The sequence below is a fragment of the Pezoporus flaviventris genome, unplaced genomic scaffold (genome assembly GCF_033815535.1).
Source record: "Pezoporus flaviventris isolate CSIRO_AGI_PZ_B2104156 unplaced genomic scaffold, CSIRO_AGI_Pfla_v1 ptg000030l, whole genome shotgun sequence".
Taxonomy (NCBI): Eukaryota; Metazoa; Chordata; class Aves; order Psittaciformes; family Psittacidae; genus Pezoporus; species Pezoporus flaviventris.
In genome coordinates, this window is record NW_026892578.1 from 9,796,878 (window position 1) to 10,085,235 (window position 288,358).

The 288,358-nt window shown below is 38.1% G+C and overlaps 1 protein-coding gene and 1 long non-coding RNA gene across 4 annotated transcripts; one reads left to right on the forward strand and one right to left on the reverse strand.

Moving 5' to 3' along the window:
* Positions 1-51,537: 51,537 nt before the first annotated feature.
* Positions 51,538-184,369, reverse strand: ANOS1 (anosmin 1). Of its 3 annotated transcripts, XM_061459870.1 has the most exons (14): positions 184,140-184,369; positions 158,571-158,618; positions 109,733-109,795; positions 106,450-106,672; positions 101,057-101,241; positions 92,561-92,690; positions 82,596-82,798; positions 80,714-80,861; positions 77,367-77,519; positions 59,930-60,024; positions 57,416-57,587; positions 55,964-56,184; positions 53,117-53,258; positions 51,539-52,440 (listed from the first exon to the last, which is right to left on the reverse strand). In XM_061459870.1, the coding sequence occupies exons 1-14, from the start codon at positions 184,329-184,331 to the stop codon at positions 52,382-52,384; spliced, it is 2,034 nt and encodes a 677-aa protein (XP_061315854.1). In that variant the 5' UTR covers positions 184,332-184,369; the 3' UTR covers positions 51,539-52,381. The 3 variants fall into 3 exon arrangements, with proteins under 3 accessions (XP_061315857.1, XP_061315854.1, XP_061315855.1); XM_061459873.1 differs by lacking the exon at positions 55,964-56,184 and having other exon boundaries at positions 51,538-52,440; XM_061459871.1 differs by lacking the exon at positions 158,571-158,618.
* Positions 184,370-187,134: 2,765 nt separating this feature from the next.
* Positions 187,135-192,090, forward strand: LOC133272622 (uncharacterized). The gene is made up of 2 exons (XR_009744492.1): positions 187,135-187,452; positions 191,542-192,090. It is a non-coding gene; the product is annotated as an uncharacterized LOC133272622 (long non-coding RNA).
* Positions 192,091-288,358: the final 96,268 nt, after the last annotated feature.

A 288,358-nucleotide genomic window follows, 5' to 3' on the forward strand; every position in this document is an offset into this window, starting at 1 on the left:
CAGTGTTGTTTCTCTATCAAGGCTTAGGGATTGGAAGTAAGTCATAACTTCTGTGAGCAGGATGCAGTTGAAGTGAAGTGAATATTAAGTGCTCTGAAAAACATCATTCAAATTATATGATTTTTGCTCAATATTATGTTTGTTCGACAAATCTTTTGGTTTTGTGCAAGGTTTTCCAGCCTGTGACATAGGCCCTATTCATCTCCAATTGAAAATAGCTATCTCGCAACCAGTACTTAAAATAAATTTTTGGACGTGACCATGTAGGTTAACTATACATAAATAAAAAAACAAAAAAAAGAACCCCCCAAAAAAATCTGAAGATAGACAAAAATGCTACATCTCTGAAATTAGCAGGAAAATTCTTATGCGGTTAGAAGTTTAGAAATATTTCTAATTATGAAATTACATGTTCTGCATCACATTTGTGCTTTCTTAAGCCATGAAAAATATGAATGTTAGGGAACTAAATATAGCTGTTTGTGATACACACAGATTTTTCATAATTAAAAATTATATCTATTTTCCCTCCATATATATTTTATACCTTTATATTGTACATGGTTTACACAACTGTATATAGTGTGTAAGGCATATGTAATGCAACGGCATAATAAACTTCTTGTTGTATCATAACCTGTATCATTATTTCATGCAAAATTTTCATGAAGAACACTCTGAACATCACATGAACACAGGACTGAATGTTCATGTTTCCTACATGGTAGTAGAAATTAATCTATAAGAACAAGTGGTATGTAAACCTTGTCCTCAGAGATTCAAGTAAGTGATGCTATTCTGTATTTGGCCTAATTTTTTATGAACTTTCAACAACTATTACTGTTACAGCCCCAAAAGTTATTGCTAAAAGCAGTACCATGGCCACATATGTCAGTAGACATTAAGAAACACAAAGATATATCCATCCCCTTCCACAAGTATATCATTTATAACTGACTAATGTAACATGGACTGACAAAAACTTTGTATTTGCTGCAGGTTATTTCTAGCAGGTTTTTATCCTGTAAACCTATAGTGGTCTTTTCAGTGAGGAAGAGCCTCCAATAAGGGTGGTCTACTTTATATAATTTCCTGCATCTAGAAGAATTTATTTTTGCTCTTTCAATTTGGGAAGTAACAAAGCTAAAATACAGGTGGCCAGGAAAGACTGGACTAACCTTTTCCAATTATGAACTAGCTGGGTCATTGGCAATGCTTGCTGACATACATTATATTATGTGGGGCAACTGTTTGCTGGGAATACAACACTACCAAAGTCAATTTTTAAATACATATGGATTTGTACAAATCCCTGTGTATGACAAAACCATTCACATTGTACCAGAACTGTATACTATTGAATCATGAATCCTTCAGGTATCTCTGGTCTTATACTGATCATCTGGAGTCCCTGCACATTCTCAACAGGAACTAAAGAGTAGCATTTTATGTTTTTTTCAACAGCCGCCATGTGTTTTCAATAACAGCAGCAGTCTGCAGGTGCAGTTATCTTTTGCAGCACATAAATTTTAAGGAGACTGAATTCTTTTTCTCCCCTAACAAAGACCTCTGAGACTTGCCTTGCAGTTGATACCTTGCCATTGAAGTGTAACCTCTGACCTCCAGTGCAACATGCAGCAGAAGAAAGCAAACTCCCTGGTCTGTACAGAACACCTGCCTCAAACATCTGCAAACAGCAGAGTTGGCAATTTAATAAACTGGCCAGCTCACAGCCCTTTGATTACAATAGCTCTACAAAGATTCTAAAGGAGACCAGGACTAAAAGTGCTCAGGATGGTGTAATTTATAATACTAAAATACTGACCTTTTTACAGACTTAGTAAGATCAAGCCTCATACTTCAGATATGGCCTGCTAAAAACACCATCCCTCTTGCTTGTTGCATGTTAATGCTTTATGTGTTAATGGTTTTATTCTCCTTTTTTGTACTTGCATCCACTTGAAATATACAGTGGAGGGAAACCCCACTGTAAAAGCTTGTAAAGAAAACCTCTGTTTTCCTATTTCTCTATTTGTAACAGTAATACTTATATCTGCTTATACAATGATTTCAGATCCTTGAATAAAACCGTTTTTATCTTGGAGTTTGCACAATCCAGGCCACTATAAGGATGTCATATATAAGGGAGGGGGTGGCTCTTGAAAGGAAAACAGTGTCTAACTCCACCCTTTTTGGTTATTTCAGAAGCACAGTCTGAATGGGAAAGTTTTTCTGCTGTGGGAGCACACAAAGCTCCTTTGACACCCTTGTGGGTCACTTCTCCCTACCTGCCAGGGTCTCTTGGTGTGCATATAATGAAATAAATTTCACTTCTTCTCTTAGCTGTACACCACCTGGGAATGTTTTGTGACAATCTAGTCAGATATGAATCCTTCTTAATTGTATATTAAGTAAGCTTAATAAGTATGGCAATCATGCCATATTCTGAGCAGTACATCTCCTGTTGCAGTTAATAGTTGTCACTTTCTAAGGAACAGAAGTCACACTGAAATCATGGAAATATACTGGTAAGCAAAAAAGACTACCCAGGATAAGGGCCAACATGCCCTTGCTATAAACACAGCATGACTCTTCTTCCAGTGCAAAACTTGTAAGACAATTTTCTGCTGAGCCTTTGCCAAATACAAATCTTAGTTATCTAGAGCATCCTAATTGAGTCATTAGATCTTTCCACTTATCTTTGCTAAGCTTATCTTTCCTAATTGGTCACAACTTTTTCTTTGCTTCTTTCTACTGCAAAAAGTGCATAGCTTAGTCCAGCACTTTCACTGCAATAAGACTGATAAACCTCTACGGTCCCTAGATTTCTAATGAGGAGATCTCGCCCTTCGTTAATCTGGGTGTTTGGAAGTTGGGCTCCTAGGCGCATTTATGTACTGCAAATTACAACAGAGCATCAGTTGAGGGCCCAGCTTTATTTCCTCAGATAAAGTATTTTGTTAAATCTCTTAAAAACTGTGATTTATCCAATGGTTCTCTATAGCAACACCTGTAATGTTGGTACCCTGGCCATTCCAGGCAAAGAGATCTGCTGAATATACTGAAGTTCCCTCTTTCTTTAGCTCCTAAATCTCATTCTAATTAATCTAATGCACAAGGGTTGATAGCACAGGTAGGAGACTCAACATTTGAACATGTTACACAGCCATGGTGTGAGAAAAAATCACTAGGTCTAAGAACTACTTACAGGTGCTCCAGATACCCTATTCAATATAATTTGAAAGTTAGATAAGTTTGTCTCAAGAATTGAACAACTCTTTAATAACATAGAAGGAGAATAATCTGTTAAAGATAATTGTCTTTAGTTATTGAATCTTCTATGAAAGTTGCTCTCCAGCTCAGTTTTAGATGTCATTATTTTTTTCTTCCTATTGTTCTCCTGTGAGAACAAAATTCTAACCTAATTAGGAAACTAAGTAGTGCCCACTGACAGGATAAGAGCACAAAAATGAATTTGTATCTGAATATCAAGAAACACTTTTTTGCTGTGAGGGTGACTCAGCAATAGAACAGGAGTTTGTGGAGTCTCCATCCTTGGAGATATTCAAAACCTGACTGGACATTGCCCTAAACAACTGGCTGTAGTCGACCCTGCTTGAACAGGGAAGGTGGATTAGGCAATCCCAAGAGACCAGACAAGCTAACCTCATCTGTTCTGTGTAATTCTGAGTAATCCAACCTTTTTAAGTTAAAACTGGATGTCAGTTCTGGGATCCATTTTACAGGTTACATGAGAGAGATGGCCAAGATAGCTCAGTACTGAAAACATCAACTCAGCAGTATTAATAGTGTAATTTCTGTCTGTCCATCTGGCTACATGAAGCATAGCAGGTCAGATGGAGTCATCTTCTGTGACAAGTTGCCACTTTATCCACTCTGCTTCAGGGTGGACTCTGGAGAAATGGCAAAACCAGAATCTGTCCTTTAGTTATAGGACCCAGAAAAAGTTCTTAGTTCTTTAACTTAATAATTTCAAAAACTGGATAAATGTAGGCTAGCTTCTAGGACTGTAACATACGACAAGAGACATAGAACTTTCTGAGTGAACAGTGACATGATGACATAGCAAAGCTCTTCTTCCTCTCCAAGAAGTTGGGAGGCTAATTGTCTCCTTGAACATAAAACAAGGTGGAATAACTATGTTGGGTGTCCAAGATGGTTCTTGAAGTACATGTAAGTTTCATATCAGCTACTTGATCCTCAGTCATCAACAGTAACCTTTCTCTCATGACAACTGCTAGCTATTGACTTTGTAAAAAGAGAAGTTGTTTTTAAAACTTAAACATATGTTTTAATTATATTTTTTTGTCTCTTTTAGAAAATACACAGGTTAAAAGAGTCACTTTCTGGTGGAAAAAGCTATTTTTCATTAACAATTACTGGTGTGATAAAACAAAGTTAAACCCTTTCATAGACTGAATTTCATAGACTCATAGAATCATAGAATAGTTAGGGTTGGAAAGGACCTTAGGATTATGTAGTTCCAAACCCCCTGCCATGGGCAGGGACACCTCACACTAACATTGAGCCACTGACCACAGCTCTTTGCATGTGGCCATCCAGCCAGTTCTTTATCCACCGAGTGGTCCATCCATCAAATTGATGTCTCTCCAATTTAGAGACAAGGATGTCATGTGGGACAGTGTTGAACACTTTGCACAAATCCAATTAGATGACATCAACTGCTCTACCCCGTCCATCAGTTCTGTAGCCCCATCATAGAAGGCCACCAAATTGGTCAGGCAGGATTTCCCCTTAGTGAAGCCATGGTGGCTGTCACCAAGCACCTTGTTGTTTCTCATGGGCCTTAGCATGCCTTCCAGGACAAATGTCAACAATTTTACCTTTCTCAGCTTGAGTTCTTAATTTTTTTTTAAATTATAACACATAAGCAGGCATAAATAGTCATTGAAAACTAAAATGATAGGATTTTACTGTAAAAAAAAAAAAATGAAAGACCATACTGTGAAAAGTGTATGAAGTAATTAGCATGTTGAGCTGTTCTGAAAGCTGCTGGCACTGCCTAGAGATTAAGTCAGCTTTTGGCACTGCTGTTCATTATTATTCTGTGTTGTACTTTTAAACGGGAATTTTAATAAAAGGCTATTTTATTGGTAGTATGGAAAAAAAAAAAAAGGTTTACATTATGAAGCAGATTTATAATGAAAGTCCGTGTTGCTGGAAAGGGCAACAAAAGGAATATACCTCTGCTTATGCAAATTGCTAGATATGCTTTATGCTGAGCTTTTACTTGAGAGTACAACTTCGAAAAACAGCGAGTTCACCTGTGATATTGGGAAACAACTGAATCTTTCCATTTGAGAAAGAAAGAACAAACCTTAAATGGGTTTAAAATGTAGCTTTGAGAAATTTGGCTTTTTTTTTTTTTTTTTAAAGGGAGTTTCAAAAGAGTGTGTTGATTCCTGGAGTTGTGTCTCAACAGGTTTCCCAGTTTTCCCAGATTTTCTCTTTGTAGTTTGAATGAACTCTTGACTTTCTCTTCTCTTCATTGAATCCAGAATTTTTAATTTTGTTACCTGTTAGTTTATATATATATATAAAATATTTGGTAATCAGCAAGTTTCTCAAAGCATAAGGTCTGAGTTACGAGGTTTGGGTTTTATCAGAGCAATAAACATTAATTTTTATGAAAATGAGGACAATGTAAGTAAATCACACTCAAAACCAGCAACTTTTTGCTTCTGTTTTCTAGGAGGTTTTTTGGTTAACATTTTATGCAGCTGTCTAAGCACAAATAAATATTGAAAAAAAAGTAGGTATTGAAATTGAATTCAGCTTGCATAAAGCAATTTCTGAGTTTAGATGGAATACATTAATTTATGGGAGATATATTGTCGTATACTCACTTCAGATCTAGGGAATACTAGGGAATCCCTACCTTAAGGATAATAAACAATACTAGATCACAAGAAACTAGTGACTAAGCATTAGAAAAGAATGTTTATCATTTCCTCATTCCATCTGGTCAGATTGAAGCAAAAGGTTTTTGAGTATTCGTATTTTCTTCTACAGGAAGTCACACTACTACTTATAAGCACAAATGATGACACAACTTAGATTTCAAAAAATGCATTTCTATTTGGACATAGTTAAATGCTGCTCAGCTTCTGCCATGATCTTCACTGTCATTGACCTATACAGGATTTAAGCAGATCTGAACATAGTGACCTGAATGAAAATGATCTCCAGACTTCACTTGCAGAGAAGCTTGTAAGCTCAATTTAAGACAAGGTGATACTCTTATTTCAGTACCCACAAATGAAAGCATCCAAAGCCTAAGAGCCATTCAAAATATTTGCAATAACTTCTCTGCTTTTTATGCAGGACAGAATGCTTTGGAACACTTTTAGCAATACTTTCCTTTGAAAACATTTACTGCCATTTAAGTATTTTTATCAGAGGTACTACTACAAGGGAAGAGGATGAGAAGATAAGATAGTTCAACAAGGCAGAAATAAGTTTCTTCTTTCTTGAGCATTTAAAGAGATGTTAAAATCATTGAGAATTGTACTGTTTCCAGCTTTTTAGAAACTGCTCTGCTCAAATACAAAGTAAGTCATGCTGCTCTAAGAAATATTTCTTCAGTTTATCCTTCAGATTCCAGTAGAGACCATTTTAATTGTCAGAAATAATGATAGATCTCAATCTCATCAGATATTACAAAGGCAATGAAAATAGTTTCCTTTGGGACAAGAAGGTATCTTACAAAGAAATTATTTCCGGGATATGAAATGAAAGATGAAAACAAGGACTATGTTTTTTCTTAATTTGTTATGTTGCCCTAGGCAATCTTGGGAACCTTGATAATTTTGTAATATTTCTAAATTACTTAGTTCTTATTCCTTTTATAAGCTGGTGGAAAATAATTTTGAGTAATCAGTCATCTTTTATCTACTTTATACCATCAGTTCATAATTAAACCAAAAAAATTAACATTCCTTAGAGAATTTTACTTTTTACTAGGATGAAACTAAGTCTGAAATTTACTATTTTACAAAAAAATCCTGTTTTGTGTTAGAAAAACTCATGTTTTATCTGTGAACATTACATGATAGTAATTTTTAAATGCAAGTAAATGTAAAGAAACACTCCATACATATTTAAGTCATAAACAAAATTATTCTATTCATGATAGTATATTAACTTTTCATTAATACGCTAATCTCTTATTAAGTATACATGTCATACTTTGAAAAAAGTAAAGATTGAATAAAATTAAATGACTCTGTCAAAACCTCAATCTTTTATAGATATTTTCCAGGTGACTAGTATGCCTGACTCTTAAACAAAGCAGATATGGACCATTTGGAACTACTTGGAAATCCTTTCATCATTTGCTTAAAAGAAATGTGTCCCAAATAATTCAGCACATCATTCTCTGGAAACCATTTAACTAATTTATAAAAACAAGACCACTGTTGAGAGTGTGGCCTGCATCTACCAGATATAATGATGCTGCCTGTTGTTTTGTTCATTCTGGAAACAATCTGTCACACACATGCCAGGAATAGTAGTTATTACACGTTCAGAAAGTACGAAAACACCAGAGACATATGTATCTCATTGACTAAAAGTGGGAGTATAAATCTAGACCAACAAGCATAATATTCTGATATCCATAAGATATTTTATTTCAGCTGTTGACTGTTTCAGATCACTTTTATATCTAATGCATCGTAGTTCAAAAATGCCATGGAGATTGTGACTGAGAAAAAGAGAGGCCTTTGGCAACCTGGAAAGTGAAAGCTGCAGAAAAGACAACACAAAGAAGACAATGGAATAGTTTTCGGTGACAAATTTTCAAAACAGTTGTAGATATCAAGCAGACATCAGTAAAAAAATATCCCATTTCTACAAATGCATGTACATACAATGTAGTACGCAGTTATCATAAAATAAAATTCACACAGCTCAATAATATCTGTTAGAAATTAAAACCAGGATGTGTGAGAAGCACAATCTACTTTCCTGGGACTACTCATAGGATTAAATATTCTACTGTGCCAGGAAACTTAAAAGAATCAATTCTATAACAATTATTTTCATAAACAAGTATTACTGGCAGGAACTTGCTTCCCTAAAACTCCCTAAAAATAATTTCAGAAAACCAGCCACCTATTCCACATTCTTCTAAAGCTTTTCCATCCCATTTGTATACATTCCTCAATGCAAAGAAAAAAAGAATACTGTAAACTGTATTAATTGTATCTCATTAGAAAGATTTCATTAATACCTTGCAATATTTTATATGTTCCTGTGACTACAAAGTGCCTTTTGCTCTTAAATTCATTCAGCGTACGAAGAATCTCAGCCCTTGTTGAAACTGGAAGATACTTTGCCTTCATGGGTGATGGACAGCCAAAACACACTAACATTTTTGACAACAGGCTCTTCTCTCTTGTCTAGCTCAGAATGTATTTATGGGGATGTACCCTCTAGTGATGGGACTGGCAGCACAGTCTTTCCTTTATCACTTTGATGGGAGAAAGTATGTCCCTTTGGTTACATAATTTAATGTAAAATATATGTTCTGAATATGTATGTTCTGTTATATATGTATATATATTATGTTCATATATGTATATGTATGTTCATATATGTATATATATATGTTCATATATATATGTATTATGTTCATATGCAAAATGTATGTTCTGAATAACTACCTATGGGCCAGTAGGTTGAAACAGACGTAAATCAGTATGTCTGAGTCAGATTTAATAGGTAAGCTAACCAGTAAAATGTACTTTTATACCGAGGCAATAGACAGAAACCACAACTGACCTACGATGGGCAACTGACCTGAGATAGAATCATAGAATAGTTAGGGTTGGAAAGGACCTTAAGATCATCTAGTTCCAGCCCCCCACCTACAACTGTATAGAAGCCCATGGGTTGCCTTAGTATAAAATCACTGAGGGTTCAGATTTGATCTCACAGGATAAAAGGATTAGTGCATCTGAGAAATGTCAAAGAAAACAAGATTACAAAGCATGTGATGCATAAAGAACTGAGGGTTAACTATGCACAGGGTCTCTGCTGGGTCAGTTTGCTGGATCTGCTCCTTTTCTCTGAAGGCAGAGTAACTTATTAACAAATCTTCACTGAGAATGCATTATTAACTCTGCTTGCATTATGGTTCATCTTCAAAGCATTATACATTTCATACTGAGAACTGCATCTTTAAAGTGTGATTCATACAGAAATAAATGTAGGTAAGCTAATGGAGGACCTGAAAGCTGTGATAAGCAATACAGTGTCACACAACCCGGGAGTGATTGATCATTTGGGATGATCCTACCTCCTGTTTGTGGGATCGGAAGGCAACACCAGATCCCAGGTCTCCCTTCACCCTGCCCAGAGCCCAGGACCTCCTGTCAGCTCCCCAGGGTGACTGCCTCAAACCACACTGTTGAGGGACTATCATGACACTTCTCCCTGCTTCCTGCGTCATTATTACTACCATGTGGTTTTTGCACTAAACTGGAATTAAGATTGTGCTGTAGTCCTCTTGAGTGGCTTTACTGTAAAATGAAGCTGGGGAAAAAGTGACATTGCCTGAGCATCAGCTCAGGGGTACTAGGGTGATCAGGCAGGGGGACCTAAACAGTGTGGTTTAAAGACTACCCTGGTTCTATCCTTTCCATACTGCCTCTGGAGAATAGTACCAAGAGAAACTTATCCAAACTCTGGGCTTTGTCCTGGGCCTTGGTAGTTAGAGCAGTCCTATCTATCTAAAACAGGAAACAAACAACAATTAAGCAATGTGTCTGGTTAAGCATCTGGTACTGGTTCTCATGGATGCAACGTATGTGCCTTAATTATGCAAAGCAACTGAGCATATCCTGCCTGAGAATTTATGATGCTTTACCTGTCACAGCATCACAGAATGGCTGAGGTTGGAAGGGACCTCTGGAGGTCATTTGGTGCAAACTCACTTCTCAAGTGAGACCATCTAGACCTGACTGCCCAGACCATATCCAGGCAGTTTTTAAATATCTCCCAAGGATGGAGACTCTATAACCAACCTGGGCAACCTGTGCCAGTATTTAGTCAACCTAACAGTAAAAAAGTGTTTCCTGATATTCAGACGGAACTTCCTGTATTTTAGTTTGTGTTCATTACATCTGGTCCCATTACTGGGCACCACTGAAAAGAGCCTGTCTCTGCTTTCTTTATTCCCATCCTTCAGGTATTTGAATACATTTATACCTACCTATAGCTGTGGAAAGGAGAGGCAGAGGCAGTGATCTCCTCTGGGATAATTAATTAAAGACATAGTGGGGGTTCAGGACAAAAACACTGACTTCTCGTAACTCCAGGAGTGACTTAAACTCTGCTGTTTCCTGATTTTCAAGTACTCAACTTTTCATCTTAAATATCGTTTAATAAGTTTGGAGGATGTAATGGAATGCACATTTGTATAGCACAGCAAAAAGTTTAAAAAGTATCTCAGTTTCTGAACTCACCTAATTTATGTAAATCAGTCCCTAAGTCACATGTTTGACCAATTAATCATTACCATTACATTAAAGAGGACTTATTTTAATATATATTATAATTTTAAAACCTTGTGTCAGCTAATTCCTCCTTTGAAAAGCACTTGTGATAACATAAGTAACAATACCTTTGCTCTAGTCTCATCTGGAAAACCACACTTCGGTATCATGTTCAAGCTACCAACTGAAAAGTAATACAGTCTTCACTCCGAAATTTACATGGTTCCTCTTTTACTTCAAAAGAAAAACAAAATATGAAAATCAGTGGCACAAATATTTTTATTTCTATTATTTAGTTATTATTCTGCATATGTATACACACCCTTATGATATGCATGCATACACAAAGCTATATATGCAAATGTTTTTTCTAGATACAATGAGGTCTTGTTGATAAGTAAAAGTTATCAGGAAGAACCTCTGACCTGGGTCAAGCTGACGAGGCAAAACTGATAGGTCATGCAGGTCAAGACCTCTTTTAATTAACCCCACACCATGCGAATGGCATTAGGTAATTACTGTTTTAGATGTGCCAAGGAGGATTAATTGTATGTCTATTAGCACTTAGACATTGAAGTAGTATTGAGTGAAATTTACAGTATACCTCTACAGTCTATTATCTGTAAGTTGGTAAATACCGATACTTAAAAATAATTTTAAATACAAATTTCAGATTCTAAGCAATAAATTAGCATGCTGGACAATATACTATCGTTAGGCAGACAAACTTCCTTTCAGTCTTCAGAATGTGGGTTAAACATGCTACCGTTTCATTAAAGGAATAGCTATTGACTTTTATGCAAAGAGCATTGAAGTCAATGTATTACAGTAGCTGATGAGAAAGATATGGGTCATTTCAAAATCATTAACAGACAATAAACTTTTTAAAAATACATATCACTTATATATGGATTATAAATTTATTTAATCTGGTACCATAACCATCTTTTACGGATAATCTAACCTTTCACTGCTTATTGTCATCATCTTGATTTTACTTAAAAGAGTGTATGTATGTTCATAATTCCAACATTTTAAAATATTTTTGAGCAATCATACCATAAGGGAGTTTTCACTGAATTAAGGCTCGGAAGATTTGTTTTATTCCTTTCTCTACTAGTACCCATTGGTTAGGAAAAAGTCATATCTGTCCTATGTAAAAATGGGAAAACAAACAAGAGACATTAGAGCTGGAAAGGTGGGAATGTTTGGAAAGTATCCTGTGTTCAGCAGTAGCAGTCATTTTTCTCCCTCTTAGTAGCTGGTGCAGTGTTATGGGTTTGACTCTCAGCCTGGGAGCAGCGCTGATAACACCGATGTTTTTAGTTGTTGCTCAATAATGTTTACTTTGACCAAGGACTTTCTGAGTCTCATGCTGTGCCAGAAAGCAGGGGAAGCCAAGAGGAAGCAAAGACAGGACACCTGACCCAAACTAGCCAAAGAGGTATTCCATACCACAGTACATCATGCCCACGATGTAAACTGGGGCAGTTACCCGGAAGGGCTAGGTCACTGCGCAGGTTGGGCTGGGTATCAGTCGGCGGGTGGTGAGTGCTTGTATCTTTTTCCCTTGTTATTTCCCTTATCATTATTATTATTGGTGGTAGCAGCAGTGGTTTGTGTTATACCTTAGTTACTGGACTGTTCTTATTTCAACGTGTGGGAGTTACATTCTTTTGATTCTCCTCCCCATCCCTCCGGGAGCAGGGTGGGGAGGAAGAGGGGGGACAGAGAGAGCAGCTGTGTGGCTGGGCTTAAACCACGACAGAAAGATGTGCTGTTTCTCAATTATCATGCTCTACTTAGGGTGACAGTCTTAGACTGTTACATTGGCTCTTAATACGGTGAAGTATTTTCAGACATCAGGCAAAATGCAGCTGGGCAGACATAGAAGTGCAGCTGCCAAGCATTCAAGGGCACAACTTCCATTTCTGACCTAGCTTGATCAGAAAATTACACCTCTATTAGCACCTGCAATTTAGGCCACGAGGTTATTTGTGTTATCCTGGCATCAATATTAAGTTATGAAATCCCAAAGCTACATAATCACTACTACAAAACTCATTAATCTAGTTGATTAGATTAACAGATTGCTACAAGTAATTCACCTTTGTACTCTGCTTTATCACTGTGTCAAGATGTTACGATCCTTGAACAGCAGTCTCTAATCTCTACAGCTGTCCTTGCCTCTGCTCAGTATCAAGGCAATCTGGAGATCATCTTTCCCAGTGAGTGGGTTCCTGCTGTAGGACCTGGCTGCTGGAAGCAAGACCAGCTGTGATGTGAGACACCAATAACAAACATGCTTCCTTCTTTGACGAAAGAAAATCCATGAAGAGCCCTGGTTACAAGCAAAAGTACTCTACTGACGGTTGTGTGCTTCAGGAACAGTGAATAGTCTTATGGCCTAAGGCCAGGAAAATTAGAAGTGAGAAGAGAAAGTTCAGAGCAGGTAAATAGACAGTGCCTCATGTGTTCTGGTGTCTTCAACATAGAAAGGATATGGAACTGCTGGAACAAGTCCAGAGTAAGCCACAAGGATGATCAGGGGGGTGGAGCACCTCCTGTATGAAGACAGGCTGAGGAAGTTGAGGCTGTTCAGCCTGGAGAAGAGAAGGCTGTGTGAAGACTTCATAGCAGCCTTCCAGTATCTGAAGGGGCCTATGACGATGCTGGGGAGGGACTCTTCATTAGGGACTGTAGTGACAGGACAAGGGGTAACGGGTTCAAACTTAAACAGGGAAGTTTAGGTTGGATATAAGGGGGAAGTTCTTTACTGTAAGGGTGGTGAGGCACTGGAATGGGTTGCCCAAGGACATTGTGAATGCTCCATCCCTGGCAGTGTTCAAGGCCAGGTTGGATGAAGCCTTGGGTGACATGGTTTAGTGTGAGGTGTCCCTGCCCATGGCAGGGGGGTTGGAACTATATGATCTTAAGGTCCTTTCCAACCCTAACTATTCTATGATTCTATGATTCTATGATTCTATGATTTTATGATGTGCAAGAGAAGAAGAGTAGCTGTGCGGCACCTGGAAGAAATCAGAAATTGAAAGCTCTGTAAAGCTTTGGAACAGTTCTGTCCCTTTAAGTAGCATAGGGCACCAACCACACTAAAGATTTACAAGACAGAATATTGCTTCTTTGAAAAAAAGAATCTAGTTCTTTATCAGTTTAGTAAAGTGACTGATGCTACATCCATGACATTAACATTGCTTAACAGTTGTGTCCACAAGAAAGAGTATAGAGATGTTCCTAAGAGGGACAGACTATATTTCAACTGAATCAGGCTTTAGGCCTTGAATTTTTATAATACCACAAATTAGATTGATTCATTTTTTTCATAGCACAACAAAAATGTTGTGCTTGGCTTAGCTCTCATTCAGTTTCTCATCTATATGCAAACATCTAGCACACAAACAAAACTAAAGCAGAACCATGAAAATCCTGACAAACACCTCCATATCCACAGCATTCTTGATTTTCCTTTTTCTTTCTTCTGTACGTCAGCAAGCCACTCTCCATGGAAATTTAGATAATTTATTTTAACTAAAAAGGGCACATTTCCCAGCACTTCTTCACCTGAAAATACCAGTTAATCTAAACTAAATTCTTTGCATTAAAAGCTTTGAATTTTTATGTACATAGAATGAAAATGTTTCTCAAAATCAGATTACAATTGCTAGTAAGAGGAGGAGTAACACAAAGGACTGTTTCACAGAGCAGACTTGCAGGTGGGTCTCCACCATTGCAAGGAGATATTTGAACAATAAAATTTTACTCTTTATGGGCTGAATGTCTGATTTTCCATGGCCAGGTTTATTCCCATGCAGAATAAAATATGGAGGTTGTCTGAGCAATCCTTACTTTTTTTAGACAGAGGATTTGATAAAGAAAGAAACAGGCTTTATGCTCCCTGAATATCTTCAGTTTGGTCTGCACTTTACTAGCTACACTGAGGTAAAAATAATCTCCTTCCCAAAGCATCAGGAGAGAGACAAAGTGGCTTGTAGCAGTCCTTGCCAATGTTTTATTGCAAAGACTAATGCAGCAGGATTATTGACCTCTTTTGACCTTCTGACCTTGGTTAACTACATCTTTAAAATATATCGTTTGCTCCATGAATTTTTCCCCATGATGGGAGTAATTTTTTAACCTTGTGGTATTTGTTAGGCATAGTTCAGTCAGGAGTAGAGAGAAAATAAATGTTCTAAACATAGCTGGTGGCATTATGAATTCTGAGATTTATCATTATAAAAGATGTTTACGGACAGCATTTCCTTTTTTTTTTAACTTTGCTTTTTTTAACTTTTGTTTTTTTTAACTTTGCTGTTATGAAAAAAATCATGTTATTTCTCTTGAAATCTTCATGAGTTACACACAAATTGCAATGGGAAGTATCATTAAATTATGTGAAGAGCTGCCTATATATTTTTGTTAATCATTTAAAATGAAAACAGTACATATGTCATCATAGGTTGTAGATCTTTAGAAACACTATCTCTTTTTTCATTTGATGTCCCAGCTTCTTCTTTTAACTGCTGGTTTCTGTGGTGGAAATAACAAACATGATGACAGAATGAAAGGCTGAAAGCACTTAATTAATTTTCTTCTTTAAAAAGATTCATATTTCTCTTTGCACATAATGTGTGTGCTTACATTTTAATTGAGACAGAATCAGCACTTCCATGTACCTCTAAACATCAGAACTACTTTGGGAAGACATAGTAATCTCAGTTCAAAGCTTCTCCTTTTTCTGTGAGGAGAAGAAAAAGGAAAAGCTGTCACAAGGAAATATTTCTCCCTTTTCAGTTCTGTATACAAACACTGACTTTATCAGTATTCAATCATAGTTATTTTTGCCCCTTTTTTAAAGCCAGAGAAACAGTACTGTACTCCTTCAGTTGTGCTGGTCCTTAAAATATTATTTTGTATATCATCACAGTATGATATCCCATTCCTCTTGATCTTAATTTTTTTGTATGTAAATATGTTGCTTTTACAGTCTCAGAGCTAGAATTTTACAAAAGCCAGAAGTGATAGAATATGGACTGAGTTAGTAGAAACATCTCCATTCCAGTCCCATTGATTCACCAAGTCCTGACTTGGTGAATTAAAAGGGATAGTAAGTCTTCCAGCTACTAGGTTAATTGCAAAAGATATAAAGGAAATAGTCTCAAATATGTTTTGTTCTAAGAGTAGTATTGACACAAGCCTCAGTTGCAATTGTTAATTTCAAGGATGTCAGAAACCACATATTTTCTGCTTTTGTTACATTGCTGACAAGATCAGAGTTACCAGAGTCTGTGAAGTATAATATAGTTAGTAGTTAAAGCGTTCTCATCTGTAGCAAATGATGTGCATGGCACTAATGAAGCGTACTGTTTTACGAATGTGTAATAAAAATCCATCAAATATTTTAGTGTGAAATAGGCAGTCTCAGGTGTTTCTGAGATTTTATGTCAATCTACTCACTTCTGGATGAAAAGTAAATGGTAGTTACTCCCAAATGGCACTTGTGAGCTAAACATCTATTTAACTGGGGAAAAGAGGTAGAGAAAGGATAATAATGCCACCTTTTCAAGTTTTCCAGGCCAAAAAAAAAAAGAAAAAAAAAATCTCTTTCATATATAAAGTAAGATAGAAGATATTGTATGTTGTAGCACTGTAACAACTGATAGACCAAAACAGTCTTCAAATCAAATATGTATCTATCTGATAAGAAAGAGACAATTTTGGAAAAGTTCTCAGCTCTTCTTTAGACCAAGCTGTTTGTGGTATCTTGGATTAATATTAATTAAATCACTCAATATCTCTTTAATCTTGATTGCCTTTCCAAAAAAAGGAAATAAATCACTGTTTTCCATCAACTATAATGTAATATAATTTGGCTAATGTTAACGAATTGTTCTATATTATGATCGATCCATTTTCTTCCAGAAGTATTCCAAAGCAATGTATGTCCAGCCATTGGATTAGTAAATAAATATGTAGGAAAAAAGAGGTTTCAATGAAACACCAACAACCAAAGGATGCAACCTTAGCAATTACAAAGTACAATGCAGTAACTACTCTGTGCTGATTAATGCTAATATATTAGTGTGCTGCAGTTTGAATCCAGAGGTCATGACCTGCAGTGAAGTCCAGTGGATCTCTTTACTACTAATGCCTTTCTTTTGATAGAAATACATAGAAATAAAATTTACAGGATATTTTTTGAAGTTGTATTGTCACATGAACTTTGATGCTGAGTGTATCACATAGATTTCATAAAAAGATATGATCCCTTATGGGTTTATTATTATTGATTTTTTTATATTTTGGTGCACAATCCCATTGCCTTATTTTATTACTCTGAAGTTGGATACTTCCCTTTGCGACTATGAAAAACAACAGACACACTCCTCAAAATAACACTGAAGCATCAGTAATATCCTTGTTTATTTGTTTCAAAATTAAGTGATCCCGGAGTTAAAAGACCCTTGGAGCCTTTTCAAAGCTTATTATTCTATATCTGATGGAACCGTATTTAGCAATGTGGTCCTTGTAGTGCACAGGGGACTTCATGAATGCCAGAAAGGTTTAGCTTTCACTTCAGGTATGAATTCAAATCTCCATAAAAATCTTCTACTAAACCCCTCTTCTCTAAGTTGTGTCTTCATGCTATTCATATTTGGCCATCCACCTTTCATGTGATAAAAATTTTCATTGGTCTTAGTCATAAATTTAGGATGTTTTCACTAGGTATTTAAGCCAAGAAACAGGAAGAATTGAGCTAAGACTCAATCTTTAGAATAAAACAATTTATCTTATCACTTACCTTTTTATTTTTCTAAGTATGTTAACTAGTGCAGAAATACCAGCATTTTATTAGAATTTGCAAGCTCCTTCAGCACCACTCAGAGCATTAAATCCTAACCTCTGTATGGCCCTAGTTTACCACTTTGTGAATTGGAAATAGAAAACTTCATTAGTCTCTCAGCTGAAAATACAAAACCTGAGTGTCCTCAGGTGAGTAAGCCAGTCCTCCCAGGGAAAAGGACTCTTTATGAGTAACCTGGGAAATATTCAGGGAGAAAATGTGCCTTGCTCCCAAATCTTTCAAAAAAAATTTCCCTTGCATGATAAATTCCCTGGATTCCACCTCAGGCTGATGCGTTTTAGCAGCTGCTTCAAGGAATCAGGGGTGAACAATGACTGATTAGTGCTTTCTTGTTTTGTTTTCCTTTGTCCCTGACTTGGGTTATGCAAAACAAATTATAATAGAAACTGGATTAAACTATTCTGGAAATTATCCAGCTCATGAAGCATAATAGCTCTGAAGTATCATCATACTGTTAGCGCCCAGAAATAGTTACGTTACGTATTTCTTCTGACCTAGTAGTAGCAATTTTCATAAATGTTTCATTATGTGAGTGTTGTATTGATCCATTATGGAGTGAATGTCACTGTTCATCTTTAAGCATTATCCTGTAAAGAGGTTATAAAGTATAGCAGTAACATTTAGACATGCTTAATTAATTATTATATAGGAACAAACTGAAATGCTACTACACCTAATACTATGTTTGTCATTCTTGAATGATTTTTTGCTGTTACAATACTGTTTTGTGAGCAGCGGTAGTGATACCGCTCAAAGATAGCATCTGCAGTTCTGCAAACATCTGTGTGAATTTTTGCAACCATCTGAATACAATTTTTATAATAGCAAGACTGACTTCCAGCCTCCTTAGTTTGACCTAGTCAGTGAGCATTCCTTTGGCATTTAGCACACACCTTTTTCTTAGCTTTTGCTGAATGTACACTTAACAATATAATTTCAACTACAAAGGGCTGTTTCTCAGTTCTATGTTTAATTTCCCTCCTGAAGGCAAGTTTCCTATTAGTTGTGAGGAACACAGCGTTTATATTTAGTGATGTGTATTTTAAGTAAATTCAGTCATTATATAGTCCACCAAAATCATTCAGTATGCATGCTTAGAATGCTTTAAGGGGGAGTTTCATGAGCCTCAAGCTTCAGGAGTACTTCAAGGCACTTACATCAAAGCCCCATTATTTTATTTTTTTTTTTCCATTTAAGACTGCGGAGGTAAGTTTGTCAGATGCAAAGTCTTGCATTCAAAGCCAGAGGCAAATGTATGTATCTCTAGGCTTGTTCTGTTCGTGTTTTCATTAATTGCAAAGAATGTACTGCTTTAGGCTTACTTTATACTGTAGATAACAGAATCACTTCAGCAGATGGAATAACTTTTTAAATCACCCACAGAATTAGATACAAGCATTGAAGAATTGTGAATACTTCAAATTTCACTTTACCTATCTTTTACAAGAAGAGTCATGCCCTCACGAGTAGAAGAAAGTTTACTCTCATGCTTGGCAACACTAATGGTACTAATTCTCCAAATTGTTCTGAGATGGGTGAAAGAGTTATGGGAAACGGGAGGAGAATTGAGTGAGGATCAAAAAATTTATATGAATATATATATATATTTTAGCAGTTCTAAGCAATCCCAGGCACAGCTACAGGTTGGGCAGAGAAGAGATTCAGAGCAGCCCTGTGGAGAAGGACTTGGGGGTACTGGTCGATGAGAAAATGAACATGAGCCGGCTTCAGTGTGTGCTTGCAGCCCAGAAAGCCAACAGTGTCCTGGGCTGCATTAAAAGGAACCTAACCAGCAGGTCGAAGGAGGTGATCCTGCCCCTCTCCTCTGCTCTCGTGAGACCTCACCTGGAGTATTGTGTGCAGTTCTGGTGTCCTCAACATAAAAAGGACATGGAACTGTTGGAACAAGTCCACAGAAGGGCCAAGAGGATGATCAGGGGACTGGAGCACCTCCTGTATGAAGACAGGCTGAGGAAGTTGGAGCTGTTCAGCCTGGAGAAGAGAAGGCTGTGTGGAGACCTCGTAGCAGCCTTCCAGTACCTGAAGGGGGGCTATAGGGATGCTGGGGAGGGACTCTTCATTAGAGAATGTAGTGACAGGACAAGGGGTAACGGGTTAAAACTTAAACAGGGGAAGTTTAGGTTGGATGTAAGAAGGAAATTCTTTCCTGTTAGGGTGGTGAGGCACTGGAATGGGTTGCCCAGGGAGGTTGTGAATGCTCCATCCCTGGCAGTGTTCAAGGCCAGGTTGGATGAGGCCTTGGGTGATATGATTTAGTGTGAGGTGTCCCTGCTGATGGCAGGGGGGTTGGAACTAGATGATCTTAAGGTCCTTTCCAACCCTAACGATTCTGTGATTCTATGATTCTATGGCTTAAGACTACAAGTGACTTTGTCACTACAGTGACTTTGTGGTTAATTTGGTAAGAGGCTTGCCAGACTGGTCAAGGAGGCTTTAAACTAGACATGTTGGAGGAGGAGTGCATCATTCCATCCCAACACACCCAGTCAGTTGCCAGCATCTGCAGTAAATGCTCGAAGCAATGTAGAGATATTCCAGCCGCTCCAGCCAATGAGCTGGCTTCAGTTGGAGCTCGGCTCAGATGCCTCTACACAAACACCCGTAGCATGGGGAACAAACAAGAGGAATTAGAGATGTGGGCATGTCTATGGTGGTATGATATAATAGGCATCACAGAAACATGGTGGGATGGCTCCTATGACTGGAGTGTTGGAATGGAAAGTTACAGGCTCTTTAGAAAAGACAGGCCTGGCAGACAGGGAAGGGGAGCTGCCCTTTATGTTAGGGATAGGCTGGAGAGTATGGGACTTTGTCTGGGGACAGGTGAGCGGTCAACAGAGAGTTTGTGGGTCAAGGTTACAGGAAGAACAGCGATGGGAGACATTACTGTGGGGATCTGTTACAGACTGCCTGATCAAGGTGAACCTGCGGATGAAGCACTCTACAGACAGATAGGAACAGCCTCACACTCACAGGCCCTTGTCCTCATGGGGGACTTCAACCACCCTGACATCTGTTGGAGCGACGGTACGGCCTGGCACAAGCAATCCAGGAGGTTCCTCGATTGCTTGGAAGACAACTTCCTTCTGCAAGTAATAGAGGAGCCGAAAAGGAGAGGTGCCATGCTTGACCTCGTGCTCACCAACAGGGAACGGCTCGTTGGAAATGTGACACTCCAGGGCACCCTCGGTTGCAGCGATCATGAGATGCTCGAATTCGAGATCCTCAGGACAGTGAGAGGAGCATGCAGCAAGCTCACTGCCCTGGACTTCAAGAGAGCAGACTTTGGCCTCTTCAGGAACCTGCTTAGGAAGGTTCCATGGGATACAGCCCTAGAGGGCAGGGGGGCCCAAGACTGTTGGTTGATATTCAAGGATCACCTGCTACAAGCTCAGGAGTGTTGCATCCCAACTAGAAGGAAGTGCAGCAGGAGGGCCAGGAGACCTCCTTGGATAGATACAGAGCTGCTGAGGAATCTTTGAGGGGAAAAAAAGAGAGGCTTATAAAAGGTGGAAGCAAGGACAGACGGCCTGGGAAGAATACAGGGATGCTATATGGGAAGCTAGCTCTTCTCAGCCTGGAGAAGAGAAGTCTGTGTTCAGACTTCATAGCAGCCTTCCAGTTCTCTGAAGGGAGGCTATAAGGATGCTGGGGAGGGACTCTTCATTAGGGACTGTAGTGATAGGACAAGGGGTAATGGGTTAAAACTTAAACAGGGGAAGTTTAGATTGGATATAAGCAAGAAGTTCTTTACTGTAAGGGTGATGAACACTGTAATACGTTGCCCAAGGAAGTTGTGAATGCTCCATCCCTGGCAGTGTTCAAGGCCAGGTTGGACAGAGCCTTGGGTGACATGGTTTAGTATGAGGTGTCCCTGCCCATGGCAAGGGGGCTGGAACTAGATGATCTTAAGGTCCTTTCCAACCCTAACTATTCTATGATTCTATGTTTCTAATTCTAAAACTTATGTTCTTGCTCATGACATACGTGCAGTGATCCCTGTTGCCCTCATTAATAGTAGAAGACAATCAGTGTCTCTATTGGCTCCTCAGGTATGCGTGAGAAAGGACCACAGGAAGAAGGGCATTTTTGTTGATAGACTTTGTTGTCTGTAGTACTGACAAATGCAAAATAGCAGAGGAAGTAATCCAGAAAAACAATGAAAAATAAACTATATGTAAACTGGTAGTAGAACCTGCAGGGTAAAAAATAATCTTAATTCCTTTAGAAGGAAAAAGCAATGGATTTAGACAGACTTATTTTTATATGCTTCTTATACACCATTCCCTGTCACAGATAGTAAACTTCCTAAACATAGGGAACTGTGGTTCTGGTAAGGAGGTAACATTTGAAAACCAAGAGGTAAGGAATAAGGCAACACTTGTCACGGTCATCTTGAGTAAGAAGACCCTTGTGTTTGGGGTCCCAGAAGGTCTGGGGTCCAGCTATGGGGAGTCAAGTATCATGAAACCAACCTTCCAGAAGAAATTCTTTGAGAGCCCTAGGAGAGAATGGGAAGCTCCTTATCCAACATATAAGCAGAGTTTATGTGCAATATATGGGGTAGCAATCCCTCCATCTGGAATAAGATTTATATGCAGTCACCTTGACATTCCTGGAATACTAATGTGTTAATATTAATATAAATACAGATTCTACAATTTGCAATTGAAGTCTGAGGTACACTGAGTCATCTGTGTAGATCTGCAAAAAACATTTGCAGAAGTTGTGCTCACTCTGTTTTCACAGATTGGTGCCTCTGTGTCGTGGTTTAAACCCAGTCAGGTAACTCGTTCGCTCACTTCCAGTGAGTGGTGCCGAGCTGACAACAATCGAGGTCCGTGTCCGTCTCCCCCGCCCCCCCCCCCGCACCGGGGCTCTCCCCTTCCCCACTCCCGGAGGAACGGGGAGGAGGATCGAGAGAGTGCAACTCCTACGGGTTGAGACAAGAACAGTCCAGCAACAAATCACCACTGCTACTATCAGCTAAAACAATGATAAGGGAAAATAACAAGGGAAGAGAATACAATACCACTGGCCAAGAAAGCGAGTTCCACCCGGAAGCCTGTGTCCTTCCGGGTAACTCCCAGTTACCCCCCACCCCGGGCATGACGTGCTGTGGTATGGAATACCTCCCCGATTAGCCCGGGTCAGGCGCCCTGTCTCTGCTTCCTCACAGCTTCCCCTCCTCCCTGGCAGAGCATGAGCCTCACAGAGTCCTTGGTCAGGGTAAACATCACTTAGCAACAACCGAAAACATCGGCTTCACCAACGCTGTTCTCAAACTAGAAGTCAAAACACAGCACTGCACCAGTTAACACAAAGGAAAAAAACATGACTGCTACTGCTGAACCCAGGACATTATCCACCCCTTATTCCATACCATTCACGTCGTGCTCAGATCCCACATTTTCAATACACCATCGCTCTCCCACATATATACATCCATATACATACAGACCAAGAGGAAAAAATCATTTTCTTAGTGCATGGACCAATCCCTATAATGCTGCCGAGTCCATTCGGTCCATGATGTTCCAAGTTCATTCTCTGTTGGGATGATGGCTGGAGGGAAGTCAGGGCCAGTAGCTGGTGACCTGGAGACATCTAGTTGATGGGCTATAAAAGCATTACACACCAGGCAACGGCATACAATTGAGTTCACTGGCTGTTTTCCACTAAAATCAAATCCCCTTGAGGTATACATCGGACTTCCCCATCTTCCCGCATTACCCACCAAGTATATCCAGGTCCCTGAGCAAAAGCAATCCCACGAGTGGGTTTGCCTTTACCTGAAGCAGGAATAACCCAGACTGTCTTCCCCAGCAAATTCTTCATATGCACCACGGGAACTTTGTCCCCCTCTACAATATGTAAAAGTTCTGACTGGGCTGGGCCAGCCCTGTTGGCAGATCCTCTGGTGTTGACCAACCAGGTGGCCTTTGGTAAATGTGTATCCCAATGCTTGAAAGTTCCCCCACCCATCGCTCTCAGTGTAGTTTTTAACAGCCCATTGTACCGTTCGATTTTCCCAGAGGCTGGTGCATGGTAGGGGATGTGATATACCCACTCAATGCCATGCTCTTTGGCCCAAATATCTATAAGGTTATTCCGGAAATGAGTCCCATTGTCTGACTCAATTCTCTCTGGGGTGCCGTGTCGCCATAAAATCTGTTTCTCAAGGCCCAGGATGGTGTTCCGGGCAGTGGCATGGGGCACAGCGTATGTTTCCAGCCACCCGGTGGTTGCTTCCACCATGGTAAGCACATGGCGCTTGCCTTGGCGGGTTGGTGGCAGTGTGATATAGTCAATCTGCCAGGCCTCCCCATATTTATACTTCAACCATCGTCCTCCATACCAAAGAGGCTTTAACCGCTTGGCTTGTTTAATTGCAGCACGTTTCACACTCATGAATAACCTGGGCAATAGTGTCCATTGTTAAGTCCACCCCTCGGTCACGGGCCCATCTATATGTTGCATCTCTGCCCTGATGGCCTGAAGTGTCATGGGCCCACCGGGCCAAAAATAATTCACCTTTATGTTGCCAATCTAAGTCCATCTGAGCCACTTCAATCTTAGCCGCTTTATCCACTTGTTGGTTGTTCTGGTGTTCCTCAGTGGCCCGACTCTTGGGTACATGGGCATCTACATGACGTACCTTCACCACCAGGTTCTGCACCCTGGCAGCAATATCTTTCCACAGTGCAGCAGCCCAGATGGGTTTACCTCTGCGTTGCCAGTTGCTCTGCTTCCATTGCTTCAACCACCCCCACAGGGCATTTGCCACCATCCATGAGTCAGTATAGAGATAAAGTACTGGCCACTTTTCTCGTTCAGCAATGTCCAGGGCCAGCTGGATGGCTTTCACCTCGGCAAATTGACTCGATTCACCCTCTCCTTCAGCAGTTTCTGCAACTTGTCGTCCAGGACTCCATACAGCTGCCTTCCATCTCCGATGCTTTCCCACAATACGGCAAGAGCCATCAGTAAACAAGGCATACTGCTTTTCACTTTCTGACAGTTTATTATATGGTGGGGCCTCTTCAGCGCGCACCACCTCCTCCTCTGGTGACATTCCGAAATCTTTGCCCTCTGGCCAGTCCATGATGACTTCTAGAATGCTTGGACGACTGGGAATTCCTATTCGAGTTTGTTGTGTAATTAGTGCAGCCCATTTACTCCATGCAGCATCAGTTGCATGATGTGTAGAGGAGACCCTGCCTTTGAACATCCAGCCCAGCACGGGCAGCCGGGGTGCCAGGAGGAGCTGTGCTTCAGTGCCAATCACTTCTGAAGCAGCTCGAACCCCTTCATAGGCTGCCAGTATCTCTTTCTCAGTTGGGGTATAGCTGGCCTCAGATCCTTTGTATCCCCAACTCCAAAAGCCGAGGGGTCGACCTCGAGTCTCTCCTGGAGCTTTCTGCCAGAGGCTCCATGTAGGACCGTTCTCCCCAGCTGCAGTGTACAGTACATTTTTTACATCTGGTCCGGTCCGGACTGGTCCAAGGGCTACTGCATGAACTATCTCGCGTTTAATTTGCTCAAAGGCTTGTTGCTGCTCAGGGCCCCATTTAAAATCATTCTTCTTCCGGGTCACATGATAGAGAGGGCTTACAATCGAACTGTAATTTGGGATGTGCATTCTCCAGAACCCCACTGCACCCAAGAAAGCTTGCGTTTCTTTCTTATTAGTTGGTGGAGACATTGCTGTTATCTTGTTGATCACATCTGTGGGGATCTGTCTACGTCCATCTTGCCATTTTATTCCCCAAAATTGAATCTCCTGTGCAGGTCCCTTGACCTTACTCCGTTTTATGGCAAAACCGTCTTTCAGCAGGATTTGGATTATTTTCCTCCCTTTCTCAAAGACTTCTTCCGCTGTATCTCCCCACACAATAATGTCATCAATGTATTGCTGGTGTTCTGGAGCTTGCCCCTGTTCCAGTGCAGTCTGGATCAGTCCATGGCAAATGGTAGGGCTGTGTTTCCACCCCTGGGGCAGTCGGTTCCAAGTGAACTGGACACCCCTCCAAGTAAAAGCAAACTGTGGCCTGCACTCTGCTGCCAAAGGAATTGAGAAAAATGCATTGGCAATATCAATCGTGGCATACCACTTGGCTGCCTTTGACTCTAGTTCATACTGAAGTTCTAGCATGTCCGGTACGGCAGCACTCAATGGTGGTGTGACTTCATTCAGGCCACGATAGTCTACTGTTAGTCTCCATTCTCCATTAGACTTTCGCACTGGCCATATGGGGCTTTTGAAGGGTGAGCGGGTCCTGCTGATCACCCCCTGACTCTCCAGTCTATGGATCAGCTGATGGATGGGAATCAGGGAGTCTCGGTTGGTGCGATATTGCCGCCGGTGCACTGTTGTGGTCGCAATTGGCACTTGTTGTTCTTCAACTTTCAGCAACCCCACAGCAGAGGGATCTTCTGAGAGACCAGGCAAGGTGGACAGCTGCTCAATTTCCTCAGTCTCCAAAGCAGCAATACCAAAAGCCCACCGGTACCCTTTTGGGTCTTTGAAGTACCCTCTCTTGAGGTAGTCTATGCCGAGAATGCATGGAGCCTCTGGACCAGTCACAATAGGGTGCTTTTGCCACTCCCTCCCAGTCAGGCTGATTTCAGCCTCCAGCACAGTCAACTCTTGGGATCCTCCTGTTACTCCAGAAATATAGATGGGTTCCACCCCTTGACAGCTTGATGGCATCAGGGTACACTGTGCACCGGTATCTACTAGAGCCTTATACTTCTGTGGGACTGATGTGCCAGGCCATCTGATCCACACAGTCCAGTAAATCCGATTGTCCCCTACCTCCACCTGGCTGGAGGCAGGGCCCCTCTAATGGTCGTCACAACATTGGACACTTAAGTCGTGTTGAAAGGGATTATTCTTCGTTATCACAGGAGCTGGAGTAAAATCAGCTCTTCCACTCCATCTGGGAAACTGCTCACCAGAGACTGAAGCCGTAGCTCTCATGGGACAATCAGTCTTGGCCCTTGCTCCCCTCTTCAGTTCACTCACCCGTTCCTCCAAAGCTGAAGTAGGTTTTCCATCCCACTTTGTCATGTCTTCTCCGTGATCCAGCAGGTAAAACCATAGGGTAGCCCGTGGCGTATACCTTCTGTATCTCCTCTCTTCAATAGGACGCCTTTTGTTAATAGCTGAGATGTGTGTTGGTACACGTGAGGAGCTGGATAAATCAGATAGATCGTCCCTCAATTTTTCGAGGTCCTGGGACAGTTTTTTCACAGCTGAGATGATGGAAGGGGTGAGATTGTCTTCGAACTCTCGGAGTTTATGAACCATTTCATCCACTGTTAGTGGTACTATGTCATTCCAGGTCACTGTTGCCAATGAATGGGCATATGATGACGGTGCATTCCGTGTAAGTTTTCGCCACATGGGTCGTGTACATTCAACTTCATCTGGATCTATAGGTGTATCCCCGTTATTCGGCTTGATGTGATAGATCATCTCTACGATGGCCGATTCCCTCAGAGACTGGATGCCTTTGTCTATAGTAGTCCACTTGGCCGAACGACTCGTAACATCGTCCTTGTACGGAAACCTTTCTTTCACAGCTGCCAAGAGCCTCCTCCAAAGGCTGAGGGACTTTTTCTCTCTTGCAATTGCTTTGTCAATTCCCCCTTCTCTAGCAAGTGATCCCAGCTGCTTGGCTTCTGTACCTTCTAGTTCGTGACCATCGGCCCCATTGTCCCAGCATCGGAGTAACCAGGTGATGATGTGCTCCCCTGGTTGACGGGTAAAATCTTTTCGCATATTCCGCAGCTCGGTTGAGGTTCGAGGTCGAGAAGTTACCTCTTCTTCTTCTTCTTCGTCATGTGATGATGACTCCTGATCAGATTCTGGACCAGGTGGTGAATTCATTGGTTCTTCATCTCGCTTCACCCTTTTTGCCTCCTTTTTGCTTGTTCTCTTGCGTACAGGGGCAACTGATATTGGTACGAATTGGTCCTCTGGTTTGGCTGCAGTGATTATCACTGTGGTTTGAGTAGCGACTGTACTTGTTGCTGGGGGTGGTGTAGCTACCGTGCTTGGAGCTGGGGTAACCGCGCTGTCTGTTGCAGTTGAAGTTTGAGCAGCTGCTGTACTTGCCACTGGGGTAGCTGCGCAGTTCATTGCAGCCAAAGTTTGAGTAGCGACTGTCACTTTGCCCTCAAGTCCGCCGACATTCTTTTCCTTTTGAAGGTGCTGGATAGTGTTGAACAAGGCCCTGTAAGCATAGGCCAAGCCCCAGCACGTTGCCGTGATTTGTCCATCTCTGGTATGGCCAGAATGACCACACAGCTCATTTAAGTGTTTTACTAATTCTTCTGGATTTTGCAGTTGTTTGGTAGTGAAATTCCAAAATACTGGAGGGGCCCACTGACCTAGATACTTGCCCATACTATCCCACACACCCTGCCACTCATGGCTGTCCAGCCTCAGGGAAAATTTCTCGGTCCTCCTACATCGTCGTTTGACCCCAGACAAGACCCAAACCTGAATCTGCTTAACTCTTGGAATCAGTAGTGGGCAAAACACACTCTGTATGCGTGTTAGCATGGTGATTCCCATCACCATCAGCAAACAAGTCTCAACAGCATTAAAAGGCCATTCAAAAAATTCAAAACTCTCAAATGTAAATGGTCTGGGGGGACGACTAGGAGGGTAAAAGGATGTCTCCTTCACAGGTTGAGCACCTGAGAAGGAGAAAAAAGATGTGTAATTGCTAAGCACCTCCATCATATACCTCCCAAAGTATAAAGGTGGTGACCACACTGGGAACATAAGCCAGATCAGTTTCATGATCAATGATTCTATTGTATTACAAGTCATTACCATAAAGTACAATGGGATAAAAACCTTAGCCCAAGCCCCACACTTGAAAAACACTAATACAGCAAATACCGGATGGACGTAAGATATGATATACTGAAACTGTGAGATCGAGAGGAAAAACCTTGAGAGCCAATAAATCAGCATTGTGACGAGTGACTATCAATCCAGTCAGATCTGTTCTTATCTCAACCCCTCGTGCCCCACGTTGGGCGCCAAAAAGAACTGTCGTGGTTTAAACCCAGTCAGGTAACTCGTTCGCTCACTAGCATGACTGCTACTGCTGAACCCAGGACACTCTGTAACAAAACAATCAATTTAAACATCTTAATAAGTTATATCCCTGAGAAAGGTAGACACTCAGATAGATACTTTCTTTTCAACTGGAATGGAAAGATTAGAACGGAGCCAAATTATTTGGCCTTTCCATAAGCATTGAATTATCACTGGAGTTTCTGAAACTCCAAGACCCTGTTTCCCCTTACTAAAGATTGCTCTATTTCACACATAGAAGTAAAGAACTCTCAAAGGATGAAAGCTCTGCCTGTGCTTGGAGCAAAAAGAATTTTTTTTTATTTTGTGATGAGTAAAAGCTTAGGCCTGAGTTTTTAGGCACAAAGGACCAAGTTCTCAGTATCATAGTCAACCGCAGAAGGTTACAAGAGGAAAGAAGATGCAACTTGGTAGGATAATGTAAACACATGCTGGGGAAGTAAGGATTCCATTTAAGAAATCAAGGAAGTTTATGTTTTGGATTAATGATATTTTTTCTGGAAATTCTTGGGAGGTCTAACTACTCTCGGAGATCTTTCATTCCTCAGAATTGTAAAACTTCTGAATTCTGCTTCACGCACACACACACAAAAACCTGCCAGTGCTATGCACTATGTAGTTGTGCTAGGAAGTGAAGCCCTTTGTAGGAGAAGCTCACCATTTTCTCTGCATTCCAGTGAAGTCAGTGTTAGAACGCCACTGAAGTCCTGGCATCTGCTTTTCCAGTCTGTGGTTGCATAGAAAAGAAAATAAAATTTGAGAGGTTCTACCCAAAAGACAGCAGTAGAAACACAGGGATTATGACTGTCAAAATTGTTCATTTGCTTTACCCATGTGTGTGTGCATACTAACAGTTTAAATTGATTATGTTTTAAGAAGGTGTGCTCATTGCTTTTTTCGTTTAATAATCAAGGATTTGAAAGGCAGAGTTTTTGTACAGTAGGGATTAAATTATCTGCCATTATGATTGTGTTTCTTTCTGCGCTCTTCCGTCTCAATATCCTATTTACTCCATGCTCTTTGAAGCCCCCATCTCTTCAGCTCTGCTTTCGGTGCTGTTTTGTTCCCATCTTTCACCACCTTTTGTTTGTAACAAATATGGTGTGTTCATAGCTACACATCTGCTGTTCTCATTTCATGATAACATCAGAATACTCACATCCCAGCAATGTGAGACTGATGGCAGTCAGAGCTTTTTGTTGGATTTTTCTTTTTTTTTTCTTTTTGCACATCTTTTTGAATATTTGGCATTAAGTGAAAAACAGTCTTTTCCTTTCACATTACTGCTGTTTTGAACAAGCAAGGTTTCAATTTCTTTGAAGAGAACGGAAAAAAATCTATTCTTTGGACACAGCTTTGCTATTTTGCTCTATAATGACAACATTGACTCTTTTCTTCATGCTGTTAGATCATCTAACTTGAGACCAGGGCAATAAATATGCTTAATTTGTCCGTCACCTAACCTTGACTTCCATTTTAAAATTACATACATTGTGTGTTATGGGAGAAGACAGTCTCATATAGAAAGCATATGCACCATAACCATCTCCATTTCAGATTATCTAAAACAAATGGTTTTGCTCATGCTACCTATACCCTCTCTTTTCAGAAAGTTATTCCAGAGTTGCTTCCCCTAGTTAATTCCTAACCAGTAGAAGTTCAAGTTTTTGCTTTTAGTTTTGTTTGCTCAGCATTACCTTCCTTTGTGTCTTGAATACACCCCATCATCATCCCCCTCAAACTGTTTGCACTGTTAACAGTGCCAGCACTCTATTTATTGCCCTTTTGCAGCTTTTTTCCAACTGTTGCCAAGCGTTTGCTGTTGCCATCTGCTTGCCGCATATTTACATCTCACTTTAAAACCTATGTTCATGCAGGTGGCAGATGGAGAGCTCTTTTTTGGTGTGTTCATAAGTCTATTTACTATCAAAGAAAAAGGAAAAATTATGTGAAATGATTAGTTCTTCCCTTCCTTCATTTTGCAGGGTGGGCAATGTAAATTAGTTTCATGTAGAAATGTAGAATCAAGTATACTGTTGGTGTTAAACAATGTTTGCATATATATTTAGTAACTGATATGGAAATATATTTAGGAGCAATAGCTATAAGAGGTTTTCAGATTCTCTTACTTTGCTTTGAATTAGACTTTCATGTTATCAGCCGCAGTATCTGCAACAAAAAATAATGTGTTGCAGCTTTAGGGTAAATGTATAATGCTGGGATTACAGGGAATGCTATTACTATTTGCATACCCATCAAATCAATTGAATAAATGAAGCCAATAAAACTACAAGCCAATTACAGCATTATCATCACAGCAGATTTTATTTATTATTATGTACATAGAACTCTGAAATAACACCGTTTAGACTCTGATTTCATCTAATTGCCTTTGAATTTACTCAAAAACTCAAGCTGGAAATTCATTAATTCTCTTTGCAAAGAGACTTCTATAATATCTTGACAAATATGTGTGTTTATAATAATTTTATGACAGGAAATGGTTTCTACTGTGTGTTTGTAGATGCCTCAGAATATTAGCTGTCTTCAACAGCACATATTAGAATTATTAGATTATTAAATTATGTGGAGTATCCAACACTGAGAGTAATTTCTGTTATTAATCATATCTTGTAATGTTACATGTATACAACTTTAGTATGAAAAATTTGAACTCTATATGATCACACTTTCACAATATGTATGGGTCGTGGTTTATACCCTAGCCAGACAGCTTGTTCACTCACTCCCAGTGAGTGGTGCTGGGCTGAGAGCAATCGACGGTGTGTCCCCCTGGGGCTCTCTCCTTCCCCGCTCCCGGAGGAACAGGGAGGAGGATTGAAAGAGTGCAACTCCCACGGGTTGAGACAAGAACAGTCCAGCAACCAATGTACAACACAAATCACCACCGCTACCACCAACTACAACAATGATAAGGGAAAATAACAAGGGAAGAGAATACAATACCACTGGCCAAGAAACGAGTCCCACCCGGAAGCCCCTGTCCTTCCGGGTAGCTCCCAGTTACCCCCCTCCCCGGGCATGACGTGCTGTGGTATGGAATACCCCTTTGGCTAACCTGGGTCAGGTGCCCCATCTCTGCTTCCTCACAGCTGTCCCTCCTCCCTGGCAGAGCATGAGCCTCACAAAGTCCTTGGTCAGGGTAAACATCACTTAGCAACAACCGAAAACATCGGTATCACCATCAGTGTTCCCAGGCTGGAAGTCAAAACACAGCACTGCACCAGCTACCACGAAGGAGAAACATGACTGCTACTGCTGAACCCAGGACATTATCCACCCCTTATTCCATTAAATTAATATACACATTCAAGTCCAATATTGGGAGTTTTTCCTTAATTTGACCTTTCCTGAAAATTTGGTTTGGGTTTTTTTGTCCTTTTTAAGATGAAACCTCAAGTGTTACCTGTTTGAGTCCTAACCAGAGAACCCAGAGAACAATCAGGTTTTGCCAAGAATCTGTAATGTGGAAATAATTCAGACATCTGCAAAAAAAATATGTACAAAAAGTTAATTCCTCTGCACTATGTATACATTGACTAGAAGGAAAAACATTGAAATTCTGAATTATTATTTTTGTTCTAGTCATTTGTCAGCAATTTCCACTTTTTTTTTTTTCCTTTGACTTGCTATGGTGTCTGTATGCTCTAATGAAACTGATCTGCCCTGAGACACTGACAGAACTGAATTGAAAGAACATGAGGTAGTCAAAGGTTCTTGTTTAATGAACCTTTATTAACCTCCCTCACATTCCTTCTCATTATGTTGATTTCAGTATTAGAAAAGATATACAAAATATATTCAGAGAAACTGCTTTCTGTGGAAAAGATAGGTTTGTGAGGAATGTGGTGGTATGCCAGGTCCTTCAGCATGGAAAGAGTAAGAATGCTCATCAATTAAGGCAATGCAATTCAGCAAGCCAGACCCAACTGCAAAATAGCTCTGCTAAGACTGAAATGATATTACTGCAGCATAACAGTGCAATCCTAGTAAGGATTTGAAAGAATGAGCTCCTATCATACAAGCTTACAAGAAAATTAATTTGCAGCTGAAGACTTTCACCAAACAAAGTAACACCTGGAAGAAAACTGTCTCACTGTTTATGGTGTGACTAGATAGCTGTCCTGGGTTCAGCAGTAGCAGTCATTTTTCTCCTTCTTAGTAGCTGGTGCAGTGCTGTGGGTTTGACTTTCAGCCTGAGAACAGCACTGATAACACCGATGTTTTTAGTTGCTGCTCAGTAATGTTTATTCTGACCAAGGACTTTGTGAGCCTCATGCTCTGCCAGGGAGGAGGGGAAGCCGGGAGGAAGCAGAGACAGGACACCTGACCCAAACTAGCCAAAGAGGTATTCCATGCCACAGCATGTCACGCCCAGGATGTAAACTGGGGCAGTTACCCGGAAGGGCTAGATCACTGCTTGGGTTGGGCTGGGTATCGGTCGGCAGGTGGTGAGCGGTTGTATTCTTTTCCCTTGTTATTTCCCTTACCATTATTATTATTGGTGGTAGCATTAATGGTTTGTGTTATATCTTAGTTACTGGACTGCTCGTACCTCAACCCATGGGAGTTGCATTCTTTTGATTCTCCTCCTCATCCCTCTAGGGTGCATGGTACTGAATTTATGGCTGGGCTTAAACCACAACAATAGCATAGAATCATAGAATCATAGAATAGTTAGGGTTGGAAAGGACCTTAAGATCATCTAGTCATCTAGCCATGGGCAGGGACACCTCCCACCAAACCATGCCACCCAAGGCTCTCTCCAACCTGGCATAAACCAGTAGAGACTAAATAAACCATTATTAAAGTCACTATTGAGCAAGGAGAAAACAGTGTCTTGAAAAAAAAAACCACTTTAATTGGTAGTACCTGAAAGTCAAAATAGCTATGTTGAGTAGCTGAGAATTTAGCCTTTTATCTTCAAATAACTCCAATTCAAGGTGCTTTGTATCATACAGGACTGAAGTAATATTATTTCCTTCAAGACAGTTTCTCACTTGTTAATTTGCTCTTGACCTCAAGAGATAACTGTCATGAAAGACATTGTTCCCCTTAAGAAGATTAATACTTCTCTCACCTTTCTTATTTCTAACGAGAGCACAAACTCTCTCTTAACCAGGTCTTGAGAAGAAGGATGTGTCCTTTTCTACCTTTAGCAGTCAGTCTAGCTATAGTTTTATATATTTAGCCCAGGTATACTTGCATTCATCTTTGGTTGAACAGAAACAACCCAGTTTCATGCAAATCTGATATAAAATATAATTCTATTTTTCTAACATTAACATTACTGTAGATGAAAGTGAATATTGAGCATTATAAAAAGAAGGACTTAGTCTGTGAGGAGATTAATAAAATTGTCAGCATCCCAGGCTTTGGACTTGTACATGGAGCAGCAGAACAGAGTTGCAAATATCTGTGACATTATGCAAAACTTAGATGAGGTCTCAGATCAACATTTTGCATACTAGCTAAATGTCTATTAAACATCTGAATAAAATATTGCCCTCATTTTTACTTTCTTATTATGCTACATAAAAAGCTACTCAATCCACTGTCTTCAAATGTGCCGTGTTCTCTCTGTATTGATTATCTAGCTTTTACCTGTTCAGCTCTTCAGGATCTTAGAATTATACTTTCACTTCATATATTTAAAATTTTCCTACCTCTTTCTCCTCCTGAAGGTATGTAACTAGATAGGAACATCTGCAGGTGGACACCAGATGTACTGTATCCATAACAGCAGTATTGGTGAAGGGAAGTTGTAAGCAGAAGCAGCAAGGAGAAGAGAGAGAAAGGAAGACCAGAATGGAATAACCTATCTTGCTTGTCCTAGCAGAAGATGTTAATTACCTTAATCAAGTAACTAAATTTGTTGGTTTGGTTTGGTTTGTTGGTTTTTTTTAAATTTTAAATAGCCAACAAAATCAGGAATTCTAGAGTATTTTACTTTTGAAATTCCCTGTCTTTACTTATTTTCTACCAAAGAAACACCTAGAAGTTTGAAGATGTATTTATCTATGCATTATACGATGTTAGGTAAAAAATCTCTATTCAGAAGAATTTGTTACCTAAGTAGATAACCAAGAAATTGCTGTTAGCTATATTTCACTTGGGCAAAAATCAGGAAACAGCAAAATTCTGTGATTTTCCCAAGGTTACACAGCAAACTGTGATGCTTTGAATTCAGCCCAATTCTTCTTTCTACTAGTCCTGAGAAAGAGTCTGGCCTTTCCTGTTGACAGGGTGGGTGTCTGGCACATTTTCTTTTGAGACCTCTGCAATAAGATTGTATTGGACTATGTCAGGACTCAGGCTCCTTTGACTATATCCTCTTCCATCATTGTACCCTAAAAGACAACGAAACACACAGACACTTGGTCATTCGTTTTTCCACACAAAGTAAACAGCATTAAGGCAAATGTCATATGCAGAGCTGACAGAAATAAATTGCACAGAAGTGATGAAGCATGGAGAATTACTTAGTAACAGCGGAAACTTGTAGTCAATACTGACCTTTACATTCAAGTGGCAATATTTCTAGGTGACGAATAATTGCAGACATACACATAGTCATATATACTTTTCTGAATCTTTGACTTTCTATGGATTTTTTGTCTATCTAGCCAATATTTATTCTTCCTCTACTGTATTTATCTATTAAAAGATATCAAAATGAAAGCAATTTTTTTTTTCCCCAAGATTTACTTATTTTATTAGCAATTTCAAGACTTCTTTTATCTAAAGCAAATGTTAATTTATGACCTTCTGCAATGGCAGTTTTACACCCTGAGGTGACAAACAGATTTTAACATCCACCTGGTACCCTTTATCTCTCAGTCTTAAGTGTGCTTCAAAACCAGTGAGAATATACTATGACAAGCTTTGATGGCATTCCCGGAAAAGTAGGGTATAACTCAGAGTTGACTAAGGGCAGAAGCTCAGAACTGTTATTTAACCATTTTCTAATTACACAAAAGTTTATTGACAATTTTGGCCACAAGACCAAGTAAATCACATTACATGTTTGAAACAGGTGCATGTGTTTAATGCTGCGGTTTTTATCTCACAAACTAAAAATATTCCCAAAAGTACTGTTGAACTTGTGCAGAATTTTGTTGCAGTAAGATGTCTAATTGTATTAAATTAACAGAGAATGCATTGTGTTTACAATCTATGTTTTCATTTGAATTGAATATTTCCTATAGAAATAGCTAGTTATTTTTCTTGCAGTCTACAATTGAAATTAGGTAGAAAAGCAGTATTTGTTGTCTTACTCTACGAGCATAGAAGTAGGTTGTGCATGAGTAGAAAAAAGTGCTTGTGCTGAGGCTGTAGTAGGGACTACATCCTTGTTTTCTTGGTCCTGCCTTACAGAATAGAATCTAAAAACATTTTAACAGCTCCCTTCAGCTCCCCCTGCTCTGCAGGTCCAGGCTGTCTTCTGTAACCCAAGGCTGTACAAGCAGGAGGAATGATCACAGGTATTTTTAGACTCCAGCCTAAAGGAGCAGTCAAAAAAATCCATCAATTTAGACATAAACAAGATGCAATTAGTAATATGCTTGAAATAATATTAAATCAATCTATTTTGTTTCATTTTTCTTTCCCCTCCATGGTACAGATATATACCCTGAAGCAAGAAATCCTATATACCTAAATTATAAGAAAAATATATATTTTTTTTTCACTTTTGGATGACAACACATCTCTTTTCATCAAGATATAATTGGTTTAACTCCTGAAAGAGGGGCAAATTCTGCAGTTATATTGCTCCAGTTTAGAAATATATATTAGTTATATTTTTTTCCAGTGCCAGTTCCAAAGCATTTGGTATTCATCTTAAAAACGGCAATTTTGAGACATTTTCTTACACTGTGGTCCAGTTCTGCCCATGTTAAATTCACTATAAAGTTATCAGGTTATCACTGTTTTACATTACATGATTGTTATTGCACCAAATTTGACAAATTGTACATTCCATCCTGCCATTTCCCTGTAACAGGTCATTTGGGAGCCAATGAGAATAACTTCTCAGTTTCTTGAAGGAGAAGCACTGTAACATTGCAGAAAAGGTATGCAAGCATTGATAAGAACTGGGTGTTAAGCTGTGTTCACTTTCTCTTCTAGGTGAAGTAGACATGGTGATTAAAAAACGTAACTAGATAAATTTAAAAGGTTGCTACAGAAAAGTAAAAAACTCCAAAAATCTCATAAACATCTGAAAAAATTTAGAAATGTTTATTCATTTTTTTTTTTTAAGTTTTGTGCATGGTAACATTACAGGGCATTGTACATAAGATGGGAGACTGTCCACATCCCTGATCCTTGCATGAATTCTGGCATCACCACTTCAGCAACAAGGTGGGAGGAAGAGAGCTTTCTATGGAATCTTGTTCTTCTACCAGGATAACCGGTGGCAACAAGCACACTTGAGCTCAAAGTACCTTGTGGCACTGCTCAGGTATTTTCTCACTGTCCACACCACTTGTGCTGCACCTGCTCCTCAGATATCCAACTTGCCTGAACACAAGTCTTTCTTGTTCAGGATTGAAGTAAGAGCCTGGTTCTCACACATTCAAAGCTGGCTGACACCTTTAAACATCCATGTGCCTGAAAACAAAATGAACTGTGCTTAGGACAGAAGTTTGTTTCAATGGTGTTTAAGCCCTGGAAACCACATAAAATTTCTTCAGACAATGTTATCACTAATACAAAATGTTTTCCAAATATTTACATTTGAATCCATTCATCAGTCTTCATACTGATTCTCACAGCAGCACATTTCTACTTAGTTGGAAGTAAGTAACATTTCTTTGCTCTTTCTATTCTCTATGTTACCATATTCTAGAAGTCCTTTATTATTTTACCATGAACCATGTTTTCTGAAGTCTGATTATTCTCTTTGCTCTGTAATTTTTCTACAGCCTTTGTTAAAGTGAGCTGCATTCTCAGAATAATACTCCCACAGAAGCTGTAGCAATGCCAAGTAGAATGATATTTATTTTTTTTTTTAATTTCCAGTGTCACATTTCTGTTTAAATAATTCAGTATAGTTTGCCTTATTTTCTTTTGCAACAGTACAATATTGTTGGCTTATGGACAAGTTTCCTTTAACCCATGAATTCTTGTCTATAAGATGACTACTCAACTAACTGTTCCCCAACCTGCAGTGTCCAGCAGATTATTTTAGCTCCAGCAAAGTACTTTTTGCTTACCCCTATTATAGCTAGTGTTTTAAAATAGAGCATACCATGAACTTGAGGTGTCTTTAAATTCTGATCTTTCTTTGAGATGTACTTCATCAAGTCTGCAAATTTAATAAGAACTCCCTATTTCAGCCTCCAAAATATCGATGAAAACAGTACATAATCCTGGACAGAGCAAGACTTCCCATAGTAGGCATAGAATGCAGTAGACTGCATTCTTCAAAACTGACATGTGCCATTAGTAATTACTCTTTAAACATTTTTTGAAACAAAATTTGCATATACTGTAACACTTTCATCTGAATAACATTTTTCAAATTTGATCCTAAGAGTAGAACACAAAGCCAAAAGATCTGCTAAAATGAGATATGCAGAAATGCTCTTCTACCTTGGAGGCTTGTTATGTTATATGAAGAAATCTTGCTACTGATACAGTTTGATCTGTACAAATACATATTGGTGATTATTTTGTTGCCTATATATTCTTTTCAGTTTTCACAGGTTGGGCCGTGTTATTTTTTTTTTTTTGAATCCTTTGATAGGTGAACTTCCTTTATACTTCTGCTTATGTACTTTTTTCCTATTTGCATCTTTATTGAACTGCCAACAGACAGTATCCTTTCTGACATATGGCATCAATACCTTGCAAGTTAGTTAAGTCGCAAGTACAGCTTGGTATTGCTTTCCTAACAGTTTCTCTGTAACATCCAGTTTCTTTATGACATCCCTCTCTGCAGCATTTTGTCTCCTGGGTCTATTAGGTGTTAACACCACCATGTTCCAGAAACATGTTGGACTGCCTGGAAGGGATTTCTATCATCCTACTTTATGTGTCATCTGAATAGACATCCATACCTCAGGTTTTCTTTGCAAGTTCTTTTCAAAAGTATAAAATATAAAGAAGTTTTTAATGCACAGTTACTCAGATCTCAGCACCTTTTAAGTGCCAGTATTGACTAGAGAGTAACCTGCACAGATACAGATTCCCGTAGAAGATACAGGAACCAGTACAGATGCAGGGTCCACTCTCTAGAAGTCTACCCTTAGTCAGATGAGTTTCTACCTCCATGTCTTGCTGCATTCCTTCCATAGATTATGATCGAGTAGTGATCAGTGACTACCAAGTAATTTCAATATTGCTACCAAGTCTTATGCTTGAACTATTCTGATTTCCATCTTCAGTACCATCACCACGATAGTGTACACCTTTTTTCTCCTTTAATTCCAAGCAGCATGAAGAGGGCTCTGAGCGCTTGCAGGAAATGTATACTTCTCTGTAATCTGGATCTCAAAGCAGGTGAAAGCACCTTTCACATTTAAGAATATTTTCTTGCCTTCTTCATTAGTCTCCTGATTGCCTTTTCTGAACAAGCTATCTGCTTCAATATAAATCCTGTGATACATGCTGCATCAGGGGAGGTTTTATTAGGAAAAAATTCTTCATTGAAAGGGTGTTGGAACAGTTTTCCCAGGGAAGTGGTAGAATCATCTTCCCTGGAAGTGTTCAAAAAAGCATGTAGATGAGGCCCTTAGTAACATGGTTTGGTGGTGGACATGGTAGTCCTGGGATAAAGTTTGTACTAGATGATCTTGAAGGTCTTGTCCAACCTAGCTTGCTCTATGATTCTAGGATTCTATGTCATGAATCATCTGACAAGATTTTAACCAACCAAATGTCATTTACAGCAGAATGTTGGCCATGTAATAAGGCATCCAGTTCCTCCTACTTAATCACTACATTATCTAATATGTTTGGTGGACCAACTCACTATTCTTCTTTTTGTCTCTCCTCTAACCTTATGGCAAATATTTCTTTTCTTGACAATACTTAGAGTTTTGCTAAGGGCAGAATAGTTCATACTGATCTGGGGGGTTTTGTGAACCTGTCTCAATACATCAGTAAATTGGTGTGGGAGAGGTGTAGCTCTTCCTTGTGCCATAAGGTTTATGGAACACTGCTCCATGGCCAAGGCAGCTGACATTCTGCTGGCAGCACCATCTGCTCACTCACGTATTTATCTCCATGTTACATCTGTCACTAAGCTTTGACCTTTGATCAGCAGAACTGACGAAAAAGCCACCTGAGCTCCTGACCCCTTCACCTTCCCATTCCCAGAGCCTTACAGTAGCTTTTACTCTCTGTAAACTTATTCCCAGTAGTGTTAGTAACACCCATGTGGAACATAAGCATGAGGTGGTGTTCAGAGGGTTGGAAGAGCCTTACCAATGTTTCAGTAACACCAAGGATTTAGGCTCCTCAGTGGCAGCATGCCACTCTGTCAAGTCTTGTCAACAGATGGGTCCCACTGTCACTCCCATCACCACTATCATTGCCAAATCTTATAATCTTGTCAAAAAAGTGGGGTTATTTGGTTTTTCATTCAACCTAATCCTTTAAATTCTTCAGGAGAGTTTCACATCCTTCTTTTCCGATTTCTCCTCTTCCGCTATTGTTACTCTTGTAAAATTACAACTTTCCTATTTACAGAGAAAAGCTCAAAAATATAATTCCTGACTGACAAGAAAACAGAATGTAAATTAAAATAAAACCAAATCACATATTTTTTCTCTTTAGAGAAGCCTATGTTTTTTCAAGCATATATGAGTTTTGCAACTCTGGTGGTTATTTTGTCAGCCACAATTAAAAGTACAATAGAATAAAAGAATAGAAAATCATCTGTCCTTAGGGGTAAGTGGCTGAAGAGAAGATTAATGTCTTTAGTAATAAGCTCTCGCCTTAGCTAAATGTCTGATGGCATTCTTGAAATACTTCCTGAAATATACTTTTGTAAACGGTGCAAGTTTACAGTGGAATGAATTTATACTTACAGAGTGCACTGCCGTGGACAGTCATACTTCTGCAATTTTAAGGGTTACCTAATATAATATAAAATAAAAAAATTTTTAGTGACATAATTATTAGTTGTTGTGAGGATACATCCTTCCTTTTCTTCAAATTTATAACAAGGAAGGAAGCAAGGAAGGATAGGAGAATTTTAGGGAAAATCTCCGAAATGAAGCCAAAAGTATAAACATTCTATGGTGCAAATAGCACAGGGTGGGAAAAATTCTTATCATTATAAACGTTTACTTTTTTCCCCCTCATTTTAGATCCTTTGTGGTAGAAATAGACTTATTTTGAAAAAGACTAATAAGAAAGCCAAGAAGCTGCAATCTAGATTTCTAAAAGATTTTTCACTCATTGAATCACCTGAGAGGAAAGTACAAGGCACAAAATATTGGGAAAAGGAGATTTCACACAAAGCTGTAAAGCACAAGTTTCTCATAATGTATGCAATAAAAAAAGCAATAGTATTGTTAGATGACCTCTATAAAAAATAATGGTGATGATGTTCTTTAAAAAAGTAAGCACCCTAAAATGTATATTGTACTCAGACAGGCAAGCCTTTTGCCACAAAATAATGATTAGGATACGATAAAAACTTTGTGAAGTTGACATATAAGCAAGAAGTTTTGGTTTTGAAACTGAGGAATACATTACAGAGTGATTAGCAATTGGAATTTAAAATAATACCCCCCCCCCCCATTTTCCAGTTAATTGAATAATAATTGCAGTTAATAATTTCCTCTTAAATCAGTGATGGAGAAGCATCACAGTCCAACTCAGGCAAAATTCAAGATATCAAATGAAAAAGTAGGGGGCTGGTGGTCAAGAAAAAGCAAAGGCAAATTCCCTAGAGAAACAAGGAATTCCATAAAAATGCTTTTTAGAAGAGTGTATTTTCTGTGACAGCATTATGGCTGTTAGGGACAATGGAGAAGACAACAGAAAGGAGAGAGGCTCAGACAACAGAACTATATCCAAGATGTGTAAAGGAAGAGTCAGAAGGATTGTCTGCTAAAAAGAAAGACCTAGAAAAATTACCTGATGAAGCCTAAGTGCTTCATGTAATCTAGGATCTGTTTTCAAAGTCAAACATGATGAGCAGGTTAGGTTTGTTAATCTCAAATCCAGCAGTACTACTATTAAATTTGAAATGGATTTAAGGGCAGAGGTGACTGATTTGTAAATTGACTTTACAAGAGATGATCCCTGGAACCAGATGGAGCAGTTGCAGATAGTGCTCGATAGCCCTGAGGACATATAAATTGCCTTGTTTAGTGCAAAGTCTACCTTAGCAGCACAGGGAAGGCATGCACATTAGACAAATTCGGTATTAATGGGATTCCAAAAACTAAAATGCTTAATTAAATCACAGTAATTGAGAAGATTAAAAGCAATTGGAAAAAGCTTGGCCTAAATTTGGCAATAATGGCCTAAAATCAGAGTAGAGTTTACGGAAACAAAAGACCTTATTTCATGCCTTTTGTTTATGCATTTTTGCCTTCTTGTTGCTCATACAGCTAAAGAAGATGGCATAAAAACAAAGAAGCAGTCATTAATAAACTGACAGCGTGGTGTGTCCTTATAGTGCTGAATCTAGTCATTACTTAGCTAAGGCATACATAGCTTTTTCTAACATCATTAACATGTTTTAAGAGTAATATGATGTTAATAACTAAATAAAGCATTCCAAGTTGTCCAGCCTCACTGAAACGTTGCAGCTAAAGGCTTCCCAACATTGGCTTTTTTTTTATTACTATGACAGATTAGAAGCACATTACACATATTGATGCTGTAGAATTTACAGAAATGCCCTCTTCAGCAGTTTCTGATTTAGTAACGTCATTTCTTATATCGTTCTATTTCTAAGAAAAATATTTAAGAGAAAAACAAAGATTTTGAAGCATATTTATTAACATTTTTTCATTCTTCACATTAAAATTTTTTCTTCTCCTTTTTTTTTTTTTCCCTTGCCACAGTGTCTTATCAAATTATCTGTTTTTCATGTCATGGATCTTTTCATTTAAGAGAAAGCAAAGTATTTTCCTACCATGGGAAAGTTTACTAGGATAATGATAGTAGCGTGCCAGAGACCAGAAGATTTTTGAGTTGTTCTTTACAGCATGCTGGCTCCACAGCTATTGAATTTGCTGGCAGACTCACTATACCTGAAACTGCTGAGCAGCCAAGATGCACAGCAAAGAGATATTCAGGGAGATCAATACTCACATCTGGTCTCCTCTTATTTTGTCACCAAACCTCTGGGGGGCTATACTTGAGATATTTATTCTCTCCTTCACAAGTTTCTAAGAAATTCCATAAGTTTTATTTTCTTATCAGTGCCTGTGGGTTCATTTAAAGGATGACATTTTTATTGAGTCATTATGAACTATCTGAAGAGGAAGAGAAACATTTACTTCATGTATAAGTACTTATTTGATCTGTAAGTATTTCAATATTTCTACATTCAAATTTATTTTAACACATGCTTCGCAGTTCCTGGGAATGACTTTCTCCCAGTTGTAATGCAGTAAGTCATGCATTTAGACTTTTGGATATAAAGAAACCTTACTGATTTCAGAAGTCTAAGCTTCTAAATATTTCACAGTCATTGTTGCTAAAGCCAGAGCAGTACCCCTTTCTTTCATCAGAAACTAAATGGTTCAATAGGCAAAACTGGAAACTGATGATTATGCAGAAGTGCCTTGCCTGTGTCACAGTTTCTGCACAGTTAGTTAGGACAGTTCAGGAACTAGCATGTCTCTAGGTCTCTTCATTGCCTGTGTTCTCCTGAATGCAAATTGCCTCTTATTTTTAATGTCTATCACTGCTCTGTCTATTGCAGAACTTACACAAAGAGAGAAAAACTTTTGCTTGGCACCTAATACCTTGCCAGAAGGACTGAGCGTGTAAGGCTCTGGATTTCAACTATGTGATGAGCCTCCCAGTGAGCTCAAACCCTGCCTTTAGGGGTAAGTTCTTTCCTTTTGACCAACACCCAGTGTAGCTCCTTCTTTTGGCAGCTCAGGACCTCGTTACTGTAGGTGCTTTTCTGCTGAAAGTTGCTTTTTCAAGGTCACATAGTGATAGGCTGAGGGGTAATGGCTTTAAACTGAAAGAGGGGATTTAGATTAGATGTAATGAAAAAATTCTTCATTGTGAAAGTGATAAGACAGACTGCCCAGAGAAGTTGTGGCTGCCCCATCCATGGCAGTGCTCAAGGCCAGGTTGGATGGGTCTTTGAGCAACCTGGTCTAGTGGAAGATGTCCCTGGCCGTGGCAGGGGGTTTGGAACTAGGTGACCTTCAAGGTCCCTTCCAACCTAAATCATTCTATGATTTCGAGAATGATGTATAGTGAATATTATTTTTAATGGAATTTTATGAAATAAAATGATTAATTTCCTGTTATGGGTTGCATGTATTTTATAAAGTTACTTACAAAAGCTATAAATTGCCTACAAAATAAATGTGGGATCACCTTAGGGTAGTATTGAATATTATCTATTAGAGATTGGAAAAAACATACAGGTAATTTACGCTGTGTCAGTTTTGTGCTGTTTGATATTATTCAGGTACAGAAATTTATATTTTTCCTGCTACACCTCTCTACAGACTTCTGATATTCATCCATACCTTCTTTCTTGCAGATGAATTAGGATCATTTTTTTTCAGTCTAAGTAATGTATTTAAACTGAACATAATCTGTTTTAGCAGCACTTATCAAGCTGCAAATATGAGAGATATCTATCAGTTTAATAAGCTTCTGTGTACTTGCTACAATTTCCTGTGGCTAGCACAGCTGTTGTATAAAAAGACAGTAAGATTTCCTATTCTCCAAAACTATATTATATACATAATAATTTAAATCAGATACAGTTGTAGATATGCTTTCTATCTAAAACCTAATATTACTTTGTTTAAAAGAAGCTCTTTAACGAAATCACCTCTAAACATATGAATATATATATATTATATTAATGGCTTTTGTCGTGGTTTAAACTCAGTCAGGTAACTTGTTCACTCACCCCCCCCCCCTTCTTTCCCTCCCCCTACTCCTGGAGGGATGGAGAGGATAATCAAAAGAATGCAACTCCCACAGCTTGAGATAAGAACAGTTTAGTAACTAAGGTATAACACAAATCACTGCTGCTACCACCAATGGTAACAATGACAAAGGAGATAACAAGGGAAGAGAATACAACACCTCATCACCAGCCGACCAATAACTTGTCCCCCCCCAACCCAACCAAGCACCGACCCATACCTCCTCCAACCCTGCAGTCTCCCAGCCCTTCCGGGTAACTCCCAGTTACCTCCTGGGCATGATGTGCTTTGGTATGGAATACTTCTTTGGCTAGTTTGGGTCAGGTGTCCTGTCTCTGCTTCCTCCCAGCTTCCCCTCCTCCCTGGCAGAGCATGAGGCTCACGAAGTCCTTGGCCAAACCAAAACATCCTTGTTATCAGCTCTGTTCCCAAGCTGAAAGTCAAAACACTGCACTGCACCAGCTACCAAGGAGAAAAATGACTGCTACTGCTGAACCCAGGACAGCTTTATTTTTTATTAGAAAGGTATCTTAAAACTAAATCTTTGTAGTAACGACAGTGAAGAGAAACATGCTTTGAGTGTACCATGTATGACTAAGATTGACAAATGAGACAAGTTCTCACAGTGAACACACAAAAAAGCAATGAACAGCGATCCTTTATAAAACAAAAAACACTGAAGTTCAGGCAAGAAGAGGACACAAATTAATACAATCTTCAGATAAATTGAAAAGCACAGGGTTCATTCATTAATTCATCATTACAGTGTTAAGCCACTGTACATCAGCCATGATGAAGTTCCTTCGGCCAATTAAATGGGATTCTTTGTGATAAGAAGTATTTCACTCAAAGCGAGAAAACTGCATATGGATCTTCTCTCTCTTCAGCATGATTTGATAAACACCAAGCAAAAAGAACAGCTGTCCTTAAGTCCTCTGAGAATCCTATCAGCATCCACCAGCTTATTTTTTCTTGTATATTCCTTTTTATGAGTTACAGTCTAACTGATTTGGCTTGGAGGTACGTTCACTGGGTCTGACACATTTCTTTTTCAATTAAGCATTGCAGCACGTATAAGAAAATAATTCTAAAACATTATTTTGAATGTTTTCAGAGAATTCCTAATACTGGAAATTGAGTGTGTGCAAAGAAATAAATACATCATGATTAGCTTCTTTTTATACTACCTATGCTCTTCCGTCCCTAATCTGCCCCTCTATCTTTCACCTACATCAAAATGACAGTGCAGAAACTACAGCCTATCACTGTGCGTCTACCAATAATTATACAGTCTAAGCCATTTAAATCAGGCAACATTTTCTAAATAAAATTATAAAAATATGAAAAATATCTTGGCTAATCAGTACTAATCAGCAAATCCAGAGTTATTTTTAAATATTGGCAATTTTGAACCTAATGCACATACATATTACTGGGCAGCTTGCGAAAAAAAGACAAGCAAGCTCTGTTTGGTGTACAAGTATATTTGCACAAGAATATAAAGGGATATTTGTGTATAGCATATTTGCCTAGCTGAAAAATGACAACCCACTATTTCCAAAGTTGATCTTTCACTGAGAAGTAACAGATCTCTGGAATGTAGTTTGTGATTAAGTAACAAGAGTAAAACCACCACCACAGGTAAGGAACTGAGTACAGAAAGCATTCTTAATTCTTTAGTTTCTGTGCCACATGGCACTGTCAATAAATGCTTATAACAAGGCATGTATTAAATATTAATCTATGCTCCTGCCAGCACCTTCAGTAGAAGCAGGAAGGCTATTAAGCATAATCCAAATGGGACACAGGAATTTGCTTCTGCTGTAATGCATCCACTTCAAATCAGCATAAGTTTTATATATTGGGTCTATTTCAAAGACAGCATTCTCAGTGCTCTGCCTGGTGATTTCTTTATCCTCCCAGGTGCTGCATTGCCACTGACAAGCTAAGAGTCAGTGTTTTGGCCCAAGGCCTTCCTCAAGGAGGCTGGCATATATCCATACAAGGACAATGCAACACCTGTAGTAAGAAAACAGAAGTACAGAAATGGGATGTTCTTTTGCACTGTAGAAAGCTTTCATTGTATTTATTGCACTATTTTTTTTTCAGATGCAAAAAGCCAAGTTGTGTACAGAGGCATAAACCATAAAATGGAAAACCAAAATTATCAATACTGTTCAATATTTAGCAAATTTGCTTTATTTCATATAGTTCACATCATCCAGGCAACATCTCTTTTAATTCAGTGTTGAATAAAACATTTACTTGAAGTCATGGAGAAAAAGAATAATGGCTATTTTGTATTAAAGTGTATAGAACATGAACTATGTATTTATTATGACAACGTATCTGTCTACAGTGACACATTATTCTTGTCTGGGCTTACTGAATCAAAATGACAAATATAATTAAAAAGTCAAACTCTCACAGAAATTTAACTATATGGGTTTTTCTAAATATTATCCATCTACATCAAAGGAAAATCAAACCCAAATATTCAAGCAGTTATTCTAATGAGAAAGCAATATCAGGTAATTGTGAAGTTTATGTTCAAGTTAACAAAATCTAAATGATTATTAGGTACCTCAAGAGTAAGTCAAAGGTGTATCCCCGAACTAAAGATACTGCATCTGAGAATGACAGCACGTATCTGACAATTTGAAACAGTTAAATGTTTGTACTAAGACAGATATATATATTTGTTAAAAAATATACAATTTCAATCATGGGAAACTGCACTTTAAAATAGAAAATACTCCAAACTGGTGTATACATAGATTTCACCATGAGTTTCAATCACAAAAATCTTGACATTTCAGGATCAGGCCACTGACACAGACCCAACAATATCTGAATTATTTTAAGTTAGTATTACAAAGGGTGAACAAATCTTGACAGTGAACTGTTCTATTAAAACAGAGAATGGGATGGAAAGTTCTTCAGTTTGATTTTCTACTTCAAGGATTGCTTGAGGTAAAACACTCTAATGATACTAAAATTTATTTTCAGACTATTCTGATGTCTTTGTAAAGAAAACAAAATGCTGTCGTAAATGGAGAATAAAATGGTATGACTTCATAAGCAATGAAATACAGATGTAGCAAAGGTACCTGGTGTGGTGCCGATTTTCCTTAGATGATTCTATGTCTTGAACTTAAGAAAAACAAAACTATAAATTCTGTATGAAGGAGATAATGCATCAAGATTTCGATGTAGGATAGTTTATTACCTAAAGAAGTATGTACAAATTCTAAACATGAAAATAGTAAGTAAAAGAAATCAGACTCTATTTACACTTTTTTTTACAAATGTTTTTACAAATGTATTTTTTTTTCCCTAAATAACAGGACAAACACATAAGACCAATCTTTCTGTATTACATACATAAATAAATACTGATTTAAAATGAGTGCTATAGGATCATAATTTCTACAGCCAATTTGGGTAACAGAGAAGCAGTTCTGTTATCTCTAGTACAATATAATTAAGTCAGAAGGAAAAATTTTACATATAGAGCTCTGTTAATTAATTTGTAAATTGTACCTTATTAATATATTCAGTAGAGGTAATACAGTCATTACATTTCATGCCCACAACTGAACAATGAGTTTTGGCATGCAAAACCATATATAATCATCAACATCTGTAGGTATTCATTTACATTTTTTTTTAAATAAAGGGTTTTCTTAATTATTTTAAACTACATGCAACAGCTTATTAGCATCATATTCCTGGTTACAATTTACAATGCACAAGTTTGGGTAACATTATTTTTAGTAGTTGAAGTTCACAGGTGCACCTCAAAAGGGTATATGTACTTGGCACATAATATGAGAAAATGAATTAATAAATAAGTCAATATCACGACATTTACATATACACAAGACTAAAGTAAAATGTTTCATGGTGGTGTACACAGAATTTAGAACTGTCTGGGTCTCACACCTTGTTCTGTAAGGTCCTGATTTAAGACAGTATTCAAGCAAATTTTGACATTTGTGCTTTATTCAAGGCATTGCTAAAGCTCATTCTTAACTGCACAGGTTTACTTCGATCCCACTGACTTCTTTCATATATATATGAAAGTTTCCTCTTCTGCACACCTTCCTAAATCGGGGCCTGCTTATCTGAAATTCCCTGGCTCCAGTTGGGAGCATGGAGATGAAAGCACTGGGGAATAAATTGACTTAGTATTAAAGATTCTACGCAGTTCTGCTAATCTGAATGGTAAAATTCTCAGTCAGATTAGCAATGAATATTTCTTTATCTGTCTGTGTGACCATGTCAAACATTAATGTCAATGTTAGCATTGCCACATAATGTCCTCAGCTCTTTCTGAAGCCATTAAGTCGAGCATGTTCAGCATTCCAGAAGTCAGACCTCTTGTTTATTGTCTATGTGCTATATTCTTAATGAATATTCAAGATTATACATATACAAATACACACAGAACAAGCTCTGTCTTATTTGAGTTTCTCCTGCTCTATAAGCAACTCAAAACAGGTGAAAAAACAAAGAATAAACCATTCTCTTCTTAAAAAAAAATCACTGATGAACAAAAAAAAAAAAAAGTCCACTTCAAAAAGCAGGTAGCAAAAACAGCATACTCTTATAATTCTGTTTAAAGAAATAAAGATAAAATGCATCCTGAAGTCAAGAGACATATTAATCAGAATCGTACATAGCAAATAATACATCAGTGTAAAGGTGCAGAGTACCTAGAACCGTCCCAATGTCTATATTAACTCTGTATTACACAACGTCATTAGAGAAAATAAATCTTCAACTAGTGAATCAAATAGCTCTATTGCCAAATTAAATGTTTAATGACTTATGCTAGTAAATTAGGACAATACCCTGTAAAATTCAGCAAACAAGGCTTTATGAATTAGGCACTAACAACTCCAAATCTGTACTGCTAAATTCAAAGAATAATAAGGAAAACACTGACAGTTGGAAATTTAACATCCAGGCATGAGCTTTGTTGACTTCGTATTATTAATTTTTGATTTGGAGGGTGACTTAAGAGCTGAGTTTATATGCTGGTTTGCAAAAGGAAAAAAATAATTTACATCTTAGTGGACTCTACATAAATACACTGGTTCAATGCAACTCTATCAACATTTTTTTTAAATTTCCAGATTCTACTTTAAAAGGGAAAACCATACCATGCTCTTCAAAAATATATTGTTATTTTTAGAAGCTGAATGCTTCAAAGAGACTGGCATCAGCAAACAGTAACTCTTCTCATTCATTTCAGAAGCATGAGTCTTCCCCTCAGCAACCAAGACTAAGGGTATGATCACTCAGGGCTACTAACTTCCAGTTCATCTCCAAGACAGATCTGATATCATTGTAATAAAGATGGACATTTGTGTTCTACGCTTTACAATGTCACTGTAAATGAAACATAATTTCATTAACATTAATCAAGTCACTGCAGATTTGCTTCAGCATAACTAGAATAGACTGTGATTGAAAGCTTTGGATAGAATATTTCAAAGAAGCCCGAGGTAATTATTTTCCCTGATCCCAGTGACTCCTGCTCTCAGCAAACATCATGGCGATCATTTCTAGCCTTACCTATGTCTTGTGCAATTTAAATGTCAAAATCCTGCACACCAGTCACATTCAAATTGTGTTTTCTTGGTAAAAATTTATACACACAAAACATTTCCATCCTGTCAAAAAAACTCTGAGAATCTGGCTTTCTGCCAAAATTTAAAACAAACCTTTATAACAACAGGTTTTATGAGAAAGAGTTCACCCTTTTATTTCCTAATGTATTTTGGAAAAGGGGAGATGACAGAATGATAGAGGAAGGAATTATAAGTACCATAGCCTTTAACATTTTTAAAACTACTGTAAAAAGCCAAAACCATGTAGCAATAGAAAATGTCTGCAAAAGTTCTTGGTCACTGAGTGCATATCTAAAAAGACAACAACTGAAGTAGAAATAAAATGGATGGGGAAAAGAAGCCCTTTAAAATCAAAGATAGAAATGTAGGAAAACTAGAATAAGCAAAAAATTAACTCAGCTTCCTTTACCCCTGTGTTATTAACCCACAAGAAACTAAAAGCTACAAACTTTAGTATAGACAAACTGTATTTGAATATTTTGTGAACACTCTACTATGATAAACATAACTCTGATCCTCAGTTTTGGGTATGTATTTGTTTTTTTTCATATTTGCTTTCCACAAAAAACTACCAAAAGAAGGAAAGTATATTTAGCACTAAAGGCTGAGCTTCTCACACTGACTATCTCAGGCAAATATGAAGTACAGGTGAGTCTGTAGCATCTGCTGGTAGAAAAATTGGCCAGTTTGACTCCTGCGAGTTTGGAGTATTTTATCCTCATATGATGATATGGGGAACAATGGAAATGGTGTCAAAGAATGCAAGAGCATGTTGAACATCCCGAACATTAGAAGCTGATTATAAGTATCTGTATGAACATTTATTGGCAGATACTTTCCATCCTCTCGATAATAAATCTATACAGTTTCTGTTTACCGTTGAGGTATGTCTCTCTGTGTGGCAAATTATCTTAGACAGTTTATATTGCACAATAAGGCAATATGAATTCCCTTATGGTTAAAAAGGGCACCCTTCTGTCTAAATTTGAAAAATGCATTCAAATAAACTATAAACTAATGTTTTCCAGATGCCAGAATATAGTCACATAATTCTTTCTGTAAGCAGAACAGCAGAATAGATCCAATACATCCATCCTTCTGTTCAAAAGATCCATGGGGAAAAGAAATATGCGCACCAAAGTCAAAGCCAAAAAGTAGCTCTGCAGATACTTGAATAATAAATGTGCCTCAGAATTTCAGTTAATTTTAACTATTCATCTCGAAATATCATATAAAAAAATTATAAATGTGATTTCAAAAGTAGGGCCTATCAATTAATTGTATAAATCACCATTAATTTTCAACAATTCTATCAATTGCCATTTGTTTCTTTACAATGGTACATCTACCTTGTATATATTTTAGCTATTAACTATGTTAACAGAAGATCTACACATAAGAACATTACTATTTCAGAATAGATAGGTGACACAAATGTATCGTCATCCTCCTCTGTGGTGATACTGCAATTACCAAATACTGACTATTTTAGGGCTTCTGCTACTGTTATTATTTTACTTATGTCCTTATTTCAGACTTATGGAGATCTTCTTTAATAGCAAAATACACTAGGACTTAAATTTGTGACAGGCAAAGCTTTAGTAAAATAGATCATTTAAATATGCTGATGAGAACATGGCCTCCAGTGTTCAAAAGTATGTATACACCACAGGACAATCTTGCAAATGTTAATGTTGGAGTCACTAAGAGAAAAAGCTGCATATGCTGCACCATTTCAATCTACTTTAAACACAGAAATGCAAAAAAAATGTTCATTATAATGAACAAACTTCTGATTTTCTCACAGGTGTTGAGTTGTATGCAGTCTTCAGTTTGTGGAATAGTGGTGGTCATTAAATGATACTTGCTGTATGCTTTATCCTGGTCTTGGTGCAATTACAATTTTTCATGACTAAACTACAGAGAAGTAGATACAGATCATACAGGAAGGTAACTTCCACTGGAAAATCGGTTTCATTGCTTCTACAGACGTGCCTTTTCCCAGACTTCATTTGGGAGCTCAGTTTTTTTCTCTTATCCATATAACCATCTGAAACAGTCTAATATTTCTCTGGGGGTGGCTTATAGTGATGTGGATGATGTTGCTTCAGATGAGGTCCTAAAAAAAGAATAAGAAAATATTCATGTATCAAACCCTGAATATGTAATACCAACATTCAGCATTACTAAATAGGCTTTGTGAGGCCTTCAGCTGGCAATCCTTTATAAGTGAACAGCCTGTGTTGACAACTATGTGCATGTTAAGTGCAGACAACTTTAGTGAGACTGTGAAAAGACAAAAAGATTCAAGAATCTTGGACTAGTTCATTGGATTTTTTACTTTGCTTTATCACACTGGGATGTACTTTTCAGAAATACACAAAATGCTGAAAATGGCCATTAAGATGTTTGAACTGCTTTATAAATATGATCAGGCTTTAGTCATGCTGGACTGAATGCACCCAGCAGAATTTAATCTTGAAAGCTGAGGAATCCCAAGCCTAACTAGTACTTGGAGGACAGACCAGCTTTGAACCCCAAGTGCTACAGGCGTAAGCCAAAGGGCTGTGCAGGAATGAATGGCAAACATCAGACCACAGAAACTGACTGAAAGATTGCATGTGCTTCCATCATTGCTTGGTATGGTGGGGGGGAACGCCATATTATCACACATCTTCAGTTTATGGAATGCTGCTGACATCAATAAAGACTCTGAGGCTCAAGCAAAATGTTTACATGTGGACCACTGAAGTTTTGTAACATACAACCACATGTCAAAATGGTGTAGAACTTACTGTGGGGTGAAAATAGAGGAAGGTCGGGTGTTCGAAATGATTTTATTGTAGCTGGCCCTTCCCCACCAGTTGTCAGCACTTGAACTTCCAAGCGGTACAGCATTGATGGCCTCAGATTGGGCACAGTAAGTACATAATGATCCTAAAATAAATAAATTGCATTAATCCTCAAAGTATCTAAAAATACAACACGGTTGCTCTACTCACAAAAATCAGTTGTTTAAACAGGTTCTGTCACTCTCAGTACTGACAAATCATTTTCTTAGAAATACATTAAAAGAATTTAATGTATACATCACTCCATTGAGAGTGAGAGGACTTGTTCTGAATTTTTTGCCTGACATTCTCTTTGAGAAGACATTTTTTACCATAATATTATGGTTGCATGTGTATGAGGTCCAAATTGTTCCTTACTGTTCTGGAAAGTGGATGCTCATCAGAAAAAAAAAAAAAAAAAAGAAGTAACTTCCTAATCATTGCTTTTAACAAACATGTTCATTATATAAATCTGTTTTTATGTTGGATCTGCTTGGGAGTTCTACTAATTGGTAAATTAATTAATGGCAGGCCTAGGGCCCTTGCTGCAGCTAGCAAAAGTAAGTGTGATTTCAGGTTTGTCCTAATTACACCGTAAGAATTTGCCTTCAGTTCTTAATCCCATTTCTGGCATGATGGACTCACTTTTCAGTGCTCCATAACTTTCATGGTCACATTTGTGCAAAATAAGCACTTTTCAGCTGAAACAGGAAAGATTCAGATTAGATATTAGGATGAGATTCTCCACTATGAAGATGATGAGGTACTGGCGCAGGTTGCCCAGAGGAGCTGTGGCTGCCCCATCCCTGGCAGTGTTCAATATCAGGTTGGAAGGGGTTTTGAGCAACCTGGTCTAGTGGAATGTATCCCTACCCATGGCAAGGGGTTTGGAACTGGATGAGCTTGAGGGTCTCTTACAATCCAAACCATTGTATGATTTTATGAAAATAATTTCAGAGTAAATTTAAAAAAAAAACACTCCTAAATGGGAATATATCTGGCTCAAGACTAACCGGTATTAAGGAATTAAAAGTTCTGCTACATCTTATTCCAAGCTGGAAAGGCCCAGTCCCAGGAAGCAGACAACAGGGCAGTGATGCTGAACATTGTGAGCAAGGTGTGCTCCTGCAACCATCCAGGCTGGGCTGGGCAGCAAATTGAAAGGCATGTTCTTCTGGTTGGCTATGCGGGGAAATCTAAGTAAACTGTGGGAATAACTGGTAATTTGCTGTTGCTGAATGAGGGGGAAGAGAGAGAAAGAGGAGCGCAAACATCACATTCATACGCTCACTCTGCTAGTTCAGGTGCTCCTCTGGCAGTTGGGACATGCGCGTTTCAGCCCTGGTTGTGCAAATACTGAACTTTTATCAACCAGAGGCTATCAAAGAGAATGAGTGAAAGATCCTCACCACAAAATACCTATGTCCTGGTGATTTCTGAGAGGTAGGAGATACTGTTTCAACTCAAGTCAGTTTTCTGCAAGTTAACCAGTTGCCATAGACAAAGACAGATAAATAGATAGATAGATAGATAGATAGATAGATAGATAGATAGATAGATAGATAGATAGACAGATAGATAGATAATTAAATAAAATTAATCTCCAGGCTCTACAGTAGTGAAACCAGAGGACAATAAAGATAAAAAATTAAAGCAAAACACAATGCAAAGGAATGTTTTAAATAAAACATTATACGTATTTCAGACCTAACTGGACCTTAAAAGCTTAAAAAAAGGAATAGAAATGCTGAATAAAACATATGCCTGTTCCTAATAAAAAAGATGAAAACAAATGTGTAAATCAACATCTCATGGTCTTTAACTTTGCTTATTATTTTGTTAAGTGGCTGTAGTGTGCCCCATAGTTCTAAGGAATCCATGGTCAACTTTGTTGCTCTTCTGCAGAACAACAGGCTTTGAAACATGGGTACCCTATAGCCCTTGGTCAGCCTGCTAGGAATTAAGACAGAATGATGAGAACCTTGCCTTAGATTTGTGAAAAATGCATTAAATGTAATACATATCCAACAAAACATTCCGCACATTTTTTGAGGAGACAAATGTTAAAAGGTTTTCAGCAAGTTCTGCTCCAGAAACAATTGCCTTGATCCACTTTCCTAAAGTGAATGGGAAGACACCCAATGTTATTAGCAGACCTTGGATCAAGGCCAGCTGCTAAATCCTTTTGTTGACTGGTGGATCTGGTAGCAAAGTCTGAATGAAGTGCCATTCACCTGCCTCTGCCAGAGGAGGAACTGAAATAGCAAAGGCCATCTTAAAGCAAATAGGAGGAAGAATTCAAATTATTAATTCTTGCATTTCCAATGAACAGTGACATCTAGTTCTCCTTTAAATTATTTGTCCATTGGACAATGTTGCATATTGGCAGACGGCAAAGTGATTTTTATTTTTCTTAGAGCAGTGATACAAAGGAAGAGAAAATTCTTTTATATCCGTTGACTTGGACACCAAATAATTAGTAAAACCATAGTAACTGCCAAGTTGAACAGCCTGATCATCAAAAGAAAATAAAAAACATCTATTGCCACACAGATGATCTTTTCCTCCCTTCAGGCATTTCTCAGACAATTGTTGCTAATTTGACAACTGTGCACATTAAAATGTTTGATGTGTCATTAAGATGAGTAGCTCTGCTTTCTAGCTCCAGCAAGTAGGAAAAATTAAGCACTTCCTGCTCTAACTTGCCTGCAGAGCCAGAGAATGCTATGTGTGACATCTGCTTCACCACTAACATTAAAAATACACACACACTTATGAAGCCACCAGCAAAGAAAGTAATAAACAACTTACTGCTGGCAGTATCTGTGACTGTGAAATGATGCTGTTGGGTAAGCTGTTCTGCCGGCTTTCTGTGGTTACTTCTGCCCAAGTGACTTGGAACCCTGTCATGGGCTGGTGAAGGTCTGCCTTGGATATCTTCCAGGAAAAATGGCCAGTGATGTTACCTTCCTGAACAATGAAAGACGCAGATAGATTCTCGGGTTTGGCCAACACTTTGGGTAGAACTGGCACTATAAATTTGGAAAGCAAAAAAGATAAGCTCAACTTCGAGAGATAATGTTCAATAAAGTTCATTTAATTCCACAAATCAAGGACAGATAGAGCTGCCTTTCTGGTGTTACCAGGATTCTGCCAACTTTCTGGCATCAGACTGTCAGTGTTAACCAAAGTCTACCTTTGATGCAATCCATTGGCATTTTTGGGCCAAATTCAAACTTCAGATCAAATGCTTTCAGCTGCAGGTGACAGAAAGGAAAGCCTGTGGCATGTAAAGATATAAATGCCTCATTCACAGGCAGCCATCCTCCTTCTCCACTGTATTTCAGAATACCTGAGCTCAGATTTTCAGTTTTGGGACCTCAAGAAAATCCACAGGATAGCACAGAACTCCATGATGCAAGCAAAAAGTGAAAGTCATGCTCTAAAACTGAAACAGAAGCTAACAGGGGGACTCTGATTAGGGGAAACATAAGCCTTAGTTGCAGTTGCCCAGGAAGGCTGCAGTGCTGGAAACTGTCAAGAGGGGTGGTGAGGAGATGGCAGTGGTGGCCAGCAGGGCTCTGAGGTGACCCACAGAGCATGGGATACCCTTGGGGATACTAGGGACTCAAACTGCGAGTGTCACCCTCTAAATGAAGAGAGAGGTTCCCAGACTTGGCTGTGCAAAGCCATGGTTGACTTGACCAAGTGCTGGCAACAATCCTGCTTCAAGCGGGTAGCTGGATTAGCTGACTCTAGAGGTCCTTGCCAACCAGTATCTCTGTAATTCTGTGATTTCCATAACCTTCCATCTGTACCTACCATTGTGGCATCACTGTGAAAGATATGTGTCTGTATTTGTTATTTGAGAGTAGAATTAACCTAAATAAAATCAAACTGCTTTGAAAAAGCAGCTTGCATCAGTAGCAAAACATGCAAAAGATGGGTCATGCCAGTATAATTATGTTTACAGTTATTATCCATCATTACAATAAATGTTCCTCCTTACAAAAATAAAAACTGTCAAATAACAAATGTCATGTTTTTAAATAGCCCACTAAAATTATCACGTAACTGACAAGACAGTAATATACTAGCCAAAATCTATACTGCTCTGTATTTTAGTAGATTTTTCACGTAGGCACCGGTCATATTTTTATTCTGAAACTTTCATTTCCAATTTTAGAATAGCTTTAAAGGCTTTTTTTTTTATTTATTTTATGATTTGAAACTATTTGGCTAGTTCTCCAGATCATGCCTTACCTCCTTCAGCAGGACAATTAATGTGCTTGTGGGTTTTTTCTTTAAATGCAGAGCAAGATGGGGTAACAAAGAAAATACTCTCAGCCTTAAAACGACCTTTAGAAGTTGCAGGCAAAATAGTTACTTTATATTTGCATGAAAATGACAGGTCCTTCAGAATCATGTAGTTTTCCTACAACAAAAAAACAAAAAACATCACATGGTGCAAACAGACCTCTAGGAAAAACAAACAAAAAAAACAAAACAAACAAACAAAAAACAAACAAAAAATCACCAACGTTGGCAGAAGATGAAACATTTTTTCCACTAATTTCTGCTACGCTTAACACACGTCAACATGGCTTTTAGTCAGAGAACAAAGCAAACACTGCCTACATCATGATTATTTTCAGTAGTATAATATATTAGCATGGTGTTTGGATATGTCCTTCAATTCTACACAGTTCCTTTGCCATGCTGCATCAAAGCAACTGGCTTCTAACATTTAGAACAGTCTTTCTGACATGATAGAGTGGGAGTAGCAATGTGAGGATGTAAATGCTAGTTGAATTAAATAAATGTAAGAAAGCTGAGTTAAGCTGCTGTAAATGACAGGCTTCATCTACATTCAATTTTTTAAAAGTACATTCAAAGTCCAGCACGTCATTAAGGATCCATTTTTTTTTCTGCTTTACTACATTAACTACTTCTCTCTTCTTGTCAGGAAGAAAAGCTTCCCAGCTGAACTACAAAGCACATGTCTCCATTTAAAGACAATAACCAGAGAAGAAAACTTTACACAAAGCATAAGTGTCCTGCTAAATTCATCTTGCTGTCTAAAGCACTTTTGAAAATCAAAGCCTGAAAGCTTTAGGAGAAATCATATATGAGAGAAAAATGTGGGGTTTGTTTTTTTGTTTGTTTGTTTTGCTTTTTTCCTGGGAAGATGTCCAATAATACCTTACTGTCTAAGGTCAAAAGTCTTTCACTGCCTTTTACGTCTTTACTTCCCTTCAAAATCACTATTTTCCAGTGTTCTTCTACATAGACACTTTTTTCTAATGCCAAATTGGATTTGTCTAATGTTCACTTGGAAGGTCATTTTCATTGAGACATAGAGATGGGGCTAAGAATGAACTTGACTCCCCTTCCATCTGCCAGAAGAGTGCTCTAACAGGCTTGACACCTCCTTTGGACTATTTTAATTTATTGTGACAGGGTCTAAATGCTCAACACTGGATACGTAAAGCCTTTATTCACCTTGACCTATCACATCCAGTACCAAAGATTTTGTAGCATCCCCCTTCTTCTGTATGCTTGTAGCTAGATTCTCCTCCTTAAGAAATAGTTCCCCAAAGTAGATTAGACCAACTACTGTAAGATGATTGAGAGGAAACAGAATCGTGGAATCATGAAATGATTAGCGTTGGAAATGAGCTTAAGATCATCTAGTTCCAACCCCCCTGCTATGGGCAGGGATGCCTCACCATAGACCACGTTATTTTAGCCTCTGTCCAATCTGGCCTTGGACACTGCCAGGGATGGAGCATTTACCACTTCTTTGGGCAGCAATAATGAACTAATCCCATAATGCATGTCGACAAATTTACAAAGGTATTTTCTGACCTCTAGCGGAAATAAACTCCTTAAATGTCAAATTTCTCCTATCTTCAATGTGCATAACTTGAAATATTGTGACTGATCATAACATTATGTCACAATCATTTTTTTAATCCACATCTAATAATTTGCTTTGCTGACCCCATGAAGCAGTAAATCTTACAAGTTAACAGTCTCCTGCATGGGAAGTGATGTCTTTTGACTTACTGTACTTCTACATACCATTAACTCCACTGAATTGATCTCTAGTACATGTCAGGGTAAGAAGGAAAGGTGAAATGTGATTTCTGCCATTCTCCATAACCCACTAAATCAATTGTGATGCACCAACCACATTACAATGTTGTTCAAATGCTTTATAGAGACAGATGACACTAGATTGCCAACAAATTGAGTATGAAGAACTGTCACTGCAATATATATTTGGGCTGACATGTACTTACATAGAGCTTTTCTTCTTATCTGATACCTGCCTGACTTTCAGATTTAATGTCTAGTATTTTTCAGCTATGTCCCTTTTTTCTTATTCTATTACTGCCCTCAAGTTTGTGAACCCCACCTGCATGTCTAAAAGAAAACTTAGTTTATTAATTACTATTATTACTGTTCAGTATAGGCACTCTGCTGGAGCCCTACAGTACTAATTATAGATAAAGCTCCATGTTCTGTATGTTCTAGAGATGCAGATGTACTTAGAAGTTTGTTTGCCACTTTCATTTCCTAACTAACACTGACAAAAACAACAAAAAATTACCCTAGTATGGATTAAAAAAAAACCCAAACAGTCCAGATGCATTATCTTTTGTCAAAGACGAACATAAAGAAGAAACATCCTTATTTATCTGTGAAGCATGGTATAAATCATACTATTTAGAAGCTATTCAGAATCAAGCAGAAGGCTGAATGGACACTTACATAAGTCAGCTCTGTTACTTTCCCACGTCCTTTGGTGTCATTGTGCACACAGGACTCCAGTAACCAGTGGACTTGGAATTGATTCATGCTGGTATCTGAATGATATAAAAAGAGAGAAAAAAACATATAACTATGCTTTCACCATTTAAACTTTTCTGGCTTCTCTGGATAAAAATGGGAGTTTTAACTATTGCAGAGATGGTAGTTCCTCACTAGAATGGAGAAAATATTACATACTTACGTAATTTAAAGCTTATGTCAGCTAATGGAGATAAATCAAAAAACATGAATTGGCATTTTCTGATATATAAGAATATACTGCTTACATTTTTTTCTTAAATCAAGCATTTATATTGAGCATTAAAAAAAGTAACCTTAATGCTGCTACTTCTAAACATCCTGCAAATTATGGGAATGACTTTGTGTCAACTGCCTGTGACTGTTTATATTGTCAGCATCACAACACTGCTGCCTGGCATGGCTTGAGAAATCTGTGCCTGAAGATATGTGACAATGTCTGCAAATCCCTGAACTTTCTTCTTTCAGAATACATCATAATAACTATTCAGCTTCTGTCCAAATAAAATTCTAGTCTCGACTCTTAGGAATAACACCAAATGCTTGAGTTTGCTCCCATTTAAATCAATGACAAAACTTGCTGCAGTATCAATTGCATAAGCCTTCAACCAATTTCCAGCTCTTTTAGCTTCTTGTCTAATACTGATTGCATAAGGAAGCAAAACAAAGGGCAATAAAGAATTAGATGAAAGAAGAAAATCTCATCAGGTAATGCAAATACATCCTGTCATTTTTCTGGATTTAGTTCTCCTCTATCTTTATACAGGGGATACAAAATTATGTCTCTTATTATTAATTAGCTTGGTATGACACAGCCACTAATGCCAAGTCCCTAATTGTGGGTTTCAGGAAGGAAAACAAATATCTTTGATGCCTTAAGGGCTGATCTGACATTAGACTGCTATGAGTAATTTGGATGCAGAAGGGAAGGATTGTAAATGAAATAGAAAATAAGTAGTGTCTGAAACTAGCTCAAATGGCATCGTGGTAAAAAGACTGATTAGAAGCTCCTTGAAATAGATCTTTGCAGCAGCTATCATCATAACAACATATGTACTAATTGTGTAATTTCTCTGGAAACTCAATTTACTTTTTTTTTCCCAAAAAGAAATCTATAAAGAAATAACTGTCCTGTGATTGTTCCCTCCCATTTAAAAATAAAATTGATGTGCTTTCACTTGCCTCTTAGATGCTGAACTTTCCCACCTGATGTGCCTATTGGATGAAGACACAAACTCACAGAGCATTTATAAGTAGGTTTCATCTGATTTAATCTCTTTCAGTTCATTCAGTTATTGCCTGTCATCTGCTTGTGTCCCTCTCCTGGGACAAAAAAACAGAATACCTAGCTTCTTGAGACCTGAAAACTTTGTGCTGCTATATTAATCATGCTATATTAACAATGTACACTCTATGCCAGTTAAACACAGTGAATGTGTTATTGAGTGTATATTATCTGATAATCACAATTTATAACTATCTGCACGTAACGTGGGCTGCTCTCTGTAGAGCTAAAAAATGGCTATTTTCACTTGCAATCCATTAAAAAAATCACTCTTTCTTTGGTAGACATTATCCAAACAAATTAAGCCTTGCCATAATCCAGCCATTAAGAACTGGATAAGACACATATCTCAGGTAGGTCACTAAATATCTCTTGATGGGCAAACATTTTAAAATAAGTCTCAAACATCAAGAGGTTACAACAGTTCAGCATCCAGATACACTTGTGTAGAGATTTGCTAAGCCTCTGCCTAGAAATGTAATTAAATAGATTGTAACCCAAGATATTTGGTATTTCCAGCTCCTGGCACAGCAGCATTTTGTTGGATTACAATGCAGCTCCACCTCCATTGCTTCTGTGAGCTTCTGCTCTTGGTCATTCTCTTCTTTCCTACTTCTCCTCTCTTGCACTAGCAAACCCTTTGTAACCCATCCATAAATAGCTGTGGTTTCTGATACCTTCTCTCTTTGAACTAGAAAATTAGCAAGAAGTTATTGTTATTAATTTCACTTTCTATCAACTTGGACTGTAAATGTAGGATGAAGATTTCCATTTTATAAGTACGTATTTAAGCAAAGTGAACAAATATTCTTATATTTGATAGTGCTCACAACTGATAGCCTGATAACCTATTTTCAGTGTGCATGTAATTAAGTTATTTTAGAAAGGTTTTTGCATACATATATACAACCACATCAACTGCTATAAACTGTAATGCATCACGACAGCACCAGCTAAGTCTAAACAGAACTTTCCATTGGAGCAGGCTTTTTTGACTTCCATAATTTTTTTTTTTAAGACTAAAAATTCTTCAGTTCTAATCTCTGTCTTCGTGACTGCTGTTATCTGAAAGACTTGAACATAAGCATGCTAATTGCTTTTTGTTAAAAAGAAGAATGCAAAAACACTTGACAACAATACAAACAATTTTCTCCTTTTAAAAATTCTCTACTGTCAGGAATAAAGTCTGCACAATTTGGGTTGCAATACTGAAATATTATAAGGAAGTAGCTCTTAAGATAGAAACTTTAAAAAAATAGAAAAGGTGGGACATTCTAGTTAGAAGCACAAAAAGCTCAGCGTATGTGCATGCATGAAGTACGCGTATTAAGAAACAAGATTCGTTTAGAAATTATCTTTAAATTTTTTGAGAGCAAAAGGAGACAAGATGTATGGGATGATTTAAAAAGCCACATAAGAGACCTAAAAAAAAAAAAGGATGAAAATACTCATTTGTTTTAGAGTTGCTCATAAAGCTCATGGCTCTAGAGATTCACTTTTAGCAAAAGAAAAGCTTCTCCCTGCCTCCCATTCAGTAATAGACACTATCCTAGTGAAATCACTACTATAATCTTATTTAATTTTTGTTTTCAGCTGTCCATTACCAACTCAGTGGTAGGTCCTGGACCAGCTGTCCAAGCTGCAGTCTAGCTGAATGCCAGCCACTGCACCAAAGCTAATGGTTCTGAACAAAGCCCAGCTAAGTTGAATACAGTGCAGGCCACAGCCACATCTTTTTCTGAAAAGTCATTTCAGTAGTTAATATTAACAAAATATCCTGTATCTAATGGGGCTGCTTTTGGCCAATTTATTGGAAAGCATAACACTGAAAAGAAACTGCCTTCAGTTTCCTTCAGTCTGGTTCCCTGATATTCCAGCTGTCACAGTATAAAGCCTTTTTGTACATAATCAATCTCCTTAATAGTTCAGAGTTTTCTTGAATCTGTACTTCCAATTAGGAGTCTTTATAACTTCATTGTTCTCATGGCTAGAAAGTATACTGTTTGACACTAAAAAGACTGGTGCTTGCACAAAGAGCAAGCTTTCATATTTCTCAGAACTCAAAATATTTGTATAGAAACAGTAAACTTGAAGGACATACTAAGTGCTAGCACTCATTTGAGCACTTTCAAGCTTGTGAAATTAGTCAACAGAATGGTCACTTAAGTCAGAACTCTGTAAAGGACTATTATGGCAGACAACTTATTTAAACAATTAAGGAAAAAAAAAAAAAGGCAAACCAGGAAAATCACTTTAAAAATTTCTTAAAGTTACTGACAGGGAAATGATCTCCTTCTGCCCAAGCCAAAGATTTTTAGATCCTTCAGACAGGTGCACAATGCTTATCTTTTCAAATAAACTAATAGCGAATATTAATTATTTTGGCTATGATTTTTAAAGTCAATTTTCTGAAGTATCAAATGAGTTCCTAGACTTAAGAAAACATTCCTATACAAACATCACATGAACATATTCTTAAAATTCCATATATGCTTAGCTCTTTTGCTGAACAAGACTATGCAGCTAACTTTGTTGGACAGAAATATTAAATCTCTAACTAGAAATCTCTTGATTAGGGAATGCTCTAAAGCGTGTTGAAAAGATACCTGTTTTGATTTCCTCCCTCATGTTTCACCCAAACCCACCCTTAATTTCACATTAATATCTCCACAAAGCTATCACTCTATTGATTATATTTAGGAAGATGTTCTTCACCAGATATTTCTGCTTTCCCTACCCCCGTCACCTCAAAATTTTTAGTTTCATTTTAATAAAATTACATAGATATATTTAAGATTTTTCTAGGGGTGAAATGCACATTTATTCTGTAGTTTTAAGCTGTAAAAGCAGCTCAAATTCCTATTAATGACAATGACAAATACATTTTTTTACCTTTGAAAAGTTCGGGTTCATATGCACAATTTAAGCATCTTAGATTGAAAAGTTTTGCTTAAAGTACCACAACATCTCCTAAGCCAGAGCTGCATGACGATCAATAGGAATGCCACAGGCCTACATTCTACATTTGTTAAATCTCATAATCTCCCAACAGAATTGAAGCTCTGAGACCCATTCAGAAAAATCACCCAACATAATGCTAGGTAACTCTGCAGCTTTTTGTAGCTGGAACTTCTGGTTTTAGTGGTTCTACAGTTTATGGAAAATAAACTAAATAAAAAAGTGATCTTTTTCCTTATCTTTGTCACATTTCTGTTCTGAAGTACATTTCCATTACTGTCAACCATGTGAATAACCTCATCTAATGTGGTTTCTTTTTTTCTACCATGTTACTGCACACAGCTCCTTTCTTTGCCTTAAATATTATCTTTTTTTTTTAAATTTATTGGTGCAGAAAGGTGCCAATGTGACAATGCTGAGGAACTGGAGCCTCCTTTGTAACTAGAAAACTGTCATCCCATAGGCTGGAACAGAAGTGAAATTTGTTCATACAATCCAATGCCACCAATATGACAATAACCTACTGTCACTCCAGGAGACCATGTAAACAGGTTTGGGGAGGTACTCCTGTGATCCATAGCAAGAAATTGTAGCAGACTATTTGGGGAACTGGGGCTAGTTCCTGCGCTAGTTTCCTGGAAGTCTTTAGGCAAACACTTCATGGCACCTTATCTCTGTTCCAAACCTGCTGAGTGGTGATAATGACAACAGTTTCTGACGTAAAAGTATTTCAGCTCTAGATTGGCATGCTATTCTGACGATAGGTCTCTATAATTTGGCATAGAAATTGCAATTAATGCCAACTGTGACACCCTTATTATGCAGGCAACCAAATTACAAAAACTTATCAGAAGGAAAAAATAAATGGGATTTGCTAGAAAACAAGATTTCAGAGCAGACATGTTCAACAACGGCAGCTCAAATTAAGGTTTATTAGAAAAAAAAAGTCTAGCATCAATAAACACAATAGCTGATTCCTGTATTGTAACAGGATCTGAAGTAATTAACAATCAGTGTCTGACAGATTTTCCCATTAGGTTAAAATATGGTAAAAAAAAAAAAAAGATTATAAAATAAGACACACTTATATGAAAACCTTTACCTGGCAGCACAAAAATATTAATTTAATATAAATAATAAGCACATGTCAAATGAGTATTTCAGTATGAAAGGGTGTTCTATATTTTTTGTCAAGTTACTCAGCAAACAGACTCCCTCCAAAGTATATACGTATAATTAATATGCTAACTGTATGTCAAAAGGAGCTATCAAAGTTTGGAAGATAATTAGCTGTATGTAAGCCTGGTGTCTTCATTGAAACCTAACATTTCTTCAAACAGAATGCCATAAGGGGACTGAAATTTCTGTGAAGCTAGTTGGTAAGGAAATTACTGAAAGAATTTGTTCTGCATGTAGCTAAACCTTTGGATTTATTATCTATTGTTAAATCTGATATTTCATACAGCAAACTGCAATGATTATTTCTGACTGGCCACATGGTTTTTGTTTTTCTTCTTGCACTGGGGGGTTGATCTTACAAGCTCCCGAGCACTCTGGCCCTGATTCAACAAAGCACTTAAGGATATGAACAGTCATGTTGACTTCAATATTTAAGAGCAGCTAATGGATCGGGCCAGAAAGTTTAGTACCCACCACTTACATGATCAAGACACTAATGACCATAAAAACTACAGCTAAAAGACAAGCCTTGAACATGTCTTCAATTGTTTTAGACTAATAGAAAGAAGGAAATAGAGCAAAATAAAGTAATTTCCTTTCTAGATCATGTTCCTTGAAGCATTACTGCTCAAAAAATAGGCTATAACGAGGGGTAAAGATTTTATACTTAATATCACAGAACAGGGCAGAATCTGCTCAGGGCATATGAAGTGCATGTTTCAGTATCTACAAGCTTGATTAATTGTTTCTGTGGCAAAGTTAAAGCATGATTTTGTAGAACACTGTATAAATCCTGTGTCAACACACCACTCAGGACAAAAATTATTTATCTCGTATTGCATGGTGAAGCTGTTCTATAGTGAATATAAAAGTAACAATGGTAAGTGGTGAAATGTATGATATTTTTCATAAAGAAAAATATTTTATAATCTCTGAAGCATCCAAATACGTGTACAAAGGCTCCCTGAAGAAACGTTCTTGCTTTACCTTCTCCCAGTATGCAACTCCTGATACACTTTTACAAATGCGTATCTAATACAACACAGCACTGCTTCCAACTCTACCATTCTGGCTGGAGGATGAGCAGCAGCATCTGCTCTGCGGGGTAACGTGCCCGTATTTCCACACCAAGAACTATTATGTACATAGTTGAAATAGAATACAATGAAGTGTTTTTTGCTCTCAGACTTGCATTCATCTGTTTATCAGGCCACTATTCTTCCTCATATGAACAGAGCTCTACAGTGTGCAAGTTTCCATAAATGCTTTTTCTGCTAAAACTCAGATGCTGGAGAGGTCCTGAAATATATATAGGGACAGCTTAAATATAGGCAAAATCCAAGTGAATTAATGAAGCACTGTTATTTACTAATAGCTGCTTCAGTTTTGAAGACACAATTAATATGAAGCGATCCACACTGTATTTATCTGACAAGTATGATTGAAGAACAGTTAGGGAAGGAATACTCCAGCTTACTGCAGAGAAGAAAATATGATCTCAGTCAGTACTTGATCATAACATATATTGGTTCATGAGCCACTCTATGCCTCTCTGAATCATGGTGTTTCTTGCTAACATTTGCTATCTGAAGCTAATGACAGGACAAGAAATAATGATAGAATAACAACTGTTATTTTACTTATGGCAGTTTAGCAAAATGCGAAGTGAGTTATCAGTCTTAGGATATATAGGTAAACACAATTTACTTTCAAGTAATAATGAAATGGTACACTGATGTGCTAACGCATTGTGAGCTGCTCTGCACTCCTCCCTGTAAAAACTGTGTTGTTGATGTGTACTCTCTCAGGCATTTTAAGTAAAAGAAAAAAACAGCTTAGGCTTTTTAACTGCTTGTGCCTTGATTCATCCAGAAGGAAAGAAGAAAAAAAAATCCAGTGTAAAATGTTTGGTTATTAAATTCATGTTATTCGTGACACCTCTGAGAAAAAGAACTTTTTAATAATGACCTATTCAAGCAGTATGATTAAAATAAACACCAAACCCCCAGTTGACATTTAAACTCAATTCCATAAACACTTCCTAACAAGGCAAACAATACTGTTTCCTCCTCTTATGTGGAAGCAGTATTGATTAACTCATAAAGATTTTGTTTCGCACATTATGCCATTTAAAATAAACTTTCTTTCTACAGAACACATTCTTCGTATAACACAGTGTTAAGCCTTTCAAAAAATGGTAATAACAATTAGTGCGCAACTTGAAGACAGGCCTGAGCCACAATATTTGTGCCCACATCTAGACCTAGGAATCCTCAGGGTTTAAAAATGTTTATATTGAGGGATATAAATTTGGTATCATTCCTAAATGGGATTACCTTCACCCTCACTCCTTTTTCTCCACACAACATCCTGTACAAAGTGAGTTCAACAATATCTCATTCTGGTTTTCTATTACAAGGAAATTTACCTCTTGCAAACTCCAAGTCTCACAATAGCTGCTTGTAGCCTGAACAGAAGCTTCCCACATTAGTCCTTTACAGTCAGATTTTCAAAGGTAGCTAAGAATCCAGAAACTGAATTTAATGAAAAAGAAAAAATCCCAAACAAACAAGTCCAGGGGTTGCTATGGTTATACATCAGTTCAAACTGTCACTAGGTACTCTAACTATAGCCTTCTGTGTGACTTAACAAATCTGGATGCTAATTTAGGTGGGGAGGCTATATTGAGAGTAGGTAATCTGTGAGTCCTTCTGTCCTGGGTTCAGCAGTAGCAGTCATTTTTCTCCTTCTTGGTAGCTGGTGCAGTGCTGTGTTTTGACTTTCGGCCTGGGAACAGAGCTGATAACAAGGATGTTTTGGTTTGGCCAAGGACTTTGTGAGCCTCATGCTCTGCCAGGGAGGAGGGGAAGCCGGGAGGAAGCAGGGACAGGACACCTGACCCAAACTGACCAAAGAGCTATTCCATACCACAGCACGTCATGCCCAGGAGGTAACTGGGAGTTACCCGGAAGGGCTGGGGGACTGCAGGGTTGGAGGAGGTATCAGTCAGAGCTTGGTCGGGCTTGGGGGGTGAGTTATCAGTCGGCTGGCGGTGAGATGTTGTATTCTCTTCCCTTGTTATTTCCTTTATCATTGTTATTATTGGTGGTAGCAGTAGTGATTTGTGTTATACCTTAGTTACTAAACTGTTCTTATCTCAACCTGTGGGAGTTGCATTCTTTTCGATTCTCCTCTCCGTCCCTCCGGGAGTAGGGCAAGGGAAAGAAGGGGGGGGGTGAGTGAACGAGTTACCTGACTGGGTTTAAACCATGACACCTTCCCAGTTCCAAAGTCGAGATACAGACCCACATCACATTTGGCTCAGGAAATCCCATGAACTAGAACTTGTCTGAAGCTGGGACAATAATGTGCAGAACTATTATTACATGTTTCCCCTATTCTTATGCTCCTTTTGATTTGCTTTTGATCACTAACAAGAACAGAATAGCTGTTGGGACGGCTCTTTGGTCTAGACTACTATATATATTTTTCTATTCAGCTTATGGCCCCAGGAGCAAAAGCAACTGGTGTTTAAGAACTCATTAGTCACCAGCTGCATACATACATGTGACATCTTTAAATTTAGATTATAATTTCAGTGTCAGATACCCTTTTTTGGTGTCTTTCCCTCCACCTCCTGCTACTCATTCAAATAGACCAATTTCCTTCCCTGTCTGTAGTGTTCGTGGCCACCTTATAAACTAGGCTAATTAAACAATAAAGCTAAAAAGAAGCACGTGGAGGAAAACTGACCCAATTTACAAGAGGACACTCGTTAGTTTAAACCACCATCACCATGAGCATGATGACTCCCTGCTGATAGTTTAACCTCCCCTGGATCATAAGCTAACCATTTTACTTCAGAACTTAGGCAGACTAAGTAACTCATGAGCAGTTACTACCCCATACTTGATGAAAGGTATCTTCCTAAACTGCAGCACCTCAGTATGTTGTTAGTCACAGCAGGACTGGTAGGAATGTTCCAGGAACAACAGTGTAAACATACAAGACAAAACTTTTACTGAATATGACCTAGTGATACAGTCTGGGAAAAGGAGGGGATGAATTGATGATAAAAAGCTTGTCTTTCTCAGTTATTCAGACTGTTTACCAACAGACATTGCCATTGACAATCTTAGTGACTGTATATGTATGTATATATATATAAAGTTCTGTATTTTTTGTTAATTAATTTTATGGGTTGTGGTAATACTCAAGAAGTAATAAGAAATGCTGAAAATTTTGTACTGGGTAGACAGGTATTTTTGAAGGTACATAAAGATACTGGCATTGAAAACATTTTTTCCTGAAGAATTACAAATCAGGTAAGATTTTACTTATTAGTTGGACAGTTAATTTTTTTCAGTGCTTTGAAGTGAGGTAAGTCTTGATAAATGAATTTGCAATGCTATATTGAATGTGTCTCTGCAGTTGGACCACAGGTACTCATCCCACATAAGGACCGTCTATCTTTGAATTGCACTCATGGACCAAGTAATTTGCATTTACACTTCTATTTGATCTTCTAATGTAAGTTCAAAAAAAAAATGAAGCTTAAATTTGTAGTCAGTTATTAAGTTAAAAAATAAAAAGGATACTACATTTAAATGCATATATTAAGTCACATTAAATACACTTTCACAATTACAAAAGGTATTCTGGAGTATGATTCATGTCATACTGAGGGCTTGTGAACAGCACGCTCTATGTAAATTTTAAAATGAAGCAGTAAGTGGATCAACCATACAAAGTGTTAGAACCAGTCTGATGAATGTACTGGACCAAACCAGCTGAGTATAGCCACAATCTGCTTTCAGCAGACATCAGTGGGTGCCTGTTTAGCAAAATCATTCTTCTGTGCTGTCTGAGCTCTGGGATCACAGTAGGTAGTTCTGATTTGGCTTGTGATACTTGATTTCCCGGCATACTTTGAATCCGTTCCAATTACATTCCTGGGACTAATTGTTGGACAGCATTGCCCCTAAGCCTCTCATACCAAGAGCTTTAATCACCTACCCTGAAAGGTATGGAGGTTTAGAAGCAAGTGAAAGGAAGCCAGTAAGAGTTTTCTGTTGTGCCTGTGAAAGCATGAAGAAATACCGTAAACTGTGCCCTTGAAAAGACTCCCCAGTATTGTCCCATTTGCAGGGGAGATGCCACTGAGATTTTAAAACTTAATTATTTGTCCCACTAATCAACTGCATACCATTTGAGAAGTTGCATACTACCTGCTCTGCCAAACTGTATTAATTGTTGTTGATGTTTTGATGTCAGCCACCAGGAATATTTTAAGCATTGTTAGCACTTCACATTTGGACATGAAGCAAATGCAAACCAAACAGTCTGAGTCCTGTAATCAGTTTATAAAGTATAACAAATATTGCTGGAGATGGTCAGATGTTCCCCTTTCCATTTTCTCCAGGCAGGAAAAAGACAAAGACATTTTTCTTGGAACTACATTAGGCCTATCTGAGACAAAGTTAGGGAAGAATAGGTATCACACAGGGATACTTCTGACAGGATATTCTTTTAACTCTGGAATAATTTCTCATGACAGTTAAAGCTGACAGCATTACCTAACCCATGCAGGATACTGGAGAGCCCTACAGGATACAGGCATCTGAGTCAGCTGTAGCACACATGGAAAAGCAAATTATGCAATGTCTACTGGTGAACGTCTAAAAAGGTGATCTAGTCAAAGATTTCTGTGCTGGGGGCCAGCTTTACTAATTAAATCTCTAAATACTGTGCACATTATGCATACCCACACAATCAATCCCTGCTGAGCCAACATCTCTGTATTCACATGGAAGTATGAGGGCAATACATTGGTGTAGAGTTTGCTGTAATTACCAGTGAGGTCTTCTGGCTGAAAGAACCATCTGGACCAAAGTGATACCTTCAAGTACAAATATTTTCCTAGTTACATATCTACGATTAGAAAATGGCCAGCTGCTCAAACACTGAACTTCCTAGTACAACAGTTAGTATCAAACTAAGTATTACACTAGCATTAAGTAACTACTGCTGAATTCTTTACAATAACAGCTAGAAACTCCAACTGGTATTGAAGGGTTTCACTAGCTTTTATGGCTCTAATTCCATGAGAAAGAACTATTGGATAACATGGGGAAAGCTTTCAATTATTTTAAAACCTGTCATATGTAATACCTTATTGCAAACAAAGAGTCACCACAGTCACTTCATTTGTCTCCATGAACTAAGTTAATTTTGTTTTCCTAAGATCTGGTTTTAAAAGCATTCATGGCATCTTTCTGTTTGCTTTGCCTTGGCTTGCATTTTATTCTTCCCTGTAATTTAATTCATTATTCTTGTTTTGTTGATTTATCAGACAATGGAGGATTCTTTGCCTCTTCCTGCCCTAAGTATTTTTTTTTTTTTTCTGCTTTAGCATTTACCAGAAACACAAAGAAGGAAGCCTGAAGCCAACTCTTAATGCATTTTAAATATTTGTCCTTTTAAGCAAAACCAAGGGGCATATATATTGATTTTAAATATTCAGAAGTACTTTAAATGTTTAATTTAAACAGGGGGATGTAAATGCACACAGACTTCATTCAAAGAAAAGGAAACTAAAGCTTTACTTAAGCAGTAACAGGCACTAAGAAAATGGTGGTGGAGGCAGAGTAATGGGTCAGAAAATATCATTGTAACTTGTTTTGGAAAGAAATCATCACATCATATTACGTTCTATTATTTTAATATAATTATTGCAGTGAGTGATGAAAGTAGATGAAGTGAGTTCATAAAGATTTTTTTTTCTCCTTCTGTCCATGGGAAATACTTTATTTTCATACACAAATCTGCAGTAACTTGAAGGCTTTTCAGCTGAAGTCTAAAACCTCAGCTCCCTATTTGCCAAACCACTGAGGCACAAAGGAAACAGAACGATCTTTTTATTTTCACACTTTCAGTCTTGATTACTGCACAAGATACTGAGGATCTTAATTATCCTAAGTAGCTAATCTTTTTAAGCAGAGGGTTCAGAGTGCATCCATTCTTGGTAATGTATTGTACTCTCTGACTCCAGCACCAAGGAATTAAAAGTGATTTAAGCTAATTCCACTATGAGACATAAATAGCACATAATTTCTAATTTCATATGGTTGAGATGGCCAAAATATCTGGCCACGAGCAAGTTCTTCTTTTCATTTACAGAAGTGGGATTCATGCTGTTTTAAGGAATGTCCTGTGTTTCTCTAATCCCAGGCCTAAGTCAGAGGCAGCAAGTGAAAGGCATTTTCTTCTTTCAGAAAGAAGCTATTGTATTCATATAACCGTGATATGCTTTTGTAATGACTGTCTAGCAAAATTATGTGCACTTGCTAAGCACCTTGTACTGCTTGAAGTGTGGAGTTATTTTTGCAAGCATACATCCTGAAGTAAAGCTATTATTGCCATCACACCCAAGCATTCAAACTGAAACATTGTTTCAGAAAGAGATTTATTTTAATGCAAAGTCCAGATCCTACATTCCATTCTTGCTTCACGCTTACGGAAACTAATGGGACTTAAGAAAGAACACCTGAAGAACAGGCCTAGATAAGTCTTTTCCGCTACCAAACTGTGGCACATTATGATGCATACATATGGAAATAGGATCTTCCATCTACTTACTCAGACTTTAACTCAAACACTCTTTTCAGTTTCTGATTTCTAGTTAGCAATCACTTCTTTAATGTATAATAAAGCCAGTGCAGTAATAGCTTGCAACACCTCCACTGTTGCAGTTATTGCACAAAATGGAGGTCTGATGAATTCTATTCAGAGGAAAAATACAAAGACAGGAGATTCAGCTCTGATGTCATCACTGTGTTCTTTCACTGGCTTCCTAGAGGCACATTTGCAAATGACAATGAGGAACACATCTTCTCATAGTAATGGCAGAACTATCTTTGAACGTTAAGAGATACAAGTGTGCTTTCTGGAAATACTAAAGTACCTTGCAGTCTATTTAGGTGGCCTCTGCAGACTACCATTCATAAAGGACAAACTCCCTGTCATTCAGAAAACAGTAACAACATCTGTGATAGGGCCTTACAGATAGGACTGAACAACTTGATTTAACTTCAGAGTTAGCTCTACTTTGAGCAGATGGTTGGAACAGCTGACCTCCAGAAGTCCCTTCCAAACCATTTAAATTATTCTGTGATCCTGATCTATTTTGTCCTTTTTAGACTGAGTAAAATGGTTCAAATTGAATTTCTCAGCTGACAAAGGGACCAATGAAAATAAAGAAATAACCTAAAACAACCTTAGGAGCATGTTTATGGTTTTTTAAGTGGCATAAAAAATCCACACAGGTCTTTCCTTCTGTTTGTTTCTGTAATAGGTGGTGTTCTGTGATGCTACAATGTTGGGAGGCAGTACAAAAATATTCTATAAGGCCATCTTGGTTTGGGATAAAATAAATAAAACTAAACTAAACTAAACTAAACTAAAATACAAATTCTCAGGCCTTCAAAGAATGGTATGAGCACTGAATTCAGGAGTACAACAGAAATTCTGAGCAATTATTACTATAGAAAATAAATAAATCTATTCTAACTAAATGAAAGACTGCTATTTAAGTAGCTGTTAAAGTTTTCATTTCAGCGAAAGAAACTCCCTATCAACATAACATACTGGTTTAAATGTCTTCATCTTAAAAAAAAATTAAAATCTATATAACGTATTTATTTCATCACCAGTGCAACCATATCTTGTTAGGACCATGAAGTCTATCACAGAAAGTACAAAAAATCTTCAAAATCAAACCAAGCAAAGATTGCTACAACCAATTGAAATTTTGCTCAATTTACAAATATCCAACATGTTCAAGCTTGCAAATTTTATTTCTTCAATTATTTTTTTATGTTACCTCTTACCATTATCAACATACTTATTTCACATGGTTTTATGACAGTTCTCTCATCTTTATTTGTTTTAAATCACACATCCTGATTTAGGACTATAGAATATCTGTGTTCCACCACCAAACAAGTGCTGGTTTTAATGGCAAGAAAAAATAACTGGAGCAATCAACAGGGCCTCCTGGTTTCACACACCATGTAGGAGACAGAGAGGACAATTCTCTGTCAGGAAGGATGTGAACTCTGACTGCCTATCTGCAATGAAAATAGCCTAGACACCAGGCAATTGATGAAGTTAAATTTTCTCTCATTATTTTCTATTGCAGTTGCTGCACTCTTAGACTTCTTATAACTCCCTAAACATGACGAGACAGCGCAGTTCATAAAGCAGAAAGATGTGTGGGTACATCTCCCAGCACAGCTGGCTCCAGTAACTGCTGTCTTTCATAAAGACGGGACACAGCCAATATGCTTCTCCTGCTGTGTTCCTTGCACGGTGAAACAGACTTGCTCTGCAGTAAATTGTCACTAGTAAATTTACAGTCAGTATCTCATCTATGTACTGCATAACCTCCAAACTCCTGTAAGAGCTCATAGAAGCTGCTAGCTTCTCGGGAGCAGGTAACTGGCTATATTTCAGTTCCACATGAGGTAATGGTTCCTGCTGAGTTACTCAGAACATATGCTGTCACTCAGAATTCTATTTCCTTTTAAGAAAAGAAAGGAAAAAGGCCTGAGAAACTGCTATGTTCTGCCCTCTTCACATACCTTTGCCATCACTGTTCATTTTGTGAGAAAAAATGAAGGTGTCTTCTACTGTGTGTCTGGCGCATATACCTAAATACCACAGTGCATGTGACAGAGCTTGCTCACAGCACATGATGAAGATGGACCTCTGGGTGTCTCCCTTATATAGCTGGATGTATAGAGATTCACAAAAGATGAGTCAGCTGTACAGTCAGTTACTCAAGAACAAAACTAATCCATCCCTCACACAAGGTGACAGCATGTAAATCCACGTAATTTCTAACAGGTCTGTGCCGTATCTGTCTTTGAAGATCTCCAATTGTGGAGATTACACCACTTCCAAACACTTCTATTTCCAGACTATGAGCCACTATGAGAATGCTGATTACTTTATTTCTTTTTATAGGCATCTATAGTCTTTAAAACAAATATTACCTCCAGGTACGTAACACAGGGTAGTATTCAGCTCCAGATTTATATGTCAATATTTAGGTATCTACGACACAATGTCTACTTATAAGCTCAATATCTAAGTTATCATTATAATTGGTTGACAGCTAGCTCAAGGAATCTTCTTTGGAACAGGAATATTGCTGTACTGGTTGTGATTCTTTTCTCCATTAATTTTGGAAAACTATTAATATGGCACATTTCACTAGGGGTGCTGGCATTTTGGTCTTAGGACTCACAGTGTTTCTTATGCAAACAGGCTGAAAGGGAAACAGCTGCAGCTGGATCAATTGTTGTACTGGGCTGAATTTTGCTTGCAGAGCGTGAGTTGTACAAACTTATGCCAGTGGGAGTCATCACAGTCTCCTTATCTTTGAATCCTTCTCCTAATTTTTTAAGTTCAGTCTGCTGAGAATTGAACCTGAGCTCACAGAGAGATGTTAGGTTTCTCTAAGCCTTCTACAAATGAGTTGTCTAGGCTCCCTTCTGCACTCAGTAAGGAAGAGAGGCATCTCCAGGGAATGATTCTGCTGCTGAATGAGATGAATTGCCTCAGAAGTCACCTGTTTTTCTTTTCTGATATAAAAGGAGCTTGGACAATGAGTTGTATCTCACTTGCAGAAAGCTAAAGCTTAAGGTGATCAGTTCAAAGCTCAGAATACGTAAATCTCACTTTGGATAATCAAAACTGTATTTTTTAAGTAAGCTTAGCATTCATAATTAAAAATCCCTCAACTTTTATTTAAATTTTAAATTATTCCAGCTTTTCATGAAGTTAGGCAAATATGAGATATAGTGAGGAAAGCTAGAAAAAATGAAAACTAACATAGCCAAGATGGGGACAAACATTTAAAATGTGTAAGTAGTCAGGCTGAGCTGAAGCTTGCAGATTTTATGGAAGAATAAGAATTTTATGATTCTATGATTATGCATCTTATAGGCCTTTAATTCAAAGTCAAAAATTGAGTGGATTTTATACATGTGCTACTGCTGCACATGCAGATTGCTCCAAGTTAAAACATAACAGTGTCAGCACATTTTCAGATAACATGGTATGAATCCGTCGTGGCTAAGCTGGAGCAATGTGTAACAACCTATATGCTCCTAAAAGGCACGAAAGGAAAATTCCTTTTTTAATTTCTTATTCTGATTAGACACTTAAAGTTTATGGCATTTTCCTTTAGACTGGAAAATTTAAACATAAAATTGTTGTTAGATTTTCCTGAAAAACGAGAGGGTGAATGCAGCCTAGCAAAAAAACAACCTACAGATTTTTCCAGTGGTTGTGGCCAATTATTCATCCTTCTGTAATTCAAGATGACTGATAAAGTTTAGCATAAAGCCTATCATGGCCCTAATATAAGAAACTATAGCTTTAAATTTTGTGGTTTGAACTGCAGTTTAATGACTCAAGTGATACTGCAGTGTCATTAGATGAAATTTTGCCCGAGAACTGTACATGCCTGAGACCCTCCAACCACACTTTCAGGGAGACAATACTCATAGCCACAAAAGCTCCTCGGAACATTAGACCAAGTTTGGCTTCATATTTAAAATTTTACTGAAGCAATTTCTACTGAAATAAAAATTATCTCAGCTGTGGCAAGATTCAGTGTCCCAACATGACTGACTGTAATTTTAGGGTAGCTAATTCATGTAATTTCCTTCTGCGAGACATTTACACAGACAACACAAAGTGAGACCAATGTTTCATTCAAACATGAAGGTGAAAGGATGGAAGTATCGGTGTAGGATTTAACTTTGAATTATTGTATGAGGTTCATCACATTATGGCAATGTTCTACAACTCTGATGCTGTTGATGAAAGCTCCTCAGAAAAAAACAGTAAAACAAAAATTTGACAAACCTGTCTTCTTCCAGTATACTTTGACCTGAAGTTGATTGTCCTGATAGAAAGGACTTCCAATTTTAAGAAAACGAGTGGGTTTTCTTCTTTGAAAGGTTGGGTAATGATCTACCAGTCCTTTCTGGGGTTTCCCAGCAGAAGATGTTCGTTCCTCTGCAACACACAAAACAATCAGGAAATTATTTATGTGCTGTATAATGACTATGTTAACAGTGCTACAATTCAAAAATTATACTATCTTTAATCCAAATTATCTTATTTCAGTATCTTACCCAAATGAAATTAACATAAATAACAAGTTGTCCATAATGGTTGAAAAACATATTATTTGTTTGAAATTCAGTCAGAAAATATTTTAGACAGAGAGAGAAAAAGAGAAATATAATTCAGTATGAAAATGCTCTGTAAATTTTCAAAGGAATCATAAGGAAAGGGAGTGCATTTATATCCCCGAGAACTAGAAATGTTAACACACTGACTTAAAGAGTCAGGCGTAGTATCTGTATAATCATTCACGGCCTTTATATTTGTGCAATGTTTGAATATACACAAAACCAAGGACGGCATTGAGTGTAACCCACAGAGTGCCACATGTGGTTATTACATCAAAGTAAACACAGTCCTTTGGTATGCTATGTAGGAACACTGTGGTCAGATTAAAGATCTTTCTTGCCCACTTTCCTGTTTCCAACAGTGAACACTGAATGCTTAGGAAAACACTGTAAGAGCAAAATTAACTTTGAGCAATCCCCTTGGTGTTATGTATCTAGCTTCCAACAGCCAATGGTAATGGGATGTCCTTCATCAAGAATTTCATTTAGCAACAGTTTATCAACATTTAGCAGAGTTGATAATATTTATAGATCTTTCCAGCTGAAAAGGCATCAATGCTCATTCAAACTGCATTTTCATTGCACACATGTGAATACATCCATTCCAAATCAGAGAACAGTATTTGCATCAGATTTAAAAAAGCTGTATTTAATTTATTATTACACATAAATGAAAAATAAAGATTTCAATAATAAAGAAGTGGAAAATTATTAATTACATACTTGAGAGACAGTAAGATTCAAGTTTCAATAATTATCATGAGTAACATGTAAACTTGAATATTTTGCCCTATATATAGCTTCAGCTGAAACCCACTTGCTTTTTGGCCATATCTTACTTTCTTAATCCTTTTCTTAATCTGATAGAATTTTACATTTTCTTCCCTTGCTTTAAATTAAAGCAAAACTACCAAACTTAAGAAAACGATTAAATTATTTTTCAAGGTAACCATAATGTTTATACTACCTGAAAGGAAATAAAAAAAAGTGATAGAGAGAAGTAGACTTAAATTTACTTGGTATACCTCAATTGAAAGGATTTTAATTTTACTAAGTATCTGCTTTTATGTTCTCTCTCTGTTTCACTTCCAGAAAAACGAGGACACAGATTTAGAATATGTCTATATAAAGACCAAGAGAGTTAGTCTTGCTACATTTCCCAGAAGCAAAGCTTACAAATATAGTGAGGCGATGCATTTCTGAGTGTGGGGAAATGTAATGCCAGAGGGCCAGGGTCAAAGCTCACAGAGGTCTGCAGGACTAAATTACTTCAGTGGGTTACGGATTATTTTTTATTCTGACAATAGGAAAAGACACCGAAAAAAAACAGAGCTTAATTCCACAGAGAGCAGAAAACTGACAGAGGGACTTCAACAAAATTGGCATGTTGCTTCTGGAGCTACTTCCCAAAGGCCACAGAAGTCCCCATATAAAGACAGGCCTTGAATGTCATGTCCTAGATAATATTCAGGCAACATTTTCCTTTTTCTTTTTCACATTTCTCCATCTGCTTCTGAGCACTCTCAAAAGTACCTCAAGCAGAACTGGCTCTGTTCCTAACTAACTTCAGTGAGATTCAGAAGATGAATTTGCATCTCCTACAGGAGTAGGGTTTTTGTTTTTCTATGTAAGCTATAATTTAGCCATTTTAAAAAAATTGTCCAAAGAGGTCTAAATACACTTCTCAAAAGAGTGCTCTATCCACTAAAATATGTGATATTAGCGCTCAGGCACTAAGAAAATACTGCTCATTAGCTAAATGTATGTTCATAACTTGAACATTACAGTCAAATACTTTGAGTATATGAGAAAATAAAAATATTACTCTTAGTATAGTATTAGTTTGGTTTAAAAAACAATACAACAATTAATAAACCTTTTGGTCCAAGGAGGTCACCACAGCAAAACGAAATAAAGCACAAGGCATTGGAAAGTCTATAATGAAGAAATCACCAAAGGCACATATGAGGTACAGGGTAAATGAACTCAATTTGGACATTATGAGATAGCAGACTTTCACAGAAACTGCTGATGGACTGTTTTCTGAAGTAAAAAAACCAATGAGAGGGCAAATTATTCAAGCAAAATTGTGGAAGGAATTTAAATCTAGCTGTGACAATGACAGGAAATAGGTGCCGCTGGAGTAGACACAAGATGATGAAACCACCAAAGGCACGTATGACATACATGCTAAATGAACTCCATTTGGTAGGGGATACAAACTTGTGCAGAGGGAAAAGTGAAACAAAAATCTTCCTCTCCCAACACAAACCCACTGGTGATACAGACTGCGACAGACAGAACATTAGTGAGGCCATGGAGAGAGCTGATACTACCAGCAAAAGGGTTTCTCACAGTAAGTGCAGAATGGTATAGAAAAATGACACAGTCCAGTATCAGTTACCTTCAGTTTAGAGGGTTTTTGTTATATGGAAAGTCTTTATTACTGTCATGTTTAAATACTATGAAGATGAAACCTAATGTCAGGACTATCAATAAAGCCTGACAAACATCAGTTGATTAATTATCCCTGCTGCCAAGAGGGGAAAGTTTGTGAAACTATTCTCAAAGTAAAATGAGAGAGAAGAAGTTCAATAGCTTGCCCAATGTCACTTTGGCTAGGCGTGTATAATGGCACCCAGGATTTCCTCCAAGACACCAGGACACAGCCCAGCCTCAGACCCAGGTGAAATCCAGGCACCAGCCTTCTTCTGTGATTGGATGTAAACTCAACTCAGTTGCATGTTCTTTCTCAGAGCTGTGATGTGATATGATGAAATGACATTCAAGATGATTGGACTGAAAACTAAACACCCTGAAGTTTAGCACTGAGATCCAGGAACTTCACAGAAACTTCTAATCAGAAGAGAAAACAAAACACGAGAAGGAAGGATGGTAAAAAAAAAAAAAAAAAAAAGTATTTTTTTTTTTAATTTGAGAAATCATTATATAAAACATTCAAATTCCAGATACAGAGTAGCTAAAGCATTCAAGTGTTTGAATACAATTACTCACTATTATTCCTGGTGTCCTGAGTTGTACTAAAATGGAGAGAAACCTTAGCGCTTTTTAGGCGTATCTGGCCCCAGCGTGTTACTGCTTGCAGCTCTACATTGTAGTTGCTGTTGGGTTGAAGTCCTTCCAGGACCACATAATTTTGGGCCTATAACAGAATAAAAATACAAAGCAGTTATAGTATTACTGAAACAGGCAGTTAATAAAAGCAGGCCTGTTATGTTAGGCACACTACTTTTTTGAAATTAGAAAATAAACTCAAGTATGTGTTTCAACAGAGCAAAATTTCCTTGCTTTAAAATGTATTTTATTAGGCTCTGATTTTCTGCATAATTTTTAAAATACTACCCTTCCTGATGTTTACATAATTTTGGTAATTCCTTGGCAAATACAGACGCCTATTGTATAGGAAAAAAATAAAGGGTGTTTTTCTACATAACATTTTCTTCTGCTAAAACTATTTTAGCCAAAGAACTTTACATTGTTTATTTCCCAGTTTCTGTTTTAGCAAACAAATTGGAAATTTTTTCTAGACAGCCAGTTTGCAGACAGCTAAAATCCAACATTCACTACATTTTTCAACATATTCTATTTATTGCAACCATTCAACTTCATGCTCCAGAAAAACAATTACAGTGAGACAGGAGTAATACGAAATATATTCTAAGAGCCTACCTTTTCTCTATAATATGTCCTGGATCTTCTACATTTCCCTATAGTCAAGGTCAGAACTTGGTTCCAATTACTGTAATGTTGTGTATTGGATCTATTGTAACATATTTATAGGTAGGATGTACCCTATGCAAAATGCCAACACAAAATTAAGGACCCAGCTCAATCTTAAAATTCTTTGGGTTTTGTTGTTTAAGGACCAGCTTGTGGAGAAAAAGCTCCCCTGTACCTTTAGGCCGTAGCCTCTGTCATGAAGATCTCCAGCCAATCTCAGCTTTTCAGAGAAACACAAACTTTTCTACATAGCACAGGCCAAACCTACTCCTGTCTTGCCAAAGAGTACAACAAAGAACTAACTTTCTGTTCTGTATTTACTTGCACAAGTTCAGCACACAGCCTTCATTACCTTCATTTCTCTGAGGGTTTGGTGACTGAGGGACAGAGGGAACTACAACTTTTCAGCTGTCATTCATCACATTGAAGGTGGACAGCCATAGCCGAAACACGGATCTAACATAGACCTGGGACCCATAATACACTTATTAAAAACATTGAGAATTAAGTTTAGGCCTGTAATCTGTAAATTATTTCTATTTCTATTAATTACTTTAAAACAATATGCAATATGCTTAGGGATATCGCAACAAATAATTTTCCAGTAAAGCAGTATTTTATACATCATTCAAAAAACTCATAGGAGCTGGCTGCTAAGGAAATATGTCAGATCTGTGGTACAGAGGCTTATTTGAAGAGTTTTCAGTTGTTGGTTTTTTTTTTTTCCTTGGACCTATACTGACTATTTAATGGTTACTCTGTATCACAGTGTCACAAGTTTTGCATGCATAGTGAAAAGACAATGTGACAGACAATGTTAGCTTTTCAAATAAAACAAAGCACTGTATCTTTAAGAAACACTAAAAAATAAGCCTGAATTTAGAGGACAAATAGCATTTGGCTTTCTATTCTTTCCTGCAAAATCTGATAGCAGTTACCTGCATTTTAAGGCGGAAGTCTACTTCTCTCCCCGAGTTCAGCGAAAGATAGGGCCTGGGAGATCAAAACTGTGTATGGGGTTGGTGATATTAAAATTAAGACCACTAGTTTACCAGTTGCTGAAATCATTGCAATTTCTCACATATTTTATACTTACACTCTATTTTGTGACAGAAAAAAGCCATACTTCTGTCTCATTTACTATTTTCTTTCTTACCCCATCAGTAATCTTCCTTCTCTTTTTTTTGGCTGGGATTACATATTTGCTGTATGTCCAGCTCCAGAAGACTTTGTAGTGGTGCACTGGGATATCAGGCTCTTCTGGAAGAACCCAAGTAATCATTACATTTACACTCCCATCATTGTTTGCACTGATATTGGCAATTCTGATATTAGATGGAGCTGGTGGAGCAGAGGGATCTAGAATTTAAAGCAAACAAAAATATTCTAAAGTAAAGATCATCTTCAGTAAGGTAAAGATCGTCTTCATTTTACGCATTTACCAGGCATACATGAGCTGAATTAAACATTCTCAATACACTGAAGAAAGCTGAAGCAAAAATTTCCAATAAGTGATATGGCTTCTTATAAATTCTAGAAATTCAAACTTTACTGAAATAAAAATTATGGGTTAGCATCTGGTTTTGTCATTAGTCTGTATAGTTGGTAGTTCACAAACATTATAAAGCTTTACCAAAATGTACTAACTAGGCTATCAGTTTTACTTCAGTGATACACTACTTTAAATACATAGTGAGTGTTAAACACTCCTCTCCTGAAAGTGGCTTTGTACAGTTATCACAGAATTGCGTGGTGGAAACACTGAATATTTTTTGGTGTTGCCTGACAATTCTAAGATGAAAAAAATAAATTTCTACTTGTTGAGCCTTTCTTCAAAATTCTAGTATTGATATCTGTGGGACATAAACACTTTCTTAGAATAAATATTAATTAAGATGTAATAATATATTATGCTTTCATACAAGTCAAACATTGGTGACAAAATATAACCCAACTGCCAAAACAAAATTAATAAAAAAAAAAAAAAAAAGGACAGTCATAATAATTAAGCTGTGTTATGAAGCTGTAGCCAAGAAAAAAAAAATATGATCAAAAAAAAACCCGTTTTCATATAACTTTTTAGCAAAATGAGCCACCACTTATTTGCCAGAAATAAAACTGGAGATCTGCAGAGGGGACACCAGGCATTAATTTACTTCATGGTTCACCTGCACCTTTTTATAATGGTAAAGGCGCTGCTAAATACACTTTCCAGGCATACTATATTCATCAGATAATCCCTGTCACAAACTGCCTCACTGAAAAATTCCACCATTTAGTTCATGCAAACAGACACATTCAGAATTAATAAAGACAGCATTTCCCTTTTAAAGACCAGCAAATGTGAAATAATTGCAAATTCCTGTTATTTAACAAGACACTTGGTTAAATAACAATGGATGCTATGCTCCTGTTTCCTCACAGATGCCATTTTAGTTAAACAGTAATGGATGCCGCTGTTTCCTCACATATATAATGCAACCTAACTTTCGGCCATAGAAGTCACAAAGCATATTCGAGTTCAAAAATTCTGGAAATTTAAATTAATTTTCAAAATAATGAGAATTGTGTTTTTTTGGGGGGTTGTTTTTTTTTTTCTTTTATAGCAGCTTGCAAGCCAGATCCCTTTATGGGAGCCTTTTCTATAAGTATAAAAGCTATTTATATTGGAAGGGGTAAATTTAAGAATTAGTTTGGTTAAATGGTTTATACTGTTCTCTAACACAATTTTCATTTACTTCTACTGGTTGATAAGTAGATATAAAATGAAATTTAGGTATAATAAATATGAGCAAAATAATGATTCACAAATCCAAAACATTTATAAGTATTCATCTTCATTAATTTAAAATGATAGGTGTTTTTTATGTTATATGACAATGTATTACAGCAATAAAAGATTTATAACCTGGAGTACAACATGATCATATTACTGTAGGTGAATTATTCAGGTTATGTCCCAGAAGTACTATGCATCATGTATTATTTATAGATAACATATGGGATAGAATTAAAGTGTTTCAGAGAATATGTCTTCACAAATGGTCAGATGTAAGAAAAAAATATTTAAACATAAAATATATTTGTCTTCATTCTGTATCTATGAAAGACTGTGAGTCATTAAAAAAAAAACATAAATCTCAAAGTTGAATGAAATAGCTCTTCCGGACAAAATTATTTAAAATATTATGAAAATCTATTCACCTGTTTTTCATAGGTCTGGCAGCAAATGACAAAATTAATGTTCTGCCTTTTCAAATGTTTCTGTCCCCTTAAGAAAACAAGACAGTGTGTAAATTTTCCTTGTAAAAAGTTAACAATTGACCAGAACGGAGCTTTTATGTGTCTCAGAATCACAGGAATTTGTTTGTTTGTTTGTTTCTTTCTTTTAAGGTAACTTCAAACACCCCTGTTTCTCCCAGTGACATAAGAAGAAAGAGAAATCTGTAAGGAAGAACTACATGCATAAAGAAACCAATAGATCATTCCTTCTGCCTTCTAGAGCACAAGAATTTCACCCTGTACTCTTTATAATTGCTCAGTTTATAGCAAACATTTCTTTATCAATAGCACTTCACCTGTGTTTGCTAGAAACAGTCCAGTCAGCAGACAAAGCACTGATCCATGTTTAAAAGAAAACACAGTAGTGTTCCTCCTTTGCTAAAGGAGAATGCAAACGTTGTATTAAAAATGCATCGGGTAATTGCAGTTAAAAAAAGAAAGAACACCTTTTTAAAAGGAATATAGGTGTGAAATAAAACAGCAATAGCAGAAACATTTTCCTAAATGCCCTCTTTCTTCAAAGTCTCTCTTTTGCAAGCCTCACAAATGTTATCCTCAAAAATGACTTTGAACAGGAGGAAAAATGGTGGTGCTAGGAGTAGAAGACAGAAAGGAAGGAGATCTGCAGCTGACAGAAATGAAAACGTGAGACATTTGAAAGTGCCACATTTTCTAAAAGAGCTTTTTTAAAGCTAGTAGACTAATCTGGAGAAAAAAATTATCTAGAAATAAGTAAGATGTCAAAGATGAACAAAACTTAATTTATTACAGTTTTGCATGTAATCATCTGAAAGACACCACAACCAAACTGTAGAGACACAACACTTAACTATTTCTTGGATTTGGAGTGTATTATCTGAAATACAAAGCCACTTAGTGAGCATTTTATTCAGCTAAGGATCCATTCCTTAGCTGTAATTTCAATACCACTTGTCGTGGTTTAAACCCAGTCAGGTAACTCGTTCACTCACTCCCCCCCTTCTTTCCCTCCCCCTGCTCCTGGAGGGACAGAGAGAAGAATCAAAAAGAATGCAACTCCCACGGGTTGAGATAAGAACAATTTAGTAACTAAGGTATAACACAAATCACTACTGCTACCACCAATAATAACAATGATAAAGGAAATAACAAGGGAAGAGAATACAACATCTCACCGCCAGCCGACTGATAACTCGCCCCCTCAACCCAACCAAGCACCGACCAATGCCTCCTCCAACCCTGCAGATTCCCAGCCCTTCCGGGGCACTCCCAGTTACATCCTGGGCATGACGTGCTGTGGTATGGAATACCTCTTTGGTCAGTTTGGGTCAGGTGTCTTGTCTCTGCTTCCTCCCAGCTTCCCCTCCTCCCTGGCAGAGCATGAGGCTCACAAAGTCCTTGGCCAAACCAAAACATCGCTATCAGCTCTGTTCCCAAGTTGAAAGTCAAAACACTGCACTGCACCAGCTACCAAGAAGGAAAAAAATGACTGCTACTGCTGAACCCAGGACACCACTATATAATTTATTCACCTATTTGTATATATTTCTGTGACCCTCATCACTATTACAACTGACAGAACTATCAATTTTTTTGAGCCAAACCCCCAGGAATATTAATCTTTAATTTGAAATGAACTGAGTTTCACCAGCAAAACAGGTAAGAAGGAATAACAACAAGACAAAATATTGTGATCTCTGTTATTAACAGGAGAAAAACCCAAATGACCTAGACCCCATCCTCAAAAAAAAAACAAAAAACCCAACAAAACAAAACCCCCAAAAAACACCACCACAAAAGACCACATACAAAAAAAAACCCACGCCCCCCCCCAAAAACAAACCCAGACCTTTACAAAGCCCCCCTCAAAAAACACCCCTCCCTAAAAATCCAAGTCCAAAAAAACTGCTAAGTATAAAAGCATGCTTCTCCACAATGTATGCTTGCCATTTACCAGGTAACAGATTTGTTGTTTTCTTCTCCATTACTGAATGGAAAAGTCATGCTTCTACAAGATGCTGTGCTACGCTTATGTCTATGCAGCCTAAAAGCAGTACACAACTCATGCTGAAATACTTCAAGGTCTAGTAACTGGTACTGGATGATAAAGCTTATACACATATGGTGTTTTTTAACCTGACTATGAAGCTGAACTGGCATTCTGCTAACTATAAAGCTAACAGCCATCCTACTGTTAGTCTTCATATATCTGTGATCCCTTTGACTGACTGCTCACATGTATAATTCAGATACATAAACATTAAATTACTGGAACGGAAACTACTGCCAGTTTTTCAAACATGAAGTTCTGAAATTTTATATAAACAAATTTATCTGAGTGTTAAATTAAATTCTTTGGTTTGCAGAAATAGTGCTGCTAGTTGCAGCTTTTCCTTTGCAGTTTATACTACAACTCAAATAAAATAAGTCATTTTATGTATACCAGAATTTGGCACAGACAGCTGTCCCTAAATATGAAAAAAAAAAATCAATCTGGTCTCAGCAGCCTGACAAGTAAATCACTTCTCACTGCTAGAAATGATAGCTTCATTAGGTCAAGGCTGAAGCTGCTGTTCCAGCACATGGAGTAAGTACTGCATTTGTCTGGATTGTATCTGGCTTGAGTATACCCAAAGGGCTAAAATTCTTGTCTTGCTGGCTACTCAGCCATCACAAGCAAAATTCTGTCTCCAGTCCTCAAAAGGGAGAATTCCTTGCTGTAAATAAAAGAAAAAAAAGAAAAAGCTCACATCATCACAATTTCAAAATGCACATCTTCCCACACTTGTATTTGTAAATACAGTGATAGACAATTTATATTTTACATATTTTTTTTCAATCAGTAGGATCTGGAAGAAATTTTACAAACTTAACAAAACAGTATAGAGGCAAGCTGTGTACAAGAATCACATCACTGTACACCACTGCAATGCATCCACTTTGGCTTTAAATGTGGCACCTGGGGTGAAAACAGCACATGATTTGGAATATTTTCAGAGAAGGAAAGAATGACATTGGAACCAGAATTCTCATTCTGAGCTGTAAAAATGATAGCAAGTTTGACTCTGAGTTAAAGCCTTTTTTAAAGAACTTTTTTCCTGACTTAAAATGGATTTAACATTGCTATCTTTTAAACATTAGACCTTCCAACTCTAAAAATCTGCTGAAGCTGCTCTACAGACAGTAATGGTTTCCAACCATTAAACAGTTACAAGACATAAGCAGGAAGACTGGCTTTGCCCAATGGAAATGGCACACATAAACCAGCTGTGCAACAGCATAAAAAAATCATGGGTCCCAAAGGAGCGACAGAAAGAATTTTACTGCCGGGAGTGGGTGTCTGTTCTAGTTTTTCTAACACTCAGTAATGTATGCATGAAATCACATTCAACATGGTACTTATGTGCTGTGAAAACAATGTTGTCTGCTTCCTTTTGCTTGACAATTTATCCTGTGTATGCTAGCAACTGCCTTCACGTTGAAGATAAAAACCTTTAGGAGACTTAGAAGGATCAGATGGTTGGGGCTCACTGTGTTGATCTTACAGCCTCATTCTGTCTCGGGAAATGTACCATACCTAACTACAGACCAGCAAGATAATATGGAAATGCCTAACACTTATCACTTTAGGTAACTGCAGTCTCTAAGAGTTCATTCTTATCATAAATCATAAGAAGCTAGAAAAAAGTAGCCTAAAAATTCCTGCAACAAATTAAAATTTGTATTACTAGTGCTGAGCAGATTCTCAGCAGTTTAGTTAGTCTATCCAGTACCTGCTTAATGGGAGAAAAGCAGAGGTAGCTTTTCATCCAAGGGGACAATGTGGATTGTAGGGACAGTTCTCTTCTGCTTCAGAGAAAATGAAACAGTTGCACAGTGCCAGACAAAATGTTAAAAGAAATATATGTGTAACTTCAGGAACCAAAAAAGTTCTCCCAGGCATTCCATTATCTTTATTTATTGCTGTTATTGCAAAGTATTGCCATTCAGTTGAAGATGAAAAAGAAAGCACACACCATTTAAAAACCTTTACAATAGAACTCCAAACCACTATCAAAATAGCTGAAAGTTTTGATCAATTTTAGCTGACAGTATCAATCTGAAAATCTACGTGCAGAGTCCTGCTTCTAGGAAAGAATCCACTCTCCTAGATGCAGTATTCACTGCATCTTCTAGCAGCTCTGGTCCACAGATAGGCCTAGTCTAACGCGCGTTTCTTGCAATTTTGAAATTGCATTTTGGCAAAATGAAGCATCACTTCATTCCTGTGAAGGTCATGCCGGACAAGGACATACAAATCCTTCATTTCCTTTACTAAAAAGAAATAAACAACATTAAAAAAAAACTCTGCTTAAGCTCTACTTCATTAATTATCTCAGATATGTCACTTATCGTTTACAGATTAATGCCACGAACACGAGGCAGTGCAGAACAGTTCATAAACCTTCACCTCCAAAGTTTATAGTATAAAAGCATCAAAAGTTGCAATAGATAAAACCTCAAAACACAACTAGATGCAGAATTCTAAGCTGAAATGCTTGATGAAATACTCTTGCTTTTCTGGTTTTACCTATTTCATGACTGGGAAATTAAATGAATTTGGTTAATAAGAAGCTTTATTTAGTGATAGAAAAGTTAATGGAAATTACATACCTCAGTAGATTTCATATTAATTTGAATATACCAAAACCTTTCTTTGCTGAGTCTACTCAGGAATTGTATTTTGTGCATTTGAAAAAAAAAAAACTAAAACCTATAAAACAGTATAAACCAGTTTTGTGTAACCAGACAAAAAGTCTCTCTCCAAGTAATTACAGGACCAGTGGTTTTGAATATTCCTTTTAACTGCTTAAAATATTTAGGGACAGAGACATTGTGGTGCCATACTCCTCCCTAGATTCAGATTATATATCATGTTTGTCCTACTTTGAAGAAAAAAATAAACCCAGATAATTTGCTATTCATTATAACTTATGAGCAACTGGTAAAAGTTCAGCATCTTGAATGAGAAACCTTCTTAGGAAATGCTGTCATGTTTCCTGATCAAAGGATTTCTTTTTAAAGAAAACTTCTGTTAAGTCTGACACAGATAATAATCTTCTCTTGGTCTTGGCACAACAGGGTGAAGTGAAACAGTACAAGAACTGATGTGAATTTCTGTCCACACTTCATACAAATGTAGCGCAGTCAGCAACCTTCCAAAGGTAACCTGCCAAAGTCCACTTTCCCTTTCCAAACTGGAGGTTAAGTGTGCCTGTAGGAGGTCAGCAGGGGCCTGTAGAGGCTGGCATTCAAAAAAACTAGGCACATCTAAGCAGCAGTTTCTTGCCTCTCTGCCAGGTGGGGGCTGCCACTTCCCACTGAGCTCCAAAGTAGTAATTAAATGTCTATTTGACACTATAGCTGTTATAACTATGAGCACCTGCTTCAGGACACGAAGGCTAAGAAATACCAATTGAAGCATCAAAGTATTATTCCCAACAGTCACCACCTAGCAGCATTTTCATGTGAGTCACCTAGCACATCTACACATTTATCTGGTGAACATATTATCTTTATAATAAGTACTGACAATACCAAAGACTCTAAAACAGTCAAATGAGCTGCGACAGTAGGATGATTTTGGCTGCAAAGTTGACAGCTAGCTGAACTCCTTGCTGTTTTTCTGGCAATTCACAATTCCCTGCCAAGAGCTGGAGTTTAGATTTGAAAATTGTTATTTTGAGTTTCGGAAGCCTTTTGAACAACGCTGGCTACGCACTCTCTGCAATTATCAAGATCACATTATTTTGGTTTATCAGGTAAAGAGCATGCAGAGGTAGGAGTGGCTCTTACTGTCCTTTGCATGAATGCCCAGAAGTGCTCTCCACAAGAAAGCTATGAGCAGTACTCAAAAAAAGCAAGTGGTTCAGGGGTAGCTTCAGAGCCCACAGTAAAAGAGGACTCTGGTATCTAACACACGGTCATTTCAAAGCCACAAGCTCCTGAAACACAAATCACTGCCAGCTGGGAGACTATTCTGAAGACATATCCCTATGTGCTTATCCTGCTCTTACAACTGCTCTCCAGAAACCTACTTTTGGCTGGGGTCAGATATTGAGCTAAAGAGAGTTTTCCTATGACTTACTATGGACATTCATTACCAGTGTAGGTATTTTGAACAATATACTCCTGCGGCAAGCACAATCAGTAGGGGATGAATTTTTGGGGAAGTAATACAAATCCTGCCTGAAAATGTCATGCTCAAGCCAAAACCTCAGAGTTATCATGATATATACCTTTATGCAATTGCAATTATAGTGGTTCCAAGCAGAGTATCTGGAAAATCTTTACAAACTCAATAAAACAACTCACAATTATCTCAGTCTAAAAGAAAGTTGATGCTAGATTCAGTAACAAAGTGCTGTATCTGCTGAAGTGCTGCTTATGAAGAAAAGCACAAATAAAAGCTGCTGCTTGCAATAAGATCAACACAGCTTGAAGGAGTTCTATTTTTTATTTGACCGAAATGGTATGCTACTTAAGTATAATAAATTCATAAAATAATACTTCTGTTATACTTCAAAAGCAGTCATGGTCAAAGCAGCAATGGGATGTCTATGCCAGCCAAACTTCCTACTACAAATGTGATTATAGCACCAAAAAAAATCATTAAGTCTAATGTATAATTATTCCATAAGTAATTAAACAATCCATACCAGCAAAAGCATTTGCATGCCTCTATAACTGCATCTACAGTCAGATTTTTTCCTAGGACTATGTCCTAACAGCAAACGAAAAGCTAGCATGGGAACCCATAGATGACCACTGCCTGTATTGCAAGATAATCCTGTCTGCAGAACAAGGAGGAAATGCATTCCTCAAAGTATGTGTTATACAAGTATAAAGATTCTGTCACTACTAAAACAAAGACAAGTCTTTCCATTAGAAACTTCTATGAGTTGAGTAAAGAATGCTAAATCTCATTCTTCGGCACTGAAGTCAACTAGCATGGTCTGGCAATGCCCACATTATTAACTGCCTTTAAGAGAGGGTGACCACATCCATACCATCTGTTCCCTGGGAAAAGTTTCTGGCCTCTGCTAACTCCAATACTAAGCCTGAGAGTCATCCAGGAAAATGTTGGTTTCTGCAGGTCACAGGCACACAAGGAATAAAGCTAGCAGCTTAACATAATGAGAGATCTGTTTCTATCTTCCCCATCCCTCAATTACCATTTACTGGTACACAAATAATTTTCAAAGTTATCTTATTACCCAAACCTTTGCAAAACCAGAAATGGCAACAAAAAATCCTATAATACTTTGTGGATTGTCCAGCATGCCTTTCTAATGAACAGAAACATGCTACTTAGCATTTATACTCTTTATTCTTAAGCCCTTACAGTTAGCGCTAGCAAGGAGAATGTTATATTAAGAGAGCCCACAGTTCCATCAAAACAACGCTGCTACAATTATTTAGATAAAGGCAACAAAAAATTTCAGTACTCTGTTAAACATATGGCAGCAACATATTTCTCATAAGTAAAAGGAAAAATAAGAGAAACCTCTCAGAATAACACACTGAAACCCCAGTTCCTTCATGTTTCATGGTCAGGGCCACGTTTTTTGAGACCAACCATGCAGAAAATGTTTAAAAGAAAGTTTATTCATTGAGACCCCTTACTGACGAAAGAATAATGACACCTTTAAGCTTTAATTCCTTTGCTGACTTCAGAAAAATCTCAAACCATTTCTAAAGCTGGTGGCAAAACTACCTGAAAACCCACCTGTTAAAACCTCTGCCACAAAAGTAGGCAGATCAGGTTGCACTCCACGTGAATGAGCAGAAGGCAAGCACCAGACAGAGGACAAAACTAACCTTTTGAGGATCGGAAGTGCTTGCTGGGTGCCGTGAAGCCTCTCGTCCCATGCACATTCACAGCTGCCACGCGAAACTGGTACCACCTGCTCGCTCGGGTGTCCGGCAGCCGAATGCGCTCGTCTGTAGTCTGGTGGGGAAAATCAAGCTTACATCATTGTTCTAACATGGCTAGTTGTGCTGTCCTCTCCCATGAAATACCTTAGTCAGACTGAAGATGCACCGGCGTCAGCAGGCTATATGCAACCACCTCACCTGACTCCAAGCATCATTCTGCACTACAAAGCATTTACAGCAGTGGAAAAAATCATATAACCACCCCATTTTACAGTGCATTGGAGGTCTCTTCTGGAAAAAAGTAACCTTTAGAAAACTGGTGAAGCGTTAAATTCACAAAATTGGTTTTCCAGTTATCACAACCTTCACCAGTGTATAGGGCCTAGCTCTTCAGGTGTTGACATTTCATGGAACTCTTGCTCCAGGTCACAGAACTGATTTCTCCAATTCTCAAAGAACTGGGGGTCCAAAACAGTATCGTGAAATCCATGAGTAGCCACCTTTTCTGGTTCATAGGAAACACAAAACCCTCAGGTAATGAATGGAAGCCTTCTTCAGATCTTTGGCACTTATTTCAAAAAGACACTCACAGACTTAACTCTTCCCTGCAGACTTTTCTCAGGTCATAGGAGATGACCTTTTTCTCCAATAGCACCCACTGAGACTGCTAGTGTCATGAGTTCAATTTCCAGCTTCTGTGGAGAGTGCCTTAACTGCTGAAATATGGCATAAGCACAGATGCGTTCAGAACCCTTTCAGCAGGAGGTGCTTTATGTGCCCTTTTTCTGAGCCCTGCTTTCCTCTATCTTTTTTTTTCCTTTTCAACTTTTAAAAAGCTGTCTTCTGCACCGTTTCTTATTTATCCAAAAGTACAACACCAGAACTGAATACAGCCTCCTGGTAACCACTGAATTACTGCCAAGTGCAGAAGACATAGCATTCCTGTAGAACTCATCCACTTGTTGTGGATTTTACTTTTGCAATTACCTCTCTGTCTAGTGCTCAATTTACTTTAGGATGTCATGTTTACCGCATTTTAATTTAATTCCTTAATCAAAATAACACATGAACCTGAACCAAATGTCCTGTACATGTCTAAATATACTATACAATGGTTCCTGGTGATCATTACTGACCAAATATGTGACCTCATTAAAAATGAAGTGACACCAATTTATTTTTACAAGCCCTGTTGTCTATAACTTCAAAATCCCACCTTCTCCATATAGGATTTAATGTTACTTGCAATGATGCCAAGTAGCTCCCAGAAAAGGCATGGCATGATTTCTTCTTTTTGCTCCCTTTCCAATCTGTATAAGAAAGTAGCAGCTGCTCACCTAACTCAGATAGCCAGAAATTGAGGAAGTTGCTTCAGCTCTCCAGTAATGGTATTTTTAGAGACCTAAAAAATTAAAATTTGTAGGTGTGATCCTACGCTTAGTTTCTTCATTTGGTGACAATCAAAATTTAGGGAAACAGATAGCTCATTTGCATGGGCATGTAAAGGAAAGAGAGCCTTTCTAAACTGCACTATTAATTGCTCTCAGACTGGTAAGTGCGGCAGACTTTGAACCTCTTACGTACTGCTGCTACTCAGAGTCCTCCTCCATTCAGACTGCTGAATTTGTCTTTTTAGTGCCAGCATGGGTAACAGTCCAGACGTTTTCATCCTCTGCCTCTTTTTTTCTTTTTTTTCAGCTTTTATGTTACCTGTAGAGTGAATTATCTCCTCCAGTCAAGGGGTTCCCCTAGGGAAGGAAAAGCCTACCTGAACCAACTTTTTCTACTATTTTCATTTTATGGAGCACTCAAATGTGCTAGGTTTTTTCCAGCATACTGAGGCACACATTTTCAAAAATTTATAGATAAGACACAACAGTGAACTAGAGTAATATGAACTATCACTATATCAACAGAAAAAAATCAGGGATATATTCAGACTATTGCAATTGAAATCAGTATCAGGACCAGTACCTAATTCTAATTAACTAGCTGGGTTTTTAAATACATATTTGCTAAATTTAGTTACAAGGCAAGTATAATCTGAATAGACTTGACCCCAAATTCCTCAGCTAAGGAATCTTGTTTGTCATTTGCATCAGTTCAGCTATTCTGCTAGAACTAATTAAAAGAAAGGATTTCAGTTGTGTCAGTTTTCCATGGCAACCATGAAATACTGTAAAATCAAATAATCTGTCAATACGTATAACCAAAATTATTTTAATTTATGAACATGCCTTGGGGCTATTACTTTCATCATTCATTTTGTTGGCAAAGCTCCTGTTAAACTCAATGGCATGCAAGAGGTGTATTTGTAATTCCTGCATTATACACTACTTTGGCACCTCTAAGCAACTTTTACATAGATCTGATAAATTTCAAGATAGAGCTAAATACTACTGAGATAGCTTATATTACCTTAATTGTAAATTGAACTTTTTAGTTTAATTGCTTTAGATTAGTTCTCACTATTTAAGCATGTTTTGAGCTGAGATCATAATATTCACAGTCCTTTCATTATTTGTCTCATATAAATGTAAGGCCATACTAAATGGTTCGTGAAGTGGTGTTAAACAAATAATGTTTGAATTTCACCACACACCTAAAATTCTGCCTAAACATGAGAGAAATAATTTTACTGATTTCTTAGACTGCTAGTATATATATATATATATTTTTAAGAATAACAAATAAACCCCAAAATTATCATTACGGGATCATAATTAGTATTTATTTTGGCTATGCATTACCTATTTAATTAGAAAAGGAATGCTTTGAATCTAAGCTACAATCTTAATAGGTGTTTCATTTGGAATAAAATAACAAATGAGTCCTCAGATAAAAATCACTGGCCAACATGTCCACCTTTAGCACCATCCAAACTTCAATGAAGACAAGGGAAAGTTCCCATTAATTACATCAGGATGCAATTATATACATGCTCTTACGTATATAATTACAGCAGCATGCAATTATACATGCTGCTCTTATATAAGAGCAGCATGTAATTGCAATGACATAACCTGGAGAATACGGGGAACAGCTTCACTCTTCTTCCCAGGAGTGCATTTTAGATCCAAGGACAACAGGCCACCTCCAGTGACCAGAAGGAAGAAAGTGGTTGTGCTTTCCAGTGAGAATTTGGCTAATATTTGCCCAGAGCTGCCCCATTTTGGAAGCACTGACAATTCTACCCATCTTCAACGGCAGCCCCTACCTGCTCAAGCCTGAGGTCCTCTGTAAGTAGAACCCTCACTCAGTCTTTCAAAAGGGGATTATCTGCTACTCTCTTCAAAATGCCTACAAAAATCTCCACCTGCTGCTCATACAACTGAATAATTAATGTGCTCACCCAGAATGTGGATAACCTATGTTCAATCCCTCCCTTTGTCTGAAAGGATGGGAGAAAATATTCTGTAGCATGTTGCATGCTTTTTTGAATTAGACCATGTTCTACATTCATGGGCAAAACTGTTCCTCAGAGGAAGGAAGGCTGAAAGTTAAAATTTCTCCTCAGGAAAAGGGATGGGGTAGAAGAAGAAAGAGAATATACTATCCAGCATATGATCCAGCAGCATAGGAGTTAGGCCAGACAGATGGGAATCTTGTGTCACCAATCCAAGGATTTTTTTTTCTGTCATTCATATATATATATATATATATATATATATACGTAAAATTTGGTGCAAGGTCTCTGTAGCAAAGAGTGGTGCAGAGAACTCTCCCCTATCCAAGGATTACAGTATTAAATGGACTTTTTCACTGTGTTCATTCCCTTACCTTCACACTGATAATCCTGACTCCTTTCTGAAATACAGTTTCATGAAAATAGGAGAGGACAGCCTTAGCCTGCTAAGTTACTAGCTCTACACTTGCATTTGAAACAACACACAGCGACAAAAGAATTTGAAGCTCAGAGATCAAAGGGGTACCATCCAGGGTACCAGAACAGCTGAGTTTGTTTCCTCTGATACAGAAGAAAACTGACAGTGCTGCATCTACTACTCTACCAAAGGACAGCAGACCTCCCATCTCATGTGAGTGCAATCCCACACAAGGTGGGCATGCTCTAAGAAGGCTTACCAAAGCAAGCCCTTCCTGGAAGATGGAGAAAGAAACCTTTAGTGTACAGGACTGGTGGTTAACTCCAGCAGGGATTTCTCACTGCCGAGGACTGAGAAACTTTTTGTGATGCTCAGAACCAGAATTTTAGGTGTCTCAGAAACTTTAAGTTTTTTTAAAAAAATTAGTTATCCACAAAGCTTAGACAATTCCAAAGAGAAGCATTAAAGTCTGTCACAATCAAGCTAGCAGTAAATACAGGCATTGTTTTGTTTTGTTTCTTTATTTTTTAATAAAGGAATAAATTAATGGGTAAAACTCATTATTGTCTGCCCCTATGTATACATACATATATATGCACACACATTCTTGACATCCATTCACACAACACACATATTCTGTCTGAAAATAACTGACCTGGCATATTTGAATTAACTTCATTAATTAACTTAATACAATTATATATCTACATTTCAAATGTAAACAGCAATACTATTATTTTAGGAAAGCATTAGCACCAAACAGAACTGTAAGTTTGTTAATAAGATATACAGTAGAATTACAGAATCAGCTAGGTAGGAAAAGACCTTTAAGACCATGAAGTCCAACCATTACCCCAGGACTGCCAAGACCACCATTAAACCAGGTCACTAAGGGCCTCATCTACACTGTTTCTTAATACTACCAGGGATAGTGACTCCACCACTTTCCTGGGCAGGCTGTTCCAATGCCTGACCACCCTTCCAGTGAAGAAATTTTTCCTAATATCCAATCTAAACCTCCTTTCGTGCAGATTGAGGCCATTTTGTCTTGTCCTATTGCTTGTTACTTGGGAGAAGAGACTGAACTCCACTTCACTACAACCTCCCTTCAGGTAGTTGTAGAGAGTGAAAAGGTCCTCCCTGAGCCTCCTCAGCTCCAGACTAAACACCCTCAGTTTCCTCAGCCCTTCCTCACAAGACTTACCCTCCAGACCCTTCACCAGCTTCATTGCCCTCACTACAAGAGAGTCCTCAATGTCTCTCTTGTAGTGAGGAGCCCAGAACTGAACACAGTATTTAAGATGCATCCTAACCAGAGCCGAGTACAGGGGATGATCACTGTCCTGACCCTGCTGGCCACATTACTGCTGATACAGCCCGGGACGCTGTTGGTCTTTTTGGCCACCTGGGCAGAAGCTGACTCATGTTCAGGCTGCCAGCAATCAGCACCCCCAGGTCCTTTTCCAATAAACACCTTTCCAGCCACTCTTCCCCAAGACCATAGCTTTGCATGGGAGCAATTGCCAAGCAGATATGTTGCCATTTACCACCACTCTTTGGGCTCTGCCATCCAGCCAGTTTCCAGCCCAGTGAAGAACACACCTATCCAGGCCATGAGCAGTCAATTTCTCCAAGAGAATGCTGCGGGAGACAGTGTCAAATGCTTTACTAAAGTCCAAACCGACAATGTCTACAGCCTTTCCCTCATCAACCAGGTGGGACACCTTATCACAGAAGCTGCTTTATGAGCAGCACGTGCAGCACTTAGGATCAACTGCTCCATGACCTTCCCTGGCACTGAGGTCAGGCTAACAGGCCTGTAGTTTCCAGGTTCTTCCTGCTTGCCCTTTTTATAGAGAGGCATCACACTGGGCAACCTTCAGTGCTTGGGTACCTGCCCACTAGACCAGGACTGCTGATAAATAATGCAAATAAATAAATAAATAAAAGCAAACTCTTCTGCCAGCTCCTTCAGCAGATATTCTCATGGGACACAGCAGTAGATCCTACTCAGACGGTTAAACCTTGAAAAACAGCAGTGTAGGAAGCTTGCATAACCAATTAGGACACTATACATCACAGCTAAGTAGTGTCTTAATTTCCACAGTTTTTATGCTAACCAACGGAAATTAGTCAAATAATTAATTATGTCAAGTTTTCCCAAAAATGTGTAGTAAAAAATCTAAAATCCCTTCTTCCTGAAGGGAAAAATAACTGAAATTGTTTTGAATGTGTTTGGTTGCTGTATAGATTTGGAGACTTAAATAATGTATTAATAGATTGAGCCTTCCTCTTTACAATCTGATGATATTATAAAATACAAAGGAAAAAAACTTGTTCAAAATTATTTTTTCAATACCAAATGGCTGAGCTCTTCACAGCCTTTGCCTATAATTAAGGTCTCACACCCCAATGTTTAGGAATCATACAAGGAAAAATTCTCTCTGGACAAGAAAAGCCCAGAGGCTGTGCACACAGTCAAATCAGTCAAATTGGATATCCATCTTTCTTGCTTGATATTGCAAAATAAATTCTGTTGCATTCTTTGCACACGAATGTGACTGCCTGGTGGGATGTCTAAAACTACAAACACCATGGGGGTACATTACTCTAAAGAGACAGAAATTCTGATTACTAGCACGCCTCAAGGGTGCCCAGCCCCAAGGTGTACAAAGTTTGCAAAGCCAGTCAGGCATCCTGAAGACTTGCTCTGAACTGACATCCCCACTGGGGTCCATCACACAATCAAAACCTCATCTCTTGTGATGCAGAAGGGACAGCAAAGTTGCCAGAAAGATGTCAGCTAGAGGAAGCTTCTCCTGCCAGAGTGATTAAGTCAGCCACTTCTGCCACCACACAACAGACCTGCAGCAAAGGCAGCTGCCAGGGTTACTGTCACTCTTACACAGGAAAATGTTTCTGAAACATTCTCTTCTGTACATCCAATGCAAGGCAGAGGTCTGTACTGGAGCAGTGGAGCACATATAGTGCACGCTTCCAGAAATGTACATGAGGCCTGTTTTACAGCAGTGCTCTTCCTCCAGACCTTTGCAGTCTGGATCCAACAGCCAAAAGAGTTGGGCTTCAACAGTCTAGCACATACACATGGCATGATAAGAGTGAAGATTAATTCAGATCTGGCTCATTTTTGCTACATGGTATTTTCCTGATAGCAAAGACAGGAGGTTATTTGCTGAGTACGGACAACGCAGATTTGAGACCTGCACCTCAGCTGAGAGATAATAAATAAGTTGGGAGACTTTATCAGGTTTGGAGATGTGCACATTCCCTTAGGCTTGCACAAGCAGGGTTTCATAACAGGCTCTGCTGCAGGTGACTTTTTCTAAGCAAGATGCTACAGACCCTTGTAGCACCACACTTAAGCTAAGAACTTCACTTCTGAGTGCTCAGTTTTGCAAGTTTGACATTATTTTATGATAGCTTTTTCCTACACAGTCTGAACTGGGAATGAACACAGATTGTCAGAGAATTTAAACTCTGTTTTGTAGGTAGATCCATTTATTGTTTCTTTCCCTTTTTTTCCCAGCTATAAGGGTGTTTTCCAGGTCTTTTCAAAACCAGCATTTTACTTTTCTTGTCAGCAGGAATGAGGGTGAAGCAGTTAATATAAATGATTGGAAGCCTGCCATCCAGGTGGACTGTCAGCATGTTAAATAACAGATTGAAAATGGGGAGGAACTAAGTGAAAATTTATGCTCTGTTGGCTGCTTCTCATCAAGAAACATTTGCTCATGAATCTTATATTTTCAGACTGGATTGCACTGAGTGATAAGACCATGACATCATAGGCTTTTCCAAACTTGGAGGGTCACATCTGAAAAAAAAAACAACTTTACAGAGAATAAAGATTTTATTATTGTTTTCTGGTTGATTTTTTAAAAAATAGTCTTTTCACCAATTATATTTCTTATATTTTTTATAAGACACAAGCCATGCTTTCAACACTATGTACCGAGTCACGAACCTCAGAAGGACTATTTCTCTTATATGCTTCCTTCAACAGATTTTGGTATTGAATTCTACATTTTTCAAGAGATTAATGACTTTCAGAGACTTTGGAATTCTCATCTGAATAGATCATAAGGACGTGATTACAAGAAAGTGTTACTCACTGGCATTATGCAAATCAAGCCTCCAGACAGTTCTATACATTTTTATCTATAGTGAGCAAACCTACAAAATAAACTAATTTTGAAAACCTAAACCTCTGAACATTTTTTTTTCTTTTGGGGACAAGGAAACCATTAATTATTTCTCTACCGATATATTCACATATTTTTTATAAAGTCATTTTTAATACCAAAAGCATTTGAGGTTTCTATAACTGAAAAACTGGAAGTGAAAAAACAGAAGTATTGAGTCAGTCTAGAAACAAATGAACCAGTCCAGTCTGGTTCATTCAGCAGTTTAGTAAGACCCTGGAGGTCTAGATTATGTGTGCAGCACTGTTGTGACCTGAAGAGAGACTCTATAAAGGGATCCTTCTGCATAAGCCGTCCTACCTGTAAGTAATCTAACTCTTCTCTAATCTGAAGAAGACCTTTAGATCATGATCTGGAAGATAGCGACCCACACCACTTTATAAACAACTGACCTGTGCCACAGTTTGCCAGTTGGTAGCATCATCCTCACTTGGATGGATTCCTTGATTCCACCTCCTCTGCACAACATAGATCACAGGCTCAATGGAAATATTGAATTTTGAAGACCACTTCACCTCTAGGTCTCCAGACTGAAGTTCTATGAATTTTAATTCTTTCCGAGGTTTCAGTGGAACACCTGTAATAGGAACATGCAGACAAAAATATGTGAACAATTTAAAGATGTGATTAAACCAGATATAGATTAAGCCGTACAAAAAATAACTAAGGAAAAAAGAAGACTGTTGGTTAGACAGAAGGAAAAAAGGGAGGAAGGCAGCATGGGAGTTTCAGAAGGGCTCCCAGCTGACCAATCTCTGCTAACAGTAAGACTTATTTTTACAGAGGTCTTCAAAATTATTTATTTCATTTAAAAACTAAAGGATCTGAAAGTCATAAGCTAAAATTGATCTCACAGAAAATACTTTCCAAATATGCTTTGGTAATCTGGAGAATGATCTCATTGTTATCAAGCAGAATCAGCTATTCCTTTTGTTCAGTTTTTAACCTAATTTGTCCTTAAACACATTTAATGACAGAATTTTCACAGCATGACATAGTAATCTATTCCACTACTTCTATCCTTACCATTAAAAACCTTTCACACTACCATGTTTAGTTTCCTGCACTTAAACTTGATAGTTGTCCATGATGTTCATGGATTGTAGAGAACATGTTCTTTCTTTCATCTATGGAGGAGCCTTTTATGTACCCACAAGACTTATCATGCCCCTAAAAGTTTTCTTTTTCAGTCTACTAACCTCAGTGCACTCCATTTTCTTTTAAATCAGTGTTTCTAGACCTCTGATCATTCTTGCAGCTCTCTTTGGAATCTCTCCCATTGGCACACAGCCCTTCAGAGTCAGGCCTAAAACTGGACACAGGCTGCGCCCAAACTCTTACCGTTTCACACATCTTATGATATACTTAAGAAAGCTGTTTGCCTTCTTCATGGTAGCAAGATCTTACTGACTCATATACAGCTGTATTGTATGATGTGTCACTGTCCACTCTTCCCTAAATATACAGGAAAGGTAATTCCAAGGCATCTTGGAATAAACAGCTCTTATGCATGATGTCCAATTATTACCTTTTGAAGACAAAGGTGTGTTTCTAAAATTTTACAGTAAGTTCTCCTTACACAGGGACACTGAAGGATGGTTCCATTGCTTATAATGCCGGTAACATCATCTTTTTAAAAACATCCGCAGTAGCTTGAAGGAAAAAAACTCTTCAAATTTGGCATCTTTTGATTAAATCAACAAAATCAAGTGTTGGATACTTTTCTCTAGAAAGAATTTAGGAACTCATATATTTCACTGCACAGCATTTTGTCACTTCAGAATATGTCACAAATAAGATTTCTATGCTGACATACAAACCTTCTTAGCAAGTTATCAGACCCACTTCAGTTATTTTGTCATTTCACTGGGTGTCCACAGAAGTACAGCTATATGTGTTGGTTTGATAAACTGTTTCCCACTCAGTCTGCCACAGATGACTGAGTACCAAAATTTCCTTAGGTGAACAAATCACTTTTGTATTTTAAGAGGTGTTCTCCTAAATCTGATTATACAATTAGCTACAAGTAAATAAAAATTGATCCTGTCGCCCTTGAACAAACTTAAAATCAACCTGAGTACTCAAATCCAGTTATCACAGCAGTTTAAAGCCTGGATATTCTCCAACAGCCTGCAGTCTTAGTCTAATATAATGAAAATCATACAACATGTCAGCTCAGATTTCCACATTTGAAAATCCTTCTTTAATTGTGATGTACAATAATCCTACAATTTGCATGTAAAGAAAACTTCCATCTGCTTTGCATTAGAGGCAGTTGGATTCACTTGATTGCAAGTATATCAGCCTCTCTGGTGCTACGTAATTGCGCGCAGATGGGGCGCAGCAGCACAAACAACGAGAGCACTGCACAAGTGCATTTTAAAATACTTTTGTATAGCCAGCACCATCAATATACTATCCAGATGTGTAGACCAAATTACTCTTCAATGTGCTTTTTATTATGTAAATGGTCTGCCCTTTCATCATGCTGGAACAAATTAGTCCTCTGAAGTCCACAGCTCTTAACTGAAGAATTCAAATCTCATTGCTGTACGTGTGCAATACCAGAACCTAAGAAAAATGTTTCTAAAGGTGTCTTTCAAACAGCACGTGCATTGCTACGCCATGAAAACATAAATGCACATTGGCCCATCATAAGAATCTGTATCTTTAATGTAATCTACAGGAATGCATGTTTCCATGGAAGGGGTTTGGACTGTAAAGGGTTTATTCCTGGCATCTGTACCATTGTAACACAGTCATTCAAAGACTCAGAGATGTGCACTTTTAAAACTGTACACTATTTTTTAATACAAAACTATTTTTCTTTAAGCATGAATAGAGCCTTTAAACTATGGGTGACCATCTGGCTCTAGCTGCCCTATTGTGATGTGTTCGTAATGTCACAACCTTTAAATGGCGTATCTTCTCATCACAATTTACCTTGCCCAGAACTGCAGTTCAGTCTGCTATATGGATTGTTCCCTTACACATCTCATACAAAACTAGTTAGCCTGCTTTAGACAGCATAAACCCTAAATCTCTGTTAAAAAGAGGTCCTGAAAAGTTCACACAAGTAGGTGTATCATCACATCTGAGACCACTAACTTCTGAAAAGAAAAAAGATGATGGGTAATGTTTTCACCTGTCACCAGCTGTGTGCAGAAGAATATAAATGTCCTTGTCCCCTTACTTGGGGAATGCATATGTGCACATTAGACAAAGTGAATGCAATCACACATTTTCCATCCTTTTCTCTTCATTCCCTTTTTTTTTCCTACATTTTTTAACTATTATATTTCTGATCACAGATATTGCTCCCATTTCTATTTCTAAAGTACCAAATCTTCTTCAGGCACTCGTTGTTTATAACATCATTATGTCCATATAGAAAACAAAAACCTGATAGGCCATGGAGAAGGGACACTTTCTAAAGTCCTTCACTAGTTGAAGTGATATAAAGAAGGAAGATGAGGAAAAGTAGGACAGAATATTTGATATCTCCAGTAAAGGGAAATAAAAATGTGAAAACTATGTAACTGATTATGAATACTCCCAACAAAGATGAAAAAATACAATGACAATGGACAGTTTAAAAATTATAGTGAATGAAAGCCAATAAACAATTAAGGTAACAAGTAACCAAACTTGTTATGTTAACCTAACCACATTTGCAATATATGACTTTGGTGGCAGTGTACTTACATTAATATTCTTTCAGAATTGGAATTTACCACTCAGCACTAGAGGGCAAATCCAGCTTGTAAATCCAGATGTGTATTTCAAATCTGCTGCTGTTACTACTATGAGCTTGATCAACAGTAAAACTATAGGGACTCCTGTAGACTCTTAGATTCAATCTGTATTCATTTTCCAGCTGTGAGTGTTGTCAAAATTATAAGAGTAAATACTAAACCTATTCATTAGACCTTAGACATGCTTTCCAAGTTTGCTCTTCCTCAGTGACACGAAGGTCATTTACCCCTGGAAAAATGAATAGCAAGCCTGCTCTGCTTCTATTTGTCCTGTGTTGCAGAAAGACAGGTTGAAGAGCTGAGAAGGCAGCAAGGTATTGGGCTTGCCCTTCCTTTGCAAGACATATATGTATGCTCTTACAAGCAAGCACCTCCTGCAGACAGGTGATGTTAGAGATTAGTTCTGTTCCTATATAATCAGGCTGAACAGTAGTAGACTTTCCAGTGTGCAGTTACACAACATATCATACGCTGTCATACCCTATGTCCTCTGCAAAAGCATGCAGTCTCATTTCATTTGGTTGGTTGGTTGTTTTTACCTTTTTTCAGTTATTACATTTACCACAATGCTTTGCAGTTTTGGTATGAAGCCTGATCATGTAAATCATTACATGTACAATACAAATGCCAGTTTATCACTCTGATCATTTGTCTCAAGAAGATGAAAGAAATAACTAAGTAATCAATTTTAATAATTTTCATTTTGAAAGGTGCTGTGTACAAGAGTGTTAATTCCTTACAGTTGTAAAGGGGCTGCTCTGAAGTATCTTAGAAGCAAGAGAATTTCCCTTCTGCACTGGAAATCTAGATCACAGTACTGACTGCTGTTCAAAATACCCTGAGTACTATCTTCATCAAACTTATGCTTACTCAACCTCTATGACTTCTAGATAAAACTTTCTCTATTCATGTAAGTAAATAAGATAGTGTTTCATGACAGCCCATTCTGTACACACAATGAAGGGATTCAAAAAATCAAAGCACATTTCTGACATACATTCTCATCCCTAGGAACATTCAAAAACATGCATCACCACTTCAATTAAAATAATGAACTTAAAATCACCATCTCCTTCACATATTTCACTATTTTTCCATCCATAGAAATAAATCCTGGAGCCTGGAGCTTAGTTCAGAGTTCCGCTGATTAGGCTCTCCACAGAGAGCCCATACTATCTGAAGAATAACTGATTAATATCCAGTTTTGGTGTTTTTTTTTTTTCTAACAAAATATTCCAACTCTGCAGAACAAGAAAATGCCTTTCATAAATGTTAATTGTTCTGCATTAGAAGCACATTTTCAGAATATCTCCATGTATAAAGCTTTTTATAATTACAAGAAATTAAAATTTGGAGTTTATCTAAGCAAACAATTTCTTCATATAAAAGTTCTTGCCCATGGATGTCAAGGAAAACTTTTTTTTACAGAATCTCAGGACTCAGATTAAATTTTTTTTAATAATACTGCCTTAGATTTAAATAATAAATCTATATACATATGGGGATATTATAATCTTTCACTTTTTTTTTTTTAAGTCATTAATAACACCAATGCCAAATATACCACATTAATTTGTTCTTTTACTAGCTCATCTCACATATCCTATTTGGTAGTCCTACCTGCTTGGCTTATAAAAAAAAATATTGTTTGATTAATAGGACTTGGACGATTTATTGGTAAATATTTTCCTGCTGCATTCTCTCTCATCTCCATCAAATTAAGTGAGACTTCACCTAAACTGGCAAGTTTGTTCTGCTTAAGATGATTCATAATAGCCACATGTTTACATTCCACAGATTTCCAGACATGGGCTTCACAAGGGAAAAAAAAAAAAAAATAAATCAGAAAGCTGAGCAACATTTTTCTCTGGCTTTCAACTCTTTCAGTGTCCCACCACATCTCTACAGGCACCTCTCCTTTTTTTCCCAACCGTACAAACTCATCTGAAATGAAAGACCTGGTTTCTGAGGAGACTTTATTATGGAATGAAGTTATTAGTCCAATATGAACACATATTAATAATCTCTACCTTTGTACAGATTTTTTGGAACTTGGCACGTATGCCCACATCCATTGGAACAGCATTTCTTCACTCCCGAACATTCACTGTCAGCTTCACAACTTTCAACACAGGCAGCTGCAAAACCACTGGCCTTCTCAGGTGCTGGGCAGTCCCCTTGCTTTACAGACAGGATGTACTTAAGGAATTCACAGCTAGTTAGGCATTCATAATTCTTCTTGGGGAAAAGAGGCTAAAGGGAAAACAAAAGAACACATAAAGTTTTCAACCGGTCAAACCCAAATAATTAATTAAAAAAGTGGTACTTTTTCCAAGACCTCCTAAAGAAAAATTCAGATTCTCAGCTTTTGCAAGACTATCCCTGAAGATTTACATATCCAAGCCACTTCTAAAAAATCATTCCAAGTACAGAATGATGAATTCCCTCAAGTAAGACCACCATCTTTAATGGAATAAAGTTGGTTTTGTCTGCCAACTTTCCCTTGTTTTGCTCACACTGGCTGGCTACAAAGTTGCTCAATGCCAGATCAAAAACATGTCCAAAACAAAAGGGAAGCAATGGTCAGATGGTCTTCTTTTTTTTTTTTTTCAGACTACCCACATTCCTCCATTTGTACTTCATAACACTTTACCCACAGTATCTGATGCAATACCACTCTAGATAAATAAGTGTAATCTTGTTTCATTATACTGTTTGAACTGAGTTGGCTATGAGAAGATTTTGCAGCATCTTTATGTCCTTGCCAGCATATTAGTAATTGTGTAATTCTTCATGGAACTGGAACTACATTTCTGATAAAAATATTAACAGAAAATACAGATTAAAATAAGCATTAAATATATTGATTAAGGATCAAAGCAAATGCTACTTTTCAAAGAAATCAAGTCCTAGATATATGAGCAGTTGCTTCAGTGCATAGACATTTTATAGCATGTGTATTACTCAGTGATTTGCAAGGTTCACTTAAAACTGTATTGAGAAAGGATATATCACCCTGGTGAGAACATTGTGTACTACATGGGGATTTCATATCCTCTTTTATCTGGTGATTTAATTAGTTTGGTGCAAAGCCAGCTAAAATGATTCCCTCAAAGTGATTCATGCAACTGTAGATGGGCAACCCATGCAACTGGGGTTATCTACAGCCTGCCTTTCTATCTCAGAGTAAACAAAAACCTTCCACTCTGACAGATCTGATTTACAGATTCCTAAACCTACACAGAAATTATAACCCAGTCCTCATCCAACTATTCATATAACTTCTGCAACTTCCTTCCATCTTCAAGTGTGTTACTTTCTTATTTTTATTGTTCTCATATTTCTGGCAAAATGAGAAAGACTTCAGTATTATGGAGGCCCAGGTGTTTCACAGATTGTGTGTCAGTTTATGCTCAAAAGTGACTGTTTGGTCCAAGAACAATGCCACTACATTACCTCTCCCATCTTGTCCTACAGAGCAGTCCAGAATTTTTGAATCAGGCTTTTAAAGATGCATTTGGGTGTTATGGCTTAACCATATGGATACCAAAATGAGAAGTCCTTATATCTCCTACTGACCCTGTGATCTCTGCACATGGGCTCACGCTGTTCCTGCCATTGGGATGCGCCTGACCCCATGGTTGGCCAGTTAAGAAGCTACCAGCAGGAAAGTGAATTTATAGGGAGAAAAAAAGGAATTAAGTAAACTGTCTTTCTTCCTCACACATAAGGTTGCTTTAATATTAGTGCACTCATTCAGTAGATAAGAAGTAACATATCAAGCATGGACCTTGAGAAACAAATGCTAAATTGCTGCTTCCAGATTTTTTGCAAAATACAAAATGATTGAAAACACTCTCAAAGGAAAACAGCCTTGTTTAATTCAATCAAACAATGTCTATGGATCATAGATGAGTCTGAGAGAAATGAAAGGGGCCCTGTGCTTTGGTGTGTGTGAAAGCAATTTCAAATCCTAAAACGTCACAAATTTGCAGCTACTTAATTAAAATCTTTATAGCTCCCTGAGGCATAATACGTCCTCAAGGCTTCTCCTCCTCACCCTATTTCACAGCTCATTTTTCAGTTAGCTGCTAAATGTGCTGCTCTTCATTAAGGGCCTCTGAAGTTCTAAATTTAGCTTCAACCACAAAACACTAATCAAGGAGGGATGGTCACTGTTTTTAACTACTGTAGAACAGTGTTCTACAAATGTTTTCCTTTTAAACCAATTTTATACATATTTTCACCCAAATCTGGAAACATACAGCCTGAGAAGTGATGCATGAGATCGACATAAATTACATCCACTAAAAATGCTTTATTACACTACCCTAGAGTTTTGTGTATGAGGAAGCAGCAATTAATTTGTGCTAAAAAGTTCATACAAGGATTGGTTTTCATGAAAAAAATTTACTTTGTCTTGTAAATACATAGATCAGTAATCCCTATTTACACATAAATTGGTGGGTTTTTTTAGTTGAAATTACAGCTTTTTCCCAAACATCTTCATGATACTTAAAGTCATTTAGACATAAAATATGCTCTTGTACTGGAAAAATAGTGCTGAGAGTGGTGAGGGAGGAGTTACATCAGTATTAGCAGCTAGATCATTATTCGATTAAGGTCCCTTCTACTTTTTTATAGAATAAGCTTCGTAAACATACACTTTCATAGACTTGATTAAAGTTGTATCTTTATATTGATTTAGTCATAATAAAGCAAAATTCTACTGAGATTGTATTTCCATTTTGTACCTAAAACCACCCCAGAAATGTAACTTTTGAGTGTGGACTTTCACCAATTCAGCAGAGCCATGTTTCAAATCCAGTAAAACCATTTATTTTTTCTTTTCTAGAAATCAGATTGACTTTCACATACAGGAAAGCATCTGTTCTAGCTACCTTGCACTAGGATTTTCACACAATGACATTTTATCTTTTAAACAAAGATGCTCTTTCTTACTCTTTCTTTCTATGGCCAGAAAAGATAGAACAGCATGTGGTAGAAATAGCATTTACTGGAAGTATTTAACAGCACCTTCTGAGAGAAGCTATGTAAGTGTGGTTGGATCAAGTCTTAAAACTTTAAGCTGAGATAAATCATTTGTTCAGAAAAAAAAAAAGGCAAAAAAAAAGAAAAAATCCTTTTTTTTTTTTTTAACCTCAATATAGCTAAATTGTTATATGTGTACCTATTCAAATGTAGGCAAATGCTGTGAAAATCACGTTTGTTAGTTGTCTCCTTGAAAGTAATAATTTAAATGAAAGAGACAGCTAGAGCAAAGTGAGAAAGAGTGCCCTTGGGCTGACTTACATCACAGAAGCTTTGGCAATGGTTTTTCTTTAGGTCCCAGGACTCTTTGCAGGGCTCCAGGCACTAGGAAAAATCAGGAGGAAGAGGAGTGTCAGAAAGAGAAAGAAATAAACAACCACAAATGACCCCATTTCTTCTCCAGTTTTTTGTTTGGCCCATAGGAAGTTAATAATAGGCTTTAAAACTCTACTTCTCCTGAGGATAAGACTGTCATTGAGTCATGGTGTCAGAGCAAGGTCATGCCAAGCCATGGTTAGATTACAAGAAATATTTCCAGTTTTCGTTACTGTACAAAGCAATTGCCTCGCTTGATTATATGCCATCCTATTTTCCACATTATTGAATTTAGGTCCTAATACCATTTAACACTGTGTCACTAGATCACAGAGACAATGTCAAAAGCACTACTCTCAACTACAGAAAGTTAAATCTTCCCTTCACTGACCAGTCTAAAGATTTGATGGGCGTATTGCCTTCCCAAGCGAGAAACTATTTCATCAATCTATGGAGTAAACTTCATAGCAGAGGTTTAACCACTATTCCTGCATAAATAGACAACGTTCACTGGTCTGTTAGCAAACCACTTTATTTCAAGTACCACATTATCATTTCTTCACCTGCAACCTCTACTGCAATGTTTACACAGAGAGTTAAGATTCAAACTCTGCAAACCAAAGTCAAGCTTCACAGTTTAGAAAAATCAAACTATTAACATTTTCTGCAGCTGAAACATAAATTCAGACTCGCATCCAGAAACATTTTCTCTTCCTTTGTTAAGACATACAATCTTGGAAAATTATGTAATTGTTAGGAATTAATATCACCTACTCCTTCTGGTAATAGTGCATTCTATTGCACCAAAAGAAACTTACTGCACCAAAAAGAAAGGCTTTTGACATGCAATTCAGAATTTATATAATTTGTTTCTTTTATACATAGTATTAGATTGGATCTATATGCATTTACGCTACTCAAAACCAAGCATAAATACACATAGGTTACCACCTATATCATACATATACTAAAAAAGTTAGTTTTTTAAAAGTTCAGCATTTCTCTTATTAGTGATAAAGCCTGAAAATATAATAAAACCATTAGTCACAGAGATACGTATTTCAGCAATGACAAATACCACTTAAACATTTCATATATATATATATATATATATATATATAGGTATTTTATAGAATCATAGAATAGTTAGGGTTGGAAAGGACCTTAAGATCATCATGTTCCAACCCCCCTGCCATGGGCAGGGACACCTCACACTAAACCATATCACCCAAGGCCTCATCCAACCATCCAACCCAACACTGCCAGGGATGGAGCATTCACAGCCTCCCTGGGCAACCTATTCCAGTGCCTCACCACCCTAACAGGAAAGAATTTCCTCCTTATGTCCAACCTAAACTTCCCCTGTTTAAGTTTTAACCCATTACCCCTTGTCCTATCACTACAGTGAGACTCAACTCTCTAGCTTTTCAAATTTCACAATATGTATGCTTTATACAAAGTAATTGGAAGGATACATCATAAAATGTCACTGAAATCTGTAAGTTTATTTAATTCCAGAGTGTTGGTTCCTCCTATGGCATAGTTACTGTACGTTTAAGCTCAATAACATTGGCATGCCAATTTTGCAGTTCTCCTGTCTGATGTACAAATTACAGAGGTATAAAATACTGTAAAGTCAAAATGGGCAACATTTAGACTTTGTCAATGATCCCCAAGGCTCTCAGGATTTTCATATCCTTGCTTCACTGCTGCATAGCACAGAGAGCTTATTTATACCAACATATCAATACTGAGATGACAACTAGGACCAAGTTTACGCTGACCAGACCACCTTACTTGCAGGCTCTAGAGCAATACAGTTCATATTTCTGGAAGTAAAGACCAAGATGCTGTATGCTTCACAGGGTTTGTTCAAGGCATTTTTACCAAGGTATCTCTACCTGCTATATAAGTAACCTCTGACACTTGATGCCTTGTCTGGCTGCAGCTCTGTCACAATAATCACTCAGGACAGCCCAGACTACTTTCAGCATCCCCTGCCATCAGGGCAGGCAGAGATGATGGGCATCTCAACTCAGACACTTCAAAGGACAGATGGACAAAGTGAACCAGGGCTGAGCAGTAGCCTGCAGTACAATTGCTCTCAGAATACTCCAAGAAAAACAGATGATGTAGCAAGCCGTAAGTCCTCCATCATAAGCTTTATAGGCTCCGATTAGAGTGCATGCTCTTACCTATATATGAACAAAAAAAATTTTTTACATGAAGAGTTAAATGTGTTCCAGATCCAATGTCCTATATACATGTTAGTTCTGAAGAAGAGCTATTGTGTAAATAGATTTGCCATTTTCCAGACAACTCAGCTTTCCAGCAGACTCGCTGTCCTCATAAACTTTAGCCTGCCTGGTTCTGTTAAACTTTTTCACCCCATTTACATTTGTAACTCTGATTTTTATCTTTTCTCTGCAAAAGACTGTGGGTTTTTCTCATCTTTGGCATGCTCTGCTATGAACATGCATCAAGATTAGTCTATTGAAGAATATTTTCCAATGTTTTCACAATAAAAGTAAAGCATTTCTCCTTCCATTGTGGATCTCTCCCATTATATCAACAACAAGTGAAGATTTTCTGACAGGTATCACTCCATGCATAATAAAAATTATAGTCAAGAAAATGTGAGTCAGACCCAGTTGGCAATAACACCTGTTTTCTTAAATCCAAGTCTTCAGAGAATACAAAAAAAAAAAAAAAAAAGCATACAACTTAACATTTAAAATTTTAGTAATACATTTCTAACAATTTCAAAGCAAATCAGCAGAGGCCTGACTCAAAGTTTCTCCATACCAACAGGAGTTATTTGACTGCTCTTTAGCTTAGCCTTGACATCTGAAAGGAAAGCACACAGCATTTCTCACCAATTAGAAGAGTGTCAAGGAAATACCTAAATCACCCATGATAAAACTATTTTCACCCAACAGGTAAACACATCCAGGTTTTCTGGATTAGTGCAAACGTGTGTGCCCGTTAAAAGGATATTGAAATTCTCTATCCAGGATGAGAAATCTAGGCCAAGCAGCAGCTGGCAGCTGGTTCTGGCTCTACTTTGTGTAATAAAATATACCTTGCAGACATTACCACCTGCCCTCAGAAGCTAAACTTATATGTTGATGTATGCCATGTACGTGGCAGACCATCAGCAGGCAGAAGGACAGTAGCATGGGAAGCAGTCCAGCAGTTCTTTCAGCAGATGCCACTGCTCCCTTGGAGCTACTGCTGACTAATGCCCTGGCACCACCATGAAGGCTGCTCTGCTGCTGAGGTGGGAAGAGAGATGAATCACAGTGTTGAACCCATCATTAGTGGCCAATGTCATTCTTCAGATGATGAGTGTTAATCACACTGGCCTTGCTAAACTGAATCCTCCTAAAGGACCTGTTTTATCATCTGCTGTGGTAAAACCTGGAAGCTGTAGGCTTGCTTTCTCAGTACTTTTCTCAGTACTAAGCAATTGCATCAAAAGCCAAAAGGAGTGCTAATAGAAAGTACCACAGCATTTGTCACCCTTGAGTGGGGGGGTGGGGAGAGTTTTCATACACACAGAAGTATAAAAGTATATATCAGATAGTACTATAGATCTGTTATTAGACCGTATAAAATTAGGAACAATAGCAAAGTACTGCTTCATTCAGGGAAGAAGTTGTTTTAAAATATTTTATTTTATATTTAATTAACAAAAATATGCAGCTAAGGGCTCTGTTAGAGAAGTGGGCTTTGCTCTAATTTTTAAATTCTAAATAAAGCAACTATGAGATTATTACATGATGGATGCCATTTACATTCGTTAATAAAGGGATTTTCAAAATAGTCTACCAAAACTTGTGCTTAGGGTATGTTGCCTTTGACATGAAAGGGAGAGAGTTGCACCAACACAGCAATTCTGAAAGTCTAAAGAACTGTAAAACACCATTTAAGTAATGAAATATTTATTCAAATACTGAATATTTATTTAAATATTATGTTAAAGTTAAATAGTTGAATGTTATAACTATTTAAACAGCAATATTTTTGTCTGGTAAGGCTTCTTCCTTCACCAAAGTGGAAATAAGTCACACGCAAACTCCTGCCAAAAGAACAGACACTGTTACAGCTGGAATATAATTATCCTTTTCATTATCATTCAACATTCCAGTTGTCCATAACAGCAAGGTCAGAAATTAAAACTGATGTTTGCAACATACATTTAAGTGTTGTGATCTCCTAAGGTGTTTAGTTAAATGGAACTTAGATGCTTAAAATAGCCACATTTCAGGGTACAGTCTCCTAAGAACCTGCCACCTCCTGAAGATATGGTACCTGAAAAATGCAGATACTCACTGTCAGGTACTGAGCAGAGAAAATTGTTGGGGTCAGGAATTTAACCAAAGGAAAACATAGTGTTCATTACTCTTAGAATACATTTGTGATAGCTACACTTAAATATATGGCTACGCCAAAAGGAATTGTGAGAAAAGCAATTTTCAATCTTCAAATCTCAGCACAGTGGCAGCAAACACAATGAAAAATACAAACAGACCGCAAGACAGAAATAAGTGATTTTGAGACTTTTTTTTTTTCTAATCTACTTCTGCTATCAGTAGGAATAGGAATTGTTACCTTATGGGTTTCTCAGTGGACTGTGAGTTGTCTGAAGAACACAATTTTTTGCTTTCAGAACAGTAAATGCACAGCTGAGTATCTACCCAGTCTAAATTACTTAACAGCTTGGTAGAACAATATCAGATATTAGCAATATCACATCATACAAAATCTTCTGAACAGTCTGAACAACTACTTTTCTGCAGGATGCATTTACTTAAACTATTTTTCATTATAAAACTGAGGCAACTCATCAGGAAGATTAATAATTTAAAAATGTTGCCACATCAATTAAAAAAATAAATTTCCTATTAGTTCTGGATTATACTTTCCCAAAAGGTCCTTACATGCACAAAACAAGCCTCAAACATTCTCTCTCTAGAAGAAACAACTCATTTATTAATGCCCAAGAGAAATATCACTATTTATTTTACTGTTTGAATCAAAGACCAAATTAGATTCTCCAACTTGACACCAGTCTGATATGGTACTTCTGCACTCAGGAGGACACAGTGTAATTCTACAAGCTATACTTATAAGTAAATAATTTAGCAGAATAGAATAATATTAATTACACATAAAAGTAGTTAAGAATCACCACTGGAGCACCAGTCATCAACTTTCTAGAAACTCAGTGTGACAGTTTAGCTCCCAAAATTCAGTTACATTTGATGTAGACTGGGAGAGGTTTAAATACCTTCAAAGCTTTGAAAGTCTAATAGGAACAACCAATTGTGAAATGTATTCTTTTATGTAAAATAGCAGCTTCATGTGGCTACCTGGAGTTACTCCTCTGTTCATGTTAAATAGATTCTCATGAGAATTATACTAGTAATATATTTCCCTTGTAAATGAATAAACAAATAGGTTAAATGACAGAGAAAGGTTTCCTGTCTGTGTTGCCTGTTTTTTCTCCTGTAGGTCAGTGAGCATCATGATTTGGTGAAAAGGAATGATTTTGTATTCGAGGATCAAGTCTTAATTAAATCAGTTACAGCTGGGGTTATTCTGTGACATTATCATGTACACTGGGAACTCGGCTGATACTATCCGGAAGTATTGCTAATTGTAGAGCTGGTTTTGAATGAAAGCCAGGTCTTAGATTTTAAATTGTCAATAAAGAATGTGCTACTTGGTTAGAGTGATCTGGGTCTTTAAAATCCTTTTAGGGAGCACTTCTTGGTTTTCCTTGAAATATATTTTTTATTCTTCTATACTGATGACACCCTGACATATATTTTTATTCTTCTATACTGATGACATATATGCATCTATGCATATTGCATAGATGACGCGGAACAGGTTGCTAATGTGGAATTTGTTATCATCTGCAAGTACTAATTTATTCTTATGAATAAATATATATATACATGAAGAAAAATAAAAATTCTTCATTTGTAAATCATCATTGAGATGGTGTACCCTTAAGTTTTAAGACAGACAACAGCCTTGTATTTTTCAGAAGTTAACTGCTCAGAAAAGAGTGACAACAAAATACCTGGGGCTGGCACTGAAACAAAGGAAATGGTGTCTCTTTCAGAGATGTACTTACAGCCACCTTATGTATTCTGAGTCCTCTTCAGCTGTAAGGTAAACCAGTACAGCCCAAACCTCCAGGGTCCCAAAGCACCAAGCAGCAACAGACAGGAACAAAGAACAGCAACCACATGGCCAGCATCACGTTACATTATATCCCATCACATATGGGTATACCTGCAGTGACTGGAATTAATCTTGAGGCTAACACCCTAGCAGACTTCTCTGGTTAATACACATCACCTCATCCAGAACAATTTAGCATTAAAGTACTACGGGTCAAAGTTATGAGAATACAGCATTTTATGTTGAGTTCTAACATCAGTAAGTAAGAGAGAATATAAGACATCTAGCAGTGGTCTTATTTCCTGGAAGCATTTGGTATATCTCTTATGAAAAGACTAACAAAAGCTGTATACAGAGATCCAAAACATATCATTACATATACAACTGTGATTTATTTTTAATATTTCTTATCTAAGTAACACGATGGTATTTCAACCTGCAGGTGAAATATGGAACTTGGGACACATCACTTGCTTTAGATAGTTTTCCACAAATTGGATTCTATTTTTCTCACAATTTTTATATTTTAAGAAAAAGATGGTAAATTACATCTTCCAGATGTATGCTAAATATCAACCTACAAAGTGAGACCTTCCCTATTTGGCACCTTGAACTGAAGCCTTGAAAGATATGAACAATCCTTATTCACCTCAAAATGGTGTTAAAACTAATATACTTTTTAAAATTACATTTGAAAACCATCAGTAAAGGATTTTACTTCTGGTTTCACATCCAGTCAGTGTACTCTCACTAAATGTAAACTGTTTCTGCAGATGGGACTGTCAGTGTCTCATAACAGACCACTAGAACCTTTACTTCACCAAACCCTGTAGAACACAGCTACAATATCTTAAAATTACAAATTCTGAAGGACATAGGAAAAAGTAAAAAATTACTATTCAAAATAATATCCAGATAAGTAAGAGAAGGACATGGTGACCTGTACCTTTGAAGTTATGTTTCACTACTTGGGGAGAGAGGTGGACAAACCCTTGATTTCAGCTCTGTTTACTCAGCCTCTTACTAGGCTTAGGCATACAGCACCTGAAGCAAAATATAGACATTTCAGGTGCAGTGGACTTCTATCTGTTACCAGCTATTTGGAGAGTGCTTTAGTCATTTAAATGGTTATTTCAGAGCAGAATGGCACATTTCTGAGAAACTTTACTGGCTGCAAAATCACACAGTCATAGTTTAAACTGATATAACAAATAGCTGCATTCGATATGTATTATTTACTTGGGCGTGGAGGGACTAAAAGCACAGAGGCACAGGTATTACTGCTCTTCACAGTTATTCAAACTCACTGATATCTTAGGACTTATGGTAAAGAAAATTTTCAGAAGTGCAATTGTTGGATGTCTAACAAAAATATGAGCTTGAAAAAGTCATTTCCTTTTCTTGTCTGGTTTGTTTCAGCAGACAACATCAGGGGTGCTAATACAACTGAAGGTGTTAGCAATTTGAGTTACAGAATGCCTTCAATACCTGAAGCAAACAAAGGAAGCCTTATGACTTAGGTTCAGTATCAGTATTTCCTGGAACAGAGACAGGTAAAGGGCACGCCACAGTGTAGCAGCTAAGTCTGTCCTGGCCTTTGTATATAGAGTAGCATTACAAGCTTTGTTCCCAAAATGGAGGTTCTATTTCAAAAATTTGGATTAAAAAAAAAAGGCTGCTCTGACTGCATTGATCTCTGAAAATCCACCATTTCAAATCCCCGTATGCTCCAACACCCTGCACTAGAACACCAGAAAGATCAAAACTCTTGCCAAGAGCTTCAGGTCAAATTTTCTGAAAGTCTATGTAGCCTTTGCTCTAAATTCCCAGAATTAAACACAAAGCAAAAGCTACCAGAACAGTTGGAGATGTACTGAAGGTGAGAATCACTGAAGGTGCTGAAAATGAACTGTTTTGGCATAAAATATTTGGAAAGTAAATTACTATTAAAAAAAAAAGAGGAGAAATCATATCATCACACTGTAGCATAACTGCAGTAGTTTCAACTTTAATACTTTTAGAGTGAAAATAACCTTCAATGCTGAAAGCTTGATAACTATCTGTATGGCTTAGTTGTCTGGCATGTCAAACTTTGCCAGCAGAGCTCTTTGTCTGAAAGGACAGAACAATTCTAGGAAACTTTTCATGTTACCGTTCTTAGTTACCAAATCAAGATCACGGCCATCGATGTCAACAGAAAAATGGCTCTCAAACATTAAATTCACTCCTGACCAGTTCTTTTCAAAGTTTGTTTACAGGGGTTTGTACCAGCACAGGCAACTGGGATACGTACCTTCTTCCTGCCTCACACCCTAAAGCTTAACGCAGTCAGCAAAAACTTTGCAGTTCTTGTTTTCTCCTGATTTTGAAACACAGAATTGAACTTAAACCTCCTACATTTAAGATGAATCCCCTAAACAAACTATTTGATGGAACTTTCGTGATGAATCTGTTTCATCTTGTATAAGCAATGAGTTCTTTAGAGGAGAGCCTTAAATGTGAACCTCTCACCTTGCAGGGGCATGCCCTAGCAGTACTTTTTGATCCTCCTGAAGTTTTTTTGAAAGGTTTACAAAAGGTACAAATATTTCGGTTATGTCTCAGCACAGTAGCTATTCCACCACCACTTCTTTGCTACAGAGATAATATTCTATTTCACGGTCTCCTTTTTTCACATCTTTGTTTCCTCTACTAACCTACTCTGGCCTTAAAACTGTTGTTCCAAGTATCCTTATTCAAACTGTTTCTCAAAGATCATTTTCCTGTTCTTCTATTGACTGTCCTTTATGTGCTGCATCAAGTGGCAATTAGTTCTCTTTTTTCAAAACTCTTCCTGAGCCTTATTCTAAATCTCCACATTCTGAAGTTTCACCTGCCAAGATTTAAGGCGTAGCATTGACAAAACGCTATGAAGCAGCAAGTCAAGGCTGGAGCACTAGTGTGCACACAAGATATATACTGTGTCAAAATGCATAAATTATTCTAAATCAAATGAAGAGTGATACAGTCTAAAAAGGTTAAAAAGCCCTTCTGTAACAGATTTCTTTCTGATAGTGTTAATAGTTTTAACTGCTTAGCGCCCTCCTGCTTCTATCTATGCTATTGCTTACATATGGAATTCTTCCATAGTGTAGCTACCATATTGATTCATAATGACATGAACTACCTGAATTAAAAAAACAGTAACAGTTTTGCTTCTCTACCTGAACCTTCTTCCTCCAGGCTGCAGTCCTGCAGTGCAGTTTATCATTCAACCGATTTGTCATGCTTGCATCTGTTCCATCAGTCTATCATGGATCAGTCATGCCAAATCCTTCTTTCTGCTATTAAAGCTTCTCCAAGATTGCATCTATAACCTAAAGAGTAAGCAACATGGCAGAAACTTTCTACTTTTCTACTTGTATGTGCCTACTGTTTATAGATGACTGTTCCCTGCCACCCTTTCCCTGTGGATAGGGTCCAAAGAAGGTAATGTAGTAAAAATAACAGTAATATTTGCTGTTGACAACATGGGTCTGAAACACCTACCAGCTTTTCCCTTTCAGACATTAGAGTTGTAGGTGAGCTTTCACAATTTGTTTCCAGCAGTAGAGATAGTGATCAACTGATGAATAACTTTATGGCTGGACTCAAAGGTCTTTTCCAACCTATCAGATTATAGGAATCTATGAAAAGAAGCACATCTCATGTTCTAAAATATCTCCCAAATTGTCTTTTAATTTCCTAATAGTTGACTGTTTGCTTTAGTAATTACATAAAACTTTTAAACTAAAAGCGAGCATAAATATTTTGACATTTTATATATGAGCAGAATAGTCATTGAGAAAACATGATTCTTTTAATCTCAAACAGACAAGGGAAAGCTTCTTCAAGCTGGCACTTTCCCCTTCCAATCTGTTACAAAGCAGATTCAGATAACCACACAGTCTTGTTATAAACACCATCTTGCTATGCAGCTTTGTCTGTCAGAGGAGGGCTGCTCTCTCCAAGCAAAGTCAAGCTTTTTGTTGCTGTTTACAAGTGAGTTAAACTGGTGAGCTCTTCTGATAACAGATGATTCTCCTTATACATCACCCTGCAAATTCACACATACATTTCTGACTGAGCTGCAACTAAATACACTTTTTGCTTGTATCCACCACAGTACTATGATTTTACAGACCACCTAACAATCAGAGACGATATAAAATAGGGGGGCCCTCTTTGTCTAAATCGTTATTTTGTTCTCTTCCTTGGCTTTCTATTTCCCTCCCAGAACTACCACCACCATCAGAAACGACATATTCCGCATTACTAAACAGCAAGAGCCATAGGGCTTTTCACTTCTAATTTCACGCCGTAATAAAATGCAGTGGTTGTTTCACTGGGGGACCTGAAAAGCCTTCCTTTGTGAGGCTTGTTTGATGGTCAGGTTAAGTATCACACTGTGGCAGTAGGCATCTGTGCATGTCTCTTCATGCAGTTACGGCAAAAGGGGAGGAAAAAGAACAGAAAAATGAAAAGGAGGTTGTCTTGGAAAAAATATCCTCTGCTCTGAAGCAAGCAATTCACATTTTATTGTTTGACCTAAGTATTTTCAAATATATCTGTGGTCTAGCTCATTGATAGACCAATCAATCTAATAATAGCACGTCTAGAAATTCACTGTATTCAGAGATATACTTGTTGCTTTACTCAAGAATCTACTGACTTAGTAGACTGATGATACAAATCTGTGCAGGGACAACAATAACAACAACAACAACAAAACCAACAGATCTAATGCAAATAAATTTTCATGTTAACTAATTTCAGACTAAACAAATCCACAAAAAAAAAAAAAACAACAAAAAAACAGTGACGATGATTGGCAATAACAAACAAGAAATATGGTGTTCCTAAGAAGTATCAGGCTCATATGTAATAGAATTATTTCTTCATTCTATAGAAACAGAAATGAAAATTTCATTAATCCCAAGTACAAGAACCAAAAGCCAACATGTAGCAGGAAACTCTGAAGTGTTCTACACTTACCGTAGCTTTTTCCAAATATATTCCCATTACACAAAGAATGTTTTTCTGTCCCATGTTTAGAAACCCTATTGTATCCATTGAATCTTTTGAAAAAGAAATAATGTGATTCCTTTTTATGGTAATCTCTTCACGTATCTTAATGTAGTCTGCTGAAACACCAAAATGAGTAAAATTCTATCAGTTTACATGATAATTCATAGAATAAACACTCCTGAGTAATGTTTTTAACAGGTTAGACAGTTTTACATATTAATGTGGAAAAAAAAATAAATTTTGATTTAAATAATTAAGTGCCTGGATACCTTAGAAAATCCAAATAAAGTAACTTAATAAAGCTATCTTGGTTTTTTTAAAGGTTATTAAATAAACACTCTCCCTCCTATTATTTTTCAATGCATGCTACATATGAGCAAGAAAGACCACACTTAGATGCTAAATTTCCCAAAAAGTATCTGGATTTGTTACAGTTTTTAGATTACAGTTACATAAGGTGTATAAACGAATCCAAATCCATAATGCCACCAAAAAGAGGGGCAATCCTGAACTGGGACTAGCACTCCTTTGGATGTAAATGTGCTGAAACAGGCATGCTTGAAAAATTGACCAGTTTTTAGCCAACTTCCCCATTCAGCTCGCTCAGCAGCCTCATAAAAACTAGGTATCTGGGTCAGGGACATACACAAAAATGGAAGGAGAGAGGAATCTGTAAACACCTCTTTAACTGAGAGCCTCCATTTACAATAGCTTAAGGCAACCACAGAACCACAGTCTAAAAAACAGCTAATTTCCTATTTTCCCTCCAAGGCTGGGCAATAAAGGTTAACATTATGGCACAGAGAAGTAAGTTGGACAAACTGGTAGCTGAGTTAACAAATAAACAGTTCTGATTAAACTATCATAGAATATAATAAACTGTTAAATCAAACCTCAGCCTTATGTTGGATACATTTTCCCTGGTAGTAGTCTGGGCCACTTCTGCTTCCAGAACAGCAGAGAAGGCAACTGGACCGTCCAGACTGTACCCCAGGAACACATCCTGCTTTCAGCATTCATGAATGTGGTAGTTCAGCTCTGCACCTCAGACAGGCATCACTGCATTACTTCACTATATAAACCTAGATTGTTAATTGGGAAAGCAAAATTCTTCTTAAATACGAAATTTAGTGGGCAGATACAATTCTTAAAAGAACTCTAGGATTGTGGCTGAGTATGTTGCTGCTGGTTTGTTTGGGTTTGTTGTTTTGTGGGTTTTTTTTTTTGAAAGCTGAGTATTTCAATTTAATTATCCACTGATTTATAACATTATTAAAACATACTGATCCTTCCAGTCACAAACTACAATACATAAAGGGAAAGAGTGACAGTAATATACTAAAGCGACCTATCAGAGTGTGCAGATGTTAAGATGATAAAATGATCTTTTAACAGTTGGACTCAATGATCTTAAGGGTCATTTCCAACCTAAATGATTCTATGAGTCTATGAAATGGAATATAATTGTGATAAGGTGATGCTGTAGCACAGCAAAAAAATGTAAAGTGGAAATCTGGGATATGTAATGCTTCACCTAGTTTTCTGACATTCATCTTAATGGGACTCTTGAGCAAGCTCTCAGAGGAATCAGAGTAAGACTATGGCAGCATGTTGGCACTAAACCCCCAGAGAACAACTGTTTGAAAGGCAACTCTTTGCATAGCACTCTGTACGCTGACAGATGAAATGGATAGCTTGCCTTTTTATGCAAATGCATGCAAGGAAATGCACACTAGTTAATGAAGTATAGCCAAAGGGTCACAACCAGAAGTCATAATTCTAGATTAAATCAGCACAGATTGCAGATCCCACCAACCTCAGGAACTGACTTCCTATGATTGCATCCTAATTCTCATGGTAATGCATGTCTGGGTAACAGTATCAGAATGCTCGATTCTGTATGGACAGAATGTACCTGTGAGCTGCTCTGTAGATATCATTATTGTTAACTGCAAAACTTGACAATCCTGAAAAATCTTCACTGAGGGCTCTGGAGTTGCAGCAGCTCTAACTGGATGCCATTTTTTTTACCACTCATCTCAACAAACAGGGTTAAATTGGGTAATAGTGGTAAAACGGCACTTTGGATGACTCTGTGCCAAAAGAAGGAGGAAAACAATGGCACTGGATGAGGGAAATAGAAAATGGGGCTATGGGGAAAAACTAGTCCTGCTACTGTGAAGTCATCTGTAAGGACATCCTTGAGAGTATATTAATGTGTAATCAAATACTGCAGCTTTTCATTCAGTCAGGATATTTCCAAGTTTTCTGTTTTCTATATAGCTACTACTTTCGATTAAATGTTTTAGGGATTTCTTTTAAGAGTTTGTCCTGGGTTCAGCAGTAGCAGTCATTTTTCTCCTCCTTGGTAGCTGGTGCAGTGCAGTGTTTTGTCTTTCGGCTCGGGAACAGAGCTGATAGAGATGTTTTGGTTCGGCCAAGGACTTTGTGAGCCTCATGCTCTGCCAGGGAGGAGGGGAAGCTGGGAGGAAGCAGAGACAGGACACCTGACCCAAACTGACCAAAGAGGTATTCCATACCACAGCACGTCATGCCCAGGATGTAACTGGGAGTTAGCCGGAAGGGCTGGGAGACGGCAGGGTTGGAGGAGGTATCGGTCGGAGCTTGGTCGGGCTTGGGGGCCGAGTTATCGGTCAGCTGGTGCTGAGGTGTTGTATTCTCTTCCCTTGTTATTTCCTTTATCATCATTATCATTGGTGGTAGCAGTAGTGATCTGTGTTATACCTTAGTTACTAAACTGTTCTTATCTCAACCCGTGGGAGTTGCATTCTTTTCGATTCTCCTCTCCGTCCCTCCGAGAGCAGGGGGAGGGCAAGAAAGGGGGGGGGAAGTGAGCGAACGAATTACCTGACTGGGTTTAAACCACGACAGTTCTTTTTGGCGCCCAACGTGGGGCACGAGGGGTTGAGATAAGAACAGATTTGACTGGATTAATAGTCATTCGTCACAATGCTGATTTATTGGCTCTCAGAGTTGTTTCTCTTGATCTCACAGCTTCAGAATGTTGTAACTTACGTAGAGCCGGTATTTGCTGTGTTAGTGTTTATCAAGTGTGGGGCTTGGGCTAAGGTTCTTGTCTCACTGCGCTTTATGGCAATGGCTTGTAATACGGGCGGGCTCCAGCAGCAGGGTGGGACGGACGTGGCCGTGGACTTGTACCTGGCCGTCCGGCTGCTCTTCACCGTCCTGGCCCTCGCCCTACTCTCCATCTTCGTGAGGCTGCGGGGAGCCGAGGGGGAGCGGCCCCGGGAGCCGGCGGCTGCCGAAGCGGCCCGGGAGAGCGGCCCCGGGGGCCAAGCGGCGGCGGGAGCGGGGCCGGAGGCCGTGCGGGGACGGCTGCCGGTGGAGGAGGTCGGGGAGGTCGAGGAGCAGAAGGAAGCGGCTGCCGAGCAGCGGGAGAAGGCGGCGGAGGAGCCGAGCCCCGCGGAGGAGCCGAGCCCCGCGGAAGAGCCCAGCCCCGCGACGGCCGAGAGCATTTCCCGGCAGCCGCCCGCCGAGCCCCAGGAGGATGCAGGAGACCACGCAGCATTTCCCAGCAAGGCAGAGGAGGAAGAGCTGGACTCAGGAAAAGAGAAGCTGGCGGTGGGAGAGCCGGCAAGCACAGCAGCTACACCAGCCCCAGTGACAAGCACAGCAGCATCGTTTGAGAGTTCTGAAGGTTTTGAGTGGCCTTTGGGTATCCTTGGGACCTGCCTGCTGATTGTGATGGGGATCAGCATGTTGGCACACACACAGGCTGTGTTCTACCCACAACCATTTTGTCTGATCTCAAAAGTTAAGCAGAGTCAGGTTTGGGTCTTGTCTGGGGTTAGACAACAATATAGGGGGACCAAGAGGTTTTCCCCAAGGCTGGAGAGTCATGAGTGGCAGGGTGTGTGGGACAGTATGGGCAAGTATCTAGTCCACTGGGCCCCTCCAGTGCTTTGGAAGCATCGGAGATGGAAGGCAGCTGTATGGAGTCCCCAGCAACAGGCTGCAGAAACTGCTTAAGGGGACAGTGAATTATTTTAAGCCTGGTGGGCCCATGGCACTTCAGGCCATCAGAGCAGAGATGCAACACAGAGATGGACTCATGATCGAGGGGTGGACTTAACAATGGACACTATTGCCCAGGTTATTCACGAGTGTGAACACTGCACACAGTCTCTCCTGCTCTGGAAGACTGTTACAAGAGATGGAGCCTGACATGGACCAGATGGACGCAGCAGCTTTATAGGGACTGGTCCATGCACTAAGATAAGAGTGCACCGAGATAAGAGTGATGGTATATTGAAAATGTGGGATCTGAGCATGACGTGAATGGTATGGAATAAGGGGTGGATAATGTCCTGGGTTCAGCAGTAGCAGTCATGTTTCTCCTCCTTGGTAGCTGGTGCAGTGCAGTGTTTTGACTTTCGGCTCGGGAACAGAGCTGATAGAGATGTTTTGGTTTGGCCAAGGACTTTGTGAGCCTCATGCTCTGCCAGGGAGGAGGGGAAGCTGGGAGGAAGCAGAGACAGGACACCTGACCCAAACTGACCAAAGAGCTATTCCATACCACAGCACGTCATGCCCAGGATGTAACTGGGAGTTAGCCGGAAGGGCTGGGAGACGGCAGGGTTGGAGGAGGTATCGGTCGGAGCTTGGTCGGGCTTGGGGGCCGAGTTATCGGTCAGCTGGTGCTGAGGTGTTGTATTCTCTTCCCTTGTTATTTCCTTTATCATTATTATCATTGGTGGTAGCAGTAGTGATTTGTGTTATACCTTAGTTACTAAACTGTTCTTATCTCAACCCGTGGGAGTTGCATTCTTTTCGATTCTCCTCTTCATCCCTCCGAGAGCAGGGGGAGGGCAAGAAAGGGGGGGGAAGTGAGCGAACGAATTACATGACTGGGTTTAAACCACGACAGAGTTACACTATCTTTTTGAAACTAAATGTCAGGAAAGACAGTACATAAGACAGCTGCCCATTCACAGCTACCTGTATCCAATAAAATGCCCAATATAGCAACTAGCATCCAGCTGCCTCTCCTGAAAGGCAAGTACCTTTTTCTTAGACATGAGAGCCCCACATGGAAGCATTTGGGACTCTACAGAAGCTCAAATGGAACTAGGTGCTCATGAGTAAATGAATAATACAGCCTTTCTGGGGGATTCAGCCTCAGTCATCTAAGCTGCATGTCTACATGTGAGACAGGGACTCAACTTCCCATTAGCTGATAGTGATCTAGTCAATACAATCAATAGCATACGGAGAACCACTCAGTTAACCAAATACAGATGTCTCCTAAAGGGTAAGATAAAGTAGCACTCTGAAGGTTACTACTGACTGGACTAACTTGATTCCTATTAACAATAGAGGGAGCCTGGATACCTCCATCACATAAATTGCATAGAATCCAAAATTCAGGTGTTGGAATCTCAAGTTAAGTCCACCACTGGTCTAAGTATTGTTAATTTGATTAGCATGGAGGGACTACCATATTGAGTAACCATTTTCTAGTCAACACCTGGAATATTCCTGGAAATAGAATAATTCTGCAACAAGTATTTCAAGCCAACATCTATAATCTTGTGGCTATATTCTGTTTTTTAAATGCAAGAATTGTACTCAGTCATAAAAGTAGATAGAAGAGTACTCCAGTAGAGAATTCTGAACAAAACATAAGATATGACTTGGTTTGTTTCACTGCCAGTCACATTTTTTACATGATTTTATTCATCTTTATTCCTTTAATCCAATATAGATATTTTCAATTTAGATAGTTTCAATTGCTGTAACATTTCAAATATGTTTAGGTCTATGTATGAAACCACCAAGGCACTGGTTTTTTTTGCTTATTCAAACAAACTTAGTCATTTTATCCTTTCCATTGTATTTCTTTGGTCAAGTGGCTAGAGATTAATAAATAAGCACCTCAGGGTAACTGTCCTATATTTGTCTGAACATGAAGTAACATAAACCAGACATACAGTCTTAATTGTAAATGACAATTGTTACAAATCAAATCACAACTACACTTTTTGAGGGAAGAGCGCAAAATTTTTCAATAGTGTTTTTGATACACAACAGAATGAAGAATATTTCAGGTTTTCATTATTATAGATATCTTAGTAATGTCTGACTGCGAAGAAACATAATACCTCCTGCATTTTACAATTGCTTAATGGAAAGGCTGTAAAAGCCTGCATGCATCTCTTCTATTATCCTAAAATTTGCTTATGCATTCATACAGAAATGACCTGTTTTATGGTTTAAACTCAGTGAATCAGTATCACAGGGCCTATTTTGCGCTTGAATTAACATATGCAATGTTCATTAAAATCAATAGGAGCCACCCAGACAACCAATGAGACAGAGTTTGGCCCAAAGTATCTTAAGAATAATTTCTGTATTTGGCACAAATTCTGGAAGAACATTTAGGCCAAGCCACTTATATAAATAATCTTTTATATTCTTAAAAAAGGCAACAGCATCACCAGCTGTCACAGCTCATTGCCCAAATACATGTTTCTCTTTCTAATTTTAATCTTAGTCTAATGTCTACCTGTATTCTTAAGAAATTAATTTCAATTCATGTCTTTTTTTAGTTCTTCTGTGAATACAATTTTCCCTCAGACATTAAAAAGTAGCTTAAAATTGATATTCTTATTAACTGTGGCCATTGCGGCTGATTTACCTACTTCTTCCTCAGACCTTTCATGTGTTCTTTTCTTGTTCAGTAACAACTGAAATACTTTCCAGGCCTGAAGATGACCAAGAGAGATGATTATATCAAAATATTTTAGATATCGGAGCCTTTCCAGAAAGGGGCCATCACTGTAAGCAAAGATGGATGTTCATCCATGTTAGAAAATCTACACTTCTTGAGTGTATCTCAGGCTTTACTTTGGTTACTAAGACTCATCATATGTACAAAAAACATTCTAATTTAGGTGAAGTTTACAGCACCGTATTAATGTGCTCTTAAAGACTCAGCATACCACTGTTAAGTTGAAATATTCTCAGCCTGTAAAAGCCCTTTTATGACTTATAACTGCATCCCTATAAGTATTTTGATTGAGGAAGGACTATCAAAAAGTTCTACTTCTCAAATCTATCCTGCCAAATTTGCTGCAGGGTGTTTTTTGCTTCATTCCATCACCCTTACCCCTCTGAGTTATGCCAGTGCCTTACAAAAGCTTTGTTCAACTTTATGAAGATTTTACACAATGAAAGACCTGTAGTGGGCTTTATAGAATCATAGAATAGTTAGGGTTGGAAAGGACCTTAAGATCATATAGTTCCAACCCCCCCCTGCCACGGCCAGGGACACCTTACACTAAATCATATCACCCAAGGCCTCGTCCAACCTGGTCTTGAACACTGCCAGGGATGGAGCATTCACAACCTCCCTGGGCAACCCATTCCAGTGCCTCACCACCCTAACAGGAAAGAATTTCCTTCTTATATCCAATCTAAACTTCCCCTGTTTAAGTTTTAACCCATTACCCCTTGTCCTATCACTACAGTCCCTAATGAAGAGTCCCTCTCCAGCATCCCTATAGGCCCCCTTCAGGTACTGGAAGGCTGCTATGAGGTCTCCATGCAGCCTTCTCTTCTCCAGGCTGAACAGCCCCAACTTCCTCAGCCTGCCTTCATACAGGAGGTGCTCCATTCCCCTGATCAGCCTCATGGCCCTCCTCTCGACTTGTTCCAACAGTTCCATGTCCTTTTTATGTTGAGGACACCAGAACTGCACACAATACTCCAAGTGAGGTCTCATGAGAGCAGAGTAGAGGGGCAGGATCACCTCCTTTGACCTGCTGGTCACACTCCTTTTGATACAGGCCAGGATGCGGTTGGCTTTCTGGGCTGCTAGCGCACACTGAAGCTGGCTCATGTTCATTTTCTCATCAACCAACACCCCCAAGCCCTTCTCCTCAGGGCTGCTCTGAATCTCTTCTCTGCCTAACCTGTAGCTGGGCCTGGGATTGCTCCGACCCAGCTGTAGGACCTTGCACTTGGCATGGTTAAACTGTGTCATGGTTAAACATGGTTATCTTCCAGTGCACTGCTTCTTGTAGAGCCATTCAAATCAAGCAACATGAAAATAGAACAATACTGTTTTCCAACTCATTGGATCCAGTTTGGATATTAGAGATGGTGTCTTTACAAAGCTATCAGTGAAGGTTAAGTGAGAGCCACACATAAAAGTATTAGTCAAGATGTAGTGAAGAAATGGCATCTTCCCTCACAGCTATTCAAGTTCAGGAATACAAGTGAGAGGATACTCAAGTCCCACTGCTCTTTATGAGAATGAGCAAGCACTCTGCAGAGATGAGCAGAGGTGAGGATTCATGAGCAGCATAAGCCAAATCAACTATGGGCAGATGTCCTGGCTCTGCCCTCCTACTCTGTCTGGGCTGCCCATTGTATCTGCTCTTCTGCACTTAAACTGAAAAAGTGAACACACTTTCAGGTGGGCAATGCTGAAAACTCTCCCTTTGCTCATCTCCTCCACCCCAAGAAGTTTTCAGCCAGACATGTGAGCTGACTGATGTTTGTCACTGGAAAGTCAACATAAGGTACTGGGGTAGAACGAGTAGCTGGGGAAAAGGAAGACTGCTCCTTTGCACGTCAACCAAATGTAAAACAGCCTTATGAAAAACGTACTTTGTTTTGAAAATTTCCTTTTTTCTCATCCTTTTACTAAACTGAAGAATCTTTGGAATTTTAAAGCAACCACACACACACACAAAAAAAAAAAAACAACAAAAAACCACCAAAAAAAAAAGAACCTCCACAAAAACTACAAAAAACTAACAACAAAAAACAGGGGAAAAAAAAGGAAAAAAGAAGAAGTTTTAATGTTTTTTTCTTCTACTTCGGTATTTAGATGCAAACTGTTGCCATGATCCTCAAAGAAAGGAGTAGTGCATTCTACAATAATAACGCTTTATTTGCCCTATTTCTGTTCAAGGTCTCATACACAGAGATACAGATTTGAGCAATCTGAGCATTAGAAAATATACTCCCAAAAAAGACAGTTATGTTAGCATACAGGTCCATGACTGGTTCAGTGACCAAACTCTTACACTAAAGTTTAAACTTGGTCATTAAGTCATCTTTGATAATTTGCTACTAATTCAGGCAAAAAACTTATTTGCAATCTCATATTCTGATCTTCTTTCTTCATTGTCAGACTGGCATAGCTGCTAAGGAGCAGAGTAAAGACAGTAAAGCTTTTTGTGCTTCCCTCCCTCCCTTATCTCGCATGTGCCCCCTGAAAGCAACAGAATATGGGAGCTGAAGAATCTACCAGGTTTCAATTCTGGGCTACCTACTGCCTGCCACAAGTATTCCCAGATATTAACAGAGTTTTGAACTGCCCTTGTGCTTTCCCACTCTAGAATGCCTCAGCTTCTACACCAACTACACATTTTTTGCTCTGGATCTTCACAAGAGTCTTGGGTGCATGCAACTTATTACAGTGCCTATTCTGAAGAAATTATCCTTAAAAAAAGCTCAGGGGCTTCTCAAGCACTTCTCAGCAACATGAAGAATCCAGGCTGGAGAGACAGAGAAATATTTCTTACCTTTCCTGAAACTGATACTGTGATAGATAGTAAAAATATAAATGAACAGACCTTTATTAAACCCTGAGAACCTTAAAATGGAAGAAATGAAGATGCGATACTGGCCAAGTAAATAATAATGAAAAATAACTACAGGAAGGGCAAGGAATTGCATTCTGAAAAGTCTATCATTATAAATAAGATTTTTTAAACTGAAAATAATAATCACAAGTAGCCAGTAAGGCTTCAAATCAAAGCCAACTCAAATCAATGACAACTTTGCATTTCCTTCAGTGGGTTTCCAATAGGAATTTGAATTCCTATTGCTTTTCAATTCAATTGCTTTACTTGAGTCTTGAAAAGTAACCCATGATCATATCATGTACATTACAGTAATAGTTGAAACCTGAGAATGTTAATCACAAAAGGCCTTTTTTCCACCACTTGTGTACCATCTCTGTAGTTTGAATGAGCACACTGTTTTGCAAATATTCAAGGTTGCATTTTTTTCACCATTAACTTCCAAACTAAAAGTTTCAGTGTTCAAACATCTTTATGTGTTCTGTTTATTCAAGGTGTGAAACACCTTACATTTAGAAGAAAAGTTGCAATTTCATCCTAGAATTTCCTTCCAGATGAACTAATTCTTAATTTTATCAATGAAAAATTAGCAGACTGTTGTTCCCACAGTTGAGCACATTTTGAATACAATATCAAAACATGAAACATTTAAACCTTTGTTTACTGAACTTCAGCAATTTTTTAGATATAAACATCACATGCAAATGTGTGCATTGTATTTAGAAGTGTCTTATAAAGTGGTGACTTTATTAACCTGTCCTAATAGTTCTCATCTATCGCTTTGAAAAACAGCCAAATTATTGCACCAGACTTTCCAGCAAAACTTGTATCTTGAAGCTCTTCGACAAAACAGAAGACATTAACTTCTAGTCAATCTTGCAACTGTACCAGTTTGAGAACTGTTTAGCTGTTTCAAAAATATCGTCTAATTACTAACCTTGGCTATTAAACTTGATAGTAACCTTCATTAGCATAGCACATAGGTGTTGCATTCACTCATTTATAATAAAGAATTGTTCAAAGAATATGTGTCCAGCTCAAGCTACAGTTCTTAATTGTTAAAGCAGATCCAAATTAGCATTCACAGCCTTGCATTTCCCTAACAACAGCCTTTCAAACTAAAAATAATTTGTAATTCAAAAAGGATTTTAGTCAATAGCTTCTGCGCATGCAAAACATGTTTGGCACTTAAAAATTCCAAGACATGTTGAAAACTTAACTTATGAGCTTTTATTTTCTTGTTTCCTCTTATTTTTCAGTGAAAAATTATAGAATGGGTGTATGATTTGATAAAAACTGGAATTATTCCCAGACATTCAATTTTGACTAAGTCTATTGCTAATATCTGATGAAATCTTAACCTATATTTACAACAGTTCATTACTGACTCCAAATGATGTAACATCCTTATGGTTTAATAAACAGGAAAACATGTTGAGAAAAACAATCTCTTTTGTAAATTTGAAACACACCAGCCTACTCTTCCAAATGTTTGTCTGACATATGTATGGATTATAAGTATAGCTGCTTCAGTGTGTTTACTCCAATAACAGATGCAGAAAAAAAATCAAGCTGATTCACTGATTAATTATGTAGTTAAACTGTGTGCAACATCTAATACTCGATGTGCATAAATTACATGCACTTACATTTTTATGAAGATTTATGGTACATAACAAGTCATGAGATTTAAAAAACTGAGCAATACTTTCCTATTACAAAAACAGAAAAGCATACAACAGTTTATAATATTTTCCCAAATATGGTTGTCTTTGGAAGTCTGAAATATGTAGACATGATATGAGGGAAGTAATATTAATATTTCTGCACTGCTCAGCACTCTTATAAGACTGCTGAAGAAACTTCTGAAACGGTTCTCAAAGGATTTAAAATGTGATTTCCCCTGTGAGGTCTGTTCATGATTCGGGCAATACAGGTCTTCCCTCTATTTCACTGAAGAGGAGGAACAAAGAACAAAAGAAAAGACCTGTCAAGTCTACTGTGACATAGGAGATGCTCACTATTTTGGCCTTCACCTTAAGTCCCCTCTCTCACACTTTTCCCTCAAGCTTACCCCTCTAGCTTGATGCCCTCACCTGACACACCTGCATACCTATCCCCTTCTGCAACTGTATATGGCCAGTTGGAAGAGCTTGCTAATGAGATTCATGGGGTGCATGGAATTTTACATTTTAAAGCAACAGATCCATGCTGCAACAAGGAAAATGCATGCCTAGTTACAGACACGTTTATGTGTGCCTACCAGGAGACTATATTGTTAGAGAAGAACACCAATTCCACATTCCAAACAGGAGACGCCAGAAGACTTGAAGAAGATTGCCTTTTGTACAGTTCACAGCTAAAGTATTTTGCCCTGAAGAGTAGAAGTGTTCCAAATAAGTTCCTGATCATGTTGAAACATATTCAAGTACTATCTCAGCCATGAGAACAAATTAATGTAACATCTTAGTCTCCCAGGGATTTAGAGCACAGCAAGAACTTCTCCCTTGAACCTTAAAGCTATAACTAGACTTCATCCCAGCTATAACGTTTTTGTGCATCAGGGGGCACACAGGATTCATCTATATTTTTTATTTCATGTTTGTCATCTTGCATATCGGTGTTAGGTAGGCCATTGATGTTGATATAATTCAGCTGTTGACTGAAAAACCATGGGAAATAATATAAAGGAATTTTTAAGTCAATTTTGCAAAAATTCTCTGAGATTGAAAAATAATATTTATACCAAATTCATCTTGTCCGAGCCATACAATACGTTTTGCATATTTTGTCATTATTTCAGGAGACAAGCCACTGAGGAAAAAGCAAGATCCACAGATCAAAGACTTGGCAGACAACTTTGTAGATTATTTCATTATGTAAACAGCCTTCTACACTAACCCCTAAAATGAAATTCTGACTACAGATGGCTTCTGATATCAGTTCTTTCCTCACTGCAATTGTAAAACAGATTAGAATGATTGACAGCTTAAAGAATGTCCAGCCAGACCTGTATGCCTTTCAAATAAAATTAAAAGTATGATCATTATGGGTTTATCCAAATGCTTCCTCCAACCTCACATATACAAAAAAGTTAGCTGTGATTGTTTCCCACACTCAACTGACATGCTAGATGCTTCTGATTGAAATTATTCAATCAGAACACAAAATTAAATTTGTTTCAGACTCACACTGTCACTCTTTTGTCTCTTATTTAAATAAGAAAATGAAAGCCAGGTTTTTGCTTAAGTTGAAAAAAAAGAATACAGAATAGCAAAATAAAACAGTGTAAGCTTTAGTTTCACAGAATAAGAGAAGGTAAAGCATGTGATTTCTTATAACCTAGATTATTATCTTTTATCTTCTGTGTCACAATATAGAAACAAATATTACACTTTCATCACATTTCACATTGCTGCCATCAAACTTCAAACACCATCACTAAAAAGACTCAGATGATTTACACAGCAGCATGCGACAGCTTTAGCCAAAGAAGGGGAGAGAGATTAAGGGGGTAGAGGAGGGGATAAGACATGACTTTTTAGTTTCTATTCTACATATAAACATGAAGAAACACTGGCATGATGGATAAACACATAAGCTTGTTTGTTTGCTTCTGAAGCTTTTTAAAAGGTTCTTTTTGTGGCTATGCTGCTTTGACAGTCATATCATGACTGGTGTTGGTTTTGTAGTAGCAAACTGAGAGCTGGTAAGGGATTTGGTTACTCTACCTCCCTCATCCTAGTTATCTGCTCCTCAGAAAACACTCCAGAAAAGGACACATGTTAAATCCTCATCTTTTTTACTTGAAAATCCCCCACCTTAGTATTTACCAGCATTAAAGTTTATGAATTCCATCGATTCAGATAGGAAATCAGAATTAATCTCTCCTTTCTTCCTGTCTTTGGGACAAATGTTGAGATGCTGCACTCTAACCCACCTGGACTATGCTAACACTAGCTCTGAAAGCTCATCAGCATGAAACTGATTATATTAAATTACTAAAGTATAATGGTTACATGCAAATTTAATTTACAAATGTATATAACAAGAAATATATATAAAAATAAAAGTGCATAACAAAATAAGGATTTTCTGAGAGAAAATAAGGATTTCTGAGAGTAGATTTAACTTCAGTTTTGAAATCCTTCTTAGCCTTGCAAATACCTTTTATTACATTTTATAATAGCTCTCCATACAAGAAGTAGGGCCACCTATTTACTCATCATTTTTCTGGTCCATCAGGCTAGCTGTTACCACAAGATATTACAACAGTACAATTACTTCTAAGAGCTTACTCTCTTTTGCTAGCCACTTCGGAGTTTACCCCAGTCAACACAGTAAATATTCATGTCAGACCAGTATATATTAAGAAAGTTAAAATATTCTATCAACTATTATTGTCTTTAAAGGACATGAATTTAAAATCACCTATTACAGAAGTTTCTGATGTATAAGAAGAATCACACTTTTTATCTATTTATCTATGGAAACAGAGAGCCAAAATATGGCAGAATTATTTCACATCTATCAGTTCATCATGGTGTCAGTTATCATCCAAAAGAAATGAAGATCAGAACTAATACAGAATGTAAGTCTAGCCAAAGGGAACATATATTACACTATGACACATTAATTATTCCATAAATATCCCAGTAAAGCTTCCACTTTGGAAAGCAATTTATACTAATACAGTATAATCCTTTTCCTACTTAGCATAAAGAAGTGCAATCAGCACATAGTTACAAGTACAAGAATCCGTGAAAAGGGTTTGTGATTTCCCAAGTAGAAAATATAGAGTATTTGAGTTATTCACTACTCTGTTGTACTAAGATCAGATGTCATGAAAAATTATTACAGAATTCAGTGTTATTCAGGCAGACACTAGTGACCAGGCACCCTACACACTTGCACGTGTATCCTAAAAATAACTTGCCTATCTTGTTCTTAGTTGAAAAGAACAAAAAAGCAGTATAAAAATAAGACTAACATTTCACAAGAAAGCAATCCTCCCCTCCACCAGAGTTGCCCCTGGTTGCTATTATGTTAATATGTCATGTACTCATATTTCTTTCTTCCCCACCTCTCATTGGTTTACATGAAATCATAACAGATTTGAGTTGGTGCAGACTCTCAGCAAAGACATGGGACAGCAAATGTTTCCTATATTCACTAAAATACTTCATTCTACAAAGACAGCTGTGAGAGACAAGGAGTATTTTAATTTCAAACACTATTATAGTTTTCTTCTCAAGAAAAATTTCAGTTCTTAGATAAAGCCATGTATGTAATGCCAAATTTATGGAACAGAATTAGTTTTCAGTTCAACAGCAGACTTGTTCAGCAGTGACACCTATGTACTTTATTGACCATGAAAAAAACTATTTCCAATAAAGTTGCTGAGAGGTAAATACAATCTTATTTTACAGATGGGGAAGTTAGAGAAGAGAGAGGGCACAGACTTTCCCACATATACTTAAAGCATGTCAGCAATAAGAACATATGTGTCTCGATTCCAGCTAAATCAAAAGAATCTTTCTCCTACCTCAGTTACAGTCACTTAAAGGCAATTCACCATTTCAAATAATTTTCTATCCCTTGATGACAGCATAGATATCACGAAGACTTAACTACTCTGGCTCAGATTTTTCTGTGACTATCCCCATATCCCACATCTGCCTTCTGTTGCGCTCCGTTTGCAGCAGGAAATACTGCACCCTAAGATTTCCTCAGGCAGGTGGATCTTTTGACTTTTTCCAGTCAAAATGAGGCTGCTAAGAAAAAAACTGCAACTTTGTTCAGTTTAACTTGCTTTGGCTGAAACAGGTTAGGATGTGCTCACTGGATAGAGTGGAGAATCAGCAATCACAGGGGACACCATGGAGAGGGAAAAAGCGTTAAACAGCTGGGGACAATAAGCTCTTCAGTGGTTACTATAAAAATGAAAAAAAGTGTAGCACACAAACCATAATCTGCAGCCCAGCCTGAAGGAAAGGTATGTATTATGCTAGGCAGAGAATCTACCTAGTTAGAACCACACTAACCTGAACTATGAATGAACATTACATGAATGTTCACAGTGAGAAAGCCCAACCAACTGAACTTGAGGAACGGTAAGAACCTCAACAGAGGTTGAAGGTAAATCACAAGGCTCCAAAGGGGAGGAGAAAAAGGGGCTGATTTAATTCTCATCCACTGACTTACAGGAGTCCGATTTCCTCCTCTCACCAGCAATAAAACTGAATGTAAATTAAAAAACAAACAAAAAAACACAAAAAAACCCCACACAAACTAAGAAGCTATTTAGCCAGTTAGCTAGTGTTCCAAATTAAACACTAGCATATTTAACTATTATCAGAAAGCAGAGTAATTTTTTTCTGTATTCTTCTTATAATTGTGAATTATACAAGTACAAGCAGCATCCATCCCCCTTGTGAATAGTCTCTGCAATTATAAAGTGACCAAGTAACCATCAGTCCTAGCTGCAATACTCAGTGATAAAGGCTGCTAAAAATTAGCAGCTTTCTTGTAGCTCAAAAGACAGCCTATACAAACCTAAAATTGACACATACCCCTCCTCCAAGTTATTTTATCTGTTCCTTTAAAAAAATTAACGTCAACCTGAATATGACTTAAATGCTGCTTCTCTTCTTTTTCCTCTTTTGAGCAAAATCTGCATTTCAAAGGAAATAGACAATTTTATGTTGGATAATGAAGATAATGAAGAAAATAAGTATCTGCCAATTCTTCCTTTTGTGTTTCATACCTCCCCTTTTCAGTTTTGTATCTTACAACACCTGGTTTGGCTGGTAAGGAATGCACTGTGAAAAGAAGCATGTATTACAAACAATCAGAGGGTCTAATTTTTTCCTGGTATATTACTTCATGGTGATACCTATTACTATATCACAGAATAGTTGAAGTTGGAAATGACCTCTGGAGATTATCTAGTCCAACTCCCTCTGCTCAAAGCAGAGCCCACAGAAGCAGGTTGCTCAACATCTATACAGAAAGAACAGCATGCTTTTATTACAGATTCTTTTATACTTCAGCAGCAGGCCCATGCTCTGATTACATTAGGATCCTATATAACTATTTGCACAAAAGCTCTGTAAAAAAATGTTTTGTGGCCTGACAAGTTTCCTATACAAACAAAAAATTATTCAACAAACAACTACACCACAACGTAAAGAATAAAAGTAACTGCAATTACCTATATGCTCAGCCTCCACAGAATACCAATTTCACCATAACCTTCTGAACAGAAGCAACACTAGAGATAAACTGGATTATAATGCCATAACAAGCTACATAATGGCTGCATTTAAGGGCTGGCAAAGCACCTATGATTTACCGTGAATATGCTTGAGCACAGAACCTACCTGAGGATGCACTTTCAGACATGAACTAGCTATGGGACAGAGATAACTAAAGAAATAGTAGGGGGTTAGTAATTTTTTCTTGTAATTTCAGCACAACTAGATTTATCAGTCACTAACAGACAATCTATTTTATAAAGTGACATGAATTTCAGTATCAGCCCAGCATTTTAGGCAGACATTATCCTTCAGTAAGAAACAGCTTACAGTAGATGCATAGACATTTTATCTGGACATTCTTGTAAAAAGCACTCTGGGGGTTCTAGAAGCCCAGGTTCTAATCCTCTGTAAAGGTTTCTGCACCACCAAGGACAAGCAAATCCTGAAGTCGTATGAACTGCGGTATGTAGAGCACCACTGTTTCGTTACAGAATTACACTATCTGCAACGATGTTACTCCAAGTTCAATGAACTCCAGTGCGGTTCCTTACCACAATGACACTTTCAGAGAAAATTATACTGACTTCCTTGGGAACTGGATTTTACCTGAAAAATGTAACAGGGACAGCAGGTACAAGTGTCTATAAATAGGGACCAAAGTGGAGAACTTCATGATGGACAATCACAAATCTCCTTTACCAATTTCTAGCTTTCCACTGAAACATCTCACTGCACACTTTTTTTTTTTAAAAAAAAAAAAAAGAAAAAAAATGTCTCTCAAAGCATCCTCATTGTCATTATTCTGGAAGCCTGGTTACGTTCAACAGCATATATGGCTATTTCAAACATAAGCTTGACTCACCATACTTTATAAAAATATATGCTCTAAATCAAAAATGAAAACCAGGATGGTGCTCTCAAACTGGATTTCAAGCACAAAATAAGAGCTTTAAAATATTTTATAATATTAAAGAAACAGCAAACAGTAAGCTCACAGGAACTGAAGTATTCACCAAGATGAATTACTTCATCTGATGATCTTCACCATTTCAGTTCCGCAAAGAGAGGCAGCAGTTCCAAACACATTTCAGCATCTGTGTCAAGCCAGCTTGCTGTGCAGCACAGCCTATGTTCTCTGATGCTGCAAAAGTAACACCTTGTGGAGCAGCAAAACCAAAGCCAGATGAAGTTAAAATTTTAAATCTGCACTTAGATCCAGCTAAAACTTAGAGTTTTCAAATGAAAATTCTTTCCCAGTTCTTCCTTACAGAGGGAAGGATGCATCCATTTAACTGAATGGACTACTGGACCCAAGGAAAGGCACGTTTTTCCAGGGAAATGATGTTTCAGGATGGAAGCTGAAAGGTAAGGTGAGATGATGTATAGGACATCTGGAAGCAGAAGATGCCAAATATTTGTTTTTCTTTTCTGCCTTTTCATGGCAACTCTCTAAAAATCAAAGGCACATCTTTCTAAATGCTAGCAAAAGTCACAACAAATGTTAATCTTAATCCGACATATCTGAAGAATCAATAGGCTCTCCAAACCTGTAGCACTTTAAAAAAAAAGAAAGCTTAAGCAAGTGGAATTTAAAAACCAAGAGAAATAAGCATATTTGAGAATTGTGAATTTCTGCATAGGTAGATGCTACTTCATATAGATAATGCAGCAGAAATAACAACTAAAAATGTTATATCTCTCCCAGGCACCAGTTTCTACTTTATCTTGGTTTTTTTAAAAGCCCAGATATGTGAAAAGGCAACTAGACTTGAAATGTGAATTCTACATAAAAACTGACATTTCTTCACCCAAGGTGCTTGAGTAAAAACCTCCATCATTAACCAGTCACAAAGAATGAATGTGTGCTTTCACAGCTGTCTCCTGCAACTTCCAAATACAAAAATAACTGCAAGTTTTGAGCGCAGTTGTAAAATCTTCAACCTGAAGGGAGTTATTGCTGGGAAAAGAAGACTTTGTATCACTGTAGTGTCTTGATTTGCACTGAAATTTTCTGTAGGTATAAAGTAAGGGAAGACTATGCTGTATTTTTCCTGTGGGAGGTATGATCAAGTAAAGGTCTCTGGATTCAGGTCTCAAAAAAAGCCTCCAGTGACAGGTAATTGAATGTCATTGCTAACATCATTTCATCTGCATCAGAAAGAATAAAAGATATTTATTTTCAAATATATATATATATATATACACACTGTATTACCAATCAACAAGAATTATTTTCTCAGAGGTTAAATGATCGGGTTCAGAGCATAGAAATAGTTTAAAACCAAGGAATAGTTTCAGTGCTTTCAGTAAAACTTGAAAATTATAGTATCAAAACAGGTTCAGATAATTAATATCTTGAAAATATATCACAGTAGCTTATAATATCAAGTTGAAAATTCTTATATCCCAAACAAAGGCTGACTAAGGGGGTCAGGTTGGACTGAATCTCCCATGAAGTTTTACGATTCTTTCATAAATATACAATATATTTTTTTTTTTTTTTCTCTATATAAATCAAGTATTACTGACACACTTGCCATATATTCTGTAGGTAGAATACAGCAGGTAGAATGTAACTGCAATAATCATGTTTAAAAACAATCTTTTTTCAGAGATCCAACTGCATGTCAGTGTTTTGGGGCCCAGAAAAAAAGGAAAAAAAACTGTTAAGTTTCTCATGCCTTAAAAGAAATTAAAAGAACAGCAAAAGAAAAAAACACAATGTTGGCTCTTTGTGTGTTTTTCCTTAAATTAGTGTTAGGGAATGTTGGGGAGTTGGGGGGTGTTCTCTCCCCCCCACACCCTTTGGTTTTTTTTCCCCTGTGGAAGAATGTTATTGTCCAATCAAAATGTCTTTTCAGTAATTTGTCATCTGCGTTGAAATATAACCTTTCAATATAACCTTTTTGTTAAAATCAGGCAGAAGAACAGATCTCTTTCTGCAGAAAGGTGCAAATTAAATTTCTTTCTTGTACACACTGGGGGGATGAGTTCTACTGACAAACTGCATTATATAAGCATTAATACGTATAAATGGAATATGAAGATATTTGACAAACTTAGATTATACCTTGTATTGTAAAACTTTGAAGTAGTGCACATTTTCACTTTCATATTCTAAAGCTTAAACTTAGTATCTAAAAATTCTCCTTAAATTTAGTACCTCAAGATTCTCTAAAAAAAGATTCTCCAATCTTGAAAAATGTTAAGCTTCATAGTTTAACAGAATTATTATTTTGTATAGCTATATAAACTAAAGGGGAGAAAGCAAAACATGAGTTTTTATATGCATATGTTAACATGGAACCTAAGATCTTCTTGTCTTTTCACCCATCCCAATGTCAACTGTAAAGTGGCAGTACTACCATAACCCTTATTTCTGAACAATTTCATATTATTGCAAGTCCTGCATAAATACAGACTGCAAGGTTGGACTTCTATGACTGCCCTACATATTTCAGTAGGTTTGAAGGAAGTTTACAGACCTACTTCTTTACAGAAAAATGTCGCTTTGCTTTCAGTGGTCAGATATTTAAACTACTTCTTGTGTCCTGAAGTTCAGGGACCATGCTGCTAATGCCTACATTTGTGCACATAAATCTCTAATCTGTCAATCCAGTTCCCTATGAATAGTCTATTTAGGTTGGGTTTAAAGCAGTGGGAAGTCGACCTACACGAGAGAGTTCTCTTGTAAAATGAGCGGAGGTCAGTGTTATTATCTCTGTAGGCTACCAGTGGTGCATTTGTTCCACCCTATGTATGAGTCATTCATTTATAATAAGCTCCACTGCACTTTGAAAGCACTGGGAGGGATGGGTACAGAAGCTTATCTTCTGTCAATGGGCTGAAGAATAAGACAACTCAAAAAAGAGATGTCCTCAGTACTTAACTGTTCAACTAGAAGATTATTAACTTTGTTATAAATGAGAGACCTTATACCCAAATTCCAGTAAAAGTATGCTACAATCACACTTTCTATTCAGACTGCCATTTTGTTATATACTTCCTTCACTTCTGAAGTTCTCAGTTGTTTATAAATACCTACTGAAGATGTGTAGTGTTGATAGTAACTTCCCATTAAAAGCAAAAGTACTTACAAAAGCCAGTTTAAGCAATTCAATTGAAGTACAACCACATTATCAAGATGTGTTTTTATACCCCAGTGTTTCTCTTTCACACATAAAATTTAAATAGTCCAAATAAAACAAACTCAATATTCAACTGAAAGTAAGTTATGTACAGATTTAGGTTCAGATTTCCTCAAGAGCCTACAGAAGTTAGATGCAAAGCCCCCATATGATTTGAGCAGAGTGGAACATTTCTCTTTTACAGGTTTCTTGAGGGAGTGCAAGAGGAAGATGAAAGGAAAACATATTAAAAGAAGATGATTTAAAAAAAAAATCCTACAATCACTAACATTTGTAAAGGGCTATGGAATTCATGCAAAAGCAGTACTGTCCTACTCAACACATCTGTACAATGTATTTACACACTAACCTAATTCATAATTATTCATAAATCATAATACAGAAGCAATATTTAAATGCTTCATACACTCTTTCATGATGCACTTTTGTCGATCTTGGAATCCCTTAGACAATTTAGCTGCTGTTATTTTAACATTCCATCTCCCTGAAGCCTCCTCTTAAAAGCCTTTCCACCTGTTCTCTTTATAAAATGTGGCATTTTTAGAGGGTAGACCACAGAACTAAAGAGAAGTTAGCTAAGGCTTTCTTAATACAAGAAGCAAAGGTGTCACGACAGATAAAGTTCTGTGGCTTTGTCTTGAAAAGGTACAGAGCAATACGACTTGTCAGCTTGACAATTCTTCCAAGCTTTGTTTACCATTATTGCAACATTCACAGTAAATGAGATAACCAATCAGACAAGGTCAGAATATCATGCTATCCAAACAGTGGATAAAATATAGCACAGAGCATGCAAAGTAAATGCCGTACATCATTACAGAGGAACTCAAAGATTACTGCAGACATCAGTAGTACTTGAAGTTGATGCAACATTCACTATTTTGACAGACACCCCCCCCCAAAAAAAAAAAAAAAGAATAAAAAACCCCCATGTGTAATTTATTTAAACAAGAAAATAACCTTACTTCCTTTAAAAATATTCTGGAGCCATGAACAGAAAGTGCAATCATATTTTTGAGTGCAATTGTAGCCATTACAAAAACTGTTTTTTTTTTCCACTGCACAGTAAAATATTTCTGAAACCTATTCATATCCTTTCCAGGTTATATGATGTCTGCTTTCAATTCAAGTACCAAATGTGGAGTCATTTGCAAAGCTGAAACAGAAGAATACAAACAAGGGGTAAAAAGGTCAAAATAGGCCTGACATTTTCACAGGCCTGCCTTCTCACTGACAGATTTCCAAAACACACTGTGCTTCTTGTTAAGCAAGTGTCACAAGTTTCTTTATTGTCTTCTTCCAAGGTGTTAAACAGCTCCATACTGTTTGATAACCTGTCATCACCTAACAAATGTTAGTAATAATGAAAAAACACACTAGCTTTCCCTGACACCACTATCAAACATACTCAAGAGCTTTTCCCCAAATTCACTATTTGATAAAACTACAATAAAAAGTACAACTGTATTGAGGTATCTCAGCCTTTCCCCAGAAAAACAAGCAAAACCCAAACTGCAATGCACTTAAAATATTACTCTGAACTAACAGAGCAATAAAGTGAGTTTCTAAGCAAACACATAACACACTTGCCACCCATGCATGCATCTGTTTGAATTGTACTGATCTACACAGAAAAATGTGACAACTCGCGGGGAGTGGGGAGAGGGAACCGGGAACCCTTCAAATTATTATGATAAAAGGTCTTCTTTCTCTTTTTAATTCCATGGTGAACAATTTATTTATTTATTTATTTATTTATTTTTTATAAAAGGTAAGGTAAAGAAGTAAAACCACAGCTCATTTTTAGCAAAGGGACAATTTTGTAGGCAGATAGCAGAGGTGCGATAAGCCTACACTAGAAGGATCCTGCTGGCAGCGCAGGAATAATCCCTGTCATTTACTGGCAAAGATACTGGTATGAGGTCTGCCCACACTACTACACTACAGTGAACTGCCTGGTTACTGCCCCTTCACAACCACAGGTTCCTCTCACTATTTCTTTTACAGAATACCATCAATGCCTCTAACGTTTTTAAATGACCTGCTAAAAGTATAAGTTTAAACAGCCATTAAGTGTATCATACACTTCACAAACACTTTTAAATCAGTATTACATCTGACAGTTTTCCTACCACTGAACCAGTAAAACCAGGGAAGAAGATCTGAATTTCTAAGCCAATCTTCCTGTATTAGTGATAAAAACATTCATGTATATTAATAGCTTTTGCAAATCTATTTTGCTGATGTTGTTTGTATTAAAAAGAAAGTAAAAGGACGTCTTTAAAAAACTGCCTACAGATACATCCACTTCCTTACAAAAACTACTTTCAAGTATATTATAAAACGAATTTGCGTAATGTTGGACCCAGGAATAATGAGGACAAGTAAGCCTTTCCCTGAAGATGATCATGACCTACTTATTTGCCATTTAAGGAATTAAATTCTTATTTCTGCAATACTTTCAAACCCTTTCTAAGCTTAGAAAACATGAAAATCACATGATTTCCTTTACAGCCAGATATTACTTTGAACGTAGTATACATTGTGATTTTATGCATAGCTATTATCCTTTAATAAAAACATGTATTTCCACACAATAAAGCTACATTATTTTAGTTCTCCTGGGTTCAGTTTATCTAATGGTAGGTGTAGAAATTAAAAGGAAAAAACAAGGCAACAAAGCTACCAACCAAATAGGCTGGGTTTTTTAAACACTAATTTGTTATTCAAATGCATTACGTAACTATAGATTAATTTTAAAATATTCAGCTATGAAACCAAAAGATTTAATTCATCTTCTGAAGAAAACAAGCAATTAAGAGGTGATTAGTTTCTGTATCATGACCCTGCCAGAAGATGAAGGTTACAATTATCATAGGAGTTGTGCCTGATGATGCAAAGTGAAAGATTACTTTGGATGAGGAAATTGTACAGCAGGAGCAGCTGAGCTCTAACAAAACACAATACTTCCATCATAGTGATATGTTCAGTCATAAGGAATGGTAGGAAAATAGAATCCTAAATAATATATGGGTAGATCTCCAGTAGAAAGTTGTTAGAGGTTTTTTTCTGAGACAGCAGCAGTTCTTTAAAAGAAATATTTGCTGAGTTGATGATCTTCCAAGGTATCAAAGACAGCTTTGGTAATGTTTTCATTGATTTAAACTTATCAGCTCTCCATGCTTCTTTAGAGTTACAATTCCCAGCCTCCCAAAAATCTCATCCAGAAACTCCAACTTCTTCCCTTGCTCATAGCTCTTTAGGAGCTTTATACCTGCCACCCAGTGAGTGAATTACGATACCCTCAGATATCACTCAACAATATGGTCCAGATCCAAACAAAAGTTAACTGCAGCCAGACTGATCTCTGCCTGCTGGGTCTGACCATGCCTCCCATGAGCACCCCTGCCACACAAAATCAAGCACAGTTAGCTCTCCTCCTAACAGCTGCACAGACCAGGCTGTATCACATTCTCAGGCCAAACTGTAAGAATTCCAGACATTAAGAGCAGCAACACATCAGAATCTACATGACGCTAAAGCCTGATTCAGGTGAATGTAAATTGAATAAAATGATAAAGCAGCAACTACTATTTAACCAATATAATCATTATTTACCATGGCTAATGGAGCTCATACATGCATAAAAGAAAAATAAGACTGTTTTCCTCCTGAAGGAGTTCAAAATCCACTTTTTTTTCCCCAGTTATTTTACATAACCATAAAACTGGAGATGATTCATTCCTAATATGAAACTGCTTTAAAGACCGATTCTGCATTTCTAATTTTGGAAATTTCAACTATCTTCAGAGGATGAAGTTCAAATCCCAAGTGCTGTAACTCAATTTTCTTTCTCTTCTCATGTCCTGATTTATTGTGGTATTGAAATTTAATATATTTTTGGATATAACAATATCAACTCTGTAAGAAAAAAACATAGGCACCTGTTTTCTTTATCTAAAGTCTGAAAAATCTGACAGTTGTTGGAGTCCGCAGGTTTTACCTCTTGAACAAAGCACAACATTAGATATTCTGGGATGAAGATCCTTGTTCCTAACTCAGTCTCCTGGTTCACATTCCAAAAGAAAAATTCCTTTCCAGAATTAATTATGGCAATCCTCTAATTCCTAAATGCCTACGCTGAAAACACCTTCCTGATAAAGGAAATCCCTTTTATGCATACATACACCAGCATCAAAATGCTGAATAGTTATCCTTTGTCTTCTTTCATTTCAATGTAGTGGATCCTGCTGGTATTCCTGCATGGGGAACTCCTTAGGTTGAACATCAACCCAAACTGCCTCTTCATGTTTCTCATTGACATTAAATTTGTATGTCAACGTTCAAGAAATACGGCCATGGTTTTCCCCTTCACTTTACACCCTAAGTAACTGTTCACTTATATAAAGTGAGGATGAAAATGAGTTTTAAATTAGTGTGCAGGAAGTAGCCAGCCCTGAGTATTTTCCTGTGACTACGCCAGTTTGGGGAATTGTATCTATATTGTTCTATGCTGTCCCTATGCATTAAAACTCTTTAGGCCATTGGAAAAAAAAAAACAAACAAAAAAAAATTCAATTTAACTAAAATCTTAATGCATGTTTGTAATCCCTGTGGTAGGTGTGATTATTATGCAAGAACTGTCAAAAGCAGTTACTTTTTTGACCTGTTAACCTGAGACTATACCCCAAATTGACTTTAAGCAGAACTTTCTGGGGAAACTCGATGAGGAGATCTGCTTAAAATCCATGGCACAAAACCAGTTTTTTAATACTGTGTTCCCTTAGAAATATTTTTTCATCTGTTATGCCTATTCCAGTATGCAGACAGTGCTAAAAGGCAATTAATTCTTTAATACCCAATTAAATACCACACCTAGTGTTACAGAACAAAACCTGTGATTTCTGTTTAAGGACAGACCATGCTTCTGTGTTCAGACAGCTTCCCAGTTCTTTGCAGACACTTGGAGAAAAGAGCCATAGCTTCAACTTCCAGCTCAATGCTTTCCTTACAGCTCAATGAATGTGTGGAGAAAAGGGTGCTTACGCCCTTATCCCTGTGTCTCAAAGGCAGTTGCCTTCCTCTCAGCACGGTAACCTCATCTACCTAAGCACATTTTTATATCTCCTTCAATATTATGGTAATGCAGAAACTCCAAGGTGGGTCACTTGAAAAAGCACAATCTTGCCTTATGGCTAGATATAAAGCTTGTTTAAAGTCAGTATTCCTTACTTCAGTGGGTTTTGAATAATGCCCTGGGTTTAGTCAAGCAAAACTCCTTTTAAAGTCAAGGCTAAGATACAGGCACACATGGTTTTCAGGCTGTCCCTTTACAGGGGCTTGAATATATTTCATTACTACATTAAAGGTCAATGCAAGTACATTTGTCTTCATCACTTAACTAGAGCTATATTTGATCTAACTCTGAAGTTGTCTCCCACAAGAGAAAAGGGCCATACATTTAAACAGACCATCACAGCCTGGTTTGCAAGAATAATTAATTAGGTTAATGAAATGTAATTTCATAAGATAAAATTAAGATTCTGATCTCAACTGCAATTATAAATGTTGTACAGATTCTCTGATTTATGTGAGCTATTAAAATTTCTGAACAGTAATTCATGCAGCTTAGGGAACTAAGATTGTATTTGTGAAATCAAAATCTCAAATACACTTCCATGTTACATATTTCCCTCTGCATATAGTGCAAAGTTATTGAAAAATGAGAAAATAATTATGTACAAGGTTTGAGCAAACTGAGTGGTGAGAGACCTGGGAAAACTCTAAATTTAGGAGGATAAATCTGTTGCTTGTTTTCAAGCAGATTTACTGCTAATTTTCATTAGTCTTAGTAGCATTGTGTGTCTTTAGTGTCTGACCAGTATTGCTCCAGTAATGATTTTCCTTCTGCTAGATGTTACTTAATCAACTGCTTTCTAGATGACAAAAATTTACAGTTGATTAGGCTGCATAGCCCCGTTGCTATTTCAAAAGTTTCTAGGAAGGGATTATTTTTGTGCTCAAATACCTCTAAATAAAGGATTCTGCAGTCTGAATATCCCTGGATTCTGAACAGTGTTCACTGAAGCAGATAAAGCTAGTCCTTCTAAGTGCTTCAGCGTGCCAGCTCCAATAAATATCTGTTGGGTATGTATATGTGTGTGTGCGCCCATGCACACATTTCTCCCTTTAGCTCTGGTGTATGTCTGTATATAGTGTAGAGTATGCAGACTTTAGGTCTAAAGCCAGCATTTGCATTTCTGAGACTGGAGTTGAGGCTGCTATGCTATTATCCTCAAAGCCACTGTTGGCACAATTCAGTCATTAATGATGAATTTGTGTCCTTTCTCTGTGAAAGAGAGCTACTTAATCTTTGGCTGGTTATGCTCAGCATTGGCTCAGTTTGCTCAGTATTCAGGTTTCAAACAGCACAGTGATCAGACTTGCTTACCTCAATTAACAAGTGGACTAGATAAAACTGGCCAGAAAAGCTCCAAAAGAGGCAACCTTCTCTATAAACCCACAATGAAGAACAATTAAAAACTCAGCAGAATTCTGTATCAACAAGAACATGGTGTACAGGGACAGGCAACCAAATCATCTTTTCCTCCTTACCCATCGTAAGGGCTCGAGAAGTGGTGATAATCTTTTACCAGAAGAAAAATGAAAGTAACTTCATTTTAACCATTCACCCTAGAGATAGAAAGTTATCAGCAGAACCATTCAGAGTGAAGTCCAAGCAAAACACCTTCCATCAATCCCCGAGGTCTGCTCTTCATTCAAAAACATTTAAATTGAACAAAACAATAAACAGTAAGGGCTGAGAAACCAAAACTGGTGCCATGAAAAGGACATACCCTTTATGTTTCACAATACCACACAAAAATAAGTAATAGGGCTTAAGTAAGTTTCTTCTAGCAGCAGGTTATTCCAGACCTGCAGGTTTACTTAGTGATGGATAATCTAGCTGGTAACAAAGTATTAGACAGGATGACTGACATGATTCAACATGGCAACTGTGAAGAATATGAACTTTGTTTCCACTTATTACAGTGTCCCATGTTCTAATACAACTGGGGGGGGGGGGGGGGGGGGGGTGTGTGTGTGTGATACCTTAAAGATAAAACTTGGTATTTTCAAAGATAGAGCAATACATCAGAGAATTACAAAGTACTGTAAATATTGTTTGGATTTCAACTCTATTTAGTTGTCAGTTCTCAAGGCCCTGAAAGAATAAGGGGATTCCTGTCATCACAGCACATTTATAAACTAATGCTTTTGTATATATGTAAACACTGAATCACAAAGCTCTTTCTTCTATTTCCCCAAACACAAATATCCAGAATCCACAGTCAATCTATTTCTTAACTAGTTCAGTTCTAGTCATCTAACCACTATGGTTCTCTCAGCCCCTTCTTCCTCCTTACAGGTGAATATTTAAAAAAAAAGAAAAAAAAAATTAACCATAAGAATACAAGCAATCAGTATTACATCTGCTTTCTTATTTCTTATATGCCCAGGATTATTTTATCTATTTAGCATACCCATAATCTGACCAACCTGAGAATTCTGATTCTACTAAATAGCTTTACCTCATCTTTTATTAGATGAAAGAAAAACACTCTGCCTAGCAGATCAAGAAATAAATTTATATTCATTCTAAAATCAAACTAAAAAACAAACCATCCATTATCTCACACTCTTACGGGTGGTACTTAAATCACGATAAATTGACAATACCAAGAACCACTACTTCTCTTAAATTTTACAAAGCTACCCCTATCCTGCTGTAGCTTTCTTGTGTAAATAACAGTGGCTCAACACACTTTCCAGCAGAGATGAGAGTTTCCAGTCTAAGAAACCTGGAATGTTCCAGCTATTTCAGGCTAATGATCTTTCAAATGCACACTAATATGTTTGATAAAAGTCTCCCAGCATGTGTGCACAGAACGCTTACCATAAGAATGACAGTACTGTGGGCAGGGCAAATCGCTGACACCATTTCAGACTGAGTTAGATGCTGGAGGCACAAATTAAAACTGTGAGCTTTCATTTCAGTGGGCTTTGACAGATGGAAGAGTGCATCAAATCTCTAATTGTTTAAACCATTAACTCATCTTTCCACCTGCATTATCTTTGGGAAGAGCTCAGCTGGAAGCCTGAAACAATTGTTCACAGACAATTCAGGAGTGTGTATTACTCTACAAAGAAATTAGAGGCGTCTTTTTTAAATGGTTTATTTGGCTGCAGCATTTGTAAAGTTATTTATCTTTATTTTCACATTTTCTTCTCAGTTTTGAAAACTCAAAAAAAGCCTTTCAGCCTTCCTGAGAATCAATCAATCAATCAGGGACCACTGCCTTAGCTGCTGCGAACAAGAAAGTTGTATTGCAATTCATCACAGTGCATTATGCATCACAGTGCACTATGATGATCCCCATTTATCTCCAGTCCTTGTAAATGCCACTGCACATGCAGCTCTAAATTATGCCGGCTGGTGTACTGACTTTCAGTTGCTTACAAAAAGAAGAACTTGTGTAAGAAGATGTAAAAAAAAAATAATAAAAAAAAATATACCTCTACTTCACAAACTCTCTTGAAATGTCTTCCTTAAGTAATTTTGCCCCCTCTTCCCCTTAGGGTTAAAATACTTTTTTCACTAAACCAGCATGAATGTAAGGCACTTTGTCATTTCATGCTACTCTCACTAGCATTCGACTCTTACTGTTGTTTTTATAGGAAACCACCTGTTATGTGCTCAGTACTTCCAAGTACTTGAGAAGAATGGTCTCAGTACTACTGAGCTCACAACATAAAAGCAAACTGGCAAAATGAAGCAGGAACAGCAAATGCTATGCATTTACTTAAGGTTGAGCAAGACTTACTGTTAATATGATGACAGAAGGCAGTGGGATTGCAAGGGCAGGACACGAGTTTTGTGAATGATAGTAGGCAGGACTCACATGGGGCTTAGAAAGCATAAGTAGAAAACAAGAAAACATAGGGCCATGGATACTGTTAAGGGACCTGGAGCACTTGCTATATATGGAGAAGCTCACAGAGGTGAGACTGTTCAGCCTCGAGAGAAGGAAGCTCAGGGGGATCTTACCCGCGTTTATAAAAGACTGATGGTAAGGTATGCAAAGACTAGTAAGAAGGGTTTCTATAGCTATGTCAGCCAGAAAAGGAAAGTCAAAGAAAGCATATCTCCCCAGTGAACAGGACTGGAAAACTAGTAACAATGGATGAGGAGAACATTGAGGTACTCAACAACTTATTTTACCTCAGTCTTCACTAGCAGTCTCTCTTCCTGCACCTCTTGAATGGATGGACAGCAAGGCAGGGACTGGAAGAACAAAGTCCTTCCCATTGTAAGAGAGTATCAGGTTCATGACCATGTGGGGAACCTGAACATACATAAACCTGTAAGACCTGACAAGATGCATTCCAGAGTCCTAAAGGAACTGGCTGATGTAGTTGACAATTTCAGAAGTCATGGCAGTCCGGTGAAGTCCCTCCTCATCAGAAAAAGGGAAAAGAAAGGAGGATCCTGGCAATTACTGACTTGTCAGCCTCACATCTGTGCCTTGGAAGAACCTGGAACAGCTCCTCCTAAGACACATGGATGACAGGGAGGTGATTCAAGACAGTCAGCACAACTTCCCCAAAGGCAAGTCCTGCCTGACCAACCCAGCTGCCTTTTATGATGGAGTTACCACATCAGTGAATGTGGTAAGAGCTACGGATGTCATCTATCTGGACTTCTGTGAGACTTTTGACAGTCTCCTACAACATCCTGGAAAAGTACAGTTTTGACAGGTGGACCATTCAGTTGATGAGGAATTGGCTAGGTATTCAAATCCAGAGGGTAGTGGTCAATGGCTCAATATCCAGATGGAAATCAGTGACAAGTGGTGTCCCTCAGGGTCTGTACTGGGACCAGTACTGTTTAATACCTTCATCAATGACATTGACAGTGGGATCAAGTGCAACCCTGAGGAAGACACTCTGCAGATGATACCAAGCCGAGTGGCACAGCTCACATGGCTGAGGGATGGGACGCTATCCTGAGGGACCTGGAAGTGAGCCCACGTGAATTTCACAAGGTTCAACAAGGCCAAGTGCAAGGTCCTGCACCTGGGACAGGACAACCCCCAGTATCAGTACAGGCTGGGGGATGAAGGGATTGAGAGCAACCCTGCAGAAGAGGACTTGGGGATACTGGCAGATGAAAAGCTGGACACGAGCAGTCAGTGGGCACACTCACATCCCAGAAAGCCAAATCGTTCTTTTGGGCTGCATCAAAAGAAGTGATGCCAACAGGTTGAGGGAGGGGATTCTGCCCCTTTTCTCCGCTCTTGTGAGACCCCACATGCAATACTGCATTCAGCTCTGGAGTCCTCAGTACAGGAAAGGTATGGACCTGCTAAAGTGGATCCAGAGGAAGGCCATCAAAAAGACCAGAGGGATGGAACACCTCTTCTCTGAAGAAACGATGAGAGAGTTGGGGTTGTTCATCCTGCAGAAGAGAAGACACCAGGAAAGCCTCACTGAAGCCTTCCAAAACCTGAAGGGGAGAGTGGGGTTACAAGAAAAATAAGGACACATTTTAGAAGGGCCAGTTGTGACAGGACATGGGGTAATGTTTTTAAACTAAAAGAAGGCAGATTTAGACTAGATACAAGGAAGAAATTTTCTACAATAAGTATGGTGTCTGATCCCTGGAAACTTACAACGTCATGTTGGACAGGGCTCTGAGCAACCTCATCTAGTTGAAGATGTCCCTCCTCATAGGGATAGGGGGGTTGAACTGGATGACCTTTAAGCATCACTTTCAATCCAAACTATTCTACAATTCTATATTGATTGCATAAAGGAGAAGTTACTGGTCAGTGTAAACAACAGGCATTTGAAACATACCCTCCATGTGCAGTCAGTCTATGTATATAGTTAGTAAGTTAACATGCATTAGGAAAAATAAACAGTTATAAAAATGTGTGGATGTTTTCTATTTTTCTCCTGAACCTAAGTAAATTGTATTTCATTTTAAGAAGCAATATAATGAAACTGCCAGATAACAATATCTGTACATAGGATAAAACCAAGAATACTATTTTATACCCTTGTGAACATTGGGATTTGCTAGTAAAGATGTGTAAGATCAGTTCTGGAAAACACAAATCTGATAACAACCCTATGTGGGCAAAATTCTTCTCTCAACACTGAACACACACTTCTCTACTCAGAATTTCTCATTAATGTCAATGAGAATCACACTTGCAGAAAGAACCAAAATCCCTACAGATTTCATTATCTAACTTTTATTTCTAAAAGCTCTCTTAGAAAAAGGAAAAAATGCTCTGAGACCTATCGCTTTAACAAATTATAAACAATTCTCTAAAAAAAAGGAGCATTATTATTACTCAATAGCAGCATTAGCCATTCTGGTTTAGACACTATAAATTTCAACCAGTGGTATTTTAAATAGTGATCTAGCCTACTCTTCCCTCCCTGGCAGCTGCCACTACATCAAAAACTAAAAGTTTTTTTTCTGCATGTTTCAATTTAGAGGCAATTTAACCATTACTACAAACAAAATGTGCTGAGTTACAAACATGTATCAAAACTGACTGACTACCTGTACTGGAAACAAGTTGAATTCTTTAAACTAACAGGTTATTATATGTTAGATGAGACTAATATATTACAGACACTACTTCATCATGTATATAATAGCACTTTAAAATAATTACTTCAGTAACTCAGAGTATGAGATATCATAGAAAATATGATGAATCAGAGAGAAAAGGAAGAATAAGGTGTTTTCATTTGCATATCTACACATGTAACCCATGTCAAAATATTATTCATCTTCTGTTTTTAAAGACAGACTACAGAGGATAGGCATGAAAATATTTTTAACTGCAACACGAAAGCCAAGCATTGTGCTATGCTGCAAGACTTAAGTCCAACTTGCATAAATATACTGGCTCTTCCCCCAGCCAGACAATACAATCTGCAGAGCTTCTAGTCTGAAGGAGTCCAGCTGTTGGCAACAGGAGCTGGGGTTTTATGTAGTCACGTATGTGGAAGAAGAGAAGCAAGTGTCTACTTGTCTGGTTTTCTCCACAAACAAGCTTTTGACCCATGTGATGTTCAGGAATGAGTAGAGATTACTGAGACAAAGATACTGGTCCAATGAATGTGTGTCAAGAAATACTGAGCCTAACCCAGCCCAGTGCAGTCTGTTTTTTCACCAGTCTCTCTACTTTCTCATGATGTGGTGTAAAAGCCCACGTTTGCCTTACTCAGCAAGTCTGACAGACTGCCAGTAATCTACTGGTAAAGAAAAGATAAATTCTAACTTTCATTGTCTAGACCAAGTTTAAATGGGAACTTGAGAGATACAGCAAGTTCTATACCATGTAGTATCAATCTGAATGAGGGTGGCAATGCTAGAGGGAACATTTTTGCTGCTCCTGGGAACACGGAGAAAGAGAATATCTGAAATGCCTGTACACGAATGCATACAGTATCAGAAACAAACAGGATGAACTGAAAGAGTTGGTTAGTTCCTGAAACTATAATACAATTGGTATTAGTGAGACTTGGTGGAATGATTAACAAGGACTGTAGTACTGGGGTGGAGAACAATAGTTCAGAAGAGATAGGCAGGAAAGGTTTGACTGTACAGCCCTTAGTGACAACGTGGTTGAGAGCCTCAGTGTGAAGATTAGGGAGATGTAAAACAAAGGAGATGGTGTAATGGGTGTCTGCTACCAACTAGCCAGAATGTTAGCACTGGTGAGTTACTCTATAGGCAATTAGGAGGAATTTCTGCACCAGCAGCCCTTGTACTTATGGAAGATTTCAACTTCCCATACAACAACTGTGTACTCCTCATACTCCTGTGTACTCATCATACTCCTGTGATGAGCAGGTATTGGGAATTCTTGAAGTTTGTAGGAGATAACTTCTTGTCATAAGTACTCAGGGAGTCCAACTAGGAAAGATTTCCTCCTAGGCTTGCTGCTTATGAATAAAGAAGGACTCATGGAAGATGTGATGGTACGTGGCTGTCTTGGCTACAGTGGTATGAAATGGTCCAGTTTAAAATTTTCAGTGTATTAGAATAAAAGGACAGCAGGGTTGCTGTTCTGGGCTTCAGGAGAGCAAACTTCAAGCTATTCAGGGTGTTACATAGCAAAGGACCCTGGGAATCTAGATTTGAGGCCTTAGAAGTCCGTGAGTGTTGGTCACTTTTTAGGAATATCCTTTAGAAGCACAGGACCAGGTAACTCCACTGTCTTGTAAATCAAACAAGTGGGGCACAAGACCAACTTGGCTGAACAGGAAACTACTTGTGGAGCTCAAGCAGAAAAAGAAATTGTATGGATCTCTGGGTGCAAGGTCAGGCTTCACAGTGAGATTACAGAGCTGTGGTTTGCAGATGCAGGGAGAGGATACGAAAGGCCAAGCTCAGAGTTGAAACTGGCCAGTGCTGTGCAGAATAACAAGAAGGACTCCTTAAAGCACATTAATAAGCAAGAGAAGGTCTAAAGTAAACATTGAACCAATACTTGTTGAAGATGGTCATCTCACTAATAGCAATGAAGAAAAAGCAGAGGCATTCAACACAGGTTTTGCTTTAGTCTTTAATAGTACTGATAGACCTTGGGCTGCCTGGTCTCCTGAGTTGGAGGACCCATAACTGTGGGAACAATTTCCATTTGTGGACACTGGAATTGTAAGGGACCAGCTGTACCAGCTGAATGTTTACAAATCCATGGGGCCTAATGGGATTCATCCCAGAGTACTGAAGAAGCTAGTGGATGCTGCTGCAAGACCCCTCTCGACTACCTACCAAAGGTCTTGGGAGCCTGGGGAGGTCCCCAGTGACTGGAAGCTAACCAGTGTTATTCCAGTTTACAAAAAGGATGTGAGGGAAGACCAAGGGAATTACAGACCTGTCAGTCTAACCTCTGTTCTTGGTAAAATCATGGAGAAGATTTTATCGGGTACTATCAAAAGGCATTTAAAGAACAATGCAAGCATCACTGCACAGTCAACATTGGTTCACAAAGGGAAAGTCATGTTTAATTTATTTGATATCCTTCTGTGGTAAGGTCACCCACCCAGTGAATGAAGGGAAGGTGGTGGATGTAGTTTTCCAGATTTTTGTAAGGCTTTTGATACCGTCCCTCACAGTTTCCTTCTGGACAAGCTGTACAACTGCGGGATGAGTGGGTTCATGGTGCACTTGGTGAAGAACTGGCTGAAGGACAGAGCTCAGAGGGTTGTAGTGAACGGGGCCAGTAACCAGTAGTGTTCCTCAGGACTCAATTCTAGGGCCAGTTCTGTTCAATCATTTGAATGCAGGAGTTGAATGCACCATTAGCAAGTTTATGATGATACCAAGATGGAACGTGCTTCTGATTCTCTTGAGGGACAAGAGGCCTTGCAGAGGGGTCTGGATAGATTAGAGCGTTGGGCTATGATTAACGGGATAAAATTTAACAAATTAACATACTAAATTCTGCGTCTGGGACAAAGTAATGCTGGATACAAGTGTAAACTGGGAGAGGAGTGGCTGAAACACCACAATCACAAAAGCAGATTCTGAGAGAACCCTTTAGTAAAATGTTATCAGAAATATTTAGCAGAATCATACATATATAAACTTCCTCCACTGAGGTCCTGAGAAGCAGTGAAAGGATTTGCAATTTTAAAAAGGTTAATTCAAATCTCCTACATTGCTTTGAAAACTTCAGTTAGGCAAGGCAATCGTTTGACTTCGCATTGAAAATACAGAAAAACAAAGCTTGCCTGAAACAAGAACACTGTCTAATGTTCAGCTCTGCTAACAATTTGACCAAGCTTATTTTTCTTTCTTTTTCTAAATATGACAAAGCTGCTTTTTTTAAAGAAAATGTATTACCTTCCTAAGAAGGAATGAAAACATAAGGTAACAACTGTAAAGTACATGTCAAGTAATTTAAAATTTAAACTGTTGTTGCATTTTGTATTATCATATTATTTTATAGAATCTTACATGGATTTTAAGAAATTAATAGAAGCCTAAGGTAAGCCTTAAATTCACAACACCTTATATGTGGATTCTATGAACTTGGAAGTGACTTGGAGAGACAATCCTATAACTTCTGCCCTGATTTAAAAGCTGGACAACTTGTCTTGTATGATACCTTCTTTGTTGAGCAGACACAAAGCACTGGAAAACCTTCAGATTCAGACATACCATGGTAGTCTCCATAACCAAGTAAAAAAGAAAATTACATCAGGATCACTGTGGCAGAAGAACCCCATGCTTTCCTTAAAAGTCAGTTCAGTTGTGACAAAACACATTCTTTGCACCTCTGTTTGTTTGGGTGCTTTTAGGAATAATAAGATTCCGTTGCAACCCTCAGCAGCATGGTACAGCTAATAGAAAATGTTCCATTCTCTTCTTATACTGACCTTGTTATACCCTGGTTTTAATACTGACAAAAGCAATCAAATGACATTTATTTTCCTGAGATAACAGTCAATACCAAATTGGTCCATTTCTAATCCCATTTATTTCAATAGAAACTAGATTAGTGAAACAGTAATTTCACTCTTTAAATGTAGAGAATAAATTGTTATGTGTTAAAATCAAGGATTAGCATTTTTATAGATTACATTATTGAAACAATACAGAACAATGCTACTTGGATTTAATCCCATTTGCAATAAAACCTTCATAGAATAAGGAATAATTATTGAAGTTAAAAAGCCTAAATTATTGTAAAAACACATTTTCAGGGAGATTAGACAAAAATACTACCTTCAGCATTTTCATGTAAATTTTCAATGGATGCATCTTCCATGACATTTATGAACAGCCAGCACCAGTGTGTCATTCAACTTTGATCTACCAAGGTTCCCTTGTTGTTTCTATTCAGGCATCATAAAAAGACTCTTGCACAACAGAATCAGCTGACAGCTCACCTACCCTCTAGGCCTCCAGGCTTAAAGTGCTAAGACAGCGCAGGGCACCAGTAGTGCCACTAGGATTTGTATCAAGAATATTTTCAAAGAAAATCTGTCAGGTTAAAAAAACAAATACCAAAACAAAATGTTAGAAGTTGATACACCTCTGCACTGCTGAAGGAAGATTTTTAAGTGATTGACAGTTTCACTGTCTTAGGACCAAAAATACTCAAAGAATATAAATGATACACCATATTTTAGCCAGGATAAAGTCTGCTGATAACGACAGAATTATGTTGGTTTAACTATGCTTCATACATATCCTCAAACATGACTCCTCTGTCCTGAAAGAGTAAATCATTTGGTTTTAATTTGGGATACTTTATTATAGGTTGAGGTTTCCAAATAAAAATATAAACAAGTGCTTCTGAGAACAGGTTAAGATGAAAAGCGCTTAATTTATGGACAAGAGATTGAAAGCAGCTAGATAACTTAAATGAGAGGGGGACAGGGGAAAAGGACGTACCTTTGAACACTGTTTATGATTCTGGCACCAAGCAAGTGACCCATTGTTCTGAAAGACAAAGAAGATTATATTAATATTAATGTTTTTGAAGATTTCTACACATGATCACACTAACAGGATTAAACAGGATATACCATCCAGTTTTGCTTTGAGAATGATGTCACAACACTGGTACCAATCATCCCTCCCTTATGTTAAGGGTAGTGTAAGGTGACCAGATAATTTAGGAAAGCATGTCATCAGGCAAGGATGGTGGCAAACTGACTGAAGTCACCTTTTACTCCATGTTTGTAAACACTCACTATCTAGAATTGTTAGGAAGCAAACAAAAGGTAACACTTGTATTTAAGAAACTGATATGGATTGGTAGCAATTCCTGAATGGAAAGCCCATTAGTCACATTTCAATATTGCACAATACTTAAATTATAAAGATAAAAAACAGCATTGACGTAAATGGGAAATTTAATTAAATGCAGTATGAGCTTACCAAAAGTCAACTGTGCCAGTTTTATTTTACATTTTTGATAACAAAATTAATTTCCCAGATGGGTACATTACAGCTTTCATTTATCTTGACTGCAGTAAAACAACCACTACAGTATCACATACAAAATAATAATTTAAGCTAAAGGAAAAGAGAACATGATGAGAAAAGAATGATAAATACGAAACTGGCACAGGGACAAACAGCAACCTGCTATTCTACTAGAGGATCTTCTGAAGGGTATATTTTGGAAACAACGTTTCCTGGTGAAAAAAAAAAAACACAACAAAAACAAAAACACAGCTCTGGAAAAAGAAACATGTTTCTGGGGTTAAGAGATGAGACAAAAATATAGATTCACTTTCCGTATAGTGGAAGATCAAAACAACATCAGGAAGACTTGAGTGACTCTGTGGTCTGAATATGGCAAATGGGGTACAAACTCTGCAATACAGAGTGCATGTTCATGTACTTAGGAAATATGTACGTATTTCTTCCACAATTTATAAGCTCATACTCTGGAAACAGAACAGATGAAAACTCTGCTAAATTTGTTGTTTAAAATTTGACTACAATGATGACTCTATATAGGAGTAATAGGACATCTTTTCATATGAATTACTGAAGGTATTTCCACAGGGATGAATTAATGTGATTGCACTACACCTTCTCCTTTGACATTGACTATAGATTTGGAAATCAATCTCCAAAGAAGAATTGAGGTATGCCAAATTTGAAGGACTAGTAGGACTACACTTTTTCTTGTTTACTTTCTTGTTTACTTGTTTTGTTTTAATAAGGGGAGATGTATCGATTATTCCATTATTTACACATGCTGGTTTTGACTGGGATAGGGTTCATTTTTTTTCATAGTAGTTAGTATGGGACTATGTTTTGGATTTGTGCTGTAAACAGTGTTGATAACACCGGGATGTTTTAATTTTCACTAAGCAGTGCTTACTCAAGAGTAAAGGCCTTTTCTGCTCCTCACACCATTCCTGGAGATGGCTGAACGCCTGCCAGTCGATGGGAAGCAGTGAAAACTTTCTCTGTTTTGCTTTGGTTATGTGCACGGTTTTGCTTTACCTATTAAACTGTTTATCTCAACTCACAAGTTTTCTCACTTTTACTCTTTTGATTCTCTCCCCCATCCCACCAGCTGGGGCTTAGTCACAAGCTGGGGTTAAAGCACAACAACCCTTAACTTTTATGTATAAAAATCAACAGATAATGCAAAAATATTCTCTGGAGGTGCAACTACTGCAAGTCAGAAGCAGAAATAGATCCATTAGCATGCACTGTAACCAAGCCAACTAGATCAGTTTTGAGAAACATCAGTACTATGTTCTGATCTTAACAAAGCTCATAAGTTTTAATACAGTGACTTCCTACCACAATTGTGAAATCTATCCTTTGAAGCTGGATCTCTCTTAGCAAACATTTGAAGAGATCATGTTTGTGCATGTCTTCATATGAGTGTGTAGTTACACCTTCACAAAAGCTCCCAAGATGCAGCTAGCAGGTCAAAGGAAGTGATCGGCCCCTTCTACTCTGTTCTCAGGTTTCCTACATGCAGCTCTGGGGTACCCAGTACAAAAAAAAAAATCATGGACCTGTTGGAATGGGTCCAGAGTGAGGCCACAAAAACTGTTAAGAGAGCTAGAGAACCTCTCCTCTGAAGAAAGGCTGAGAGTTGGGTTTTTTCAGCCTGCATAAGAAACGGCTCCTGGGAGACCTTACTGTAACCTTTCAGTATATAAAGGGGGCTTATAAGACAGATAGGGAGAGACATTTTTCCAAGGCCCATAGCGACAGAACAAGCAGCAATAATTTTCAGCTTAAAGAGGGTAGATACAGATTGAACATAAGGAAGAAACTGCTTATAGTAAGGGTAGCGAGAGACACTGGAACAGGTTGCCCAGAGAAGTGGTAGATGCCCCACTGCTGAAGTGTTGAAAGTCCGGTTGCACAAGGACTTTAAGCAACATGATCTCATGAAAGAAGTCCCTTCCCAGGGAATTGGCAGAGCAGGGAGCAGAACGATTCTGTGATTCTATGACAATTAAGATTTTTCAAGTCATCCACTCACAGAACATTGAGGTTAGAAGGGATCTCTGGAAGCCATCTGGTTAAACCCCCCGCCTCAAGCAGGGTCACCTAGAACCAGTTGCCCAGAACCATGTCCAGAAAGCTTTTGAATATCTTCAAGGATGGAAATTCTACAATGTCTCAGGGAAAACTGTATCAGTGCTCAGTCACCCTCACAGTTAAAAAAAGCGTTATTTCATGTTCAGAGATAACCTCCCAAGTTTCAGTTTCGTAAACTGAATTATTTTTAAAGTAATTGGTCTACAAACTTGTGTGTTTCAGCAACACAAGATACGTCACTACCTTCTTCATTCTGAGCATTACACATCTTCTGAATCTGATACAATGCAAAGAGAAGTCAGTAACACAAATTTGGATCAGACACTCAAGGAAACTCAAGAACTCAAACAAAAGCACTGAACTTGAATGCTACTCTTGTACCTTAAGTCCAAAACTGATGCAAATAATACTTAGGCTTTCACCTAAACTTTCAATCTGAACTTCAGAAACTTTTATACATGCCATTTTTTTCACATGAGCTTTAACGCTAAACATTTCTATTACTGTATTACCTAAGGAGCTCTGGGGATGATAAATGTAAAGACACATCAACTCCCTTCCACTTATAAGCATATCTAGAAGCAATTAAAAAAAAAATAGTTCATACAATTTAATTTCAATATTTTATGGAAATTTATTTTGTCTTACCCTCCCAGCAGATTACAATGTAATCATTATTTGATTTTTATAAAACCATTATATCCACTGTGACTGTAGAATCTAGCCAAAACTGATTTGCTAACACAAAAAGAGCTAACCATGAGCACCATGTCAGGTCCAACCTCTTCAAAAAGAGAGATATATAAATAGAAGAAATAAAAGTTTAGAACAGCTGGAAATAACATATGCTAGTGGGAATACTTTAGTATTACACTCAATGCTGTATAAGGATTTATTATTTCCATTTACAGATCTAGTCAGCAGTAACGTTAAAACAATATTTTATGTGCTACTTTCAATTTATCCCCCCTTTCTTCTTCATATAAAATGTGACAGAGGTAGCTAATTGCAATAACAGATTAGTAGCAGCTCAACACTTTCAGTTATGCCCCTGCTTTCCACTGAAATAGAAAAAGCACTCCTGCTTTTGCATTACATGTGTTACTTGGGACAATAACGCCATAAATATGCGCATGTGTGGCTCCCCTACCTCATAATTTCAGTGTCTACAACTGCTTTCATTTTTCTACTGAAAACTACAGCCACTTGAAATTAAGTTTAAAAAAAACATTTAAAAGTATTGTTTAGGAACTAACTTTATACAAACTAATGATGTAAGTGATCCTTCACTGTACAAGGTGAAAGAGCAAATTCTACAGGCTTCCTTTGAACAACAAAGCAGGAACACTAAATGAATGCTCTCCTCCATTCTGCATTTTAGGAAATGGTTAATTTAAATTACAAAAGTGTTCAGCTATGGGGTTTTTTTTTGCTTTTAATCTAGTTTACCTGGCTGAAACTCTAATTTCAGATTATCAGAAATTTGTATTTTATTTGCTCTCCTATAACATCCTCAGTTCCCTCATATCTGTTTTTCTTCAAATCCAGTCCTGACCTGACTTATACCAATTAGAGTTTTGACATGGTCTTCAGTGATACCTTGACTCTGCCGAGTGGAAATGGCCACAACAAAGAGTTACATGCCCCTGTTTCTGCCCATTTGTAAACCTTTTACCAGGACAACCTCAAAGTATCTTAATCTGTATACTGAAGAGGAGAAGAGACTGTGCTCAACTCCAAATATTGTACCTTACCTGCACTGACATGTCACATGAAAGATGTCAGGCAGGTGACACTGAAAGATTCTCCAACATCACATAGTAGATGAAGACAACAGGAACTCAGGCCACCACCTGAGCCCCAGATAATTTCAGCCTGCCAGAAAGCAAACCGCAGATAAACAGAATGAGACCTTCAAAAACCAGGACTGTTTGGTATGTATAAGGCAAGAGTTCAGAAAAGCCTAGTCTTACTAGGCTTCATTTCAGCAAGTGTTATGTACACACTTGCTTTCCTCTGGTAAACCACAAATATCCTTGGGCCTAAACAATTAAGACAGAAACATCTGTGCTCTGCGCCCTCTTATGCCTTAAAGAAAAGTTTGCAGCATCTCTTGTAGGAAAAAATGCATACAGAGAGGCAATGAAGAATCAGTCTTCATCTATCTACAGTGTGCCCTAGGGAGTGGGAAAAAAAAAACCAAACAAAAAAAAAACAGAAAACAAAAACAAAAACAAAAAACCAACCCTTTCACAAGCAAGTAAATTGTCATAGAAGTTTTTCTCCCCTTCCCAATCTTCAATTCACATTTGAGTGAATCTGCTATCTCTCAGAACTGGCCTCTCCCAACGACTTCACTGATTCTTTAAAAATGACAAAAAAAAGACTAGAAATAAGCCCCTCAAACAACAGTGCCCATAAACATGAAACAGATCATTGGAGTAGACAAATCAATAGCTGCTGCAATGATGAATTTAAAGAGATAGGTTCCTAACGCTTTCCTTAACCTTTCAAAAATCTCAACAGCCTGAAATTATACATAATAGCAAAATGCAATTTATACTGTGCCTGACATACATTTCCTGACTGCATGCTCACTAAGACACAGACTGATATAGGGACTTATCTATGGCAGTAATGTAAGGTACATGAAGTTATAGACTGTGAACAAGCAAGGTCTTAAAGCCCAATGATGAGGCCCACCTCTGGGAACAAGACTGCTCCTTCAAGGACAATTTATACAAACCTATTTTTAGCATCTTCACATCTATGTGCTTGTGCAATGTACAGGAAGTTTGAAGACCATCCAATGGAGAAGCCACAGATAGAAGAGGATCAGTATGACATTAAACTACCCATAAAATACAACACTACCCCAGAAATATTCTGGTTCCTTGGCTTCCATTCAGGAAAGACAGGAAGGATATAGAAAACAGCTTAAATGTGTACATTTTGTTCCTTATATAAAGTTTTTTATTTCATTGTAGATTATGTCTTAAGGAAATAATTAATTCCTTGCTGAGGGATTTCTGTTGCCTTGTAATGGGTCTAAGAAGGAGTGAAATTGAATAAAGCAAGCAGCAACAATTCATAAATCGAGTGTTATTGAGCAAGACCATTTCTGATACTTCGCAAAACATGTATAGCAGCAGTTTCTATTGTAAACATTTGATTGGGATATTTCACAATAGAAAATGATCAAACCTTGGTTACCTACACTTTCACCACCTCTAAGGAATGTTAAACCATATGACAACCCTAATTACTACTAGGAAGTAGACAACCTACTGTCCTCTCACCCCTGGGGGCACACGCTCTTACCCAGCTCCCAGACCACCTCATCTACCCATGAGCTGGCCTCGCTGACTCTTCACTAGTGCGCACACACTCACCCACACTCAGCCCAGCCACTGCCACCACAGATGCACACACCTCTGTGACCCACAGTCCCATGCCAGGGGTTGGCACTTGCTTTCATTCATGCCAGTCCTTCTGGCCACAGAACACAGGCCCGCCGGCACCCAGACATTTACTCACTCCAGCCACTGGCGTGGACACAGGGGCCTCTGCTCCAGAGTCTGCCCTTCTGTCACTGACTGACGGCACTCAAGCCAAGGGTGTGATCTGAGTTGAGGCCACACCTGCAGCCCTGTCTCCTTTTGAAGTAGGACAGAACAGAGTAGACTAGACTATTTAGTGGGAAAGGACCTACAATGAAATCTAGTCCAACAGCCTGACCAATTCAGGCCAAAAGTCAAAGCATGTTATTAAGGGCATTGTCCAAATACCTCTTAAAACACTGACAGGCTTGAGGCATTGTTTACCTCTCTAGGAAGCTTGTTCCACCTTTCCTGTACCACCATCTTGGTAAAGAAATGCTTCCTCATGTCCAGGATAAACTTGCCCTGAAGCAGCTTTGAATCATTCCTGCCATGTCCTATCACTGGACCCCAGGGAGAAGAGTTCAGCACCTCCCTCTCTACTTCTCCTCCTCAGGAGCTGTAGGGAGCAATGAGGTCACCCCTCAAGCCATCTCTCTTCTCCAGCCAAGTCCTCAGCCCAAAGGACAAGCCCAAAGCCCTCAACCACCCCTCACAGGACATTCCTTCCAACCTTTACAGCAACTTTGTTTCCCTTCTGTGGATGCATTCAAGGACCTTCACAATCTTCTTAAACAGTGGGGCCCAGAACTGCATACAGTATCCAAGACCACACCAATGCAGAGCACAGGGGGATGATCACTTCTTTTGAGCAGCTGGCTATGCCATGTTTAATACACCCCAGGGCACAATTTTCTGTCTTGGCTTCCAGGACACACACTCCTGACTGCTATTGAACCTGCCGCCTACCAGCACCTCCAGATCTATTTCTGCAGGGCTGCTCTTCAGCCACTCATCTCCCAGTTCATATCTGTGCCCATCTTTATACCATCCCGGACGCAGAATCCAGCATGTCAACTTGTTAAATTTTAACCCATTAATCATAGCCCACTGCTCCAGTCTATCCAGGCCCCTCTGCAAGGCCTCCTGCCCCTCAAGAGAATCAACAGCACATCCCAGCTTGGTACCATCTTCAAACTTGCTAATGGCGCATTCAATTCCTGCATCCAGATAATTCATAAATATATTGAACAGAACTGGCTCTAGAATTGAGTCCTGAGGAACATCATTGTTAACCAGGGACCAGCCAGATGCAGCCCTTCAGCCAGTTCTTCAATCAGTTCACCATGAACCCACTCATCCCACAGTTGCTCCTGGCTGACCATGACTCATCACTTGCCAAGCCTGGGGCTGGTGTTGACCCTGTTACCAGTGCCCAGTTCTGACCATCCTGCACAGGCCCTTTGGGGCTGCTCCCCCTGCAGACACCACAGCCTGCGATGGGGTAACCCTCAGTCCCCAGCTCCCCATCCCTTGGGAGCAGCCAGCCCTCGCTGAGCCTGAAGGTAGTAGACTGTGCTTTGGGGTCTATAACAACATATTCATTTATTTATGATTTATAAGAAATATCCTTAGGCTTTGCTCTAGTTAACAAAAGCACAGAGGGAAATTTCAACAACAAAACCAAACAAAGATTACCCAAGCCAGACAAAACAACACAACATATAAAACCTACCAAAAGGGGAAAAAAATAAAAGCACTGCATAGGATTCTAACATGACAAAAAAAAAAACAAAAAAAACAGTACTTAGTGGGTATTAGTCATGTTACTTAAATGTATTACCATCAGACACTTCAATAACTTTATGATGAGTGGGTTTTATAAAAGCTTGTGTAGAAATACAGCATTAAGCTTAATGTACATTCTGAACAGGAAGCCAAAAGCAAGAATACATTTGGAACATACACATGAAGTTGTTCTGTTACTGCAATTAGCCACAGCGGAAGCCATTTCTATACCACAGATGTTTAAACTATAGAAAAGTAAATGTTGGTTACTGGTTAATCCACACAGATTAAGTTAAAGAGGTGACTGAATGTAGGAAGCAGTTATAAAACCGATCAGCCTGATAATTCATTCTGGTGACATAAATGCAGCTTGTAGATATAAACCAAAATTAAATTATCATGGGTACCAACTTGACTGATACTGCAGTCTAATTTTAAACATCCAGATTTAACACCAGAAAATATAGATATCATAAATAATTTCTAAAAGTCTTAGTCAGGTTTTCTTTTGTATTTACACTAACGCTGCCATCACCTGTAATGCGCTACTCCTATCACAATGATGATGGCTCCTCCTGTAAACAAATGGATACAAGTAGAAGTCTACTGACCTAAATCTTTAATTGATATTTCCTAAACAATTCATGTAACAGCATCTTCAACCTTCATTTCTATACAGAATTCTTCATTATAGTTTACACTGAAATATGTAAATCGACAACTTTACATGCACCAAACAGAAAAAATGTCAGATCAGAATAACTACAAAAGGTATTAAGTAAAATCAGCAACCATTACTTAAACCATGAGACATAACAGTATTCATTCTCTAGTTGTCATCAAAAGTCATTACCAATGAAAAAGCAAGAGGTCAGTAGTTTTGAAGATACAGACTACGCATTGCTTGGATTAAATTTCTATCTCAAGTATGGAACACTTTTTTGTTTATAGCAGTGTCTTAAATGCACAGAAAAACTAGTAGATAAACACAAGCTGTAAAAACAGATGAGCCACAGGAATCCTTTTGTCTCCACTACACTTGTGAGTTATGACTGCCTTCTTGTGGTTTCACATACTTCACTCTTACCACTTCTAAGATTGATCTCACAGGAGGTCTTATTCTAACTAGCGGATGTTTATATTAATCTGTAAAAGAATCCAGATGAAATAAACTCCACTTCACTAAGCAGCAGAAGAAATTAAATACACTGACACTAACTTGAAGATGTTAAATATGGAATCTCAACACTAAGGCATATACTTTGGGCCAAATTCTGCACACATTTATAGAGGTTAAACAATCCAGTTGAAGTGAACAGAAACTAATCTAACAGCATTAATGTGGGAAGCAAAAGATAGCTTGTCAACTATTTGTTTGTAGGCTCTATTTCAAAGCCCCCACCCTTCAAAAATGCTAACGTGCCTTTTTTGTCAAGTCATAAAGGAGATTTGCTATATGAAAGAATGAGACAATAAAAGTATTTGCTGGCTCAAAGATGTGACATAAATGTAGCCCACTGGGAAATTAACACCAAAAAGAACACTCCCTATTCTAAAAACGTGATGTTTACTTATCCAAAATATAATATAAATGTAGATGTACATGACCTACTTTAACATATTTGAAAAAAGACAATTATAATCCAAGTTTCAGAAACACATGCATGCTGCTTTTAATGCTGACTTGACTTTCTAACTGAAAATTACAGTCCATATTATTATTCTGTATAATTATAAGATTATCGGTTAGCTGGGTGACTTCCAACTTACCACAGGCTGTGCTCATCTACACTGCCTAACAGCTGATCATTCCAGAATCAACTACAAACACTCCACAACTTCCAGACTAGGAAGTTGTGTGCATCACAGGAATACATCTGTTGACTAAAACAACTGGTGTTGATGGATTTGATGTCTGCACTGCACATATGCCAACTTCACCTTTACCATCAACTAGTTCTAACGTGGTCACTAATGGATGTTAGGTCCACCAGGATCATCGCTTCCAGTTACATTCACTCAGAAGAAATTCGATGCATGAACTCTCGGAATGGTCCATGATGTGGAACAAAAGATGATCATGATGGTCAGAAGAATCACTCCAAAAACAAACTCTGATCCACATTAAAACACTAATGTGTAGATGCACCTACAACACTTCTAATCTCCGACTAACATGTAAGAAAAGTATTTCAGTGCTTCGTACTAGACAAGATTTCCCTCAGAATCCACACTGTTTCAGGGCCATCCAGAACATCATTCCCTTCCAGACTTGCAAAATGCTTAGGGTTCCAGTGTCTCTTGTCCTTAAAAAACTAATCACCATATGTTTTCAGATCACTTAAAGTTCCCATTACAAATAGTCTAAATATAAACTGTATGAACACAGGCAACTCCATGCAGGTGGAATTGTCATGGAGTAATTTCTGATTATAAAACTTCTGAATGCATTGTACTACATACGGGCCATGTGATGCTTTCCTGTGCTTTCTCCTACTCTGTTCCAGTATGTATGGGAGGGACATCATTATATACTACACCATTATCTTTGGCAAGAGTACATTTACATACCTGCCCTTAAAACTTAACAGCTCTTCAGTATCCATGTTATTATGACTCAGGCACCACCCAATTTTATGCTCACACTTTTGTACTCAACATACTAATCACTTCTAATATAATTGCATGAAATTCACATGATAAATTTCAGGAATGTTTTTCCTTTCTCCTTGGCACGTGTTACTAGTTTACAAGATACTAACTATTTCAAGCAGTAGAAGCAGCCATATCCACCACAAGCTGATAGTTACATATATTTTCATTTCCCTTTAAAATAAAAACAAATAAATTAATATGCAGCAGTTTTCTCAACAGAAAATACTTGTGACAAATATCCCCTATCTTATTCCAATTGTCCTGACATAGTACCATAAAATTTCTCTCTCCTCTTTAATCTCTTGAAAGGCAACAAGCTCAATAATCACCATTGCCAATATAAATACTTTACTTTAGTATCACAAGTTTTTTTCGTATTATAAAAACATGTAGAAAACTGTCATCTCAACAGTAAAAAACAGCACAAATACAATCCTACAGATGAAATATGCAGTCTAAAATTTGACTATAATTATACATTTATACAGTTATACATTTACTGTTAGGGTGGTGAGGCACTGGAATGGGTTGCCCAAGGAGGCTGTGAATGCTCCATTCCTGGCAGTGTTCAAGGCCAGGTTGGACGAAGCCTTGAGTGGCATGGTTTAGTGTGAGGTGTCCCTGCCCATGGCAGGGGGGCTGGAGCTAGATGGTCTTAAGGTGCTTTCCAACCCTAACTGTTCTATGATTCTATGATTTATAGTTCCACAAACCCATTCATATTTAAAGACTTCTATATGAAAAATCTATTTTAGAAGAATTATTGAAGTGCATAGCAAAGCTCTCAAAAGTAACAAGTGTCAAAATTAGCACAGTCCTTGGAGCTTTGACAGTTGCTTAGAACAGTCTTTGGGGATTATTTTTTTTCTTTTTCCATAGAAGACCTAGCTCACCAAGCGAAACGCACCTCACTAGACCTGGTATTTCCTAGAAAATTTTTGCAAAAAGGTTCTGTGGTCATTCAGGAATTGAAGAACTGTCCAAATTCAAATGACCCTTGGGCTCATAAACAGAACAGCCTGTCTTCAATCTGAACAAAGCACTAACACAATATTGTCAAGCACTAGCACATAAACCCAGTAACCATTAATTCAAAAAAAAAAAAAACAAAAAACACATCAGCCACATGAAAAAGGTTTCCACCACAACAGTTAAAGCAGCATTTCAAGAAGTCTTATTTCCCAGACTTATTTTAATTGCTAGTCTTTCCATACATCTGCTTTCATTATAGACACTACAGATAAGATGTAATAGATACAGTTTAATTAGCCCACAACATCATTGTCTCATCTCTAAAGCACAACCCAACAACAAATCACACCATGCAAGTTAACACTTTTCTCCTCCACTGGTCCTATGGGTTTGGCCCTTGGCCTGTCCCTTCCTAACCCAGTTCTCACTTCTACAGAAGGCAAATAGGACTGCCACACTGAGCCAATAGTAAAGACTAATGGATGCCAGTTCCATACTGGTCAGATATCGCACATTATGCACCTAATTAGTGTCCTCCTCCTATTTGTATCATGTAACGAAGAGGAAGTCATGATCCACTTCTGACCAGATCAGTGTTGCTCTCTTTCCCCAGCTCCCAGACCTGTAAATCCTGCAGACCACATTTTTATTCCTATACTATTTTAAGGATCAGCAACAGCTCCCAAAGCTCCAAAACAAAGCTTGTAATGACATTGTGTTGACAGTGGATGAAAAACAGGCATCAAGTGAAGGAGCAACACAGAAAGGTGGGCGAGTTTTTCCCTTTCCACTTGAAATTTACCATGCCTGCTAACCCAATCCTAGCTGGGACCCTTTGGGCCTGCAACACCAACAGTATATTCCCGAAAGGAAGACACATCCTTTTAATACAGGTTACAATAGATACAATCAATTTCTTCTAGTTTTCTTAGGATCTTTTCCCAGTTTGTTAACTGTATGCCACAAGAAAGATATATTGCACAGGACAATTGCTACAGTCCAGTCTTCTAGACCATCCTGCATCCTAAGACTGTGAAAGGACAGATAGGAGGAAGAAGAAATCAGCATGAAATCCTATTATTTGAGAAAGATAGAAAATATCTATCTTTCTCAACTATTATAAAGTTTGAGCTACAGTGATATTAACTGCATCTTTCTATAGTAACAATCTTCAGTGGAAGATTTATGTTACCTCATCATATTGTCATAAAACTGTCCATAAGCATAAAAGCTTTTCATGTGCTGGCTTTCTAGAATACAGTCTGATAACTAGCTAATGAAGACATAAAAAGAAAATAAATCTCTCCACAAGGCAGAACTAAAGTATTTGTCATTTACACCTTTGGTTACCAAAGATATAGCTGTTATGCAGAGCAATCATTTCCTGACAGATCCATCACGTTTCAGACCTTTCTGTCATTAGGTGAAGGAGTCAAACATTAAGACAGGTTAATTTGCATTGAAGTTATTAAAAGGCTTGTAACATGAAAAATGTCAAAGATCAGTCTAAGCCCCTATACAAACCACAGTATTTTAAAGCCTCCAGTTAATGTAAACAATTGGATATGGAATTTTTCATAGAATCATAGGATTCCACTGCAAGGATCACACTGACTCAAGCCTAGCATTTTCTTTTATACATTTGATCTATATTAACACCTACAAAAGAAAAATATTTCAATATATATCCTTAAGCTCATAAAATGTGGACAAATGAGGTTAATAGCAGTTGTAAACATCTTGTATTATTAGTAGGCTTTTATTACCATTTTGTTTCTCTTTTTTAAATCATCTAATTTGCAGAACTGACAGTATTTTAAGTTGTTTTATCTTTGGAAAGTCTCAGATACTGGTGGCATGCGCCAGGAATTCTATCCCAATTATAATGATTCCTTCCATTTTACCAGCCTCATCACCTGTGTAAAGCAATTAAGAAAGGCAGTGAAGTGGTTTGTGGTACTACAAATATGTTGATAATATTCAAGTTTCTTTTTTATTGGACTGAGGAGCTATGCTTGATTTGGTTTCTCAGTGGGAAGCTCATGGATGAGAACAACTTGACTGAGGCTCAATCTATACCAGATGGATCTACTAGGTATGACTAAGCATCTCAGGGGCATGAAAAATTGACATCTGCTCCTATTATTAAAAGGATAATCCATGCCTATTGAGGAAACTTCGAGGGATGCATTGGAACACCTAAGGGCGCCTGGACACATACATTAACAATTAGTAACTGGACAATACCTAATCTTTTTACACAATTATTTATTCATTGTCTTTAGTGGTATTCAACTCTGGTTACATAAAAGTTGCTTCTACCTTCCCTTACCATCAGCAAGAACTTCCTCTAAACCTTAACTTGAAGTCAAGGTGCTTTATATCTGACAAATTACTCACAATTCAGTTTTACTTTGTCCTAATGGCATAGTATCATTTACTACCACTTTGATTTGTAAATGACGATGTAAAGACGCAGGAAGACAGTATTTAACAAGCTCAAGTTAATTTTCTTTAAACAGCATACTCAGAATTTTCTTGGGTTTATCTACAAATTCTGAACAGACATTTCTAGTACATTTGCACTGGCCTAAGCTTATTTCCATTAAAACTACTGGATACATTATGATCAACTGCAGAGATAAGAAGCAGGCCAGCAATGAAAGCTCCAGAAAACTCCTGCATTAAACTATTAATCATATAAATGGAAGAATTGATAAGTATCAGTCAGAAGTCTGAAAGATCTACAGCTAAAGAACAGAAGATTATACTACATTAATGTGTAAAGCTTTTTAGTCTTTAAAACTACCTGTCAGTCATGCTTTCTATCCCAAAAAAACAAGGACAGTTAGTTTATTCTTTAGCAAACCTTCATTCCTTTCTACAATTTGGAAAATGGCTGAGGTTACATTTAACTTTCAAGGTTAGTCCACATTGCCGCTCTTTTTTCCTACTTAAGAAAAGGAAGGTTTTGGACACAGGAAGGAGGCTTGAAATAATTATTATTTGCTGTTGCACATTTATTGAAACCGTAACTACAGCTTTGGTGCTGTCCAGTGCTCAAATGTGTATGTATGCAGTTCTACAATTAAAGTAAATCTTTTATAAGATGAGCTAATGTGCTGCATGTTCAGTGTCAAATTTCCTACACTGCCCGGCCAATAAAGAGCCATTGAACAGAAAATGCATGAAATTTGCCAAAAGACTACCTTCTTTCACACTATTTATTCAATTCTTAAAGAACAAAAAACAACCATAAATTGCTAGCTGCAAAAATCTACATCATCTTTCCTTACTTATTCTGACAAGCATGTACCATAGCTGCTACTAAGTACTATATGAAGAGTGGCATTTACCTCATTAATGGAATTCTTTTTACCTCTTTTTGTCAGTTTGTCTAACCCCACATACTCCTTCTACCTACTGCAGATCCAGACTTACCAATGCTTGGCTAATTCATGATCTCTCCAGTCACAGTTGCATGGAAAGAAATCTCAAAACAGAAGAAAACCTCAAGCTCTCCTAGTTCCAGTGCCCTTCCCAGAATTGCTAGATGCGAATCAAACATTATACGCTCTTTGTGAGTAGGAAAAAAGGTGGTATGTAATAATGCAATTCATTATTGTGTAGCTGTAGTTACACAGTAATGTGATATCATTGCTTTCAAAGAAAGCATCCTGAATTACTTTTTATATAGAAACACAAATTCTGAAAGAAAAAAAAAAACAAAACAGAACAAAAAATAAAACAGGCAGTCACTGTATTAGGATACATTATTATTTACCAATACTATTATCAGTATTCAATTCCTCAGCATTCAGCTATTTGCTGCCTTATGTACCTGCTCACACATGTACTAAACTCCAACGAAATCCAAAGTCTTCCACCAACTGAGGTTAAGAAATTAATTTATATTGTCTAGGTCCAGAAATGCCCTGAGGCCTGACTGGAATGCTCCAGTAGTATAAAGAAATCATTAACAGTTAAAAGGCATTATCAATTAACTACAAATGATGTATAGTCCTAGATCTGCAGCCTAAATCAGGGGATGAGAAACCATGACCAGGTATGCAAACTTCAATTACTTGTGATCTTTTTCTTTCTTCTTTTTAAATTTAGTGCAGAGACAACTCCCCTAAAAAGTAATCCATAAAAAAGAAAAACAGAATGTCATGGTTTAAGCCCAGCCAGCAACCCAGAACCATGCAGCCACTCGCTCACTCCCTGCCCCTTCCCCTGCTCCCAGAGGGATGGGGAGGACAATGGAAAGAATGTAACTCCCACGGGTTGAGATAAGAACAGTCCAGTAACTAAGGTATAACACAAACCACTACTGCTACCACCAATAACAATAACGTTAAGAGAAGTAACAAGGGAAGAGAATACAACCACTCACCACCCACCGACCGATTTCCAGCCTGACCCGAGCAGTGATTTAGCCCTTCCAGGTAACTGCCCCAGTTCACATCCTGGGCATGACATGCTGTGGTATGGAATACCTCTTTGGTTAGTTTGGGTCAGGTGTCCTGTCCCTGCTTCCTCACGGCTTCCCCTTCTCCGTGGCAGGGCATGAGACACAGGAAGTCCTTAGTCAGACTAAAGGTCACTGAGCAGCAACTAAAAACATCGGTGTTATCAGCACTGTTCCCAGGCTGAAAGGCAAAAACCCAGCACTGCACCAGCTACTAAGGAGAAAAATGACTGCTACTGCTGAACCCAGGACAAATATCTATGGCAGCTGGACTGCAGCCCACACAGGCAATAAAAACCAAAGTCTTCACTGCCTTACCTAGGTTTGCAGTTTGAGTTGTGACCATTTAAGAAATTGTATTGGCAGCAGTTAATCAAACTTCTGATTTGAAAGACAACATCCTAGACAAGTGCCCAACATACTGCCAGGAGAAGCCACTTCACTTTTTCTACTGTATGGGAATAAAACATGTGCAGTTCTTCTCTCATCACATGACCAAACTTTACTATATATGTGCAATACAGTAAATGCAGCACTTCTGAAAATGCAAAGAATACATGCATAAGATTCAAAGCTTTTCCTGAAGAACTGGGATTACTATTTAGTTCAGAATACATGTAAGTAAATCACAGTATTGACTCAAAGGAGCAGGCTGCCATCATTAGAACATATTTCTTTTCGAAAACTCCCCAGAAAGTAAATTTGTAATGTTTGGAGAGCAGGAATTGTTCAGAAATCCAAAGTAGCCCATTCCTTTGCCCCTCTTTTCTCACAATCCATTGGTGTAGTTAAAGTCTTCCGGAAAGACAGAAATAAGAAGCAAGTTGACACCACTAGGACACATTCAGCCCATAAATTGCCTTCAGACTCCCAAGTTACTTTTAATAAAGAAATGAATGAAAACAAGCTGAGAAGAAAGCAGCCATAGATCACCAGCATTACCTGGACAGGCTGCATACTTGAGCACCCCTGGTCTAGAACAAATTAATGTTTATTTGCTTGCCTTGGCATACATGAACCACAAATTACCTAGAACTTTGTGGTGAATCTCCTTGGAGGTTTTACCTGTAACTGGACTTCCCAATGAAGACAAAAGGATTTTCAAACCACATTTTTACTAGCCTACAAAAAAGAAAAATTAACCTTTTTAAATCAAGTAAAACTGAGTAAAAATATTTACAAACAACATTTCCTATACCTGTTTTGTCTATTCTCTCTTTACAGCCTTAGTTTCAATTTATTGTGTGACAGTAAAATCTACAGTCCCCTCTATTCCTAGACAATTTCTCTTCCCAATATTGTGTGCCTGCTGGAGGACCCCTAGCTCAAGGTTTCTCCCTTCTGAGACTCTGTCTGTTCTTTTGACTCTCCTGCAAGTTCTGAAGCCATGCCTTTCTCAGGAATCTCAGTGGCTTACCAGGAGAGTCACGCCCTTTGCAAGCTTGACTTCTAAATCACTTCTGTTTTAAAGGAACATAATGTAACACACAGACTGAGGGGAGAAGAACATGCAGCGCCCGTAAAGGTATAATAAGCCTTGTGAAAGATGCATGTATTTTCCTGTATTGCATTTTTATGTAACTTTGATGTCATACCTTTTTGAAAGTCTACAGACACTTTGTTGAAAACATGGTTCACAAAAGTCAATGGAAATTTGGTTAGAACTTTGGGCTGGAATTATTCCCCAAATATCAAAATATCTGATACTCTCTTCACAGGATGGATATGATAGTGTGATTCTTTATAATCAGAGATGAAAGGAACAGTACTCTACATTCCAGTTTAAAGTGTCCATTTACTCTTCAACACCTCCAGCTCTGCAGTTTTGTGTCCTGTGATCTCTCAGACATTAAAAGACTCAAAAAGGGATACAACTAGAGTTGGAATACCAAGTTCACAGCACTCTTTGTTGACAAAGGCTGCATGGACCTAGTGTTAATACATGGACCTGATCCAGCTGAAATCAACAGAAGGCTTTTCATGGACTTCAAAGGTTTTTGAAATGTAAGGCCTTATAAGGCTCAGCTGTGGGAAAGGTCAAAAAATTAAGAACCTTGGTGTAAACTCCTAGGCAAGTACCTTTTTGGTGCAACACGTTTGCTAGGTGCTGACTACTAAATATTAATATGAATGTGTCTTTCTTCTGTATCATAATCCTGATATTCAGTCATTAATCATCTTTTCAATCTTAGAAAACATGGATGCCAAATAACAGCACTTCCTTTTTTGGTTTACAAAATTTGGATACATACTCAAAAGCAGAGAAAGCAAACATTCACACAGAATAGCCAATGGAGATGCAGACCAGCTTATGAATAATAATCCCCATTTGTAGACACACACAAATTCAGCACTCAGTCTCAAGAAGCTTTGCCTTTCCAAAATGATAAATGTTCAGCATGTAGTTCAGTCTGGTTTTCAAGCTGTCTCAGACATGTACTAAGGTGTGGGTTTTTTTATAGGACAATTACTAAACCAAACATTTAAATTCAGTTCAGAGGACTAGTTAATCACAGAGACAACCCATATACAGACAATGAATAATACTGTAATAAAAATTTTAATATGAACACTACCTAGTATATAACCTTTCGCTCTGTAGTAAGAGGATATATATGTTCGAATGAAAAAAAGGATTTACATTTTAGAACTCCCAGGGTTTTTCTTTCAGAAGTTTTCTACGTTCTTCAAAAGCAACATCTCCTTCCGTCCCTGACACACACCTGTGACAGTAAAACTATGCTTTGCCAATATTTTCTATACGTAAATATCTTCCTCCAAATGTATTAGTAACATTCTCATTGGGTTTACTGTATCTGTTAGCAGGCACATTTCCCAACTTCACAGCTATTTTATTAACAAGACAGCATGAGGAATTTTCTAATTTGTAAGCATCCACAAGTAAAACACAAGAAAAGTATCTGGACAACTCTTACTGTTCAACACGATTGTTCACCATTCGCTTAGATTTTCATACACTACATTTGATTTGTTTTTAAAACTTATAGCTGTGGCTCAGCCAACATGCTAATTTGGGAAAGCAATGATCAAGGTTAAGTTCCCAAATTTGAGTAATTGAAACTGCTAGAAAACAAAGACCATGCTCTGTAACCCCTTCACTCATATTAACTGTGCAAGCCTTCATTTGTGCACAATAGATCCGAGTTTGGTTATAAGAAAGCAAATGTAACTCCCACTGAAATCAGGGAGGTTCATACCATACCAGAATACATCTGCAAAGACGGTGGCTCAATTCCACTATATGGTGAATAATGCAAGTGTTTTCACTAGACGCAACTATCATCATTCAAAGCAAACCTTTTATCTTCAAAGTTTTTACATACCAGGTCTTTGCACCTCTTGTTCACGACAGCAGATCTCAACAATAAGAGCGTGCCAAATGCCAGAACAATTCAGATCATACACCATATGAACAACAAAGACAGAAGAATGACTGGGAATTTTAACAAGTTTTTAGAAAATCAAAGTAATGACAAATGTTTAAATTTGTCTGTGGAAAGAAATTAACAGCAGTGTGATTTTCAAGACATATGAAAGCCAGAATTATTTAACACAAAGACTATGTTTGGAAAGGAGACAAGCACTGAAATGGCAACACAAGCAGATGGTACACGCTTCCTAAGTAGTAACATGTAGAAAAGTGAACATGTCCCAAAAGATCTAAGCAAACTCAGTTCCTGGGCAGCTTATCCATTGGAACTGAAACATTCTGGGAATAGCACACCACATATCTACTACATCTCGCTACAGAAGTGTTACATACCTTTCCCAAAGATTTCATGAAAGGTAATTTACTGTTTCAGAATTATTCAAGACAGTTACAATAAATAGTTTCTTCATAATCTCCACCTCCTCTAATGCAGAGCACAGACAGGCACATGCACCCTAGGCTTACAGCCTGGCCTACAACTTTCACCAGCTGGAATCAATTGCAGATTTTTGCAGGTGCAGTCACTTTGGAGTTACAAGCAATTTGAAGGCAGATGTGCTGGCATTCAGACAACTAGCTGCCTGACTTCTAAGTAAAGTCTGCTGGTATCGTGTATCTAGATGTAACCACTTGAACATGATTTACTTGCAGACCTAAAATCTGAGAATGTTTTATTATTTATTTAAAAGCACTGCCTGTTTTTCCTCAAAAACTTCAGCTGCCCTGACAGGCAACAGTCCACCTAAAAGAGTGAAAGCAATCACCTACCACCATGAAGTTATCAATCATCTGATAAAACAAGCTTTTGAAGACTCATTGTTCCCTCTTACAGCTACTAAACATGCAACATATAGATCTATTAGCTGAAAACAGTATTTTCACTTCTTTAAAAAATGAGTTAGCCTTACTTCATCTAGCTGAGTACTAATTCCCAAGTATTAATTTTTACTACATTACAGTGAGATTTATACTAAACCACACTTACAAGGGGAAATCTCTCCGTAATTTCGCTTCAAATAACATGAAACTGGCTTACACCTTGAGCTATGTCTACAATGTATCAAAAGTTTTGACTGTAACTCATGCAGCTATTGAAATAAGTTAGCTTAGGTATGAAAGTACAGACCAAGGTGACCAAGGTCACACACACAATTGCTGGCACATTTTTAAACAGTACACATCTTAACGAGTTTAAACAATCCCTCACGAGCTTACTCAAGCATGAACCCCAGCTCTGGATCGCACTGTATGTCACAATGCACCTGGACTTCCCTCTTAAGAATAAAGAGACAGATTTGCTAAAATTCAATTTACTACTGAAACAAAACAAACAAACAAAAAAAAGTTAAAACTACAGTGAGATGTACCAACACCTAAAAATGTGGAAAAAAAAAAAATCTGAGTTAGTTTAGCATTAGCATTTTGGTTTTAAGGCACTTACAATCATAAATGGTCATGCATAAAGTAATGTAAAAAAAAACATAAATAATGAGAATTAATTTAGAAAGACGTGCCAATATTTAGCAGGCATTATATATTTAACTACTCCTATTCTCTGTTCTAGTCACTCCTCAACGTCTGGAGCACGTGGTCCAGTGCTAGGCTCCCCATTACACAGAGAGAAATGGACTTAGTGGAGCATGCCCCCAAAGGGCATCTCTCACATGAGAACAGGCTGAGAAAACTGGGATTGTTTAGCATGGAATAGAAAAGGCTCAAGTAGTTCTCATTAATGTTTGCAAATACTTGGTTGGAGGGAGTAAATAAGATGGAGCCAGACTCTTCTCAGTGGTGGCCAGAAACAGGAGAAGAGGCAATGGGCAATAACTAAAACACAGGAAATTCCATCGGGAAATAAGGAAACACTTTTTTATTTTCTTCACTGTGAGGGTGGTCTAACAGTGGAACAGGTTGCCAAGAGGTGCTGTCCAGCCTCAACTACTCTGGCACTCTGTGAGCATGTGGCTGTGGCCTCTCTCTGTTCCTGTGACTTCATACCACAAAGTGCAGCCTGTCAATTTGGATGGCAACCACCCCCAAATTCTTTCTGCACCATTTTTTCATGCATTCTTCATTCCTGCAGTATGCTCCACCACCCTCTCAGTTTTTGACCCAGTAAACAAGATTGACATCTCCTTTACTGTAGTCGAGTTTCACATACTAAGCAGGAAGACACTTGAGAGGTTCCTATTTCTATCCATACTATTTTCAGCAATAAAAAAAAATTGTGCGGTAACTGTGACATCATCATGAGAGTTTTTCATAGGTTACTATAAAACTAGATTCACAAATAATCGTTGGATACATCAGATTAGAACTCCTTTCTCCTGTAAATCAGATAGATCACTGAGAACTGCCTTAGTAGGAAAGTGTTGAGGGGAAGAATGTATTCAATTACATCACTCTTCTTTACAATCTCAGTCCCTAAAACAGCATGCCTTTTTCCACACAGGATTCAGAGTCTTGATGTTTCTTGAGCCAGTCACCTTAGCCCTTCCTTTCATTCCAAACTAGAGGAGTAATCCCCTTCCCATCTTATAAGGGCGCCTTATTAACACACAGTCATGCTCTGTTAGACAACAGCCAAATGAATACAACACCAACTGTGATACAGGACTGCCAGGTCCAAATCTACATCTTCTCCACTGTAGGCAGGCTACTTGGCTTGGCTTTTGGTTGCTGGAAGAACACTCTCACCACCATCATCTGTTTCGGTGATTTACAAAGAATTTTGCCAAAAACAAAGTACAGCAGGAGGAATTCTGCTCGTCAATGCAGTCACCAAGGAGCATGGACAGGTTCCAGAGAGCGCTCAGATTACTCACTTATGCATGTTACGCAACAGTCTTAACAGTCTCAACACCCAAAACAGCTAAAAGTGAGTACCCTAAACATTAGGCCAGATTTCATGTTCTCTTTACCTTACTCTTCCAGGTCACAGCCCTATAAACACTTCATTCAGTGCTGTCCAGTAGCACTGCACAAATTGCACGTTAGGATAAAAATGCTTCCTCTCACTGGCCAAAGTCCAAAGCAACATAAAGCGCAATGCCGCTATTCCAGGAAGACAGAAGAGATATGTAGGAGTCCTTTCACTCATAGATTAAACATCATTCTCTCCTGTGAATTAGTGTAATTAATATGTTGTTATATAAAAAAAGAAAACATTATGACCCATTCCTTATGTTTTTTGTTTTTTTCATGAAAGAATTTTGTGCCAGCATGTTCTGTATGAAACTTCCCAGCCTGTAGATAGCTCACAGAGAGAAATAAACCGTATCTATTTCATCAGGCTATAAGACCTATGTGGTACAATAACTCTCATATTGATCCCAAATGTTGTTTGGTGTAACCACTACCTAGATTCTTCAACAATCCCAAAACTGGAAAACTTCCTTGGTCATGGAAATTTCATAGAAAAAGGAAGCCTCTTCAACAGGCATTCTGAAGATCACAGACTTTAGATTCAGATAATTAATTCTCACCCACACCAATAGCCTACATAGGAAGGTAGGGGAAAGTGACCTATGCATTGGTTAGAACAATTTCCTACAGAGAATGCACCTTTAAAACAGGCTTCAAATTGCAACCCAAATGCAAGTGAGTTTTTGGGGGGATTTTCTGTTGTTGTTGTTGTTTGTTGTTTTTTTTTAATAAACACTTCTTTTGTCCCTCTTACAGATAAGGATGTTAAAGAAAAAAATGCATGAAAACTCTCTGAGGGGGAAAAGAAATGAAAATATCTTGTCAGCATTTTGCAAATTTGAAAAATATCAATTAGCTTTCAAACAACGGAGCCAGCAGGCACAGAATTAATCCTGATTTCCTGTTCATACTACCTCATGCCCTCTAAAAGGTTACTAGTGGTGCAGTTTTAGTACCATCAACTAAATGAAATGAGGTCTCTCTGAAGGGTAAGGAAGGCCACCTCCCATGAAGCCCCCAGCTGCTGTCTCCATGACCCCCACCACTGAGGCTGTATCTCAAGCAGGCCTGGGAAATGATTGGGTCAGTCTTCTTTCAATTCTTGTCCTAACCGGGAGACACTGGAGTTCCTTGGTGCTCTAGTTGGGATGAACTAGTGTTTAGTTTGCTTCAAAGGCTGAATCAGATTACAAGATAAGTGGGCATCTCTGAAATGAAAAGAGCTAAAGAAACTGCTACCAGTTGAAATGAAAATGGGGAGGGGAAAGGGGGAAGTTTAGAAACAGGGAGAAGAGAGGGTGGATGAAAGGAACATCGTATCCTTTAGCCCTCATGGGATAACACAGCCCAGACAAACATGTCCGACAGTCTACTGTGTATTATGAGTCTCTGGTGAGAACACGGTACTCTGAAACTCTCCTCCTCTCCCTCATTAAAAAGACAATGGGAAGCTTAACTTTTATAAAGGAGAACACTTTATCTTCCAAACATTACAGTCTTTCCATGTCTAGCAGGAGCTTAATCCCTGGTAGTTTAGATAAATTACCGTGTGCTTCAGCAGGTTGAGGTTAAAACTGAGATTTTCAACTGATTACTAGAAAACAGCCCGTTATCAAGTCCTTACTGAGTAATTTGCAGCTTATTTCACCCTGGCTAATTAAAATGTAATCACTATTGTTTGGCAATGTGCATTCTGTCAGCAGTTTTACGTCGGAAAAGAAATCTTGCCAAGAAAACACAAAAAGCGCTTTTCACCAGGAATTGGCTTGATCTAAACTGCCACTTTAGCCACTGAAACTGTAAAACAAGTAAGTTACAACCGCTTGACAACGCAATAAAACATACTAATCCATTTCCAAGATAATGAACTATTTTAATGGGTACCCTCCTTCAAGGCATCCAGTGAAGAGGAGGCCACCTTGACAGCGAAAACTCCGCAACTCCCGCCCCCAGCGGGCAGAGCAGCCCCTTCCCCACCCGCCTCAGGGTGCACCCCGAGTCTTTTTAGCCCAAACCCGATTAGAGGCACAGGACCCCTCCTACTGCCGTTGAAACAAACGTGCTAAAATTTCCTTTCACACCGACTTCTCGTTTTTAAACCGGGTTATCCGTAAGTATCTCTAGAAGCTGCCCTTCTTGCCAACACCCCTGCCCTGAACACTGCTTTATCCGAAACGTTTGCCCGAGCGGTTCCCGTTTCCAGCCGGCAGGAAAGCACAGGCAGCGCGTTCTCCACTTGGTCCCCTACACGCTGCCGAAAGGTGGGGTCATCCCCTTCCCACCGGGCTGGCCAGCCCTTCCTAAAGGGATTTAGTGCGGAGGGAGGGAGAAGGATGACTGTATAGGAGAGGTTACACGGTTTGGATGGAGTCTGCTGCGTTTAATACTTGCACAGTGTAGAACAGGTGGGGAAGGGAGACGGGAAAGGTGAGTGTAGAACTGGAAGTCGGGAAAGGATAGCCAGATATCCGCTGCTGTTACACCGCCTCCTCCACCGCTTCCAGCGCGGTCGATTTAGGGCCTCGGTCCCCCTAACTTCTTTTTACACACGGCAGGTCTCCCGCCACTTCATTCCCATTTCCCCACTCCCGATAGCCAGAGGTGCGTTCCTCTGATTCAGAAAATAGTTATTCCCACCCTCACCTCCCAGGAAGTCGGAACCAAGTATTACCCTTTCCCTATCACCGTTCTTGACAAATAAGGTCAAACTTCTCCACCAGGCTGGTGAAACGAGTCGCCCACAGGCGCCTGAGTACGACGACCTGCCCGGCCCGTCGGCAGGCGGAGCCCCGCGGGATCGCTCAGCACCACCCGGGAACAAACCGCACCCACGGCCCGGGAGCCCCGCTCTGCGGCCGCCCAGCTCCAGGCATCCCCGGAGGCAGCGGCCAGGGCCCGTCCCGCCGTGCCAGAAGCAGCGGCCGGGAGGGCCAAGCACCTGTAAGGAGCCGGGGCTCAGCAATGCCCAGGACTCAGCCCACCCGCCTGGCGGGCAACTGACAGGCGCGTGGCGGGGTACGGCGTGCCGGGAACCCCTCGATCTTCCGCCCAGCCATGCACAGAGCCCGCCCGGCACCCGCATGCACCGGCGGGTCCTGGAGCTGCCGCAGGGCCGTACCCACCTGCCCGCCGCCGCCTCCGGCTGCCGGCCCCAAGTTAGCCAAGCAGCACCCTGGTCCCCACCGTCCTTTCCGTACTGACCCTGCGCCGGTGCCGACACCAGGGCACCCTCAGCCACCCGCCGGGCGGTCCGGGCGACGGCGATGCGCCCCAGCGTGGCGCCATGCCCCTACCTGGAAATGCTTGAAGAAGGCGGAGATGCGGGTAATTTGGAGGCTCAGGCACCTGGAGGTGCATCTGGCGGTGGAGAAAGCTTCGTCCTGACTGCGGCCGGCAGCGCCGGCCCCCGGCCCGTCGGGGCGGCCGTAGGCGGCCGTTACCCAGAGGAGCAGGGCGAGGGTCGTGCAGGGCGCCCTCCGTACCATCGCTACGCGGAAAAGGAGGGCAGCGGGGCGGCCGGGCGCGGCAGTTACCGGGGTAAGCTCCCTCTCGGCGGGCTGGTGCCGGGCTGTGCTGGGGCCAGACAGCTCCGTGCCGCAGAAACTACACAAGAAAGTTCAATCATTCAACTCTCCTCACCCCCGCCCGTCCCGGCCCACAGCCCTCCCCCGCCCGGCGGCAGGCGGGCCGAGGCTGACAGCGCCCGCGCCATTGGCTGCGCCTAGCGCCAGTGCCGGGGCGGGCGGGACCTGTGGCCTCGGGCAGGTCGGCCCGGCGGGGTCGCCCCTGGCACACGGGGTCCTATGCTCCGCCACCACCTGTGGGGCGCCGGGGCGGGCAGCGGCCAGGGAAGCCGTTTCGCCTGTCCTCACACACACGCGGGTGCGGCGGGGGGGCTCCGTAGCGCCGGACCGGCACCGCGGTGTGACGGGGTTAAGCCGGGTGCTGGCCCCTGCAGTGCCGGAGTGGAGCTTTTCGGCCCAACCCGGCCGTGGCTTTGCGTATCGCCCGGCGGGAGAAGGGGCCGGCCCTTGAAGCTTTGTCTGCGGTAGTCACTTTTATTTCTCTTAAGAAAAAGGACAGGAAGGCACGAACGTACGAAAATTACTTTTTTAAACTCGGTGTTTCCTGCAGAGGAACACCGCGGTGAGCATTTGTCCCAAGGTGAAGCCCATAAAGGCTTCTCCGAAGAGTTATTTAAAAATTCAAATCTACAAGTCATTAGTCCAAATACCTCTGGGTAATAGCTACAAAATTAAATCAGAGCCTTGAGCTTTAAAATGGCTCCCATGCGGTGTACATCTTCAGCTCAAGTCTTTTCAGTCAGTTGCAGGGCCGGGAGCGCACACTGCAGTGTGTACCACAGAGGTTATGTACCACATTCCTCTCTCTGTGTACGTTCTATGGAATCCTCCCGTTGCAAGTATGTGTGCTACCAGAAAGAGCAAGTGGATCTTTTCTTACTGGAGTGTGTGGATTGAGCCTCCCAAATTTAAAAATCCCAAGGTCATATGAATTGAAATAAATTGTCTTCAGATCGTTTGAGGAGTTAATGCTAGATTAGTTAATTACTATAAGTAGTTGTTTAATGTGGTTATCAAACCCTATATTAAACGGTCTGCAGGAGCCTCCTTTACTGGGACAAATTTTAGGATAAATTAAGCACTCATTAGGAAAGTGACTTAAAATCTCGTCAAAGGCCTTCAACTGCTCTGGCTTGTACTAATTTTACATGAATATAATGGGTCTCTCTTTATAGATATCCTTATGTACACAAATCTGAAATAAAGCATATTCCCCAATGTAATTAGTCTATATTCATGCACCTTCAAGACACCAATATATATAAGAAAATCAAAATATGAAAAGGTTTGCTACATCCAAACTACTGAAACAGTAATTAAATTCTAGCTTTAGATTCTAGCTATAATTTTACTATCTTACCACAAAAGGCACAGATTTAAGGGAAGCAGCATTGGTAATGTATAAATATAATAGAAAGCGAGACAATTTATAGTTTAGATATTCCTCTGAAGCTTACAGTGTTTCTTCAGCTGTCCAGAAATCTTCATTTGAAAGGAGCCAATAGGCTAGAATCCCTCCTACAAGTGTGAACAAATTGAGATGACAGTTTGCCCCTTGGATGCTTGAGGGAGCACAGTTGCTAGAAGACGAGATCACCTGCCATGTCCTGGCACACAAGTTCCCTGCTGCTTGCACTGTGTAACCATGTTCTTCCAGCTGTTTTGAAAGTGCCCAGGCTAGGCAAGGAAGACTGTCTCAGCTATGCCTCCAGAAGTCTTCCTCATCTTTTGAGCTGGAGTGACTACCTGCTTCTTGCAGTGAGCATAGGGCATAAGTGGCTTAGAAATGCTGTTTCCAATTCTCACTGATTTCTTACTGCTAGAGAACCAGTTGCTTCACCTAATCCAGCATCCCTATATTTAAAAAAAAAAAAAAAAATGAAAAAAAGAAACCATAATATAGAGCAACACAGAAATAAATGCATAGTCCTAGCAATATTGTGACAAATAATGATGAGCCCATTCAGTCCTCAATATTAAGTTCAGGGATTTCCAGTTTCTAGCTGACTAGCTTTCAAATAGGTTTTCTTAAGCCTTGACTAAAAATTTCACGACTTCTGCCCTGAGTCTGGAAAATTGCTTTACTGATTCATAGTGTTTACAGGTGCACCAAATGCTTTCAACTTTTGCCATATTTTAGCAGATAGTAAGAACTGCTTGAAAAAATGTGTAGCTATCTGTAAATCAGATTCAAATCTAGAGAGGGCAGGTGGTTCTGTGGATACATCCCCTCCGTGTTAGTACTAATGCAATTTATGTTGTCTATTATAAACCCCAGCTGTAAGTAAAAGGTTACAAATCATGTTTCTTTTGTTTTATAAAGTCTGGTAGCAAAGGGCACAGAGCCCTTAATAATTAAAATGTTTCTGAATACACAGTTTACTCAGTTTGCTTTTGTTTGAAATGTAGTGGTTACAGAGACCATCAGCACAGCCTGTGAATTCCTTTTTAGTGAGAACTGACTTGGTTTGCACACAAAAGACTGCCTGTTCAGTTCCAGTAAAACTGTATTCACACAGATCCTGTTCCCTTACATGGAGATTAAGAAACAGGGTCAGTAGCGCAAGAATTTAGTAGGTGATTAAAATTCACTGTGGTCTTAATCCGATAGACAAGATACACAAGTTTGTAAATATCCCTATTTTAAAGAGGTTAATAAATGAGTTGTAGGATATAGAATTTTGGAAATAAATAATATGTATCATCCAGTGAATTTTAAAGGTAATTCTGTTCCATAGCCACATAAATAGACATATAGATGCATTCGTATATTTTGCTCACCAACTCTTTTTTTTGTCTTCAGTAAATGACATTAAATAATCTTTTAGCATTAGAAGCAGTAGAATTAGTACCAACAGATTCCTGCAAGTTCAGAGTGTTGGTCTTATGATAAAAATACAGTGATTATTTTCCTGCCTGTGCTTCAGAACAACCTGATAATGTAAAAAACGAGCTTTTCTGAAGCCAAGCTTTGCGGAGCTCCGGGCTGTTTTTACAGGAGACAGCGCCACATGCTGGTTTTGTGAGGTGAGAGCTTCTGGGCTCTGTACTGATTTAGTTCTGTTTAATTACTTTGGTTTAATCGATTTTAAATTAAGATGACTGCATCTTAAGCAATCACTTATTATTCTAAAGGGAACTCCCAATATTAGGTTCTAATTTCAGATAAACAAATAACGTCTATATTTTTAATGTTAAAAGTATTTATTGTTTTCATCTAAACCACTGTATTCTAGCTCACTGATTTAGTTTATTATATTAAATCATCCTAATGTGACATTCTTTACTTAGTTCTCTTCAGCTTTAATTATTTTATGTCAAAAATGATTATAACTCTGGGCACAACATAATCCCCCAAACCCTTTCCAGCAACTCAACATGCTGGAGTGCCTGCATACTAATGGGGAGTAGACATGATAAATCAGAGATCTGTGTGCAACTGCAGGGCTACAATCTTGTCAGGATCACAGAGACATGGTGGGATGGCTCCCATGACTGGAGTGCTGCAGTAGAAAAATATAGGCCCTATAAGAAGGTCAAGAAAACAAGGAGGGGGAGTTGCCGTTATGTAAGAAAGCAGCTGGAGCGTATGAAACTATTCCTGAGGATGGGTGAGGAGCCAGATTAGCACCTAAGAGTAGCAATAAAAATTGGACAGATAAAGGTGACATTATAATGGGTGTCTGCTATAGGCCACCTGACCAGAAAGAACAATGGATAAGTGGGTGAGGCTCTCTACAGACAGGTGGGAGCAGCCTCATATTCATAGGGCCTCATGTTTATGAGAGACTTCAACCACCCCAATATAGATAGAGGGACAACACAGCAGGGCATAAGCAATCTAGGAGTTTCCTGGAGTGCATTGTTGATAACTTCCTCCTCTGAGTGATAGAGGAGCCAGCAAGGAGAGGTAATCTGCTGGACTTCATACCAATATGCAGGGCTGTTTGGGATATGAAAGTCAAAGGCACCGTTGGAAGCAGGGAGCATAAGATGGTGGAGTTCAGAATCTTGAGGGCAGGAAGCAGGTAGAACCCAGAATTTCAGGAGAACAGACTTTGCCCTCTTCAAAGATCTGTGTGGAAGTCTTGGAGGGAGGAAAAGAAATCTGGTTAATATTCAAAGGTCACTTCCTTCAAGCTCAATAGCAGTCCATCCCAATGAATAGGAAGTCACGCAAAAACACCAGAAGGCCTGCATGGATGAACAAGGACTCCTAGCAAACACAGAAATAAACCATACAGAGTGTGGAAGCAGGGACTGCTAAACTGGGAGGAACACAGAAGCATTGAGCATCCAGGGATGAAGCTAGAAAAAGCTAAAGCTCAAATGCAGTTTAATTTTCCCAGTGACATCAAGGACAACAAGAAGGGCTTCTGTAAGTACATGGGAGACAAAAAGAATACTAGGGAAAATATGGACCCATTGCTCAACAAGAAAAGGGACTTTGTTAAACAGGAAATGGAAAAGGCTGAGGTACTGAATGCCTTCTTTACCTCAGTCTTTATTAGCATGACCAGCCTTCAGGAATGCCAGGTCCCAGAGACCAGAGGGAAGGGTTGGACAAGGGAAGATGTACCCTTGATGGAAGATCATCAGGTCAGGGAGTACTTAAACTGAACATGAATAAATCCATGGGCCCTGATGGGATGCACCCATGAATGCTGAGTGAGCTGGTAGATGTCATTGTGAGACTGCTTTTTAAACTTTGATCAGTGATAGCCATTAGGGGAAGTGTCCAAAGACTGGAGGAAAGCAAATGTGATCCCTATTTTCAGGAAGGGAAAGAAAGAGGACCCAAAGAACGATGGGCCAGTCAGCCTCACCTTCATCCCTGGGAAGGTGATGGAGCAGCTAATCTAGAAATACATTTCTGGGCACATTGAGGACAAACAAGTCATCAGGAGTAGTCATCATGGCTGTGCCAAGGGGAAGCCTGGTTTGACCAGCTTGATAAACTTCACTGATGAAGTAACTGACCTGACTGATGAGGGGAGAACAGTGGATGTTGTCTCTCTGGACTACAGTAAGGCCTTTGACACTATCTCCTATAAGATCCTTACAGACAAGGTTTTGGTGTATGGGCTGCATGGGGAGATAGTGAGGTGGGTTGAAAACGGGCTGAATGGCTAGGCCAAGAGAGTGGTGACCAGTGGCACAAAGTCTAGTTGGACAGCAGTGACAAGGGATGTATCCCAGAGGTCAGAATTGAGTCCAGCCCTGTTTAACATCTTCATTACTGACCTAGGTGATGAGACGGAGTGTATCCTTACAAAGTTTGCTGATGACACTAAACAGGGAGGAGTGGCTGACATGCCAGTGGATCACGCTCCCATCCAGAAGGACCTCAACAGGCTGGAGAAAGGGGTTGACAGGATCCTTATGCAGTTCAACAAGGGGCGTTCTGCACCGGGGGAGGAACAAACCCATGAATTAATATGTATGTTCAGGACCACCTATCTGGAAAACATCTTGGCAGAAAAGGTCATGGGGGGCCCTGGTGGACACCAAGCTGAACATGAGCCAGTAGTGTTCCCCTGCAGAAAAGAATGCTAATGTTATCCTGGTCTGCATTAGGCAAAGTATTGCAAACAGAACAAGGGAGGTCATCTTTCCCTTCTCGTTAGCAATGAGGCCACAGCTGGAGTCCTGTGTCCAGTACAAGACAAGGACATGCTAGAGAGACCCCAGTAAAGGGTCATGAAGATGGCAAAAGGACTGGAAACTTACTTTCTCTGAGGAGAAGCTGAGAGAGCTGGCAACATTTAGCCTACAGAAGAGAAGACTGAGATCTAACCTTATATATAAAAACCTGAAGGGAGGGTACAAAGAAGATGGAGCCAGGCTCTTTTCTGTGGTGCCCAGTGACAGAACCAAAGGCAGTGGTCACAAACTGAAGCTCAGGAGGTTCCCTATATATGAGCTATACAATAATGTAGAAATAATATTAGATATGTTTTAATCTATTTTAGCTGTATGTATAGACTTAATAAAGGTTTGGGAGATGGCTGGCTTACCTGTGATTTTTTGATTGTGATTTCTTGCTAGAAGCAGTTCACCCAAGAAACTGCAGTAACTAGAACTCTGCTAGATACTGGTCTTCTTTAATTTTCTGTCTGAGTTTTGAATCCAGCCTATGTCTGCTGTGGTTTGCTGCTGCTCAAGGCAAGCTGAAAGCATTTACCATGGCAAATGAAGTGATTTTGAAAGATACTTCCACAAAATCATTTCCTTCTGAAAGTAAAACAATGGAAGCCAGAACTGACATGGAAAGAAGAATGAACTTGTGCCAGAAATTATGCAGTTTGTGGACAAACCTTATGACTGTGAACAGGATGACGAAATAGACTTTCTTATGGCTTTGAATGTTTTTTCGAGGACCAAGCACAACTCTGTTCCTGTGGTAAAGGCCCCATAGTACATTTTTTTTCTCCTGGGCTCTTATAGGCTCTTACAGCATTCTTTCCACCACCATGAAGTTAATGAACTTCTCAAACTTCTTTTCAGAAATAGGACTTTGCATAGTCCTAACTCAAGCTTGTGAATAAAATCCAGAAATCTGTCTCTGTGTCTCACATAGCCGATATTATTAATTTTAAGATGTAGAATTGCAGTCCCTATATATATACTTTTTCCCAGGAGCAAATCGATAGGAATCTTCTGAGTCACTCTTTTTAGTACTAGTAGTACAGTACTAGTAGGAGTACTAGTAGTACAGTTAACAGTTATAGTAGAAGGCAGTATGAAATAAGAGTTCAAAAATCTCATCATCTGTATATAAACCAAGAGACAACAGATGCCTCTTCCAAATCCAAAGATTGCTGGGGAAGCGCAGGAAACCAATTAGGTCATTTTGAAACACATGGTAGGCCTCATTGCATGTGTAAGGAACACAAGAACAGTGAGGTCTGAGGAGGGGTTTGAAGCAAAATGATGGGATGGCTTTAGAGATGTTCACTGAGCACTTTTCCCAAGAAGAAACATAACAGAAAGCACAAGGTGCTTATTTTGAAATGTAAGAAATGAAAAATAAATACTGACATCATTGGTTTACTATAAGAAGGAATGGAATTTTCACTATTGAACTCATACTTAGTGCTCTGTGTCTTAGTACAATGTGGAAGAGAAACAGATTCAGAAATACAAAGAGAAAAGAGATGACTAAACCAGAAGGCTTGGAGAGCACCTTTTGCTCTGTTGACAAATAAAAATTTGCTATTATATCAAGAGCATAGAAGTCACGGTGTTTAAGTTGGAAAACAATAAGAGTTTAGCTACATGAATGAATAGAAAGGATTGAATATTAGAGACATTATGCCAAAGAATACAGATTTAAACAAACTTTGATTTTCAAGATGTGGAGATCAACGTCCGAGAATCAAAGATGGTGCCCAAAAATTCTCCACAAGGTGGTTTCGTCTACAATGCCAAAGAAAGGAGACAAAACACGACAAATTAGGAACATAAAGAAAGAGACACCCATAAAGAAAGGTCAGAGGCAAAAATGCTGTTAGCTGAATTAATCTATTTATTTCCTCCCAAGGGCTCTCATCTTCTTCAAGGTCACACAGAATAGGACAAAGCCAAGGCCTCAATTGCCCCAAATCTGTGTCTTCAGCTAGTTTGCAAAAATAAGTTTTCCAATAAAAATATATCTTACTGGCATGTTCACAGCTGTCTCGTGTAATTCCAGTCATTTGGTCTGATTTCTTGTTTCAAACAGACCATAATTCTGTCTTGTGTTTTGTATATCCCATACTTAGGATTGAAATGAAGCATGTTTTTAAACAGGCACCCACTTGTTAAATTAGAAGAGAAAACAATCTAGAAATCAACACAGCTTTGGAGAAGTTTGGGTTTTTTTGTGGTTGTTTTACTCTATAAATGTGTACCTCAATTCTAACCAACTGCAGTGTTTCTTAATGTTTAGACATTGATCTTTTTCCACCATTTCCATAGATGAAGACTGTCTTTCATGTTGAAATCCACCTGAAGATAGAGACAGAATCATAGAATCATAGAATAGATAGGGTTGAAAAGGACCTTAAAATCATGTAGTTCCAACCGCCTGCCATGGACAGGGACATCTCACACTAAACCATGTCACCCAAGGCCTTGTCCAACCTGGCCTTCCACAGCGCCAGGGATGGAGCATTCACAGCCTCCCTGGGCCACCCATTCCAGTGCCTCACCACCCTAACAGGAAAGAATTTCCTCCTTATATCCAATCTAAACTTCCCCTGTTTAAGTTTTAACCTGTTACCCCTTGTCCCATTGCTACTGTCCCTAATGAAGAGTCCCTCCCCAGCATCCCTATAGGCCCCCTTCAGATACTGGAAGGCTGCTATGAGGTCTCCATGCAGCCTTCTCTTCTCCAGGCTGAACAGCCCCAACTTTCTCAGCCTATCTTCATATGGGAGGTGCTCCAGTCCCCTGATCATCCTCATGGCCCTTCTGTGGACTTCTTCCAACAAATCCATGTCCTTTTTATGTTGAAGACACCAGAACTGCACACAGTACTCCAAGTGAGGTCTCACGAGAGCAGAGTAGAAGGGTAGGATCACCTCCTTTGACCTGCTGGTCACGCTCCTTTTGATGCAGCCCAGGATGAGAGTTGTTTTTGCCTAATCAGAACTTTGAGTTTACCTATAAACACAGTGCTGTCCTTAATACTTCTCCATATATAGAATAAAGACCTGGTTTACATCTTGTTACAGATGTGCAACTTTCCAGTGTATCTGTATCTCTTAATATGAATTCCAAGATTTTATTTGAGATTTTGCCTTATCTTACAGTGAAAGCTTTGAAACCCTTTCATCAGATACCTTTCTACAAAAAGCTGCTCATTTTTTACTGTCAGACTCAGCATTCTTGTCTGGAGAACTTACCTGACCATGAATCACACTATAAAAGCTGATTTCACTACCATCTTGCTCATTTGTTGCTATAATGGGAAGCACCTATGGAAAATAGTGAAGGAAGTTACATGTCCACTGTGAAACAAGAACCTTAGCTGAGGCTGCCCAGCTCGTAAACACTCAACCAGCAAATACCGGCTGTAAGTAAGGTATGACATGCTGAAACTCCGAGATCAAGAGCAACAACTCTGAGAGCCAATAAATCAGCATTGTGATGAATGACTCTTCATCCAAAACAATAAATGCTTATCACAAATACGATTAAACACACTGGTCAGATCTGTCGTTATCTCAACCCTTCGTGCCACACATTGGGTGCCAAAAAGGAACTGTCCTGGTTTAAGCCCAGCTGGTAACCCAGGACCACGCAGCCACGTGCTTCCTCCCCACCCTTCCTCCCCCTCGCTCCTGGAGGGATGGGGAGGAGAATCGAAAGAATGTAACTCCCACGGGTTGAGATAAACTACAGTTTAGTAACTACGGTATAACACAAACCACTGCTGCTACCACCAATAATAATGATGATAAGGGAAATAACAAGGGAAGAGAATACAACTGCTCACCACCAACCGAACAATACCGAGCCTGACCCATGCAGTGATCTAGCCCTTCCAGGTAACTGCCTCCAGTTTACATCCTGGGCATGATGTACTGTGGTATGGAATACCTCTTTGGCTAGTTTGGGTCAGGTGTCCTGTCTCTGCTTCCTCCCGGCTTCCCCTCCTCCGTGGCAGAACATGAGACTCAGAAAGTCCTTAGTCAGACTAAACATCACTGAGCAGCAACTAAAAACATCGGTGTTATCAGTACTGTTCCCAGGCTGGAAGGCAAAACCCCAGCACTGCACCAGCTACTAAGGAGAAGAATGACTGCTGCTGCTGAACCCAGGACAGTCCCTTTCAACCCAAACCAGTCTATGAAGATAAATATGGGCTATAAGGGGCAGTTACTTGCAGAACACCATTAAGTCCTTTTATATATAAACCAGACTCAGGTTTCTTTGTGAAGTTTTGCTGTATTGCAGATATTTTAAACCTGTTCTTTTTTTTTTACAGAAAATTTTCAGCCTTGAGGTGTATACCTTAGGATTGGACATGGTATTCTAGTAATTGTGTCAATAATACCATACAGATGTAATATGATACCTGCAGTCTGCCTTATTGGTCCTAACCTTATATAGTTAGTCATTCTATTACACTGGAAGCTCATGTTCAGTTGATTACTTTCATAGGCTTTCATAGATACAGGCTTTCCAAGAAACTTTTTTGTGTCCTGTGTGTGTGACATACTTTCTGTGTTCCTACGTGTACAGTCTTAAATTCATTAAAATGCATGACATTTAAACATGAATTCAGATTACTGAGTGATTGAGAATTCTCTATATATTATTTATCACTTAAGTCAATAATCATGCCATATGGAAACTTCTTAAGAAGTGATTTTATTATGTGCTTCTAGATTACCTATACATGAACTAAATAACACTGAGTCAAGAACAGACATTACCGAACTCACAAATTTCCGTTATGATTTCCCATTTACAATTAGTTTTGGAGATGGTATAGTTATCACAGGTTTGGTTTTTTTTTTTCCAATCTGGATAACACAAATGTTTTACATTGATTATTGCTGAAAGACAAATTTTAGTTGGAAAGTCACATTGTAATAAGCCAAATTATATGGGTTTGACATAGTCTTTGACAGTCAGATTTGTAATTGGCTCAAAAGACAATGTCAGATTTGCTTTGTGTATGTGTATGAAAAGTATTTTCATGCATTTATTAGTTTATTTTGAAGCCATACTTGCTATTGCTGCTTTTGCCAAGGAGAAGCAGACCTGTCAAGGTGAAGGCCCTCTTGGGCTAGGCTGTACAAAGAGTCAAACAATACATGTGGAGTCTGAATGGAATATGTGACACAGTTTAATTTCTTTCTTTTTTAATTAGCCTCAATCTTAAGCAACTACCCAGGCTGTTACACAACATAGATCAATTCTTCTCAATTTACATCACTGCATAATTTTAATATCATATATCCTTCAAGATTCATTTGTTTATTTGCAAAATATTTAAGAAAACAGTGTTCAGGGTGACAGAACTGCAATGTAATTAATTGATCCTTTATGAACAAATGACTATGAAGTCTTAATATTCCTGTTTGATGTCTACAATAACAACTTTGGTACAGAAAATAGATAAGGGTAAGGCATGGTGTATAAAAATATTCTGTGTACCCTTGAATTAAGCTGAAACCTGTTGATGTGCTTGAGAGGTTGTTGTTTGTGCACTGTGTCCTTCAACCTAAAATAATACCGAGAGTGATAGAATGAAAAATGACTACAATTAAGAAGAAGCTGAACCTGCAAATTTGCTTTCATAGATTTTCCTGCTCTGTGTTGCAAATGTTAAGATTTAAAATATAGAATAATTCAGACTTCTGTTGTTTGCAGTTCTCTCTTCAAGGTTAATTAACTTTTGAACTAATAGAATGAAAATCCATAATAACATGTTTGCTTTTATCCCCAATCTTTTATTAATTGTACTAAAAATTATTATATGTACCTGTGGTTTTGCATGTGCAGATAGACACATATGTGATGTCAGTACTAATACCCTCTTTCCCATGTCTGTGCCAGTCCATGAGTCCTCAGCACGCATTGGTACCTGTGAGTCTTCCTTTTCAGTTGCAGTTCTCTATTTCATGAGGTACCTGTTGGCCCCTTCCTCCAGCCTGCCTGGGTCCCTTTGGATGGCAGCCTGATCTCCAGCATGTTTACTCTTCTCCCCAGTTTGAAGTCATCTGCAGACTTGATGAGACTGCACTCCATTACCACCTCCAGATCACTGATAAAGATGTTGAATTCTAATTAAAATTCTCTCAGGTAAAGAATGCTTTGAAAAGAAAAAGTGGAGCAGTTTGATACTTTCACTAAAGCATCTCCTGTCTGTGTTTGTAGCAACGCCTTTTGATAAAGGAAAAATAAAAATAAAAATAAAAATGAGCAGTGTTCCAAATACACCAAAATCAGTTCTTGGTATTGATTTTAAGAATAATGAAATATTTCAGGTTTGTTGTTTTTTTTTACTGTCACAAGACAGGGGTAGTGCTATAGGTGAATATGCTTATGATGATATGCCATGAACTGATAACTATAAAAATAAAACAGTATCAATTATGCAAATCTACCAAATTAACAACAACAACAAGAAATTCTTACAGTTTGGGTTGGGGAGTATTTTATTTTAGTTAAGCAAAAATTGCCCCAAGTGATATGTTTTCAACATTTTTTTTAGGAGACATTTTGAAGTTTAGTTCCAAATCAGAATCAAACCCTTTTTTGAAGTACTACATTTTCAATTTAAATTAGAACACCAAGAATTTAAAAGGTGTTTCCTCAGTCTTTTCAAAAGCTGTTAAATAGTTTTAATGTCTAGAAAAAGAGGTGCATATCTTGTATCTTGGTGATCTGGAGCGAGATGAATCCTCTGAGAATGTTTGCTTTTTCTACTACTTTTTAAACTTCTCTAATTTAATTGTGAGGTTGGACTGATGTTAAACTGATCTTGATGTTGAACTGTTTTTTTATACCTTTTCCCACTTGTATCAGGTCGATTTCTAGAATCATAGAATGGTTAGGGTTGGAAGTGACCTTAAAGTTCATCTAGTTCCAAACCCCCTGCTATGGGCACCAACACCTCCCACTAGATCAGGTTGCTCAAAGCTGCATCCAACCTGGTCTTGAACTTCCAGGGATGGGCCAAAATATCTTCCCACCCCTGCAAAAAAAACAAAACAAATCACAGTTTTAATGTTTGTCACTGCAATGACAAATTCCTGTGTTGTTTTCTATCATCATCTTGACAAGAAATACCATTTCTCTTGACCTCCTCAAGTCCTTGTATAGTGCTTATCCTTGTTTAATAATGCCTGTCTGATATTCTCTGTTGCCGTGAAGACTTTAAAAGAAGAAAGATAACATGCTTGTCAAATATTTTACCCTACTAAAATTCTATGGTTGTCATGGTAACTGGGAAAAAAGAATTATAAAAGGAAGAAGAGAAAACAGACTGTGATTTTCTTAAAAGATAGTATTCCATGGCTATTAGAAATAAGATAATGAGAAAATACTTTAGTTTCTCTGTTGCTCTGTAAGGCAGGATACAAAAAATGGTACTTAATTTTTACAAAGAAAAAAATTAAGGTCTTCTGTTTATTAGAAATGAGATCAAGTCTTGTTTCTCACTTCAGTCCTCCTAGCTTGGGGCATTTCTGAGAAAATAACAAAACTGAATTTAACCTGTGTGTTTTAATAGCAGTAAATCCCTTCCTGAACATTCCAGTTTTTGAGAGCTGTTTAATTATGGAGTTTTCCAACCTTCTGTTTTGCCTCATCATCATAAGGGTGAGATTGTTCACCCTCCTAAGATAAAATTCAATGACTTTGAGGAAGCAAAGTCATTTCATAGTGACGAATGACATTGTGTTGAAGTTCTGCATAATGGTTTAGAACACTTTAACCATTGTAAAAAAGTCCATCAATTTTACTAAAGATTCTTTTCTCAGAACTGAGCAAATTACCCCAGATAACCTAATTCACCTAGTTTTTAGAAATAAACCAAGTCAATGTGAAAGTGAGTGGCAGGATCAGACTATAAAATGAAAGGGTTGCTTCTTTTCTTCAATCTGAGGAAAGATTCTTCTTTTAAAGTAATCGAATTAGAGCCATATAGAATAATGCTATATTATTCTATATTGCCCAAGTCTTCCTGTCTTAAAAAATATTGGAAATGGACAGATGGAAAATCTATGCTAAACTGCTAAATAATGACACTTGTTTGTCACCATTGAACAAAGTCTTCAAGAGTCACATTCAAAGTATTTGGAATATGCTTTCAATTTCTGATAGAAACTGTAGGGAGACTGTCCTAAATACATGGAAACTTGGGCTGTAATTGTCTATATGGCCTTCAGTTGCTATAAGAAGCGTCTACCAGTGTAGCCCAAAGTTGTGTGTAAGGCTAGAATTTTGAATGAGAAACGTCTACTTTGCTAAATATTGGAATTATGTTTTCATGCTAATTTTGCTCCACCAAACTGTAGGTATTTAATTTGTTATAGTTTGAATGTTGCTTCCTGTTGAACCCACGAGGATTCAGTACTGATGTGACAAAGGTATATGCTTCTATGACTAAGCCTGGGAAGTGAACCAGTCTCTTGTAAAACTGTTTCTGCCATTCTGGTCATACATTTGTGTAAAACTTGGGTGAAGAATTCATCTCTTCCAAAACTGGGTTATATATATATTTCCAATAGAAGACATCTTTATCTTCGTGCTCTTTTTTTTTTTTTTCTTTTCACCTGAGGGAGGAATACTGTGGAAAATATAAGTGAGATTTGATCCCATAACTAAATACCTTTAACATGATACACATGTGAAATGGGCATAATTAACTGTTAGGGTAATTTAGATTTTGCATTGTAATTCCTGTTTTGGAATGGAACTTGTGATTTTAGTACCATTGGTTTTAGATGCATCTTTGTGGCATAGAGTGTATTAATATCTAACATAACTTTGCTCAGTAATTGTCCAATATCCTCAATAACCGTTTAATAGAAATTATAAGACATGGATGTAATATGAAATATGTGGCAACATGAGAGTCTCATTATAAAAAAACCTTCTGCAGAACACTTTAAATCTAATGATCCCTAACTGATCCATTTTAAATGAAATAGTAGGATAAACAAAAGTATGTCTGTAAGTAAGGATTTTGAAAGGGCAAACTTTGAGAAATTATGAGAACCAATTAGAGACAATGACTGGATTGAGAATTTAAAGACTAATATAGAAAAGCCATGCACAGTAATTCAAAAAAAGCAAACTCTATCTGGAATTTGCAGGCTAAGCAAAGAAGAAAATGTTGCAAACAACATTCCAGGACTCAAGAGTAAAGATACCTTCAAAACTGCAGTGGATATAAAAGAAGAAATTCGTAAAAAGAAAGATTTATTTCATCTGGGGTTACAAAGAGGGAAAGAACAATAACGTAAAATCTTGCAAAAGATACTAAAATATATTAAGCAATATATTTAAACAAAATTATGGAAAGAAAAGACAAATCTCATGATAGAAAGGTGGAGGTAGTAATGAAATGCAAGATTTTGTTAGTGTAGCTCTGCAAAAACATGCATATTGTGCTTCAATTTTCATACAGCTGATGACTCAGAACACCAACCCACAGATCAGCCATGTGGCCTCTGCACAGTTACATGCTTCAGGGCCTTCTCTTGCCACATAGTCTGACATGTATAAAACATAATAGAGCAAAGAATTCCTGTGCAGAAAACTTACATTGAAAACTAAAATAATGCTATTATCTTCTGTCGTGGTTTAAACCCAGTCAGGTAACTTGTTCACTCACTCCCAGTGAGTGGTGCCGAGCTGACAACAATCAAGGTCCGTGTTCGTCTCCCCCCCCCATCCCTGCACCGGGGCTCTCCCCTTCCCCGCTCCCGGAGGAACGGGGAGGAGGATCGAGAGAGTGCAACTCCTACGGGTTGAGACAAGAACAGTCCAGCAACAAATCACCACCGCTACTATCAGCTAAAACAATGATAAGGGAAAATAACAAGGGAAGAGAATACGATACCACCGGCCAAGAAAATGAGTTCCACCCGGAAGCTCCTATCCTTCCGGGTAACTCCCAGTTACCCCCCACCCCGGGCATGATGTGCTGTGGTATGGAATACCTCCCCGGCTAGCCCGGGTCAGGCGCCCCGCCTCTGCTTCCTCACAGCCTCCCCTCTTCCCTGGCAGAGCATGAGCCTCACAGAGTCCTTGGTCAGGGTAAACATCACTTAGCAACAACCGACAACATCGGCTTCACCAACGCTGTTCTCAAAACTAGAAGTCAAAACACAGCACTGCACCAGTTAACACAAAGGAAAAAACATGACTGCTACTGCTGAACCCAGGACATCTTCAAATCTTTTTAAAATTTCTGTGTCATAGGAAAAATCCGCAGAAATGAAACAAAAATGTGAATTTAATCTGCTTTATTTGCTGCTATCCTCAAATTTATTGATATATTTCTTTGAGCCCATACTGATTTTACCATTTTACATTTACTGTAGTATTCATCAACCAGAAGTGGATTTAAGTATAGATATTTCGGAAATCCATCCTATCTCACTTCAGAAAAAAGCTTACAAATTAAATTGGTTGGACTTTAGCCTAGATAACTGAAAATGGGTCAGCTCAAGAAAGACCACTGTTCTATACATTTATTCTTAAATTATCACTTTGGTGGAGAATAATATTCTGCTGTAAATTTGTTCTGCCATACAGAAGACAGCAAGTTTCCTCATCCATGAAGGACTTCTGCGTGATGTTTACCAAAAGTATGCAGTTTTGCTTAGCCCACTGAGAATACATAAAAGATTCACATATCTTGTATTAGTAGAACTAGGAGATGTAATCATTATGCAATGCATTTAAAGACCACATCAGAGGTGCCATCTCCACTTCACTAAGGGCTTGTACCAGAATGTGCTAGAGTCCAGGTTTGTCCCCAGAACTACTAACATGATGAAGCTTAATTCAATTTTTCTTGGTCCTCTGTCTTTAGTTTTGTTGAAAAGATTAATTAGTGTTTGCATAGAGCTCCTTTTCTCACTAATGTTATTGGTTAAGATTTTGTAATATGAACAAAATATTGCTGGTAATGGATGTGTTGTTTCAACATATATCAATAAGAAAAAGTACCCTGTGCACTGTAACCACTTCTTGTCACTGCCAGCATTATCCCTGATCTGGAGTTTCCTGTGCTGGATAGTTTAAAAAAGGCTATGCCAATTAGAATCATAGAATAGTTAGGGTTGGAAAGGACCTTAAGATCATCAAGTTCCAACCTCCGTGCCATGGGAAGGGACACCTCACACTAAACCATATCACCCAAGGCCTCGTCCAACCTGGCCCTGAACACTGCCAGGGATGGAGCATTCACAACCTCCCTGGGCAACCTATTCCAGTGCCTCACCACCCTAACAGGAAAGAATTTCCTCCTTATATCCAATCTAAACTTCCCCTGTTTAAGTTTTAACTCATTACCCCTTGTCCTATCACTACAGTCTCTAATGAAGAGTCCCTCTCCAGCAACCTCACAGGCCCCCTTCAGATACTGGAAGGCTGCTATGAGGTCTCCACGCAGCCTTCTCTTCTCCAGGCTGAACAGCCCCAACTTTCTCAGCCTATCTTCATATGGGAGGTACTGGGAGGTACTGGGAGGTACTCCAGTCCCCGATCATCCTCGTGGCCCTTCTCTGGACTTGTTCCAACAGTTCCATGTCCTTTTTATGTTGAGGACACCAGAACTGCACACAATACTCCAGGTGAGGTCTCACAAGAGCAGAGGAGACGGGCAGGATCACCTCCTTTGACCTGCTGGTCACGCTCCTCTTGATGCAGCCCAGGATACTGTTGGCTTTCTGGGCTGCAAGCGCACACTGCTCGATCATGTTCATTTTCTCCCCAAGTCCTTCTCCGCAGTGCTGCTCTGAATCTCTTCTTTGCCCTACCTGTAGCTATGCCTGGGATTGCTCCGACCCAGCTGTAGGACCTTGCTCTTGTCATGGTTAAACTTCATGAGGCTGGCATCAGCCCACCTCACAAGTGTGTCAAGGTCCCTCTGGATGGCATTCCTAAATAGAATTTCTAAGAACCTTACAAGTAACATTTTCTAAGTTATTCAGGAGCATTCAATAATCTTTCTAATTTGTACTCCTTCATATCTTACAAGATCTTTTCACCTTGCTCGTAGTACATAATAAACATTAGACCATCAAAATTAACAGGGGATTTACACTTGATGCTCTTTAAAGTCTCTGTATATTGAGAAGTAAGGTATATTAGCCCATGTTAGATTTATTCCCAATATAAGAATAATGACAGCTGGCTGTATACAGACATGCTTTTGGAGATAATATCATGGGAACTAGAGAAGCTAGGGCTTTACTGTATTTCACAAAGTACTTCTGTGTGTCATAGAGATTCTTCATTGCATGTTTTTTCTACACTGTGGATAAGTTATTTTCTCTACTCTTTTATTTCTTTCCTCCATTCTCTTCCCAGCTCTTTATTCCAAGCACTAAATATACATTTCAGACATTAGATTTTAAAGCTCCAATCCCCATATGAACCAAGAAGGAAATGTTTCTCTCATTCATACACTAAGGGGCTGTTATTCAGCTCAAATGAGACCAGGATTTTATCTGAAATATTTATGGCAAAACTGAAGACATCAAGGCCTATTGAATTTAGTGAAAACTTACAGTCTAAAATACTTTCTTACGGCTTGTTCTTCTTGGTACCTTCTCTGGTAGGAGTGATACCGCTTGCCACAAAGCTGAAGAAAAACTTCATTTTCCTTGTACAAATTTGCTTGGCAATACTTTTTGAAAAAAATATTTAAAGCACTAGGCGTTTATCAGTTATAGTATTCCATACTTCTGTTTCCCTTTTGCTAGGCATTCTGAAGAAAACAGTTTGATCCATCCTTGGATTGAACTAATGAAAATTCAGATACGTATATATATATATCATGTAAATATGAATACATACATAGTACTTGAATACAAGTGTGTGTATATATGCATTTTAGCTCTGGAGAATAATTTATGCATTTTCAAATAAGAAAAAAAAGGTATGTTTTTACCATATGGATGCTTGCAAGATCATGCTCATTCTGAAGATTAGTATTTTTGCAGATTTGCCATCCTTGTACTATTTTCTATTATGTAATTCTTAAATGCTTTGAGGCATCCTAATTAAAAGAGCAAAGCAACTGCACACAGGGCAGGGTTTTTTTTAAATTTTGTGTGTTTGTTTGTTTGTTTGTTTTATTTAACAGTCTAGCTAAGGGAATTAATATTTATCTGGCGAGATAAAGTCAAGAGTCACAAGAATGGCTGGCTTGTGACAATGACTGTCTTAGGAGCACTGCTTTGTTAAAAAAAAATAAGTTCTTGCTACTTAAACAAAAAAAAAAAAAAACCAAACAAACAAAAAAAGAAAAATAAAATCCACTGGAACAGTCAGAGACATCACAAACTTAGGTTCAGGCATCTCTTGTGTTGAATTTTCTGCTGTAGCCTTGGCAAGTCTCAAAACTGTCCTGTGCTTCATTTCCACATCTTCAAAAAGAAGCCAACAGCTCTTCCTATTCCACAGAATCTGTGTGGGGAAAAGTATGCGAAAGACTAGGAAATGATAATATAGTATATCTACGATATACTATATATATGATATATAATATGCTGCATATATATAATATAATGATAATGTGAAAATCTATCCAAGGAAGTGTGATATTCATTTACTTATCTGTTTAGTACAGATGTCCAAATTTCAACTGCTCACTTTTTGTTTTCTTCATAGTCACTGGAAATAAATAAGTACTTCCAGTGCACAAATTATCTCATCCAAAAGGAGACAATGAAAATAAGTCAGATGAACCTTGTGCTGAACGCCTGTGCCTCTCCACTGACTCCAAAGGAAGTCTCACATGTAGATGTGCAAATGCCTATAACTGCAGATATTTGTTCAGATTACTCAAAGAATGCTGAGTTCTTTATAGCAACCGTACAGATGAAGTGTGTGGGGCAGATAGTCAGACAAAGGTATACCATCTCCTCGGTGACAGTTAAGTGCTCAGTGCTAAAGAAGTAAGCTCTACAAAATTCTTATCCTGTAGAGCATATAGAGGGCAGGCATTATAATGCTGTGGGAAGCAGTGTTGTTTTCCATGCACAGATTCTTCAAAATTCAAATATTATCTGTAGTCTTGAGAAAATCTAATATCTAAAATATAATATGTGGTTTTTTTGATCAGAAAAAAAGGTTGTGGATGACATTTTCAGCCAGAAGCTCTATCTTTTTATTCATGCCTATTTACATTCAGAAAAACATTGACATCTCTGCAAATGTCTTTTTGAGGAGTACTTTCTTCCTTAAATACCCTTATTAAGTATGAGGGTACTTGTAGTCGAAACCACTGCCTACCACAGAATCCGAGACAAAGAGGCTGAAAGATACCTCAGGAGGTCATCTACTGTATGTTTTTGCCTGCAGGCAAAATCAACTGTACCTGTCACTTCAGATAGATGTTTACCTAACCTGTCCTTAGAGATTTCAATGACTGAAACTCCGAAAGCTCTTCAGGCAATCCATTCTAGTGTGTCATGATCCATGTCATTAGAAAATTTTACTTAATTTCTATCTTAAATCTTCCTGTCTGTAATTCAAGCCCATTAATTCCTTTTTCATCTTCTCTAGGCACAGAGAACTGATTATGTCTTTCTTCATTATAGAAGCATTTTACATACTTGCAGATTATAATAATGTCATCCTCTTTTTATTATTTTTCCCAAAGCATTCCTTCCTAGTAATACACCTTTTCAGTCCCTCCTTCCTGAGGTCTTTTTTTTCCTTTTTTCCTTTTTTTTTTTTTTTTTTGAGGTCCAATTATTCTCACTGTTCTTTGCTGTTACAGCAAATGATAATTCTACCTGGGAAAAAAAAAACAGGTATTTTCCAATTTCCTGGAGTTTTGAAGATGGCTTTGGTAAGGCCAAGATAAACTAGATTTATGTAAGGCATAAAATGAGAAAATAAAAATTTTTGACAAGCATTAAAGAGGAAGGAGTGCATGGTCACAGTGTTACAAGTGATGTCCGTTACCTGGCATGCAGACTAGATGACAAACATGGAAGTCTGATAATTCCAGTTTGTCAAGGTCTATCTGGATGGCATCCTTTCCGTCAAGCACATCAACTGCACCACTCAGCTCGGTGTCATTCACCACTTGATGAAAACAGATTTGCTATAGACTTGACTGAACCTGCTATAGCCTGGGTTTTGTTTCCGTTAGACTTCAGGTGCAGTCTGAGAGGTTCTGCATACTGAAGTGGAAGTTTAGGCTTGAAATGAGTGCATATAAGGATTTGGTGTTAGTTTCAAGGCCTTTTTTTCATTTGCTGTGATATTGTGTAACTTTTTCCTGACTATCACAGGAGAAGAGCATCAAAGAGCATGATATTAAGGTGTGCCAAAGGTTAAATTACATAACAAATAATAGTGAAATTCTTAATGAAAGTTTTATGGTAGGACTGTTGTTTTTACCACAGATGAAAAAGCTCTGCTTCTTTGGAATCATTCCAAGCAATCAGAATGTTATCTTGGGGAATTCACTCTGCAACAAATTATGCCTTCATCCTATACTACTTCAGAGAGCTGTTGTGCTTTCACAGTCTCCACTGGGACTCCACTAACTTCACTCTGTTTCAAGTCCATAAAGAAATTTAGACCAGATCCTATAAATTCAAGTGTTGTACAGATATAATGGCTGTCCAATGGCTACTATGCCAATGCTCTCAGTACAGTATAACTTAGGAATATGATTTCAGCCAATAGTTATGTTTTTATGCATTTAGAGTCCCAGGCTGGGAGTTAGTAACCTTGTGCGCTGCTCCCAGCTATGCTTCAGATTTACTGTGCATCCATAATCAGATCTGATGTTCTCTCTGTGCCTTGGATTGCTGTTTGCACAAGGACAATAATATTTCTTTATCCAGGAAAGTCCTTCTGAGAAATATATGAAGAAACTATTAATCTGTTGGTTACTTACCTTATTTATTACCTGGAGCATCAAAGATAGCATTGCTAATGCAGCCATTGATTATATTAAGACTCCATGACTCTGAAATGGGCTTCTGCAGTGTTTAGGATTGCCCATGGATTTTGCTTTCAGAAGGACTCGTTACCTTTTGATGGAAGCAATATTATATGCTATAGCTATCGTAGCCACATCATGAGATTCAAACCAATGTAAAAAGCATTGGAATTAAAGTCTTGCTTTTTGTACTCCAGGTTTTCTGGTCTAATTATTCATACCCATCAGTGTTTTCTGCATGTCAAGTGAAATTTCCTGTCAAATAGAAAAAAAAGATTTTGATGTGGCATGGTCCTTTATTCTTTTATTGTAGCCAACATCTAGCTTTCTAGCTTTTTATACTTCAACATAAAATAATGACATAAGAATTGCCTAACATAGTTATGCTCTTGTTCTGTAAATCTTGTTGCAGAACAATGATAATTGATTTCTTCATGTTTCTTTCAGAGGACTCCACCACATCCTATTTCCTTCTATTTTGTGCCATATTTTATACTCCTTTCCAGCCAGATTAATAGATCTGCTCATAATAATCTTCTAAACCTACACATTGTGCCTATATTCAGAACTTATATTTTTCCTTTCCTCAAACATACATTTTGTAAGGAAGCTGCATACCATCGTTAAATTCTCAAGCACTCTTTTGACTCTGCCTTTTGAATAAAATTATAATGTTTTTCACTTCCTTCCTCTAGTGTTATTTTCTCTTCTGCTTTTCCTGTTGTATATATGATTTCCCATTGTTATTGAAATACCCATTAAAAGTCAGAATTTGCAATGGCTTTTAAGATTCTGAAAAGTTTCCATATGCTGCAAATATACAGTGATAATTTTGCTTCTGCCTCAATGCTCTGGAGTAAAGCCAAACTTTTGAATGGTGATCACTGGCATTTTATTTTACAGTTCAGACAACTGCATTTCCTATGGTAGCACACTGGAGCCCAAAATTAACTAGCAAATATGCATTGATGCTACCCACTATGTTTTTTTCTTCATTACTTTTGATATTTAAGAGCTATGATGTGCACTCAATAGTTTCATGAAATGAGATGGTGTGCTTTGCTGGGCGCCTTTCGTCTTTTGTTCTAATAAGAAAGTATATTCATATTCTCTAAGTTACTAAATCAAATTCATCCTCAGTGTACAGAGAAGGAGGATTTCTAATGCATGTGCTGTGCAACAAATCCTGCCTCTCTCGCAGTTAGTGAGCTTCAGGAAGATGCTAGAACAGGAACCTGAGTGCCCAGAGGCAGACTTTCACACACTCTGTACATACAACATGTGCAACTACAACACTCAGTGTCTCCTTCTGAAGTCATGGATGTGTCTGGCCTTGGATGCTCATGGACCCTGCAGGGAGGCTTGGAAAGTATCTTATATGGTAAATCTACCCGAACATTTGGGACTGCTGTTGCTGGCACAGTGTTCTCTGGTAAGGCAGAAAAGATATATGAAAGATTACTGAGGTAATATCCCCTGAAAATATTGTTTTCATTTTGACAGCCTGATACTTAAATACTTCCAGCTATGACATTTGATCTTCAACTTGAAATTCAGGCAGAGACGGAAGACCACAAGAAACAGAGGATAAGAGATGCCTTTTTTTAAAGATTTTCTTAATAGTTAAGAAGTTAGATAAAGCATGATTGTCATGCCTTTCATAGGATAAATGGAGCAAATTCTACAATGCCACAGGCAGTGCAGACTATCAGAAATGAAATGCCATTCCTACATAGCTGCAGACAATTTTTTATGGTTCAAGCGAAGGCAGAAGGGATACAGTAAGAGATGGAAGTCTTGCATTTACTGGATAAAAGAGATTCTAGGCTAGGAAACTAGATTCCTAATAATGGAGTGAACCATGGTATTTGAGGAAAAGTTGTGTCATTCTACTCCAGTTAGTTGTTCTGAGTAATGAAAATATAATGTACTTCTAAGTGCTGATCAAGTATTATCCAAAGGTCAGGATAAATAATGAAAATAAAATGCTGAATCTATCTGGTATCAGATCATTTGTACAAAGGGTCTGTGACTGTATCTCATACAGTTACTATTAAAATGTGGCCACAAAACTAAATGCAGTAATGTTCAAAGTTAAGTCTGTAACTATAAAAAAAATGTCCTGGAAGGGGAATGAGAAGTGGGGCAAACCCTCTTTTCTCTTCTCTTCTCTCACTGTCACTGATAACATCTATCCTGTGTTTTAGGTCTTCTCATGTAGTGAAAGTAAATGTAAACTTTTCTCCAATACTTATTTCTAAATTACACCTTATCTCTTTATCTACTGCTGATCCACTTCTCCAAACTAAACTACGTTATGAATTTGTATGTAAATACTTTAACATAAGAACCTTGAAAAGTGGCATGGTGTTGAAGTGCTTGACATTCAGTGCTTTGTTCTGTATTCCTGTTTATCTGTTTTTGTTTTCCATAACAAACACTCGCTTTTCACTTCAAATGTCATTTTGCCAAACATCTTAAGGTATGACCTTTATGAGTTAAACTGAGTAACCAGGAATACATACCCCATAACAGCAACATTCAGATGTACATACTTACAAAGCATGACACAGCTGTTGGCCACTTAGAATGAAGTTTGTTTATGACTTCTATATATTAACATAGTTCATATCGGATCATATTTGGCCTGTGTTAAAATAGCAGTTTTCAATGCTATGATATCCACTGCTTAGAGAACTACACTCTTAGAAGTAATTGCTAATAAGGTGACCCTTTTCTGATCTTTTCCGGAAGTTTCATTCTGCAAATGCAACTCATACCTGTTTAGGGATTTGCATTACCTTTAGGTAATAAAGAAGCAGGCATTTCTAAGACAACCATCTATCTAAGGGGATATGAATATTAAAATACATTTTGCTGTATCTCGTAGGTTTTCAGAATAAATAAGTTCTTCAGTATAGGTTCTTCAAAAAGATCTCAACTGAAGAATTAATTTTCTTTCATAGGTTTCTAATTTGTAAAACACTGAAGGCTCAGCAAAATTATACTGTTTGCAGCTCATACATGCAGCTGCTGCATTACTCGTAAGTAAGGATGATATAAAATTCTGGACAGTTTTGCATAAATAGCTTAAAGTAGTAATGCATAGACTAAAGTTTATCATCATAAATATATTGGAAAAGAGTAAATTACATTTGGTGGCATATAATCCAAGAGCAAACAAATTGTATTAAATATTATAAAAGCTTGTCTTGCTAATATGTCGAATAGAACAGATTGTGTAAAAAATAAGCAGTAAGAAGAAATTGCTAAGTAATTTAGTGTGTAAAGAGTCTCTAATAACTCATTCTTTAGATGTGTGCTAAAATGGGTAGCTTAAGTTTAAGATTTTAAGTTTGTGAAGTCATAAATTTCTGTCACTACTAAAGTTAAGTGACCTAGCAGTTAGCAGGTTGAGACCCATAAAGTATAAAAATATCATTTCAGGGAAACAAATTGGTTTCCTATTGTTTGCTTTTCCAAACTCTAAGTTTTACACAGTGATAAATTTTCCCTCTCTCTTGTATGAAAGGCTGCCATCAGCCTACTTCCACTGAAACTAAATCAGGTTAATTCATATTTTTTCTCTGATTTGAGTAATTCCATAGACCCAAGCTAATTCCAGGATAATAGTGACAACAGCTTTCAGCTGAACCTATAACCTAGAAAGTTTTGCATAGAGCTTTTTGGAAGAAAAAAAATGAAACTAGTTAATAGGAAAATTAATTGATAAAAGTGTTTAAATTCTCTTCAGTAGTTTCCCTCAAAGTTTTAAAATAGAACAGTTCCTTATCTTTTTTTTAATCACTAAAGAATATTTTTGACCTGTATTCATTTTTTAATTTGTTGCCACTGGATTGAATAAAATAAAAAAAAAATAATCTCTGGGATTAGATATTTTTCTTGTTGAAAAAAGGATGAGGGTAACTTTGCTTTTTATAAAAGAATATTGAGGATACTTTGCAATATTATGAAGCAGGAAAAAGGAACAAAAACATGAAGATAAAAGAGCTGAGTAAAGTAACAAATATCAATGAATTTACAGTAATAAAAAGGAAGAAGGATTGCATAAATGCTGCAAGTTTAGATTATTTTTTGTCATGAAGAAATAAACCAATTTCTAGCTAAGAGCAAACAAAGATTAAGATATGTTTAAAATATTAAAATGACAAATAAAATACAAAAAAATCTGAATAAAGGTTTCCATGTGTAAATAATTTTCTTTCTTTCTGTTTTGTGGGTTTTTTTTCTAGCTATATCACAGGTATAATAAAAACTGTTTCCCTCTGTACAAATTTTGAGTCCAGCGAGATTAATTTTACCTTTCTGTGAGAAAAAACGAAACCAACATTTTTTCAGGGAAAACATATTTTCATTAAAAAAATAAAAAGCTATTCTTCATCAAAGTTATGAAAGAAAATAATATCTTTCACTAAAATATAAAATCAATTCATAAATAGTTACAATTAAGAATTTAAAAATAATGGTAATAGGATTATTTCACAACATGGCAAACAAGTTACATGTAAGTGCCTAGTACCCATAGAACTGCTTATGTATGGAGTTCATGAAGTTTATGAGGTCTGTTCTTAGCAGTCAGTTTGTCAGATTTTCTTCTAAGATACTGCTTTTGGAAAGCAAGGATTCAGCTTTCACAATATTTTCTGCTCATCAACAACTTCAGCTTTCATCTTCTTGTATACTGCTGGGAATATATCAGGCTTTTAACAGTACTCTAAACAGGATTCTTATGGTTTAATGTATACTTCAGGCCTTTGTGCTCAAGAAGGGTAAATCCCATCTGATCATCATCACATCACAGTTAAGGTCTGACTGATGTCCCAATATGTAATTTAATCCATATGTACAGAGTAGCCGGGCCTGCGGTACGTAACTGATAGATAGGACTTAGAAAGCTAGAATCACGTATGCTTGAAATAAATGTCAGAAAAGAGAAAAAGTGCAATTTTATATTTTAATGGCAGCACACAAAGCCTTAAGAAGCATTTAGCAGTCTATCAGTAATGCAACCAATCACCCCAGACCTGGTTAGTCTAAAAGGTCATGACCATTCTTTCATTGATTCATACTTATATGCCAGTCCCTCCTAATGTCTCATCAGAACATGGTGTTTTTAACATCATTGCCAATTTTACAACAAGAGTGGATTTTAAAAACTTGTATGTAAACTGTTACATTCTCTGCTTTTAGAAATGCTTTTTAGGTTATCACATGTGTCACATCTGATTACATATAGGATATTCCTGCAGTAATATATAGGTAGATAAATATGTCTATTATAGGGTATACCATATATACAAGATATCATATATGCCATAGCAGAGGCTATTATCATGGACATTGTTCAAACTTGAATACCCTTTCTATCTTTAGCTATATGTACGACCTAAACGAATCTCAGGATAGATTCAGTTGTGCAGCAGCCACATTCCTCTCCCCAACATCAGATCCTAAAGACTTCCTGCCAGCTTAATTTGGAAAAATTTATGAAGACATATAACTTTTTGAGAAGGTTCTGTCTTCTATAAAAACTAGATTAGAAACACCTGAGAATGAAGCACAAATGATAACACAAAATTGTGAGACACTGAATCTGCTTAAATGAGAAATATTAATAACCAAGCTGGCTGGCTGTGAAAAAATAGACTTTCCAGGTAATTGCAGAATGAAGTAATCCACACCCTTCGTTCATAAAAGTCTATGAGGAAAAATTTATTCCAAAGTGAGCTTGAACTCAAGCATAGATATTATACATTGACCAGATCCTGCCACATGAATTTCAACACTGAGGAATTCACTTATTATCAGAGGTTTTAGATGTACAGACATATTGAAAATAACGAGTGATGTCAGCTTGTTGATAAACATAAACATTCCAAGGGTCTTTGGATTTCAAGATGCTGAACAAAATCTCTCGTTGACATTTGTGGAAAAAGTTTGGCTTGTGTGACGGTATTTTCAGAGAATTTTAGTCTTTCTTAAACTTCCAGAAATCAAGAAGCCTTCTGTGGAATCAAAAAGCCATGGAAACTGAAAAAAAAAATATGTTCCCTTACTCCTTTATGTAACACCTTCCAAGTGTTCCTGAGTTTAGAAGCAGTTATTGCCAAGAATAATAGGGAGATATGAACTGAGTGTTGATATTTCGTCATACCTATTATCTCCTTCCCTAATTTAACTGTTTTGTGAAAAGAAAAAAATCTCCTCAGCCAGAGGAAAAATGGAATTTACTAATACATAAGTTTTAATGACATTCTCAGCACCATTTCTTCTCACACAAGAGAAAAGTCTTGCATTAATTCCCATGCACTCTAGATCCATTTTTTAAGTTATTTTATACTTCAATTATTTCTACAGTCCCAAAATGCCTAACGATATTAAATCAGTTTTTGCCTTGAACTGCAGTAATATTCTGTAGTGAAAATGAAGAACTAGTGTTATCTACATGAACAGCATATAAACACCTCAGCAAAGGTAACAGGAGTTAAAGCACTGGTTACAAGTGAAAAGGTTGCACTGTGTGAAATAAACTGTCAGGGCAAAATCTTGATAGCAGATAAGAAAGATGAGACTATTCAATCTGGAGAAGGGAAGGCTGAATGGAGACCTCACAGCAGCCTTATCTGAAGGGGGCTTACAGGGATGCTGGAGAGGGACTCTTCATCAGGAGCTGTAGAGACAGGACAATGGGTAATGGGTTCAAACTTAGACAGCGGGAGTTCAGGTTGTATATAAAGAAGTTCTTTACTGTGAGGGTGGTGAGGCACTGGAAAAGGTTTGCCCAAAGAAGTGGTAAATGCTCCACATCTGGCAGTGTTCAAGACCATGCTGGACAGAGTGTTGAGTGACATGGTTTAGTGTGAGGTGTCCCTACCCATGGCAGGGGTGTTGAAACTAGATGATTTTAAGGTCTTCTCCAACCCAAACCATTCCATGATTCTATGAATAATGTACAAAAGTGTTAAACCCTAGCTTACTATTACTAATAGGAAAGGAAAAGCAAAATCAAAGTTCTGTAGATATTAATGGCAATAGGAAATGTATCTCAGTCTCTGTGAAGATTGTGGGCTTGCAGCAAGGTCTGCCTCAGAGCCTGTTGTAAGCAATGGTACCTAATCTATACAGTCTTTGAGTTACTCAAACCAGTGATGCAAATTTACCAATTCCATTGTTAACTGCCTACTACATGCAGAATTTAAGCACTTAATTCAGAAGAGTCCATTTTCAATCCCTATGTAGTATTTGCCGTATCCAAGCACATATTTTGTGGGTTTGTGATCTTCGATGTAAGAACAAAAAAAAAAAAAATTAAACAAAGCAGTTAAAATATCTGCAGGATGTAGACATTAAAATCTAGTTGGTGTTTTCTCTGCATCATTTTATAGTAGGGCAGGCATGTTCTAAAGCTGATGATCACACTCAAGTTGATGGGGCATATTTGAATTTGAATTGAAGTGGGAACAGCTCCATGTTGTGCAAAGCTTTTATATGCCTTAATGAATTTTTAGCAGATCTTTTCTGTAGCTGATTGGAGAGCAATAATACTCAATGACTAATAACAACTGACATCTACTAACTACATAATCTATGGCCTTAGCCCCACTCATTGCTGTTTTTTTTTCTGTTTTCTGTTTTCTTGGGTTTCCACTTCAGTGTCCTTTGGCTCTGAACTGTTGGTTCTGATATCCCAGAGAAGCTGCAGGATAGGAATTAATTCAGTATATCCTCTACTGTCACACTGGAGTTTCTCAGCTTGATCTGTTTTAAGAAACTATACTTAGTCCCCATTGTCTATTCCATCTTTTGCTTATTGTAGATACTACCTACAAAAAGACAAAAGAACTTCAGAGTCATTCATTGTGTACCCTAAAGTTAATGTAAAACTAAACAGTTTGCAGTTTTCCACCAATCTGAAACTTCTAGGACATCAAGACTATGGGAAGGCAGCTGTTGTGTTTCTTTTCTCTTATGAAATTCCAATAAGATGGGAGAACAATGGTAGCAGGAGAAAATACTGAAAGTGGATTGCATTATATAGAGTTATTTTTCCTTCTGTTTTTTCTATCACAGGGCAGATTAAGAGACATTCATATTATCCCTCAGAAGTAACTCATTATAGCATGATGAATGAAAGAGTGAATAAGAAAAAGCAACCTTAATGGAAGCATAATCCCAAAGGATATATGAAGTTTTATGAATTTTATGTTTCTGCAGCTTTTCTGACTGAACATTTAAAATTCAAGACATCTTGTCTTTAAATTCCTCTATTTTCAATTCGTATACCCCTTTAGTTCTTAAAACTGCACCATGAGGAAAGTACCTGACTTGCATCTTCCCTGTAGACAAATATGGTATGTAGCTGCATAGCAAAACCGTACGGAGACTGAGGTGTTAAGAGTTGTTGTTTTCCTGGCTGCATAATTCACACACACTCTCTGGCATCTTCATGAATATGTGCAGACAAACAGATGAAACCAATACTACTTTGCATATTTATCAAATACCATTACCATTAAAGCATGAACAATGTTGTTTACCTGGGCATCTCAGAGCTTCACTGTATGAGCTGAGCATGAACTATTTTTGTAACAAGGGAGTGAAGTATAGAGTCTTAAGGGCTTATCCTCCCTACTTTCTAAGGGTCTCCAGATGAAAACCTTGTATGATAGGATATGTGCATTTCTGTGTGATACCCCTAGTCAAGTAGATTTTAAATGTCATAAATGATGAACTTTGTGGCTCTGATAGAACTGATGGACTGTAGGTTCAGCATGATACTGTCAGTTACTCTCTTTCAGGAGTTAAAGGAAAACTGATCATGTTTAACTCAGCTTTATAGCACAATTATGTTGGATTATACCTTAACTGTGGAAGCTAAAAGTGCCTCCACATTTTGGTTTTCACAGGAAAAACTGTAAATATGGAATGATATGGAGCGCTTCTAATCATATCCTTAATCTACATAACCAGAGGCAGAGATCATAGCACAAACAATGGCAAACACCTTGTATGATATGGATTTGCATCTCTGCTAATACAGTATTAGGGATTTAAAAGTACTGAGAGTTGAAGGATCACCTAGAAAACACAATCAGCTGAGCAGAATGGGATTAAAAAGTAAAGCAAGGGCATAGTTGAAAACAGGGAAGGTAAGGTGGTCCTGATGGAGCGTCAGTACGAATGTTTGCTCACCTAATCATACATGTTTATAGGCAGATTCAATTTATAAGAGTTTCATGACACTTTCTCCTGTTTAATAGTAACTGAAGTTTATAGATTTTCTTCCAACATAGTTGACTCTATGATTCTGTGTGTAAGTTAGGGAATCATCATTCTGAGAACAAGATAAAATGCAGGTAAAACACAGTCTATCTCCATACCTACTGGGCTTTTGCCATATGCAAATCTGGTGGGGATTTTTGGTGATGGTCGTGGAGTTCTTTGGTTTTAGTGGAAGGAAAGACAGCTTGTAAATAAGATTATAGGAGAGAACAGAGCAGTATTTTATGTGATTCTGCTTTAGGAAACAGCAATAGTCAAGAGAAATAGATCAGGAGGAACTGGGAGCTGCAAGTAATGATCACGTACAAGTCAAGATTTCCTACACCATAAGGAACTACACTGTCTTATGTACTCTAAAACTGAAAAGCTACCATGTTGTTGTACCAAGTAAAACAAAACAAAAAAATACCCTAGACTTTTGCAATTAAGAAGAGGAAAGTGACATTTTCTTGTAAAAGTTCTTTGGCTGTGTCTGGGTTTTTTAACTTAACTCAGAAAGAGGAAGGTGTTCCTGACAGCACAGATCCAACTGAAAGAAACAACAGGTATTCAGGGTAGGGGGGTTGTTTGTATTTTTTTACATAAAGATGAATTGCATTTTCACACTTAAAAATTCAATCTAACTGTAGTGGAAAATTTCAAATACTGTATACTGCTACTAAGTGGGCGAGGGTGATGTTGTACTGTAAAAACAAATGCCAGAGAAAATTAGTCTCTGCAGCTGTTAGCAGAATGAGAATGTAGTTTCATCAGAACTTCATACAGTCCCTTGTGGGTAATGAATAGCAGATCCCAGAAATGGGGAGAGTACCTTTCTTTTCTGGGCACACAGCACTGTCCTTTATCAACATACACTTGATTGCTGTCACTACAGTGGACTTAATTGTGACCTTGGGTCCCTTAGCGCATGTATGGGCTTTTTCCACTGACTTCAGCATTAGCTCAGTCCTTTGACCAGTCTACATTTTCTAAAAACACTGATACGCATCATCATTCTCAACAGGCAACATAATTTAAAAATTTCAAATTCCTGGATAAATGCAAGGTATTTTTAAATCTCATCTTCTCTTTGCTCTCTCTCGGGCTTTTATAAATAATTTGCAAGCAATTGGATCCTGTAGTCACTTACCCTTTTGGGAGCTGGCTTTGTTAAGCAGGAAAAGTGACATTGCTGCAATCTTTAGCCTGTGGAAAAAGATGACCTTACATAAACTTATAAATGTGAAATTCTGGAAAGAATAGAGACAGCCCTGTGGGATAGTTTGAGTCAACTATATATGCCATTTTAAAGATTCAGACTAAAGCTGCCATCAAAAAAAGTACAGTCAAAAAGACAGGGTTTGTCTATTAATCATATTACTGGGTAAAGATAACACGGTGCTGTGTTTCAATGTTAGTTGGACATATTAGATCCAGGCTTTCACTTACTGAAAAGGACAAAGGCCTTCTTACTTCCTGGGTTCAAGCACCAGATCTGAAGAGAATTTGTAGATGTCTACTTAATAAAGATGCAAGATAAAAGATAGCTATTGTGGTGAAACAGAAGTTGAATGTCTTCCTTTATTTCTCCTGTTTTCTTTTGATGATCGGCGTTTGCCTCAATTGTGATGACATGCTTTTCAAGTGAGTAGGGGTAGAGCAGAGCAAAGAGGAAAGTTTATTCTGTCTGGATATTCAAAGGAAAGGTGAAAAAGTATATGAAAAATTAGCACATTTCCATGGATGTTCTTACGGCAGACTATTCAGTGCTTTTCTATAAAGCTTCTGAAATATTTCTGTTTGTAACAAAAGTTATATTTAAGGTATTTAATGTAATTAACATAATCTATGACTTGTTTTAATTCATGTTAGGCAGACCAAGCTACAATAATTACTGATTTTAAATGTATTTAATGAATTTTAATTTTTACAATGAAGGACATGAGATATTAACTTGACATTTTTGGATCTCATAACGTAATACAACTTTGAAGCCCATTTTAAAATACTTTTTATAGTGATATTTTAAAGTTAATTCTAACATTGCTAAGAATACAACCTATCACTGCAGATTACTACTAATAAAATGTTTCAGCATGTTTTATGTCTTAACTATCCAGATGCTGTTGTATATCCTGGAACACTAGCATTGGAAATTGTAAATGGCTTAAGGGTAGATCTAAAGTAACCATTTATCTCTCATGTTTGCTTTTAATTATCTAAACTGAAAATTCATCTGAAAGATTTTATATATTTACTGATGACTTTAAGAGACTGTTTAAGATCTCTTTTTGCTGAAACAAAGATGCCATCTATATTACCAGGAGGTTTTCCCATGCTGTTTCCTGACTTGCAGAATTCCTGCTGCTCCAGTGTTTGACTTTTCCGTAGACCACCAGTTGTGTAAAATTATTCTGTAGTATGTGCCCAAGGAATTATGTTGATTTCAGCACCTGAAATACATCATTCTTTGTTGATTTAAGTTGACTACATGAATATTCCATCTGATTTTTTTATATGGAACCTATATTTTGAAAAGAAAAGCTTCTAAAATTCTACTTCTAAGAAACTCGTTTTAATAGAGTGTGCTGCAATGTAACTTGATTATAAAATATTTGACATATGCCTTCCATTGTTTTTGCATAAAACAAACAGTCATACAATCTAGTAAATTTTCGAAAAGTCTCTTGATTAACACAGGTTTACAGATAGCAGATTTTATCCAAACTTTTTTAAAACTCTGTATTTGGCATAGGCAAAAACATGAAAATCATGTTATAACATGTATGCCACTTACAAGCATACTTTAAATGTTTTGTAATAATCCGATCTCACATCTGAACTTATGTCAGTATAAGATGATAATATTACCACTGATTATGTTTTCTGTCAATTAATTAAATTAAAAAATGTGAAAGATGAACTTTGAAGACACCACCACCACCAAAAAAAAAAACCAAACAAGCCCAAACAACATATTTCTTCTTTTAAGAAAACATTAGTATAAAGAACTTCATTAAATTTTCTATGAGGTTATTTAAAGCCTTAAGACTCTATTTCCAAAATAACTGCTTTTCATTTTCTAGCTCAGCCTATACTTGCTTATAATAAGTTGTCTAGGTTTCCACAGGTGTTCTGTATTTATAGTCTAATGGGAAATTTCACTTGTCAGGGATGGCATGACAAACATATGTCCCATATATGCATTTTATTCTTAGGTGTATCTTCTTATCAGTCAACAAAATGTCAAGAAATACAGTTTGAAGCCATTTAACTGCATACACACAGAGTCTGTGTTTTTTTCTGTGGCACGGCCCAACTGACAGAGAAATGATCTGTAGTTCTCTTAAAGGAGTATAAAAGTTTGCTGACCTTTCAGGCCTTTGGGAACTCTTTACTACAGCTATTCCTATTTCAGGAACTCTTGGAGGAGGCAGATGGAAATTGTCCACTTCAGTGTCACAAGGGAGACCTATAATAAATCTTATATACGTCATCAAACAAAAATCTCTCTGCACTGTGTTCAAGACAATGTGTTCTGTTTTCTCCCTGGTCTTTCCTAGGATAAAACATATACCACATCACAAAGACCTTGTGAATGTACTCTAACACTTCCAAAATTCCCATTGAAGCTCTCCAGCCACATTTTCAGAAGGAAACCTGCACATGACCTGTGTCTCTGGAAAACTGTTGGCATGGTCTGTGTCCTGAGCTTTGCTCCTAATGTAGGCCAGGCACGGGAATAAGTGAAGACTTGATATCACCCTTGCTATTGACAGATGCAGGAGGCGAGCCAGCACATTGCAGCAGATGTATGATATTGGCAGAGGTTCCTAGAATAAATGGGACCTGGAAAGGATTATTAATGATCCTTCACATTTTTTCATATGCATCTTAGCCTATCTAGTCCATAATAATTAGTTACTATTACATTGTCAAAAGGAAGTCATAATTAAAATGGCAGCTTCATTTTAACCTACCTTAAAGCTGCCAGACAACTAATAATTACTGAGACATATATATTTGTTTGTTTTTTTTTTTTTACAAGAGAGAGGAATGTAAAGGCTAAATTAATTTGACATGATTTATTAAGTCATAATAAAACCAGCTCTGAATTGGCATATGTCATAACAGTTATAAAAGATGAAAAGCCTGGCAATATCCACAAGAAAGATCAGACTGCCTCTTAACTTCTTTTTAGCAAAAGTTTTGGGGTAGATCAGTTCTGATTCATAGGGAAGGGATGAAGTACAAGGCACAAGGAAGCTGAGTTGACAAGTAATTATCAGGACCATCGAGGCAAACAAGGTCCAAAACACAAGACTTAAATGTTCAGTAAAACGTCTTTATTATCAAGCATCTGGTGTTGAATTGATGTTTCTGCACTTGGTTCTCTCTAAAGACTTAACCTCTGGAGGTCTTTATCTTCCATTCTAGTCAATAAAGAAAACCTAAGTAAGAAAGAAGCAGAAGAAAAAGGCTGAAATTAGGTGAGATGAATCTCACTTTAGTATTCAATAACCTAAGTATTCTCTACTATCCTTTCTCCTGTGACTGGTACTGAGCTACAGCATTAAAATGCAATTCCTACAACTATGATGAATATATGAATTTCATTTATACATAGTGGAGAATAAATATCTCTATTTGCAGTACTGGTAATATTTCTGCTACCTGCTAATGGAATAGATGGAATACTATGCTGTTTTAGTAGTTACCATACAGCTAAACAAATGTCAGTACTTAGTACTGAGAAAGGCACTTCCATAAAGAAGTGTTTGGATATGTTTTACCATTCCCTGCCACAAAATATGAATAAATGCAGCCAAATGGCAGTACACTTTTCAAAACAGTATTGCCAAAATAGTCTCTACTTGTTTGAATTATATTGTAAAGAATTTCAGTTCTCTTGGGCTGACTCCTTCCAATTATTCATTACTAGAGTGAAATAAATAGGGTAATCCTTTTAAGTTTTTGCAGCTTACCTATAGCCATATCTGTGCAGTTCATAAGCTCCTCTATATACCACACAAGATTTGCCAGCACAGTTGCCAGCACAGTTTGGAATTTCCCATTAAAAGGTATTTTTGCTAGAGGCAGTCATATGCAATGCTGGTGGCAGAGTTCCAGAGAACAGTAACTTTGCAAAGCATTTAAGAACATATCAACAGAAATAGCTAAAAGTGTTTAAGTTAAACATTTAAGTTACAGCTTACTTAAGTAAGTGGCTAAATGTTTTGTTGGACTGCAGCAGCTATGATGCAAAAAACCCCAGGCTCCATGATCACTCAAGAATTATTGTATAAATTCATTATGTGAACAATTTCTGTCCAGAAGGATTCTGCTGTGAGCTGGCAAGATCATCCAGCTCTTTAACAGTATGCCACTTCCACCACACCGTGGCTGAATCATGCTCTGTGGATCTGCTTATGGAGATTGAACTCAGATCAAAAGCCAAGCTCACCTCCATTCCATAGATGTCCTAATGTCTCTCTTGCTCACCCCTAAGTTTCTCTTTAATGCAGGACAGACAGAATCTTTCTGAAGGTTGGTGCTCAAGGCCATAACCCTGTTGAGAGTTTCTCCATATCCAGCAGGTCCTTCAAACAAAATCTTCAATAGCCCACAGGGTTCATATCATTAATCACAATTTCTGCTCTCTTTCACCTCTTCGCTAATTCAGTTTTTGCCACCTTTGCTTGAAACCATAGATTTTCAAGAAGAAAAGGAGTAGGTTTCTTGAAGGGTTTGCTTGTGGAACAAGCTCCATGGTATAGTCAAGCTCTGAAGGAACGACAAACACAGGTGATTGTCAGGGTTGATCTTAAATGTGACTCCAGTGATGATCTGTCCTCACATATTTTTATAATGTTTTTATAGTTCAAGTCATCAGCAAATACTCCATTCTCCCCTAGCAATGTAATTACACTGTTGCAAATGGGATGCATTTAGAGTGGCAAATGCATTTATCTTCTCTTATCCACTTACCTGACTTGCTAAAGGTTTTTAATAATGCCCAAAGTAATGGGAGCTGAATAATTCATGTGCAAATTAGATATGCATTAATAGTCCTTGTGTAGTTAACTGGAAAAGTAGGATCTGGCTTAGTGCATGCTTAGAGCAATAAAACACTTTGAAGGATACTGTGACTGTACCTGCTGGGCTGAATAAAGCTGAGTCACTAAAAAGAGATGATTTAATCTTTCCTGTTCACCTTCTCTGAAGTACACTGCCTGTGGAACCACTGCCATAAAGGAACACTTTAGTTTACATGGCAAAATAGATTTTTGCTATTGTTATTTGCAAAATACAATCATTTAATCATACCTTTTTTAGTGGAGCTGCTTTTGTACATTCTCTGAAATAGATTACTTAACATTCTAAAAATGTGATAAATTACCTTTATATTATAATTTATAGGAATTTTGCACAGCTCAAATAATTTTTAAAGCATTATCTCAGATTTTTAACACAGTGGCATTCCTGTTGAAATAAGTTAACCATGTTCATATAAGGCTCTCTTTTGAATAAAAACATACAATTATTTATTTTTAAACAACAAACATAAGGCTACAGTTGCTACAGCCAATTTACCTAGGGGTGGCAGACCTATGTAACTGGGTGATATCTTTCATGCTAAAAGGGAATGTTAAACCTTCATGTTCTTATAGCCAATACTAGGATTAGTCGATATGCAGTATTTTCTTTGTATTCTAAACCTGTGAGCTCCTTGTAAGAGCTCAGTGGAGAGGTGAGGGAGCAGGGAGGCTTCGCCCTTAGGCTGTGCCTAGGGCCGTGTGGTGGCAGCTTAGACAGGAGGTGGCACTCTTTCCTCTGTGCTCCAGTCTGTCCGGGCAAAACAAAGAAACGAGTATTTCAATTTCTTTGTTAAATTCTATCCATACGTTTACAAGGTGTGGAGCTGTAAAAGGAATATACAGTAATTTTTAAAATGTTGTTTAATCAAGTAATATAACACTATTCTTTTTAATCAAAACCACCTGTTTTTTTTTCCCCTTAGCATGTTGACTTAAATGTGATTTCATATTATGCTTTATGTTATGCTTTATATTATGTCGATAAATTCTTGTATAGGAACAAACTTATCCCTCTGTATTGTGTTGTGGCTGTACCATGTGTGGTGAACCTCTTAATTGCCGTATTTTCCTGTAACACTTCCATATCCTCCAAACAGACCAATTTATCCCTTTCTTACCATTTCTGTCCCTAAGCTTTTGAATGCCTGAGAGTCTATAAACATAATAGGACAAAATATTTAGATGACATAGCTGTGTGCTCCATTTTTCATGTATGCAACCATTTTCATCTTAATGCAGCCCTAATGTTCAACAGAGAACAGTATCTGAATGAAAGAACATAAGATTTGTGTAAGTAGTGCATGGTGTAAGCAATGACAGTAAGGAGTAAGCAGAATGCAGTCATCTTTCTTTCTGCCCTTCCTCTCTCTTTAGTTTGCTTTCTGCTCAAAAACAAGATTCAAGATGCTGACTCGCTACATTGATAAATAGATAAGTAATTTTATTTATCTATTATTACAAAAGAATATAAGCAGAAATTCTTAATCTTCTGACGTCCTTAACTTCCAGCAGACAGGCAGGCCATTGCTTCAGGGCAGTAACCTAGATAAGAACATGAGAGGATAACAATAAAGAGGAAAAAGCAAAAAGATACAATAACTTCCTCTTTTAATTTTTATGTTAGAAATATCAGAGTTAGTGATGCTATAGTGTTTCAATCTGAAATAGTTATATAGTGTACAGAAAAAATTAAATTTTAATATGCAAAACACTAAAGTGAATAACTTTCTAAATTTTACCACAGTAACATAGATATAAACAAATATATAAATATACATAAATATAAATATAGAATAATAGAATAAAATAGTTTGTGAAGAACCTCTGAGGTCATCTGCTACAGATCATGGCCAGCTTATATCAAGTTGCTCAAGTTCTTGCACAGTAGGATTTTAATTATCTGCAAGAATTGAAATTTTACATCTTCATTGGGCAACTCACTGCAGTGTCTGGCCAGTCTCATGTCTTTCTTTGCTACAAGGGCATATGGCTGACCCACGTTCATCTCTGTGCACCAAGTCTTCTTTGGCAAAGATGCAGGCAAGCAAATTGAGTTGTATGTTTTTAGCAAAGGAAATCAGTTCATATTAAATCACACTTACTTTGATTTTGGATATGTTTTTGTTCAGTTAATGAACTTAAAATTATTGCTAATGTCTTAATTCCTATGTGAAGTACTAGAGCACCTCTTGATTGCACAACTGCGTAAGAGTTAAAAACAGAAGTCACTAAAGTACTGAATTTTTCACATTTCAATACTATGACTGGGTGTATTGTGGCAAAAAGATTATAAAAAAGAACAGTCCTCCAGAAAAAAATAACCCACTGCATCAGTAATTGCTAAATCTGTGTTCTGTTTCTATTTAAAATGTAACCAAGCTTTTCAATGAGATGGAATTTAACTTCCCTCACAGCAAATACGAAGCAATACTCTGCTTGTTTAGTGATTTCTAATTAATAGTTTTCCTTCAAAGACACATGAAGATTGAAATACAGAAGAGCACTGTCCCATTTCTAACCTTATATATGACAGATACGAAAATGCTGGGCAAGAAAATGAAAGCAATGATTTTACTTATGTCAATAATAAGCAAAATTCGCATGAAGAGTTCCCTTTAAATAGGGAAAAAGCATACAAATCAGCTAATGTTTTTAAGTGGAAGTACACACAGACTAAGAAGTAAAGATAGGTTGTGTGTGAAGTCCCCAGTTTTGGACTTTGGCAACATCCTTTTGGCTCTCACCTCAATTTTTTCAGTACCTGAACCTGCCTCTTAATTGATTATTTAAATCAGAAATAATGTGCAGACAAACTTTTGTGTGCATAAAGTAAAACCAATGTCAAAACCAGTTATATAGAATAACGAAAAACTGGTTTAGTACCGAATGTTATGTCTTAATACATTTAAACAAAATTCACTTTCTCTGATTACTGGGAACTCACAATCATAAAAAAACTTTTTGGGTCTCATTTGGCACTTTACATTGAAACTGTTAGGGAGCAAATCAAGCATCTAACTTCAATTATGATTTTAAGTTTTGATTGATTTTAAAATAAAAAACAGGTATCATGCAAATAAGCTTGATTTTCTCGCATGGTTTTCTCTCAAATCTGTTGGCATTCACCAATATGAAGACCAAATTTGACCCTTAATTCACCTTATCATAAAATGGACAAGACTGTCTCTCAAGACATTCTTGTAAGTATTACACTAACCTCTCTGCTCTCTGTATCATCTTAACTCATGTTTTTTTAAACATCAAGTATACATTTATACCATCAAATAAAAAAAATAACATAATACTAGGAAAAAAAAAAATCTGCAAACCTTAGTGACTTTTCAATTAGAATTTCTTCAATCACTACAATACATTTATTGAAGTCATTTTTGAAACAGTCCCAAACCCCAGACGTGAATCTCTGCAAATCTCTCATGTAAAAGATGAAACAAACTTTTGTCTCTAGCTGAACTGAGCTGCTCCTGGACTGATAAAGAGCAATCCTGTGAGTTACAACATGCTGTTTAGATTGCTGGACTACTCATAGTAAGACCTTGATTTCTCATTTTAAGGAATTAGAGCAGCCTACCCTAATTGCCCCTACCTTCATCAGAGGTGTGACTCTACCAAACTCTTATGTTCTGTGATCTGATTCATTAATATTGTTTACATTTTGTTACTGTTCCAGGTGTCTCCTTTATACATGTGTTGAGGATTACCACCCTACTTAGTAACTTCAGTTGACTGACATGCTTATCCTCTCCTCAGTCTCTTCAGTTTATAACCTCACACATTAAACAAATTAAAGTCTCTTCACGTTCCCCGTACTAATGTCTCATCTTTTCCCTTCCCATGCTCAGTACATGGACTGTAAGAGTTCCTGAGCAGCCAGTGGCATACTTCGATGTCATCATTTGTCTCTGATTGTAGAATCATTATTTTGGCACTGTCTAGACAGCTGAGTAGATTTTCTGATAAAAGACATTAAGAATTATTCTGTTTTGTAAGACACCAGTCATTCCTTGGCATCGCAACAGGACTGCCTTGAGACAAATTATATTATAATGGTTTTGCATGGAGTATGGGCCTTATTATGTATTAAAATCTATGTACTAATTAATGCAGTCAGACAAAATCAGTTTTGGTAAGTCAAAGATGTCTCGTTAACACCAGGAAAATAATTAATAAAAAATATCACATATAAAAATTTAAAAACTGTAGTAGTTTCATTGTACATGAGCCAATGTCAAAAGGTATTTATCAAATTACCTTAGCTACATAAAGCTCTCTGATTTAACAGCATGGACACACTTTCCTCACTTTGTATTTATTACATCTTAAACTTGGTCTTATTATAACTTCAAATATTATCTTCAAGTGTGAAATAATTGAAGAACCTTACTGCATGTAGTAGCTTAAACCCAGCCAGTAACTTAGAATCATGCAGCTGTTCACTCACACCTCTTTCTCCCCCTTCCCAGGCAGGGGAAATAAATCAAAAGAATGTAAACCCCATGGGTTAAGAACAGTTTAATAACTAAAGTAAAATATATTACTACTATTAATAATAATAATAATAATAAGGGAAATAAAGAGGGGAGAGAATGTAAAACTAAAAGGGGAAAGGCAAAACAAACAATAAACACAAGTGATGCACCAACAATTGCTCACCACCCACTGACTAATATCCAGCCCAACCTGAGCAGCGATCTGGGCCTTCTGGGTAACTTCCCCCAGTTTATATACTTGGCATGACGTGCTGTGGTATGGAATACTCCTTTGGCTAGTTTAGGTCAGGTGTCCTGTCTCTGCTTCCTCACGGCTTCCTGCACTGGCAGAGCATGAGACTGAAAAGTACTTGAGTAAGCATTACTTAGCAACAGCTAAAACGTCGGTGTGTTATCAGCACTGTTCTCAGACTAAAGCTGAAACACAGCACTGCACCAGCTACTAGGAAGGAAAAAAACACTGTTACAGCTGAACCCAGGACACTGCAACAGACATGCATGTTATGGGACACAGACCATGAAGAAAAGTGATTAAGTTATTAAAAGCTGAAATTATGTTTCTAAGTATGACTTAATTTCCCTGGTTTCCTTTTATTTGTAATAGGCCTGGATTTTTAAAGGTACTTACAAACGAAAAAAAAAAACAAAACAACTATTTTTCTAATCCAGAATGGCTACTTTTAGTTTTGCATTTCAGAGTGCTTGCTTATGAAGATATGTATCTAGAAATAATAGCTGAATAACATAAATGAAATTATTACCAAATGTCATGATGTTTAATTGTTCATAGGAGCATAGGTAGATATTTACAAAACTGCATAAATAATAAAACATTCAAATGTCTTTCATAGTTGCCTATTGGTACAAATTTGACTACTGAATTCAAATTAAATAAAAAAGGTGAGCATTTACTTCAAAGATATTTTTATCAGTTTATAGTCTACATCTTCAGCAATAGAACTTTTTTTTTTTTAATGGTTAAAAACATTTACATTTTCACCATTAAACCTGAGAAAGACTCAAAATTTAAAGGTGTGTTTTTATTATCTGCAAGTCTTCTTCAGCCTGATACTTGGCTTCAACTAAGTACTCAGTAATAATGAGAAGGTACTTTTAAAGTAGTTTTGGACACTGATAACACTGCACTATGAAATAGTTCTCAGATTGAGAAGTGGCTCATATGGCCAGCATGCTGAAAATTATGAGGACTGTTACCTGGAAATTGCTATGAACTGACAAATTAGTTCTTTCTTTAGACTGATATTAATTGCCTCATTTTATTATGTAAAAAAAAAAAAAACAAAAACCAAACAAACAGAAAACCCTGCAAAAAAAAAAAAAAAACCAAACCAAAAAACCAACCAACTAAAACCAGTGTTACCATGAATTTAAAAGTAGAGGAAAGAAAAGGTAATCTGAGGAGAAGGAGCAAGAAGTAGGAATAAATCCTGCAGAAGGATAACTGAATTAGAACAGAACAGTGATTCACAGGAAAAAAAAATTAGAACACCTAGAGTACATAAAGAGTACATGAGAGGACAGGGGAAGGGAGGGGAGGGGAGAGGAGAGGAGAGAGGAGAGGAGAGGAGAGGAGAGGAGAGGAGAGGAGAGGAGAGGAGAGGAGAGGAGAGGAGAGGAGAGGAGAGGAGAGGAGAGGAGAGGAGAGGAGAGGAGGAGTGAGGTTGGGATAACATCCTCTCCTTCAGTGTGAATTCCAATGTTTTAAAATGTTGCCCTATTTCTCAAATTACTGTCTGCAGCATTTTTTATGCTGCTTGTTGGAGAAGGCCAAAGACCCTATGCGATGAACCCAACAAGTTGTAATTACCTAAGATGATGAACATGGCTAGATCTGTGCCAGCAAAGAATGGTTATCTTGTATCTCAAACAATTCTTTGTAATTAGCTCACCTGATTACTTGGGTTTAAGGGAAGAAAACAAATGCACGTTACAGTACAGGCACATTAACTTCACTACAATTAGTGTAATTGCAGTATAGTTATAATGCAGTTACAATTTGTTAAAAAAAAATATTGCTAATGTATCTGAATTATGAAGTATATTTAGAGAGTTGATAGTTTCATTTCCTGTATAACACTGGAGAAATTGCCTGTTCATTGCTTCAGCTGTTACAAATTTTTGTTGGTTTTTTTTTTTTTCTGAAGCTTTATGAAAAGCCACTGGGCAAAAAATCCCTGTATTCCAGCTGCAATAAGAATGTCCAGTCAACTGCATAATCTAGATGTCTGTTCATATGAAGCCAGTGTTGTTGTGAGAGAGGAATTTGGACTGACTTTCTCTTCTATGACATAGTGTCTTCAAATTTAGTGAGTCTAGGTTATGTTGACTCCTTAACACAACCTTAGGTGGTTCCTGACATGATCAGCAAAGGGACAAGGATGTGCCAGTGCTGAGCGCCACACACCTCTTAGGTGCTCAGTTCCAGGGGCCAAAGTTGCAGCTGCAGACAATAGTCTGCCAAGGGAGGGAGGCAGGAGGAGAAGAGGGCATCTCTGGCGGCTTCAAAGAAATGCTAGCATACGCTTTCTCATTTAACCCTAAAGCTAAGTCAGGGATACAGGCAGGCACTTAAGTGAAATTAGATTTCATGCCTAAAATGATCACTCGGATTTAGATGCTGAGCATATCCCTTCCAGTACAATTGGCTTACTCTTTTTCCTGCAGTCTTGTAAAAGAAGTTACTGCCACTCTTCTTTAAACAGTGTCTTAACTTGATTTGAACTGATGCACAATGAGCTCAAATGCTCTTTACTCATGTCCCACGTGAGCATCCTCATTGCTGTCAAGAGGGAGAATTTCCCTCCCCTCTCCACTGCCCCACTAGGCAGGGCAAGACAGCACCAATGAAGTCTGATCCAGCTGCCCATTGGCAAAGTCATTCTGCTGGGAAGGGAAATCACTAAAGTCCTCTGACAGGTTTCTGCAGATTGTTTCCCATGACCTTGCAGTGCAAAGTGCCTAAACAGTTGTGAGAGCAAGAGACAGAACTTTATGGATTACATAGCCAGTGCAGCTTGCTAGAGAGAGGTCTGCCTTTTCTTACAGACAGCAAGTATTGGAGCCCTCTCTTGAAATACTGAAAGGAGGACTATGAAAAATCTGCATCAACAAATGACCTTCCTAAGTCTCTGTGAGAGAGGTGCTGGAATACATCCTGAAAGAAACGAGTTTCTATCCTCTTCTAAAGCCCCTGACCTCAACGGTATCTTAGTAGAAGAGAACTGCAAGAATGCAGAAGCTGTGGTCTGTCAGTTCTGGTTAGCTCTCTCCATGTGGAATTAAGTTACTAATTGGGGTAGGGAGCAGAGAGAGAAGTCACATGCTCTTTTGCCCTGAAGATCTTGAAATTAAAAATACTTGAAAATCCATTCTTAACATAGAACTGAGAACTAATTGGTAGCAGCCATACACAAAGAAGCATTCATTATTTTCATCTTGTGAAATATCCTTACCCCTAGTATTTCAAGATTCTTGCTAGTATACAGGTAGAAAAGCATCATTAAAAGTAAATAGATTATACAGAGGTGAATTTTTTAACGTGAGGTACTCAATCTTTTGCCAGAACTTAATTATGCTTATGACATGAGAATGTTGACAGCAGAAAAACAAAAACAAAACACAAAAAAAAAACAAAACAAAAAAAACCCAAACAAATATTTTTCAGCTGTAACAACAGTATAATAAAATAGCCATTGCAGTTGCTACATGGGTGATGTTCATAAGCACCACCCACAGAGCCTGTTACTATGCATAGTCAAATGCGTAGCTATTTGTTGGAGACCTGAGTTCATTTTGCTGTGGAAAAGTAGCTGATCTAGTAACAGCCTGTTAATTACAATCTGTGATGACATTAAGTGGATCTCTTATCCCTGTTTGGGAACTCTTTGACTAGCAAAGCTGGATGAGTAAAAGCCCACATCTTTAATGAGACTCTTCCACTCAACTCCATAGTATAGCAACTGCTGTTGAAGAATATTTTGTACATAGCACCTCTGACTGACTTGGTCCTCCTGGAGGTCCCCAGATATTCCCAGTGACTCAGATGCATTCATCATGGAGCAAGGCATTTACAGCATTCTGAGCTGAGGTGGGCATCATTTCCCTTCCTGGTTTCAGTCAAGCAGTAGCAAGCCTTTACTGCTAAACCAGGAAAAACATTAAGGAAAAGGCATTATCCAGACGACTGGCAGGGAAGCATGGACTTTCAGGACTCTGAAACACAGACTTTGTCAGACTGTGTGTAAAGCATATTCTTCTGCATGATTAAGGAAACTCAGTTTATGGAAAAATGTTATTATTTAATGAACTCCCATTGTCGTTCTCATTTTAAGTTGCTAATGAGGCTGAAGTCAATATGCTTCATCTGTTCAGTAAAGTGAATTTTTCATCTTGACAGCCTAAGATTGCCAGTGGGTAGACACAGATTTGTGAGAAGAACTAAATGGTGTTTACTGTGGTGTCTGATTATCTCCTGAAGAATCATGTGTTTTTCTCCAACAGTAGAGGATATAATTTAATTAGACTGTTATTTTAAATCTTCTGATTTATTTTTTTTTTTAATTCATTAACTTATGGCCCGTGGCTGATAGAAAAGAAATTAGCACTGACTGATTTGAGTGTGGAATGAATTGCAGTTTGCAAAGGGAGAAAATTAATTATAAATGCCTGCTATTTAAGTTTTCCAGAGTCAGATGATAAATGAAACAATTATTACATGTCAAGCATATAAACAGTAATTCGTCAACATTTCAGCTTATTAATTCTAACATTTGCCATTCCATATAACATATTTATCACATTTTATTGCTTGTTGATGAAAAATCTAGCATAGTTCTCTCAATTATCTTTGCACAGCTGCATAATGAAGCAACAAAGTAAGGATTTATATCACAGTCCTGAAAGCCACAAAAGTGCTCATGTTTGTCTTGACTTCAGCTCAGAATAAAGTACCGAGACCTCAAGCAGGCCCAGCTACAGGCATTTGTCCTCATTTCAACTTCCCAATCTTGCTTTCAAGTTGTCTTGCCACTGTGCTTCTGATTGTATTTCAGAACCAGTTTCTGCTGGCTACTGTGTGCCCAAGCCCCATTGACTTGTCCTGCCTGGATGCTCCTTCCTGCTCTTTCTAATACATCTCTGCAACTTCCCTCATGCTCACTCTGTACCTGGAGTGATCCAATAGCTGAACACTGGGAACTTTCCACTGTTTTCAGATTCCTCTCTGAAATCCAAGTGTTCCACTGTGCTCTTCACAAACTCTGTATTCGCATGTGTGATCCATTTCCTTTCAGCCTCTAGGACATAGTTGTCTAATCCAGGATGCTTCAAAGTTTGCCTTGTACACTGAGAAAATGGGCTCAAACTCCATCTTTACTATGACAGACAGCTATGCTTGTTGATGCTCTATTTATGTGGCTGTTGTAAATTCTTCCTGTTCTGTGTTACTGTTTTAGTTTGGAAGCTCTTCCAGTACAGGGTGTCAAAATGTGGGAGCATGGCCATGCAATCAGACAGATCACAGGTCAAATGGTCTGGATTTCACAACAACCTCCTGCTGCTGTTTGACATGTGATTAATCACTTTATATGCCTGGGTGAAATCCTGGCCCAAGTTAAATCACTGGAAAACAGCCATGACTTCAACCCTTGACATTTTGTTATTCCTTAGCAAGGTTTACCAAATCAGGTTTTTGATATATCAAGTGTAAGAGAAAGAAAGCTCATTTGAATTTCTCAAGGTCATCATCACATTTTGGGATAAAGGGAGGGCTGTAACTGAAGGTTAAGAGGCTGCATGAAGCTCAGTGGCCCTTCAGGGATTACAGTACATCAGCTACTGAAGCCACTTGCAGAGGGGACAGTGAGGCCAGGATTCTGGCAGGTATGATAGGAAGAATTTGGATTAAGTTACCTAAAGCTAAAAATTAAACCCTAGGATTGCAAAAAGGTCTGTTCATATGTTCTCAACAAAATGAAAATTTTTTTTTGCAGACTACAAGTTTATTTACATGCTGTACCTGTTGCAGAAGAAAGCCGTCACTCAGTTGATTCATCCCCTTACCAGCTTGTGTTCCATTATGACACCTAGAGCCTTCTGTGCACAACTGTTCCCCAGCCAGCTATTTCTTAGTCTCTCAGTGCAGATGGTTATTGCAGCTTAAATATGTAATTTTATGTTTATTAGATAGCTTTTATTATTATTATTATTTTTGCATTTGTCAAGGTTACTCTGAACATCTACTGGGCTGCAGATATTTCCTTCCATTTTGATGCTGTCTGTAAACAGTGTGCACTGCCATCATCTAGTTAACTGATAAAAAACTTTCATCTGTTCCAACATAATCTGGTTCAATTTAGCTGGTAGTGTGAAATTAAATATATATATATATATGTTTGAGGAAAAATGCTGTGTTAAACATTAGGGACAAACTAGGTTTTCTTGGATGCTGACAATAAGGTACGAACATACTCAGAAAAGTGTGCTTCTACCCATTTCCTAGAAGACAAAACCAGAGTAATTTGCATGAAGAAAACTTTACACTTAATTTACAATAATTATCTTGGAATTAAAAAAAAATAAATCTAATTTTCATATGATTCCATGTGTTAGAGTTACCCAGAATCTGCAGCAGAAAAGCAATAAACGTATGCCACTTCTAGAAATTAAAGACTTAGGAAAAGGAAGATTAAAAAAGGCAATTTACAAACTGGTTATTTCAGAGAAGACATGTATGCTGGCAGTTACTCAATGGAGGAACTGGCTATTGTCTGTAATTGTGTGTTTTTGCTAATAAACTGTAAGTCTTCTAGTCTCAAGGTTGCAACAGCCTCTAAGACCACTTAGGCACATGGTACATCTGCATTATGTAATAAAGTAAAAACCTGCATAGAAACACACTTTTCTGATGAGCACTTATGCACAAACAGGTTTTCTCTTACTCCTTTATTGATGGGACTGAGGCTGAAGCAGACTGTAGATGTCCAGGATGATGAATACAGCCACTCCACATTGTGCCGTGTCCTGGAATCACACAGAACTCAGTTCTTCTGGGCCATCCACCTCCAGAGCCACGTATTTCCTTTTGAGGTTATCAACACCCATCTTAAGTCTTGCCCTTCCTCAAAGTGGGTTCCTGATAACTTTTAATCTTTTTTGTCTGTTTCAACATATAACACATTAGAAACTATAGCACATCACGTAGCAGATGTTGCTCTGATGCATTCAGGAGCCAAGCCCCTTAATTTATTTGTATGTGATACCTTTATATTTATTATGAAACAGTTTGTTTAGAAGAGCTGGCACAATGTTGTCAGCATAAGAAAAGTTGGAACCAGAGCCTAATTATGTCATATAAAAGCAACATTTGCATTAGTTACCATAAATGTTGGTCTTAGTGCCCTGATAAGTTAAGCAGGCACATAAAAAAAAATAGTTTTAAAGAGAAACTTCAAGAGAAACACCCAAATTTATGAGATTAGCATTGAATTTTAATTTCCAATAGTTTATAAAAAAACTCCTAATTTGCCCATACAAGACATTAACATTATTATACTTGAGCACAGATGGAACAAATGACAGGCTGATAGTGTTTGTTCAGAAAGATGCACAGGACAGTAATAAAGCCATAGTGGAGGATGTTATAACATCTGACAGCACTCACCCAAAAATAAGCTATGAGCTCATGAATCTGAGCTTAATTATTAGTTGATAATCTCCAATTTGTTCCATACTTCTACCCATGTCTCAGGGTCAAACAAATATTATCTTTTTAATGATGATCTCTTCACTCTTCTTGCTGTGGTTCAAAGAACTATTTGCAGATGTTCAATATTACTTTCCTGCAAGACAGAGGAAAGTTTCTCTTAAGAAAACAGACTTTTCTCCACATATGCCTAATGTACATATCAGGCTGCGCTGCCTGTATGCTGTCACTGTGTAAAAAAGAAATAATAGAAGGTATATTTGCATATGAAGCATCATCATGATACTTGCCATGTTAACAGGAATAAGAAATAAAAGTATCACCTTTCTCACACTCTTCTACACTCCTAAGAACATCACACACAGATATGTCTGAGATAATAACCTTGTTCTGAAGAATCAGAATTTGTTTGAATTTCTTCTTCACTATAAAGGTACTTATTTTCACCTTCTAAAGTTTTTAATAAAAATTAAAACAGATGCTTACTTTCATCTGAAGGGAATCTGAAGCAGTGCTTCGGAGATATACATGTCCCTACTTGATTTAACTTGCCTTAGCAATGTTTGAGGAATATTTAGATGTTCTCTGTTGACTTTCTTATGAAGCATGCTGCAAAAGGAGAGGATAGTGTACTGATGCACTGCCTCCTTTGGTACCACTGGTGGGTAGCAAGGGACAAAATCAGGTCTTAAAGGGTATGTCTTTGCAAAAAGCAAGACAAAAATTTAACTGGAAAATGCAAACTAAGGGCTATGACTCATCATGTGGCTAAATCATGTTTGGACAGCTGAATACACTGGATTAAGAAAGCTGTTCTAAGGTGGAGCCATACCTGAATTTCCTCACTTTCAAATGCAGCTTTCACTGGACTCAGCAATCCAAAGCTGCTATAAGGCAGAGCAGATATCTCTGTCCCATCCATCCAACTGGCAAAATGAGCAGCAAAGTCCAAGAGCACTGGACTGGCCCCTGACTTTTCCAGCCCATTTCATGAGCCAGGAAGCGCCCAAGAGCAAACCTGTACTACCAAGTCCCTCGCAGGCAAAGGAGCGTGGAGATCATTGAAACATATAACGGTTTGGGTTGGAAGAGGCCTTAAAGATCACTTAGTTCCAACCCTCTTGCAATGGGCAGGGACACCTTCGCTAGAGCAAGTTGCTCAAAGTCCCAATCAACCCGGCCCTGAACACTGCCAGGGATGGGGCATCCACAGCTTCTCTGGGCAACTTCTTCCAGTGTCTCACCACCTTCACTGTGGCAAGACACTGCTGCTGACAGTGATGGTGGTGCAGAGTTAATGCCTGCAGTATGACGGCCGCAGCACCCCACAGCCCTATGCCCATGTTTGTAAACCCAGTTCTACCCTGTGACCAATTGCTGTTAACACAGCACTATAGTAATGCAACCATATTGCTTTCTGAAGCCCAGTGAGGACTCTGAATGATGCTGCTTTGTTTGATCGGTATATCTGTCAGTTAATTTATAGGCATCTCTGTATGCTCTACTCAGCTGGAGGCTGTAGACACCTCCTAGGAGATGTCATAGGAATATTCTAATGAGTGTGTTTTATGAAAATAATCCTTGCAGTAAATAAATCAGATTTCTTTTTTTATTTTTTATTTTTTTGCAATGGATACACTGACATTTACAGAGGTAATTATATTGTACAGAATTGATACCACTAGCTACAGCAAAGGGACTCAAAATATTCTCCAGACAGTCTCAGTAGAACTGCTGATACAAGATAATCAAAATTTAATAGCAAAAATATAGGGCTGATACTTATTGAAACTGTTCTTATTTGGAGCTGGGCAAGGAAAGGAAAGAAAATATCTCAGGATCTGAAGGGTATTGAAGGAAGACCACTTCAGATGTCTCTGAGCATAAACCAACTCAGTAGCTAAATTAAGATGTACATGGTGTGCAACTTCAGCTCTCTCAAAATGCAGTGTCTGCTTTTTTTTTTTGTAGGCCTTCCAGCAGAAACAGTCCCAAAATAAAAATACATAAATCCATCCCAGTCTGGGATGCCTGCAGGGAAGTGAGAGAAATAAAACACCCCAACAAACAGCATTTATGACATCTGAAGCAGGCTCAGAACCATGAGCTTCTGATCAAAGGCTGAATCACCATTTGCTAAGCTACCCCCAGTGGCAGCTAGCAGAGATGGAGCATAGCAGACCATTTACCTAGCACCTGAACAACAGAAATGATCTAGACCTTTTTTAGCAAAGTCATCTTTTAACATATTTCAGTTTGAGCTAAAAATATGTGACTAATAACGCCCCTTAATTTGGGACAGGAGCACTTGCACTGAGTCACAAAGGAATGTAGCTGGTACCCTCTCTGTTTAGCATTATCAGCATAGAAATAAAGCACGTATTGCTACAGTTTCAAAAGTTACAAGATGCCAAGAATTTGCTTGCTAGAACAGAACAACATTATTTATTGTTGGTTTTTTGTTGGAGACCTTTTGTTATTTTTTTGGAGGGAGGAGGAAGGCAAGGACAGCACTATGCTGAACATCAAAACAGTTTGATGATTTTTGTACCAACCTTAAAAACAAAGTCATGATCTACTCTCGGTGTTGACAAAATTAAGGATATTATAGAAAAGGTAAATATTCCATGCAAATACAGGTTGAGTGAACTTGACTTACAGAATTGCTTGCACATCACCACGAGCAATCTCATAAATATTAATGCTGTCTCTAGGTTAAAGAAGGAGCAGGAATGCTGTGAATTAGATTTATCAATATTAAATATGGAAGTAATTTAAATTCTAAACATGTTTTAATCTTGACAGTGTCTGATATAGAAGTCATATACCCATCTCTTTAGACAAAGAGAAAAAAATGTGCTTTTTTAATATGCCCTCTCCAAAGCCGCTTACATCATCTGGATTGAAAAAAAAAATAATCCCCAAATGATTTTGCTATTGCACTTAAGCTGACAGCAGGAAGCATAAAGCATAAGAATACCTGGTTTTCTGCTATTACACAAGTAACATGGCTGATATAAATTATTTCCGTTAATTTGCAGGTGCTTGCCTAGTGTTTGAATTTGCTGAAACCTTGTCCTGCAGTGCATGCCTTCTTTTTTTCATGCCTGTTGGAATTTTTACAATCAAAACATTCAAAGCAATATTTTTTTTAAACACAGAAGCTGGTTCTGAATAAGCAGCCCATCAACATCTCGTTTATAAGCAATATCTTTAGAGGGAGAGAGTAAACATGGAACAGAAGTTTGTAGAGAATTGAAAAAATTTAGGAAAGCATTGAAGATGAGAATGTGTAAAATTGTTATTAGGCTTCCATGTATTTATTCATTGTTCTTGGAAATGAAAAACTGTGAGTGCAATACTGTCTCCCCTGAAGTCAGAGGAGCAGGAATTTGTTTTCTGACATGGATTCATGTATATATACAGAGGTATATCATTTTGCTAAGAAATTGGTTGTCTGAAAAGTACAGAGAATATTCCAAAGGAGCCTGGTTTGCAATACCCAGGGAAAATACCATACCTCCTATTGCAGCCTCCTAGTCTTTTGAAAGGTGGAGGGATGTGCCCAACCCTGGCAAGCTGTACCATGGCACTCAGGTGCCTTGAAAGCACACCAGATCCAGTGTGCTTCTCAGACCAAAGGAAACACTTGGATGTGTCATTTCTGACCGCCCCTGTTTTGGTTTTGCTTCAGTTGCTGGAGTGTGGAGGAGGCAATGCCAAATGGAGAGGCTCCAGATCCCACCTTGACAGCTGCTGGCCCAGTGGAAGTCTCACTGCAGCAGGCAGCATCAGTACCCCTTGCACACCAGCCCCACAGGTCTTCGTTAAGCACCTGATACAGTGCCAAGTGACGTTTCCCAGAAGCATGCAGTGTGTACAGGGCTTCACAGCTGCATGCTAAAGCCAAGACATGTAGCTGGGAAAGCAGCAGGTGAGCTCATGAGACCTTCTGGTACATCTTTGGAAGATTACAGTCCATCCAATTTGAGTCAACGTTGCCTATTAAACCAGAACTGCTGATCAGTCCAAACATAAGGGAGAATGCAAGTCTACCCATGAGAAAAAATCTTCATGGATGTATATCTCAAGCACAAAACAGAGCTGAAGTATATTATAATACACGTCAGACCAAGAAGCACTTACCTCTTGTGTAAGACCTTGTTTCTTGCCACTGCAGATCGACAGACCTTCATACTTGTGGTTCCTCATCTCCATCACCATGATATTTGGAGAAAAGGAGGAAACTGATTTACTCAGTATTTCAATTTACCTTTCGGGTTTCTTTTCTTTGCAGCGCTGCAGTACACCATCTCATCTAGACAGTAGCAGCAGCTCAGCTGGCTCCAAACAGCTAGCTGTGGATACATGCAGTCTTTTTTTACGAGAAATGTTCACTGCGAAATAATAAATACTTAAAGCACCATCTCTCTCATATTTCTCTATACATTTTAAAGCCCATTTTATGCAGCGGGAGTTCAAGGTAGATAGTTTCTGATAATCAAAGACTAAATAAAGAATTCTGTTTCATGAAGTATAATGCTACAACTAATAAAATCACATGAAAATACAGAACTGTTAATATTTCTGTATTTGGTACTGCATAAGGTCTAATGATGAGCTACTGAAATTGAAGATGTAGTTGTTAAAGACAGGCAAAATCCTTTTCAGTTAGGGGTGTGTGTGGTGCTGGTTTTGCTTACGCGCAAAGTGAAGCTCAAACCATTCATTTTCTTCTCCATATTCTCTTTCCACGCTAGATGGCACTCCGATGTTCATTATTAGAGACAAAAGCAGCTTTTGATAAGAGGTAAAAACAACAAAAATTTCTGAAGAAAACCTAAAATGACAGTGGCAAAAATGCTTGCAAGTGTTCTGGAGTTCTCAGGGATGCTTTGCAGAAAACGTGCCTTATTTCCAGTCCATGAATTTTGTATCCTCTCTACCTCATGTAGTTTTGAAATGACTGTTAGGGATGAAGGGCTACTTTCTGGAAACGATGCAGAATTTTACTTCCAGACCTGTCAGTTTGCCAGAAATTGAGACTGTGAAGAGGCTTGCAGGTATTCTGCAGGGAAACTTAATTACACAGCTTGATCTTCTGATAATTTTTGCAGCTTCTCGAAAGAAGTGAAGTTTAAATCAGGATTTTGGTTTTTTTTCTTTTCTGACCCAGTTCTAGCTCTGTAATATTTTGGATAGGGAAGATGAGCTTTGAAACACTTGCATATATGAAAAATACTGTTTGAGTTCCTGTTATTATAACCCTTGTTAGTATTACACAACTTACAGATCTGTTTTCTTGAACAGCTGTTCTCCTATATACTCTATAAAAATAAAGATAGCACAGCAGGGGATGTTAGCTGGTGCACAACTTTTTTCAGTGTTATTGCAATGACAGCTATGGGTTGGTGGTTGACATGAAAATGAAAGAAAAATATTTCCCAGCACAGCTAGTTCAAAAGCCAAGGCTATGACAAAGTTGTTTAACAGTACAGTTATTACAAAAAAGAATTGACTTTTAGAGACCTTTTAAAAGAAGCCTGAAGCAACATAGGAGCACAATGTCATATCACATACTAACACCACTTTTTTAACTGGAAGATAAGCCTATTCAAAGATGTCATTGCAACAATTGTTTTGCATTAACTAAACGCTATGATATCAGCAACTCCAGAATCTGTGAGACTGGCTTCCTTTATGTTGCTATGATACCATATTATTATTTGATATGATATGCTTTATCACCACCCAACGTAGGAATAATGGTCAAGAGTAAAAATGAATAATTCAAATCAAGAAAAAGCTCTCCTTCTAAAAATCACTGTTTATCACACAGCTTCCCTCTGAAAAGTGACCCTGTGAAACCGATATCTGTAGGTTCCATGTTTGCTGTCGTTCAATAGCTCCCATATCAAATATGGTTACTTTCCAAGCTGTTTGCTTTTTCTAACTGCTATTTCTGCAAACTCATCTATGGCCCAGACTGATTTCCTGGCTTGCTGAAGTAAAAGAACACAAGATACTAAAGATTATTTTCACAAGGGGAGGGGCACAGGCCATTCTTAAGCTGGTGGGGCTAAATAGGTTCACAGGAGGCAACTAGCTAAATTATTCTCATAGGAATGGGTAAAGCACAGGATGCTTCACTTGTTTATAGAAAGCAAAAATAGAAGTGGCTGACATTTTCCCCTAACATTTGCAGAATCAAGCTCAACATCCTTTGTTTGGTGTATCTTTGGCTGAGTCACCTTCCATCACTGGAGGTCAGGTTGTGTACAAAATTCAGCAAGGAGCCCAGGGGCCCCGGGTGCACTCTGCTCCAAGGAGAAGCAGGGAAGGAGGCAGGGCAGCCACATCAGTCACAGTCACGCTCTTCCATGGAGCCAGGGCCACAGCAAACCTGGCTTTAACCCAGACTCTTGCAATGCATTCAGCTGTTTAATGGAGTTTATCTACATCTACAGAAATTCAGTTGTACTGCTGTAGGGCCTGAGGCACAAGTAACATTTGCTGCTGTTTCAAAATGGAGCTTCCAACAAATTTGTAGTTCACAGGAAATTTTGAACAGTTTTGATTGAATGGATGATTTAGAGTGAAATCAGAGTTTGAAGTGTAATCAGTCATAAATGAGAAATCCTTTTTCTCTACAGTGAAAACCATCTTCGGCCATTAACACAAGAAAACATGAATCAATACACCAGCAAATCAACCGGCTTAGAGGGGTCACTTTAAAATTGCTTGACCCAGTAAAAGTGAGCTCAAGTTCGTGCTGTTTAAGACAAAAGGACAAAAGTATCTAGAGGATATAAGCAAAAAGTTATAACACTCGGCTCTTCATTTAAATAGCCTTTCATATTCCATGCTTTCTGTTCTTGTCCCACACTGGCAATTACCTCTTTAACCGTTTACCACCTTAGGAATAGGCAGTGTTCTGTAGGCGCATGGTACACTGTGAGAAAAATAGACTGGTGTAGTCCTTTTGAAACACCACACAGGGTACAATGGCACAAAACAACAGCAAGGAGTTTTAGCAAAACAGAGCACAAGTGATATTCCTTTATATTCTGCGCATATGTATTCCCTATTGCAAATAAGCAAAGAGTGAATGGCTGTTTTAAACAACCCATTCATATTATTTTCTTCTCTGCTAGTTTCAAAGTGTCCAGTGCAAAAATTTAAATGTAGATATGCCATAATATTTAGAGATTAATTTGTTATAAATTATACATTTTTATTATTCTTTAATTCACCTGTGAGTATGGTTTGCATGCTAACACAAATTGAAGATGTCTGATATTGGTTTATGACATGCAAATTAATGCCTTGCCTGACTCATCAGAGCCTTATCATTCATTAGATATAGTCAGACCAAAAAAGCACTCTCTCTTTTCAGGAAAAAAAATGGCACCATGCAGTACCATGAGGTGAAAAATGAATCTGCTGTAAATGAACCAGTTTGGCTAACCCAAATGTGCAATCCCTAATAGAAACATCAGCCCAGGCTGATCAGTTTTATCTGATTCTTATTAGCATACAAACTATACCCATAGGTGAATTCAAGAAAAATTCAGTCTTGCAGTGTAAGCTATCATCTTTATGCAGAGACTACCTTTACCCAGAGCACAGACTGCTCACTTCAACACCTAAACAAAATTTTGATTACTGTGTGGCAGGACAGTAAGGATTGAAGCAGCTTGTTTGATACCTGCTAATTTAGAAAACAAGAGGACCTATATCCATGTAAATTATCTTTCACAAACAGTACAAGTATCAATTTACTTGAGACCAAGGGATTTAACACTACATCTGCTGCATCTTTTTTAAAATACCTGAGATGTGTAAAATGCCCCTGAATCCATAGTATCAAAGACATATAGCTAAAAGGGGTCTGAAACAGTTACATGGATTTGCTGCCATTGAGTAGCATTGCTATTCCCAAGAATTCAAGGAACCTGCTTAAGCATGCAATTCACTGGCGGATCTTGACATTACTTTGCATTTCCTTTAAATGTCTGTAAAACCCTAGCTATCACAGCAAGTGTGCATTTCTACAGGTTACAAGAGGGCTTCACATATTTGTTTGTCTAATGTAGCCCTGAGTATAGCAGGGCTGCATTTGAGGCAGATTTGGTATGAGCGCATGAAGCTGGGGATCACTACTTGTACCTAAAGTGCCACTAAGTAAGATATGATTTAGCTAGCGCATGAACTAGTTTTAGTTTCAAAGCTGTACCCTGTATTAGTGAAATTTGAATTCACAGCTTTTAAAATATGCTCAAATACACTCTATCAGCATTAGCTGCCATTCCCAGTGACAAGTATGACAAGCAACCAGAATCTCTTGATGGAAAAATTTGAATTTAGGATTTTATCTGCAAAACCCAAGAACAAGAGTTCATGTAAGTAGCTGTGCCATGTGTGTTACTAGCACACTGTTCCTTGGATTGAGAAGAAATAAAGTACAATTAATGAACTTTAATCTAATTTGCTAATCTTTCCATCTAAGACTGGAATTTATGAAGAAGCAGACAGATAATGGCTGGCCAGCAGATCCTGTTCACTAGAAGAGAGCAGCACTGTGATAATTTTGTTATGTATAGTGGTATTTCATACCTTCAGAATTCCTTAATAAAAATCTCAACAGTTTAAAAAGCAGGCTAGATATAGCATAACCATATTACAGATAAATATAGTCTTTAGCTGCAGCTACATATGGGAAGAACTCTAGTGCTGTACTAATACAGAACTAAGAGAATGAAGACCAGGAGGAAAACATACTTTTAACACCTACAGACCATGAAGTGTGAGTGTTGTGTGCATACAAGCATAAATTACGTGCACAGACCATTTGCAGTTCTGTGAGAGTAACGCAAGCCTTTAGCTAGTGGAACAGAAATAAGCTGAATGCTACATTCAGCATCCTGACGTACTCTCTCTCATGGATGAGTCTCAGACAGTATAGTTGGGAGCAACCTACATATCAACTGAGTCAACAAGAATTTTATAGCAGAAGAATGCCTTTCTGTTCATTAACCTCTGAAATAATTAAATTATGCAGTGCAACACCAAAGCTATTTTTGCCTTTTTGATTAATGTTGAAACATTGATACTTTCTTCTTAACCATTTCTTCCAAGCTGAATTTGTATTACAGTGTTGGACAAAAATATGGACTTCCCTGGCTTCTAGTCTTGAGTGCTGGATGAAAAAAAAAAAAAAAAAAAAGATTGGTGCAGAAAATTGCCTGCATTTCTGTGTGTGTCTGTTGATACATTTCATTCATTTTTTTATTATTGTTATTAAGCAGGTGGCAATTGGCTGACTATATACCAGCGTCATGCCTGAGAAGTACTACTACTTCTCGTGACTAAATTTAGTTTGCCTGCCGCCAACGCTGCAGACCACTGACTATTTACCAAGTATTAGTATTATTGGTACCGTCAGTGGACTTCTCCTCAGACAGCAGTGCTCTAGTAGCTACCCTGCCGTATTAGCCTGACAGATGAAGCAGGGCACTGACTGATGCTTCACAGGATACAGGCTTATAAAATGTGAGAACAGAGTAACTGTTCTCACCTCCCTACAGCTCTCCTATTTTCTCTACCAATCATTTCTGGGGTAATTTCTATAGCAAGGAAGCACTTTAGCACTTTCTTTGTTCTCTGGTCTTGAATTTATTGGTGGATGTCTCACGGTTCTGCCTAGCATAACCATAACTGCTATATTCTTACTTTTTTTCAAAGTTCTCCCCATTTTTTTGTGCTTGGTTTGTTTTTTTCTGAACACCAAAAGATATAAGCAGAACCTTTTCAGGCACTCTGAGAAAGACAAACTCTGGCAGCATTTGTTCAGAAACTATTGCTCAGAAAAATTAGAAACACAATAAATTTGGTTTATTAATATTTATTTATTATCATACAACTTGAGAACAATCCGTACTAGGTCTTCTTCGTGTTGCATCCCATGCACCAAGAGAGGGGTGCCCCAAAGAGTTGCCAAGTATATTGAGAAAAGCTGTAGAATATGGCACGCATAAGGGAAATAGCCAGGGGAAGAATGGCAAATGTCATGCTCATTCTAAAGTTTTATTTTGAGGTGTGTTTAATTAGAGGGAAAGAGAAAGGGGGCATGAAATGAGGAGTGGGAGATAAAAGAAATTTAGGCCATACAATTTCTTTTTTAAAAAGGCAAGGAAGCTTGGACTGAATGGCAAATTATCTACTGAAGTCTATTATCTTTGCTCTGGCTTAAAATGCTTCTGAAGGTACTGCAGCTGCTCCATCTAACATAGTTTCCTCCACCACTATAAGATCGAAGTGATTGCCTATGGGCCAAACACCATTTGTTCTCCACCTCCCAGCTCTGGACCTGCAGGTTGAGGGGAAGCACAGTGAAAAGCAGCCATGGATGGGCCCAATTTTATCCCCTTCTTCCCCATAGGCTGCTATAATTATGTCTGCAGCTGCCTTATGCCCTTTCTTATTTACTTCACTTGCTCCTTTAAATCTCTGTTTTCCAAGGCTCTTCCAATTTAGTACTGACCTATCTCAGAGCCCAGATTTACTTCCAGACTGTTCAAGATTTATTTGTTGACCTTATGATCTGAATAAGAAAAAAAAAAAAGTCCTTTCAGCCAGAAGAAGACACAGAGCTGTTAGGTTTTCTTCGGTGTATAAATGGTACTGTTCATTCTGCTGGGCAACACCCATGTGTTAGAGGTTAACCAATGGACAAGGCGAAGGTGCAGCAGTGTTATCAGTCTGTAAGCACATATCTGATGCATCTGTTTTACTAATCGCTTGATGTTGTACCCTTTTGAGGGAATTCTGGGAGTATCACGTACCAGCATCACTGGAACCACACTCCCATTTACATCAGGTCACCGGCTTCTAGATGTTCAGGGTAATTTGGGATTGTTAGTTCCTCCACTTGTTTCAGAAAGTGCCAGAGGGATCTGGCAGCAGCAGTGTTTGCCCTGGCTGTATGGTATCTCCCTAGTGAATGCAAAGGCAGAAAAGGAAAATAACACCTCTTTCAGGAGAAAATGTACTTGAAGAACCACTCAGGGTTCACAACAGGGTTTGTTACAAGCCAAATTATTAGTAGAAAACAGGATTACTGAGCTGTCAAAGTACGATCTAAAGCTGAACTTTACCCTAACCTTGTCAAAGTCCCAGACATGTGATGTTATCTTCATCTCTATAGGAGATCACATATTTCTAACAGTTTTCCCTGTTTGTTTTGGAAAGCAACTGCAGCATTTTCAGCCCTGAAGGTAATACACACCATCTAAGCAGGGGACAGCTGAAGCTGTTGTTATGGCCTTGCTAAGTCAATACTATAGTATACTTGCCATGGATACCACAGTAAAAATTAGAAATGCTTCTCAGGAAAAATCATGTAGAAAAATTTAGCTGTGGTATTGCTTTGCTGTGAGAGAAGGGAGCACATACCAGAGAATTCATTGCTTGATCCACGCTGTTAAACATTCACTGCTGAAAAGAGACATAAATAATGTAAAAATTGACTCTCCTATGGGAATGTTTCTTGACTTATTGAAGTATCTATCATGCCTGCTTTCATTTCTTTCCTTTTTGTGCAAGAGCTTTGAAAGAGATGACGTCCACTGCTGAATATATTTCTACAAGTTCCTTGTGAAATCAGGTGCTGGAAGGAGATTTTTTTCCTAGTCTCATACGCAAAGTATGGTCAGACATTGTGCAGTACCACAGTGAATAATCACACTAAATCAGGTAATTTCTTATGTTAATCCTTAAAATCATTAATACTTAAAATGTAAGTATGCCTACTGAGCCAGAATCCCACTGCCACCTCTGCTCACTGCATACAGTTTCTTTTAAACAAGGCAAGTAATAAAGTAGTTGAAAGCATCCCAACACTTAAAAGGCTGCCTTTTTAATTTGCTAGTGAAAATGCCCAAAATTACGAAGGAATTTACATTTAAGTGGAATTAAACCACAACAACCCTGTCAAATAATCATTTTTACTGGCTACAGTGAGAATCCCCAGCCCAGGAATAATTGCTCTCTAGACACATGCAGCTGTCTCCCGCAGCCAGTGGCACAGGCAGTCACCATCCAGTGTGCAGTTCTGTGTTTGAGAAGGCTATATGAGATTCAGTCAAGTCTATACCAAATATGTTTTTGTCAAGTGGTGGATGACACCAAGCTGAGTGCTGAAGCTTATACGTTTGAGGAAAGGGATGCCATCCGCTGGGATCTTGACAGGCCTCAGGAGTGGGCCAGTGTGAAAGTCATGAAGTTCAACAAGGCCAAGTTACCACCTGGGTCAGGGCAATCCTCAGTGTCCATACAGGCTGGGGGATGAAAGGCTTGAAAGCTGTCAAAGCTGTCCAGCAGAGAATGACTGGAGGATACCAGTGGATGAAAAACTAGACATAAGGTGTCAATGTATGCTTACAGTCCTGAAAGCCAGGACTTTTTTATGTAGCCCGAGCTACATAAAAAGCATGACCCCCTCTGCTCCACTCTTGTGAACCCTGCCTGGCATGCTGCATTCAGCTGTGGGCTCCCCAGTACAAGACAGGTATGGACCTGTTGGATCAGGTCCAGAGGCGGGTCATGAAAATTATCAGAGGGCTGGAGCTCCTCTCTTCTGAAGAAAGGCTGAGAGGGCAGGGGCTGTTCAGCCTTACTGCTGCTTCTCAATATATGAAGGGGGTTTATAAGAAAGTTGGCTAGAGACTTTTTACCAAGGCCTGTAGTAATAGGACAAGGGTAGGTAGATTAGATTTAGATATAAGGAAGAAAATTTTACAATGGGGGTGATGGAATAGGAAGATGGAACAGGTTGCCCAGAGTGAAATATTTTCCTCACCGTGGTGGTGGTTGGACTAGATGATCTTTAACAATCCCTTCCAATGCAAACCATTCTATGATTTTATGATTCTAATGTATAACATGTCTATAACATTATAGATGGGCCAAGTGGTGTTGGACATTATGTATTTACGAATTTTTATTTTTATAAGATGGAACAGCAAGAAAAAAAGAAAAACATCTCAGATTGCCTATCCAGTACACTGAATTTCAGAATCTAAAGCAAAAGATGAAAGGCTTAAGTCATGTTTTCCCACGATCCATATAAATGTTCTTCCTAATAAAGGATTGATTATTCTGATGTTGAGTGTTATTCATACATTATTGTTTTCAGATAAATGTCCTGTCCATGCGGAAGCTGATACATAGAGAATTCATCTAAAAATCTCTAATAGATATAAATAAATTTTTTCTGAATTTTTTATTTAAAAAAAAAATCTCATCTGAGCTACTTGTCTCAATATCAGCTACAGATAACATGCAGAAAGGGGTACCTCTAGAGTGCTGTTCATTAAAACTTACAACAGTATTCTAAAATAGATCAGATAATTTGCACCTTCTCTCCACTGTCTACAAAGAAAAGACAGATTAGGCATTTAAAACACTCCTGTAAATACGCAGAGATGAATCCTACCACCAATTTGTTATTGAGTCTGTCTTTCCTAAGTAAAACATTGCTATTTTCTGTGTCCTACAATTTCTCTATGTTGTCTAGATAAATTATATACATTTTTAGAGAAGGGTTATGTTTATACTTGCCACCTCGCAAAATGGGATACAACTCTCTCAGCAATACTGCAATATAAATAATGCATGTGTCATAAAAAAAAAGTTAAAAATTGCTAAGCATCAATTGCAGTATCTAAACCAGTAGTTTACTCTGGTAATAGGTGGTCGCATAGGAAATACGGTTTACAAAATCAAATATTTAAATCTAGGGAAAAAAAAACAGCTGTCTCATTCAAGCTTTTTGTATCTGTAACACAATCTTTCCAAACTTTTGCTTGGAGCACTCTTGGAAAGATGAGTAGCAAATATGCATTCAAATAGACCCCTTCTTACTTGTTTTTCAATATAATAACCTGAAAACCTTTTTTTAATTAATTCTGCTTGCTTCCTTCTGGTTCTTCTTCTCTCTCTCTTGTTTGGAATCTTTGTATTTCTTGTCATTCACTCTTTTTTGTCCTTTTCTTTGAGCCTTCCTTCCCCATATTATCCCTGAAAACTTGGATTAACACCCTCTTGAAATGAAGTCACCAGCAAAGCTGGTGTGGTGATGTCCTGGGTTCAGCAGTAGCAGTCATTTTTCTCCTTAGTAGCTGGTGCAGTGCTAGGGTTTTGCCTTCCAGCCTGGGAACAGTGCTGATAACACCGATGTTTTTAGTTGCTGCTGAGTGATGTTTAGTCTGACTAAGGACTTTCTGAGTCTCATGTTCTGCCACGGAGGAGGGGAAGCCAGGAGGAAGCAGAGACAGGACACCTGACCCAAACTAGCCAAAGAGGTATTCCATACCACAGTACATCATGCCCAGGATGTAAACTGGAGGCAGTTACCTGGAAGGGCTAGATCACTGCATGGGTCAGGCTGGGTATTGTTCAGTTGGTGGTGAGCAGTTGTATTCTCTTCCCTTGTTATTTCCCTTATCATCATTATTATTGGTGGTAGCAGCAGTGGTTTGTGTTATACCTTAGTTACTAAACTGTAGTTTATCTCAACCCGTAGGAGTTACATTCTTTCGATTCTCCTCCCCATCCCTCCAGGAGCGAGGGGGAGGAAGGGTGGGGAGGAAGCACGTGGCTGCGTGGTCCTGGGTTACCAGCTGGTCTTAAACCAGGACAGTTCCTTTTTGGCACCCAATGTGTGGCACGAAGGGTTGAGATAACGACAGATCTGACCAGTGTGTTTAATTGTATTTGTGATAAGCATTTGTTGTTTCGGATGAAGAGTCACTCATCACAATGCTGATTTATTGGCTCTCAGAGTTGTTGCTCTTGATCTCGGAGTTTCAGCATGTCATACCTTACTTACAGCCGGTATTTGCTGGTTGAGTGTTTATGAGCTGGGCAGCCTCAGCTAAGGTTCTTGTTTCACAGTGGACATGTAACTTCCTTCACTATTTTCCATAGGTGCTTCCCATTATAGCAACAAATGAGCAAGATGGTAGTGAAATCAGCTTTTATAGTGTGATTCATGGTCAAGTAAGTTCTCCAGACAAGAATGCTGAGTCTGACAGTAAAAAATGAGCAGCTTTTTGTAGGAAGGTATCTGATGAAAGGGTTTCAAAGCTTTCACTGTAAGATAAGGCAAAATCTCAAATAAAATCTTGGAATTCATATTAAGAGATACAGATACACTGGAAAGCTGCACATCTGTAACAAGATGTAAACCAGGTCTTTATTCTATATATGGAGAAGTATTAAGGACAGTATTGTGCCTATAGGTAAACTCAAAGTTCTGATTAGGCAAAAACAACTCTCTCTAAACCAGCCAACATGGTTTCTAATTTTCATTTTGAAATATTATATTCATATATATATGAATTATGAATATTATGAAAGATGTTAAGCACTGCATGTTGAAAATCAGAAGCAGCTCAGACATTCTTTTTGGCTTGCAGACTTGCTATTATCTTCCAAATCCATGCAAATTACTACCACATAAAACAGTATTCAAGATGCTCTTGACTTATTCATAAGAGATAAGAGATAACAGATATGCACAAGCTCCCTTAGTTTCTGAAGGAACTGGAGTTCCTCAGCAAAGAATTTTCTCCCAAAGATTTTAAGTCTTTATCATTTTTCTTTGGACTAGTAGTGAAGGTCACATTTGAAAATAACCGTTAATTAAGCTGAGATTACAAAGTTAACTGTATTCCCTCAGGTTTTTTTATTACATTGCCCCCGTAAAAATATTCCAAACATGAAACCTTCTTCCTCATTCTGGATGAGTGTGAAATGAGTGGAGCTTTGCCTGGTCAAATCAAGCTTCACACAGTTATGGATAGAGTAGGAAGAGGGAATCAATAAAACCAACCAAACAAAAAAACCCCAAACAACAAAACAACAACAGCAGCAAAACCACTACCAATTAAATAGAATAGAAAGTTTTGCGTCCTTGCTGGCATGATGTCCCAGATCATCTTGGAATTGGACTTGGGGATGCTCATCTCCAAGGATTATTCCATGGATGACTACTGTGGAGATGGATGACTACTAGCATTCATAAGCCAGTGTCCTGGGTTCAGCAGTAACAGTCATTTTTTCTCCTTCTGTGTGCTGGCAGCTGACTGTATAGTTCCAATTTTAGTATATGTGTTGCCGAAGAAAGTACAGTACAGCCAGTCTAAAGTCCTCCCAAGCTAAAGTGCTATTTACTCTCAAAAGAAACAGTTTCAGTAACTTTGAGAAGCTGGTGTCTCAAACTCTGGTTCAGGATATGCCTTATTACAACAGCAGCAAACCAAAATGGTACAGGTAAAGCTTAACAACATGCCTCTGGAAGACCTTACAGGACTTAGTCGTATTGCATTCCACAAGAGATCATTCTTTCTGGCATTTCCTGTACAGTAGGCAGGTAACTCCCTTTCCCCTGCCCCTCCTCCAGTCCAGGAAAACTTTTTGACTGATTCCTTACATTTGGAAAGAACCCACATAATAGTCATCATTAAGAACAATACAGATTAAATGGATATTCATGACCCCTGCCCTAAGATAATGTGTTGTAATTCTTTGACTGATTTTCATAATTCTGGAGTCAGACCTCATAATTACTAACATTCTTTTGGGATGGCTATAAAGGTCTTGGTATAATGACACAAAACATAGTGCCACATGGAAAATGCATAGAATATGAAGAAAGCACCCAAGGAGATCTAAGGCTACAGATTAAAATCTTTATGAATTACATCTCAGGACTCTCTTCTGTCATAACAATCTTAATTCTTGCAACAAAGATCGACCTAATGGAAATGATAATACATTGGGGTTTCTGATTGTGGCAGATTATCGACTTTCAATGATTGCAGGTGCATTTTTGATCTTTTTTGATCTGAGCTTCAGGTAATACGTGTGAGTTGAAAGCTAGGACATTTTTTTATTTTTATTTTTTCTCTTGCAAAAACATTTGTTTACATTTGCTTGGTTTTGCCTACTACATTGATGAACTCAGAAATAGTCTTATTACAAACTGTTGAAATGAGGTGAAATATATGAATGAACTAATAAGGAGCTACACAATGTGAAGACTGAAAGAGGGGAGTATTACTAATATGTTGGTCTGTACTCTTTTATGTGGATACTGGTATTGCTATGTTCAATATGGACATATTCCTTAAGACTGATAAATCTTGGAGAAGTTTAGCAGGCCAGGTCAAAATTACATCTTTGTTCATGTATCACAGCAGTACATGTTAGTTTGTCACTAACAGGCTTGCTATTGTCAGGGAATATTATTCAATTGATATTATCTTTGGTAAACAATATGATGTTGCTTTCTTAAAGTCTAGGAATTAGAAGACTTTTTTTTTTCTGTTCTCATATTTTCTATTAAAGTATTATTAACTGTTCCAAATGATTTCTGTTTTCTGGCTGGAACTGATATTGCACAGTTTTTGTTTGGGTTCATGTCTGGCTATTCAGAGACTAGCAGTCTCAAAAATTTGAATGAAATTTCAATATGCCAGAAACCTTTTAAAAAAAAAAGCAACACAGAACAAGTTATAAAATTTTTTAATAGTTCCTGTTTTCCTCATGGAATTTCCAGCCATTAATCCAGACTTTCAAACCCCTAGGGCAGCAAGGACACATGTATGACACATATCCCACTTTCAGATACATTTGGAGCTTGAAAAAGAATGCATTATTACTTTCTTACTATTCCTGAGTCAATTTATCCATTTTTATTCAACGTCCGTGTTAATCTCTGATCTTTAGTTACTGCCAGAGGGAAGTGCGAAACCAGAGTGTAGGTCAAGTGTCGGAAAGTGCTCATTTCCCTAGATGCCAGAGGCTTTCAGTTCTAATACTCAAAAATTGTATTCTTTCCTCATGACTGTCTTAGGACTAATGTAATGCTGGTTTTAATGACAGCAGTTTGAGGTAAATTATTTTTATTATAGTCATGGCTCGAGTCCAGGTAGAGCTTCAAAAGCAGAGCAATCCCTGTCAAGTGGCAAGAAACTGTGAAATATAATTAGAATTACAGGTAGTCTCTAAGTCTCTACTCAAAGAAGACTCACACCAGAATTATGTAATTATTTTTCTTTAGAAGAACTTCTCTGGTGGATTTACTTTCCTATTAAATCCTAGAATAGCTTGTCTTCTAACGCATTTTGTCAAATAGGAGTACAGACTTCAATAAAAGAATTTCATTGACCTTAATTGTGGCTTGCTCTAAGTGTCTTTGTGCCTAGGGAGACTAGGGGTGTAACATACTATTACGCATTTCTTTCTCTCTAAACAACTGGGTCTTTAAGATAGAAAGTTGCCTTGGACCTTTTCTGCACACTCATAGAATCATAAAATCACAAAATTGTTTAGTTTGGGAGGGACCTTAAAGATCATTTAGTTCCAACCCGCTGCCATGTGTAGGGACACCTTCCACTGGACCAAGTTGCTCAAAGCCCCGTCCAACCTGACTCTTTTTTCCTCATGGGAAAGCCTTAAACTATTATCCTCAGTGGTGCATTAATTCTTAGATAAATGTTCTGTTGTGTGGTTAGTCTGATATTGTGTGATTATTTTGCTGTTGTAGTTTTTATGAGAGCTTGAGAAAAGGCATTTCTTCCCAGGAAACTGCTCATGCTTTTTAGTGCTGATGACTATGAATGCTTCACACATACCAACCAACAAAACTCTTCAGTGAAATAAAACAGGCTTATTTCAGTTTACCAATAAAGCAAACTTGTAGAGAGAAAGGGATTAAACCCAGGCCATAATTTGTGCTGGAGTGGGTAATGGAATCCTGAAATTCTGCCCCTTAGGTGCACACTTAGCTGGGTCCAAATGAGCAGGAGACAGTCCATCGATTAATACATGATGCTGTTTCAGTTGCAAATACCACGGTTGAGCAGGCTTATCCCAGTTACCATGAGTTATTTTCAGCCTCCTTTATTTATTTTGTAATCTTTTTCTTGTTGCACTTTTTGTATTAAACAATACTGTCTTTAAAAGAAAAATAGAAGGCCCTGATTTTTTTTAAGCTAGGAGGAATACTGATACAGTATCTCAGTGTATTATAAAGAAATGATGATTTCAGATGCATCAGGAGAATAATGCATTCAGAACCTTTACCTTAATAGAGGGAGATAGAGAGTTATTAGCTTTAAAAATACAAAAAAATTCCACCACATGTTTAGGTGACATGATACAGTATCCAATACATCTCTTACAATACTAAACAGTGTTTTTTAGTATTATTCAGCATTCTTTGTACATATTGAATTTATTGGTTTGGATTGCAGATTTTTCCTTGGAAATAGAAAATCATATCTGGAACTTCTTGGAGGCCCAGTTAGAATGAAAGATTCAAATAAGAATGAATGTTGTCACAGTTTCTCACAGCACTTGGTACCATAGTAACCGTGGTGCTATTTTTTAATGATACCAATGTAAATGTGTTCAATTAACAATTAAATAGTTTTCGCTTCACAGCCACCTTTACAAAAACAATCCATGAGTTAAAAATCTTGGGTGCATGTTGGATTCCGGCTGCCTTCTGTTTTTTTACTTGAAGTAAAGGTTTTTCAGTCTGCATTAAACTTTCCACACTTCAGATTTTGCCCTCAGTGAAAAACTGCATCAGTACAGAGACTGACTGGATTTTAAGTCATTGCTGGGGTTAAGATGTAGCCTGTGAATGATGTGGTGGGTGGATGACCACATTTCCCCTTCCCATCTCAGAAGGTCAGTATCCATTACATGTTTTATCTTCAGAACTCTCAGAAATAAGCATCCATAGAAACTCTGCCATCAAATAAGCAAATAAAGTTCATCATATCCAATATTCAAAAAAAAGGATTTAGTGAGATAATATCCTTTTATAGTAATTTTTGGAATAAAACAGTACATGCAGATAAATAACATTCTTGAAGAACTTTATCCTCTATGTGGCTGTAGAGCATTGAAAACCAGAGTGATATTAGAAATTTACACACATGTACTCATTAAGACACTCCAACTCAGCTCTGATATGGTTAAATTGAACCCTACTGCAAAATTCGAATAACGTCCAGAAGTTCTCCTGAGCTATTCAACCGCATCACTATGTCGCATACAACAATGTAACCAGAAATGGCCTACAAAGTGCATTTTGCCTCCAAGCAAATCTTTTTATAACCATGGGCAATTGGCCTTTGTTTTCCTCTCAATTTTTACATAACTAAACTGCTTATGAATATTTGTTCTTCTCATCTATTTTCTCTGCCTGGTGTGTGTTTCTCAAATTAGAGACAAATCTACTCTCTTTTATACATGTGGAGGTTCCTCTCCAGCTCCTTCAACCTGAGCTAAAATTTGTTTCCCCCTCATTACCTTGCCCTTTTTTAAAAGATTTGTTCCCTCCTTTTAGATATTTAAAAAGAAATTTATTTCAAAGGGATTCCTGCTCTCTAAATGGCAACAAAAAAGGACTCTTTGAAATAGTGAAATGAAGTGCTAATTTAATTTTCATATCTGTTACATCAGCTTTTCTGTTTAAAACAATTACTAAATCCACTTTATAAACATGATTAGCGTGATTGTTCTAAAACACTTTTTTTCAGGGGATTTATTGAAGGAAATTTTTCAGACATAAATAGATGTTTCTGAAGGAAGAATTTGGGGTCCTTTAAATTATAAAATCCTTAGAGAAAGGATTTTATTTTTATAATGTATCATTTGCCTCTGTGATGCCATCAAAGTAATGAATAATAATTACAGAATGTGTAAGAAATATGAAAAAATATTTTCTTCTTCTTTTCTGAATATCAAAATATATTTAGCCTCCAGATATCCTCAAGAAAACAGCATCTTATCAAGGGCAACTAATGTTATTAATCAAAGTAGCTATTTATGACACTTGAATGAATGACTTTCACTTTACACACAAGGACAATATAGATGATCTGCAGATATCGGTTGTTTATCACACTGATGTATTTTGCTATCATAATGCCATTACCTTGCCGCTGATTCACTGGATGCAAACTGCATACGGTTCAAGGCTTATTCTGGTGACAAAATATGAAATGAGAGCCTTATGAATATTCAGAGGCTTTCCCCATGGCACTATCTCAGGTCTATTTATAGTTGTGATTTATGGAGCTTATGAGCACAGCTAGAACTTGAGTTCAACATTAACATTCCTTTTATGCGTGACATGACAGTTTATAGTTCACAGCATCTCTGTATTACAATTACTGGTAAAGATAAAGAAATATATATATATATATATATATATATATATATTTAAGCCATTAGTTTAAGCTAAAAGTCACCACTCCAATCCTGTAAGCTTAGTTCTCCCACATGACCAGGTGAGGGGGAAGGAGCAGAAAAGGAGAATAGAGGAGAATTCAGTAAAACTTAGCTGTGGAAGACACACAAAGTCTTATGGTTCCCAGGCAATCAGAGAGCAGGTTCTTGTGCCTAGCTGCAACGCTCCCCATTGGCAGGAAAGAGTGAAAATGCAAGAGCTGAATCCAGATAAAGGAACCAGGAAAATTAGGGACACCTTGGGTGACATAGTCTGTAATTAAAGAGCATCTTTAGGTGTGCCAGGCTAATCAAGTGAAATGGAAATTTATGAGAGGAATGGGTATAGTCAATAATAACCATAGGAAGGTCATGTGCAAAGGCTGGAGTTTGATAACTAAACAGGAATGCATTAGGCATTAAGTTTGGCCTTTTGGGTAGGGGGTCTCATTTCTTCTAGTATCATCTACAGCTAGGAGTAAGATGTAGACAGGAAATAGAGAAGTTTCTTGGAACATTCAAATCTCAGGAGAATGGTTTAGTTATACAGCTTGTGGTCTGGTTTAACTTTATAACAAAATATATCCTTAGGAGAAGGGATTTTTTTTTTCCTTAGGTTACATTTCTAAGCTCTTCTCTTCCTTTCTTATTATTTTTACTTTTAATTTTAGGTTGATATTCTTGTAGACTTTTCTTCTCTTTATTAATACAGTCATTCCTCACTTTCTAAGAGAGAGCTTGACGATTTTTCTTTCAGAGTTGTTCCCCTAAAAAATGCAGTTTCAGGGACCTTGGACACTAAGCTCTCAGATTGTCCTACTTCCCTCTTCAGGCACCTCATCTAGGTTTCAGTCTTTTACTAGAGGGTTTTAGTTTATTAAGTGTTAGTAGCAAATATATTTTTGACTGTAGCATGTGAAGAAGATCTTCCATGATCCTCTCTAGACTTGTCATTACTGCAAGAATGTTTGCAAAACCTGATCATGTTGCAAGACAATCATATTTTTCTGTGATTCTAACTCTTGATTTAGAATAGATAGAATGGTTTGGGTTGGAAGGGACCTTAAAGATCACCTAGTTCCAACCTCCCTGCCACAGGCAGGGACACCTTCCACTAGACCAGGTTTATCAGCCCCCTGTCTAACCTGGCCTTGAACATTTCCAGGGATGGGGAAGCCACAGCTTCTCTGGGCATCCTGTTCCAGCACCTCACCACCCTCACAGTAAAGAACTTCATCCTAATACCTAATCTAAATTTCCCCTCTTCTAGTCCAAAGCCATTCCGTCTTGTCCTATCACTACATGTCCTCATAAAAAGCCCCTCTCCAACTTTCTTTTAGGCCCCTTTTTGGTACTGGAAGCTGCTATAATGTCTTTCTGGAGCCTTCTCCAGGCTAAACAAAGTCAACTCTCATCCTGTCTTCATAAGATGGATGCCTCAGCCCTCTGATCAGGTCCACTGTGACACCAGTCCTGTAATCGTCTGTTGAGTCACCAGATTTGACTGGCACTTTCCAACCCTTTCCCTTTGACTGGCAGGACTGATGGAAAAAACTAGCTGTGCTCTGGATTTCCTTACCACCGTTCCCACAGCTATGTAGCCCTTGTTACTCCTCAGACTGCTACTAGCTGTATCACTAGCCCACATGAAACAACAGCAGCAGATAACGGTCAGTGGACTATCCAAGGTTTGGTAGTCTCTTGCCAACATTCCTGGTGCCAGTCGATGCTGCTAAATTTAGATTACTTCTGGTAACCTGTCTTTGCTACTTCTTCTTGTCACAGTACAGCTCTATAGAATGTCAACTCAACTGTGCAAGCTGGACAGGAGGCACTACGTATTTCAGTATGCCCTAAGTAGAAGGATCCTAACAACCATATGTCCTAGGGAATATGCAACATATCTCAACACTGGGTATGTCTAAAGGCAAGCTATTTATTACTTTGCAAAAAAAGTTAGAGGCTGTGTCTAATCCATGTAATTTGAGGACTCACTGCATCTCACACAAGCTGAAGCAAAAAGCAAAATGCAGTTTTCATGAGACTATCATCTCCTCACTGGGTTCTCTTAAAGTTTTACGAGGGATTTAAAATTAAGCACTAAGCAGGTGGCCAAGTGAGTTCACCATAAAGATTACAGCTGACTGTAAAGTTTGTAACCACAGTTGGCAGATCTGTTTCATAGAAATAAAATGGTGAGTGTCCTGTTGAAATAGTCTGTCTTTTATAAATAGGAGGAGAGGCAGAAGCTCCAGAATTTTGTATATTGTGACAGTCATGGACCTCAGTACTTCGAAGCATCCAGGCAGAAGACAGAGGCTTCGCTAAATCACCTGACTTTGCACCATGAACTCCATGACTGCAATGTTTTTTTTAGACTTTATTGATCCTTCCCCAAAGCTGCTTGAAATTTTTGCATAATTCAACTTTTCAGGGTGAGTAAAGTTAAGAGGCAAGAGATACAGGAAACTTCAGAAACAGTTTGAATGGAAAATTCATGCTTATCTCTGGCAGAATGTATTCATATTTCTTGCACTTATATTGATGTGCAACCAATTACATTTTATTTTTAAGGAATCATTACTTATGTTACAAAATAGATAGGAATACTGAGCTGGAAGACTGGTTTTTAAAACAAAACTGTATTGAGAGGTTAAAAAATCATTGATCTTTGATTTCATGCTTGTATAACTGTAAAACCAGAAGTAATTCCATTGAACATCATTTCATGAATACACATAGCAGAAATAAGCCTCCTGCTTAGTTTTAATGGCTTACTGACTCATTACAAGTAAATAATAATTACAGAGGATGTTAAATGTTAGTTTAAAGAAGCTGAGACAAGGGCCTCAAATTATGTCTTTTTCCTGGCCTTTATCCTTAAATATTAAGTTATTCCTTACTGATAGCCATGATGCTAAGCTTTTTGCAGGTTAATGCCGTTGAAAGTCATGACTATAACATGCAGATGATTTTGCTCCTAACTTATGTTTGTAACTCCACAGAAAATAACATTCCATTCTTTCTAAAACATATTTCACATTCACTATTTTCTATACCACTTTTTTTTAAAAAAATATGCTGTAGATTCACAGCCCCTGCACAGGGACTTCTTAAAACACAGAATTTTCTATTCTTAGAAAATTCAAATCCCACATATACACCTTATGATTGTGTAGCTCTGATCCCATCTGTTCTGTGAAAGTGGGAGGGATCCGACCTTCATTTCCTTCTCCTTCCTTTTTTTTTTTTCTTTTTTCCCTTCTCTTTTTTCTCACTTTTTGGTTTGACTTGTGCCTGCAGGAGTGCTAATTGAGAGCTGTCATCTAGTGCAACCTCTGCTGACACTGAAGTCTTCAAAAATAATTACCAAAAAATGTGAAAGGGACACAGGGAGAGGAGAGACATGTTAACTTAGTGATTTATTTACAGGGTTTGAGGAGAGAAGATGGTGTTTATGGAGGAAGAAGTAAAGCCTGAGTACTGCCTTGTGCTGTTTCCCCTACTTTGGTGTTTTACTCTGAACATGATGGTCAAAGTGAGTCAGTTCCTGAGGGCATAGTAATATTGCTCACAAAAATAGGAAGCAAATAGACATTCCTCATTTAACAATGTTAAAACTAATTAACAATAATAGGCTTAGATATAAGGAAAAAGAAAACAAATGTAACAATGCAGTATTTTGAATAAAGGTTGCCCTATGTTCTATTATTAGCTACGTTAGCACCCAAACAGGATGACCCAAGTGTAGTACAAGAACTACTCCAGAAGCATTTTGTTTCCCAATGGAGATAAGAAAAATGTACCCATTGAATAAGTAATTGGGATACTGCTACATTGCAAGAAGTAGCTGACCCATGCAACTAATGGTTTGTAAAAGATACAGTAATCTCTGTTGCAGTGACTAGCAACAGAGATCAAAGATTCAGGAGTACAGCAGAGAATATTTTTAACTTCCATTCTAATGACTAAATGCTTTAAACAAGTGGAAAGTTACAGAATATGCCAAGTTCAGTCCAGAATGTGAATCATACCAGTCTTTATCGGCTGCGCACAAAAAAAAAACCCAAAACCCAACCAAAGCAAGAAGTTAATATATCAAATACATACTGCAAAAAAGCAGAGAAAGATATTGGAAAGGCAGATAGATGCAGGGCTATAATGGTAAAATCCTGATTAAAGAATAAGTTTAGATAGAGCTTCATCTCAGGGCCCAACCAGCAGTGGTAGAAATGTATCTGGATATTCTGTATAACTCCTGTTAAATCTAGCCTTGAAATGTAGCATCCTGAGTTCCTAACCATAACTACAAGAGATATCACTATGCCAAAACTTCAGAACAAATTAACACAGTCATATTGCAATATATCAAGGATACAAGCAGGAACTGAGGGATGAGACTATGCATGGAGGATATTAATGTAATGCAAAATGGCAAAAAATTAAAATATTTGGAAAGCTCAGAGAAGCACCAGATGCAAAGACAAAGCAGCAAGAAAATAGCAAATGGCATGCCAAACAGACAGCAGGACATCAGTGAATGCACCAGGCTACAGAGACTGTTCCACAGCCTTGTGGAACAGAAAAAAACAAAACTAAAACCCAGACAAGTTTAAATTACATAGACAAAACACAATTAGGAAAATATGAATTGCAAGTAGATTACCATGTGAAACCATCTAGGCTTACGCATCAGAAGTGTCATAGCTTTCAGCTAAACTACCAGTGAATACATGAACTGGGCATGGAATAAGAAAATTTCTATGAATAGGTATAAAGCTAAATTTAAATGTTAAAAAAACCTAATACTGATAGCATGCCTTATGACAGCATTTTGAGCATGTTGAGAACTGCAGTCCCTGCCTCAGAGAGCAGGAGGTGTTTGATGGCCTGTGGGGACCAGGCTTGCAGCCCCCTCAACTAATGGTCTGGTTGTTTCCAATTGCAGGACCCTTGATGCTTCAGGGTTCTTGGTTCTTAATAATGCTTATATAAATTCATAAGGAAAAGGAAATAAAAGAACCAAGGAAAGAAAAAAGCACTGCTGAAGTCAAAAGAACCATAAGGTGGGTAAGTGGCAAAGTAATTATTCAGAGGCGTAGGTCCAAATTGTTTCAACAAAGCAGTGATTAAATCTTGCTACCAAGGAAATAATAAAACAGCTGGAAGAATACTGTTCAGCACTTCAGTGCAAAAAAAGACTGTTTTGGACATGGGGTTTTTTATGTGAAAAATCCGATTGCCTTGCCAAAAGTTGAACATTACAAAGTAGATACTGGTGCTCAGGGGAAAAAAAAATCAAGAGAAAACTGTCACTAACACTACCAAAAGAAACTGGTATCTATGTTGCAGGTTACTGACTGTCCTGCTAGCTTGAGGAAATATCATGATAAAATTATTGCAGATAAGGACTACAATATCCCAAATCTTTTAGAAGGAATCAGGGGAGTAAATCTAAAATAAAAGCTGGAATTGTATTTAACTGCTGTATCATATCCAGGATACTTGTTAATCTTCCACTATAACATGAATCTACCTGTGCTTAAAAATGTGAGATAAATTCAGCTATACTTCTCAGATGCATGCAAATGCTTTGAGGCATGTACCAGACAAATAACCAAGAGAGCTGTGGTTACCTCAGCAGCTCCCCGTCCTATGCCATGATACAAATAAATAGGCAAATTTGCAGTGTGATGCTAATGAGTTAATGTTTGGGGCTTTGTTATAATGAAAGGAACAGCTGGCAGCTTTCACTTCAAGGTCCCCATGGCCATCTGAACAGAAATACACAAAAACTGAAAAAAACCACACCCAGCACCAGTGTTTGCATGTTTGAAATTCATACATGCATACAAGGATAAGAAACCATTTTAGTGGAAAACAAGACTAGAAAAAGGTATTTTAGAGCACACTCCCAAATATCTTTAAAACCTGTTAGTGAAAAAGGAATGCTATGAGGTCACTGATTTCCTGCTTGAAGGAGCCCCACAGTATGAAAATAGAGATGATATCAAACAGATCAGAACAGAGAAATGCATTAAAACAACAATAACTAAGTAGGTATGTAAGCAGGTATGTAGCAGTTCCATTACTGGGTCTTTAAAACAAAACAAAATGGAAAAAAACGAGAACGAGCTTAAGGTAAAAACTTGCCACTCTTGGAAGGAGTTAGACATGAAGGGAGACCTTTAACTTCATTTCTGATAAAAGCACATATAAAACAGCTCATTCATAATATTAGGTCACTGAGAAAAGAGACTTCCTCAGGAATACTTGGAATCCCCTCTGGAATCAAAACCTTTGTCCAGAGAATTGGTGGCATTTATAGTAATTCAGTAGAGAGATGTGGAGAACAGATTTCATTTTTACACTGGATTCCCCATCTAGGTCTGAGCTCCTTTAGAAATATTTATCAAATTCAAAACCATTAAATTTTTGTGGAAAATGTTCTTTTTACAAAAATTTCATTTATATCAGAGTGGGACTACCCGACTTAATTTAGATTTCACTTATTAATGGAATTATTGACAAAAACCAAACAAACAAAAACCTTGAATACCTCTATCTATCTATCTATCTATCTATCTATCTATCTCTACATATATGCATATTCTCTATTCTGATAGTATTTTTTTTTTCTCAATTTCTTCCCACTGGAAAAAATCTGATGAATTTAACACAGTTTATAAGCTTTCTTAACTCCAGCAGAAATTTGCTGTCAAACTTACCCTTTTTGAAAAAGCTCAAACTTGAGCACATGAATGTAAAAATCTGACAAATAATCATTGTAGACAGTGGAAACAACCTCTTTGGTATAGACTGCTATTTAGATGTCTAGGAACCGTCCAAGCTCCCAGACACAACCACAGTGACCATTTTATACCTAACAATGAAACATTTCAGGCATACAGTGCAAAACTATGCCATACAGTGCATAGTTTTTGTTTACAAGTTTTAATTGCAGCAGTAAGTTTGTGCAGAATGCCTAGGAGTGCAATTCCAGCAGCATCACAGCTAGCAACTGCCATTCTAATGGCCACATTCAACAATTTCAAACCATGGGAGTGGGGTGTGTGTTTATATTTAAAAACAAACCAAACCAAACAACAAAAAAAACAAAGAAAATATGTGGTGAGCCATTCTGTGATTAAATAACACTCCCAGTGACAGTCTTAACAGCGCTTCTGTATAAGACTGGATGTCAAAACGTGCATCTGTTTTAACATTACAGAATTTCACCTTACAACAGGTAGGCATAACACAAAGAGATGCTAAAAAGTCAAAGCTTACTGTCAGTGTACATAAAAACCTGCCAAAATTAAAGGTTTATTGCTTTTTGTTTTAAGGAAAAACAATATATTTAGAATGCAGCAGTGCGTTAAACAAATAACAGCTACATAGTCATTCATCTATCATGCCAGAGGATGAATCCTCAAAAAAAAAGAGGATTTATTATTCGATCACTAACAGAACACAGTGAAATACAGACAGGGAAATACGCATTTGTCTGAGACTGGGATGCAGGATAAGCAGTAACACTAGCACATCCTCAGCAACTAGCAGAGACTCTCCAGCATGGCATCACTCAAGCAATCTGTACAAACTAAGAGGTCTTCAGTCCTTCCAAAATGACAGATTGAGAATTATGCCTGAATAACTATGCCTTGTGCATAGCAGAAGAACCTTGAAAAAAACCCCAAAACTTCATTTACAACCTAGTTGTGACTTACATTGTTATTATAAAACCAAAACCAAACCAAACCAAACCAAAAAACCCCACAACAAACCAAAAAAAAAAAAAAAAGCCAACAAAATCCCAACAAAACAATAACAAACAAACAAAAAGAAACAGAAGGAGAAGTTTTCTGCAGGCTAATTTTTTAGTACTAAATCTTCTGGGTTGTTACATACATTAGGAGTTTATGAAATTCACAATTATATTATTCATGGTAAAGTTGACTGCTCTAAACTACATTTATTTTGCTTCACTTCTAGAAAATATTTCAAAATAAACTTCAAGAATGGTGTTACCTTTGTGATACACCATCAGACAAGCTAATGGTAAAGAGTAATACCATAATGCAATAAGGTTTGTTTGCAGAATGTCTTCTATTTTGCCAAGTGTATCAGTTCTTGACTTCTGTGTGAGTGGAGATTAAGGGGCGAGAAGAGATGGGAATTTCCTGCCATGAGCAGCTCACCTTTCACATCAAGCTCAGTAGAAACATTGAAGGATTGACAAGTTCCAGTGAAAGCTCTTCTCCTGACAGCAAGTATCAGAGGCAAATTATGTTGATGATACTCATAAATAGCACTTGGTAACTTACTGGTATGGGCATATGTGTTTCTACAGAACCTTTTGGTGACCCTGGACCTACTTATCTATAATAAATTCAGGGCCAGTATAAGGCACATGTACAGAGATTCAGTATGCAGACAAGCCCACATATTCTTTGTGAGATACAAGCTCCATTCAGTTCCAGTTTATTCAGGCACAGCATCACCCAAACATGACTGTGGCAATTCCACCCAGGAACTGGGTCTACTTGCACATATCTGTATGGACACACTCTAAAGAAAATAAACTACGGGCAGAGACTATGCATTTTTCACAGAATTCAAACAAATTGCCTCTTCACCTCTTACTATGCCGTAGCATTAGTAATTAAAGAAGGGAGCGCGTTACTACACATGCATTTCTTTATACAGGGTGTTACAGAATGTCTGCTCCAGCCTCCTACCGTCTGTCTGGTATTCCTGAGTGATTCAGAAGACACAGACTAGCCCTGGGGATCTGTCCTAGCTCATGTATACTTTGAAAGTCAGCACAGCCCTCCTGCATAGACTGCTGCAAAATACAGCAATTCACTCAGTGTAAGAGCAAGCAGAAATAACATGTGGGTATGAGGAAAAGGGAAGCACAGAAAGCTGTTTATTCTACGGGGTTGAAGCCTCAGGTGCATTGCCTCCTAGTTCCCTCTGCTGTAAATGTGAAACATTGACTAGGGAAGGTCTTGAACTGGGAAGGTCTGAAGAACAGAAGTTGTATATTTATTAATGGTTTTGTGTTGTGTTATCCCATCTACTCTGAAAAGCATATTGTAGCCAAAAGGTAGTGCTACTTAGCATCATTTTATTTCACATTTATCCAGCAAGAAATTAGGACAGATTTTATTTTAATGCAGCAACGAAATAGCAACACTGATTCAGATCGAAGGGAATACTTAATTTGAATCACAGAATTAAAAGATCAATGTGTTAGGTAGCAGTAGCAAAAAGTTTAAAAGATTTTTCTCTGTGCGTGCATGTGTTTATAATAATTATGTAATTACTGTGTTAAGTCCTGTAACATTTTAAACATAACAGCATCGTATTTCCTTCTCAGGACAAGAAATCTGCTGCCTCATAGGTAAAAAAAAATATATATATTACAGAAAAATGTCTTTAACTAAACTACATTTAGTGTGAGAGGAAGGAAGAGAAGATGGTGGGAAAGACTACTTTCTTGACGTTAGCTATGTCTCTCAGATACGAGCACCTGTTGCAGTCAGATTATTGAACTAGATATACTAATGATTTTTTCTGTCTCAAAACTTGTTGAAAGTCAGTTTTCAGTTTGTAAAAGTTTGTGGTTTATTTGAAGTGTTAGATTTGCCTGTACTTCCTGACAAGGATCAGTAGTTAAAATCCTTCTTTCCACGCTAGACATCTAAAGCAAGTAGGCTGTTCTTCACAGCTCAGGTTGCAACATGGCACAGCAATAAAACCTTCCATACTGACAGAAGTATAATATAAAGCAAAATGTGATATAAAATATTTCACTGAAGATTTGGAGTGATTCCTATGGCTCTCTAAAAGGGTACATGGTACTTATAGAAAAAACAAGCAGGAGTGTAATAAAACATGAATAAGTGAAAAAGATGTTAAAGCCCGAGTCACAGTGCAAGGTATTTTCTTTGTGTTTTACTTTTTCTTTGTAGAAGAAAAAAAATACAGGTGTTTATATTATATTCTTCTATGCTCTTAAAAAAGGAATGGAGTGTTTTTTTAAGACATACATGGCAATCTTTTTCTCTGTTGGATGTCTAGATTTAAAATGAGTATCAGACATGCCTCTCTAACTCTTTGTTACATGTATTTATTGTTTTAAAGTGGAGAGGAAGTCAAAATAATGATACCAATATTGGACGTTAGTGAAAAATGACAGATCAGCTCCGGGAAATCTTGCTACTTGATAGTTAGACCATTCATCTGAGTGATGAGTGAAGTGGACTGTTGGTCTTCAGGCAAATAAATCCTTCAAAGATCTCCCTGGAAGACTGTTTAACCATTGGCCTGGGGAGAGGATGAAGCAGGATTACCTCCCGCGCTCTGTGCAAAGCCACAGGCAGTGGCCTGGTCAGGGACCTTGCACCCCGGGATGTGGTTGAGACCTTGAAATTTGGTCCCTAAGCCTCAGGTATCATAGCCACATCTCTTTCTTTTTGTTTCCTGCTGCACTTGATGCTTTGTCTGTAATGTTTATACAAGGTAGAGAAGATATGTTTTTCAGACCACTGGTGGTCATGACTCTTATATAAAGGTGTGAGTGGGAGTGCAGGGTCAGGGAAGACAATCAGGGGACCTGTGGAAAGACACACTTCTTCACATTCAGCACTCCTGATTCTGGGGATGTGGTACATCTGACAGGTACATCAGGGTACATCAAGCAACATTTAATAGCTGTAAGCTAATTATCCAGCTGGATGTGAACTAATTCTGAATGGACCCCATGTGTGGCCTCTGCTTATATGGCACAACTGACCTCCAACCAGGATACATCAAAAGTTAGTGGCCTGCAGTTAGCTTAAGTGTTTCCTTGCTCCACCTCTGGGTTTCTGCAGATCCCATTACCAAGCACACGTGAACTGCCTGGTCAACTGAATCAGATTCAACTGAGGTTAAAAGAGCCAAGGCCCCCTGAAGAATAACTTGGGAAACAACACTGCAGATTTCCCCAATCTGCTGAACAAGGTTTCTATCACCTATATTTGTACCTCGTAGATTCATTGGGTTCTCACCCATACAGCCAACCACCTCTCTACAGAGACTTCAGCCTTACGTGATAATCGATAAGAACTATTAATATCCCTTTTATACTTGTGGACAATGGCCCACTAACTTCTAGGCTGAGAAAACTACCCCCATTTACAGCCATGAAACTGTGGTGACTTCCTCTTTTTTCCTAGCTTGACCCAGAATAGTGACTGAGAAGCAATCAGCTCAGATTCCTATTTAAAGTATTCAGAGATTCCAATTGCTCCAGGGGTTTTTCTTCAATGTTTAATAAGCCAGATCTTTTTCAAGCTTGGCATCATTTTTGATGCCAAGGGTAGTGCCCACATCAAAAATCCACTTTGCTGCTGGTAGGTTCATTAACATCATGCTGCTGGTAGGTTCATTAACATCACTGATAAAAGAAGAATCCTCTTCTTGAATTTACTGTGAACCTAATTATTGGTTTTTTTCTGTCTTGCATTTGTCCAAATCATAGCATGTTTGAAGCATGATCAGCAACAATCAATCTAAGTCTGGTTTTTAATGAATTTGATCATACAGTCCTTACTACATCCAGAAGACTCTCCTCACTAGCAGTGCTTCTCTTCTTCAAAATGATAAACAAATAGCTTTAACACATTTGATACATGGAAGATTTTTGCACCTTCCTACAGATCAGCCACACTTCCAGGATGGATTTAATTTTAGCTGTACACTCAATCAGAGTTACTAGTGCTGCGCTACCTTCCCAGAAATGCCATAACACAGAGAGAAACTTCCAGGAATAATATTGCAAAAGCATGGCTACAACCCAGCTGTTCAGTAAAAAGGCAGGTCTAGATTCAGCCTCTTCTCTAATCAAGGGGAAGCTCAGCACAATGGAGCCTCGCTGAGCAGGGCACGTGTCTGCCAGGTTCTAGTGCTCCAACAGGTCCTGCTCTGTTCTCCAGGCCTGTCTACACTGAGCTGGAAATCCCTACCTGCTCTCTTCAAAGACCAAACTTCTGCTTCCTCTAGTGCTTGGGGACGGTGTCTGGGAAGGAAGGGAAAAGATTTTTATCCATTGCACCTACTGCAAAACCAGCAGTATGCCCCATGGTCTAAGCCCAGAGGACTGGAAGAAGTCTGTGTGACTCTAGGGCTGAGCCGTTTTATGTGAAAACCAGTGCTGGTGGAGAATATGGAAATCCAAGTTGCTCATGGTATATTTGACCTGACTTGATATAAACTTCAGACATTTCCATCATATAAATTTGCAAATTGTTTCCTCCAGTGATTTTTGCATCTCAGGAAGAAAAAAAGACTGCCCATGGAAAAACCTGCCTTATGTATGCAACAAACACTGTCTAAAGCTGATTTCACTATGCTTTCTTTAATGGAAACAGTGTACAGTTTATTATTGGTTATCATTAAACATGCCTGTACTGCTTTAAAATATATAGTTGTGCATTCTATCAGGTTAGATTAAATTACCTAACAAAATATTTCAGCAGCCATCTATATGCAGCTGCTCAGGCTGCAGAAAATGTTGTAACAAGTCCCATAGCACTTCCTTCTGTTTTGCCTAAAAGTATCTTTTTCACATCACCATAAATAGAAAGTAAATATTCAGGGACATGTTACACATATGTTGTGTACATGACATCAAAATTCACTTCCAATAGCATCGTCCTTGTGGAAATGAATGAAAAAGAGTTTATTTAAATGGCAGATGAAGTGTTCATCAAAATAGCTCCGATAATTTTCACACTTCAGTGATTAATACTAATGGAGAAAGTCACTCTGGAATGACTTCCTTGTGAGATAATCGGCTTGAGCCAGGCTGAACTAATTTGGAACAAACAAGATATTCCTACTCCTCTGATCGCGAATTTATCTGCTCTTTCCCCAGCTGAAATAAATTAACAACTAAACTGTGCACAATCTATGTAGGTCACACAGTTGATGTACGATCTAGTGCAGCCTCCTGCAAGAATTCATTTGTTAATACTGAGCAGCTGTGACAGCCCCCCTGCACTGGAGTCATCTGTCCAGAATGTAATGCTGAAAATGCTGGCTGCTTCTTTCCAGCAAGAGCCATTTCCCAAAATCAGATGAACAGGTGTCTCCTGCATCCCTGATATCTGGCTCTGTGCTCTGAAATGCTGTTTCAGAGTCCAGCTGCACCGCTTGCTTCAGGTATGCTGGGACACAGCAAAACACACTGTCATTATCATTTCTCTGGCAGAGTGTGGGTGTAAATAATGTGCCCACATTAGTGAAGCTCAGGGGATCTCCATGGAAACATTTAATCATTGACATTTAAGCTCCTGGTGCTGATAAGTGAAGCAGCTAACTCCTGACCTATTACTAATGGTTTATCGAGGTAAGAAGCAAGATATTTTGCCTTGACCTGGCTAAAAATGACACAGTGACAGCAAATGCTATTGTGTCTTTCCTCTTTTCTCTCTTTCCCCTCCTGGGCATAGCTTGCAGTTCTGTAATCAGATTTTTATTTGACCTTTTCTTATTTATGTAGCATTGGGACAACGGGGGATAGGAATGACTGAGGAAATGCTAGCCTCCCAGCTCACTCTCTGAAGTAGCACAGCTTACTTATTTTAGGATGCAAAATAATAAATCCAGGAAAGTTCTTCAATCATGCAAAGGAAATCAGAAGACCCTTACAAGAAGTTGTATTAAAGTGACTTTGTGTTTCTCACAGCATCGTCAGCATCCACAGGCACACCCTTTGGTCCATATAAACAGTTTCATTAAATACTCCAGAGAATCCAGCCAGCTTCCAAGTATCCCGTGCAAGAGAGGAACTGACTTTCTGTAGCCACTGCTGTTCTTATTGCAAGCTGGGTTTAGAGTGTTGTTGCCTTGTCCTCCATCAAGCTGTTAATTAGGCACAGTTTCGGTCCCAGTTTTATGACTAATTTTCTGCTGGTTCTGTCTTTGAGTTGTGCTTCATTACAAAATGTGAATTGGTTTAAAGCAAAACTGTATCTGGCTTGTCTTGTGGGAAAAAACCTCGTCGTTCTTTCACTGTTTTTATTCCAGAATAATTTGCAGGGTTTATTCTCACAAAGGTAACCATATATAGCTCTCATTAGATCTAACATGAACGATCAGCTGCAGAAAAGATAGAAAGTCTTACATCAATACATCATACAAATTAAAGACTGATGACTGCTTGGCCCATGCACAATTAGTATAACACTGTGATTATGCACATAGATTAACACTGTGTCTTTCCTCATAAAAGTAAGCATAGCATTTAGGTTGCAAACTGTATTGTATTTACCATCTTTGCTATTTTTATGGCATTTATTAATGCATGTGGTGGGGTAGAATTTGGGGATTTATCTGGTTTTAAACTAAATTGTAGGCTTAGACTCTGGTTAAGGATGTCTCCTGCACAGTATCAGTTTAAAGTTCCTGCAGGGACCATAGACTGGGGCAGACTTTATGGTGCTGTATCTGCTGCACATTGCCTAATCTCAGAGCAAAATGCTTTGCCAGTCTGTGACTCAGGCTTTCTGTTGTAGAATACATATAATGTCAAAATAATTGGGAGTTTCATGTAGAAAATATTATTAATTAAAGATACTAATATTATACTAGCAGAAACTAATAGCCCTGCTTCCTGTTTCTGGACAATGGTAGTGCAAGTAGCTGCTGCACTAACACTCGTAGTGCAATTGATAGAAGGAAGATCTAAGAAGTCTGGCAGAAAATGGAAGGTTTCATCCTCTTCCAGCATACATCCATTAAGAGATGTTAATTCATATTAGCTATGGATGGTATTCCTTTCAGTTCATGCTTTTAGAATTCATAATCCAAGCAAGCATTTATCATAAAACTTTGCTCATGACCATAACACTGGAGGCTTTTAAATGCTTAGAATAGGCTGCTTTAGACATACAAAAGGTGTATAATCACCATCAAAGAAGTGGACCTGCTGGCTGTCAAAAGATGAAATCATACCATCATTCTGATTAGCAGAATTTGACTATTTGGAGTGGGATACCTCTACATTTTAGTGCTGAAGGTCCTGACTTCAGATGCAGCTTGAAATGCAGTCAGTGTTGCTCACATGCTACTTCCCTCAGATTTTACATACCTCATGTATCTAGAGGACTTGCTCGCTGATCTTATTGCAGGAGGTTTTGTTCAAAAGCATTATGTTATTATTTGAAAGCCATGCGTTTGTTGTGAGTTTCCTGTTCTCTCACATTACTGAGATTGATTTTGGATTTTTATTTCATCAAGAGTGTGCCCCTCTTGAGCATTTAATTTGGATTTCTTTTGATTGATTTATCCTTAACTGCTACACCTTGGTTATTCCTCAAGATTTTGGAGGCATAATCCAGGGTATTGAAACATTTCTCCTCAGCTACACCAGAGGTAAGACATTAATTAATTGTTTAGCATTTGTGTACCCTCTTTACCACCAGTGATACCCATTGTGTGGAAGGGGTACTTGGATAGAAGGAAAAAGCTTGATAATCAGAGATAAGTTCAGCATCTTGGCACCTTAAATGCTGAACCATGCATTAGGAATGGATAGTCATCTCTGCTCCTGCTTCCAGCTGTTATTAATCCTGACATGGTCAGAGATTTTTTGGCACACACTGTTTTAACCTCCTGCAGTTTAAACACATTTAACATTCTCCCTTCTTCTTCCCCATAATGACTGCAATGTGGAATTTTATTTTTTCTCAGTAATCATATCTTCTCCCTCCGAGAACAAACTCAGCACAGCATCCCAGATACTGGCGTAGGAAGAGCAAGCTTATCTGTTTGTACGGAATGTGCCATTGCTTGTTACCATAGAGCTAATGCTACTTAATAACATTTAAACAGTAATTTATATTGCAAAATATAACTTATTTTGTTGTGACCTGATAAGACTAACTGCCATTGAGTACTTGTGATATTACTGATGGATGCTCAAAAATAGATCCTGGGGGGGAAGAGGGGGAAAGGAAACATTTTCATAATAAGATACATCAGTTGCTGGGCTTGTCGGTAGGTGCCTAGGCTCGTGAGGATTTTAAAAACATTCATTATGAACCAGACAGTGTTTTTTCCTACCTACATCCTTCCCCATGGAGCCCCAGCTGCCAAATCACTTTTGTATGTTAGCTAAGCAAACTCAGTCATAGAGTCATAGAATCATAGAATAGTTAGGGTTGGAAAGGACCTTAAGATCATCAAGTTCCAACCCCCCTGCCATGGCCAGGGACACCTTACGCTAAATCATATCACCCAAGGCCTCGTCCAACCTGGTCTTGAACACTGCCAGGGATGGAGCATTCACAACCTCCCTGGGCAACCCATTCCAGTGCCTCACCACCCTAACAGGAAAGAATTTCCTCCTTATATCCAACCTAAACTTCCCCTGTTTAAGTTTTAACCCATTAACCCTTGTCCTATCACTGCAGTCCCTACTGAAGGGTCCCTCCCCAGCATCCCTATAGGCCCCCTTCAGATACTGGAAGGCTGCTATGAGGTCTCCACCAGCCTTCTCTTCTCCAGGCTGAACAGCCCCAACTTCCTCAGCCTGTCTTCATATGGGAGGTGCTCCAGTCCCCTGATCATCCTCTTGGCCCTCCTCTGGACTTGTTCCAACAGTTCCATGTCCTTTTGATGTTGAGGACACCAGAACTGCACACAATACTCCAGGTGAGGTCTCATGAGAGCAGAGTAGAGGGGCAGGATCACCTCCTTCGACCTGCTGGTCACGCTCCTTTTGATGCAGCCCAGGATACGGTTGGCTTTCTGGGCCGTGAACACACACTGAAGCCAGCTCATGTTCATTTTCTCATCAACCAACACCCTCAAGGCCTTCTCCACAGGGCTGCTCTGAATCTCTTTTTTGCCCAACCTGGAGCTGTGCCTGGGATTGCTCCAACCCAGCTGTAGGACCTTGCACTTGGCATGGTTAAACTTCATGAGGTTGGCATCAGCCCACCTCACAAGCGTATCAAGGTCCCTCTGGATGGCATTCCTTCCCTCCAGGGTATCAACCGAACCACACAGCTTGGTGTCATCGGCAAACTTGCTGAGGGCGCACTCAATCCCACTGTCCATGTCAGCGACGAAGATGTTAAATAAGACCGGTCCCAAAACTGATCCCTGAGGGACACCACTCGTTACTGGTAGCCGGACACTGAGCCGTTGACCACAACTCTTTGTGTGCAGCCATCCAGCCAGTTCTTTATCCACCGAGTGGTCCATCCATCAAATTGATGTCTCTCCAATTTAGAGACAAGGATGTCGTGCTGGGACAGTGTCGAACACTTTACACAAGTCCAGGTAGATGACATCAGCTGCTCTCCCCCTGTCCCTCAGTTCCATAGCCCCATCATAGAAGGCCACCAAATTAGTCAGGCAGGATTTCCCCTTAGTGAAGCCATGCTGGCTGTCACCAAGCACCTTGTTGTTTTTCATGTGCCTTAGCATGCCTTCCAGGAGAATCCGCTCCAAGATTTTGCCAGGCACAGAGGTGAGACTGACTGGTCTGTAATTCCCCGGGTCATCCATTTTCCCCTTCTTGAAAGTCCTAAATCTCTTTCCATGTTCTCTTTAATTATGGAGCAATACAAAATCTTGGGTAAGGCTATGTGTCAGAGAAATGGTTTCTAAAGGGGCATACACACTTTGGAAGACCATACTTGAGAAAAGCTTTGAAAACTGCTCACAGGGCTATAAAACATGAAATTGTGAACTCAGACCAGCAAATTTCACCTCTGTTAATTGGAATGGGGCAACAACTATGAATAAGATTTACATTAGTTAGGCTTGCCAGATCTATAGCCTTGAGAAAGGCTCCATGAAACAGAAACTGCAGTCAGTGACATTTTGCTACACATTGGCAGACTGTGACTATATCACTACTGAACAATAATTTTGTTTGTGACAGAAATTACCTAGAGGGAGAATGAGGAATATCTGAATATCAAAAATGAAGAAGAAAGAAGGAACAAATCTACAACTCATTGTATTTGTTCATTTAATGCCATAAAATGACATAATTTCTTTCCTTTCCTAGAAAATATGGAAGTCTGACCTGTCCTAGAAAATAATTAGTTATGAAAGGGAGATTTTTCTGGGGAACAATCCCTATTTCCAAAAGAGAAACTGTCTGTAGGGCATTCAGGAATTCACCAGTATCAGACCACTGAAAATGTGTTTGACAAATTCAATAGAATGGCACAGGTATAGCTAGATAACGCTCGCACACTCCAAGTGAAGTCCAAAGGTAGGGCACTGCAGGGATAGGGTACACCGCAACTGGGAGGCTGAAAGAAGAGCAACTTTAGGATGCACATAGACATCAGTAGGAAAAACTGAAATAAAGGTTTATTTTTAAATCCCACATCTTCTGATGTCTGAAGGATGCAGTCATGAAACATCTCTGTTCACAAAGGGTTCACAAGCTGAAACCAATCTTCCCAAGATAGCTGTCTATACTACTTCTTTTAGGAGTGTGGCAGGACTTCCTCTTCCCCTCTGGAAGGAGGAACTGGTCTCTTCTACTCCAGTTTTTCAGCACCTCTTAAAGCTCATCCTAGCAGCAGAAACTGGAAACTTAAGATTCATTTCCCTTTTGACTAAATGTGATTTGAATTCCTTTTAGGTGTTAGGGATAACTGCAAAGGTGGCTGGACAGAAAAATAGGAAATAAATCACTAAATATGTTAAAATAGTTGGGTTTAAAAAGGGAGGGGTTCCAGAGGTTTGGAATTTGACCTTTAGCCCCTTGGGCCTATAAAGCGCCCTGCTCAGGCATACATATAGGGTTTCCCTGATGTAAACCTGGTGTAACACAGTAGTGCATTAGACCTTTGGCATTTTTATACTTACCAGGTGTGCCTGGATAATGGGCAATTTAACTTTTTCAGAAACTATCTCCACTGGCCCGAATACATTTTCTGAGCACCATTCAGGTCATTCTGTTTGTCTATTGTTACTTATTATTATCTATTTGTTTGACCCTCCAAAGATGTATGTGCATTTACGTTCCATTGACTTCAATGACATTAGATGAAGTGAACAAAAGTGAAGGGAGTGGATAGGTTTTTGAGGATCAGACTTACTTAAACTGTACAATCTGCATCTAAAGGGCATCATGTCAAACTCACATCTGGTGCAATTCTGGTGGCATTCTACAGGGAAGAACATGGATATTTATAGAAGTAAGTTAGTGGCACACTTGATTATGCTATTAACAGCTGGCATTCAGTAAAAAATTAGAGGACTCAAAAATATCATTAACCAAAGGTGAACTTTATTTTTTATTACTTAAGGTGGAGCTTTGGCAGTTGTTACTGTAAGAACATTTCTATATCCAATATTTATAGGAAGGTCTTTTTTTTCAGATATCTACTTAAGGTAGAAAAATTCATTTTTATTAAATAACTTCCTGGACATTAAAGTAATGCTTCCAAAATCATGTGTCCTCAAGTATGCAGGTAATATTTTTCCATAAGTTTTTTATAAAATATAGAATTGTGTGGGTTTTGGCAAAAAAATGAGAGACAAATGGCATCAATAACTTAAATATCATAATTATACTGATGATATGAGAACTACATTAAAGTCTTTTATATAATGCTAAAAAAATATAAAAGACAATGCTTATTCTATATGTTTATTGACACAGTATGTGTGGTGTAATGCAATACACTTCTTAATACAATCCGTTCTAGACAGCAGCTAGCCAGAAACTTTACCAGTTTGCAACATAACGTGTGCTCTATGTGAAACTGAACTCAAACTACAAGAAACTGAAGTAATTTTCTGGGTTGTGTTTAATAGTGATATAAATTATTTCTGTTGACAGAGTGCCCAGAATCTGCTATTAAAGTCAAGGAACCGTTATAACAGGTGCTGTAAAACGTTAATTCAAAGTAACTTCTGTTCAGAATACCTAATCAACTGACTTGACCTTACAGGCTAAGAGGAGGGCTAAGATGATACAAGTATTCACAGTGACAAAACCATAGCTGAAAAAAGAGGAATAACTTGATGAGTCTGTTATAGGACCTCTATGTACTTTCTGTTTCATACACACATTTTAAAATATTTTTGCCCATTTTCTTAAATAAAAGACTTGGCTTTTCACACATCTCTAAATTCATTTCCATTTGTGGCAGTATCTGATATTGATGTTGTCCTCAGACAACATGGGTGTGAATAATGACTGTAAATGCACGATATCTGTTCAACTACAAGCAGGGGTGTTCCATGAGAAAAATATCCTTTGTGCTGTAGACAGATGAGCTAGTTAGCCTATGAGTCACTTCACCTTTGCTTGCCTAGACTCTTCAAACTGTCAAGTAATTTATAGTGTTCCTGAAGAAATATTAGCTATAGTAAAAGTCAGCTCTTCACAAAAGTTGTAATCAGACCCTGGGAGAAACTTTGGATAAAGTTTAGAACCAAACACTGTGGATATTTTATACTTATTTAATCCTGGGTTTTGTCCTTTTTCTTTCTGGCCTAGAAACTTCTTCAGATTCTGCCTAGCATTTGTGACCAAAGTTTGAATGAGTTCAAGAAACTAGATTATGAGTTAATAGCTTTTTCTTTCATCTTATCAGCTCAGACAATGAGTGTTATAATCACTTCTACATCTGTGCTTTGATTTCCCTTACTAGTTCTTATTTACATTTTTGGGGCATTTCAAGTTCCCAATACAAGTTCTTTCCTTCTGCGTGGTGGCTGGTAGCTGTGAAAGCTGCTTGCTGTGTGTCCTGAACCTTCCTGTCCAGCACTACTGTGTTTCCTTTGAACTACCTGCAAAAATATATTACATAGTAATTCTGCTTTGTAGGGTTACAATGATTTAAAATTTCTGAGTCCCCACTTAAACCTTTATATATGGTTCTTATATAGTTACTATTTCACAGTACACATTTGTTTAAATACGTTTGTGCTGTCCATAATGGCTTTCTTGTGTTTTCCTCAGGGATAAATAGACCAAGGATAAAAATAATAATTTACTGACCTGCATTAAGTAAGTTCATCTGAAGGAAAATTATCTTTGAGGAGAGCATTGCAGAGAAGAACATCTGGAGCCTTTGAGGACAGCACGCTGGGTCAGGACAGAATGCTGGATCACTGCTGAACTGAGAATGCATAGTCCAAGAATATGCCTAGTAATCCCAAATCAGTGATCGTGCATGGAGTTTTCTGGAAACTCTGAAAGCTTGTGTGGAACTTATTTAGGGATGCTCCTGTCTAACCTTGTGGCCAAAGGGAAAGCTCTATCAAGATCCAGTATGTGACAGATCAACAGTGCTGTTGCAATTATTAGATCAATCCTTTTATTTAGAGCTGTAATTTTAACAATCAAAGTAACACTGATTTTTTTTTAATAAAAAAAGACCTATTTTATTAAATATTTTGAATATGTTAATTTATAACATCCTCTCTAGATTGCACGAGAAGACTAGATATATGTGGTAGAACTGAAACATAAATTCTTGCTACAAACATAATGACTTATCAGGCTCTTCATTCCAAGAGCAATTTAAAGTAATGTCTGGTACAATTTACAGCTTGTAGAAAAGAGGTAACATCAGAAAAAATTATTTTTTCTTGTGACTGTGCTTTGTTAGTTTTGAAGCAGATCAACATTTGAAGCAAAGGACCTTTTAGGGGTGTTAGAGTAACGTCAGTGTAAAAGGCATGTTTTGTTTTCTTATAACATCAGATGAAATAACCTGTCAAAAAAAAAATCCTTATCCATTCGGAAAGCAGAATTGTAAGATAAAATGCATGCATGGCTCCTTTTCAACATGTATTTGTGAGTCACTTGCAGCTTTCGTCTCTTTCTGTTCATTTTAAATGTAAATAACTCCTCGTCTTCATATCAGAGGCCTTATCTGAGGCTGTCTTTGCCATCATTACATCAGTGCTAATATTTCAAAGATCTAAGGGCAACTTTCCTGAGACACAGAAAAGACTAAGAGATACAAACAAAGCCAGTAGGAGGCATCACAGCTCCATTTTTCTTTGGGTACAAAACAAACCATAAAAGGGGGAAATCCTTGTATAGAATATGGATTATTGGACAACTGTGTTACCACTGTTCATTATACTGATGTAACTATACTTGTGGCTTGGGTCTTCAAATAATTTAAAGTCCACATACCCTGAGTATTCTTCTGGGTTTGGCAACTGCTGTGGAAGTCAGTCTGGGGAATGACAGTGAAGACAGACCTGAAGCTTCTGATTTTCTTCTGGTCTCCCTCCTAACATTCTCATAGCCAAAGCAAATGAACTTGCCAAGGCTGGGACAGTCAGTCTTCCTATACATAACACCTGATTCAGGACCTAGTTATGCAGCTATTTCAGAACCATTTTGAAGGCAGGGTTTTTTCTTCATCAGAATTTGAACTGTAGACTAATATTGCTGATCAAATACCAGTTTACTATAGTCAGAGACATCTAGATATTTCCATATTTCACATTCTTACTCTCTTTCTAAAACCTAAGCAGAATGATTGAAATATGTTTACATTTTTATTCCCCAAAGGTGATGTTACAGCAATCGTTATCACACTGTTGTGGATGGCTATAAAGTCAGGATTATAGCAACTTGCCCTACCCAGGTTGTTTGAATCCAATTGAAGCCTGACAAGCTCCCAATGATTTCATCTTCACAACAGTATGCCTCATGATGAGTCGTGCCATTTGAATTCAGCTGCAGTGAGTTTTGATCACTGACAAATGCCATTTTTTGATCTGATAGGGCCCTCATCTCATATTTGCCATTGATTGTTTCATCCATAGTCATTTTCAGAATAGCTCAGAGTTTAACAGTCAACCAGCTTGAAAACATCTGGTGATTCTTTCTGAAAACTTGGCCTTGGGATGAAACTTTATCACAAGTCTATCCTTGGTTACCTGGTCTCAGAGCTCTTCACTGAAACTTTGGACACTCAGGGGCTATGTTGCAGGTCTAAATCTAAACTGCAGAATAAGGTAGCAGTTCTTGAGGTAGTTTAGCAAGCTGAATTAATCCAGCTGCTATATCACGAATATTCACAAGAGCTAATTTTCATACAACAGCCATGACTCCTCTGCCATGATCAATTTCCAGGCCACCAAGACTATTGCACCACATGAGGAGAGAGAGAGCAGAACTTGTACATCCACCTAATCTAGAGATCACTGTTGTTATTATGTTTCAGTTTTCTGTACACAGTAGTCATAGCCGTAAGCGATTTTCATCATGGAAATGTTGATTGAAAGGTATCTCTAGAGGTCTCCTACTGCAAAATCCCATTCACCCTAATGGTTATTCCCAACATTGGTAAGTCCTTGCCTGGTCTAGTCAAATCTTGAAAATTCACTAAGAAGAGAACGAGCCCTCATTCCAGTTTTGTGCCATCCTTCTGATCAATTAGATTTTCATAATGTTCAGACAGAACCTACCAAGCCACAGTCTGTGACCCCAGAACTTCTCTGTGCCATCATGCACTACCAAGAATACATCGGCTTCTCCAAGTTTTGTAGGCTGCAATTAGATTGCCCCTTGGCTTCCTCTTCAGCAGACTCAATAAACTAAATTCTCTCAAACTATATGTCTGTAGGTCCATGACTACTTTGGCAACTCATGGCGGAACAGTCTCCAGTTTCCTCACCATGACTCTTGAAATGGGACAACCAGGACTGACCACAGTACTACAGAGGTGGCTTTACCAGGACCAAGTAAGGGGGGATACAGATTTTCTCCAGTCTGCTGTCCATAACCCCCATTTCATAAAACTCATTGCACAGTTTCCTTTACAATGAGAGCATGTTCTTGGCTCCTATTCACCCAGTAGTCCACTGTAATGACCTTTTCAGCAGGGTACTTAAGATCCTTTTCAGCAAGGCTGCTGACCAGCCTGTCATGTCTCAGCCCATACCAATGCATGGGAATTCCCATGCTGGGTGCAAACCTTTGTACTTCTTGGTGAACTTCATAAGGTGTCTGTTGGTCCAGTTCTCAAATTTCCCAAGATCCCTTTGCATTGAAAGTCTGCCATTCATTGTGTCAGTCACTGCCCATAATCAGTGAATCTGCTGAGAATGCTTTGTGTGTCACCATCCAGGTCACTGATGGGGGCATTGAACAATGCGGCCCCTAGTGTTGATATACAGAGTACAAGACTAGCGTGCTCATCGCCCTCCGTCAGCCAGGCATAAAGTCGCTGATCATTATCCTTCATGCCTGCTAGTCCAGCCACATTTCTAGCAGCCCATTTGTCCTGATCACACTTCCTGAGCTTACAAACAAGAATACTGTAAGACACTGTGTCAAAAGCGTCATTGAAACCAATGTTTATTAAAATCACTGCTCTCTCCTTATCCACATTGCCAATTATATTTCTACATCGGCCCATCAGGCTGGTTAAACAAGACTTGCCCTTGATTGCCCTATGTTGACTGTTCCTAATTACTTTCTTGTCCTTCACATGCTTGGAAGTGGATTTCAAAGGAGCATGCTCCATGATTTTTCCAGGGTTCTGAAGAGAAGCTGACTGGCCTATAGCTCCCTGAATCCTCCATCCTGCCCTTTTTGAAGACAAAAGAGACCTGCCCTGTTTGCCACTGTTTTTCACCAGTGATGGTAGTAATACCGCTGTCACATCCATATGCTCTGCCTTATGTGTATCCTATTATCTCCATAGATTGCTACTCTAAGGAGTCCCTAATCTGTTGTTCTCCCAAAGCTTTCTGCACTTCCCCTTCACAAACTGTGCTGGTAAACAGGTTTGGGAGGTGACTTTGCTTACCAATGCAAGTAGGCATTCAGTGCTTCAATTGTTCATGGTTGCCCCTTCTAACCATTAGTGAATACAAATTTTTCTCTGAGTTGCTTTTTGCATATGGTGCGACTGTGAAGTTCCTCATTGTTCTGGTAAATGTGCCTCACCCATCTTAGCTCCAGACGTCTTAACTCATGGTTTTGTCCCAAAGTACCTAAGCAATGCTTTTTTAGTCTTTTTGTTGTTGTTGTTGCCTTGTTGTGTTGGGCAGTACTTTTTCCTACCTTTTGTATGTATCTTTCATGTGGTTTAGTTCTATAGGATGCTGCCTGCTTAGCCAAGCATAGCTTCTGCCAAAATTCCCAGGCTTCCTATAAAGCAGGATGATTAACCCCTGAGATTTCAGTAAGTTCTTGAAAAATCAGCTAGCTTTTCTTACTAGAGAATAAGTATGAACCACTTTGGCTGGAGATTGCACTCATTGTGACTTGCCTCCATTTCTTTCCCTCAAATATTAAAAAAGCTTCTATAATTGGTAGAAACAATATTCTGTTTAGTTACCCAGTTAAACAGCTTTTCTTCTTAAAATAACAGCTGTACTATACTTCAAATAGGCATATGTTATAGTACCAGAAAGAGATACTATAACTATATATAGCAAGAGGAAGTGGGGGTAGATTGTACACACGTTCACTTAGAAAATTCTTCACATCCTTATAAATTTTGGACTGAGAAGTGTTGTGGATTTAGCCATTCCCTTCCCTCTTCCAGGCACCACATCACCGTCAGAGTCAGTCTGCTGTTTATCTGTTCCAGCAGGAAACCACCTTAATACATCCTTTAGGACCAACCTCTCCCAGCTGCCACCTGCTTCACTTTTTTCACTGCAAAATTCCAAACCCACCAAAGCTGTCCGTAGCTGTGCAACTGTACCTTAACCTTAGCCAAGGGGTGTTGGCCATTGCTTCAATAATAAGGGTAAAATCTTTCTTCTGCATTAATTTAGAAATGAAACTTGAATTCCTGGACATCTCAGAGCAGTTGACATGGCTATTCTCTTCAACCTTTATACAGTTCTTTTGAAGATGTTGAAAGCCAACATAACTAGCAAGAGATGTAAGAGTAATGAGTATTTGTAAAAGGTGAGGACTACAGTTTCTCACTAAAATGATAAAGCTGTCATTTTGTGGTGATGGGATAATGGCAGGATAATTAAACGCCTACTTCCCATGCCTGATCTCTGCAGTTGTTGAGAGGAAGAACAGTCAGGTGAACCTATTGTTTTCTGGAACATGATGGTATAAGCAGCACCCATAGCAAGTTAGAAAGTATGATGCAGCTGAGAAACACAGAAGGTGAAATCAATTTGATTTAGAGAAGGAATTATTTGAGCTGCCTGAGAGAAGTCTCTGATCTTCCATTTTTAATAACAATAAACCATTCTGTTACCAAAAACTAGAGGACCAACCCTGTCGTTTTGGCAAAGGCTAAGAAAGCAGGTGTTGCCTGTGTTTGGTATTGTCTAAGTTGGGATAGCATTTTCATGCTTAAAGAATACCGTAATGTATTTGAAAGCACAGAATTTTTGGCTGGTGTCAGCATGAAACTGGAAACATACCCCAGAGGCTAATGTGTTCTCTATTTGATATGGTTAACAGGTTAACAGTGTGAAGTGGATTTGCATATATATTAACAGCACTTTTCCAAACATAGATCATAAGAAACTAGTAAGGAAAGTCATGAGGGAGGTATGAAGACTGGTCAGGGAAAATGGATTAATAATGGGTAGTAAGCAGGTCCCTGAAGGATCATAACAAATGATAAAAGGTCCTCCTGGCAGAATATGACAGACGAGTTTGCCTGGAGCTATTTTCTATTTAACATTTATATTAGTGATTTAGAAATTAATTTGATATGGAGTGCATAAAAATTTACAGATGACAAAAGGGAGAGGATTTTTAAAGCCGATATACTTGGAGGACATGAATGGATTACAAAAGAATTTAATGAGAATGAAAAAAAACAAGGCCGGCTGTGGAATTTAATATTGGTAAATAGAAAAGGTATGCTCAGAAAGACTGAAATACACCGTCAGTGTTGGACCTTGAGAAGTGATATTTGAGAAAAACAGAATTCATAGGATGGTTCCTGAGTGATTTCTAACTTATTTTAGTATTGCTGAAGTTCCATGCATGGTGGCAAATATTGCCTTCAACAGACCTCTGCAACATTTCTTCAGGTGATTATTTTAATTCTAATGTCTTATGTTGTTGCTGGATGTCATACAAGAAATATCATTTTAATATGAATTATTCTAAGCATTCACACTTACTATGCCCAAACATATATCTAGAAAATATTACAAAAGACTATTTTAATTTTTTTTTTTTTTTTAAGGGGGTGAGAACATGGACAGGGATAATGGCAGATGCTGTAGAAGAAAACTGTCAACTCTCCTCTCACTTCAATGAGGAAATCAGATCCTCTTTTTGACTACTTGGAAGTTGATTTGGTAGAGTATATATTCACCCTATTTTTACAGTTAAATGTTGGTTTAGGGGGAAGGTAAGCATGGCAGCTAGGCACTCCAGGTAATTTCAGGGCTTGCTTGCTTTTGAAGAATTATCTGTCCCTGAATAAAATACCTCCTAATAAAGCTGAATATAATGGCTTATTTCCCCAACAATAAAATTTAACCAGATACTTCATAAAACTTAACTTCTTATAGAACATTCTGTCCACACTACAGTATTCTCCAGGACACTCAGCCATTTTGACTTCAACCTTTAAGAAAACAAGTCCTGTTAAAAGGACACTGTGAGGGACGTATGTGTATCAAAAGCCTTACTAAAAATCAAGAAAAACTGCATCCACCACCTTCCCTTCATCCTCTAGGCAGGTGACCTTACCACCTTCAGTACTCTGCAATGAATCCCATTAGGCCCCATGGATTCGTAAACATTCAGCTGGTACAGCTGGACCCTTACAATTTCGTGTCCACAAATGGAAATTGTTCTTACAGTTATGGGTCCTCCAACTCAGGAGACCAGGCAGCCCAAGGTCTATCAGTACTATTAAAGACTAAAGCAAAACCTGTGTTGAATGCCTCTGCTTTTTTCTTCATTGCTATTAGTGAGATGACCATCTTCAACAAGTATTGGTTCAATGTTTACTTTAGACCTTCTCTTGCTTATTAACGTGCTTTAAGAAGTCCTTCTTCTTATTCTGCACAGCACTGGCCAGTTTCAACTCTGAGCTTGGCCTTTCATATCCTCTCCCTGCATCTGCAAACCACAGCTCTGTAATCTCCCTGCGAAGCCTGACCTTGCTTCCAGAGATCCATACAATTTCTTTTTCTGCTTGAGCTCCACAAGTAGTTTCCTGTTCAGCCAAGTTGGTCTTGTGCCCCACTTGTTTGATTTACAAGACAGTGGAGTTGCCTGGTCCTGTGTTTCTAAAGGGTAGTTCCTAAAAAGTGACCAACACTCACGGACTCCTAAGGCCTCAAATCTAGATTCCCAGGGTCTTTTGCTGTGTAACACCCTGAATAGCTTGAAATTTGCTCTCCTGAAGCCCAGAACAGCAACCCTGCTGTCCTTTTTTTTCTAATACACTGAAAATTTTAAACTGGATCATTTCATACCACTGTAGCCGAGACAGCCACGTACCATCACATCTTCCATGAGTCCTTCTTTATTCATAAGCAGCAAGTCTAGGAGGAAGTCTTTCCTAGTTGGACTCACTGAGTACTTATGACAAGAAGTTATCTCCTACAAACTTCAAGAATTCCCAAGACCTGCTCATCACAGGAGTATGATGTTCTCAGTTGCGAAGGGCACAAGTACAGTGGCTCATAATCACAAGTGTTCTCTTTCCTATGTATTAGTATTCCTAAATGAAGAATCTGACCTAGACACATAAAACCAGATTAAGGGGTTTCAAGTGAAACAGCATGGAAACTGACATTTATGAGTCCAGATAAAATTCACAGAATTTACAGAGGTTTGAAGAACCTGCATCTCTAATGACAAGGGGGTTTGGAATGTGTTTTTTTCCTGTAAAGCCTGTTGTAGGCACTTAGCTTTTCAACAGCCTATAAAGTATACTCCTTCATCTTCATTTAGACATCTTCAAATATTTATTCCTTTGTTTTTCCATTGTTTTCATATCTGAAATTCTGTTAATAGTGTGCTATGATGGTGACTCTTTTAGCTTTTGTAAGCTGTTTCAGAGCTGTCTCCTGTCATGTTTCACCAAGCACAGGCAAGGAGGAATTATAAATTCATTTATGCTAAGCAATGCTTTCCTGCTGAAATAGCACCCACAGTTTATTTGTGGATACAGGCAGAATATGGTAATACTCAACGTGGGAGAGGGATTCTTGTGCCAGTCACGTCTCAGCATGCGAGAAAGGAGAGAAAGCTTGCTCCTTTCTTCCACACAAATGTTGGTGGATCAGGCTGCTGCCGGCACAGTTGTTTCAATCAGTCCTGGCAAATGAACTTGGATTTGTCCTTCCTCAAGTGGGCCCTGATAGACACTTCATGGCATCATCACAGCTTACCAATTACCCACCATTTACTCCTTCTGTTCCTGCCCCAGCTCACCCAAAATTGAGACTGCCTGCTCCACCCAGAGTTACACGCAAGGCCTAAGCATGTGTAACTGACTGAGTTTGAAAGACCTGAATTTCTACCACTTTTTTTTTTTTGAGAGAGAGAGACAGTTAAAAATTCATGGAAAAATGAGGATATAAACCATTACTTTGAAAATGAAGTAAAAGGCCTCTCATATAACGCACGCTGACTTTTTTCCAACCAAGCATAAAATCTTTTTAAAGCTGATTTCTGCTCCTATCTTTTCATTGCCAGTGGTGATAATGCAGCATGCAAAGGAAAAAAGTGGTAGACTAAAATGTTGTATTGGTTTGATTTTTAGAAAGAAATAAAACCAAACTGAAAATTCATGTACTCACAGCATTTTTAAAAAAAAAGAAAAAGGGGAGGGATATAAAAATGGGTGGAAAACTGTCTTGAGTGTTAAATGATGTATGTTAAGTTAATGTTGATAATGTATCATCTTTAATCATGGTGTCAATGATGGAACTAAAGCAGAAATATGGAACATGAAAAAAGAATGTTAATTGAAAAAGGGAACAAAAGTTTTAATCAAAGAATAAGGAACTTGTAAAATGACAAGATTAATAAGAAAAACGCAGAAGCACTAGAGTTGCTTTTGAAGCAATTAGTTACCATCCTAGAAGTCTGTGCAACAATCAGCCTCTAATGTACTTAATGGGCTTAAAGGTCATTTCTCACCCTCAACAATTCTCCATAATTCACTTCAGTCACAATACAAAAATCACTGGAATATTTAGCTATTACCTGCTGAGGCATAAATACTTCATTTCTGATAGGGTCTAGGAGATAGTGCACAGCATTTTTAATATAACTGATTTGCATATAAATGTGTTTGACTGCATATTTGGCTCAATAGAGTATATGAAAAAAAAATCCTCCACTGTAATGTTTTAAAAGTGGAAGAGAAATGAGTGAAAGAGGAGGACGAAGAAAGCTGAAAGGAGGCATGAAAGCTTCTGTCATAACTGTACTATCACTGTAATCAGTGTAATCATTTGTGCAGAGAGCCCATTTCCTTCCCCCTCTGAGCAGGGCTTGCCTCCAAAGCACAAACTTGAACACAAATTCCCAAGTTTTCTTGTCTTTGGAATGTGCAAAACCTGCTCATAAGCCCCAAATATGCCCCAAATGTTTGAGCCTTTAAATCTGGATTTGAACGTTGGCTCAACACCACTGCAGAGTAACAGCTACCCGAAAATGTCTTCATTGTTTGCAATGTTTCTTTTGAACTACTGTGGGAAATGAAAACAAAATGTTAGACTTCTACACGTGCCTGGATAATTAGGGAACCAAGAAACCTAAACACTTATTTATCCATAGATTTACTTTGGAGGCTGGCTGACAGAATATTATGTCTGACTTGCCTGAGATGGTTATTACAGACATAAGTGCAGAAAACTGTGAGTGGCCCAGGAGATGAGTGGAAGCCTTGAATAGGCATACTATCCTGGGCTTTAAAAGTTTTCAAGCTTGTATGCTTTAAATTATGAATAACAGCTCTTGACAGAAAAGATTTTCTTCCACGTCACCCCCCTCAAAAAGTCCTTGTCAAAGCTCCTATGTAGAGATTAAGTTATACGAGTCTGTAGATTTTGCTATGAAGAACAACGAACACATTGTGCCTGCATTTAATAATTTGTCTATTTTAGCTTTATTTACTGAATAAATGCTCTCTTTTTTATTTTTATTTGCATAAAGTGCCAATGGCAATATTTTGTTTGAATCTAGTAACCCACAATTTTAAAATGCCCTGTTTGATTTCCCTAAGAACTGTGGAAGCTGAAGTCTTTTTAAGTCTCAGACAGCAGTAAAATCATATTTTTATTGGTATTATTTCTTTTGACTGAGACATCACATGATTGAAAATTTTTTAAATTATTTCTAGACCTCTGTTATTCACAAAGACAAATGCTATTCCTTATATGTGTATAAAGCATTATTTTATCCTGCTTTATTTGATAGTTTACATTAACTATTCTGTGGTGAGCTCAACTGATATCTCTGAGCTATTTGTTACCTCTTACTTTTTGTTAAAGATGGTTTCATGTAACTGTGACAGAAAGTTATATGAAAGAACATACATAAAGATTTTTAAGTCGTATGGATGAACGGTGCATGTTCTGCTTGTGACTGCACTTTATCATCTCATGCGAGACATGAGAGAAATAAAGTGGATTAACGCTGTCACTCACAAAGAGTTAAAAGAAAGGGAAATCTAGCACAGGGTTGTTTTCCTACCCAGAACACACTGCTGTACAGTTATTCTGTCTGCTACAAGAGGTGAGTCATCGGTGAGGAACAAAGAGCCCCTCACCAAGGACCTGGCTTGGCCAATGTCTTCCATATCCTCGATGTTGGTTGTGGGCCAGAGGAGTTGTGAGTCTTGGTCTTTGTGCCTGACTAACTGTTGAAAGGAGCTTGCTGTGGCAGCCAGGTTGCTGAGGAAGATGAGAAGATGAATCTCAGAGTCCTACCTGATTTGTTCAAGGTCTGTTAGCTGGTCATCGGGGACTTGGCTCAGCCTAGCTCTCCTTTACAGCCCAGTACCACAGACCAGGCCACCACCGTGGGACCACGGTAGTCCTACCACCATCAGGGTTGCTTCACCTCCGTGACTGAAATGAGTGGGATTAAAAACAACAGCTGAGCTTGTATACCAGACAGGAGTAATACACTTTGCAGAAGCTGTCAGGACAAGTAACAAGCTGGGCACTCTACGACCTGACCTTTTAGGCAGCAGAAGTATGTATCACTATAAGGAATGCAAAATCAGCTCCCTTTCTACTGTAGAATGCTCTTTCTTTTAAATTCAGCCTGAAACACTGACTCTTCTCCAGATGAAGAAGTCATGCAAGGTCATGTTTTTCTTTTATTTGAAAAAATTAAGGACCATGAAAACTCAAGCTCTCCATTTTTAGACTTAGCTGATTTAATCTTTATGTCAGATAAAATCTATATGAAATGGTTCAGTACTTTAAGTCTGAAATTATCCTCTTTGCACCATACTTTCTTTTGTAGAATTTCAAAAGGTTTGGTGGATCAGACCACAGCCTTTCATCAGATGATATTTTCTGTATTTGACTTGCCAGCTGATAAATCCCTTCAATATTTCCTGCAAGAGAAATGGAAGTTGACTTTTCCCTCATTTCCTTCTCCTGAAAAGCACTCTCATCTTGATTCATGGAAATACTACCTAATCCTCCTTCTCCCTAAAGTTTGCAAAAGCTGTCCCTTTTTGAATTAAATATTTCTAATTTAGCATTTATAGAAGTATTAGTTCAAACACTACAAAATTCATAAAGCACTACATTGAAATATCCTTCCTTCTTTGAGAGAAAATTTATGTTATATCAAAAGACTTAGCACTGGGTATGTGTGTTTTGAAAGATGTTTTCTAAATCTTCAGGAAATGCCACGCTTTTAATAGTTGATTTCATTACAGCAAGATAAGTCTTTGTACTTTGTGGAATGGATGTTTTCACAGAAGAAATAAGGAAATTGATAAGAGATATTCACACAAGAGGATAAGAGCAAAACACATTCTGTATGTGTAACAGCAAAGTTTAGGATGACAGGGAAAAATGTTTGATAGATACTTAAAATACCAGACACTGTCTACAAGGTATTTAACCAGATGGAGCAGTTACATAAACCTACTGAATTCTGTAGTAAAACTAAACAAATTTAGATCTGTTGGTACTGAGTGTTCCCATCCCATATGCAGTCCTCTGAAATCAATAGGAGCTTCTCCTATCGTTTCAGGCTTTGGAGATGACCTCTTCTCTTCTGTGATTAATTTGTTGGCTGTTATGGACTGTTTTCTATTCAAAGGCAGCTCCTAGAGTCTTGTTTTACTCTTGCAGGTTTTGCTCCCAGGAGCCTAGTGACATTTAAAATTACTGCAGTAGTGACAACAATTAAATAA

Excerpts from the sequence above, each read along its gene's own strand:
- ANOS1 (XM_061459870.1), bottom strand. The coding sequence starts at position 184,331 with ATGGTACGGAGGGCGCCCTGCACGACCCTCGCCCTGCTCCTCTGGGTA. Across the intron at positions 77,520-80,713 it reads TCAGGACACCAGGAATAATA|AGGAACGAACATCTTCTGCT; the intron begins GTGAGTAATTGT and ends TGTGTGTTGCAG. Across the intron at positions 53,259-55,963 it reads AGTCACAGATACTGCCAGCA|GATCATTATGTACTTACTGT; the intron begins GTAAGTTGTTTA and ends TATTTATTTTAG.